This window comes from Phalacrocorax carbo, chromosome 2 (assembly GCF_963921805.1).
Source record: "Phalacrocorax carbo chromosome 2, bPhaCar2.1, whole genome shotgun sequence".
NCBI lineage: Eukaryota > Metazoa > Chordata > Aves > Suliformes > Phalacrocoracidae > Phalacrocorax > Phalacrocorax carbo.
The window spans coordinates 114,406,542-114,641,232 of NC_087514.1; the positions used below are offsets into that span (position 1 = coordinate 114,406,542).

The window sequence follows — 234,691 nt, forward strand, 5'->3', positions numbered from 1 at the left end:
CCAGCCTGCCACGCACCTCATTTGCAATTACTGTAAGCTTTTTTGAGTTGCGATTTCAATCTACCCTGCCCCCCAAAGAAAGAAAATAAGAACGTGTTTAAATCTGAAAACATTTTTCAGTTTGTCACCAGACTAGTTTATTTCAGAGAGCGTCCATTTTCCCAAATGAAACATCATCGTTTGAAGGAAAACGACTTGTAAAACAGGCTTGGGAAGATCCGTTGCAGAAAAACCTCCTGCTGTACGAAGCAAGTATCATCCCGTCCGGACCGTGTGTGTGTGTGTGTGTGTGTGTGTGTGTAAGCTCGGGTTTGGTGATGCCTATATCGAATACTGCTTGTGTTTATACCTAGGATAGTAAAGCGTGGACCTGCAAAGTGAAAGTCTTAAGGAGGAGCTGCAAAGGCTACATCCCACGGGGGAGCAACCGACCGAGGGACCCACACGGCAGGTCAGGCTCGGGGAGCCGCCACCCTGCTGCTCCCCGGCCCCTGGGGCGGGGGGACCCCAAAGCCCGCCGGGCCGGGGCTGCCCGACGGGGAGAGGCGGCCCCGGGGCTGGCCGGGGAGGGCCGGAGGAAGCCCCTTCGGGGGGCAGCGTCCCCGGGAAGCGGCCGGCGGCGGCTGCTGCGAGAGAGGGGGCAGCGGGGGCTGATCTCGGCGGCCCCGGCCGGGCGGGCAGCCGGGGAGCGGAGCCCTGCCGCGGCATCCTCCGCGTGTCCCCCGCCCCGGCTGCCTCCCGCTCTTCCCTCCTTCCCCCTCTCTCCTCTCGCCGAGGGCCGGCAAAGCCCGCCCGCAAGCAGCCATGGCACTGCCACAAGCCGGGCTGCGGGGCCGGGGCCGAGCCCGCCGCCGGCAGCCGCCGCGCTCCGCCCAGGTACCGGACCTGTCCGAGGATCCACGTCTCCTCCCCTCCTGCTCCTCTTTTACCTTTTCCTCCTCTTCTTCTTTCCTCCTCCTCGACCGTCTCCCTCTCCCCCCGCCCCACCCGCCGAGCGGCCGCGGGCGCAGCCCCCCGACGCCGCGGCCGGCCCGGGCGGTGCTCGGCGGGGCCGGGGAGGGAGTGGCCGGGCATCTCCCGGCAGGGAAACGGGGTCTGGGGCTGGCAGCCTGTCTGTGCGTGTGTGCGCCGGGGGGGAGGGAGGCATGGGGGCCGGGGGGTGCGGAGGAGGGACTATGGGGAGAGGAAGGTATAAGAAGGGATGCGGGCAGGGGAGGGGGGCGATGGAAAGAGGGGGTGCGGGGCCGAGGGGCAGGCGCTGACAGCTGCTTTCCCCGCACCCACAGTCCCCTCCCCCGGTGCCGCCGTAGGGTGGGACTCCCCGGCGGGCCGCCGTCTCCCGTCCTGCTCCCAACCCCCCCCCGCCCCCCTCCCGCTGCTGCCCGGCGCCGGGGGTCGGTGCTGGGGCGGGCGTCCCCGACGGGACGCGGCACCCCCGGGACGATGCCCCGGTTCGGCGGGGGCCGGCCGGCGGCTCCGCGCCTCGTCCCGGCCGCCGCCGCCGTCCTCCTGGGCGCCCTCTGCCTGCCCGGGGCGCCGGCCTCCTCCCTGCTCACAGGTACGGGGGCGCGGGCGGGGCGGGGGGCGCGCAACGGGCGCGCAGGCTGCGCGGTGCCCACCTGCCGCCGCCGCGGGAGGGGCGGGCAGCTGTAGGTGTAACCGCCAGGTTTGGGGCAGGTGAACGCAGGAACTATGCACCCCCCGCCTTCCTTATCTCTCCCCCCCCTCCCCCCCCCGCCTTTTTCCCCGCTCCCCCTCGAGGGTTGCATTTTCCTGCGCTCTGGGGTACGGAGGGAAACGCTGAATCGATTTCTAGCGCAAAGTGAGGAGCCATTAGATTTTGAGAAGTGGTTCCAGCGTGACACAATACGGGCTAATCGGCGCTAGGGCCATAAAGGGGTTTCTAATTCGATTCCGTTTGACAGTCAGCCTGCTAATTTTGACTCATTTGCCAACTGGCTGTCGTGCGTTAAAAGGACGCTGGGTTTAGGGCTCGTGCTGTTCTCCTGGTCCAAGTCCTCGGAGCGTAGTGGACAGCTTTCTGCTGATTTCAGGGAGCTCTGGATCTATCGTTATAGAAGTATCCTGCTTTGCATGGAGTACTCGTTATTCTCCACACGTCATCTGAGAAGAGAAAAAGCGTCCTTCTTTGCTATAACTGGGGCACAAAGAAAGTCTAGGTTTGTGCGGCAATAAAAGGCCACTCATTTCCCAGCTCCCTTTAGAATCTTACAGAGACGCTGAACATCCTCGCTTGCTTAAAATGGGCAAATTTAAAATGGAGTAGGGGTTAAATTAGAGTGTTACAAGGACAGTTTCCAAAACCACCAGGGGAAATTGAAATAAGTCAGTATTTTAAATTTTTATTTCTATTTTATTTCTATTTCAGGATCCGTTGCAAAATGTGAAAACGAAGGGGAAATTCTGCAGATACCGTTTATCACAGACAACCCTTGTATAATGTGTGTTTGCCTGGTAAGTTTGGATTTCAGGTGAATGTTCAGGTCTGTACTAAAAGTAACCGCACAGAGAGGGGAATATTTCACATAATCAAATCTCGGGTGCCTCTGTCACCTTTACGTAACACAAGGTTATCTCAGAGCTGAGCTAATGGAAAGTAATCCAATCCATGATCTGGCAATCATTTCTCTGACTTTAAAACACTTGGGCACAAAGTTGTACTGACTTTAACATGACATTGGGAAACCCTATTTACCATGTGAATTTGGAGGGAGAACTGTTTTCCCAAAGTCAGGGGTGCACACACAAGCCTTCGCCGCGTGTCGCGCAGCAAAGAGAGTGAAAGGTAAGGTTTGGAAACGCTGCCGCTTCGAGCTCCCACATGCTTAGTTTCACACGCCGGTGGCTGAGGAGCTGCACGAGGGTGCGAGGCGAAGGCGGCAACGTGACTACACGCACTGTAATAAGACGACAGCGAAAGCAACAAGTGATGCTTTCAGCAAAGCGCTTTGTTCCAAGGGTGGCAGTGCCTGCTGTCCTGGCAATTCAGTGGTTAATAACATCGCTAGCCAATACATGTTTTGGGGAGAAACGTTCCCTTTCCTTGTAATTCCGCTTCGGAGTTAAGCATTTCTGGGAGCAATTCAGTTGGACAAGCCAAGGCTTAAGAGATATTGAAAAACAGTTTTCTAAATAAAACTTTGTACAATATATTTAAAAGAAAGCCATAAACCTTAATTTGCTGTTGAGTGCAACGAAAAGTATAGACCAGAAAGCATTACATTTTATGTTTTGGAAGTTACAGAGTAGCTGAACGTACAGAATGTGTTCTACTTTAGGACCGAAATACCAAGACACCCTCTCCCCCTCTTCTATTATTGCCATTAATATTAGCATTAGCCAGCATTACTGTAAGTCTATAAAAGACGTAAATAATTGTTTCAGACTGCCTTTTAGAAGGCAAATTTGGCAACCGTAGGAACCTGATCTTGAGCACCCTGAGCTTGATGTATATTGCTACACTGAGTTCAACAGATTTTAAGTGGGACTTGGTGATAACTTTGTAGCTAATAGTGATAAAGAAGAAATTATTGATTCTTCTGAGTAGAGGGGGATGGGGAAAGGAGGAGCATGGGATGTGGCGAGTAAAGAAATCAAAGGGAAAACAAAAAAAGAGACAAAGCTGCGTTTTATCATGGATCACCTTCCCAAATATGTCTGCCACCACCCTTGCTAATGGAAGCTGGTGTTAACCAGCGAGGAAGCAATTTATCTGTGAAGGAGCAGAAGTTCAGTCTTGGGCATCAGAGCAATAATGCATCAGGGTAAAATACTTGTATTTATAGATCTCTCTAGACCTTGGCTTTATTAAATCAATGAGCACCCTTTTAGTGCATGAACGTGAAGAACTGCAAAAAATATTGGATGTAAGAACTCTAAATCTATGTGGTTTGTAGGGCATACTTTATGAAATGGCGATTGAGGCCATTTGGCTCCCTTCTATGCAAGGAGGATGCTATGTTTTATTAAGAATACGGGTGCCTGGTGAGTTACCACAGTTACCTCCACTGGGTACGCTCTGTTTCATTTCTGCCCAAAGAATAAACGTGACCTCTGTTTCTTGAGTTGGAAGCTGGGAGACCTGGTAAAGGAGAAGGAAACCGGTCTGGAGATACTGACTTTAACACTTTGCAGCATCCAAAGCAATGACTTATTGGATAGCCGGTTGCTGAAATCTTTGTTCAGTCCTGCCACAAGGGAAAAGATCAATTTTAAGAGGTCTGGGGAGAGCAGAAATAAAAGAAGCGATGCAGTGATTTGTGACCAGGAGGGAAGAAAAAACCAGGTTTCCTTACATCCAACTAGAAATATTGATTGTTTAATAGCGAGTCAGTGAGGAACTTTCTCTGGAAGACTGACCATACTCTTCAAGGGCAAACCTGATGGATGTTCATATCATAAGAAGTGAGCAACTAAGAAGAGAGCTTAATCAGCTTTTTCCAGGAAGGAAGAAATTACTGTGCAGGAGAGGACAGAAAATTCAACAGAGGGCACTTGTGTTAAAAACACCAGTAAAGTGAGTAACAGAAATACTGGATTGGATTATGGCAGGTCTTCCCTAGCAGTGATACATTTCCATGACTGCAAGCTGCCATAAATTACTGCAGAAGTTACGGAAATCTGAATGGCTCTGGGAAGAGGAGGAATATCTACATAACACCCTTTCAGGACTTTCCCATCTCGCAAATGAGAGGAGACAGAACTGAAATGCTAGAACTGAATCATCAAGTGTTTGACAGAGCTGACTCTGCAGCAGGTTGCATCCTCCAGAGCATGGGGATGTGTCCTAGCAAGGGAGAAAGAGGCCAGCAGCATAAGCAAAGCAGCCTCCAGCTTTCTCTTAACAAACTAAATTATTTGGGAGGGCAAAGCAAGGGATAGTACTCTAAGAGAAAACGTGGTGAAAACTGCAAACTCCTAGGTTATGGGTAAATTGCAATAATACATCAAAGACTGCAAAGAGCAATTACAAATGCAATTCCTTATACACCCCTGAGAAGTGTTGGTAGGAAGACCAAAACCAAAAGTTGCCTTTTCTCATTGGTTAGTGGAGACAGGGTGGGCTGAGTTTCACGATAGGAACATGAACAAGGCAGGCGGAGCATACACGGGCTTCTGGCCTCTGGGTCCTGTTTTAGAGTTACTGGTTACACAGAACACTGAATCTTGAATACAAAAGGGGCAGTGGTGAGGATCTCCTGGAGACAGCCAAGCCTACCTACCAAACAAGATGAGTTCATTCTTAAGCGTCTGCTGTAACATGTGGAAAGAGAAGTCATGGTGATAAGGGAATTCGGACTGGGGGACAAGTGCTGGAGATTTCATATCTAGTACATAGAAAATAATTAATTTTTAAAGTATAGGTCATGCTTTTCTAATAAAAAGGCACTGCACCCACCATGAGATAAGTCTGTTTTGGACTTCCCTACTTGTCGAAATGAAATGTGGTGGAGTGCACGGAACAGCACTGATGCTTGCCCTTAATATAAGGAAACAGGTAAGAGTATGTATGTGTGTGTAAATGTACACTGTAGCTCCGTACACAAGAGCTGCCAGCTGAACAAGCCACTATGGCTAAAATCTAGGGTCCCCTAACTTGTAATTTATACATCCCTACCTTATGGTCTTAATAATGCCCGTTAAAAAAATGGTCATTGTCTCTAAGGCAATAGTTTCAATGTGAGCTTTTACAATTACAATGCTTTAGCAGTGGTATATCGCTGTCCAACCAATCACCTCTGAGCCCTTAATAAACATGGATGAATTGGATCGCCAAAGGACCGGTCGTTAATTACAGCTGACTGCAAGAAGTAGCCACTTTTATTTTTATTTTTTTTTTAGAGAAAAACATCAAAGTCAAAGAAAGATTGTGGTTTATCCACAAGGAATTTCTTGTAGGACTGTGATGAAAGCTCAGGTCTCTTAACTCCTGGTCTAATGGTTTGACTACAAAGCCATCCCTTCTCACTTCATGGGCCTTCACTTTACAAATGGATGTGGGTGGTATAGTCACAGTACGAACACACTCATTTTCTTTTTTGTCTCTCTGACAACCGGCAGGCTGCACAGATGCCAGGTTCTTGGTATGTCTGCTCTCCTGAGCTTGTTCTGAGGCATGGGTAGGCAAACACAAGTTGAAGCTGACTTCATGATCCAGAGGTTGTGAGAACTGGGATTTATGACTTGCTGTTGCTATCTGCAAAATGCTGTTAGAGCTAGTGTGCTTTGGTTTTCTGCCCGCTTCCACTTCGAATGTCTGTGGTTCCACATCTCCGAGGAGATATACTATCTCTGGAAGGCTGCTATGCCACCTGGCTTTCCATAGGGTTTGAGATACTGGAGTAGTGCAAAGCAGGCTGAAGGCAACTGAAGTGCTTTCTCATGCGATTTCCTTATATGCTGTTAAACACAGAAACTGGAGAAAGCACTGGCATCCTCAGTATGTAGGGCTAATGGTTAAAACAGATATACAGAAAAGGCACTGGAAAAATGTTTTTCTTGAAGCTAGGTCATGTAAAAAGTGCAGGACGGCCTACTTGTGGAGTGCCATGGCTGAGCGCCCCATTGCAACCATGTTTGTAGCTAAAGACTTCTCTGAGGGAAGGATGGAAAGTACTTCAAGCTGCATCAAGCTGTGTATCACAGGAAGGTGAGCAACTGAAAGGAAATGCTGGATGGGGTGGGCAGTAACAAGGATTAAGTCAACCAACTCTGTGAAGAAAAAGTATTGTGGCCAAAAAAAGAGAAACTATTATTTCATGTAATGATGTGGCCCTTGACAATACAAAAAAAAAAAGAAAAAAAGTTACAGAACATATCATGGTGAAATTATTTTATGCTTGGTGGTCAACAGTAAGAAAATCTCACGTCCTGCTGGTTTCTGAAAATCAAAGTAGTGAAACTGTGGGCTATTGAAGTTAATTGTAAAAAGTTTGGGTTTTAAAGAACTTGTCTGAATTGGCAATGATGATTATAGGTAGAAATATATAATCTTGATGATATTCATAATGGACCGATATTGATTCAGTTTGAGAAATCGATTCTTTTATTCCAGTTACTAAATGCTTTAAGATGGCAAGCGATTATAACTACACTACCTAATGCAAAAATTCCCTTCTATAAATATTCTCTCACATCTGTGGAAAAAAGAGTTTATTTCAACCCATAGGAGCATTTCACACACCTCGTCCGGTTTGAGGAACCCAAACATGTAACGTATGACAGATTCAGATCTTTATATTTCAGATATGAAAGTTTTAGGCTGAGGGTAGTGGAGGCATGGGAGAATTTCTGTTAGTAGAAACAAAACTTCATAAACGTGAAAACTTACCACGTTTTGGTAATTCTTTTATTTTCTTTTTTTGTAGTGCATATATATATATATGTATTGAGGATTTTGAAATGTTAGGGGGGAAATGCTATTAACAGAATATTGGGAGAACTTTTGGTTAGATTTCTTTTATATGCAGGTCAGTATTTAAAACAGGCATGGAATATTTAAGTTCAACTCCGGTACAAGTACGGTAAATGATCAAGTGCAGCAAGAGTTTTTGTTGGTACGGTTTTTTGGCTGGAAGGTATCTAAAACTCAAAATAGAAGTAGGCTCACACCTGATATTATGGCATTTGCTTTCAAGAAATATATATTTCATCCTACACGTGGAAAAGACATAAAAATGCTACAGTCCATCGGAAATAGGTGAAATGAGAACCTGTGCATAATTATAGGACGAGAATGTAAAAACCCCACAGAATTAACTTAGCCTGAATTAAACTTCTGAGTGCTGAGCTTTTTGAAGGTGAGATGAGCTCAGCAGTGACAACGATGACAGGTGGTGGTGCCGGTGGTGGTGAGGAGAGCCATGTCATTTCATGCTCGTTTATCATCATCTGCATGGACCCCGACCGCCTTGCCAGAAGCAAGCAGAGATCCAAGAATAACCTATCTGTTGGCCAATGATGGATGTAGTTTTAAAATGAATGGTCCAAGAATTCCAGCTGAAAGGGACAGGTGAGAAGCCAGGTACTGCAAGGAAATAGATAAGTATAGCTCAGCTAACAGTGGCCTTCACATTTCAAGGGCTTGCTTTCTTTCCCCCCCACCCACCCAAGAGAATGAAGGGTTTTATTTTCAGTGTGTTCTTTGTGGAGAGAGAAGGTCTTTTATTTTTTTTTATTTTATTTTCCCCAAATGCTTTAGAACAAAGTGAGTTGTGTCAAGAAACAGCTGATAAAAGCCAGTAGGGATCTTGACAAACCACATCTAAACCAGTGCCATTTCCCCCACCTTTTTCCTCCCCGCTTCCCTCATGCCTGTGCCGCAAACTTGCCAACTGCACCTGAGGAGTGGTAATCATATGTCTCAACCTTTTATCACCTAAATCCAGAACAGAAGGAAATAAATGTGAGCCAGAAAGTGTAACCAAGTGTTGGAAACCTGAGAAAAATTTGGAGACAGGAGCTCAGGAAACTAGAAATCAGAGCTTTGCTTGGCGTAAGTTTTATTCAGCATGAAACATCATTCTGTAGTTTAAATTTCCGCTTTTAAATCCAAATGTGCAATGTAGAATTTGACCTTTGCTCATAAAAAATTATGTTAAATTCGTTGTTACAAGACGTACTGTTCTACCTAGCTTGAACCAATGGACTAGTGAAACTGAGTGCAAGCAAACAAAAAAAATGGAAGAAATAACCTCTACCCTTGGCCCTTGGTCCTCCCTGCACCCCGTGCCCCCCCCACCCTCCAAGCCCCCCCCATCTCCTCATTGCAGGCTGAAGGAAGAAAGCTACTAGATTTGCTGGGGTTCTTTACTTATAGCATGGTTGATTTCTGTGGCACAGTAAACAAGTTGAAAGCGCATAGCTAGCCTGAGAGCAAGTATTTGACACATGTTCAGTGAAGATGGCAGTGTTTTAGTACATGAGGATTCAATTGTTGTTGCGTCAAGGTATAATGTGGCCCAGATGACTTTTAGTGGAGTGGTGCATATTAAAAAAAAAAATCATCAAACAATTCTTTCATACCTATTTCATTTAATTTCATTTCAATAGTTTACATACATCAACTACAGAATCTACCAAGACTGCATCTTCTTTCAATTTAAATATTCTTGGTCTTTATTACTGTAGAATCTAATCGGCTTTCTCTTCACCCACAAAAATAACAGAGACAGAGACAAAAAAGCCTGTGATACAGTAGTGTACTGGTAGTTTTCACCCCCGTATTACTGCAAAAGAGAATGTTGTTTTGATCGGTGTATGAAGGGTTCCTGGAACACAAACATGCTCCAACATGATGAAAGCTTTATTAGTTTTTATCCAGTTTAAAAAAGATACAGATGTATATGCCATCTCTTAAATGAAAAAAAGCCAACATGCCGCATCCCAAAAACAAACCCTGAAAGCAAAAACCAGTCATAGCTCCATGTCTGGTGTCCCATATGTGCTTTGTCATGGAGACCAAAGAACAGTGTGTGTGTGAGTATATGTGTATGTCTGTGTATACAGATATATATATATGAATATGGTTTTGCAAGTGAGAACTGAATTGACTCAAGAGCCCGGAGCTGGCTGATCAGCTGTTGTGGAGGTGATTGCTTTGGTAGGCTCTCCTGGAGGAGGATTCAAGTAGGTTCAGTTGTACTTGTTCTTAATTCATGCAACACCCGTAAGACAAGACTTTGGCCTGAGAATGAGGCGCAAACTATCTATGTTAGAAGATAGTTACTCTAGCCTGGTTCTCTATGTTTCCAGCAGCAGCACTGAGGCAATGTTCCAGTCAGTTTAGTGCCGTATACAGATATGACCACCCTGGCCAAGTAGTACCATGTGCAGCATCTCATCTAGTTTTCTCCTCTGAGAAATGAGCGTGGATTTTATAGCTGGGTGTTGTGTCTGTGCTGTCTGTGGACCTTTTGAAGTCCACTTTGTGCACTTTGCTTCACATGCCTGTGCAGGTCCGTTTGCCTTCAGTCCGTTATGCTTTATCGTGACATTTAGTTTGGAGACATGATGGACAGTCATATGTGACAGCTTATGATGAAGCCTTTCTGGAAATCTGCAGGCTCGAAGAAGCTATTTCATGTTGTTCTCAGACCACATGGGATAGTGAAGAGCTCACTACTTGCACATTTCCAGCATAGAGTCAGCTGCACTGAGCAAACATACATATGCACACAGCGCTGAACTGATTATAGGTCTTGGCAAAACCCTCCTGGAAGAGAGCTGGTGATATGTCACTGTAATGATGATGAAGATCCAATCCATCAAGTATGGAAATGAGATTCTCTCTGGCATAATTAAAAGATCAGAGAATTCAAATACAAAAGAACATACTTAAAATGTATAAATAATATGTGGAAAAAATATGAAGGGCACAAAAATGCCATAAACTAAATGGAAAAATGTAATATAAGTTGCAAATGTCTTTGGAATGTGTCTACAATAAGTGCAAAATGGATCAGTCTAAGTTAAGGCGCTTTTTTATTGCCAATAAGAAAAACATTATTAAAGAGCTGGTCCAATATCAAAATGGCATTTTAAAAGCATACAGTTACCTGTATATAGTTTTTATTAGCTTTCAAGTTTCTTCCATTGAGTTGTTAACAGTCTTTTTAAGAATTATGGTCCTGTAAGTGAATGGTTCATGGTGTCAGTACTTCTGCTGTTCTGCTTTGTGCTGCTATATAAAAATAGATATTTTTTTCCCCATGAAATATCTGGTTTTATTTCCCCATCATGTTTTAATAGAAATTTTTGAGGGAAGAAAAATATTAAGCAACAACCAAAAAATCAAATGAAAACGCAACCTTTTTATATTGAGCTTATGGTCAAATAAAAGGCCATTGTGCAGAAAAAACAATATTGTATAAAAGCTTTTACCTGTAATACTACTATTAAAATGACTATCGTACCGGTACTTGCTCATATTGTACCTAATAACTTCTGTAATTACTTCCTCTGAGGCCTCTTGGCCTCTTCATCTTATGCATTAAGCTGCAGCTAAAAAATTCCTAGTCTGACTATTTGTCAGATTGAGCTCTGTGTACCATTTTGCATCCAGCTGGACCAAGTGCTGAGCTCTGGGTCCAAGTACAGCATGGAGCCTATCTCTTCTTGTCATCCCCAGAGGCTGACCTTGTGTACCTTCTGAGACCTGGATTTCACATATTTTTTTTCCCTGTCTCTCCCGTTTGTTCATTAGACCTTTTTCCTGCCTTCCCCCCCCCCCCCCCGTTTCCCCCTGTGCCTGGAATCCACTTGCTCTAGATAGTGGTTCAAAATGGCCTGTTAAACTCGGACTACCACACTGAAAAAATAACATGTCTTCGTGCATCATCTATGATTTGCATCCTCCTTATTTGTTTCCTCATCCATTCTACACATCAACCTCCTGGCTGTGGTTTTAATTTTCTGTATTGTATCTTAGATTTTTCAGAGTTGGAAGCATTATATGTTTGTGCTGTAAAGTGCTATGGCAAAAAGAAGTACTATCAAACAGCATTAGAGTTGGAGACCTATTTGTTCTTGTGAGCATAAAGGATGGATGTGTGAAAAAATGTCATTTAGAAAAATGATGCAAAAGATCTGACATTTTTCCCTGACAAATTGAGGCCCCGTTTTTTTCTGAGTCCCTGTTTTAAGTAAACCTTTTCACAGAGGTCAGCGCTGAAGATTGGATCAGGTCTTCTTCAACTCTGTCTTAGAGCTGTGCTTACATGGGTACACTGCATTTTGCTCCAGAGCAGGTCTAGTTCACATAGGGCATCTGCAGTCGGTCGCATGGTAGCGACACTGCCTTGTGTATGCACAAGCCCCAACCTGCAGCGTTGAAACTTCTTGCTCATTGGATATTTAGTGCAAATTCCTCAACCACATAGGCATTTCCATTTCAGTTCTAAATTTCTCTATGCCGAGCACCGTGTTGACTTTGATGTCCAAAGCTGTGCCAGACTTGAGAAGGTGGAGACTACCATTTCTACTTCATGCTGAAAACCAGAAACCAGGTATTATTCAGCCCTGGGCTGTTAAGGTGCTCAGTCCCTTGTTTGCACCTTCCTCCATACAGAGTGGCACCTGATGTGGCTCACCTACTCTTTTGTAGCTAAAGATCTCACTTGAGGCATGGAAGCAGCAGCTGCTCCACACACCCTGGGGGGATGCAAACCAGTGTGTCCCAGAATTCTGATCCGGAAAATCAGATTTCTGACAGCTCATAGGCTAAAAGTCATGTGGTTTGGGTTTCGTTTTCTTGTGTTGTTTTTTAGCAGTTCTTTATATTCAGTTATATCAAATGGCTTTAATGGGAATTGGATCTGGTTTGGAACCATCAAAGTGTATTCTGATGGCCAGGATCATACGTTTGCATCTATTTTTCTGGTTTGTCTTACGATTTATTAGCAGCTGAAGAATAACAGATCTTGATTGTCCTCAGGTTGCCTCTGCCTTTTTTCTGTCTGGGTGGTGATGTGCAGTTGAGGCATGGTTCCAGAGAGGGGGAGAAGAGCTGACAAATGACTGTTTGAAGGCTGCGTAATGGTTATGATCTGATTATGCCAGTTAACAAAACACCTCCAGGTTGTGCCGCTTGGAAGTCATTGGGGCAGAAAGGAGCTGGGCAGGGTGGCTGGGCTTGAGATAAGGCTATTAGCTGAATGATGGCCTGTGGGACCCAAAATACTGATAAAAGCAGCTGGCTTTGCTACCACAGGGAGACTGTTCGTCGTTTGCTTGTGACAGAGAATAGGTTTTTTTCTGTATATTGCAGTGCGCAGCTGATCGTTTTCATATTTAGCACTTCACTCCCCACACCCAAATACAGTTAACATGATTAGGTGGATTGGTGACTCAATCTGGCAAATGCTTTTTATTAAAATAAATGAATAAAACTATGTTGGCAGGTGGAGTGCAAAGCATGCAAGCTTTTTAGTCTGTAAACCAAGGTTTGGTGGATGGGTTGTTTGTAAAAGCAGTGGATAAAAAATGCTGGACAATTAAAATAATTATATATTAAAATGTTGACGGTGTGGTAGTGTAAGAAAGCTTTTAAACAAGTATGCTTGAGGCATAGTTTGTCTATGGTCTAAACACATTATGCGTTTCTGGAGAAACTTGCTGATGTGGACGTTTAGGATGCAGCATAGTGCACTGATACTGAACCAGAGCTTGTTTAACATGAAAACTTGGAGGAAATAAAAGGGTGCAATTTGTACAGCTTCTGGAAAAAAATGTTTGTATGTGTCTGATTTAACTTGGCAAGGTTTCCAATCCTCAGGCAAACGATTTGACCCAAAAATCGATCTGTAGTGGAAATTTTTAAAATATCTCGAACTCTAGGCTGTGGAGGTAGGACATCGGAGTGGTTTTAGGCACTTGTTACAAGAAGGGTACGTATTTAGTGCCTAAAAGTATATGTAATCATTTTAGTATAAAGCAAATATCTTTGATGTCATTGGTTTTCTTGGCATAATTAAAACAGTCCACATATGGAAACATACAAAGTTTGGAGCCAAAAAGGAAAAAAGAAAGCAAATCACCTACAACAAAAGGGAGGTTTGCTGGAAGCCACCCATCTGGCGAGATGGGTAGGCAGCTCCAGCCTGTTTGCCGGGCATTACCTCTTACATACAAGACAGCACAAAAACTGCTGGTGAGACAGAGCTTTAGTTGAGAGAATGTGGATGTGAAGTGTCTTCAGGAAAGCTGTGTATGACTCTGGAACCAGAGGCCTAAAAGGATTTTAAGCATCTTATGGAGACAATATTACTACTGTGTGTTTGTGGACAACTTGTGACTGTGGCCATAAGGTACTGTTACCGTCAAAGTGTTCAGGTTAACCCACTGGGGAGTGCTTGGGTTGGGCTGTTGGTTCAAGCAGCCCATGCTAACCATCTTATCTCCTCCATTGAGAAGACAACTCAGAACAGGGATTTCTTACAGCCGACGTGCCAAGCAGAGAGCTGACAGGAGTTGCTGAGTACAAGGTTGTATCCTGAACCCTTCTCTCTGTTTGGAGCCAAGTACCTCCTTCTGTGCCCTTCAGGGTTCACTTCTCTGACCTGGGTAACAGGAGCCACCTCCTCTTATGTCATACAGATTATTAGTTGGAGGCTGTGGGAGAAAAGCAGTTTATTGTAAAGTACATCAAGAGTCACTGATGCAGAAATTAGTGATCTCGGTCAGGAAATTTCCTGCTCTTCTCTGGGCTAGAGAAGTGCGTTTCAATTGCCTGTGCAAAATGCAGCAGTCTGGACAGGTTTGATGAAATGTTGTTCCTCTTCCAACCCAGATGGGGCTGTGACTTGGCAACGAGAACCTTCTCTTATTGCAGAGGAAGGTACAGTTAATAAAAAATTAAGTTTCTAAAACCTCAGGTAGATACTTTTTTGTTTTCTTTGTTTTGTTCAGCCCTAGGTTCCCAGTTTTACACAGCACTTGAGTCTCTCATCATAAAGAACCCTGCTTATGCTAAACGTGTGAAACCTTTGGATTTCAGACCATCTTTCTGACTCCCCTGTGGTTTCCCCTGGCTGCCTGGGTAGTAGTGTTGCTGCCTGAGTTCTTACTCTTCAAAGAGAACAGTTCTGTCCCACACAATGAAATCATCTCTGGCTGCCTTGTGAGCGCTGTGGACTTCCAGCCAGGCATAATCCCTTTCCTGATATTTGAGTCTCATTAATTATGTTAACAAGATGCTATCTGTGCTCCATACTTATGTAAATATAACCTGCTAGCAAAGATCTTAATGGCACCTGATATATCACACTGCCTTTACATTTATCAAGAGGTACCACTGCAGGAGTCACTTCCAAAACCAGGTTGTGTTCTCAGTCCCATGGGTCCCTTTATGAGCCGTAAGAAATGCTGGTGGTCAAGGCCAACTGTTCAGATGTCTTTAAAGTGTCCCACTGGTGACTGAAAATCACTTTGTCAAGATGACAAATGGCTTGCACATACCCCGTTCACCTTATAGTTTCACTCTAATGTCAGCTCCATTTACTTGTCAGAAACAGGTATTTTTTTTACTTCCAGCAGTGCTAGTGGGGCAGGGGAAAGGAAGGAGTGAAGGGAACACAGGCCGAGGAAAAATCTGCTTGCATGGCGTCTACTCAATATATTATTATAGATGAGCTTTGCAAGCTTTGGGCATACAAGAATCTGTTTGTTTGTGCATGTGCAAAACAGAAAGAAGGGAATTTGCTTTTCAGAAGTGAGAACTGTCCCTGCAGGGCTGTGATTATGCAAAAACATGTTTTAACCACTGGATTTTTCAAGCAGAAAATGGTTGTGCAATATTAGTTTCTTATTTTGGACAGCAAACTTCTTTCAAGAGCAACATTTAAAAATAACTGTTTAATTAACTGGGTCTACCCAGTACATAGGGCATTGTGCATGTGTCTGCGCTGAAGAGCGCGGCTCAAACCTCTGAACTTGCGTGGGTGGTTTCATTGACTGCAATGGTATTGTCATGTGGCTGAGTGATCACTGCTGTGAATGAGGGCTGCTACATCTCACCCAAAAGCAATGAAGGCCAGGCCACAAAATATGGTCAAAGTCAGCTCAAGGACTGTGAAAGTGACTTTGACAGCTTTGGCTTTTAGCTTCCTCTCAATGATTTCCGTATCGCTTTTGCTTAGTTCGCAAGTCAAAATACACTTTTTCTCCTAGTAGCTGCAGCGTTGGCGGAAGTTTTGGAAGTCAATAAACTTAATTTGTCAATGCAGTTGATCACAACAAAGGAAAGCTTATTCCACCTTCCTTCTTTGCATCCATCAGAAGTTTGAGTAGATATGAAGTAGGAACACGTAGAAATGAGATGTATCAAATAAAACATCATTGTGGCATAAGTTTTTTTGACTAAATTCTTCTGTGTACCTGAGCCTTCTCTTGCTGACATCAAGTGGATGAAGCCCGCTTGAGGATGACTGCTGCCACAAGTTGTCCATGAGTGAGGATTTCTGACTGTCCCTCTCGGATGTTACTAGCGTGGAGCAGTTGCAGAAAAAAGGAGTAAGCCCCTGTGAGTTGAAGGCAGCATTAACAGACCCACAAAATCTCTTGTCCTATTCAAGGAGTCCTGGCTGAAATGCTCTTGGTCCTTGTCTCTTCCCACTCTTCTCTATACAGGCGGACAAGCTGGGGGCTGCCCCTTTTCTCTGCAGACCTCTGTGAATAACCTCCTCTTTTTTTCCCTAATACCACTGCGTAGCATAGGCAAGATCACATAAGAAAACAAATGCGGGGTCAGCACTCAGTTTACTTGCAAGTTCATTAAAACAGCAGTGTCTGGAGGCCTTTTGGCTAAATAATTCTGTAATAGAAAACAGACTCTTGTTGCTTTCTTTTGGGCTACTATTTTTATTTGGTTGTTGTTCCTCAAGCGTTTTGGTCCTATTTCAAAACTTGTTTCAATTAAATGAAGAGGGTTGGGGTTTTTTTGGTGTTTGTTTTGTTTTTTTTTTTTGTGCTTTCCAGTTTAAAAGTTGTGTTACTGCTGCAAAAAGGAGTCCCCTGGTTGATGAAGCTGGGATTGACAGGGATTTTCCTGACAAAATAACATTAAAGAAACCAACTTGTAGATTAAAAATTTGGAAGAAACAAGACCTCCTCCCCCTTCCTTCCCCCAGCCGAGGTCTCCTGTTGCTGCTTCTGGCATGCATCACATCTTTGAGGATACAGTATCATGAGAAAACTGTCACTTGGTGATGTATTAGGGTAATATATCATGAGAGCATCATTTCTTCAGAGGATATGGGTAGTAAAAGACATGATTCTGGCCAGACAGAGCAGCAGGGGACCTTGCTTTTTTTTCTTCCCTTTTCTTTAATCTACCCCTGTTTTTGTGTTGTACAGAAGTGAGTTTCTTCATGGGATATGACTTGTTGCAGAGTAAGTTAGGAGGCCCATTGGGCTTTTTAAACTCTTTAAGAAGTACATGGCCTCAAGGGCTGCTTTGTTCAAAGTTTTTTAGAACAGGCTCAAACCCAAAACTGGTGCATTTGCCACTGCTTCAGTCTCCATTGTAAGGGTCAAGTAAGCAGACTTCAGACAGCAAAGGAAATAAAGGTGCAATGACAGGTAACTATTGTTTGGATAATATATTTGTAGATTTAGCCTATCAAAATGTGATGAAATTATATTTATAAAAAACCAGTCAATGCATCTCTCTTAAAAAAAAGTCAAATTAAGTTTTAATTCACATCAGTAGAAGAAAAATTCCTGTCGGTCAGTATTTAGTCTGTAATAGAAGATATAGTTATCCAAAAATAGGAATTCTGAGCTGATGGACTCAGATTTTGATGTTTGTTTTATTTTTAATGTATTCATGGTTTCGTAGTCATGGTTTTTATTGTATTCATGTTTTGTTGTTCTCTCATTGGCAGTGTCTGCTGGAAAGTAAGCTGAACACAGTCTATAGGACCAGGACGGCAATTAAAAAACAAAAGTATTGTTAGGACACTCATTTGATGCAGCTGAGTTAATTTTTGAGATGAGACAGAACATGACACCGTGGCTTGTTCTAAATTTAATTGAATTCAAATGATTTAATTATTTATTTTAAACCTTTGGCACAATCTGCTTTACCCTCTATGAAATCAGCTCGATAATTCATCAGTGCCATCTTCAATGTTTTTTGGGGTTTTCTTTTTTTTTTCCTGGCTAGAATTTATTCAGACTAGTTTGGCTCGGGGGTGATATAAGCAAACTCCTTCTTCTCCGAACCATCCTATGGCACGTAAGGGGGCTCAGCAGAGCAGCATGTTCCAGAAGATAATACACCCAGGGCAGCAATGCTGTCCCACACCTGCTGACTCCAGCTGTGTGTGGGTGGCCTCTGGACCGAGCTAAGGTAATGGAAGATTTTATGGCCTTCAGCTGCCTGTCCCTTCGCTGGGAGAATGAATTCTGCCCCATCAGCTTTGGTCAGGGTAAACCAGGCTAGGGTGGGCCACACTTTCAAGATCACACATTTTTCTCAAAATGAGCTGGGCAGTGATCATCCGAAAAGTTTTGCTGGCTGATCTGAGTGACCGGGAATATCTAGCAAGGGGCAGACCATAAGCTTACAGGGTGGGTCAGTGAGCTTCCAGCAGCACGGATACAGGTTTGCACCCTGAGGTTCAGATTGACAAGTATTGCCTGTGCCTGCTGTTTTCTTAGGTATTGGCATCAGATTTAAGTGACTGACAATTAATACAAATTCTTTATTGACAAAGTAGAAAAACCATGAATTTCTTTTTTGTTTGTTTAAAACCACATTTAAAATTCATCGAAAAAGCCATGAATTTTAAAAGCATGCATCTCATGAAATGCAAAGGTGTGGTCTCCCACAAGAGCCCCAGTGCATACCCCTTCCCTGAAACTTGGCTCCTGGATTACTATAGGTAGTCTTTTTCAGACTACAGGGCAAAATGCTGGGAACCTGTGAAGACCGTGTCTCTTACTGCTAGAAGACCATCATGCTGTTCTGTTGACAGGTAAAGAGTTTTGCCTTTAACTTTACAGATGAAGAACTCCCACCCAAAGTGGCACTTGGAGGTTGAGGTGGAGGCAGGGCGATTGAGAGCTAAGCAGTCTGGATCTTGCTGTGGCTTTCTCGCTGACTCAGTCTGCAGTTGTGGTCATTTTGTCTGGCTGCGTCTGTGTCAGTAAGCTCACGGGAGCAGGGGTGTAGCCCTATGATGTGCTTATGTGATGTCTGATGCAATGGGACCCTGATCCCAGCTGCAGCCTCAGCAGTTGCATTGGTGCAAACGAACGTAAGAGAGAGAAAGCGCTTTCTTTTCACCACCTAGTAGTGCACCAGGTTGCTGTCAGGGAGTGTTGGCATTGCAGCAGGCTACAAAGGTCAGTTTCCTCGTGCTGATGAACATCATTAAACACAGTGGGGGAAAAAAAAAAATCTGTTCAGTCTATACGGGGTTGTGAGTGATGTGCCCTGAATGACTTGCACATACTCATGCCTTCCTCACGGCGGTGGGGAATACCCGTTCGCAGTGAAATTCGGTGTCATCTTTCAGCAGGGCCTTTGTTTTAATTGTTGTACCTAGGAAGTGGGGAGAGCTTAAATTATGAAGGGGACGGTTGACGCTGGCTGAGCACCACTGCAGGGAGAAGAGCTGCAGCCTCCTCACTGCTTGCCCTCAAAGAGGCCAGATAAGCTAAAGCGATTACAGGGATGAGGGGATAAATTGGAGGCTACTGTGTGCTCTGCTGAAAAAAGGAAAAAGAGACTCTGGACAACTGGTGTGTTTTGTTCCTGACAAAACACCATCATTTGCATCTAATGCAGTTCATGCTGAAATCACAGTCATGTTGTGCCACGGGCAAGGACCTAATGCTGGAAGTACTGAAGCATATGTTTGGCTCCACTCCTGTCATTTGTCCCATTGAAACTGAAAACACTCTTAAAATAATAGCACATTTCTCTCTGTGAGGTGAAGCATATGCCTTGGTGCTTATAGGTTTATGTGGGTAAAGAGAGACAACTGTATCATTTTGCAGAAACACACATTGTTTCATAGGAAAATATTTTTTTTCACCTTGAATTTAAAACACACACCTAGTGTGCAAAATCATTTTTGTTATTGTACCCACAAAATTTGTTTTTGCAAGGAAAAAAAACCCAGATAATTGGAGGAGAACAAGGGAAACAAGACCTTTTTTCTCATCTCCCTTGACAGTGGTTTGAAATGTCTGCAGACACCTCTCCTTGGGGAGTGGTGTCTCTTCCCTGCAGTCAAATTGTGTGGCTCTTGCTTAGGCGGAGAAATGCTAATGCGTGACAGCAGTCCCATGGTATTAGCAGGGATTGCTTATGTGCATCAACTCCGCCAATTGAAGGGAAGTTTGTAAATTGGACCTGAGATGGCGAGTTCCAGGCAGGAGTGTCAAAGGAGCAAGGCTACTCTTTTCAGAAAGCACCTCAGGATTTGTCTAGACTATGAGTTACGCACATGTCTGAGCTTGTTCTCGAGTTCAAGTTGGCCCAGCATCAGGGTTGTCTGCACGTAAGCATAGCTGCAAGCACAGGCTTGGGAGCCTGGTGCTCCCAGGTTTTGCGGAGGGACAGAGCCTGCGACTACTGCTGGCCCAAACCTTTGCTCCTGTGTCCTGCGTGGACTGAGCATGGCTCCGTGCACACTTGAGAGGATGCTCTGGCCATGTGCAACATCTGGCAGAGAGCTAGCAGCATGGCTGGAGAACGTGTGGGTCATGGCACGTGGCGTGCTTTGACTTGTGTTTGAGCCTGCCCTACACCTTGCGCTAGAGATCCTGCCTAAGTGACTTGAGTGCACTTGCTTCATTAATTTTAAAAGACATTTTATTTTCCCAGGGTCATACATGCATGTTTGAAAGCTGCATCCCACATTCCCTGGGGCTGACTTTTGCCACTGTTTGAAAATTGTTGTTGTTTTGGTGGCAGATCCCACAGGCTTCTCCTGGCAGAAATTTAAGGACGCTTTGAACTACTTGGTGAAGAGTCCTATCAGAGTTACTTGTGGGACTGTGATGAATAATGGTAAAAAATGACCGTCTTCCAGATTAGCCATCAATAGTAGTTTGTATTCCTATGTAATCTGTCCCTGTTGCTTTTATTGTTTTTCCTCCACAGCTCCACAGCCTTTCTTGGTTAAATGAAAGCTCAAACAATATTTTTCCTATTCAATATAAATAGTTAGTAACCTCAGGATATCAGAAATGCGGTGTAAACCTCCTAAAAGCATTTTCAGTACATAGAAAGCAAAAGCAAAAAAAAAAAAAAAAAGGAAAGCAGACTCTCACAGGGGAAGTCTAGCCCCCTGAGAGCCCACATCTGCAAAGTCTTCAGCAGCCAGCTGTGACGGCACAACAGTGGGCTCGGGGTACTGCTGGTGGAGGCGCTCCGTCGTACAGCCCTGAGAAACGAAGAGGACTCCTGATTTTTCTTCTTTTTTTTTTTTTTTTTTTTTCTCTCTCCTCTTCCAAGCCAAACCCAGGTTGAAAAGAGCCATCCTCCTGGTGGCTGCTGTGAGCCGGCAGGAGCCCAGTGGGGAACCCTGTAGAAAGTTGGCTGCGGCTTTCAAGCTGTGGTTTGGCACACGTCCTCTCCAAGACCTCTGCCAAATATTCAGATTTCTTTTTAGTGGTTTTTTTTTTCTTTTTCTTTTCATGTTGGCATTTTATTTAACTGTACCACATGAGTTTAAGGCTGTTAGTTTGATATATTTTGTCACCAGAATGGGCTATTTTGTGTGGAGTTCTTTGATGGAAGGTAAAAATACGAGGTGTATGTGGAAGGTGAACAAATTGCGTTGAGAGAAGGTTGTAGTAAAGGTAACATGAAACAGTAATGCTGGTATTAGGTCTGGTTAGTGCCTCTCTCTTGTATGGGGATTTAACATGGCCTTTGCACGCCAAGTTAAAGAAGAGACCTTTGGTTCCTAACGGCAAAGCGTGAGAGAGGGAAGAAACACGAGCACCCAACAAAACTTTCTGATCTTTTCCCAGATGCATTAAAAAGTGAGTTGGACTCATTGGGCACAAGAGAGGAGTCTGGGGTGATCCTCCAGCACTTCCCTAAATTTTCCTTTCTGAGGGAGTTTGGGATTCCAGTGTGAACCCTTTGCTGAGCCGAATGCTGACTGGGGAGTTGCGTCAGCTGTGGCAGCATTGTTCTGGATCAGCCTGACCTCTTTTAAAAAAATACGTATTTTTCCAACACTAATAAAAACCTTAGCTGAGGTTCTCTCCCTTTCTGTGTGTGTGCCTGAGCACTAAATTAAAAAAAAAAAAAAAAATCCCAGATGTGAATCTATAAACCATCTGTTTAAAATAACTATTGTGCAGGACTATAATTAAAAGTTATTTATTATGAATCTTGGGATCCTATTATGGATTTTGACTGACTCCCAGGTTTCTGATTTAGCAAACGGTTTATGTATTTATGAGCCATGTGCCTCTTCTGCACTTCCCGGTGCCAGAGTGCATGTCCTTTAAACAAAACGAAAAAAATCCCCTACCCTCCCATAACTGTTGGCTTCTGAATGTTGCTGTCTAAGAAGTTTTCTCTTAAGAACAGCAAAAATCAAAGTATCTGAGAGCTTTCAACAACTCCAGAGAAACTGTTGACAACACAGATGGAGGTTTGGTAATACAGCTCTCCTGCATGCAGCTACTTAGCAACTTTTTAAATGTATGGCTGGGACAAGTAATGAATTATGATTACTGGGGGTAGGAGGGGTTGTATTTGGAAGGAACGGATTTGTTGCTAAAGTCCATTTGCTCTTGCCCTACGCTTTGCCCTTGTGAAATGGGAGGGAAGGAGGCAGCAAAATTGAAACAAGCAGATGGACAGTACACATTAAGAGCAGTGTTTTGGACCACAGGGTGAAGGAAAAAAAACAAACCCCAAGTGACAATTGCTCTTTGTTTTATCTTTGTGCTTTTACACCCAGTGGGCCTAGGAGATCTGTGCTGGATAATGCCTGACTGCAATAGACTAAACAATGATTTACCAGCCCTGTTTTATCTCCTGCTGGCCTATGATTGATCTGCATGGTACATTAACCCTTTCCTCCATGTCTGCTGGCCTAGTTTTCCACAAGATGCAGCGCTGAGATAAAACAACAGGATTTTCGGAAAGAATGTCAGGGTTAAATTTGGTCCTAGAAGAAGCAAGACACACTCGGCTGCGCTTCCCAGGAGCTACGCTCATCTTTGTGTACTACAACAGGGATTTTGCTGTGAAGAGTACGTTGGGGCAGTACCTTGCAATTGTCACTCTACTGTATATTTGTTCATCAAAAAGCCCCAAAAGGAGCCATGGGAGCTGTGCCCCTGAGCGGTGCTGTACCTCACACCCTGGAAGAACAGCCTAGCTCCTGTGCCAGGGAGAAAGGCACCCCAGGGCGGCATCTGAAACAGCCAGTTTTGGAGCTGTGTGGGGCTTGCCTATAATACCAGCTTGAGAGGAGAAATAATAGCTTTGCAAATCCCACCTTGCTTAGGGCTTAGCTGCTCTTCTTTGTGGTGGCAAAGATTGGCTCTATTTCTGTGGGATACACAGACGTATCTCTGCAGGCAGGAGGCTGGAGCTTCTCCTCCAAGGGATAGAGCTGATCTTGCTCTTTTCTTTAAAAAAGAAGTAAAACAGGAAAAAAGGGGGGGAGGTGTGTGTGTGTGCCAGTGGCACCTCCTGCCTGCCTTTTAGCACCATGCAGTAGAAACTCACCTTTGAGACAGCAATCCAGGTTCAGTTCCCTCTGCCTCCAGAGGCAATTCAGAGGTTTGCCTTCTGCTTTTCCCACAAGCATCCTCACTGTCAGGACTGGTGGCTTTTGGGAGCATGAGGAACAAGCCTCTTCTGCTGAAGCTGGGCCACTGAACAGCAAATAGTTCAAGGTCTACCGGGCTAAAAAAAGAAATATGAACCTGCAGCCTCCTGCTTAAGGCACCCTCCAAATGGGGAGGGCCCTTCGGTCCCTGTCGCTGCACTGTAGGCCACTAATGTACTTTACATGGAACAGCTGCTTAATGTAAAACAACCCTCGGCACTGGGACATGAACTCCAAAATCATCTTCCCTCCCAGGAAACCTTCCACTCACTAGGCTGTACAGCCTGGCGCAGTTTTGCTTTCTCTTTCCAGTTGCTTTCATCCTTACCTGTAATCCAGGTCCCGAGTTTGGGGTTGAGCCGCCAATATTGGTGGTAATAAGGGAAGAAGAGCAAGATCCAAATTTGGCTGCCCAGCCGGGTTGGCTCAATGGTACCAAACTTGTCATTGGCAGAGAATATTTCTGACTGAAATGATCTGGGCCAAACAGGAGACTGCTTGTTAGTAATGGTAGCAAGTAGCTCCTGTTTGAAATATGTGTGTTGGGGTCATTCTTAGGAACACTTTTTATCACCAGCAAGAAGAAACTACATCAGGATGTACCAGAGGGTAGAGAGAGGCAGCCAGTTCTTGGGGGAGAGGTCAAGAAGCTGTCTGGGAAGCTGGGCTGCATGAGGTGTTTGTCCCAAGAGCTTCCTGGGAATCAGGGAACAAAAAGAAGTAAGGAGCTGTGATCTACTTCTTGCCCTGCCATCCACAATAATGATTCCTCCCTTTGAAGAGGGAGTCGAATGGGTAGTTGCCTGCTGGACTCCCAGATGTGGGTCCTACCCAGTTAGGTTGGCCTAGAAAGGCACTGTGCATCTTGCAGAGGTCCATGAGGCATGCTGCAGCTAGGTAAATCATGTTCTCCAAAGGAACATAACCTAAACTGGATTTTGCCCACCCTTCAAACCTGCTGTCACCATGCAGAAGATTTTCCCACAGATAAAGGTAATGGGGCTGGTAGGCTTATTAAATCTTTCCTTGAGTAAACTCTCAGTATAAAGAATCAGATCTTAGCAGAACCCTTTAAAATACAGACTGTGTGTAAAACTTGATTCTGCTGCCCTTCATCAGGCTTTATGGAGGCAAAGTCGGGGGGGCACCTTGTTCACGTAAAGGGAATAAAGATCTCACCCTTTGCTCTAAAAAGAAGTTGTTCAGCCAGTTGCACTGCTGTGCCGTGGCTGCTTTGTGCCAGTCCAGAGCTACAGGCCTGACATAAATTCAGCTTAACTTCCCAGATATATTGCATTTATTGTTCCTCTGCAGTGCTGGAGTGATGCAGAGCTGCCAGCGTCTAGCAGTGACCCGGCTTTTTACAGTAGTCATTTGTGTCGCCGCAGCTGCGCTTTAGGGCCTGATTCTCATTTGCTGATTTCACACGGGCTTGGTGAGAGTGAGTCCTCATTTATACACTGATAAGATTGAAGTGCCTTTATAGCTCCCATCAGATCAGGCAGTGACTTTGAAGAAAATAAACCTCTGATTTTAGACAAAGAGCTGGAGTGTAATAAAAGCTGCGTGTTATCCTTCACAGGCACCTTGAATAAGGCCACAGGGAGCAAAAGAAAAAGACTGGAAAGCACAGTTTCTTTCCCTTTAGTTTTATGATTTACATTTTTCTAGCCCTTTGATTTTTTGGTCTCTAATTAAGTCATAAGATTGGGTGAGGTGGGCGCTTGCATCTAGTAAATGGCCACCTGTGTCACTTAATGAACTGAGCTACTAATTATAGGTGGAGGTCACTTCAGAGGGCTACTTTCACTCAGGAATTTAAAGTAGCAAAATTTTACTGAAAGAAACCCCCAAAGTATTTGTTTTCTGCCTTCATTTAAAGGCAGGGGTAACCAGAAGGGCTGACACCAGAGGGGCAAGCCAGGCTATAAATGGAATATTTCTCCTGCCTGCTGTCACACATCTTCTATTGACATTCCTTAATGTGGTCAACGTGCTCTTTGGCTTTGACTATCGCTGGCTTTTTGCCATAGAAAGATGACGCTGTAATGTATAGTGATTCTGCCTGCTTGTGTTGTTTCATTGATTTTCAGCATTTTAGGGAGAAAGATGAATTACATTAATCTCTTTTCTAGCGTAGTATATAGTAGGCTCTTTCGAAGACCCTCCGGGTAGCAAGGTAATACCACCGGCTAAAAATGATTTTCAGCAGTGACAGAAAATTTTGTTGCCTCTGAGGTTGCCACCTTTTCCTCAGCCATCTGTCCTTTTGTCACTGTAAGAAATGATTCCTGAGTTGTGCAGCACCTCAAGACCCTGAGGATATTTTAACAAGCACATCATGTAGCTAGTTGTTCATTTAAATAAAGTGAATTTCTTCAATGGGGCATGTTTTCTGTACTATGATGGGTGGCGGTTATGAATTACTGTCTAAGTGGAGTTTAAACACCATTTACTTGAGTTCCTGGATAATTCAGAGACTGTCTTCTACTGCGTTCTTTCAAGGGCAGAAAGGTGTTTTGAATCACAAGCACATCTCCTGAAGTGAAAGGGCAAGGTGCTAGCCTCATGTTTTATTTTCTGAGTTGCAAGGAACTGAGCCCTGGATTTAGTTCCCCTGCAACAGCTTTTGTAATTTATTTTTTTTTTCCAGAATAAGGAAGTGACATGCAAGAGAGAGAAGTGTCCGATGCTCTCCAAAGACTGTGCCCTCGTAATTAAGCAGAGAGGAGCTTGCTGTGAGCGTTGCAAAGGTGCGGTTCCTTTCCTGTTGTTTCCCTCTTTTTAGAATGTTATCAGTTCACATTTACGTTGCCAGAGACAGGACAAAATTGGGAGCTTCTCAGCTGGGACTTGGCTGCCACCAGAGGCTCGAAAAGGGCAGTAACCACAATTAAAAACAATGTGTTTCCAAAGCTGGTGGAGATGCACAAATTCACATATTCCTCCTGTAATTATTAGTTCTTGCACGGCAACAACCCTTTAGGAATGCATCTTTATTGTACTTCATTGGTATGTTGTTAGTCTTTTGAGAGATGTCTCCTGTTCTAACTTTGCCTATCAGAAATATTTGAGGTCAAAAATCATTCTGCTAGTAGTGACCGGTCAATAGGAATTCCTTAAACTTTTTGTGTGCTTGAACAGAATAGGAGTAATGCTTCTGAGTAACAAAGAACTGAGTAATTATCCGTGACTATTTTTATTTCTCCCTAAACTAGAATCAAACCAACCAAATTATATTCATTTTACTAAATATTTCCTGATTCAAATAATAATTTTGTAGACTTTTTTAAAAGCCAAAATGGGCATCAAGCTGAACACTGTACATTTGTTTCTTGACCAACAGTGTATCCTCCAAGTTCTTTAGAACAACCTAATTATCAAATAGAAAAAATCAATAAATGAACTGTGTAAGAATGCATGGCATGTAACTACCATGCTTATCCTCATGAAAAACATGCAAGTAGATGAAGTTGAAAACTAATCTTTTTTTATATCAACGCAGTAAGTAATATACCCTAAAACACTAATTTTGCTGAGGGACTGCTGACGTAATCATTGACGTGGAGAATGTCGGATTCAGACAGCTTTACTTTTCTTTAGTTTTTTTCTGGTGTTTAATTCCCCAGTGGTGATAGAGTGGCTTTGGGAGGGTGATAGGGTAGGATAAATTGTTGGGAAATGCAAGCGTTTATTGCCTTCCCAGAGGAAATACAAATGCAGGAAAGCAGATTACACTGCAATTCAGATGGAAGAGACATATAATGGATATGTGTTTTTCCTGGATGGTTGCAGAGGTTTGTTAGCTGCTGTGCTCATGATTTGCTTCTGTGGTGCGACTTAGGAATAGGTTTGGCAAGCTCCAGTTCGAGGATTTGTCTAAAAGTCTGACACTTAAAAGAACAGGAAGTGAAGTAGGGGGAAAAAAAAAAAAAAGCATTACTGAAAGTGTAAGAACTTTTAGTCACAAGTTTTATATAAATTAAATGTAATTTATTTGTTTTGTGAAATTGTGTCTAGTGTCAGCTTTATAGCAAAAGATTCCTAAACATTGGTTTGGTTAAGCTGGAGGTTGATTCTCTGTTTTGATGAAGGATGCGTGGTTGGTCAGTTGCATGTAAATTTTGTACACATACATATGCGTAGGTGCACGTATGCATACAAAATGATTCTACACTGAAGAATATTAACGTTTCAAAGTTGAGGATACCAATATTAGTGTGTATGGGCTATTATCATGAGGTGGAAACTTTAATTCAGACTCTTTGTAAGATATTCTGTTTATCCTGAATTGGGGTGAGTTCTTATAGAACATTATTAATAGCCTTGAGCCTAGATCTGCAGATTGGTATGCCTGGCATCTCTAACAGGAAAATCAATAGAAACTGTTCAAAAATAGAATTAGGAGGCATGTGGATAATTGCAATATAAGGGGGCAGAAGAGTGATGCCTCACAAAAATGCTAGTTATTTGAATTTATCATAAGCATATGGGTAGAGAGATCCAACTGATGTTGTCTTCCTGCATTTCTAATAGGCATCCAACAAGATCCCTCACCAAAAACTACTACAGAAACTAAGCAGTTTGTAGAGAAACTCATCAATGAATAAGTAACAGGTGGTGACGATGAATAGTTATTTTCGTGGTGGAAAAATGTTACCAGAAGATTCTTGGAAAGATTTCAACTTGTCAACAATCTCAATAATGATCTAGAAAAAGGGTGAAGCGGGACACAAAGTTTGCTGCTGCTGACCTAACCTCTTTAGTGTAGCAAAGGAGGAGGGCTGCCTGTGAGGATTTGCAGAAGGTTCTTGGGACATTGAACAACTGATGACAAAATGGCCAAGGAGGCTAATGTAGGTGAGGATAAATGGGTGCACACAGGACAAAACAGTCCTAACTCTACAAATACAATGCTGGGCTCTGAGCTGACAATTACCTATTAACAACTGTTTCTCAGTATTATAAATAACACTTCTGTAGCAGGATCAGCTCAACCCTCAGTAGCTCTCCAATGGGAAAACCGAATTTTGGCTAGAAGGACATTTGTTCTCATTCAAGATGGCAGTTCCTATACACTTAAGATGCAAGAAGAGCTTTAAATTTCAGAATTTAAAAAATTTGAGGGCTTAATTCTCCAAGTAAATGCAAAATTTCTGAATAAGTTTTTCTGCTCGTCCTTAAAAGTAAAGCTAACTATGCACCTGTATAACTACAGCAGTCCTGACGTGACGGATTGTCACCAGGTTGTTCTGGTGCCATGGGAGGAGGCTGACGGAGCCACCTCTACTCCCAAGGAAGCTGCTTGTTCTTCTGCTACTCTGAACGCTGCTGAAGCTCCTGCTCTGTTCTGTGCAAAACCCAGACTGAGTGTCCCGTAGGGAGTATTTGGGAAATCAAGGGTGCAAACACCAGCCTGGCTATGTAGTACTTCAGCTACTCCCTTTGGTGTCCCAGCAGCTCCCCGGCCCTCCCCATCCGGCAGCTCAGCTGCAGCCAGGACTTGGCCCTGCAGCACTTACTCACAGTCACTATTTTGTCAAACTGCCAGAGTGCCTACAGGGAATGCAAGCAGAAAAAGGGAAACAGGGATTTTAAATATATTTTTTTTTAACTGGTTGCATTTCATCTAAACCTCAACAAAATGTTATGAAGAAAAGACATCAGAACCTGATGGCTTTTTCCTTGGATTTGTTCCCAAATCCTAAAAAAACTTAATCAGGCCTTATGGGCTATTGCCAGCTCTCTTTGATAGCTTCACTTCTTCCTACCTTGTGAAGAAATGAATGAATGAATGAATGGATTCTGTCATTTGAGTACAACGTCAGGAGGATAACATCAAGACCAAAGGGTATGTTTCCAAAATTGGCTTGTGTAGGAAGGAAACCACCCCTCATGACTCATTTGTGACATTGCTGCCAGGATATTTTATTCTGTTATGAGGAGTGCATGAGGACCGGGTATGTAGGCCCAGTGTCTCTGATAGCAAAGTAGTAGTCTGAAACAAAGAAATGCTATATGCCTGCAATGGTGCATCCAGCTGAACTCCTGTGTTTAGAGCTTTGCATACAGGAGGAATTGAACTGTTGGTAGAGAATTTTTCCTGCAAATTGACATGTGCTGAGCATAACTCCCTTGCTTCCATTTGGATATTTGTACGCTACTTACATAACTTATAACATTTTTTTTTTCCTTTTTCCTAATAAATAAAAAAGTAAGAAACAGCTGCAAATATAGCTTTTGTAATCAGAAAATTCATTTAGGTGGAAACATGCTTTCCCTAACATATTCAGAGATTTGGCTTTATTTAAGATTTTAATCCTCCAGACTAGCAATGTGTTTTAACACTATTCTTAATTTTAGGCTCATAGGACTTTGCATAGTAAAGTCAATGGGGCAAGGTGCTCTATTGCTGTGTGTTTCTGCAAAGTTTGGAAGAGAGAAATGTAGGCCCATGACGTATGGCTCCCTGCTGCAAGGAGAATGCAAACAGCTGGGTATAATAGTGAAAACTTTCAATGAGATTATTCTTCTGACAGATACTTACTGTAGTGTATAAAACATATTATATACATCTAGCATGCTATTAATTTTGAAAATATTAAAAAATTAAGCCCTCTTATTACTTTAGCATAGGATAAATAGGCCACTTTTCATTTCTCATTTTATTTAATATGCTTAATGAAAATATATGAGATCACTGAGATTATAGAAACAGATTTGGTACTATTTTCTTATTTAGTTGTGTGGAAACCTGTCACTTGGATATAGAGCTCTTTACACCTCCAATAATAAGTGATTTGGTCTCTGAAGAAATGGTATTACTGGCTCAGGGCTGCATAAAATTAGCATTTCTAGAACTGTGTACCATACTCTGCTCATTTACCGTAAGAATTTTTTTTATTTTTCTATGGATGTGCAAAGACAAAATTGGTGTGTATTTGTTACAACAGATATGATTTTTTGTTCTGAAGTTTCCTTCACTTTGCATGTGTGATTTTGCCTTTTCTACCCTTATTAACTTCTGAGAGTTACTGTGGGTTTTTTTGTTGTGTTGTGTTGTTTTTTTTTTTAATTAATTAATCATCTTAGAGGTTCACATGCTGTGCTCTATTGATCTGGAGTCTACCAGAGAATGGAATGACAGCCCAGGCAACAGCAGCGCTAGTTCCCCTGAATATTGAATATCTGAAGATATCATAGTTAATTGTGTATTTCTTGGAAACTATATCAAATATTATGGTTGAGGAATGCAGCCAATTTCAACTGTTGGGGCTGGCTTGCAAAGGATGTTAGAGGAAGGTTATGAGTTTATCAGTGTTCTGGCTACTCTACTAATGCCATGCAGGAGTTATACATACATTCGGCACTTTGTTCGCCTGTGGGAGACCCCTAGTATGGGATACCAGTTTGGTGCCCTGCTATAAGACTGACCAGGGGAGACTTTGTGTGAGGCCCTGATGGGGCATTATCACTTGCAGCCCATCCTCACATGCTCCAAGGCAAGCTTTCAGTGACAAGGATGCAGTCTAGTACATGGACGGAAGGGGATAGGCTGGGAAGATAATTACATATTTTCCTACTAAAATCTTTTTCACCTTCATCTGAATAATCTATTCCTGACATCTGTCAGAGATTGGCTATGGAAAGAGATGGTTTGGGGACATCCTTTGATGTCACCTTTCTGTTACATCATCCTGTCATGACACCCTTGACGCAATCAAGCCTTAACTTATCTCTTGGCCTTTCTCACTGTCTCTCAGTCTCTTGGTAGCGTGCTCCAGCTCTGAACAGGCAGGCCTGTTTCTTGATGCTGGAGGTACAGGTTTGTCTCAATGTTCATTCAATTTCTAGCTTTGTGTTTCAAGTAAAGCAGGGATTTTGAAGAAGTGACATGTAGCTGCTGAGGACAGTATTATCCAGTATCATCATGGTGCCAGCTTTGATTACTGCTGGTTATGCCTAAGAAAAGGTCTCTATCTCTCCATCCTTCCTTTGAGTTAGCTCTTTCTACAAAGGCCTTTGCACATATATTTCATATCCCTTGAATATCTGCTGCATAATATTATGTTCAGTAGAGCCTCAAATTTCAGATTTTCTTATTATGTTGGTTAATATAATTTTCCATTTATAGAAGAAGCTTTTCATGAACTGTCTTGTCATGTTGTCATAAATAATTTTGCAGTCAAACGTCAGTTACCCAGGCTTTTACAATCACAGAGGAGTTGTTCGGGATGCTTGTATTAGAAAATAGCATGAAACCTTCATGGTGGCATGTGGATGTACTTGTACCTTGTGTGTGGACATTGTGTCCAGTGCAGCAAAGTGAAAGGATGCTGAAGACCAGGATGAAGGCTTCACACAACATTCACATGTAACATTTCTGTGGAACAACATGATAAGCATCTTAGGATGGTTACTACTGGAATAAGAATTTATTTTACTGTTTGACTTTGAAGTTGTAAGCTGTACTGCTCGTGGGTGATTTTACTGGTGTGAGGAATCTGGGTATAAATAGCAAGTAACCGTGTCACCAAGCAACATCGTTCATGACACCCCTTGTCATGAAGTCAGTTCTCCAGCTGCCTGGCTGAGCAAGCACATCAAGTATCAGCTTGAGATTCAACGGCAGCTCTAACTGTATGGCATTTTTGATCATGAAGGTCTTGTGGACCCTGCAGAGTGATTTTTTTTCCCCCTATATATATATTTGTGAAACACAAGACATTTAGGAAGGTGAAATTCAGGTCCAGTGGGATGCAGGGGGCAATAGCAGCACTGGGAGGAGTTCATGTTTTTGTTTCTGCTGCTATTTGCTCAGCGAATATGAGCTGCTTTGCATCATGTGGCTGTGAACTGTGCAGTCCTGGCACAGCTCACGCCCGTGGCCACTTTGTTCTGCTCTGTTGTATGCCCTTTGCGTGGCCCCTGTGCCTTGCATCCCTTGGGTACTGTAATTGCGATGGGTCAGCTACAAATAGGTTTGATTGTACTCGGTTACAGAGGAAAGAGTTGGATTTTCACTGTTTAAAGTAAGACTTAATAAGCATGGGAGATTTTGTGTATATTTTCATGCTTCTGTGTTGACAAATGAAGACCAGGGTTACCCAACAGGAAGTTTAGTTTTCTAGTAGCTGTCAATGGCTTTAACATTAAGACATGTGAAAAATATATCTTATAATAGATGTACGTGTGTTCACAGTTTTCTTATTTTGGCCAACAGATTTCATACCAGGGAAATACTGCAGAATGTACAAGTTATTGGAGTTTTTTTGGTTTTTGGTTTGGGTTCCTTTCTTTTTTTTTTTTTTTTTTTTTTGGCTATAACTGGTATTTAGTGTTAGCATGCCTGGATACCTCCCTGAGGATTAATTTATCAAACACTAAATAAAACATGTCTTCTGACTGTTTTCTTTTTCCTAATGTTTATTTTCCATGCCAATAGAGAGGTTACTTTTTAAAATAGAAAGTGGAGGGAAAGCAAGAAAAAGACTTAATAGGAGAAGAAAGATGCTGAAAAATGAGGGATGGGGAGCCAGTCTATTGTGCACCAATCTATCACTTTCTCTTGGGACAATACGGAAATGAGTTGTCTATAAAATTCTCATTAGCCTAAAATAAGCAAAAATCTCCTCTGGAATCTTATTAGGCAATGTCAAATTGAGTAATAAAGGCTTGTTTTTAATGAACTCATGAGGACACTGGTTAAGCTTTAGCACTACTATACTCTCACAGTCAGTTTCCCTATCTTCATGATACTGGTCTGTGCTGGCCTGCCTGGGGAGGAAAAAAAGGGGTCATTTAACAATGTTACTGGATTTGGAAAGACAAATGGCTTCCTGATTGTCAACTTGTCCACATGCCAATAACAAAATCTGCTATAATTTGCCTCTCTTGTTATTCCAGTCCAATTCCATGTGAGGATTCTTGTTTTGGAATTAAATTGCTCTCTTTCAAATAAAACCAGCTAAAGGTTGGTTTATTATGTTCAAAAATAAGATGCTCAAGTAAGGCATGCACAACATTGAAACAAAGTAGCTAAATTAGTAAATTAGAAGTAATTTAACAACTGTTTTATTGTCCTTTTTTGTGCAGGAATGACTCAAGTCTAGAGGATCATTTTGCCTTTATGAGGTGACTAGAAGGTAATTAGCAGTTTCCACTGCATATACAACAACTGACCAACTTCAAAGTATTCAGTGGTTCGGTTTGATTCAGATAAGCAACTTTAAGCTTGCATGTTTATCCAGGGCTTATCTGAACTATTTGGGCTGAAGTAGGTAATAGAAACAAAACCTACAACTAAAAGAAAGTTAATATTTTACATTAATAAAACACCAGCTATTCTTAAAGAAAGAAGCAGGAAAGACCAACAAATTAGGACATACTCCTTGACTGATATGAATCACCTTACCTCCATTACAATCGATATAAACACTGACATGTAACTTCCTTCCGTATGTGGAATCCTAAAGGTTTTCCTTATGGGGTATATGTCATGGGATCAAATTTACCTATTAATGTCGAATCTGTTACTTTTCATGTACTACTGAGAACACTCTCAGGCTTTTCGGGTTCCCCTCTTGAAAACCTCCTATTTAGCCCTTTCTTTCAAAGTTTTAGGTACGTATTCAGGCAGAAGTAAGTGGATGGCGTCAAAATGATTGTGCTAAGCTCTGACCTTTCTTGATTTATTCTTTTCTCCTGCTTTCCCTTTCAAATATGGGATGGAGACAGTAAGTTAATATACTAATATTTCCAAAAGGAATTAAAATGTCTTTTAGGAACTTGAAGTATATTCTGCCACACTTGGTTGTAGAAATTGGCATCAGGGACTTTGCTGATGCCTTTGGACATGAACTATTCAGTGACCGCTGCTTTCCAAGCTATGTATGATGGACCTTTAACCATGGATGAGTTAGAATGGCTCAGCTGAGTTGGCGTGGAAGGCAGGTGGGTTTCAACTCAGCTGAATTTAGGTGAGGCTCATAAATTTCCATGCTATGAATAGGTGGGCTAGGGAAGCCTGGGTGTATGTTTGCAGGAGTCAGCTGAGAGATTTGTACACTGAAAGTGAGGTTCAGAAGAACTAGCTGCTACGTAAGCTTTGTTTCCTTTGGCTTTTGAAGAGTGAGTGGTGGGAGTAGCTCTGGGGCGTACAAAGGGCAGAGTGTCAGGGCACACCTCTGGTCATGGACAGGTTAATATCTCACCCGGAGATTGTAAAGCACTTCCTTTCTTGCCTTGTCTTCAGTTTGCCTGACCTTCAGCCTTCCCCCAGCTCTTGCCAAGCCTGCCTGTGTTACTGGCTAACTCTCCCCTTCCTCTGTGTTGTTTTCTGCAACTGAGCATCTGATGAAATCCAGCTCCCACTGTGCCTCGCGTTGGTGTCTGCCCAATGCCTCTCTGACGCCCTTATTCAAGATGCTGGCCTACGCCAAAGCTCAGGAGCAGTCTTAGTATCTCTGATGCTTCTGCAGACTTTTCCATCCTGGCCTCCATTTCTACACTTCCTGTTTGCTGCCTGCAAGCTCTCTCTGCCATAGTGACTTCTGGTGTGCTGTCCCCCAGTGCTGCCAGCACCATGGGTCAGTGACAGAAGTGGCTCACAGGCAGGTGGAGTTTGGCTCCCCCCTTGCTGCTTTCCACAGGGACAGAAGCTGGTGCTGCAGGGAGAAGATTTTGTAGCATAGTTTGGATATGCACTTCAAGCTAGAGCAGTGGTGACTGCACGGATGCACCACCTTCATGCTTTCTCAACCTGCCTAATCCTTGGACTGAAAATTTCAGTTTAATATGCACGTATGTACATGCAGATTAGCTCAGGGTCATTAGCTTTCTTACAGAGAAAACATTTTAAATTAAAGAACATAATTAGTGAGAAAATATGCAAGGTATTCTGCAATTGTTAGTTTCCAACCTGACCCTTGATTCTGCACAGTTTTGAAGACACCAGACCCATCAGGTAGAACACACACACACGGATATTTAACAACACAGCTTGGTCCATCTTGAGTGTCCAGCATTTGTGTAAACCCTTTCTCAGACTGGGACCAGTATGGCTTGGACTTCTGCAACTTGAGGATACTAAAATGTGTTGAACAGCCTCTGCTATTCCTCAGGGTTTCCAGTGGGCTGTAAGTGAGACTGTACTACAAGATTAGCTTGGTGTTTTTTGGAATGGGACTTCAAAATACGTAAGAGGAATATAGGGCTTCACATTCCTCTTTTGATGTGTTGGCCTGTGTCTATGACAGCTCAGACAGAACTTTATTAATATGCTGAAAAACCTGAACACTTCTTTATTATTCAAAATCACTTTGCAGGGGCTTTGCTACTCAAAAAAAAAAAAAAAAAGAGATTCAGATTTATACTTTGTACCTTTCAGTATTTGTCAAAGATTACATTATTACAGCCAGCTCTTAGACTGCTGATCAACTCTTTTGAAAAAGTACCTGTTTCAGCTTAGATAAGTGAAATGGCCACAGCATCTGCAGAATTCTCCTGTGTTGCTCTGTACTTAGCCTAGAAAAATGACTGAGTTCTGCAAATCCTGAAATAAAAGTCTTCTGTTGTTTAAGATCTTAACTGGAGGCAGTTAACACATTTGTAAATGATCTCTGTATATCATGTTTTCTTTAAATTTGGAGTTGAATACAAGATGATTCTGTAGGTATTGGAAGTTCCTCCGCAGTTTGGAGCTGTGACCCTCAAGTTTTCTTATACAATGGGCTCAAAGATTTACTGGTATAGGGCTGATAACTTACATTTATTTTCAGAAGGCATACAATGTAGCTCAAAGCAGTTCAGGACAGTGCACCCTGCACAGCAGAGAATGCCTTAGAGTAGCTACTGAGGTAGGGTGTGGAAAGAGAATGGTGCCGTGGGAATTGTTTGACTGATTGTAGTTTTGTGCTTGGTGACTCTATGTATATTTCTGTGTTTCAAAGTCTCTGGCAGGACTCCTGTTGGTTTCATGGGTTCTTTGATCAAGCCTATTTTGAATAAAATAGACTAGGAAAAACCCTCAAAGCAGTAAATGGAAAGATGGGCATTTCTCTGCAGAAAATGCGGTATGTGTTTCTTTTAAAAAAAATTTTTCAGAAACACTTTGGCTCTCTGAAAAATTAATTTTTAATTAAAACAATTTGCATTAAAATATTAACTCTTTTAAAACAAATATTTTATTTCCACTTAATAAGACTTTTCTTGTTTTGATTTTCTGGTGAGATATTTTATTCTTTTCTTTGTGTTCCTTTTTGGTTTTCCCTTTTGCAAAATAGCAGAAAACAGTGAAAAAGTGGGTAGGAAACTAGTAGGAACATGTAATTAAAAAATGAGAAAATTAATGAGTTTTTTTTTTCCCCAAACAGCTCAATGAAACTTCATTTTGCACAAAAAAAATGCTTGCTGTTCCTGTGCATGGACAAACCAACCTATTCTTTGTTAACAAAGTTGTCATATAATGGACAAAGACACATAAAGCCAAACCCCATGGGACTCCAAAATATCCCCACTCAGAGATTCACCACCCACACAGAAGAGCCTGATGGCTTTTATTGTGTGTCGATGTTGATCCCTTCTCTCATGAAAGCAAAAAAAGTATAAAGAAGGGGTCGCTTGGCTGATGCCAGTGCATCCATGCTGAGCTGTGCTGGCTGACGAGCTCTCCCTGGGGTTTTGGTTAATGGATGAGGATAGCATGGCCAGGATGAACATTTCCAGATCTTGTCTTACCCTCTCTCCTCCCTTTCCCTTCTCCAGTACATGGGTGGCTGAGCAGCTCCTGAATGGGTAGCAGAATGGCCACCGACATCCATTTTTAGGTAAATTGTTGCTGATTTTGATTTGTCTTGAAAGGTCATAGTTTATAAGGAGTTTGGCCAGTCATACACCAGGAGCAGACATCTGAGGCAGAGGTTGCTTCCAGCCCTCCAAGGGCACGATCCCTCTTGTCAGTCCCAGTTGTCAGCTCTACCCCTTCTGTTAACCGAAGGGAGCGGATGGGTCACATTCAGGATGCTGCTCTGTGATCCTCATCAGCAGCCTCCCACAGGATGACTGCATTCAGCCTAACTGACCTGCTTCTGTCTCTTCCTCTAGATTGTAGTTTTGGAGGAAATACGTACAACAGCTCTATGAAATGGCACCTCCCTAGCAATCCCTGTGTTACATACCAGTGCCAGGTAAGGATCTCATCAGCACTGTGATAATTGAGTTGTAAGCTTTTCCCATGAAATTCTGAAACTTTTCTATCCAATCCAAATAACCTGAAATATTTTATACCCAAAGGACAATACGGATTTTGCATTTAGGGTCGTTTAAATCCACTCAGATGTGGCCAGATATAACCAAACATTCAGAAGGATAGGTTTTATATGACTTGAGTACCTCAATGTTGCTGAAGGAGAGGTATGCCGCCCTGCCATTTCCTGCTGTCTTGACCTTTAAATAAGTCCTCATTTTTCAGCATGCTAAGCCTTTTCTGAGATACAAATTATTATTTTAGTAATTGGACACTTTTGTGTGTATATGTCCATGGATTTTGCCTGGGATGTTCTTTAAAAGAAACCCACAGCCAAACCCACTTTTTCTGGGCTCCTGTGCTGTTCACACAGTGGTATTTTTTGTAGATTACCTGTATGCAACCATAATATTTGCAAGATTGTCCATTTTCAGGCACAAAACAAGTAACTATGTAGGTAATTTTAGCTTCTGTCTGTGAATAGATCTGCAATTTTTGCTGATGATTTTATCTGGTTTTAATAACAACACTCAGGCACCTACTAAGAATTGTAACTGTTGGAAAGAGGAGAGACGAATGAGTATGAAGAGCTTCTACAAATAGGAGAAAAGGCTTTCAAGATTTTTCTCTTTTTCTGTGACACTTCTCTATGAAACCCACCCATGTTTTTAAAGACAAGTGCACTGAGAAGAATGAAGTTGGAGCAGCAGTATTCTATATCCTTGCACTTCATGAACAGATACTCATAGCTTGGATTTAGATACCCTGATCTCTACTAGCTACATGAAATGAGCAATTCTTTATTGCCTGTTACAGTGTCTAAATGCAAAACTGAGTGATTCTGTTTACCCTAGACTCACGCATTTAAAAAAACAGGTTTCCCTTGCCTCCAAGTGCAAAGTTGCAAGCAGCAAAAAAGGCAGCAGCCTTTTGTGCACAGGTCCTCACACCCAGATTTGTTCAGGGGGACTCTTGACTTCTTGAACAAGTACTACAGGAAATGTTAATTTACTAATACTTATCAGGGGAATCATCAAAGATAAGCGTCTCCCCTCTACAGAACAAGATGCTTTAATCTGCTTTCTAAGTCTTGTTTTCCTCCAAAGGGAGAAGGACGAGAATGTCTTGTGTCTGGCCTGTCTTCACCAGAGCTGCATGCCAGATTACTGAGGCTAAGGATTCCTGATAAAGCAGGATTCCTCTTCCTTAAGAAGGTGCTTGATTTCTTACCTGATGCATTTTAAGGCAAATCCTGTGTCTGGAGTCAGGGAGACTCAAGTGGATCTTTTGACGGTAGAGTAACCTGAATGCTGATACCAGGCAACAGGTACAGAAAGAAAAGTGGTTTTGAAATCCAGTGTTCTGCCGCATGCGCCCTGCTTTAATTGTACCACTAGTAACTGTGGATTTTTGCATGTTAAAGCAACCACAACGCTATCAATGAACATGTCTGATCTGCTTCTTTTTCAGGAAGGAGTGATAGTAGAGTCGGAGGTACAGTGTGTTGTTCATTGCAAAAACCCTTCCAAACTCACGGGAATGTGTTGTCCTGTGTGTCCAGGTGAGTTTTCATAGGAAGATGCTGTTCCACACATGCAACTGTATTTCTCATGGTATCTAGCGTTATGTGGGAGGTTCCCTCTAACTTCTCTGTTGTACTTGACGAGTTACTAAAATGTGGACCAGTGGCTCGCAATGCACTAAATGACACAAGAGCATGCTTAGTATTTTTCAGTAGAGGACATGCAGACAGGAGGATGCATAGGCAATAGCTGCGTATGCATTTATGCTGTTCTTCAGAGCATCTGTCAGCTGGGTTTGCCTGGCTGATGACTGGGATTTTGTTAGGAGAGGAAGTATAAAAGTAATCCTAAAAGAGGAGACTCGCTTTTTGAAGAGAAGTGGGAGTGGGTTGCCTTTGTGAAGCATGGTGGCAGATTAACCTGTTTTTTTCTAAGCTAATTTAATTTTGACAGAGATTTTGTCAGTAAGCACAGCTTCAGTTGTGATATAATGGGTTTATTATGTTCTAATTTGTTATAATTTCTTCTAACATCTAATATTACTACATCTTGGAAAAGTGTTTCAAAGCCACTTTTAATGGAAGATCTGACTTAGCCTTAACTTCATTGGTGCAAATTTATCTGCTGTAGAAGGATGTTTTCTTTCCCCTCAAAGATATTTGGGGCTTCTCAAGGCCTTTGTAAAGGCTTCCGAAGTGATTTGTATCAGAGAGGATGGTACGATTTACTTTTCATATTGTCCTATGGTGGGATATGTTATAGGGAAAAGGCAGTGTGCTATCCTGAGCTGAATTTATTCAAATGCTGTTTTCCAGGTTGTATATTTGAAGGGAGACATTACAATGAGGGAGAAGAATTTAGGCCTGAAGGAAATAAATGTACGAAGTGCTCTTGCATTGTAAGTATTTGCCTTTTGGCATTGTATCTCCCTGTATGAACTTCAAAAGGCAAATTATTATTGCCATAACAAAGCATAAAATATAAGGAATTCAACACTATTATGCATTCTTCTCTTGGAGTTCAAGTTTCTATTGAAGATTTTACTGCACTAATACATTATATCACTCATATTCTCTGTTTATTTTCTTTTCTGTGACCTCAAACTGTGTGCAGATACAACAGGATATTTGGGAGAAGTTCGATGTGTTAAATTAGTGATTATTTTTTTTTTCTTGATGGGATCATGCAGGAGGAGACAGAAAGCTTTTGGGGTTTCATCTATTGATCAGCATTCATTAGAGGTTTCCTTAAACTGATCTTTCCCAAGGATTCCTCTCAGCTGTACGTGGCAAGGGCCTTTGCTCTGAATTACTGAGTGAAAGGATGAGGGTAGCCTCCTTAGGCTGTCCCAGGTGGATTATGGCTTGACGCTTAATGAAAAGGTCATATCCTGGATTTTATCCTTCACTAGCAACAATATAGAGAGGAAGTAATAATTGCATCCTTTGGGTAATGAGCACAGGCTTCTCTTTCACTTCCATTAGGTTAAAAGATAATGCTATATGAGTTGGGGCAGATAACTTTGACTACATTTGTGTGATCTGAGAGACCAGTAAAATGCAAAGTTCAAATCACTGCTTTTGTTGCAATCTATGGGCTGGTTATCAGCCGAAAATGCAAGACCGGGGAACTTTACATTTCAGTAGAATGCCAAGAGTTTTGTTAGTACCGGGCACAGCTCTCCTGCAGCATGAAAATAAAATAAAACAGGAAGAAGAGAAGGATAGAATTAAAAAATTAATACTTATTTATACATAGACACACACATCTTTAATGAAGCTGCTTCAAAGGACTGTTTTGCAGGAAAAAATCCTGGTAATCTGCAAAATTAGTTTACACTAAATCATCACTACTACTGTGAAGAACTAAGCTGCTCAGGTGTTTGGGTTTTTGGTTTGGTGGGGTTTTTTTTGTTTGTTTTCTTTTTTTAAGTTTTAATCCTGTAATAATTAAAATATGCTGTCACACATGCCATGGTGATATACACCCTGGGCTCCTGCTCTGCTGAATGCCTCCTGTCCCAGGCTGAGGAACATTGCTCCTTCTGTACTCGGTGGGTCCCCCTCTCACTTCGGCTTCAGCTGTAAAGCAGTAGCTTTACACTCGGGTTTTCCTTACTCATGTTCCTCAGAGGAAGGCAGGTCTGAATGTTTGAGAAGTCTGCAGAGGCATGCTTGAGTCTTTATGGGCTATGCTTTGCTCTCTCCTAAGTACTGTACATATATTGCCTATTGCCCAGTTGTTGGCGTATCAATATCTCCTTGATCAATTTTTTGTTCCCTAAATAGCAAAAGCAACTGTGCTAAGAAGAGCGTGTGCACGTGCGTGTGTGTTTGTCTGTATCTGGGGGAGAAAAGATAAAGAAATACAGGGTATATAGGGTCAGACCTGAGGGTCTTTTCTTGACAGTTACCAGTCCCAGGTACTTTAGAGAAGGAAACCATCAGCTACTGATAGTAAGAGATTTAAAGCCTCAAGCAAGAGGCTTAACAATCCCTTCCGAGAAAGGTGGTCTGACAGTTTTGGATGTTAATGGCATCTGTATAAAATATCCAGCTCTAATTCTGAATCTTACCGACAGCAAAAGAAATGCCATCTGTGTGTAAGGCACACCTGACCTTCCTTTCCTCTCTCCGCAATGCCTTTTTTTACTGCCTCTTGCCTGCTTCCTTCGGAATTTGGTCCCATGCTAATTCCTACGTAATTTAAATTGGAAGCAAATAATGGGGGCATCTTCAGGGCTGTGATAGTGGTTGGCTGCCTGCTTTACATCCATTCCCTTTGGGGAACAGGGCTCCAGTGAATCTCTTATCTAAGCAGTTGGTGGATTTCTTCTTTAAAGATACTTATTTCATCATGCGATGCGATGGGCTGGGAACAGGCTTGTGTGTGATGTGCTGTAACTTGTGCAGGCTTTAATGGATGAAAAGTAGCTCCTCACCCCAAATTAGATTTTTTGGGGGTTCGAGATTGTAACTATTTAGCGAGTCTGTTGTAGAAAAGTGGCAGAGAAAGTGGCACAAATTATTGTCAAGGTATTTTAGAGGGGGTGGTGGTGGAAGGATTGAAGACACCTTCACTTCAGGGTGAATTCTGCATTTTATTTGGGAGCAAGCTTTTCTAACAGTGGCTTATTCTGGACTCCATAGGCCTTCACTGTCCTGGGGACATTCCCTGGGGACATTCCCAGCTCAGGCTGGGAATGCAGGCAGTATTGAGCAGGAAGAAAGTAAGGAGGGATGGCTGGGGTTTGTTTTCCCAGAGGCAGGTAGGGCTGTCCTGTGCTCACTGAATATATTAAAATGAGGAATTACTTACAAAAAAGAAATTTTACAGTTGCAAAATGATGCACTCAAAAGTCAGCAGGAGGGGAGTGTGGGTCCCAATCTTTGGAGAGGTCTTTGGTAGTTCAGGTTTGTGGTATTCTCAGCTCAAAGCAGTGCCTAGTAGGTACTATTGAGCTCCTAAAAAATGCAAAATGGTTGTTAAGATTTTTTTTTGTTATTGTTTTTAACACACATTGCTTGTGCAAATAAGGACAAAGTACGGATTTTAGGATTTGAGGATCCCCATCTCGGCAGAGCAGACTGGCCGATCATGGGTCTTCTCTTGCGCTCCTCAGCTCTGAAGAGTAGGGAAAGCAATGGCACAGCTACATGTGGGCAATTCACTCAGTCCTTACCTGCCGTGCGCTCAAGTCGTTTATATGGTTTCTGTCTAACACCACTTGTGGTTCTAGTTATTGTCTACTGAAAACCGGACCAAACCCACCAAGTTCATTTCATGTAGGTCACCAAAACAACCCATTAGCTAATAACTTTTGGACTGCTACCGAGCCAGGCTGTGTTCGCAGCAGTGGGGCAGAGATGAAAGGCCCTGTATTCCATTACGGCTCTCCTGAGTGAGCCGCTCCTTGGGGCGACTAAGATTTCTTGCTGAAAATGAAAATGTATCACCTCTCACTCAATGCATATTGCCTGTCAGGAGTGAACGAGCTGGCCTTTAATGGCCTGGTTTCTCTGGGGAGAGGCATTTGTGTAAGAAAGGTGGACGGGATAATAGGGATCTCCTCACACGCCGGCTGAAACCCAGCTGTCTCGCAATAAGTCATCTGTCTGGCCCATTCCTGCGTTTCATGATAGGTTCTAGAGAAACCTTGGATATTTTCCCTACCATAAGCACCTACTTAAATGAAGGACTGGTTGCTTTAATCAAGTGTTGTGTCTCAGATATTGCTTTTATGAGGTTGAGAGTGTTTCTGCTTGCACAGTGAGAGCACTTGGCTTACATGTTTCCTTTCCTACAGCCTGCATTAAAATAGTCAGACTGTGATTATCTTAAATGTTTTCATTTTCTCTTTTGATGTAGCACATTTGGGGGGGAAGTGGAGGTGGAAGGAGAGAGAGCCAGGGAGGGAGGAGAGGTTTGGCAGGAAAGTGACCTTGCGTGAGAGCGGTAACCATGGAGAAGCTTATCTTTAAATGGTAGTATCTAAACTTATAACTAGCCCCTTTTGACTCACACCACTGTTACCCAGACCATGGGCGCTGCGTGTTTCGGCATGCAAGGCATGCAGCGGTACGAGGCACCGCCATGCTGAGAGCGCGCAGCACTATGGAGACGCCGCAGCCCAGGACCCGTCTTCCTCCACACCCCTATGGGGAGAAGGGGAGTGGACCCACTCAGGAAACAGTTGGAGGCTGGATTATGGCATTGCTGGAATGGCCGAGGGCCGGGAATGGGAAGGGTCACACTGTCTGTTCTGCAGGGAGGCATGTCATGGGGATGACCATTGGCAGGGAGGTCACGCATGTTTTGTCCCCAGACAGCATCATTTTGCTTCTTAGCTGCTCTTCCAAAATGATTTGAAGCAAGTGAAAGCCAAATGGCTGTAAGCAGAGGATGGGGGTTTGGGGCCCTTGGAGAGCTGAATTTAAAAGCATCCTCGGCTTGATCTCCTTTGCATCATCGGGGGCTTTTACACCGCTGCTCAGGCATGCTCAGAGGGACTCAAGACACACACAGCTCCTGCTCTGCAGGTGTACGTGTGGGTCTATGCAGGAAATGTCTTGTCACTTACGTTCCTGAGTGCTAGGGTGCAAAAACTGCATAATGAAAATTTTGCACAAAGGAAAGGAAATCGCACCGAGGAAGTCTGTTCCGAAATCAATGAGTAACAGGCATTGCAACTGTGATAAGTAATGAGAAACTACATATGTTAGTGTTTTGGACACTGAGGGTGGAATTCATCTTGTCTAGCTGCAGCTATTCAGAAGTAATACGTCTGGTCTGAGCTACTTATCTGAGCTTCTCTTCAGTTAATGGAGAGAGAGAGAGATGTGGGATGGATTGCTCTCTGCAGATGCCTATCGTCCTCCATTAACTACAGGGGGAGCCTACCCGGCTCCCTGTATTCTGAGATGGCTGAAGATAACTGAGGTGGATCCGGCCCCAGCAGTCAGCTGGGTGATAAAGCACTCTGATACTGCTTTAACTGTTGGTTTTAACAGATATTTGGAGCTGATGAAATGCATTCCCCCTACAACGGACTAAGGGGGAGGTATTCCAGTCTACTGTGAAACTGAGGGGAACACACAATTAAATGTATCCTCAGTGAAGGTTGGTAGCAGAAGGGACATCCAAATTAAAATTTCCATCCTCAGTGCAGTGCCAAACACTGATCTTCCCAAATCTCCATGTACTCCAGCTGCTTTGATTCAGCTCCAAACTCCAGCAGACACTGTCTGCCCCCACTTTGGGGTTTAAGAAATGTAGACAAAGAGCTGTAGTCAGGGGTGGAAAAGCAAAGAGTCGGTCTTTTGGTAAGAGGAATCTTCACTTTCTCAGTTAGTGACGTAAGTAGAAGTGGTTTATTTATGGGTGGATGCAAATGGAGAGCAGTAAGCATTCAGAAATGGGATATGGAGGAGTGTTCACCCTGTCTCTCTGGGATCCCCCCATAAGTTTGTCTGCAGATTTTTGCAAGGCTAGAAGGTTTGGTTTTCTGACTAGCCTAATAAAAGCACGGTCTTCCAGGTAGGCGCAGACGTATGGCTGTGCAGGTAGGTATGGAAGAGCAAGGACTTGGTATGAGCTGAACTTCAGCAAGAAAAATAATGCAGCATAGAGACATAAACAGTGTCCTTTATTTATTCTTTCTTTATCTGATTTTCTTCAGACGTCAAAAAGTGTACCCACTTCCATGGAGATTCTACATGACATGTGCCATGTCTGAAACATTAAATTCCCTTTAATTTTGGAAATACCAAAGTTAAAGAAAAAAAATAGTTTGGGCATTTAAAAAAAAAAGTTAGAAAACACTGTGAGGTTTTTTCTTTTCTCTCATTGACATGATAAGCATTTATTTTTTAATTTCTCTCAAAAAATGCAAAAATTTTCTCAAAAAATGTGTCAGAAAAAGTTTGAAATAATTTTATTTAAAGTCATGGAGTAAAGTTACAAATAAAATTAATCACAGTTTTCTGAAATGCAATGCAAATGAGCATAATTCAGTGTAATTATTCAGTCTAAATGATTTGTATTCATAAGCACTTCAGATCTCAAACTTTAGAAAGTATCTTTCTGTGGCAAGGTCTCGTTTCCTCCCTCTGTGGATATTTGAATTTCATCCTACACCTGTCCTACCTGCAGAACTTCCTAGCTCACCTAGTCCAAATGTGTTCCCAGCTCAGGCTGCAGAAACCCTTCATCACACTTATACTTTTGGTGAGGATTGAAGGAATCTGTCTGTGTCCAGTTTGAGCACATTTCTAGGGAAGAAGAGGTACCGAGCAGCTTCCTGAAGAACTAGGTGACTCTTCAAGGATCATAAGTCCAGAACATACAGCATCTTTCTCATACCCCTTCCTTCCTCAGAGCCCTTTGTTCACCCCTTCTGCCCTTCAGGATTCAGTTCAAATTTACCTTCCATGCTTCAGCGCGGTCCACACTCCTCTGGCTGTGCAGTCAGAGGGGTTATCTCTAGCTGTCCTCCATTCTTCTCCATCACTTTACATAGTTAGTACTACCCAGTTGTTCTTATTTCTGAGGTGGCATCTATGGCCACCAAAGATGAGTGCCCGTTGTACTTTATATCATAAAGACATGTATTCCTGTCCCCGAGAGAAGAGAGTGTGGAAGAAGAATGTGAAGAAAGGTAAAAGGGTGATTTGGCAGATTGCTGTGGGGAATTTTTCCTGCTGGGAAAAGAAAGGTGGAAATGATGAGGAGTTGGAGGAAGGAGCTTTGCCTTTATAAGGCTCTTGTTTAGACAGAGACTATCTTTCCAGTTTGATGATCCACGATGGTATTTGTGATAATTAATGAATTAAGTGATACTAGAAGCCATGAAAGACTTAAAACTTCCTGGGTACCTGGAGGGCCTAAGTAAATGCTGATTAACAACCCCCCAACCGTGTGTTGCCTAAACAACCTCTTGCAGTACAGAGAAAAAGTGTCTAGGACTTCTTCTCATTTAAAGGAAATGAATGCACAGGGCCGGATAGATTTTGCACTCCTAAAGCATATAAAGAAAAAAAAAATAACAATGCGGGCTGGCCACTTTTAAATGGTGATAATAAAGGCTTACACCTCGAGTATAGGTTGCTGTAGTACTTGAGAGCAAAGGAACAGCACTTATGCTGTCAGGTGCTGTCCCTTGTCTTGTTAAACTTTTCCTAATTAACAGGCTGAGATTGATTATTCTTAATGACAAAGAAGAATTAAGCACACAGAGCTTTAACAATAAGAGAGAGCTGTTAACAGGCAGCCTCTGATGAGGGGACTACTTTTTATTGGCATTGAGCTGCAGTGAAGACTGCAAACATCTCTGCTATAACTCACTCCTTGCAAAGGCAAGAAACTGTATTAGAGGAAAAACAAAGCAGTAAGATGGCAGAAAACAAAGAACCTGGTTAAAGCAAGCAAACAAACAAAAAAAGGACCTGCTGGCCAGCAAGGGATGAAAGGGCTGCACGTGGTTTCAGAAGTGCCTGGTGAAGACAAAGGGTTTATGTGAGATGGCTGTAGCACTTCTTATAAGTGGCTTCAAATGGGAATGCGTGTGGCATCTCGTGGGAACGCTTGTGTGCAGAATTGATTTGGGTCTAAAAGATTCCCACAAGTTGTGGTAGGAAGCCATAAAAGCAATAGCTTGTCAATTAACAGGGCCTTTGTTTGCCAAACATTTTATGAAGAGTCCAAGACACTTCTGGCTGGTGCTACAATGAAGAAAAGGCTGAGAAGAGTAGGAGTGCTTGGCTTTCATGCTTGCCACCCTTTCGGTTTAAATAAACTTGGATGTCACAGGTTTGGGGGTTGCTATTGGATAACAATAGCTAATGATTTTAAACTTGCACACAGCCCTCTGTGTCCTGAGGCAAGATGTATAATACCGCTAAATGAATTTATACAGGAGGGCTTATTTAACTCTGTAACACATCCTTGCTTTCCTTTGTCTGATTTTCAAAAGAAAAATAAAGATGGGATACAGTACATTGCTACATGTCGGGCTTTGGGTTTTTTCCCCTCTCAAGTCTAATCTCTGCATCGCTTTGGGTCCCATATTTATTTACTTAATCTTGCTGTAGCCATTGACTTTGTTCATATTTAATGTCTTTTGTAGAAGGTGTGTAGTGAAACTTGGGATCATTAAGTCTGAACTGAGATCTAGTATGATTGCCAAATTCCATCTTGACTTGCTATCAGTCTGCCTAAATTCTCCTTGCTCTTTCCACTGCTTCCTACAGCATTGCTTTTGTTTTCTGCCCTGGAAGCATTTTGTGTTGATAAGGGAGCAAGTTTCCAACCTGTCTGATAAATTATTCTCCAGCTGAGATACGTGATAAATTAACATCTCTTACAACAAACCAGTCATATAGAAAGACTCCTTGAATTCCACAAACTTTTTAAATGTTAATGAACATATTTATTACTTCTGTTGCCTTATTTAATGATAAGAGACAAATACATTGGATAGTCAAGGGCAATACCCAGCAAGTTATTTTAAGATTGTGACAGGCTGTAACTTTTTTACACAATGCATCCTCTTAGGCTGAGAGCAGGATAGGCAGAATAATTCATTGGCTGTCAAAATAGACATGGGAAACAGAAAAGAAAAAAAAAAAGGTTATTTGAGACATGACAGTGGTTTACTTATCCTGCCTTTAACCTGTCAGAAGTAAAACTTGACTAGGAGCCAAACTATCCTAACATCTTTGGCACTCTGCTGTGGGTGCATCAATCTGAAGGAAAGATGTAGAAATCCTTGCAGGCAACCCAGGGTTAGAATCAGCAGTGGGATGTAAGCACCCAGCTTCCATAGTAGGTGCTTGAATACGAAAGGGAAGTCCTTAAAAATGCTTTCTAACTCTAGTGATAGAATTGCCTGGATGTCTTAGCTTTCTTCCAGGAAGTCCTGCTTCCATAGTACCTAAACTCTCCCCCAAACATGACTAGAACACCATTAAAGTTGACAATCCCAAGCTTCATTGAAAACCCAAGAAGTTTTCAGCTCTCTGCCAGAAGCTTTGTAATGAAGCATTGAGATTTTCTACAGAAGGCAGATGTGTGTGGGGGTGTTTTTCAGGGTTTCTTTTCGGTTGTTTTTTTTTTGTTTGGTTGGTTTTTTTAAAAAAACCCTGGAGTTTAGTGGCATTACTCAATATTTTGTGCTCAAATAATTGAAATGGAAATTTCTTTATCGCCCCTACATGGGTGTTGGAGCCAATGCAATTGAAAGTGCAAAGTCCAGATTTCCAGCAGGCTCAGATCTGATGTTTGAAGCGTCTGAGCCCAAAAGGATTTGAATAGCTTGCATGCTTTGTGTGGTTTCTTTTCCCCTTTTTTCTTTTCTTTCTCCAGAACACAGCACCAGGAGTTTTCTGAGAGTAGGACAGAAGCTAATGTGCTCTTGCCAATAGTATCTTTCTTCACAGGAAAAAACAGAGCTGGCCTCAGCTCTCAGAGCATCACAATGAGGAGAGTCTTGCTCCTTTTACCATCCTCTGCACCCAAATATTCAACATGCTGAAAAAAATTTGAAAATGAGACAAAATATGTGAAAATAATTAATTCCAAGAAGCCTAAGGATTTTGTGCTTTTCAGCGCTCAGTCTGTTCTCTGCCCCCTTTCCTAGTTGCAGCATAACTTTGCTTCTCCTGAATAGCAATTCTTCCTAGCAATCTCAGTTGCTGATGCACTATTTATTCTTTCAGCAGCCAGCTGAACTGCCCTGCTCTCTGTCTTTTGAGGTTAGTTTTTTTTAATTCCCCAAGGTTTCTGCAATTACCATTCCTCCCCCATCTAGGTGTTTTAGTGCTGCACTTAAGCAAGTATAAGTATATACATGTCTGGGACCATGCAGGGCGGGAAAATACTATGTTTATTATATCTTCTGCTCTCCACTGCTCTTTGTAATTGACGTGCACATGTAAAATCTCTTATCAGTAGTACTTGCACAGCATCCGTTACTATGACTTTGTCTTTTTGACTGTGAACCTGATTCTAACACAGTGAGCATTTTATAAAGTAGCTAAATGGAAATAGGACCCATAAAAGTTGACACCTGGTGGAAACCAAGCCAGGGAAGCATTTTCTTTCCCTGTGGTGGTGTTACATTCCTCATGGTCAGCAGTAATAGCTCTGCCTCCTGAAGAATGGGATGTGGGGTTTTACGTCTTGTTCAAATGGGCATCGCTTGAAGCTTTAGCGTTTATGGTGCTTGGAGGACACATTCTTGCTTCCTGAGTATTCAGTGAAGCAGAGGTAACAGCAAGCAATTATATAAAATGAGGAGTAAGTTACAGGCTAATTTGAGGGCCAAGGGGATGGAGGGAGGAGAAACATGCTTGTACATCAACAGAAATATCATCAACCTGTGTGGCACATTTGCTGTTGTTCCCCTGAAACAGTTTTTGCAGTATTTCTCTGAGTCAGGCTAATAACGATGCTATTCATCCACCTCATGACCAAAAGTACTTTTTGCAGTTTTCATAATGAGTGCCTGTGTTGCTATTTCTAAACATCTTATCTGGCTGCCTCTCACTGCTGTCAGTCTCTGGGAAATCCTTTATCTCAGACTTTCTTCAAACTTATGTAAAGAGAAGGTGGCAGAGTTCCCAAAGTAGACTTGGATTTTGCTTGCTTGTTCCCTGATACTGCTCTTCAGACTTTAGTGAGCAGCCCGGTATACTCCAATTATAATAAATCTTTGATTCCTGTCTGATTTTTCATGTAGGGCAATGTGTTTCAAATAGGGAGGATGTTCCCTTCTCACAATGTGACAAGGTTTAGTGGAGGGGAGCCAACTCATGCTTAGGGAATAATTTTTTCCTTCATGATGCAGTGGTTGCAAAACAAGGTGTAAAGCGCACGATGCTCCAAGGGGAGCAAGCAGGCTCAAACTCACTGGGATCCTGGAGCTGCTACAGCAAGGGAAGGTGCCAGCTTGCCTGTGAAAACCCAGGGGTATCCAGATGGTACACAGATAAAAATCTGCAATTTCTAGCTCCCCACAAATTCCTTCATCTCTCCTTCATTTTGAACTCTATCTTTTTCTAAATACTTTTGTTTATTAAAGTGGGGAAGCAGACATAAGATGTGTCCTAGAAGTGGGCAGATGAAAGCAAAGGCAAAAAAAGAATTTGTAATGTCTGGTGTACAGGATTTATACAGTATTTGTGCTCTTGCAAGCAAAGTAAACCAGTCATACTGGAAATAGGAGCTTTAAGTCAGTATCACAAAAACAATATCTAAAATCTCATTTGAAATTCATATAAACTTTTGTCAGATGGAAGATTTTCTCCAAGGGATGACACCTGCCCATGGAAGAAAAACTAAAATAAAATGTAGAATACACACATGCCCAGTCAGAATAGCCTGAAATATCCATATCTAGACTGCCAACAAGCATACTGGTGGTTCAATTACAGAATAAGTAACAATTTAATATTATTAATTAAAAATCATTTAGGCACACAATCTCTGGGTAGTGTATAATATCGAGTGTATGAAACGCTGCTTTCATATTTTCCCAATGCTGAACAGTAATTTGGATAAAATTTTAGTCTTCTATAATAGCTTGCAAATTTACAGGTTTAATAAATCAGAATCAATACTTTGAAAATGTGTAGGAGTGTGACAATTTGTCTTCAACAGCTGGAACACCAGAATGAGGACGTGTCAGCCCTATGAAATATTAGCAAGAAGTTTCTCTCCAGTCTGTAGACAGAAATGAATTTGTTTTTTTAATTTCTTTTTGAGGACTCAGGGTTTCAACATTTTGGTGCAGGAAGGAAAGGAATGAAAAGAAACAGGGTGGAAATTTTCAAATATGGTAGCTTATGATTGTGCACTTAGTTTTGGCTTTCAGTTCCAAAATCTAAATGGCCGCAAATAAGACAGTGCTGAATATCACCACCTTATATTCCAGTAAGAAAGTCTTAACAGCACTGGCTTTGAAACCCAGGCCCTAGGGAAGGAGCTTGTTCCAGCCCTTTTAATCCCCATTTCATTTAAACTCGATGTCTCCTCCTTTTGTCTGAATTAGACAATGCAGAACTTGAAAGGTTACAAATATGAAAATAAATATGGTCTTTTGTGATAAAATTGAGATAACTTTGTAAAAACAGAATCCGGGAGCTGGGTTAGGTGGTATAAAAATGAGAAACTAATTATGTCCACTGCATAATTTTATCACCTATTGCGAGAGCACTGTCAAAACAGCAGACTGCTGTCTTTAAAGATAGCTATGTGCTATCTCTCAACTTTGCAAAACAAACTTGTTTTTCATGTAATCCTGCTCAACCCATGATTTCCCGCTTTAATTAGGTTCATTTTAGTGGTGTTAACTCAGGGATAGACTGAGTCCGGCGTTTGTGACGTACTGTTTTGATACTCGGGAGCAAATACTGGCAAACTTTACAATAATGTCTTGCGTAATGGCTTGGCGGCTGAATGGAAAATTTAGTCTAAATGGATCATTTTGTCATATGGCAAAAAAGTAACATGATGGCGGGGGAGACACAAGTTGGTTTTGTTTTGGGGTTTTTTTCCTTTAAATGGAACATCCTCAGTGAAATGGAAGGAGTGGAGTGTGCGTGGGTACCTCAATGTGCATCTGTGTGCGTGTGCACGTATTTGTGCTGGCGCAAGCGCATGTCGGAGCGCGTTTGCGTGTATTTGTGTGTGCGAGTGCTTATGTCCTTGTGCCTCTGCGCGTGGGACACTCAGGCCTGTCCCTCTCTCCCTGTCCGCTCCCGCGTGGCGCTCAGTGTCCCTCCCCGTGCGCCCCCCGCGTCCCCCAGTGGGTGGGTGCGCGCCCCCGCCCCGCCGCGGGGCGGCGCTGCCGGGCGCGGCGCTGCTGGGCGCGGCCCCGCCGGGCGCGGCCCCGCCGGGCGGGCTGGCGGGCGGGAGCTCCGCGCTGGTGCCCTGCGCCACCTGGCGGCGGCGGCGGGAAGCGGAGGAGGGGGCGCGGTAGGTTTGTGTTCGCAGATTTTTAAAAAAAACCTGGAGCCATACAGAGAGAAGGCAGCCAGAGAGCTAAAACTTCGTCAGCGGAGACCGGAGTGTTGAAATGGCTGACCTTCCTAACCTCGGGGCCCTTACCTCGGCAGCGCCCGGGTGGGCTCAGCCCCAGCCAGGCCTTGTGAGGAGACGTGGCGCGCCAAGGCGCGTGCAGGCCCATTCTCAAAGAGCAGGCAGGCAAGCGGCAGGGGAATCAGCCGCCAAATTATCCCCTGGCCCCGGTGGAGCCATTTGCAGGGCAACGTTGGGCTGTGCGGGGTCGGAGAGCTTTAGCCTCGCCTGCCACCGAGCCTGGCCCAAGGGTGTTTGCTTGCCTGCTTCCAGTGGCTCGTGGGGCTGCAGAAAGTGAAACTGAGTTCGGAGTGATGTGAAGGAAGTTAACCCCAAGTGGAGATAACTGCACCAGTAGAAAGGTGCCGTGAAGTGCTACAAGCGGCCTGATGGGCTGTCCTCAAGTTCAGAACTTCCGAAGCAGAGAAATGGCCAAAACCTAAATGGACAATTAACCTTAATAACAGGTGTTTAGTGAGAACCATAACCTGAGATTTCATCAGCTCCGTTTCTCCATACAGTAAGGACCCAATTTAAATATAATTTCCTAGAACCTGAAAGTAGTTGGCCTTTTTTTGTGTTAGAGCTGACTTCCTAGCTGGTGGTGTTACCACGTAGGTGCTTGAGTGATGCTTTTTAATAGTGCTCCTGCTCTCTGCTTTCACCTCTCCCCATAATCGTTTCTCTGGTCATGAAACTCAGGTCAGCAGGGTGAAACGGCGCGATTTAATTTCTGGTGACAGTGAAGTTTTTGAAATCAGCTTTTGCATATATAGATTGATAAAAAGTTTGCAATACTGGAACGGCATGCATTAATATAGGGCTTTTGTGTTTCAGCCTAATTAACATGACAGGAAAATGAAAAGGAAGGAAATCTAAACAGTTGTGCTCTGCTGGGGAGTTAAAAAAGCCGATATTGAGTTGTAGTCCAGTCAGCTGCAAGTGCTAAGTTCGAGTTTTTATTTATTATCAGAATGAAGATAAATTAAATCACCAGTCATTAGCTCACAACATGTAAAAAGCTCTGAAATGTCTTTGCACATTCAGCAGACTCCCCAGTGGCTGCTGCAGCTAGCACTGCTCAACACAGACTCTCTGCCTCCTTGCAGCCATCAACAGATTGCAGTAGCTTTGCTGCAGGACTATCCACACTCAACTTTCCTTGACTTCAGCTAATTTGATGTGCAAGGTGTACCCACGCAGTGAAGCAAGTTGACAACAGCATGGGATGAGTGGGTTACTGAGTAGAGTGCTTTGCTTAGGTGGTGGCTGGTTGGTAGCCATGGTCTTGTATGGGTTGACTGGTCAGTATTCATATTGCCACTCAAGTGAGCACAAAGGAGACAAATTTAAGCTGCAACTTTAAACTTGTTAACACCTACCCTTTTGCAAGGCTGGGAAGGAAGTAAGGGGCTGGAGACATTTGTAACCACCCTGGTAAACTGAAAATAGGTTCTAGGGTGATGGGCCTTCCTCTTTTAGACCTAAGGGTCACCAGGCCCAGCAGGCATCTACTCCCCTTGTTCTTCTAGGCTAGCTAGCAGGAGGATCCACCCCATGAAGTAAATAATTAGGAGGGCCTGTGCACAGTACTATTATAATTTAGTAAGAAAATCAGTCTGTACCCTAGTAATTCCCATTCACTTTTTATTTCCCTCATCTCTGAAGGGGAGGGCCTGGGGATGGTGTAGTAGACATTTAGAATAAAATGTAGACATTCTATTCTTTTTTCCCTTTCCTTTCTCTCCTTTTTCCCTCTAGCAGAAAATGACTTGCTAATCCTGGGAAGAAGCTACCTGTCTGAGTTTCTGTTGGGGAAACCCTGGTTGCCATGTGCCTGACTTCTTACAGGGAGACAAGGGGGTTGTTTTCTTTGAGTCATCACTGATTCACTCACAATTGACTATTTAAAAAGAAATACCTTGGGCTACTTAACCAGTGTCATTGTGTTCACCAGGGTTCTTATGGAGGCCTTTCCTTTGTGCACATTGTTGCACTAACCTGTTCAAATGATTTGTATATCTGAATCCTCTGCTTGTTCTGACATAAGGATCTGCAGACTGAGGCAGAATAAAGGTTCGTCTGGGCAAGTGACTTGTCTCCAGTAGTGGCTATAAGGAGATGTTAATTTGATATTCTCCTAATACAATATATAAAGTTTTCCACTATTTTTTTTTTTCACAAGACTGTAAGAGATGCTGAGGCCAGGACTGTGCTAATTAGAAAGTTATTGATTATGAAACCTTGGCAGGGGGGACACACAGAGATTGACTTAATACCTCCAGCATTACATGACACAGTTATGAGAAGTCAGAGGGACCAAGGAGTTTTAGCTTTGGATGTACTTAGAAGAAGTTTCGTGGGTTTTGCTCTAGGCCTTCCGGCTCCTCTGAGAGGGCACAGTGGAAGGCATAGGGGTGGAGGCCGGTGCTGTCTCAGGCAGGAGTAGCTACAAAGCCTGTCTTCAGGATGCAGACAAATGGCTTAATTTTGGAGAATTGGAAGGTGTCTGAGATGTTAGGGCAGCTGAAGGGAGATCAGTTGTTATTCACTGAAAGCTTAATCATACATTTGGGTTATTTTTTTGTATCTTCATTACTGCTGGTCTGTGTTTTTCAGTAAACACTCTCTTTTAACCTTTGTTTTCTCTTGCTGACAAGGCTGGTTCTGAGTGATGTGACACATGTTTACTGTACAGTGGGGGATCCTTTAACTGGGATAATGGGATGCTGTCAGTAAGTGCCAGTTCTCCAACGAGCTACTGCAGGGTAGCCCCGAGCATGGCAGTGTTTGTCTCTGCAGCACCTTCTTGGGTCACTTACAGGGATGACACTCCAAAAACTAGGAGAGAAATAAATGTCTTCCAGTGACTAGCAATAACCGAGAAAACTCTGGCATATGGCAGGCTTTGAAAAGCACTTATGGTTTTAAGGAGAGAATGTGACATACAGATGTTGGGCTAGCATTAAATAGCTATGAATGAAAACTGGACAAACATGACAAGTTCTGTGAGTTTGCATCCTGTGAGCAGAGCATTGCCTCACATTGAAGGAAGTGTCCTAGCAGATAAGCCAGTCACAAGAGGAACAGGGTTAAAAATTATATCTGAATTTCTTGGAGTTGAACTGTGGATGGTGGAACACATGACTTGTAGCTGTTAAAAATGAGATAAAGGTTTTTGTGTTACTTTAGTGATAGCCCTAATGAAGAAGACTTTTGGGAAGTGGGAAAGGTCCATATGACTTCAACTACAGCTATATCCCTGGACTGGTAACACCTTCTCTGGAGAAAATGGGCATGTGGCCAACCAAGCTTAAGTATGAGCTCACCTTCCACTGGGATTGCCCGTCCTGCTTTCTTGAAAAGCATCTGTATGCAGAGCTTATTTGCAGCGTTCTTTCCTTGGTTGTGGTTTGTCCTGCTGGAGACAGAAGAGGAAGCTTGATCTGGCTTCACACCTTATCTTTTCTCCCCACATGAAGGCAGGCAAAGAGCCAGCAGGAGAGCAGCAAAATACATTTTGGGCTGGAACACTTAATCTCTATGCATTTTCCCAGGGAGCGTGGCTTTTCCCTTTTTTTTCACGGTATTTTCGTGATACTGAATGATGTCTGTTCATCTGATATCCTTGAGAACTGTCAAAAATAGGACACTCATGTGAGTTGCAGGATTTATTTACCTTCCCCTAAAACACAGAAAATTCTCAAAACACAGGAAGCGTATTAGAAGAACAAATTGTTATACTGAGGAATTTCATAATGGTTACTTTTTTCCCTGCTGCTCCTGCAATAGAGACTATCGGGAGCAATGGCAGAGGTGTATTTAGCCAGGTATGGAAAAAAATAGAGCACAAACATGTTTATCTTTCTCTTTTGGGAGAAAACACATCATTTCTGTGTAATTTGTGATAGTAGAAAGGGAATTAGAGATGCCCTGGGCTATGCTCTACTGAGATGGAAGGGAGGCAGAACAGGCAGGAGGCAAACAGGCAGAAGTGCATTTGCTTGGGAAGCTGAACAGGGTTTGATAAAAGTAAGAGGGAAGCAGCCAGAGACAGAAGTGGCTTCTTGTGTTCTCAGGCAGGAATTCCCCCTCCAGACACAGTTCTTTGAAAACTTTCCTGGCTAGTAAGAGCAAGACAATCTCTCGTTGATGTAATGAGAATAGGAGAGCCTAAAGACATCACCAGTAGGAATGTGCGAGTTGGGGTAAAATAAGAACTGATTGCACCTTGGAGTGAAATAAACTACTGTGAGAGACAGGCAGCGTTAGTGGTGATTTCATGCTGGGTAAAGCCAGCGGTGCCTGGGAGGCATGAGAACAGGATATTTCCAGACCAGAAAGATTCCTGATAAACGCTGGGTGGTAAGCGTTTCCCTCCCGCGTGACACTGCTCTCGCTGTAGCATCGCTGTAACGTGGTTTGCATTCTTGGTCAGGATTGGCATGAGACTTAGGATCTGCTCTGGGGCTCTGAATTTCCTAAATCTGTATTTCTGCATGTCTTAACAAATGTCCTTCGACTGTGGTAGAATTTCCTTCTGCATGATGCATGGATCAGTGCAGATGGGGTGTACCTGACACTGTTAGCTGGGTCTAAGAGGCTTGCCAAATCCTCAACAGTGCTTTAGAGCGGGCCCCAGACAGTTCATAAACAATGGCTTTGCCTGCGTATGGGAGAGCTGCTTGACAACTTACTTAATTACTAGGTGGAAAGAAGTTTAAACATTAAGAACTGATCCGTGTGTCATGTTTTTTAGGAAAGAAAGTAGTCTGAGGGAATCGCAACATTATTATCCAACATATATGTAGAAAGTCATAGAGAATATTCTCCTCAGTGCTGTTTCCTCTCAGTTTTGCTGTGGCCCATTTACACTAAAACTTGCAATAGGAAAGTCAGGTGTGTTTGACACTGCAGTATACTCAAGTTAGCTTTGATATCCAAAGCAATCTATCTGTGGTAACACAGACCATTGCATGGGCTAACTTACACTGTAGACAAACTTAACCACGGACAAGGTTCTTAGAGGGGGGAGGAGATACTTGTGTTGTCTGCAGCTGAGCCTGTGGGAGAGAGCATTTTCTTTTGTGAAAGGAGACCTGGGCAACAGACAGATGTTCACTTTGCCGGCAGCTGTGCTGGTTAAGATGTTACCATCCCCAGATGTTCGATATTCCCATCTTGCATACATTCCTGTCTCCTGAGCACTGCCAGTGGAAGGGAGCCAGGAAGCACTTGCTAAATGGGCTTCAGGCAAAGTCAGCTGCATAAGCTCAAGCAGCTGATACAGGTGGCTTGAGATAACCTGACTGCCTTTGCCTGAAACTCACGCAACCCTTCTCCTTGGCAAATCTTTGAGTATGAGATAGCCTCCAGTTGGTAATGCTTAGATTTGGAAGGCAACCATCCTTAGAGCCACAACTGCTGCCCTTATTCAAGCTTATCCCTTCACTTGTGTTGGTCAGGAATGAGGTAAATGTTGTTTAAAACCATCTTTATGGTCCTTACGTTTTGAATTGCTGGAGGCCTTCTTCAGGTAATGAAACAAATCTCACTCAGGGCTTATCTGACTTATTCCCTGTTTCTTAGGCCCCTCTGTAAGATTAAAACTGGGTTCTCGTTTATTCCTTACTTCCAGCACTTAAAGCAAACCTGGCTTGGAAAATCTAAGCTGGTCTAATGCTGAGTGTGGAGTATCTTGTTGTAGCAATGAGGCCTTGGGTTTTTTCTTGCAGTGTTTGAGGCTGTGAGTTCTCCACCTCAGTGATGTGTGAGCCAGACTTGCCTGTGCTCAGCCTCCCCTCGAGCAGAGTGGGTAGCTGCTTCCTGGAAAAGATTGAGCAGAAGGTTACCAGTTTCTGGTTCATTGCTGTAGGTGTTTGGAGGTTCCCAGCAGAAGTCTCCTGTGTACAGGGAAAGCATTTTTCTAATTAAAGCTGTGTAGCCATCTTGCCTAATTTGGCCACTGGGAAACAGGCAGCTGAATGAAAGAAAACGGAGGTCTGGTGTGGGATCACAATGGGAGGACTCGGCTGGGGCTGGCTCACAGACCTGGCATGGCTGAATTCTCAGCTGTCCTTTTTCTGAGGAAAGCTCCCCAGGAACCCACCAGCCAGAGCCCTGTGGTGCTACTGCTGCAAGACAGACTGCTGCCACAGGTTGCTCGGGCTCACTGCTGGATGAACAGGCTCATAGAGTCTGTGGTGCAACTGCATGGTAGGGAAGACAAATGAAGCAAGGGGATTGGATCTGTTACATGAGATAAAAATGGCAATTTACAGAAGAAAAGTATTTCTGTGAAAAACACAAGTCCCCAAAGATGGGGAGGAAGAGAGAAAAGACTCAGATACTGAGAGAGAAAAGGAGGGAATCATTGGTGTCAAAATCATGTCATCCTGATGAATGTTAGCTTTTTAAGTGCCCACACAGTGCTAGCACAGCCCTGTGTTCCTGCTCGGGTGGTTGTTCTTTACCAGCAGACGTGACCTGTGCAAGCTTTGATTTGCTCCTGTGTTTCTGTGAGCCACTCTCTCAGGGCTGTGTACAGGAGGAAAAATTTCTCCGTCCGGGTTTGCAATGGTGAGGGATCTTTATGGCTTTTGGATTTCTAAGAGGGATTGAAGAAATGAAAGCTTTCATTAGAAATTCATTTTTTGGCTAAGAGAAAAGCAGCAGGGATGAATCAGAGAGGAATTTTTGCCAGTGCCGGAGATCCCTGACAAGGAAGTGCCACAACAGATTCCCACCAGCGTGTCTCAGTTCAACTCTTTTCATTTTTAAATTTCAAGTCCAAATAAACATTATTTAGAAAAAAGTTTACTTGGGGTTTTCCATCCTTTCCATTCCATTTATTTAACTTCCATCTGATTAAATGCTCTGTATAAAAGAACTGTTTTTTAAACAGTCTTGGTGGATTAGAAGCATGGAGAAATGGAGGTTGCAGATTTCTTTTTGAGCATTACTGGTGGGAGCAAAAAAAGAGAGGAATTGATGGTTTTCCTTTGAACTTTGTCAAGCAAAATGTTGCTTTAGAAATATGTTAGCTGTTGATTTTAAGGTGCTCTTGGTTCTTCTGATTTTTGATGGAGAGGGACTTTAGTAATTCTCTTCAACATATACTGCAGGCAAATTTTTTCCTTGTTTTGCTGCATTTAAAAAAAGCTGCAAATGCTGGATTTCTGTTTCACTATGTGTCACTCTAATAGCACTCTGAAATCCTGCTTGTAATTAAAAGGTTTCACTCTGGGGAAAAAAAAGTGCTTTTTCTCTCTCTCTCTCTTTTAATGAATTTGCAAATGGGACAAATGCATGGTACAATTGCAAAGAATTTACACCAAAATGGAAGAAGCCCTCTTTGTGAGTGTCTGACACCTGTACAGGTTTTTTCCTCCCTCCCTCCCCTTTCACTCTTTTAGGAACAAAGAGTGAATAATTACTTCAGAAAAAAAGAATCCATTAAAATAACTTCTGTCAAATTCAGCTTTGGTATAAGGAGCTGCTATTTCACTGTGTTCAAATTGCCTTTGAGTGGCATTACTTTATTTTGTGTGTGAGTTTGGCCATAAAACCTTACCTGACTACTCTGGAAAGCTCCTGGACCTTTCTTGAGAAATCCTTGCATTAGGAAATATCCTGTCCATGGTCTCGCTTACACAGAGTCCATTGTATCTACTTAAGAGTTCTGGTGCTTTTGAAAATCTGAGGTAAATTTTTTTAGAGCTTTGCAGTAAAGCTGGAAAGAAGGAAGAAAAAAGAAACGTAATTCAGACCTGTCTTGACTTAATGAGATTATTACGGAATAGACTGATTCCTTTAGGATTTGCCAGGAAAAAAAAAAAAGCTATAGGAAAAAAGGAAAAACCAAACATAGCATACATCAAGTTAGTTGTGTGTATAAAATTACACATGAGGAGTCCAGAGTTTGTCTCAGATACAGTAGTTGCCTCATACTCTAGAGTGATAACGTGACTGATCATCCTTCCTTGCTTCCTCTTAGAAAGAGGGGGAGAAAAAGAAAAAGAGAGAGTAGTAATATATCTTCTGTTGTTAACGCTGATATGCGATCTAAAGGGATTTGAGCCAACTTGGAGAACTCTTTGAAACCAGCAGTAAAATTAATTAAGAAAGTTTGAGAGGGCTACGGATGGAAGGGATAATACAGAGAATATTTCATTTAGCTTTGAAGAGGAACCCTTTCTAAGCAAGTGTTTCACATTTGGGAGGAGGGCCGGGAGGAGGATGAAATTGCAAAATAATCCCTTTTTCTTTACATTTCTTTTGGTTACTCCAGATCATTTAAAACAGAAGTGAGTTGAGGGGGAAGGTCTCTCACACACACAAATCATAGTGTTGTTATCTAGAGAGTGATGCATTTTCTTCAGTCTTTGCTTAAAAGACAATCCTATTGCTTCTGGTACATGCGCTTTCTTAAATGTCATAGGAAGAATAGGCAGCATTTTGAGGGAAGGTCCCAGCAGGAATTTATCTTCATCCTTGTTTTTCTTCTTCTATTTCATTTATGTCTGAGGAAGAAGCCATGCCATGCCTGTGCCAAAACAAGAGCACTGTGCTGCCTCTCCTAGGACAGTGCTCTTGCTAATCCCACCTGGAGAATGCCTGGCACACAGAACGTGGTGGCCATCCTCAACCACTGAAAATGTCAGTTAAACTTTCCTTCCCTGAAAGGCAAAGTAGATGTTTAAGAGATTTGTTTTGGTTTTCCCTTTTCAAGTCCTAATTAGTGCTGAAGACAGTTTGCACTTGCAGATTACCATCTGGACAACTTTACTGCATGATTTTTACAGAGGACTTGGGAGAAATGGAAGTCTTAACATCGAAAATAACCTTTTTTATCTAATCTTATCAAAACACGATGTTTTGCAAATCCTAACCAGGACTTAAAAGTGTACAAGATTTGGCAGAGTTATGCTTACATTTGCAAAAAATTCAAACCTATCTTTTTCTGCAATCTGAAAATGAATGAGAGAAAAAACATTTTCTCCTAAAGAAATAATTAAATGATTTTGAAAATAAAGTCCCTGTAGAGTCTTTCAACTATACAAAAAATGGAGCTGCCAGTCAGACTCCTCTAGTGTTATTGAAAAAATACCAGCTTAATGTCAGTCAAAATAACTTTTTTTTTCTTTTTAAAATGTTAATTAAATGTTTGATAGATCCTAAAAATTAAGAGTTCAGGAACATTAAGCACAGCCAATAACAGAAGTGCTTGTCACCCACAGAAAAGAGAAAAATAGAAAGCCCTTAGCAAAGGCTACTCTAATATCAATTTAACTTGGACACAGAATATCAGACCTCATGCAGGCTCGTTTGGGAAGACTTACCTTCTTTGGCCCTCTGTTTCTATCATCCATGGCTATTTTTAGCCTCATCTGTAAAAATATATTTTTGCTGAGAAGCAAAGGCAGGATAAATTGCAGAAAGCATGTAAGCAAACAAAGACATCACAAAGCTTATAGGAGAGTCACAGTTGCAGTTTTGTTGAGCTGCTTGCCATTTGTTCCCTGGTTTTGTATTACCAATTTAGATCATAAAGCTGCTCAGGCAAGAACTTGGTCTTTTGGCCTTTTTGTTTATGCTTAAAGCCCACAGCTTTAAGTAAATACGTTACCTAATCTTACAGGAGAAGATCTGCACTGCCCCACTCCAAAGAAAACTGGGAAAATTTTGTTGTCATTTAGCAATAACGCTTTGTACAAACACCTATAATAGATGTGGGCAGCTTCAAGTTCTCAGCTCGTGGTCTGCCTTTTCAGGGACTTTTTACTTAGGTATAGTGCCATGCTAAGAGGTCAGTGTGGCCTGCAGGCAAGCCGGGATCAATGTCTCATCTCTGGCCAGCTCAAAACGTTGAAATAAGGAGATTTGTCAGCACCCTTCTGTGCAGCCATGCACATGTCACTAAATTGTCTAGGATAACAACCTGAGCATAGTCTGAAGCGAATGTAGCTGGCTGTGGAGAACAGCTACCATGTGGGGTAGGACAGCTTTTGATTATTCAACAGGGGCATTTTTGTGCCATTGAGTAGCACACCTGACTGCTCACTGTTCTCCCAGGATGGTATGGGTTTCCACTGGTAAATCCTTTACCATGTCTGCCAGTGCTGTGGAAATGGATAGTTGCTGGGTCTCAGGTGGCACAGGCTATTGGCGTGTGCCTGAATTTTGCCCAGAGGGACTTCCTAGCTAGTGTGGTCCATTCTTACAGCTCTAATTTGCTCTAACTGGTCACTAATTGGAAGATGGTTTGTCTTGAATTGCTGATGGTTAACAGCCACCTTCTAATTGCCGTTTGTTCATAAGTGTGTTCATGGTTTGATTGTACATAATTATCCTTAAGTGATGTTTTCTTTTGGCATGCATTTCTCTGGGAGGCAATGTGAGTACCGAAGAGCTCCTCTGTGATGTAGGGTAAAGATGTAGGCGGTGTTCTTTGTGTGTATGTAGTGAGTAAGGTATAGGGCTTCATCTGCTGTATCTACTAAGACTACTATATACATGATTAAAAGAACAACAATTACCATACTAAATACATGAAAATGAATAATAGCCTGTTAGCTGTGTGAGCCAGAAGGCTGGACTCCTTGAGTTCAGTAGAAAATTTTGTTTTGTGGTTTTTTTTTCTTTCTCTCCTTCTCTCCAGGAACCCCAGGAGCTACATACAGCACTTTTGTACGGCATCTCGTAACTTTAGCAAATACTGATTCACAGAAATTGACAGTCAGGTGGAAAATCCCTCTTAGGGATGCGCAAGCCTTCCTCATCCCATGAGGCGCGGGCTGTGGAAACCAGCCACTCTCTATGTCTAATCAGACCTAACATGTGTAGCACCAGTGACATGCTAATAAAACTGTCAGGCCTTGGGATCAGTAATTTACACCCATGTTTTTAGATCCTCTGTAAGAAAAAAAGAAACTCTCCTTGTGGATGAAAAATGATGTGTGAATCTGTAAGGCTAGGCTGAAAAGAAGCAGATGCTGACATTTCTAGAGTTAATATTTTTGCCTTAAAAACACATCTGTCATCAGCTTCCACTTATAAGAGCGGAGGAGCACTTATCTAAATAAACATGGCAGCTCTTTTATATGATGGGTCTGTTTTTTAAATAGTATAAAATATTGTATCATTTTGAAAGGTAGAGCTGCCATTAGTGTTAACTCATAATAATAGGTTGGAGCGTGTAGCTGTTCTCTGGTTTAGAATCATTTCAAATGACACTTTCTCACATTATCAGAGAATCTCCCTGCAAGGCCAGCATGAGCAGAGGGAAGGTTAATAACTGGAAGTGCATCCAGCTGAGAACACTGCAAATGCTGAAAACCTGCTGAGGAGAGTTCTGGATTGTAATCTCAGGAGCATGTTAAGAAAAATGAAGAGTAGGGGAAAAAAAAACGACAAGAACTTTTGGAGAAGTAAATTATCAAAGTTCCCTGCCTGTGGGATGAGAGTTACAATATAAATAATTCACATTTTTTCAATGTCTTTGCTCTGCTAATTAACTTGCTTCTTTCCAGTAGTTCAACAAATCTTACACATAAAAATGTATGATTCTGTTTCCTATGGGAATCTTTAGTGAGTCACTTTACACTGATTTTTAAGACCATTTTACATCATTAGGCAGGTACAAAGGAGACTTAACAGGGCCAAGGAGAGACCTACACCAAACCCAAATTTTATTTGTTTGCTTATTATCTCTCTTAGGGCCTGCTAATGGCTTTTGATGGTAAGGCAGTAAGCCAAAGATAGGAATGCATTCTAATTTACATTTCCAATTGCATGCCCTGCGACCTCCATTCTTAGTCTTAAAGTAAGTATTTTCTGAATTGTAAAATGCAGAAAGATCTTCCTGTGTGAGAAGTCCCAGAATGTGAAAAATTCTTCCTTTGGGGTATGTGCTCTCTTCATTAGGCTCTAGAAACGTAAACCTTTCTAGACCACCTGATGGTCTCATATAGATCTTTCAGTTTTTGACTGTTTGGTGGTGTTGCTTTATCAAGAAGTTGATGGAGTGCCTTCGCCTCAGGCTGCGCCTCTATTTTGAAGTGCTTTGGTTAGCAGGATGTTATTGGAAAGGGAGATACAAGTATTTCCAACCCCTCTGGCAGTCTTTCTGAATGAAGTCGGCCATGTGCTGTGGCCTGAACAAGGTTTATGTATATGGCCTTGCAAAGAATTTAGATATAAGACTATCCATTTTGTGAATATCACATGAGCTTAGCTAGGAGATAAGTGCCAGTCTGGTTGCCTTGCTGTAACGGTGCTGATCCAGAACAAGAACAGCAGCAGGCCTTTAGGCAGGTGCCGGAAGAGCTGGCCTGGGCAAAATATAGCCAGCCCTGGCATGCTGTAGGTGTCTAAGTGGTTAAACCCATATTTCTGTAGGGCCTTCATCATGCCTAAGCTTTCCCTGAGGAACCTACGATCTTTGTAGATCTGGGCATCAGCCTTTTAGAGATGCATTGCTGCCAATGAGAAGCCAGTAATTAGCAACAGGATCCCCCACAGAAATTAAAAGCAGTAGCTGGATATGAACTTTATGGGGAAAAACATCTAAGAAAAGACAGGAGGGACCTGAGTGTATGTCATGTTCCATGCAGGGGCATGAGGGAGGAATGGATGACTTAGGGTTTCATCTGCCCTCTCCCCGTGCATGTGCAGATGGTTTGCAAGCTAGGAAGGAGGGAAAAAGCTGTGATTCCCCTATCAGTCTTGCTAGCCAGGATTGGGAAATGTCAGCATTTGCTGCTGATGCTTCTGTAAATCATTACCCCTGGAGGAAGGAAGAAGCAGTGAGGAACTGTGACTTGTAAATGATCCCTAATCAAAGTGCTTCCCAAGGCTATTCCTGAAGAGCTGCAGATTCCTCAGCACCCCTTGCTCAGGCTTGTGTTTAAGACTAAAATGTGTTACTTTCCCTTGATCACAAGCCAGAGTGTGCCCTACCCTGGAGTAAAGCCAAGCCGTATCTCTGGGGTGGGACAGCTCTAGGTAGTACAAAGCAGTGGAATCGTGCACTGTGGTATTAGGGATGTTGATATAGATAACTACCATTGGCCTACAGTGAGTCTAATCCTACCCACTTCAGGTAGACTGAAGCTACCTCTGACTGTTTCACTGTAGGAACAGTTTTGTAACTTCCTCATTTCATAAAGGTAGCCTAGTTTTCCTAAAACTTTATTTCCAAGAAATTCTCTGAATGAACTGCAATTTAGCACTTTCTCTTGCTGAAGTCTGCATAACACTTTAAAGTGTATTTTTAACTCTCTTTGCTAAGGGCTTAGGACAAACAGGATCTCCTGTTAATGAAAACCTTTGATGAATGCATTAAGGAAGCAGTGCGTATGTAATCCTATATTTCCTGAGGTTACCTCAGCAGTATACGTGGAACATAACATGTAAAGAGGGTACGTGCATGTAGAAAGGTCTTGAAAAAGCTAGAAGTAGTGTCCTTACTACTACTACGACTGCATGATCTATTTTACCATGGATGCTCTACAGATATCAGTATGCTTTGTCATCAAACCTTCAGGCAAGGGCATCCATAAATTGTAGAAACAGCCGGTGAAGGATTAAGTCTCAACCTCTCCAATACCTCATTGCCCTGCATCACTGAAGGAGATTTGTTCTTTTTGCTTGTGAATGAAACAGTGACTTGGTGTGGGCTATTCTGGCAAGTTTTGACCTAGTAACAACTTTTCCAAACTCAGGTATGTAGTCACCTTTTTCTGAATGTTGTGCTTTTTCCCTCTTCCAAGAGCAACCCTAGTTGGTTTTATTCATGACCTTTTTTATACATTTGCACCTCCAAAAAATGAAGCTTCAAACCATACGATGAAATGAAGTTCATATTGTATACAAGAAAGTATTCGCACTGCTGAAAACAAAGCCTTTATTTTGTATCTAAATGCCAGATGTCAGAATTCGGGCATTTGGAGACTTAATTGACTTGATTCTTGCAATTTAGTCCTGCAGATAACTTAAGGCAAATTATTTAAAATTAATGCTCTAAGGCGAAGCTGTGCGGATACATCTGTAGAATTTCTTGTCATGACCAAGTATTTTAAAGAATGATGATGAAGTGAGAGTCAGAATTGTCACCTTTCTCGGGACCACAATGGTACTAGTATTCTGCATGTGCCAGAAACACGCTGGGGACGCTGGAGGGATTTAATAACTGTGTATCTCTGCAAATGGACCGTTCAGAAGGAAAAGCTGTTCTCAAAAGGGAGGCCAGTACTACACTGTAATGTGGGAATTGGAAGTGGGGGTGAAGGTAGTCACCAATAGCTGCCAAAGTGTGGGGTTTATAGGAGTACCGTTTAATGTAGGACAGAGCAAGAAAACCTTGTAAGGTAGTATCACAAAGCTTATGCTGCAGAAAAAGAAAAAAAAAAGGAAGACCTTTGTGCAAGTTTATCTTATGAAAAGCAAGTGCTATTTATATAAATACATGTGGCAGTGGCTACCATTTTGCAAGCATCGGGTTAGGGCTTTGAAACATTATGCAAATGCACTGGTGGTGTATACACAACTGTACACCCACTGGACTGTACTTCATGTGTTCTTGACGCCAGTGAAAACAAAGCAGCCTCCAACTGATTCAGGGGAAAAGTCATGGCTGCAAGAACCCAGGACCTGCTTTACAGAGCTACTGCTCTGCTTCTAATAACTGAAGTTAGCGAAGTCCCTTGGATTTAACCCTAATTTTCTTATTATCTGGGATGGGATGTGAAAAAGCTGAAGAAGCCTGTTAGTGGTTTTAATAGTTTTTCTGGCCACAGACAGTTTCCAGCATAACATGTTTTATTGTAATTTTTCATAGAAACAGTTCTTTTTATAAGAGAAATAAATAATGCTGCGCCTCACGGCAAAGCTTCTATAGTCACTGGAGACCTCTGGTCTAACAGCTAAATTAATCACGAATAGCTGAACTCTTTCCTGCAGTGGCATGCCAGAATTGTTTCCTTGCCAATGTCTTTGCTTCCTTTCTGCTGTCCCCATGAAGCTTCTGCTCTTTACCCCCAAGGTGGTGGAGAGTTCTGCTCTTTTCTGCAGTGTGGCGCTGCCCCCCTGGCCCATTCCTGCTTACACAGTTACCTTGGCTCTTTTTTCACCATTGCCTGGTGTAACTTCTGGGGCTTTGGTTCAAAATGCTGTCATCCAAAACAGAATGAAAATCAATGGAAAGACTCCCACTAATTTGTATGACCTTTGATGCAGTCCTTGCCTACATCCCGCCTTAAAATCCACCTCTTCCACCAGGTGTATGTCTTCTAACTTCCAGCATTATAGAAAGTCATTGTGCTATAGTGAGTGCTGTATGGCACTAGATCCCTACCCATTTTCCCTAGCAGCATTCAGAGAGATGACTCGGCACCATTTGAGTTTGTCCTGTGCAGCAACTGGCAGGGACATTAGAGGGGAAGCGTAGCCTGTAGGAGGGTGTCTAGTTTATAGGAAACATCAAGACATGTGTGGTGGGTACGTGCAGTGGTAACTGTGGTTGCAGTATTTTGGTTAGGTAGGTCTCTATTAATAAAGAGCTAGTGTTAATTTCAGAAGTCTGAAGCCTTTTGATACTACTACCCAGCACGGACTATACAGGGCGCAGTGGCAGCAATCAGTTTAACGAGACCTGCAGCAAGGAAGAGAGTTTGATTAGTAAGTGTGTGAAATGGCAGCAAGTGGTGGAGGTGATGTGAAAGGATTCAGACTAGGGGAAAAGCTGGATTTGAGATGCTGGCCATTCACTTCCATGCTGAAAGCAAGAACTAACCTGCTATGTCACATTAAGCATTGTTGGTAAAGTTAGGAATATGAAGATAACTTTAGGTACTCTCTTACTGGGAAAAAAATTCTGAGAAGTAAGTCCTGTGTTGCTAGGAATAGTGCCTGGGCTAACTAAACAGACCACAAAGGCATTTGAGGTGCAGTGTGAATCCAGACATTTTTGAGATGTACAGAGATACTGTTGAATTTTTTTAACTCACTATCAACTAGCCGAAGAAGGAATAGGCACTTTTATTACAGAGTTGAAAGCTCTGCCTTCTGCATGTAACTTTAGAGACATTAAAGAGTACCTAATGAAAGACAGAATAATTTGTGGGACACGTTATTTCTGCTTGCAGGAGAGATTTGTTGAGAGAAACAGATCTACCCCTGGAAAAAGCCTGAGTTGTTGAACTGTCCATGAGAAGGATCAATAAAATAACCGCTCCCAAAGCAGAACAAGTATATGGGCTCCTGCTGAAAGCATCCAGCATTCAGGGTATTTGCAGGCCAGTCTGGAACACACGTATCATGAATCTGTGTAGATACTGGGGGTAAAAAAAAATCAGGAAAGACAGGAAGAAAAATGCCTCATCTCCAGGGAATGGTGCAATAGGCATGGGACACAGACCTGTCTTAGGTCCCATTGCCCCTGCTAACGTAGAAATAGAGATATTGTTCCAGGAGCAGTAGAAGTAATGAAGCTCTGTTTCTACAGATGTGTAGCCCTTGCTCCTTTATCTGCCCTGACTGCAATAATCTGAGCTTTTTTCCAGGACCTCCATGACACAGCACCAAGCAAAAGGCAGGAGGTCTGGGAGGTGCTGCCTGGACGGCCAGCTGCTGCCTGACACTGTGGGATGCTTTCTGGTGTCCCTTCTGGGAATGAAATTGGGGGTTCTTTACTTTCTGCAGCAGTCTGGTCTTGACAAAACTTGTAGGAACGTAGTGTCTTTGAGATCCTAATGTCATTTTGATTTTTGCTATTTTATCTCTATATACCTTTTCTGGAGGAGTCCTTTGATCATTTGTGGCTGGAGCTGATCAGGGATTCACAAGCTACAGGTGTGCCTCCTCTGTGCCCGCATAAGCCTTCTTTCCTTAGGAACTCAGCCTGAAAGGGGAAAAAGTACACACAGTGATTAAATCTTTGAAGGCTTCCAAGTAAAGAGGGGTTATTTACAACATCACTTTCAACAGAGCCAAGAGCTCAGTGCGCAAGCCCTGGAGGGGAGAGGGCTGCTGGCTGTTCAGCTGTTAGACTCTGCAGCTAGGCTGTTGGGTCAGCGAGAGATTTGATTTCAGCTGGATTGTGAAGCCAGATGCAGTATAATCCCAGTGACACTTCTGCACAGTGCTGTTAGACAGGAGAAATATGACTAAGTGCTGGTTGTGCTGAGTCCCCCCGCTGAGAGCAGAGCACTGTGTGACCTTCCCCGAGGAGCCCTTCTGCAGTCCAGCAACTGTGAAATTTTAGGAGCAGTGTCTCTGTCTGTGCATACTTAAGGAAAGCTACTGTGCAACCCAAGATTTCATTTTCCAGGATGTTCCCTTTCACCCAAGGCAGTAAATACCCTGGTCCTGCACCTCCTCCCACAGGAGAGTTGGTGCAAGTTGTCTTCTGAAACCTGAAAGAACCAGGACCAGCAGCTCCCCAGCAGTCTGATTTCAAAGTGGAGAGCTATACCCCAGAACACCATGCTTCACTCTAGAGAGTGGAAGATGCTGTGATATTTCATCAAACACACACAGCACACCACTTCCCTCTGAAAAAAAGAAAATGTCTTTTCTTCATCTAAACAATCCCAGGAAATGTGGCTCTTGAGAAGTTGAAAAGATGGCAAGACAGAATTGGCTTGGCACTTACACGAGGCACTTTGTACACATGGTGTTTGGTTGATGGAAAGCATGACAGTATTTAGAGGCTTCATCCTACCCTAAATGACTAACTAAGGGATAATTTAGTTAATTCCTCAGCAGCTGGATACAACCACATAGAGATTAACTTCCAAAAGAGGGAGGCTTTTCAGTTCCTGGTTTTAGGTCAAGATGTTCTAACTCTGTGACACTTTGCAGTCATACTTGCAATCTTCTAGGAGCTCAGGACATGAATTTACATTAGTTAAAGACAACTAATGGAACTTTCTTATTAATACATCTTGTTGATGACACACATGGTACCCCTAACAACCTGTACCATAAGGGTGCACATGGAAGGAGAAATAGTACAGTCAAACTCTTACCTGAGGGAGAACAGCAGGAAAGGATAGTTTAGGAATTGTGCCTTTACTTTTTCCCAGAGTTTGCTCTAGAAATTTATTCATTAGAATTTTGCAGCTTACTATTCTAATATGATAGCTTTTAGGCAATTTTTAAGATATTTAAGGCAATAATTTATATCTATACTGATCTGAATGATCTGGTATTAAACCGAAGGTGACCTCTTTAATGCATTTGCTGCACATTCAGTTCTTAGGACACCACTTTAGACTGTCACTAGGACCACTTTCTAAAGCCTTCCTATAGCAGTGATACCTCAGCAAATAGGATTTGAGGTCTAGATCCAGAGTTTGAAAGTCTAGCACACACAAGGCAATATAAATACCTGTTATTTTGAACGGAAGGTCAAGATCTCCCTATTCTGAATTTTATCCAATACTTTCTAAAGAGGCATTTTAAAAATCCTAGTCTAGACAATAGATCAGGCTGCAGGGATGTGGGAAGGTCTGGCCTGTCTGTCTGTCTGTTTGCTGAACTGATTGATGTGCTGTTTGCTTTTATGCTGGGAACTGTTTTGCTACTTTGTGCATTTCCTAAAAACCTTATTCCTGTGACCCTTCCAGGGAACTTTCACGGCTGTTTCAGGGACCCTGAAATACTGTGTAAGGGTGAAGTTACTCCCAGAGTCTGTCTGCCACGTACTGCTGCTAGCATAAGATATATAGGTGTATAAGTATAGAACTATACTTATATATTATAGCATAAGAACCGGAGTGTCCTTCATCTGATTTGGGAAAGAACACCTATTTTATTTCCAAATTAAAACCCCACTCTAAATACAGTATCCTCTCACTTTTGAGCCTGAAGTCTACTTACGGGACTGTACATAGGATTGTAAACCCAAGGTATGGGTTTACAGCGTGTGATTCCAGCGGTGTCTTGAAGATGTTTGCATAGTACCTGTTGCTGATTTGTTTTAGGTATTTAGGACGTGTTTGGGAGGCAGCAGAAGTCTTTACTCTCACACAATATTTAATACATTAGACAGACCTTCTGGTGACCAACAAGTGTATGCAAGCCAATACACTATCCAATTCATGTAGGAAGACTTATACACATCAGCAAATGTGGTGTAGTGAAATAGGAGCCCTGGTATGCCTTAATCTCTTAATACTCATCTCTATCTGAATCTCAAATGATATGTCTATCTCTTCAAGAGCAGATTCCTACTCATTGCCTTTATGCCATTGCTGTTACAAAAATGATAATGTTTGTGGTGGCTGTGGACACCTGCACTGTGCTAGAGCAGTTGAAGAAAAACGGTCATACAGTTGTATGTTTATTTGGCTTCTCTCGCCACTGGCATGGGGCAGACAAGTTGTTGAACTTTGAAAGGTATTTTTCATGCTGGTGGTGTAAAATCTTTATTCATAGCTGGAGACAACCTTGAACATCTGTCTTAGTTCTTACAGCAACCCCTGCTGTGGCTACAGTGTGCTTCTGACCTTGCTTTAAATATCTGGAATATGTATCCTGGAGTTGAGAGAAATGTAATTTTGTTACCTTCCCCCCCCCCCCCCCCTCCCCGTAAGGATAGACTCACTGGTAGCAAATGAAACCTTTCACACTTCTTCTAGAAGGAAAATTAAAAATAAATTTCAATAATCCACTGTGAGCTGAATCCTAATGTCAGCACTTAGATAAAATATTCTGCAAAATCAATGGAAATTTCACTTCTGTCGGAGGATTAGCAGAGTCTTTCAAGCACAAGGTGAACATAGGGCAAAACTAAGGAGGAATCTTTTTGAGATGATTTATAGCTTCACTAAAACACAGAGATAAAGCCTGAAAGTGAAATGGAAGATTAGATGCCCACAAGAAACATGGTTCTTGATAACACTGAAGTTAACCTTTAACATTAAATAACATGTATATAAAATATTATTCAGCTTAGACATACCTGTTATCAGTAGCAAACCAACTGGGAGTATGGAAACCTCTGTTCTCCTCAGATTTCCTGAATGCTTTCAAAGTCTGCTTATGACAAGGGCAGCTCTGCTGTTGGTGGTCACTACTCTCGCCTACATGGTAGATGGAGCCCAGGGCTCTTGGAGATTAATTGCAGCAGGCTCCCAACCTTTGGGGAGTTTTTTCTGCAGATATTTTTCTCTCCATCTGTCCTAGCACACAGGCTGCATACATGCTGTGCACCAGGCATGTGGGTATCCTACCCAGAAACTGCACTCTATCCTTCATCCACCATCTCCAGCAAAGTCAGCCACAGCCTGGGTGGGTGTGTCTCTCAACTTTACCGAGTTTCTTGTGTCTTTATTGAACAGTGAAGTATCATAGTTGAGGTAGGAGCTTAGCAGAAGTGGATGGACGGGTAGCTAGACTAGGTCCATGCTTTCATTTTAGGAGAGACAGTTTGTCTGTCTTTCTCAAAGACGGACCTCTCGTGGGAGAGTTAGAAACTGCTATTTCATGTCCCCCTCTCTCCTGTCTCTTGAGAAAGCTGATGAGATGAGATGATACCTCAGTCCATACTGCCCTCCAAGCAGATGCCAGGGAGCCTCTTGCTTTGTTTTGCAGATAAGAGGTGGCAGCAGGAGTTACTGTGTTTCTGTTTGTCTCTGAGGTGGATAGTGAATCTTTTCATTGTAGCCTGTAGATTTCTTACAAAATCTGTTATCTCCAAAGGACTATGGACTGCAAGCAGCATCCCCTGTCTAAGGCTTCATATAACTATTGCTCCAGGATTTATTTGCCTAGCTCTTGAATAGCATTTCACACAGGTCACAGATGCCACTTGTACTTCATTGGTCTGCACTGTCTTCCAGTTCAGGTTTGGTTTTACTAGAAGGTGTTGCTTCAGACCTGGAATATTCTGGGTGCATGGGAGGTATTATGCTTAACAGGGAAATGTGAGCTAAAAGCTGTAGATGTAACTGGGAGGTGGAGGAGGCACGGTGTTTACTGTACAGTTCCCACCCTGGCTTAGGCTGTCCAGAGCCAACTTTTTTGCTGTCCGCTCTCCAGAGTTATTTTTTTCCCCTTGTTTTTTCTGTTGAACTTTTATTGCACTGCATTTTCTACATGGCTCTATTCCATGCAATTTAAAGCACTGGCAATGCTAGCTAATCCTGCTTTGAAAGCTGGTATTCTGAAGTCTTTGTGATTTTTGAATTGTGATAACTGAGGCTTTCAAGAAAATAGAAATATCTTGTATGTTTTGACATTTCCTTATAGTGCCCAATGAGCTATCTCTCTAAGCTCTGTAGGGCAAGTAGAATTACGCTTACTTTAAGTGGTACAGGTTGATTTGTTTCAGACTGTTTTTGAACTTGTACCCTAGCATGATATTCAAGTCTGGAAGATCCTGTTTGGAACAGAAGTGAGCTAGAAAGCATTTTGATGTTAAAAAGCAGCATTACAGCCGGAAGCAAGAGTAGCAGTGGGGTATAAAGAGAGATGCAACTGGAGTTAGTTTTGAGCAGAGGAAGGGCCAGTACAAAAAGTATAAAAGGAGCTATAAACAAAAGGCTGAAATGAAGAAATATTTAATATTATACATAACATTTCATATCAAAAAATTCTATGCAACAAACTGCAAAGGCAATGTCTCAATAATGTGCTAAACCTAAGCTTTGATTCGCTCTGTCAGAGAAGCAATACTCTAGAGCAGTTCTGCAGAGGCATAAGATGTGTGAGTACTAAATTCAGAAGCAAGGCTGCAAGAAAGAACCTGCACTTACCATGTGATGAAGCATTGCTTTATCTTCCATGGATGTCTCCCTGATCCTGTCACCAGACTGGCTGAGGTCTCCATGCCCTACTTTCCCATTTGCTGAATTGTCACCAAAGTTTGAGCTTTGTCTTCTCTTAGAATTTTTCCCTGGGGTGAATGACAGCACTGTGTCAAGGAGCTCTTCTCTGGTATTTTCTCTTTCATTCTGCACCTGTGTCTCTTCTCACAGAGCTATTCCCTGAGCATCATAAGGAACATCAGTGAAGAATTCATTTCATTTTGTCAAGCTTCTGGTCTGACCCTAAATTTAGAGCACTCATTTCAGTCTACAATAAACTCTGTGTTCCTGCATGCCATAGTGAAAGAATTACGAGCAGTCCTTAGCCATGTGCATTCAGGATGCTTTGGTGGCCCCATGGGACAGGTAGACTTCAGTGCCTGAAAACTTATTACAGAATGGGGGTACAGTCAGTATGTTATTTTCTGTATAATAGTGTATATGTGGGTCTGTCCATATGTAAAAGCTTTTTACATGATTCACTGAGGCCATTAGGAGTGGAATGGCATACCATCATTTCAGGCACAGAGCTTTTCAAAATGAACAGCTTTTTCCATCTTTCCCCAGGGAGCCTCGAGAGGCATCCAGCATGTAGGTGGGAGGAGACTGTTCATAAGTCTTCCATCACAGCATTCAGGAACACAAAGCTTATTGTTGGGATGAGCCTGCAGCTCTGAGTGAGAAATAAGGCAGGGCAGTTAGATGAAAAGGGCTGACTTCTCTTGCTAAGACAGAGGTGGACTGATTTTTAAAGTTTAAGAACCTGGACCTCTCATGAGCGTACGGAGCACTTGTTGGTAGAGGGTCCAGAGCTAAACACAGTGTTCTATAAGCGTGGTGAAGTAATGAGGCAACAGAGCAGAATGAAAACAAGGATCTCTTTTGACTGATTTTATCTTAGACATATATTCTGTGCTTTCATCTCTGCTGTGCTTTTTGCCTGTCTCTGTTTCTGATATTCGTTGATACACCAGGATATATCCAGTCCAGGTTGCTTTTTTTTTTGTTGTTTTTTGGCCACATTCATTCTCAAAATTTCATATACCCTCTTGGTTTTCAGTCCTCTGAAGAAAGCAGACCTTCTGGGTTTGCATAGTTGGACTCGGAGTCTAACAAGAATGTGCTTTCTTAAGTGATTTTGGCTTATTTGGTTTCTGAGGTCATGGACATAGTGGAAGAACACCTGCTCTCATCTTGCTTCAGCACTTAATCCCTGTCCCAGACAAGCCTAGAAGGGCACGGCACAGGAGGTGAAGAATAATATAAAAAATTGCTCAATAATTTTTTTTAACATCCGGACAGGTTCATGGATAAAGATTTTATTCTCCCTGGTTTTCTCATATCCACACTAAGAAGTAAGATAGAAAGACACTGTTTCTTCAACTATTGCTTGAAAGAATGAAAAAATATGAATAATCCAAGGTCTCTGCAAGCAATATAGAAAGTGTTGAAGGACATCTTGTACACGCTGCTTGTAAGCCTGCTGCAAGCAGAAATTTCTGTTGGCAAATACTGCTTTGGCTAAGGCTTTTCAAGACTTGTTACCAGTCTGTGTGGGTGTGTGCATGTCTACTTGACATTTTGCTTCATTTTTTTTTCTAACTCAGCCTATTTTCCTTCAGGGTGGCAGGACACAGTGCATCCGAGAAGTCTGCCCGATTCTCTCATGTCCCCAGCACCTCAGTCATATTCCTGCTGGTCAGTGTTGCCCCAAATGCTTAGGTGAGTGGGTTTTTTCATTGGAATTTTGTAATTAATATGATATATTTCTGTGTAGCATCTTTTATACCAGTATTTCACAATACTGTTAAATTCTGGGAAGTGGAAGACAGTATTGTTCAATGGAGTTTATAATCTACAGGTTTAAACAGGTACTCAGAGTAACTGTGTAGGGTTGTGATGGGTAGTACTAAGCAAGCAGCTGCAGAAGAGCATTTGAGCATAGACCAGTTGGCTTGCTTAGAGAGACAAATATAAAGATGTTTTCCACCTTCATTACATGTGTTTTACAAAGGAGGTTGAGGTGGGAGGAAATGTTTTATTGGAATTTGCCACAAGAAAAAGGCCTCACCCTCTCATATTTTTATTCAACTGTGCATTTGCATTCTTGGTTTTGAGGAAATGCAGGTCAGACAAAACTTCTGGACTGAAATTACATTCTTAGAAGCTGTTGTCAGAAAGGCCAGGGACCCAGGAGTCTGCCTCATGGTTGCCTTCTTAAGGTGGAATCACAGTTTCAGCCAGGAATATTTTCAATTACGTCTCTCCAACACATTTTAAAGGAGTAAGTCAGAGGTTCTTAAGAAGGACTAGTTCTTCCAAGTCATGCCAAGGAAGGCAGTGACTTTTGAGAGTCATTATCTTGCCCTTACCATGTCCACAGATCCCACAGGTTAAGGTTCCTCAGCCTGTGTCCCTCTATTTCATAAACAAGGAACACTTACATCCTACCAAGTAAATCAGCTTAAACTTGGTCTATGAGGTTGTAACTAGGTTTGGAAAAATTTCAGAGCTGAAAACTCCCAGTTCTTCAACAGAAACTTTTTGTCGTTTTGACCATATCTTTAGTACTATACAATTTCTGTTTCCAGGACTAGGTTAGGGGTACAGAGAAGTCTGGTCTTGGAGGCAGCAAGCCATAGGGAATTCCAGCCTCTCATAATACTTAATATTTTTGACTGCTTGAAATACACCTGATTTTATTTATTTATTTATTTATTTGCTAATTGAGAAGTGCTACAGATAAATATCTGCCTGGAACATTTAACCACAGCGCCAGAGAAGAATACAGTAGAGGAATGGAATGGAGAGAAGAACAGTCCAAATGCTGAGCTTCTATTTTGGTGGAGGACATTTTTCCTTTCCTTCTGTAAAGAGTCCTCTCCTGGTCCGCTCCATCCCATGCTTTTCCTGGCTGAACTTTCCCTTCCTGGATCTAGGCATTTAGAACCAGCTTTAATTTTTGACTGCTTCATGGAGATTTTTCTACAGGTTCTTTTTCCCCCTCTTAGAAATATCTGTAAATGAGTTCACTAATAATAATGATTTTCATTTTATATGGTCTTCAGCATGTCATATACCTGTGAAGAGATAATGTCTATTCACAGGGAAGTTTTGGAAGTTTTGGAGCAGAGGTAGCGTCAAAGGGTGTGTAGCACACTGCATGGCAGTTGGGAAAAAGAAATGTTTTCAGGGGTGCTGAGGCATGGTTTTTAAAGTATCATGTGAAAGACCTCCCTGCAATTGAATTCCTGATACTCGGTGTATATAGCTTAGAAGAATGCAGTGGACTCTACTGGGACTTGAATTATTAGCTTAACTACTGGTTATGAGCCAGCAAAGCCAATCATTAAGCCAATATCTTCACCACCACATCTTTTAAAGTGGTAGCTCCTTTGTCAGTGGTTTTTTACCAACTATTTGAACTGGGTTGGCCACCCAGAATAGTGCTGGATGGTTTGCAAGGCATTGCAAGAGGGTGTGAGAGAGAATTAGACTTTTGTTCACTTGTTGACATAAATTATGTGATTGAAGTCCTGGCCCCACATAGAGCAGCAGAAGTGTTGTTACAGGCAGGATTATGACTAGACTTTGCCCATAAGTGGTGCATGGATGTAAAGCAGTTCCTTTTAGGGCTACTGAGCATCCTCAACTGATCTCTCATGTTAGCCCTGCAAGAGGAATTAAGCCTTTTCAGAGACACAAATTCAGTAAAAGGAAAGCTGGTTATGCAAGCACAGATTAACCCAAGGTAGCTAATTTGTGAGAGGGAGATGTTTAAATTGTGTCTAACTGAACAATAGCAATTATTTTTTAACTTTTTTTTAATAGTTATTTTAACATTAGATTTTTAAAAACTCAAGGCTAATCCAATGGGTTTTGGTGTGTGCTTTTCCTTTTGTTTGCTTATATCTCAGAGGAAAATGGAAGATTTTTCTTTTAAGCTGTTTTACATTTATTAAGAATTATTGAAAAGGGAAGGAATTGCAGTGTGCCAAGACCTCGTGGTCTGAGAGCTAAAGTATTGTTGTAGTGCTTAATGACTTCTTGTATGTACTTATAGTGCCCATTCCTTACCTCGGAATTGATGCCTATCTAACACCAGACCTCAAAAAAGATAGGCCGTGAGACTGGCAGCCACTCATAAAAGAACTTATTAGTTGGCTGCCACCAAAAGTAAACAGGGGAAGGTATTCAAAACCAGGTAGATAAGTATAGTGATTTCATGTGAGTTATTGTAAAGAGCTCATGTTTATCTATCATAATGGTCACTTGTTTAAAATAAACTATTAGGAAAGAAGCTGAGGAATAAGAGAAGCTTGCAGAACTGCAAAGTGTGTTGCAACTGGGATCTGAAAGCACTTGCAGGAGTTCAGGACTTCAGGAAAGATTTTATATTGATGCTGCCTGTATAATGCTCTAAATGGTGCCTCACTCTCATGAAACCCAAGTATTTTATGGGTTATGGAAACTAAATATCTTGTGTTGCCCTCATCCTGCTCATAAACAATGCAAATGACTGCATTTCTTGCAACCTTGTCTGAACATGGTTCACCAAGCTATCTTAATGAGACTGGACAACACCTATGATTTTTTGCGTCGGTGCCACTGAGTTGATTTAGTTTGGCTGCTGTGAATCCCTGAGGTAGATATGCTAAAACCAGTTAAGGCCGCTTTATTTGTTAAGTTATTGCATTAAGTTAAAGACTGTTTAAACTAGTTTAAGTGTACCGACCCTAAGAGTTTGCGGTGCTTACTTCTTATTCCTTGAGCTGCACTGTGCACTTTATGATGAGAAGGAGAAGAAAGATTTTCCAATATAAACATGCCATAAATCATATTTATATTCCCTCCCATGGTAGAATTTCTACAGATGAATATGTGCTAGAAGAACAGTGAACTGTTAAAAGCACATATTTTTTTCACACCAAAATGGAAACACATAGCAAATGACACATTGTACATGAATTTGGTCTGGTGACAATAAGCCCTACTATTTTTGTTGACAATATGGCATCTTTTCAACTACATTCTGTTTCTATTACTGTTTATTTATATTCAGGACAGAGGAAAGTGTTTGACCTCCCATTTGGAAGCTGCCTTTTCCACAGTAATGTATATGATAATGGGTCCTCATTTATTTATGACAACTGCACAACGTGTACATGCAAGGTAAGTCCATGTGCTTTGATACTGTGTGCTGCTGGTTGTTTGGCTTAGCAGTAATTTGTAGTGCTGTAGAACTGTAAGCCCTGATACTGTTGTTCTTTGGCATCTTGTGTGGTCCCCAAGAACCTGATCTGAAGAGCACTTGCACTTGTGCTAGGAAAGTTTAGAAAGTGACTGCCTCTGCTGAGACATGATGCCTGACTCGGTATGACACAAAATGAAGTTACTCAGATTATGTGATCCGCTTTAAGTTTGCATTACAGTGAAAGCAGAGTTTCTAAATAGTGAATTACCACATGTCTGCTAAAGGGCAGTGATTCTTTTTTAGTTCTTGTAACGTGACTGTGACCACTTGCACTTTTGCACCTAAGCACAAAATATGAAAGCGTCACCGAACCCGTAAGATTTTGCAAGCCAACAGAAGTACAAGCTGGGCTTTAGATTCACAGACCATGAAAGATTCCCTTAACCCACTAAATAATTTTTATTTTCTCTGAGTTGACCTGTTCAAAGCAGTTGGGCTGTAGCTTGGGTGAACACAATGGCTGAGCAAGCAGAAATGTTGTGGTAAGGATATGCAGGAGCACAAAAATCTTGGTGATGATTTAATGATTCCCTTTTGTCCTTTTACCTAGGATTCAACAGTGATATGTAAGAAGAGGTGTTTACTTGCTGGTGAATGCAATGAAAACAAAGAGCACTGCTGCAAGGAGTGTGTCTCATATATCTCTCCTGAGGAAGCAAAAGTGTGCAAGTTTGGCAATAAGATCTTCCAGGTAAAGTTTCAGGTGTGGCTCAAGAATAGATGCCATTGTAACAGATGAAACAGCATGAATTTACTGTAAATTAATACTGTGGCTTGTTTTTTAGCAGAATCCTTACCATCCTGGTTGATGATGGAACAACTCAGAGGCTTTGCAGAAGCTTTGCAAAATTTGCCATCTGCTATTTTTTTTGAGTTTGTGTAAATTCCTCTGATACACAGTAAAGTTTAGTTCTTCCTTGATGTGACATATTGTCTCCCTCTCCATACGTAGAGATTCAAGCTGCTGCTTCATTACAAGTAATGCATTTTTAGTAAGAGATAGTAATACTCTGCTTTCCCAAACAAACACTGATATTCATGGAGAAGATATTCTGAGTGGTATGTAGACTTTCTCTGCTGAGCTGAAGAGTCTCTTCCATAGCTGAGCCAACAGGAGCTGTGCAAAGTTCATCTTGGCTGAAAGTTACTCATCTTGATTTACTACATTTCACGTCCTTGCTAAGGACAGCACCCCTGACATCTTATATTGGGATAGCCATGTAATAACTGTTACCTATTGCACTCTCACCCAATGTTTTCAAATCACAAGGGATTCTCTGCAGAACACTGCTTCTATTGCTGAGGCCCTGTTTGTTTTTCCAAGTGGTGCAGCTTTTTTCACACTGTGTCAGAAAAAGATTCTGTCACCCCATGGGCCATCTGTGAATTAAGAGACCCTTGAATCAGATCAAATGTTAAATCCTTTATGAATACTTAGTTTGCTCAGCCAGAATTGCTTCCCATTTATTCCATCTTTTGTGTACATAGCTGAAGTGTTTATTCTGGAAATTACACGTGAACCTACTGTATGCTGAGACTATACTCCATCTGATTGGCACTTTCACACTGGTGCTATTGTGCTTCAGGAACAAATGCCTGCTTCTTAGGCACCCAACTAAAATATTCTACTTCTTGTGAAGATTTTATTATATTACTAAGTATTATATGGAGTAAGAAAAAATAACGAGACAGTACACCCATTCCTGGCCTTGTGTGCAAAAAGGTAAACCCAGTGTCACTCTGTTGAAGTTAATGGTCTAACACAGGTAGAATAGGCACAGCTAATGTGTTTTTGCACTCCGGTGGAAAAACAGCTGTGAGACAAAAATCAGGGTAGCTGCATGCAGTCAGCTGTGATATATTCTGGTACCTTAGCAGATGCTTGGAGAGTAGTCATTAGAGGCCCACAAGAACATGTTCTGCATCAGGAACACCAGGCAATCGTAATATGGCCTGGAAACAAAAGATAGGGGAGAGTCAGCCTTTGACCAAGCATGCTGTGCGGATTAAGTTAGGCTCCTTGGCATTTCAGATTTAGTCTGTTTTTCTTTCTGGTCAGAACATCATGTTGAGGTGGGCACATAATTGTTCACAGCTGTCTGGTTGGACTGCCTGTTCCTGTCAGGTCTATCCTCACCCTTCCTTCACAGCAGCCCTGTAAACAGAAAGCATGCACATTTTGGCTCTAAGTGGGCTAGAACAAGACTGTAACTGGGTGAGACAGAATGTTTTGGGAACCACAGTTGGCAAATGCAACTCTATGTAAAAAGGAGCCAGGGCAGTTCCACAAGTAAGTGGGGACGAGACCATGAGGTGTATTTTGCTCTGCACCTAATACTTTGAGCCATACATAGACTGTCTTACCTGCTTTGCATTTGAGAAGTTCAGCACTGTATCTCTTCTAAACACTTTCAGATGTTTAACAGATCAAGTATCTGTGAAAGTGCTGTAAGTAATCTAAATTAGAATTCATTATTCAACTATTCCTGCCCTAAGTCAAAATGATGCTGCATCTGGGAATAAATTCACTGTATGCTGACATCTTAATCAAACACTTTCACGTGCAACAACTTAAAGACGTCACTCAACCCAATGAATCAGGTTTTTCTAATTATGTGAGCTTAAATGAAAATGTATGGTAGGTGTGATCACATCTCAGGCATATTCTGGAGAGAAAACAATGCAAATAATCAGGACGCTGATGAAAAATGCAAATGTGATTTGGTTAGCCTTTGAAAAATAAATTTCTGACCTGGAGGGCCAAAGGGAAGAAAACCCTGCTGAATTTGATATTTGTCTTTAATCCGACTGGCCATGGACAGACACCTCAAAATAATTTAGACTAAACAATGACACAATGCCAACAGGGAAAGTCATCCTTTCTTGTGCAATGATACATTGCTGAAATAGCTTCCTGTTGCCACCCCAGCTGATACTATATCATGTTCCCTCTTGCAGGATGGAGAGATGTGGTCCTCTGTGAACTGCACCATCTGTGCTTGTGTGAAAGGCAAGACAGAGTGTCGCAAGAAACAGTGCATTCCAGTCAGCAGCTGTCCTCATGTGAGTTTTTTAAAAGAACAGAACTTTCTTCTCTTTTTTCTTCTCCACCATTATCTTTTTTAGTGTATCTTGGAAGTGTGTGCATGGCAGTGGGGCATGCAGATTGGAGAGAAGGGATCCTCTGGCATATTAATTTAGACTGGCCTAAGTGTGCTACTGCTACCCTGAATATGGATTTCCTGCCTCTCTCTTTGCTCTGAAGACTCTGTGCTCCTTTTCTCTGCCTCCCTTTAACTTTGTCTGGCCCAAGTAGCTGCACTGGAACATCTCTTTCACATATATTTAATAGCTTTATAGAGTGGTGAGATGACTACGTTAACATTTCAAGAGCATGCACGTTGTTAAGGCAAGCCACAGGGGGTTGTTGTACTTGCACTTCTCAGTGCATATGAGGCTTAATGCTTGGTTGAAAATGTAAATTAGACAAAGCAAAGCAAATTATTTTAACCAAGCCACGCTGCTTTCTCTAAGGTTGCAGTCTGAGTATTTTTTATTAGAAAGTCTGAAGTGAACTCAGAGTGGTATAATTGTAACTTTACTTAATTGCTTCAAAAATCATGATTACTTGAAACCTCAAGCTAAAGTAAGCCTTTGTTTCTTGGATTTCTGTCACTGACAAATTATTTTGTTTTAATGGCTCAAGCTTTCAGAAGAGGGAGCTCTAAATAGCACCTCATGTAGGGGCAGATCTTTGAACAGAGCTGCAGAAGAGAGAGCCAAGTCGTTAGCATTACACCTTCTCAGTGTTTCCTTCTCCATCCTGGAAGCCAGTGGGGAAAATATGAGTCACAGACACCTTGGTATAAAATTTTAAATGACAAACTCTAGTTTGTAAAATTTTATACGTGTGAACTTTTGACAGCCAGAAGCAGTGGTAGAATACAGAGCTTGTACATTGGCGCTCCCTGTTCTGCTGTGCCAGTGGGCTGCAAGAGCAATGCTTGCATCCTCAGAAGAGGGGGACATCCTTTTCCTGTCATTCTGGTACTCACTGCAGAGGGCAGTTCTCCTGTTCATGGGCCTCTCGAGAGATGTTGCATACATCTTAGGAAGTGTGAACAAATGGAGCTGCTCCTCTGGAAACCTGATGTGGCTCAGGGAATTAGGTTTGTTCAGGCCATTCACAGTATGAGCAGGAGGTGAGAGCTTGGACCCTTCAGGCCTCTTCAAATTCTTTGTTGGCCAAGAACCTGGCACACACTGCATCTCCTTTATATTTTGCCTGTGCTGATGCATTTTAAATGTTTAAGATGCTTCTGGGATCAAATAACTAATATGACTTAATATAGGTCTCAAGTGAAATACTATACTTCAGCAGTACCCATATATAAATTTGAGCATTGAGATGATCAGTTGAAGTGGCTTCTAAAATGAAAGTAGTGGTGGGTAAAAATTCACCATCCACAGTCCTGCAGCAGTATAACTGACTGACTGATGAACTCATTTAGCACTGCTACACACCTGCTCCAAGGTTAATGAGAAGTCCTAAACTGCCCTAGAACTCCAAGTGGAGTCCTCAGACATGGTCCAGTTCTTTAGGGCTGAAAAGACCAGCTTTGTTTCCCTGCAGCACCATTCCTTCCAGTATCTAACCAGTCAGCCTGGTCCCTTAAAATGGAATCTACAGCAAGCTGCATGCAAAGCCACCCTCCTCCACAGGTACACATTGCATTTCTGCTCTTCTAAGCTAAGTTGGAAGGATAAGTAGGAGAACGAATATAAACTCTAGAGTGAGATTTATTTTCCTGTTCCAAGTGGGTACCAAGTAATTTTAAAGCAAATAATGTATGCTAATGGATTTAAATAATTTACATTTCATGTGTGCTCTACTCTCTTGGATGAGATATTCTGTCACAAAAATCTATAAACATTAATTAAACACACCACATTATTCAAAATAAAGATATGTTAGTGATTCTGACACTGAAAGTCTGGGTACCATGCATAGAGTTATGCGGCTGTCTCTGCAGACTGTAGAGGTGTGAACGCCATTTCTGTTTTCCCTTCACAATATTTTTGGCAGTAAGCAGTCTCTACTGACTATTGAAGACTGCTGTGGTATAATGTGCTGTTTAGTGTCCCTTAGGGTGTCAGGCCACGTAAAGTTATCTCATTGAAACTGTGTTATGATACAGACAACTGAGAAAGGATTGAAGATTCACAAACAACTTACAATATTATTCCTTGACTTAAATGCTTTACCATGCAGTCTTAATACTCTTTGCATGACGTTGTGGGGGTTTTTTTTTGTGACAGAATATTATTTAATTTATCATCATAGATTTTGGCCAATTATTTCTTGAAAGGATGTGTTTCAAAGTGGTAATTCTGCTGAAATTTCCAATACTGTGCAATCATTTGTATTATTCACTGTGTTGGTGGCAGGCTGACATATTTTCGAAGACTGTTTCTGCCATTTGTTTTTCTTTATAGGGCTAGGCACATTTTTCTGTTTCTTTTATTCTATTCTTTTTGGAGCATTTAATCCTGTATCAGTAATTACAGGAAGTATCTTTCTTAGCTGCTTTTCATCTGCAGCAGAGGCAATAACGTCTCACAAATTCAATAATTCCTGTTGCATTTATAGTAAAATCAGTCCTTCTTGGCCTTCTAGTGAGCCCTGTGGCTTGTGGTTTCTGTTTCTTACTTTCTGACCACTGACTCCACATAGTCTCCCTCTCTCAGTTACCTGGAGTGTCAGCCTGCAAGGTGTGGTACACATTGGCCCCCATCCAGCAAAGCTATTAAGCATGTGCCCAGTCCTGCTGAAGTTAGTAGGCCCTTCATGTGTGCTTAAACACACGCTTAAATACTTCATAGAAAGGGAGTAGTCTCAACGCTTGGCAAAACTGAGTTTCAGAGATCCTTTAGACCTTTTCTTACCTAATTTGCTATTCGCTTGCCCTAGTGCTGCTCCAGCCTCTTTCTTGCCTTGCACCATCTTCTTTCCATTACCCATCCTTACTGTTCTCTGCCTTGCCTTCTCTGCTTACACCTTTGCATTCCCTGTTAACAGTGTAAGCCTGTGGTAATGGTCAGTGGTCATGGACATGTCTCTTTTTGTACTTCTAGAGGAGGGCTTGGTGAATTTTACAGCATACAACCTTTTCTGAGCTCTGAGGCTGTGCAAAAGTTAATAGAATTAAATTCACAGCATGGGAAGACATTTGCAGAGTATGACTCTGTGGGTAAATTTTGAACCCATGAACTTCAAGTGAGTTGCAAATTTATTCAGAACACGTTCTCCCATCTCTAGCACAGACTGCATTTAATGTTATACACATCTGTTATTATTACAAACAAAAAGTTGCTGTTTTACTCTAGTGCCAAATGAGGCACAAAAAAACAACAGCTGTTGCTATTGCACAACCAAACAACCCTCTTCCCCCCCGCAATTAGTCTTGCCTTAAAAAAATAGAAAATAAAAACCTCAGACATAAAATTGAAAACCTCATAAAAAAAAGAAGAAAAATCCCAGAAAATAAATAGACTCAAATGTGGTCTGCTTATAAATATTCATAGGGAAAAATGGGATCACATCACTTAGCCCGCTCCTAAGGGAACCCTCAATGCTAACGAAGTCTTGCAGCACATGTTAGCAATAATGGGTTTCCTTATTCTACAAGACAAAAACAGGATCTTGGGCCAACATGGTGGCTCAAGTAACCAGCCTCAGCAGGCTGCCTAGGAGATTCCAATTTCACTTGAATTCTTGCCACTTCCAGCTCGGCTGATGATTTCAACTCTTTTATTGAAACAGAGAGGTAAAGCTGTGCAGTGGCTGTGAACAGTGCGCGCGTGTGTGTGGCATTCAGCTGCACGTCTTCCATTCACACAAATAAGAGTAGCCCAGCTCCTTATTTCTGTACAGTTTTAATGGTTCCTCCTTTAAGGGGTTTGGTCCTAGCAGGTGCTTGGTAGGTCTCCCTTTTGCAGCCTGCTCCTCAGCTATTCTCTTTGCTCTGGGGCCTGATGGTCACACAAACATCTAAACGTTACCCACACTGCCAGTGAAAAGCTGATCCAGCCCTTTTCTCAAGTCCAGATGAGACTCAAGTCTGTTCACATGCAGTTGCACTTTCAAAGGCAGGCTTACTGAACTTTTATGCCCTGTGGATTGTGAGCCCACGTGCACTCATCACCAAGCTCTCATTCATGCCACCTGGGTACATCAAGCACAAGATGTATCCAGAAGGACAGAGCACACTCCACTCCAGTCTGCCAGCAGGTACTTGGAGTTGGTTATTCCCCATGCACATTGTCAAAGTTTGGAAGCACTGTAGGCAGAAAGCAAGGCAGACGGCGATAGGGCTTTCTGCCTGTGCCACTTCCCCGTTCTCTGCATAGACCTGCCACCTATTTCTTGTCTGTTTTCATGAGCTTTTCTGCACTTTTGAGCATGTTGGGTGGGCAGAATAGCACAGCTCCATTTGCTTGCTCTTCCTGGCTGGTCCTTGCTCACCTGCTTTGTGGGAAACAGGAGCAGTAGTCCCACAAAGGGGACTTTCTCTGTGTTCAACTACTGATGGAGCAAAGGGTCGGTGCTGAGGAGCAACACAGTTCCGTACGCCTCTTCCTTCCCTGTATGGGAATATGGGCGAGCTCCAATATCACCATAAGTTCTGTTATAACTCATGCCAGTTTTTGCTTGGGAAAACACATTGTTCAGCCTGAAATTTTCCAGGCTTACCCTCTAGCTTGACAGTTAGCTTTAGGGAATTTAAGTAGAATCAGATAGAACATCTTTCATTTGATGAAGACTAAAAAGGAACGTTAATGCCTCCTTCTAACCAGCCTTGTATAATACACAACCATAAATAAAATTGACCTGGGCAGAGAGGTAAATAAAGACTCAAACTTCTGTCCATATTACTACGACTAGACCAAATTGTTTGCTTTTAGATGTTGCACATCCTTGGATGCATGCCCATTTATTTCACTGGGAGATTGGTAATATGATTTTGTGAGATATACCACAAGATTTAACCATGAAAGAAATCTGGCCAAACTAGAGCTCTACCAGTGCTTCCTTCATTCATTTTTATAGGAAAAATGAATGATTTGGGGGGAGTGTGGGGGTGGGGGTAGAGCAGATTGCCTCTGTGTGGTGACTAAAAGGGTTCGCATGGGAGGTGGGGGAAAGGTAGTGATCTGTTAACCCAGTGACTAGTCTGCTTTAGATATCTGTGAATGCATGAGTCCAAAATTCTCACATACTTTCTAGAGAGAAAAGTGGTAACAGAGAACCCTTTTAGTATTTCATTTCTTATACGACTGCCAGGAAGCTCTTTGAATAGTTCTGTCTGTTTTTAGCACCTGATATTTGAAGCTGAAACCAGGGCATTGAGTTCAAACACAACTTGAAATATTTTCTAAGGCTTATCCAGCCTTACAACATAACACAGTCATTGCTCGAAAAACTCTTTCATTAAACCAGCCTGTCTTTCTCCCAATTAGGGTAAAATCCTGAACAGAAAAGGATGCTGTCCTATTTGCACTGAAAGTAAGTTTTTTTAATTCAAATTCTTTAAATTCTTTTTTATTCTTTCAGAGAAAATAAATATAGTAGAAGTATGTTTGCTTTTCTGCCATCTTTTCTGAGGTGACTAAAGGACAGGTGGTTATTGCTGGACACAGATTTTCTCTCCTATAAATCTGTAAATTTAAAATAAAATGCCTGGGTTATTTATTTTATTTTATTTTTTCAAAATGACACTATTTCTATCAAATCTGAGGTTCTACATTTTGAAGGAAATAGTTGGCCTGTGAAATTTGTAGGTAATAAAATAAGGAAATTAATAGAGTTGTAACTTTTAGGGTAGCTTTTATATCTGTAAATAACAGCCCAACTATGTGTGTATATAATCCAACACCTTTGCAGATGATTTGTCTGCAGGAAAAAAGATGTGCAGAAATCTGAGCCACAGTCTGGGTCAGCAGTGGAAAGTAAAATAGAAAGCTGTCCTTCTGTCTGTATGATGTTTAGCTTAACCATCACCTTTTTATCCCTTTACTCTTCACTTCAGGAATTATCATCTTATGGTATCACTTGTGTTCTCTCCCAGTCAGCAAAGCACTTACACAAATACTTATCTTTAAGTTTGTCCTATTTAAGTCAACAGGGAGACCTGTCTCTGCGGAACTTAACGGGCTACAATTATGTATTTCCTTCAGGACATGTTTAAGTATTTTACCAAATAGGGAAAGATGGCTGAAATGAGGTTTTATGATTTACAAGAAGGCTTCTGAAAGAAGGAACAGGTTTTTAAGGAGAGTGTTTCCTGTTCTTTTGTCTAAAATCAAATTGGTTTTACTGATCAACTCAATTCTGGGTGCTCTTGGATTGCACAAATTCCATATGCTAAATACCTGTTTCTCCGCTCTACAGCTCAATTATTTTGAAACCTGTAACTTGTAATAAAATAAACCTAGTTTGTAAGTCTTCAGTATCAAAATGAAATGAAATACAAGTGGCAACCTCAGAAACACTTGATATAATACTGATCAGAGGGAGAAATGAAAGAGGATTCAACTGACCAGCAGTTGATTTCATGTTAGCTTAGTTTCAGGAGAAGAAATTTGCATAGACCTCTGCTCGATCATGACATGTCATTAGTGTCATGAATTTATCAATCTCTGTCTTGCCTCTGTTCTTATGTTTCAGTCTCATTTGACTTTTCTCATGTGTTGTTTTGTAACATGAGAGGGGGAGTAAAATAACGGGGCCAGCCATTCCCTCAAAGGACTACAGACCCTCTACTGTAAGGGGTTAAAAAGAAGATAGTACAGTGACTCCTTCAGAAATGCTGCCAGAGAATGATGACCTGTGATAATTGTTTCATGGGAGAAGGAGGCAGAAAATAGATTCCTTCAAAGTAAAAATAACTCATCTAGGAACCAGGTACATGTGAAATTAAGGGCAGACCACTGTTGCTTGTCCTACTGCCATGCAGCTTTGTAAAGAGCCTGGCTCCATCTTCCCAGTAACCTCCTCCTAGGTACTGGCAGACTGCTCTTAGGTTTCCCCAAAGGTTTCAGGATAAACAACCTTACTCCTTTAGCCTCTTCATATGGGTCCTGTCTGTATTGTACATGAGGCTGTGAGGCTTGTTCCACTGTCCTGCAGTGGCATGCTTCTCTGTTGCACATGAAACAGAGGGGTCCTTTTGGAGAGGTGTCTCGCTATGGACCCATTTAGTATGCTTAGGAGTGATGATGCTGAGCTGATTCTAAACTTTTGTGATTAAAGCCTGTTCCCAGATTTTATCAGGTAAGATAGTCAAAGAGCTTAAATACCCGCTGCCATACAGCAGTAGCCATTAGTATTTTAGCAGTTGCCATTTGCAAGGAACTAATTCCACCTTTGCGCCAGAAGTACTGTAAATCTCATCATGACATAACACAGGCAAAAGGCAAAATCATAAGGATTTCAGTGATGATTGCTATCTCAGATAGTAATTAGAAACTTTGCTAATTCAGCCAATTTCTGATAAGATGTACATGCACAGCCCTTTCCTTCACCCACACACTCATGTTGATTCGCTCTCCACATATTAACACACCAGACATTTCTGGCGTTCCAGCAGATATTAATTTTCCAAAGTAAAAACAACATAGGAGGTACAAGAACATACTGTACACAGGAGAGCTTTGAGTACAGTTTAAATGCAGCCAATTTCTATGAAGTGGGTCAAAACCAGTCACGTTGTTAAAGGATACACTTGAAACTAAAAAAAAAAAAAAATAAATCAAAGGATTATTTTTCAAAGCAGTTTGTTGCAGAGAGAAAAAGTACCTTGTCTACTAAAAGGCTGGAGACTCTCTTTTGTCTACTGTTGCCGAAGTTAACTATGGTTAGTTTTGGCATGTTGCTGTTCAAGCTACATGGCTGGTGTACAGTTATCACTAATTAAACACAGTGGTCATACCAGTGGAAAATTCAACAGTTTAGTTTATCCTGCTGTAAAAATGTAATGAAATGTACTCTTTTGGGCTTGATTTAGAAAAATCACCACTGACGTCAATTCCATAAATTAGTAATCCTATGTTAGACCAAGGTCATTTTCATATTAAAAAAAGAAAACACTAAACCTGAGTTCAAATAACATTAACAGACTGCTCTCAACTCCAGACAAAGATGGGAATTTGCAGTGGAGGTTAAATCTTTGTTCTTGACAAAGAAGAATTGATAGACCTTGCTGAAATTGCAGCACGCAGTATGAAAGCTTCCTACTGCAACAATGTAGACGTATTTTAATCATGATCAATAATCCTAATGCAGTCTTACCTAAGTCATTGTGAGTCTTTATGGATGAAGTTTTTTCAAAGTGGACTGCAGTCATCTAGGACTAGCAGTACACATGATTAGTTTTGCAGTAAAGGCGTCTTTTGGGGCAGAAAATTTCGTTCATCACAAATCATTCTGCAGCTTTTTTAATTGACAAAATGACCAGCAGAGCTAAACCAAACTCAAGGGCATTTGGACCAAGCCTTAGGAGTAAAAGGTTGATACTTTCACATGGTCCTGCATCCTTTTTATTTGATTTTATAGAAATACTGAAAAAAAATTATGTATCTTCAAAGCAAAAAGGGAAAAAAAAAAAAAGGTGGGAGAAGGTGGAGTTATGCATTGTAGGTACCTGTGAGAGCAGGAAGTGGGACTAAAGGATGACATAGGCCCCTGCTGGTCCTGTTTCTTGTGTTATTTCCTTGCCATGAAGAAATACATCAACAAAAAGACTGCAATTGTTTATTCATACTGGAATACTGTTCATGATTTACCTCCTCAGCCGTTTCAGCCATGATGGTCTACTGTATAAATATGTATTTGGACAAATTGGAATAGCTATTTTATTTATGAAATAGACCATAAAGACTCCTGTGGAGTTTTTGACACCACACCTTGTAATGTGTATTATATCAAGCTGCACTATGCAGCAGTTATGAGGAAAGTACTCCATGGCTATGCATTTTTTAAAGAAAAGCTAATGAAATTCTATTATGCATGTTCTGTAGCTAGTTTTCAAAAGTTAATAATGTGTTCTGTTTGATTTAGGGCTTAATTCAGCATATGGGCTAATTGCATTCAAAGTTTCATTTTATTTTTAAAAAGCTGAGATATTTTTGAATTATAGATGTGCAACCAGAGCACCCTTAACTGGTAAACTTGTATTTTTTCCTCCCTCTCCTTACTTAGAAAGTGTCCAAACCAATTTTAGTTATAATTTAAAGAATATTTTTCTTGGCCACTCTTAACTAGCTACAAGCCCAGAAGAGTGTGACCAGACATCTGGACATCTTGGACTTCAATTGACTGCTCTGATCTCCTGAAAAAATAAAACAAGCTATTCCATGAGCACCAGAGCTAACAGAGCCTGGTTTCCTATGGATTTGTGTCCCATTTCCTTTATATCCCAACAAATAATAAACCCAGCTAGAGACAATATATCCTGTGGCTGCTCTGGAGCTACAAGTGTGCTAATTGCCCAGCCAATATGCTCATGCTCTCCGGCTGGTCAGGATGTCTGTGCTGACTGTCTGTCTGGCCTCCACCAAGCAGTATATATATCTTGCTTTTCTAGAAAGGCTAAATACTGTCGGGGGGAGTGGGGGTGGGGGTGGGGGGCATTGGGTAGAAGGCAGAAAGGTACTTTTTGGCAACCAGTTATTTCAATAAGTGGTTCTTACCTTTACTCAGCATACAGCTTACTAGAAAGGAGCCGTCTTTCAGACTTTTATCCCTCCGTATTGGCCAAAACAGGTCATGATTTCATAAACTTTTTTTTTTCCTTATGAGGGTAAGTTAAAATTCAGGGAATGCTAAAATGTTCTTTTCCTTACTGTTGCTTTTTCAGCTCCCTTTTTGTTCAGATAAACGCATTTTAAAAATTGGTGCTCTTTGCCCACAGTTACCTTCCCTGTTGTCTTTCCTAATGAAAGTCACTATTTCATTTGAATTGGGCACATGATATATAAATGTAAGGAAAGCATGCCAAGAGTTCTAGAGAATTCACTTTAGCACTTAAATACTATTATTAGCTTGCAAGTAAGCTGAGGATCCTTAGGTGGGAGCTGAGCAAACTGCATGAATCACACATGTAGTTTAAGGTTGTCAAATGTAAAAGCATGAAGTCCGTATTTAGTTGCTTAAGAACCAAATGTGAAAACTGCTGAGCTCTTGGGAGCCTAAATGCAGGATTTCCAAAAGAGGTTTAGGGGTGTTTGCAGCCAGCTCCCGATAATGTTTAATCAAAGTTGAGTGCCTAAGGTGCTTTGAAAATCACAGCCTCCTGAATGTAGCTCTGGGGCCCTCCTTTGAAAAAAAACTTTTTTTTTCAGAGACAGAGAGGGAATGGGTATATTTGTTTCATGTGCATGTGTAGATGAGCAAAATAAGACATCAAAGATCATGAATGCCAGGTTCAAAACAAACAACAGGCAGCGGTTCTTCAAGCACTTTGCCCAAGGATGTTGTGGGTGCTAAAAACTTTTTTGGGTTCAAGGGGAGACAAATTCACAAGAAAAGAAGAATAACAAAGGTTACTAAATAAAGAGAAACCATATCTAGCTCAGAAGGTCCTTAAGCTGAAAATAGCTGGAGGCTGGAGGAGTCTTAGGGGGAAGTACTGTGTATAATTGCCCTTTTCTAAGTCTACCCTAGACACCTGATAGAGACAAGGACTATTTGCAATAAGCTGGGAGCAACTTCATTCAGGAAAAAAAGGGAAGGAAGGATCTTCACCCATGAACCTATGCCTTGTTAGCACAAGCTAGTAAAATTTATACTCCGGTGTTGGGGAACGAGGCTTTGGTGATGCAGCAACACCTCTTCCTCCATTATGTTGCAACAGAAGAGTAAGTCACACATAATCCTAACTAGAGAACCAGTGCTTCCAATGGATTTCAAAGAAGCCTAGCAGAAACTGGTTTGTTTCAGAAGGGAAAAAAAAAAAACCAAAAAGGAAAAAAGGCAGCAAACCATAAAACATGATGTGAGTGAAACTCTCCCGAAAGGAAATAAACAACTACCCAAAACCTAAAAATGGCAGGAACTCTTTTCATGTTGCCTGTCTTTTGCAGTCTTGTTACACCCTGTATTTAAGGTTTATTTCTAGGCCAACCAGTTGTTCTTACTGGCAGTGCCTGAGTTATTGCACACGCTCTTGCAGGGTGTGGATTTTTTTAAAACTCCACAATTTTAGCAAACCTTTCAAGAATGTTTTACACAGTGATATCAGAGAATCAATTATTCAGGCTGTTTTTGGGCAGATATTCCCTCCCCCATTTCCTTGGTTATTAAAGAAAACAGGGAAATTTGGATCAGACATTCAGCTATCCAGTCCAAAATACATTCTTTTTTATTTTAACTGCACTGCATCAAGTTGACATATGACGTGACACGATGTAACATAACATAAAACAACATTACCCTGCATAACACATTAGAAATTAAAAAGAAATATTTCCTTTGGATCCCATTGGTACTATCAATTTTACTTGCACATCTCTAAATTATGTTTGTTCCTCTCATGTCTTGCCTCTTAGCCACTTGCTTAGGTGAAGAACCAGCCTCCCCTTCCTGATATGTTAGTTCATAACATGTATAACATGTCCAAATTCTTGGCCTCTAGAAACACAGACAAAACCCAGTTCTCTCCTCTGAAATCTTCACTGATGTTTGGGCTGATATTTTTGTTGATGGTTTCCTTTTTTTCATAGAAGTTGTTATTATGTTTAAAGGAAAATTAAAGCCTGAAAAAAATGAAATAGAATCTGAGCAGGTAATAAAATGTATCTTAATATTCATCATGCATATAATTACATGAGTACGTAGGAAATCAGAAACATGTTAGTATGATTTAGTAACAGTAAAGTCAGATGATCTTCATATAAAATCTACAGGATTTTTTTCCCATTGGTAAAAATTATGTTGGTGATTAAAAACTATATGGTTCTTGCCAATTTATGGAGAATAAATTAATCTTTTTATGGGCTCTGGAAAACAATTATTGATATCTTCATTGGTATCAATGAGGAAAATGACACTCACAGAAGTGCAAGTTTTTAAAAGCACTCTCTTACCTAAGTGTCTTGGTTTTCAGCCTCTGCTTAAAGTCCATTGGGCCTGATTTCCAGAGGTGTTGAACAAATGTGGTTCATTTTGACTTCCAATGGAGCTGTCAACATGATGTCCATGGGAAACTGAAACTTTTGGTCCCTAGCTGACTGACATAGTAAAGAAGCATAATAATGATGCCAAGGCTAGTTACTGGCTTAGCTAAAGAAGCATGCATGTGGCAAGTTAGGAGTAAAGTACAAATGTTCCAGGCACCAGCTCTGTGATGGTACTGTACCATGTGGTGAGGGAGGCTGAGGTTAGACTTTAGGAAGGCCTTATTCACAGTAAGGGCAGCCAAGCACTGTAACAGGTTGCTGGAGGCAGCTGTGGAGTTGCTGTTACTACTACTCTTTAAGAGCAGGTTAGATAAGTGTCTGTCAGGAATAACAAAAGTACAGGTGATTCTGCATTACAGCTGGAGAAGGAAGTGGTAATGTCTCCCGCAGTTCCCTTCAGCCCCATTTTCTCTGTCTCCATGTGGGTACCCTTCGATGCTCTTTAACTGCAGCTAGGAAAATGCCAGAAACATTATAGCTGCTTTAGCATAGCACTCTGCCTAGGCTGAAAAATCCTGCTGAGGAAGGTTTATTGCATAGTCAGAGCTGCACTGCAGTCCACTGAAGGAATTCCCTGCCTCTTTTCCGTAACATCCATGTCTCTTGCTTTTTTGTATGTTTGAATTTGTCTTTTTTTAGCTGCCTTTTCAGGTGAGCCATTGGTAGATGGATAAATTTCTTTCAGTCAATAAATTGTATTCCTTGTTACTCTCTCCTGCTTTGTTGGCTTTTAGGGTCTGTATTTTTTCTTGATTGATGCTGTTCACAGCTCTCTGATTACTGAGTCAAATTTTGTTATGGCACCAAGCCCTCCCCCTAAAGCAGGCATCATCTTTCAAAAGCAGCCTCAGCCCATGAGTATCCAGCTGGCAGCAGCAGTGTGCATTTCTCTGCCTTAAGACTCCTTCTTCCAGGAACAGCAGCAATGAGACGTGGTTAGGACCTATTGTTATACCAGAAGGCTACAATGCAAATAAATTTGTTGCTTTCTTTGATTGCAAGGCAATTCAGTCAATTGCTGGGTAACTGCAGGGTAACTCAGCATAATTGACATGAGTGTGGAAATGTTCTGCCTTTGAGCTACAGCTTCTCTGAGCAGTGTATGGCTGCAAACATCAATAAGAAATCTCCCTCCACTTGCAACGATGCAAATGATTGGTAGAGATACCATGCCCTTAGATAGTCATTGCATCATGTAAGTCACATACTACTGATGTTTAGTTGGCAGCATAGTAACAATAACTACTACAAGTCAGTTGTGTATTAACAACATATGATAGCTTGTAACACTGAAAAAAGATGCTGGTTCTACAGGTAATTTGGGAAAAAACCCAACCCATAATTATGCCTAGTTTATAAATGTACAATATTTATAAGTGTGTCTACATAAAATACAGCCAGAACCAGGTCCTGCTAAAGTGGTCTGATGGCTTTTAATTTCAGGGGATCACCTCTGCCTAACTGGGGACATTAAAATTAGCCTCAGAAATATACATGTGATGTTTTGAATTCTGCTTCTGTTAGTGGATTAGGCTTTGCTCCCACACACAGCTTAAAGGTGGGAACTCATCTCAGGGGAATTTAACTGTCTGAGAGGAATCGCTGTCATCTTAGGTACTTGTTTGTGCTCCCAGAGCTGGCAGTAGAGAAACAGGCTCCTCCAGAGAGTAATTCCCCATGTATTAAAAAGACAAGCCTAAAACTGGTGAAGATTAAAAACTTTCTAGTTGTGTCTGTTTCTCTGTGTCAGAGAGAGACTGGCTGAATTGCTTAAACTAGACATTTCATGTTTGGAAAGCTGAAGATAGGTGGGAAGGCTCCCATCGCACGTCTCCAGAGACATGTGGGCTCTGCAAGCCCAGAGCTCTGCCTGCTCTGATATCATGAGTGGGGCTTGTATTTTCTGGAAATGAAATAATTTGAAAAATTTCACAGGCATTGTAATAAGTGAAACTGTTCAGGTGGTATATTATGTTTAAGGGACAAATGTATAGTTTGGAAGGTGTGTCTTTGGTTCCTAGCTATGGATTAGCCTTCCCATGCTGCCCCAACAATCAGTTGGCTTTTGGGTCCTTCCTGCTTTGGGAAAGACTTCTACAAAAGCCATGAAGATTCTGTTTTTCAAAAATATGTATTCCTAGTGGGTGTCAGACAAATCTGCCCTGTAGGGCAGATAGATTAGGTGAAAGTGGCATCTTCTAAGTTCTTATCAACTGCTTTTTTCAAACTTCAATTGATCCTGATATGGTGCTTTTGTTTCTCACTCACCTGCAGAGCCTGGAGTTTGCACTGTATTTGGAGACCCTCACTACAACACTTTTGATGGACGGACATTTAACTTTCAGGGAACATGTCAGTACGTTTTGACGAAAGACTGCTCCTCCTCTGCCTCGCCCTTTCAGGTGCTGGTAAAAAACGATGCCCGTCGGACCCGTTCTTTCTCCTGGACAAAGTCAGTGGACCTTGTGTTGGGCAGAAGCACTGTCAGCCTCCAGCAGCACCTCACAGTGAAGTGGAATGGGACCCGCATCTCACTACCTTGCAAGACACAGCAATTTCAGATCGATTTGGATGGTTATTTGCTGAAAGTGACAACCAAAGCAGGTAGGGCGAGTGTGTGTGTGTCTTCTCCCTGAAGAACTTCTCAAGAGCAACAGGAACAGCAGTCAGTAAAAAAGCATGATAGCTGTAATAAATGTAGTTGTACCTCTTTAGAGATATGAGGAACCCAGAGTGCTCTCAAAATGCCTGCAGCCCACAAGCAGACAGAGATCCAAGTTATGAGTTTGAAGTCTTTGCAGAACATTTGCTAAGCTATGTGTCTTTCTGCAGCTGACAATTAACTGCCTGCATAGATGAAGGTGCCATGATTTTAACTTCTGGTAACTTAAGAGTGGCTTATGCAGGGTCATGATCTGATACTTATAGATACGAACAGAGAGGAAACCAATTCTTATAACATTCAGGTTTTTTTCCCAGTTGCAGCAACATATCTTACAGTCTATGTCAGCAATTATATAAAATCATGGTTACCAATGGCTGGAGTCACTTTAAGTTGTCAAATTATGGAAACATTTCACTGGGGCTACCCAGAAAAATGGAGCTCCTGGTTTGAAACCCAAGGCCTAATTTACTGTTCAGTGCCATCTTGTTGGGCCTTCTTTGTGCTCGAGTAAGAGTTTGTCTGTGAGGAACAGGAAGTTCACAGCACCAGAAGCAAAAGGAAATCAGAAACTCCGAGAATATGGTACCTTATTTGTAGAAACAGGGAAGGGAGACAGCAGACTGTCAGGTCTTCTGAGTCCTAGAAAATATGTTAATTATCAAAATGCTAAACCAGAGGACTTATATTTGTTTTGATAAACTGTTCTGAAACTATAGTATCCTTGCATAGAAAAATACTGAGGGGAAGTTGAAAACTTTCTCATTAGCATGTGTTAGGTACTACTGTAGTCCTGAGAGATTTTACTTAAACAGTGAAGTACTGTTTCAGTGAGAATACTGTTTACTGTTAATTCAATTAAATTCCATGTGAAAGCAGTGAAACCAATCTTTCTTACGGCGTGATATGGTCACAGGCATGACACATAGTTATACTCATTATCTAGCATCATTTTTTTCCAAGGAGACACTAGCACCCACTGTTGAGCTGAGAATTTAGACACCTGTTCATATAGCCCCTGGAAATGTAAGTCTGCATAATGTGGATCCCAGCTCTGGGCTCATTCCTCAAAGTGGCAATGCAGATTTTTGTGGCTGTCTGTAAAAGGCACACAAGTTGACCATTATTCACAAATCCTAATTAAAAGCATCTTGAGTGTTTCTCTTTGCAGCCAGCTGAACACTATGAATTCTGGCGATGTGGATTTCATTAGCCAACCACAGGCCAAGGAAAGGTTTTCAATCGGAGATGAATGACAGCTAATCCTACTGCTATTCCATTTGTCTCTGGTGCAAGCCTAACAAATGACTACACACATCCCTGTCCATGTGTTGGCAGAGGGAGTGCAAACATGGCATATGACAACATACCAAACAATGTGTAATCACTGCAAATTATAGCCTAAATAATTCCTCCTCTTAACAGAGCAGGATCAGGTTTCTCTCACTGAATGCAACACGACGGGCTAAGTCCTCCTTTCCTCAGCACATAAGGCCTGGAAAGCAGCAGAACAGCATGGCTCCATTTTGCTGGGAAAGGACGAGCAGCAGAGAGGCTGTAGAGAGGAGGAATGTGCTGAGTAGAACTGGTTTAATGACCAACCTTTTGTTCTGCAGGAAATTCCAAGTGCTGGGGTAAAAAACTGGAAATTTTTTCTGTTTCAGAATGAAACATGGATTTTTTTTAAAAAATATACACTTTCCCAGTGTAGAGTGAAAAAGAGGGGGAGGGAGGAAGTAATGAAAAATAAGCAAAACCACTGCACTAGAAGCAAAATTCAAAGTAAAATTGGGCTGGGAAGTGCAGGGTCTGGTGCTTACAGCTCAGCCAGCATTCCCACGGCTTTTGGTTCTCCTTTTGCAGAACGGGGAGCTGAGCCCTGGATTAAACAGGGGACCCCAAAGCTTCAGGAAGTTTTGTGGTCCCTGGCTACAGGGCAATCTGCATGGCAGGGCTGTCCTGGAGTTGCATGCCCTGAGAGTCCGGGCTTCCAGGCAGCTCACCAGGCGAGCTGGCAGGAAACCAGTTTGGAGCCTTGCCTGTGCTGTGTTGGAAGTTCATTGAATCTGATATGTTTCCCTGAAGCATTTCAGTTCTGATGAATTGGCATTTTGCAGTGAAAACCTGTTTTGTTGCTAAATTCCTCACCAGCTGTATTACCGGATGCCATGCAGCAGCAATTCTGGCACCCTGCACTTGCAGGTACTTTGTCATGGGTGTGGTTGGGATGGTGTTGAGTCTAAAATTTGTGTGTTAAAAAGATGAGAGAGCAGAGGGTCACAAGGCTGGTGTTAATTATCTGTCCCTCTACTGCAGGAGCATTTTTTGTTGTTGTTTCTGTGCTGATCTTTTGCATGAAGCTGCTTTCCTGAGGTTTTCTGTGCCACTTTGGTACTAAATCTTTAGGGAAGAGTGGTCTGCCAGTTCTTGAGGTTGCCTTTACCATGAAAACATGCAGAACAATTGATGGGAATTCCCAGCATGGGGAACTCAGTGTGTGATGTGCATAAATCCAGAAGGATTTTTTTAAAATGCAGTAGAGCACATAGTGTCCCAAGTTAAGAAATCAAGTAACAAGTTGATTAAGCATCCTTCAATAAAAGGGGAAAATTGGAAAACTCTAAAAAGTAACTCAGAGAATATTCCTTTTCTGCACAGCCCCAGATGGGACAGATGCTGCATCCTTTGGCTTCACATCTCTTGGATTCTGATCCTTGTCCAAGTGAATGGGAAACTCATCCATTTTGGGGGGGAAGGAAAGGGGGATATAGGCACCACGAAACTCTTCCAAACAATTTCTGTCTGCCAAGGAGACCATTTCAAACATTGCTTCGTAGCATAATCCCATCTGTCACAGATCTTGTTGGTTTACAGAAACCAACTGCATTTTCTGCTTGCGAACAAACAAAAAGGCACACAGTGCACAGTGTGATCAGGCTGTGACAAAGTTATCATGCGTGTAGGAGTAAATACCCTTCCTCGTTACCCCAAAAGGGGATAAGCTCCCTTATGGACGGAACCCTTTAGGCTGTTCATCAAAGTTAGAAATTACCCTTCCATCTGAGCAATTACAGCAGAATATTGTGTAATTAAACAATACCCAGATAGAGGAAAGCACATCCTTTTGTGGTAGTTAAACTGTGAGTCTCTGGAATCAAATCCAGTAATCAAAGCAGGAATCTCTAGATTTAAAAATATGCATTTTTATATGCTGACATGAAAAGTAATAATTTTATGTTATTCTTGTCTGCATACCTAGAGTTCACAGAGGAACATGTAACAAGTGGATTAATTTAACTCTCACAATGGACACACAAATATCCAGGATAATTTTAGAGTTAACCTTTCGTAATGAACGTGAGCGGTTTCACTGAAAGTCAGTAAGTCTTGGCTTGAGAGAAAAAGTTGTAAAAGGAAAATTAAGATAGAATTACTAGCCAGTCTTTTGTGACTCTTCTTAAAGTCAGCAGCTTCTGAGGGAGCTCGTTTGGGGAAGAAGTTGAACACCGCCTTAAAAACTGGAGTTATTTTCTTAAGAGAACTGTCTGAGAATTTGGATCTTGATGCCTGAAGCTCTGAGAAAGTTTATATGATTCTCAGTTCTGAAGAAATCTTAGTTTATAAGTAAGTGGCAAGGTTTTTCTAATGCCAGCACGGCAGTATTAATCTGGTGTCTGCAAATCAAGCTGTGTTTTGTTTTGTTCAGTGTTGTCAGAAGCAAAGACAGCTGGAATTTGAATTTGTCCAGAAACGATAATGCATGAAGCAGCTTAAAAGGCAGTTTTCCCCCTTGCCACTGTGCTGGCCTTGTTAGCAATTGTAGTCTTGCACAGCTTCTCAGTTGGCTGGGTGTAAAGTGCCTTTGGAGGAGGACGCAGTGACCCTATCCATGCTGGGTTTATTAGATAATTAGAAACTGCTTCCAGGCACAGTCAGCTCAGGACATATTTGTGCTATCATTGCTAACCTATAGTGGTAAGAAAACATGATGCAATAGGTTGTAGTGACTGGTGGTGCAGAATTATCTGCACAACATTGCTGGATAAATTGTTCCCCAAACTCTTGGTGACATGGTGTAAACCACACAAGAGCCAGGACAGTATGTACTGATGGTAAAGCACCCCTTCTATAGCCATAATTGCCCTTCAACTCTCACCCTGTTTCTCTGTGGTGCGGGTAGGAATTGTCATGGGACGCAATGGGATGTGTTGCTACAGGAAGGCTTCCAGCTTTGAACTGAGTCACTGGTATGTTAATTACTTACATGAGGATACGGCAGGATTTGGATCACATAGTGACAAGCACTGATTTACAAGAGGAAAGGGTGGTGCTAAGCCAGCCCACACAGCAAATGTAGGAAGCTAGAGTGAAGTCCTGGTCCTGCACCACAGAGTGATGCTCTTTGGTATTCTTGGCCAGGCAGGGAGAAGAGGATAAAATCTGGATTATCCTGTTTAAAAGCAAGTTCCTGTATTTATCTTTAACTAACCACTGCAGACAGGTACTTTATGGGAAGAAATTAAAGCCAGCAAAATTATTTGTGATCTTCAGATGCAGGGTAACTGCAGAGATGTGAAGCAGTAACATTCATCAGACATTGGGAAAAATTAAAAGGCCATTTTGGCGTGGAAGTTATGCAGCAGTGATTCTTGGTGTTGTTTTTACTCCATATGATACTAAAATTGCTTTCCCTTATACGATACATACATACTCCTTAAAAGATAGAATTCATTTAATTTACAATCATCCAGGTAAAAACTGGAAGTTTAGTCTCCACTTGATCTCTTGGCCCTTTAGATTCTCACTGGAAACAGAAATGCATTCAGAAGGTAGTTTATTCACTCTGTATTAGACACCCATGTTGTAACCCAGAGCTGCCTATTTCTCTCCATTAAAGAGGGGGCCCAGACAGCTGACTTAAACTAGGCACCTAGCTTTTAGATGGGTACAGACAGATAAAACGGGTTTCACCCACAGAAAGCCATTTTGATTTTGATGTACTAGAAGTGCATAACTTTACTGTAAAACAGCTTTCTTATATCAGTTTTACCCATCTGACATATCTTTGTGGTCATCTTTTTAACTCTCTTTACCCACATAAAATAAGGTACTTGCATTGGAAGAGTTATATTCCTCCAAATGAGTGATCAGTGTCAGCTTTGCAGGCAAGAAAAGGATGTTTTGCATAAGGTGGTCACTGGTGGAGTCTCATGGGGCCTGGACACTTTTGCATGCCCATGACGTGTGTGATGGGTGGCGATGGCTGAAATTCTGGGGCCCCTGCAAAATCAGCTAGAAATTTGCCCTAGCAACTTCAATTTGCAGAATTTTGCAAGAGCCCTCTTTCATTGTTGAGAGTAGTTCTGCCTTGGCTCCAGATTTTTTAGGGTAACCCCATTCATTATCAAGGAGGAACAAAAATAAAGAGGCAAGCATGAGTGTATTGTAATTGACTGTGATTTAAGAAACATTACACTTGCTGGAGGCACTTACCTACTGGGAGGTACATAGAAATCTAACAAAATTAGCAGAAGGAAGCCAATAGCTTTGTTCAGGTTCCCATGAAGAATGTTGCACAAACATAAAGCACATTTGTTATCTTCAATTTCTCTTTCTTCTCTCTCTCTCTCTTTTTTTTTTTTTTTTTTTTTTTGTGTGTGGTTTTGTCTCATCTCTTTATTAGGCTTAGAAATCTCATGGGATGGAGACAGTTTTGTGGAAGTCATGGCTGCACCGCATCTGAAAGGCAAACTCTGTGGTCTGTGTGGCAATTACAATGGGCATAAGCGAGATGACCTGATTGGGGGGGACGGGAATTTTAAGTTTGATGTGGACGACTTTGCCGAATCCTGGCGCGTGGAGTCCAATGAGTTCTGCAGCCGCCCGCAGAGAAAACCTGTGCCCGAACTCTGTCATGGGACAGTCAGGGTGAAACTCCGAGCTCACCGGGAATGCCAGAAACTCAAAGCATGGGAGTTTCAGAGCTGTCATTCAACGGTGGATTATACCACATTTTACCGGTAAGTGTGGCTTGCTGTGGAGGGAGACAGTGAGTTACTGTATGAGGAGAAGAACCACACAATTGGCCCCATTTCGGTAGCATTTGAGCACATGCTTTGAGCTGCTTTTGCTAAGAATTAATATACAGGCTTAGAGTTACATCATGGTGAGCTTTTCTGAGTCAGGAATCAGAAGAAGATGGTCCTGAGCTAATAAAGACACAAGCAGCCAACAGTGAGAAATGCAGGCAGGCTTGTGATCACCTAGAGAAAATGTACTTTTGGAGACTGGGGAGAGAGGGGGAAGAGACTTCAAAACATTTTGGTAAGCTCTTTCTGATTTCATAGTCAGCTGTAAAGCTGAAGCTGACTTTAACTGCTATTGCTTGTAGTCCAGAGAAGTGTGTCTTCCCAGAGGCATTTTGAAAATGACTTTATTAAAGCAGGGATATTAAATATTACTGGTGCCTCTCAGATTGTGCAGTTTGTGGGTTGAGAGTTTGAAAGAAGAAAGTTAACAAAAAGTTCAGTGCATGCCCATCCTGCCCTGGGAGCAAAGGAAGACATATGAGGATCTAGAAGCCTTGTCTGAGTGAATTATTTAAGATTTTTATCTTTAAAATACTTCCAGTCTAAACCACAAAGACATCATTCATTTTGGTTCTTTAATTGGCATGAGTTTATTTGCCCCTCACTCAGTAAATAAAATTGGCTTTTCTTTTGATTGCCTGACATAAAAGATAAAAGCAAGCCAAGTCACAGTTGTATGATGGCGCATGGAGCTGCCTGATCTCTGCGCTTTCCCCACTTGGCACATCTGCTGAACTATTGGGCTTATTAGGAAGAGCTTTCTAAAATGACTCCATTTCCCTTACGAATTGCCTTCCCTCTTCTTTTATGAAACAGAAAGACTTTTATCTACCCCAGCAGAATACGTCTGGGACTGGGAAATGCTAGAAGACACAGAGCTTGGCGTGTAGTCTCTGTGCCTCTGCATTTAGTTTGCTATAGCGTATCCCTGTGCTAGGAGCCTGGCAAAGAGTGAACATTATGTTGTGTGCAGGTTATAATACTTTATCTCTTCCAATGGCTGGAGGCACAGCAGAAAGCAGTAGAGATACTAACACACACGCAGGGTCTGTTGAATGCATTTCAGCAACATTCCCATCTCACTTCCATCGTCCTCTAAAGGTAAGTGATGACAATGCAAATGGAAAACAGGCACAGAGAGATTTGTTTCATTTTGCAGTGGATTTTTGTCCCTTTTTAAAGTAGCTTGTGATTAATTTAGTGCAATACACTTCCTGACACTACAGTGGAAAATGATTTATATTTTGGCTACAGCAGCCAGAAAAAAAATCTCTACAAGCTTGCACACAAGAATTACCGTAGAGCATTTCTGTTTCTTTAAAATTATGTCTTTTATTTGTCCTGGAAAGACAATGGAATCAAGCAAGCATTGCATTTGATTATGTCCTTTTGCAGAGAAGTCTGTTTTTCCCTAAGGAAACTTTATGTTGAAATGACCATCATATTCTGTCAGAAGTAGCTGTTTGTTTGCTTCCATTTAGATGTTGCCAGCTGTTAGAATGCTCAGCTCCCAATAAAGGAATCCAAGTTAAAATAGAAATTAAAATTAAGTAATGGTATTTTGTGGAATGCTACTTCTTGTTAGAAACAGATAAAGCTGTAGCAAGCAATTTATTCAATGATCGTGGCCATTTTTCATACTAGGAAATTCCCGCAAGGAGATAAAGATTATGGAAGACACATTCGAGAAAGTTCTGGGAACATTTTTAACATAAATCTTTGTATATATAAATATGTGCACATGTGTGACTATAAGTATAAATATGAGCATTTAAGAGATTTGCATTTTTCATTATTGTTTTTCAAAGAACCCAGTGCTAGTGATGTACTTTTGCAGAAAAATCAAATTACCACTAAAAGAAATTTAAATTAACTTTTACGGCTTTCTACTGAGGTCTTTTAGGAAAATGTATTAGTCAATGTTTTCTATTTTCAGACTAGGTTTAACTAAAATTTTTGCAGTTCTGCTTTTCTGACTATGAACAAGCTCCTAGCAGTAAGAGAAGTGAAATGGTAGAAAGGCAGGGTTCTTTCATTTTTCTATTCACCTCCTCTTTGAATTGAATACGTTCTTTGTTTTTACCCTCCGACATTACGTATTTTGAAATTTTTCCATTTGAAATACTGCATTCTCAGGAGTTAACCTTTCTTGGTCATTCTTGCCTATATTATCAACATTGCCTCATTTTCATTATGCTGCGCTGGTAGTGACCTGCTCTTAATAAGAATTCTCAGAAACAGAAATAAACTTACCAGGAACATTATGAATTAGGGTGTGTTTTCTCCAAATACCAAAAAAGGCAGTGAACAATGCATTGCAAACATTTGTCTGACATTGTATTACTGAGGAGATTTATGTGAAGACATCTCAAATTCATTTTAAGTCTCATTCTTTTTACAGCTGTAGTTTCTCCTTTTGTTAGCCATCCAAAAAACATATACAGCAAGATTGTCATGATAGTTAGGTGAAAAGGATATGGTTAATGTTTTAAAGTATAGGGATCTAGCTGCATGGTTGTGGGGTGAATAACAGCTAAATCCTGAGCTTGACATTGATAGATCTGTGACACCTTAGGAGAAATGGTTGTGCACCTTGCCCTTAACCCTTGTTTTGATGTTGTGTCTTTGGTGACTTGTGTTTCTCTGCAAAGCGCATGGTGGAAGAAAGCACAATATAAGTGTACAAGAAAGGATTTTGAAATAGTCCAGACTCCAAACAAACAATTTTAGCATCAAATTTTATACCACTTTTTAAATTCTTTGTTTTGTAATTAGACACGTTTTATGGGCTTTTAATTGTGGTTTGTTTTGTTTAGTTTTTGGGTTGATATTTTTTGTTTGTCTTTAATGCCTTGCTAGTTGTTCAGTACTCATGAGTAATACTCTAAAAATAACCCCTAGGGCTGAACTCTATGGAAGCAAATTCATTAAGCAGGGAAACAATTTTGAATTTAGAGGAGATTTTGGTAAAGTCTGGGTGAAGAAGAGATTAGCAGTAACAGTCATCACCATTGCCTCTTGTCTATTTTGATATTTTAATATGGCTAATCATCTTGGATTAGTCATTGCCAAAAAAAGAAGTTACCAAGGTTACTCAGTAGCAGGGTTTTAGATGGGACACTTTGACCTTGTATGCCATAAAGCTTGCACTCAGACTCCTGAAGCTGCTCTTGAGTACAAGCAGCACTAAAAATAGGTGATACCATCTGAATTTCTCATGCTGCCATTACCAGAAAAAGCACTATCACACTATCAAGAAATATTATGGTACTATTTAAGCTCTTGGATGAGGATTTGGGGAGCTTAGCGGACTTGAGGAAGAAGAGGACTTCCTGTGCTCACCAACCCCTACCCCATGGCTGATCTCACTGTGTATCCTTGAGATGTGCTGGAGCGGGGGCCTGGGGGTGACTCCAACCCTGGTGAGGCCAGGGATCAATGTGGCATGGCGGGCAGGTCCCCTGTGTGTCCCCATGCTGGCTTTGCTTGGCCATGGCTGACACCTCTTGGGACCCTCCTTGGAAGGCACAGGAGCAGGCATCCCCGAACAGGGGCTGAGGACTGCAGTGAGAGAGGAACAGCAGCAACATACAGGGACAAGCTGGGCTGCAGGGACACTGTAAAGGAAGGCACAGGACTAATACTCCTAGTAACACCTGCCCTCATTAGCATCCGTGGCTTTCTAGTAGGCTTTTTTAAATAGTTTGGTATCACCAACAGATTTGGAATGTGACATCAACATCATATCGGTATGTCACCATCTCTAATACACCTACACAGCAGCTGAGTTCATAAATGACTAGATATTGCTCAAGACTCTCGCTACTGCCATACCTTTGGAAAAATATTCAATGTCTTGCTTTTGCCATGCAGTAGATTTCCCCATTTGAGATTGGAAAATTTGTGCTCCTAACTCCTGAGACATGTCTTTATATTGTTATTACTCTTCCTATTCTTATTATGTATTTTTTTATTGTTGTTATTATTATTATTACGTTTTTAACAGACTACAGCATACCAAATAATTAGTTACTTTTTTTTTTTGCTTTTGTAATTGCCCTGAGAGGTATGATTTTCTCTCACTTGAATTTAATCATGTTCAGTATTTTACAGTGAGCAGTAATTAACATAGTAATAGCCTCATTTATTTGAATCTGTTAATCAAATACATTCAGGAATTGCAAATCTACTTTATTGCAATTCTTGTCTTAAATGTTCCTTGTGACTGTGCTGACATTTATCCATCTTAGCTCTTGGCTAATCAGTTAATAAGTTTCTATTTCAGTTAACCAATTAACTTCATGCAGTTAACTGCTGCAGTCTTGCAGGTTTTCTAAAAATTTCCTCTTAACTAGAGAAAATATTATTGTTTAGAGTTAGAGCATAAATTCCAATGTTGTGTAGTCCATTATCTCCCTTTTATTAAGTTTGACAGATATGCTATGAATGGATGCAGAGAGCATGTGAGCTGTAGAATTGCTAAGTTAATTACGAGCTCTATTTACAAGATGGGGACCAAGGGTTTGTGGCTTTGAAGCAGAAGGTTTGAAGACTTTTTTCCCTGTTAACAATGATGTCCTACAGCTGTAAAATTCATGTGGTTATGCCCCTATGTTCACTCAGCAGGATGGTGCAAAAGAAATGTAGGCTGAAGAATGACTTCAGAAAAGCCTGTTTCAGCTGTTAAAGGGGTAGGTGGAATGGGAATCTCTGGAGCCCTCTGTTTGCTGCCAAGGGTGCGTATTGCAAAATTCTCCCCATGAGTTTTTCTGGTCCTGGCTGTACATGTGGGCACAACAGTTGTCTGTGCTGCTCCAGGGCTCATCTGTGGTATAACTGAAGGGTGGCTCTAGCTCTGACTGTGTACCAGAGTGACTCCTGTCCCAGCTCCTGCGCCAGCCTCTACATCTGCCTTTCCACTCACCCCAGAGCAAGCCTGGCCTGTGCCCCCCTTCAAGGTAAGCCAGTGGTGTTGGCATGAGAAAAAGACTGATGGCATGAAGCCGTGGCTGGTCCCCTCACAGACCTGGCACAGCGCAGAGGCCATTGCTCCTGCTCACCCTCACACTAAGGTAGGGATGTTCCTGTGCCTGTGAGACTGCCTGCCTGAAGCTGGCCCTGGCTCTGGGTACTAGCAGCAGTGTAACCACAACAGAGAGGAGCTCAGGATGAAACAATTTACTCAGCTTCTTGGGCAAATTGTCACTAAGCAGCTGTATAACCCAGGGAGCTTCTGGTTAGAAAGGAATTTAGAAATATTTGAAATAATAATTGTATTTTTTAAGCAAATCTGCACAAGGACTTGAGTTTCCTGTGAGCTAGATGCTCCACTTCCCAGTCTGCTCTGTTCAGCATTTTTGAGTCTTCCATCCATTTGAAGTTACCACTAGAGCTTTAGTTGCTTGCATTGTAAAGTGCTTAATAATTCAGGCTTTCTGTACAGAAATACTCTGCTTTATATCATTCTACTCATACAAGGTGATCCTTTGCAGATCTGCATTGGAGAAATGCGCAATGGACTAAGCCTAAATGTGCTGGCCGGTGTTCCCAACCCTTACAAGAGCACTGGTGCTTGGGAATGCATTCTCCACACATATCTGGCCGGGCTGCCTGCTGCCTTTACTTTAGGCTCCTATATGCATTGACATTATTCCCCAAACCACTTCTAAATGTCAGCCTCTGCATCTTGTGTAAGGCTGTGATGAACCTCTGATATACAGGTAAAAAGCACCATGACTTACACTGCTGGTGGGTGACAGTGCTAACGAATGGGAGAAAATGGACTTTGTAGTCTCTGATGTACTTCGGGATTTCTAGCAGCAAGCATCAAACCTCACTACCTGTATGGTGATGGTAAGAAGTACTGCAAAATTGCTTCATGTACATAAGTCTATAGATCACCTCTGTTTTAAGCCTCATCTGTGAAGTATTTTTCATCTGATGTAGCCAAGAGTGAGTGTAAACTGCCAGAAAAATACTGTTTAGATTTAAGAATTAGAAGTTTGGATTTGAACAAATAGGTTGAGTGGTCAGAAAAGATAAAACTGAAGCCAAGCTGAGCTCAATTATCTGCAGATCATGATTCCTCTTCATCTTTCCCCACAACCCTGCCCCTGGTGGGTATTTTTCACGTAACCAAGCCCCATCCACTTGTGTCTGTTTAGAAAAGTACCTCAGGAATTTGGAGCTAGAAAACATTCTCTTTGTATCAGTGGTTATTACAGCTGTAAAACACTGAAGCAGTGCCAGAGGATTCACAGATGTCTCCTTTCCTGTTGAGGTATTGGGAATGGGGGGGATGAGGGTGGAGAGGGCTCCAAAATCTGACAAGACTGTGGTGTTGGACAGACACCATTCACCTGGGACCATCCATGGCTTGCTTCCAGCTGAGAAGCGCATGCTTCCCTGATGACCCACTTTGTGCTTCCCTATATGGAAAGTTAATGATTTTTTTTTTTAAAAATGAAAGATTTTTTTATAGGAAAACCAGATGAAGCAGCATACTACTTTGTGATTAAAACCCAGGGAAGTTTCCTTTCATTCAAAGGATGGCATGTCTGGAATGTGTTTTGTTTTACTTGCCTAATTACATGATCACAACCCTACCTGATGCTGTCCTTTTCACTGAATGAGATATTATTTCCTACAAGTTGTAAGTGCAATACAAGGATTCTTTTCTCTCTTTTCCAGGAAAGAATTCAATTTGTGATTATCATGTATACGGGTATATAGAGACTTATTACAAAAACCTGCTTCTGCCTGGTAAAACTTCATTTCTTTCTGGTTTATTACCTGGCTCAATGAAATTCAAGTCGGGTGTTTCATAACCAAATACTGTCTTCCTCATTGCCCAGTGTCTGACAGATGTGAGATTCTGCATGTGAAAATGTAAGGTCAGTTTGAGGCAAAAATGATCCTGAAGGATGGTAGGGACTATGGGGAATGTAGGAGAGACAGAGACATCGAACAGAAAAGCAGGGTACCATAAATGCCCTTCTTATTTGTCAATATGGACTGTATTTTCAAAACCTGTGGTTCCTGGATTAACGTTAACAAAGGTTTGGTAGGGTGGTTTTGCTTGTTTTTCTACAGTGCCTTGGAGTCATTGGTTTAAATCCTGATTCATTGAAGTCAATGGGAATTTTGCTACATTTATGCAACAGGTTTTAATCATTGTGACTGTTCCTGTCCCATGCAGGTTTAATTTTACACTAATCTCTTGCATCAGTTAGTAATCCTTGGTTGGCCTTCCCACCATTTGCTGTACCACAATTTAAGAAAGCTTCATCTGGTTCAGAGAGAGCAGGTCCATTTTTTGCTGGCGTAGACAAGGTGAAACGCGTTCAGATTGGGGCTCCCAGATCCTGTCTACTTGTCACTTTTTTCCTAGGGGAAATCTAAGGGGTGGCTTTCTAAGGCAGAAGACATAATTTGCCTGGCCACAGGCAGCTGAGAGATCTTTTCTGTGTTTCACTAACTTGAGTTCACTCATGGTTCTTTCTTTTTGGCTGTAAGAATTTTGTAGATAAAGCATACGATGCTAGGTCTGCTGTCCCTCACATTTTTCAAAGCTTATCTGATAGGCTTTTAAACACGCCCAGGTGTAACTTCTTTAATGTAGAGCTCCCCATCTCAAATATCCTTATTAAAGCTGCAATCTTAAAATCCCAGTATTTCACAGTAAGTGTGAGTGTGCCGTAGAACTATCATGGCAAAATACAAGCACATCCCTGTTACACACTAATAAATATTTTCACATTCTGGAAAATACCCCTGATGTTTCAGTAATATAATACAATGCATGATTTTTAAAAACAAGAGGAGAGCAGGTGTGGAGAGAAACTGGTAGAAAAGCAGTGTGTTATCCTCCCTTGTGGAAATGTTTTAAAAGACGCCACCTGCCATTTGGTGCAACTTGATCCATTGCCAAAGCAAAAATACTTGCTACACTCCAGTATTCTTTTTAGCTGCAAAAATAAATCCCATTTTTTTTGAAAGATGCTATTCAGAATAGTTGTCAGCACCATCAGAGGCAACCACCCTATATCTCTGTCAGGTACTGCAGGATTTTAACTACAGCTGCTACAAAATCCAAGACTTCTGTTCGATCTCATTTTAAACAATCTCTAAGACACGTTCACAGCAGGGCTTTCTTTGCTAGTTTGTTTTAATTTAATTTTAGCCTTTTATGTTTTAACCTTTATTGCCGTATTGATTTTAAGTAAAATCCAGAGATGCTTAGCTGATGGTAATATGTCTATTTCTGTGAATAAATAATTCAAGAAACCAACCCATTGGATCTCATATTCTGCCTTGGGCAGAGGCTAATAAGTGTTGCAAGGAAGAGGAAACCCACCCATACTGTAGCTGGCCAACTGTGCCATGTCATGTATGGGGGAGAAATCCCTTTCAGGCCCCTGAGATGATCAGTTTACATCTCATAGCATGAAATTTTAATTACCTTTCCTTTAACATGCATAACTGCAAAGCTACTATATTTCAGCTCCTATTTTAAGCCACCTGCAGTATATCCTGCCTAATTAGACACACAGCAAAGATGAACGAGGGTGTTTATAAGCAGGCAAATGAGACGAATTTGTGGGAAACGTTTTAAAAATAAGCTTAACCTAATCCTCCTGTTATTCTTATGAGTTCATTTATGCTTCTGGCAGGATAACCAGACAAAGCAGGACGTGAGCTGTGACCAGCACAAAAAACTTTTCTGTAGAAAGTTTGCCTTAGGAAGGTTTTGACAGCTCCGAGGAGCTTATCGAGCTTGCTCTCGCTGTCGTTCAGAGAGCTGACTTGCCACATGCGAGGAGTCCATTCTGGAGAATTTATATGGGTTAGATTTAGCTGAAAGCTTTCTTGTGGGTGTTTTTAATAGCTGAAGGTTTTTCCTGCAGTTTTGCTGTTGTTTCCTAAATCTCACAAGGCATCCAAAAAACCTGGGGTGTTCCCAGTCTTCAAGATCTCCAGGGACCTTTGTAGTATGTCAGCTTTTTAGTAGCTGTCTATGAAATAAAGTTGCAATCTGGGGTGAAGGCAAATCCTCTTCTGTCTGTCCCTGTAAGGGCTCACTATATCGACAGGCCTGTGAAGGTCCCATACTCCACACCTGCTCTCTCAAGTGTGCAAAGTGCTAGTGTATAAAGCAATTAATTTCTGTTAATTACTCAAGCCTCATTTTCCCTTCAGTCTTCACAGCACATGAAGGAATCAGCACCTCACATTACTGGTGATTTATGCAGCCTTGCAAACAAGTGCAGCATAAGCCATTTTGGGAGGACCCTACTGCTGCTGTTCAACCTGCAAAAGGTTCACTCCCTGGGCAGTGGAGCCCCAAGACCAAGAGCAGATTGAGCACCAGGCGCCAGCAGCATGATGGGAGGCAGGTGCAGCCCTCGTTTATCTGTGAGGACATGGATGGTCACAGCTGTATGTGGCAGGGCCAGTGCTGATGATGGCTTGGGGCATGACAGCAAAAGCTCATGACCTGCCCATGGCAAATCTTGGCACCTGAGGATTATTGTACCCTAGGACATTGCAACACCAGAGCAAAGAGCAGACTTGTGGGAAGTAAGACAAGAATGGGTGGAGGTACTTGTGTTTATACAAGAATATGTATTTATCCATCTCAAATATTTACCATCACAATAACTAATCTTGGGTAAGGTATGCGGCACAGGTTGGATGCAGGGGTATGTGTGTCAGATTCACCCACCCTTTAAACTGTTGAGACACCACTTATAAACGTGTGTGGCTGTGCTCTTGTAATTAACTCTGCCTCTGGTGGACTCATCAGAGCAGGTATAGACTTATGCTAACATGCTGAGGCCTCAAGACTGGAGATTGCCAGTGCCATCCTGGCACAAGGGTAGAACTAAAATGCCACTGGATCCAAAATACACGATGAACAGTCCCTTCCTTACCTAAAGGGAGCAATAGGGTTATATTTTCATGCAAATGGAGGGCTATGCATATGTGAAAGCAGGTGCTGTGATTTCACCTCTTCATCATGATATGCAGAGGATGAGAGCATTTAAGTGTCTCCCTGACTCTCCCACTTCAGCCAGTTGAGATTAAAATTGGTGGGGAATGTGCTGGGAATACTGAAGGGAGTTGGAGCCATATGTTTTCTTGCAATCCTGGGTACTCCTACAACTAACATTCTGTTTATATAATATTCCTGAAACATAAAAGCTAAAATAAATCCAGCATGTGAAAATTAATAACAAGTCATTTCTCTTATGATCAGTCCAGAGGAAGCTGTCGTAAGTGTTAAGGTATTCAGACAGCTGATTTTTGTACATCAGCTCTCAAGTGAGGTATGTAGTTTACAGAGAGTGAGTGCTTAAGGTTATGTAGTCTATGAGTACATGAAGTAAGAGGCTGTTGAGGATGGTGGATACCATGGCAGCAAGGAAAAAGTTTACAAAGTTCATTTCCTAAGTGCTCCTTCTTAGCACTTTACATTTTCAAATTGCAGTGTAAACATTTAATTCTCACTGCACCCTGGTTTAAAGTTGTTGAAATGAAGAAAGAGTTCTTTGCTGTGCAGGAAGCCAAGAGCAGATTTGAGATTAAAATGTGAAAGTGCCTGGTTCCTGGCCTCAAGCTCAAGTTCTTCTGACGGGATTTAAGAGGTTTCACATGCACAAGAAGTGTATTGTCTTACTTTTGTCAAAGCACAAATTCTTCTCAAACTTTCAGAAGAAAGCATTGCTAGTCTTTTTAAGAAGGTACTAAATCTCCTCTGCTCTTGTAAGGCCCAGTTAAATGACAACCTCATTAATACTCCATGCAGCAATGTGTCTTTGGCAAGTAAGAACCTTAAAACAAGTCAAAACCTAGTAATGGATTGAGGCATGGGCTATAAAAGATTTACTTTTGGAGCAGGAGGAGTCAATATGCAAGAAAAAACCCATACTCTGTTTTCAGATATGGAGGATTTGGCTGAGATTTGAAATTCTATTTTTGTCGTTCTGCTCATCTGTCTGTCTATGTGGTTCTTCTCTGTTGTAGTGATTTCTTCATGAAAAAAATTCCATACTCTCTGGAGGGATATTTTTCATCATGGCAAGGTGATGACATAGATCATAGATGTGCTTGAAGGGTGACATAAACTTTCAGTGGTTTCAAGATTTGCTGTGGGTACAGAAAACTGTTTCAAAAAAGGCTTATAGACTGCATGGCATGAGAAATATACTTCTTGGCCTTGTTTCCAAGGGCAAAGATGATTTGCTGACAAAATAGAGAAGGATCACCAAGATATCACTTAGAGAGGCTGGAGGTTGTTCTGTAATGGGAGAATAACTATACAGATCCCATAAACCAGTGTCTTTTTATCTGCCATTGAGGTTGTTAACATGCCCTCAGGTTCTATATATTAAATAGGCTGTGTTTTGTCAGCATCTGAAATATGTAGTTGCCACTATTTGCATCACAATTCCTCACTTTACAGAAGGCCCAGATCTTCACTGCCACCAGTAGCAGCAAATATCTGATTTCAAAAATACTCATGAGCACAAAATGGTAATAGAGTACACAGACATTTCAACCCATTATTAAGGGTTATTTGGCTCATCTTCACCTTTAACTCACCTGTACTGATCTCCAGATAGTTTGTATTTTGATCTCTAGACAGTTGTTTCAAACTGGTGTCCATCCATCCCCTGTAGGTAAAGAACGCAGTCAGCGGGCATCTGTGAAACGTGTACTCTGCACAGCCGGGCGAGATCACACAAAACATGGTGGCAGAAAGACAATGAGGGAACGAACTTCTCCGGCAGGGTTTTCTCTCATGAACCTGTACTTTCTCCCAAGACGTCTAGACTGCTGCCTGACTTGACATAATCTATTCCATAGCCGTAGCCTGTGTTACAGGATAGCCAGGCGATGTCCCTGGCCAGGATTCCCATCTGGTTTCTGAGGCGAGGAATTCACACTGCATGGTTCTCTTTATCAGCTGCATGCAAACTGTGCGCTATCTCACAGCCCCCAGAATTTCCTTCACCTGTCTCTTTTATTTCTTTTTGTCTCTCAGTGCTGTTCATATTTCTTTCCAAATGATAAAGTACTTGGCCAGGAACACTTTTTACTTATGGAATACCACAGGGATTTTTGTCAACGTTCCCCATCTATGGAAGTTACAGTCTTATACAGGCAGAGGTAATTTAACTGTGGCACTAGAAATAACATCTCTTGCGACATGAAAAGACACTATTTATTACCTTCACTGTTCTTGCAGCACATGTAGGCACTGGGTTCAAAGTCATGCCAAGGTTAAAGATCCTGTGTACATGCTCAGAGAATTGTTGGTGGAGTATGTTTTAGTTCCATAACCGTGATAGGCCTGATCGACGGTGGTTTATGCAGAATGTTTAAAAGCTTTTCCATATGACTAGGAAGTCAGGAGTTGACAAATTTCCTCAGTGTTCATAATTAAAACCCAGAAGAAGATATTAAACAGTTACTGGCTTCTGTGTTGTGGTCAATATTAAGATTTATTGACTTGAGAACCAATATTGACTGAGGGGAAACTAAGTTTGATTTTTCCCCTAAGGCCTACCAAGTCTGGATGTTGACTGAAAACAGAAGGTTGCATGGTATAGACATCCAATAGCTACCTCTTCCAAGGATAGGAACTTGTTTCTTTGACTTTTAGAATGACTCCAAAGTTTATGTTTGTTACAATGCTGTACAGAAATTAGCATTACAGTGTTGCTTTAAAGAACCTTTTGACTGTGGATATGTCCCTTTGACATGCAATTGATGGGGTTATGTAGGGTACATGAAAATGCTGGATTGGTAGCCTAAGGGAGGGAGCATTGTGTGTTGAGTGGGTACAATATGAACAGCAGCAACAGGAGCTTCTTGCTGTGCCCTACTGTTATGTTTCCATCTCGGGCTGTGACAGCACAGCTTGATGAAGTCCACAGTTGGTATCATCCCTGTATCTATCCAGTCCTTGAGTGTCTCAGAATTACTGCAAGCAATCTGGTGACTTTTGTGACATGGACTGCTCCTTTCTGGAAAGTAAGAAAATGCAGCTGAATTAATTCCAGGTCACCACTACTCTTGCTTTTGTGTTAGAAGTTTTATCATTCAAAAACATCAGGTGCCTGAAAGAAGAGAGTTTGAGCCAGGAAAGTCAGAGATCAGAGCCTGATCTCATAACATGACTCTCTCTCCTACATATACAGCATATGTATTTTTGCCTACTTCTGACTGTTGCCTGAATTACATACATTGCTAAAGATCTGAACACTGCTATTTTTTTAACAGTCTCTATGAAATTAATCTCTTGCAGATGCTGGCTTGAGGCTGGCAGCATCCTTCATTTTCAAGCTTAAGGTACTAATAAAATTCTTAAGTCTGCTTTCCATTCAGATGTGAGAACGCCTTCTAGTTTGACATGAACCAACTCTTTGATTCATCTTTGTCAGTGGCGAGAGTGGGGCTAGTTCAGCTCTCAGGGCTCCAGACGGAATTGTGTTTCATGAAGTAGCCCAATAACCCACTCAACAGGGTTATTGTTGAAGTAGTAGAGTAGTTTACCCAGGAGTTTTTGACACCTCCCTTCCTTGGCAGCTTGGAGCCTGTCAAATTACACGGTCAGGCTAAATTCAGGCTTCTTGGTGGCTCAGCAAAAGGACTGTGTTGTGAGCCGAGTGTGGAACAACCAAGAGAGGATTACTAGGCTTATGTGCAATAGGAACAGAAACAATTTATGTAATATTGAGTGTCAACTGCAAGAGAACCAGCTTTGTCTTAAGATTAATGGTATTTCTGAAAGCTGGCAAAGAGACACGTGACTTGGTTTTCAAGGACTGTATTGGTTTTGTCCTCCTCTCTTGTAGTCTTAAGTGTCCACTGCCTGCTTTGAATGGGAATGTTCTTCAAGCACAGTGACTCCTTACTTGTCCTTTTGGCTCAGGAAAATGCACTATGTCCTGGTAGCTAGTGTTTCCAGAAAACAGTAATAACTTCCTAAAGAGTCTACCAGAAGCCAGTTCCCTCAACATTAATAGTATTCCCTTATATATCTTGTAAACATGAACGCTGTTGTTCTGTGCAGTAATCCAAATGGAAGTGTGAAATAATACCTTTTTTTTGTTGTTGTTGACCCTTTGTTTTCCCTTTTTTGCAGTACAGGTGTGACAGTGATGGAGGAATATGTTTACAGGTCTGTGGGGCTGCTGGAAAAAAAGATCCCTCCCAGGGCTGTTCACAAAGTGAATCATTAGCCTGACTGTAACAATAAATACCACCACAGAGAACATGCAAGGATTTATCCAAAGGTCACATTCACCCAGAAGGTTTCTCTGCTGAAAGAAGCTTGCAGCTGTGTTAAGATTAAAGAGCATCAGAGAACCATAATGTGTGCGATTTTTTCACTGAGTAAAATATGAGCTGTTTGTCTAACAGCCCCAGCTGAGGGATGCTAGTGTCAGACTGCCTTGGGGCTGTCATATATATTTCCAGTGAGTGTTTAGCGTTCAGGAATAATCTCCTCTTTGATGCATTTATCTGACACATCCTAAGCTCCTGTGATGCCCAGGAGGAGACCTTCCTCCCGTTATTCTGAAAACTTTGATAGTCACTCAGAAAAGGGAAGCATTTAGGTCAAAGTCGTCTACCAAAAAAGGAAGTACCCTGAACAAATCACTTGACTTCTTACTTGAATGTGCTTAACATGCAGTGGGCCAGGCTGGATATGATAAGCATTTTATGTGCAGCAACAGGCAACTGCTTGGGCGAATAGTCGCTGCTGGGCTTCAGTGAAAGCCCTTGTGTGAGTTTTTATGCATGCATGTAAGGACACGGTCATGTAGTTCAGTGTGTAGCAACACCTCTATGGGTAATCTCGTTATCTTTCTTCTCCTTTCATTGATAATATTTTAAATTCAGGAGTAGTGTCATGAGTTTAATACTGATTTAACTGGAGAAGCAAGAGTTTTGCCTTAAGTGGCGTAGGGTGTGCTGTAGCCCATGGTTGCATGATGTCTCTCTTGGTCTCTTTCTAGCAGATAGCATGGGTTTTCTCCCCCCCTACTGATAGCAGACCTGGCTTTCTGAGCTCAGGCAGGGTGCCTCATGCTTTCAGGACCGCATGCTGGTGTTCTCAGCAGTGGCAGTCCCCAGTAGATGCTGTGGAAAAATGCTGTGGTGGCAGAGATGGACCTGGAGTCTTGCTGTACTGAATGTTCCTCGGGAAGCAATTGTGGTTACCGTTGCATCTGTGGACATTAAACAAATTAATCTTCTGACATTTGTGTTGCAGAAAGCACTAGAGAAAAGCCATGAGAAATATTCTTTTAATTGCCCTTTGTAATTTCCTATCCACAAGTCATTTAATTCTTTATCAGAGGACTCCACACTGGAGGTGCACATGTGGTGGGCATGAGGGAGAGAAGATCTGCTGGTCTCTCCTCCTGGGTTTCCATTGTGAGTTGATTTTTTCTGAACACACTCAGTAACTTGTTTTTGCTCTGTATTTATTTTAGAGAAACTTCAAGTGATCACCTTGTGAGAAGTGGACCCTACTGGGGTCTACACAACAGATTACAGACAAATATTTTGACAGCCCAGCAAGAACTCTTTAGCAGGCAGTTACCAAATTATTTATTTCCAACCAGCAGGATTAGAATTGACCTTCAGACTGACAGCTCTCTCAGCAGTGTAGTCATGCTGGTTGCTTGGATCATCTCTGAACCTTCTTTCTGTCTCTGAGTACACATGGTTCTTATGTTGGATTGATCTGGAGAGTCATGTAAATGATTGTGGGTTGTTATAAGAGATAGGTTTCTGTGTAGGATAGCCTTCAAATATGGAAAGCTGCCATGAAACACAACATGAAGAGAGAGGAAAACACCTGGGGCAGAACTGGCATCATGTTTCTATTTTACTTCCGAAAAAACTAAATCTATATTCAAATTGCACAAGACAAAATACCTCAAATCTTTTGTCTTAGCTTGTGCAGAGCTCCTAGAAGACCTTAGTCAAGGCAGAGCACACAGGTTTTGGCAGAAAAACCAGAGGTTTTTGGTGGTTTTTTTTGTTTGTTTGTTTTTCTTGTTTAATACAAAGGTGATCCTATCCTAATGAGGGAGAGCAGTACCCACTTTAATGTAATATTTCTCTGTGTTATTACGACACTAAATAGAAAACCTGCAAGCAGAGTGGTGATATACTCAGCTGTAGCCCAGTTAGACACAGGAGAAGACCAGAGTCCCATTGTAAGGAAGTAATCCCTTTTCTTCAGGTGTCCAAGGACTTTAATTTTGAATCTCCAAAGTTTTTTAGTAAGTATACAGTTCTTTTGACACCTTCAGAAGGTGGCTGGTGTTTTGGAACTGGGTGAATGAAAGGTGTGAGACTTGGTCCCAGCTCTACTCTCTGTCACATGAATCAGTCAAAGTCAAAATATGTAAGTATGCAAGATAAAGCCTCCAAATTCAGAGAGAACCTTCTAAATGGTTGTCAGGAACAACTGTAGAGTCTGTGCAACTCTACTGACCTTATGGTGCAGGTGGGTTGTCAGCTGTGCAGAACATGGAGACTTCCATGCCCATCAGTGCAGAGTTTTGCAGATCCATACATTGTACCAAAGGCTGAAAACATGCGCCTGAACCACCCAGGCAAAAAGTACTTTAAAATTTATTTTGCATCTCTTTTATACATTGACCATTCTTCTCTGTCTCTCTCTGGTACTCTAGCTCTATTGATGCAAGTTTGCAAAAGAAAACCATAACAAAATCTCTCTTTAGAAAAAGATTTTGAAGCAGTGACCTTTTTCTGAACTTAACGTCATGGTTTCCGTTGGCTGTCGTGCTTGGAGCGGTTTGAAATTTCCTGGCAGCTTATCCATTGGCTCAGCACTGGAGTTTTCACTTTGTCTTCGTTGCCCAGTTAGTGGGCAGAGAGCAGAAATGTGCTTGTGGAGGGGCTTGCTCTTCTGGGTTTAGGTCTCCAATGAACCCAACAGCTTTGCTAAGGTCCATGTTCTCTGTTGAGCTTATGGCAGCATTGCTGGAGAGTATGTTTTATGGAAGACAAGCTGGAGAGGCAGGCTGTAGAGGTTAGATTTGGCACCTTTGTCAATTTAATGACTGGAACAGTGAGGTTAGCACCACATTTCAGGGTCCCTATGAGTTCTGGGGAGAGAGTCCAGTGCTGAGGGCAGCAGCTGGGTGCTTGATTTGCCACTCACAAGTGAAAGGTATTTGCCACTTAGCAGATCTCTGGTGTCTGCATTTTCTGACTGGCATGTGGTGTGATTCCTGTGATGGTTGGAAACAGCAATAAAAGTGGATTTAGAATGAAGAGGTTCAGTTCTGCCGTGTGGTCTTTTAGAGTGCCATGGGTTTTCCTATGTTGGTTTCTGGGAAAAGGGCTGCTCCAGGGGCCAGAGGTGTTTGCTTCATGTCATAGGAATTTGCACTCCAACCAGAATATGAAGCAGTTGGAAGTTCCCTGGAGATAAGACTGTGAGTGTGACTGACAATGCAAATGGGGTATCTAAATGGAGAAATATATTTTGACTGTTGCTGTGTAAATGGATGGCTTTACAGGGACTGTCCCTTTGCAGTGCAGTACATGCAAAGACTTAGGACCATATATTGCTGGTTCTTACTGGCTCCAGGGGATGCTCTCAGTACAAGCCTGTGGCATGGCAATTTCCATAGCTCTCCTCCACTTTACATCAGCTCAGGGTCAGACCTTAGTAGCACAGTTTTCATCTGTCTCACTGCAGGTGAGATGATTTGCTTGAGACCACCTGAGGAAATTGTACGTGCAGGTTCATATATATTCAGGATTAATATAGAAGTGTGTTTTAAGCCTACCCTAGAGCGCGTGCAACAATGAATCATAAGGCCTGCAACTTCTGCTGCATAAAACAATCGAGTTATTTTGTTTAGTAATACAATAATATTAACAATAATTGTAAATAATTGTAACAGTAAAGAAACGTTGCTCCTAGCAAAGTTCTTCTTTTCAGCCTTTAACCTGACATTTCCCTATTTGTTTCATGAATGTAAAAACATCTCTGGGTCACTTTATTGCACAGAAAACAGGAAAAAGAAAATACATGCTGGGATTGTCATCATGACTGATGGAGTCTAGTCAGTTTAACAGATTTTTCACAAAGTTGCTGGAAAACTGCTGCTGTTTTATTTCAGATTATATGGGACAGCACTTGTTTCTTCTGTTGTCAAGACAAACTCTCCATTTTGAATGTCACCCCTCATGACCCCATTTTTGACCTGGATAGCTCAGGCCTGATTAATCTAAAATGACACAGCCAAGACCTTGGGCCAGGAGAACATATGTCTAGAAAATCTGGTAAATACTAGACAAGTAATATGATAATAGTGAAGAGGCAGGGGCATCTTCCACCTCTGCACATATTCCCCACTGCTTTTGTAAGTCAGATGCAGCACTGTGCACTACTCTTGCACTTGCGGAGGCTTGGGATTTGGAAAGACCACATAGCACATGTTTACAGTGCTCCAGGCAGCATCAGATGAAGCCCTAGGAAGCATGTGTATCCCAGAAACATGATTTAGATATCACTTTGTGGTCACAGGGCACGATCTGTATATTTTGTTTGTCCTCAGGAATGCTCTGGAAGTAAAAAAAAAATGAGAGAGGTTCTGCCTACCATGCAGAGATGGTCTGAGGCATAGACTCGATAGTGATGAAGTGCCTTGTGAGGCAGACTAATGGGGAGGATGGCAGATAGGGTCAGAGCCAGCTCTGCCATTCTGCCCCTGCTGAAGACATGCCTTGCATGTTACATGGGACAAATCACTTCCCAAATTGTCGCCATTCCCATGCTTCCCCATAACTGGGTCCCTAAGGGGAAGGTAGAGGCTCCTTGGTTGGATCTGCCCATTGCCTTGAACTTGTAATGAACAAACTTAAGACTTGTCATCATTTCTCTTTTCCATCCCAATAGATGTGAGATCTGACCACCAATGCAAATAATTTAACAACTGCCTCTGGTTTGAATAGAGCCTGGGGCTGAAAGCTGTTTGCCTTCAGTGAGCAGTAAGCAAGTTGCATTAAATGCGATGGTGACTTCCTTCTGTTATTAGACTTCTACATAAATTAGTGGCATAGCAGAAGCTATGTAAAGATGCTGGAGTCTTTCCCCACCTGTACAGCAGGATCATTGTCAATACTCTGTGGAAATACATTGCTTCGCTTCATTTCTTGTTAAATAGCAGATTTTAGTGCCAGGGCTCTCACCCTGCCAGTGTTTTGTAAACACAAAAGTTAGGGGTTTTTTCAAGTTAAAAAGCACACAAGCTGCACAAGCTTAGCAGGAAACATTTGGGGAAGAATGACATTTCAAGCTACTTTGACTTTAAAAATATTTACTGTATTAGCACATGAATGTAGTTATGCTTTGGGGCTGTAAATATTTTTTACAGTGCATTGACTTGTGCTATGCATTCACTTTCGAGGCTCCAAATTGCCCATGTACTTGTGTGTGAAATGAAGTATGAAAACAGACCATGGGAAAATGAAATGCTTCTGAGGCTTACCTGCTGATCTCAGGCATTCAGGGCTGCTTTGTATCTTAGCAGTTTCTGATTGGCATAAAAACCACAAAATGGTAGTTTGGCTATTACCCCCGTGGAGCTCATGGTGCAAAGCAGCAACGTGTTTGTGGGTGATCAGCTCCCTCCCCACCTTACAGTTTGCAATCTTCGGAGCACATCAACGATGTATTTCTGATTTCCTCAACTTTTGGATTCTGTTTGAATATAAAGAGAAGGGAGAAAAGCACTTTCTGAGGCAGGAAGAGGTACCTGAGGTGAGAAGTGGACAGGGGGTCTACTTTTTCTGGGATCACCACAAAAGCAGTCAAGTCAAGGCCTGAGGTTAGTTATCCATGAGACCACTGTGGCTCCCTGTTGAGCCTCCCAAACCAACCAGCCAGCTGCCTAGCTGGAAGATGTTTTGATTCCAGCTCCATGGTGCTGCTGGGCCAAGCTGCCCTACAGCTGGGCAGCAAAGGACTTAGTCCAGCCATGCGGCTGGGCAGGCTTATGGGCTCCAGCATGCCAGAGCAGAGGATCCACCTTGCTGTCCTTTGCAGCTCTTCTTGTTCCTCTTGCTACCATATTTCATTTTCTGCTTTAAACAGCAGTGGTTCAAAGCGGACTTGGGAAAATACAAGATTTTCATGTGATTTCTGAAGATAGATATAAGCTTTGTGAAGGACCAGATGCAGGAGGATTAGGGGGAACAATCTCATAAATTGGTTCGTATGTGATATTATTCCACTGCTGAAAACAAATATAATGTATTACTGCAGAGCCAGATTTCGGTAGAGATCCTTGCCGGGGGCTCTCTCTGAATCTCTGCTCTTTCTAGTGAAACTGGACTGATTTATGGTTGTGTCTGGAAACTAGAAGTGGCCCAACATGGATCCAGATCCAGAGGCAAATGTCCTTAAAATTGAGTGTTCCATTGTGTGTATGTGCGGATATGCGTATGGGGGATGGAGAATGAGTTTAGTTTGTTACTAAATTGGAACAGATGTCGGATCTGGAATTGGAGATTTCGGTTCTTGTCCTTGTCCTGTGGAAACAATGAAATGCTATCATTTCAGCTGGTGAGTTGGAGCTTGTGTGCAGATTAGGTCTCGGCTTTGTTACCCTTTAAGCTCTGAGGTTTATCTATCTGAATTGAAACACAAAATACAATTCAAATGTTAAGATCTCAGAAAACCAAAATAGAAATAGATGTTGGTAACAAATGTTGATATTCCTATGGACAGAAACCTTTCAAAGTCCCTCACACTTTTCTACTGTTGTTCTAAATGGGTCGGATTGTGTGGGCAGCTTGAGATCGTACACAAAAAGTAGATGAACGGCTTATCTCACATGTGATAGAACTGAAAATGATAACTTTTTGGTTTTAAGATCTAATACTCTTATTCACTATTTTGAAATATGGCTAAGGAAAATCCTATATGAAACAAACAGAGAAAACCAGCATACAAGAGAAAAACTAATGAATGTACATACTGAAAGGGAACATTTTATTCTCCCCAAGTAATTCATGCCATTTTATGGTTTATTTGAAATGAAGTAGTCTGTCCTGGCGGGATAGTGAGCAACTTGGCACATGTGTTCAGTTGCATCCATGGAGAAAAGAAACAGCTCTTTCTGGAGAAAAGTCAGTATGTGAGTATGAGAGAACTTTTTCAGAGCAGGTCATGTAGGATGAGACGTTAAAAGCAGCTGGAGCTGGCCAACCATGCCTGGCATTACTGACAAAGAAAATTTTACCCTGGGTTTCAACAGGGACGGAGTTATACCAACACCAAGTGTTTCTGGAAAATCTTAACCATGAAAGAGCCTTCTTTTCTCAAGCCAGGCTGTGTCCTCCTGCAACCAGCTTTTTGGAAGAAGGGAGAAGTTGGCCTGAGGTTAACCACCACATGCCCAGCTGGGACCAGCTCAGAGATGGTGAATGTAGAAATGCTTAAAATATACTCCTTAGCCAAAGCTAGAGCTATTTGCATAATAGCCAAACACACTTAACAATTTCTTAGAATACAATTAGTAATTTCCTAGTCCTAGCTACTCTTTTTATTTAACCATAACATCAAAAAGCCTTACTCATAGGTTAAGATCCTAGGGTTCTAGTGTCAAGCACAGATCAGAATCTCATTGCTGCCCTCAGAATGTTTCAGTTTTAAACATGTATGTTTGTCTAGCTTTGCAGAGTTCATGACAGTCTGTCCCATACAGTATTAGACATTGTTCTGCCAATACTGAGCTTCATTTGATAAAGAACCAGCCTGCTTTGCTGTTATAGCTTCCCCCTCAAACTGCTTCCTCCACTAACATTTCAATGAGATTGAAAAGTGGGTGTATTAAGAAGCAGAGAAAGGAAATAATAATGGGCTGCCTGTAATATTTCTTATCTTCAAGTGTCATGTTCTTCTGCCTTTCTCCTTGCTCTTGAGAAACGTACAGTCAGATCTCATAACTCGGTCCAGTCAGATCAGAATACTGCTTACATCGAGTATCCTGTGGGGCTGAAAGTGCACACAGCAAGAAGTTTGTTTTAGGACTTAATAGATGGCATGCTGCCTTCAAGTCAGTGCTGTAGTATAATCATCAGGATGCCTTATAAAAACAGATCTGAAGGAGTACAAAGGAAAGCTATTTGCAATGCACAGCAATACATTTTATTGAGTGTACACAAGCAAGAAAGGTGGTTTTTTTGTACTTCTGAGCACATCTGTAGACACCCCTACAAGTATATACCCAAGGAAGTTCTCTCTTCCCAATGTGAAATACAGACCAAAGAGTAATAGCATGTGGGCATAAAAATTAATGTGGCAGTTTGCATAAAAAGTAAAGGGCGGGTGGGGGGTGGGGTGTAATACTCTGTTTTTCTGAGTTTCATTTTTAAACATATAATTCTGACCACCTCAAGTCTTCCTGCACTTTAACTTAGCTACAGCCTTTTTGTCACTTCCTGTCATGAAAATCATACAACATCTCTGTGAGATGATAAACAGGTGTTACTTTTCATTCTGGCAGCAATGGCATTTTGGTGCAGGATGAAATAATCCTACCATTAAATAAGAAGCTCACAGTGGTGTTGTGAAGCTTAATTTGTTTGGAAAATGCTTTGCAGTATTCAGATGAAAGGCACTCTGGATATTCAAAGTATTATTACTGCACAGCTGGTGGTCTACACGCTGCAGATGTTTCTTCCATGCTGTTGCATGGTTACTTAAGTGGCTTCTTAGTGCAGATGTTCATGAGTGAGCATGCACAACCTCCTCTGCCTATGTTTTTTGACACGGATTTTATTGCTGCTTGACTTTTGATCTTGAAAAGAATATTCCTCCACCGGTGAGGCTGGGGTTTATTCTGTTGGGTTTTTTTGTTTGTTTTTCTTTTAAGGCTAGTAGGTGCTACGTGAGTGTGTGACTACGTCCTTGTTGGTTCAGCCCCCATGTCAAACAACAGCATCTGCAGATATTTACTGTGGGCCTTTCTCTCTAGCCTCCATTTCCTTCTGTGGCTTTTACTCATTCCTACAGTGTTTGACTCTGGGGACTCTGCCTCTTCTGTTAATATTCCATCACCATCACTCTCTTCATGAAGACATGATGATTCCCTTTGTACTCTTTGCCCAGATGGGATCAAGAACTTTGTTGCCTCTCAATTATTTCTTTTCTTTCTGCTACTGTTACATAAAGAGATCTGTAAGAACCGCTGGGCTTGACATTCACAATAATATAATCTCTCTGAGAACATCTCAAGATAAGACAAAATTCTAATTTCTGCATATATGGTGCTATTCTTTCCTTACAAGTGGAGAGAGGTAAGGTCTGACTGCAGCTGACATCCATTTGGAGTGTGCTGAACATGCGCAAATCTCCATAGAGGTGCTATATGATTTCATCAACCTATTTGGCTAGGGAACTGATATTATAATGTTCCTCCTGTTTTCCTGTAATTCCAGCAAATAGGAAGATATCCAATGCAAAACAAGGGTAACTGAGTAAACAAGACTTTTGTCTAATCTGAAGTGCAATGCATAGCCTATTACATTACTGACCTAGGAGTAGAAAAGGAGCAAATTTGTATATGCACATGTGCACACACAGCGAAAGAAGAAAGTACAGCAGAATAGTACCAGTTCTGGTTAACATAGCTCTTATTTACAAGGTTCACATGGAAGACAGAGAGGATTTGGTACAATATACTTGAGTGTTTCTTCTGAAGTATTTTTGCAACTCAGAGGAACAAGTCCCTGCCACCTACCTCTGGGAGAGACTGTGAGAAAGCAGAGGCTTAAACTGACTGCATCCAGACAAATAACTTCAGAGAGCAAGGAGAAACCAGATTGCTTTCTGCAGCACTTTCTGCAGAATCCATCATGAATCAAAGCAGAAGGCTCAGTCTTTATCCAGGAAAGTTTGATCTGAAGGCGAGACACCTTGAGAAGACGAGACCCTGGCTACATTGTGAGGTGAATTGCATCTTAAAGACTTGGTAATTTCCACTGATTTTTAAATGTGCAACAATTTGCCAATGGTCATGAAGGCTTCTAAATGTCATCCCTGGAGACCATAGCGGTTTTTAATATGCAGAGCTGATATGGCTTATGCAGATATATACAAGTTTCTTTACACTCCTGTGATCCTACTGAAGTGTCTCATTCTTTCCCTGGGTTCATCTTGGTAGGTATAGCTTTCATTCTGCATCCCTAATGTCTCTGAACTGTAAGAGTTGCTATAGTCATGTAACAGGATTTACTCCACTTTACTTCCCCACCATTGCCTACTCCAAGGGGACAGATATATGGTACTCCCTTTTGTCCAGACCCGCATCTTTTTATCCCCTGGACTGCTGGTACTGCAGTTATTCCTCTTATTTCAGTGTAGCTATCTCTATTATTCATATGGCCTGCATCACTGAAATCGGAGAGGGAGCAGGGAGAAGCGGGGGAAGGAGGGAGGGAAGCAAGAGATTCTAGTGTTCTCTTATTACTCAGTTCATCTCCTCTGAATCATGACCAATACCTCCTCCCCTCTTCTGATATATTCCTTTGCTCATTCTGCTTAGGTATCTCAGCTGAAGTCTAGTCATCATATGGGTAACATTTGGATGCGTATCATCTTGTTCATTATGATGTGATCATTTTTGATTTACTTATTGCTTGGTAACAAAAGTTTCCTTTGCACATAATAAATTTGCATTAAACCATTGGCCCCAGAATAGTGGCCGAAAATCAATCAGAAGGGGCTTTTACCTCTGCCACTTTGGCTCCAGATTGAAACATTTCATACAGTAGCGCTGCTAGGAATAATCTGGGCTTCCTTACTAATGTAATAAAATGCAGACCATCCTAAGGGGATGAGGGAGCTGCATTCCAAAACTTGCACTGCAAGCGACCAAAGTTTAACGGAAAACTTTGAAAAGATTCTATTAAAAAACAATTTTCCTTCTATATATCATACACTCTACTTTATGCTTTCCCTGCTACGTCCTTTTTTTCCTTACTGGCACAAAAACAGGATCTTTGTTTTGACAGAGCTAATCTGCTCATGCTTTCATATGGGCCCTCAGGCTCCCCACCTGTGGAAAGATCCATGGGAGCAGAAAAACTACTGAGTGGGTGCCACATGTTCACCTCAAAGGGAAGAAGTCAGTGGCCTCCCAGAGATATGGACTGTAAACACTGTGGTTCCCGAGGACCCATGGAGAACATGAACTATGAAACCTGCGTAACCTCCAGCGACACCTTTCCTTCCGTATTGCCTTCTGGGATTTCCCTCTCCTGTCAGCTGGGCTTCTTCAGGAGACATGTTGCATGGGCTGCTTCGCTGCAGCTGTGCCGTCTCCCTCTTTCGGAAGAATGAAAGGCACACTCCGCGCTGACAATTTCTACCCACAAACTTCACTGGTGAGAAAGGTTTAAAGTAGCTTGCAACCCCTGCCAAGTTTGACAGCAAGCTTCATAACAAGTTGGTACAGCTCCGAGATCTCTCTGCTGCTTCTGTGGGGACGCCAGGGAAGATTTTATGGAGTGAAAAGTGATGGAGAGAGAATGAATTGCTTTGTGGCTCCATCAGGCAGCACACTAAAGGTGGCTAACATCAGGCACTAATCTGCTCCATAGAGTCCCTGCCTAGCCAGCAAAAAGAGTTGAAGTCAAATTCAGATGTTTAGGACTTTGTATACAAGACCAAGCCCAAAATTTATCTTAGCGTCTTGGCCACTGGGCATCAGCCACAGATGAGCAGGAAAATAACCCATGATCCTGATCATTCTGTGATAGGGAGGGTTTGCTCATACTGACAGCCAGTATTTCTCTTTTAAGGCTGCTGATTAACATCAGAGCTGTCTTTATATTTAGCCAAGTAAACGACTATGCCCAAACCAACACACCGAAAGGTAAGTTTGTCATGAAGGACAACAAACCTTGGCTCCGTCTGCTAATATCATCTCATCCCACCTCACCCAGAATTAGGTCATTCTGACTTTAAAACATCCATGTGGGTTCCTGTGGCTCCCAGGCCAGGCTGATATGTCATGGAGTCACTATGTCTAGTACAGGAAATTTTAATTCATGGCATTTTAATTCAGGAAGCTTGAATTCAATGTTTAGCTGTGTCCTGAAAGGGTCTGGATCCTTCAAAGCCTTGAACTACACAACTGAAAAAAAAAAAAATACCCGCTGATGACAGTTCTGAATCTTGGCTCCTGTGTTGTAGTAGGAAAATCCCCATCAATTTCACTGGAGACAGCACTTCATCCACTGTATTTTCAGGCTCTGTACTGTGTTTTGCACTTGAGATCTTGCACCAAGGAAGGTAAAAGAACTGTGGTAGCATGCAGAGCATCTCTTATCCAAAGCTTTCTGCATATGGAGTAGCAGGCTAAGTCTAACTGACCAGAGACCAGAAACCAGGTCTCTGCCTCCTGGCTGAGTCCTGTGTCACCATCAAACTGTTATGCTCACCCTCTCCCTCTAGTCTATTGAATCTTGAATGGGACTGTGGCAGCACTGCTGTTTTAACACAGCCCTCCTCTGTGGGCAGGAGGACCTCACTGTTGGGATATCGGTCAGGCTTGTGCCCACCAATGCCCGCGTGGTCTGGAGAACATGCAGAGCAAAAGCAAAGGTGCCTGAGGAGATGCAAAAGCAGGAACTAAGTCTCCAGCATAAAAAAGGTCAGCCTTGAGGGGTCAGGGCAACCAAGCCTGGACCACAGTTCTGCATCCAGGTGTTTGAACTCTGCCTAAATCATGCTTTATGTGCCTACGTCTTGGTATGGCTCTGGGCCAGGACCACACAGGAAGCCACAAAACCAGGAATAGAGTGGTTTTTTTAATGTTTCATGTCAGGTAAGCTGGCTCTTACACCACTTCTTGCCAGTCCTGTTGTTAGCAGTTATCTTTGATGAAGGGCAAACAGGGAGACCTCTGAGATGAAATGCACTGTGAGCATATGGCAGGCTGGAAGGGTGGCATGCTCAGTGAGCCTGGCTTTGCTCAAATGAGATTTTGGCTCTTGGTTTGTAAAGGGAGCAGGATGAGGAGGAAAGCTGTTTTCTAGGTAGCAGTCTCCTGTCTGCTCTTTCCCTTGCTCTCTTTGTTTCATATTCTGTCTGGAGCCAGCAACTTTTTAAATGCTCTGCAGCCACCTAGAGGAAAAATATGCTTGATTAAAGTTAATTTTATGTGGGTTAAGCCAGGGAGTGGGCTCTGCAGAGTTTGAGAATGTAAGTTTCCAACTAGCCAGCCTGTATATTATTATATCACAAGACCTCCTTGGAAATATATACAGTGAATAACCATCAAAAGCTGAAGATAACTTCAGTTTATGTTTACACTTCAAAAATATTTCCTGCTTCATGTTCTCATTGTGCTTGTTATTGGCTATGACATATTTTTATGACAGATAGCATAGCAGGGCCATGATATATTTTGTTGGTAAAGAGAAGAAGATGATCTGTTTTGAATTTTTATTTTAGAAGATTTAAATCTTGTGTTATTTTACATGTCTGCCTCATGACTATGTCAATATGCTATTGATATATCTACATGGTTTATGTTTCTGTAGTGCCATGACTTCAAAACCTCTCAATAATTTTTGAGGCTCTGTCTAGGATGTTTATAAGCTTCCGAAAAACCTCTGGCTTTTCTCAGATGATGACTGTCACATAGAATACACTAAGGGCCTCTGTCTACTAAAGTGAAAGTTGATGCAGTCATATTAGATTCATTTAGTCTATGCCATGTTCATTTGCACTGTATGAAACATGATAACAAAGTTTAACTGTTGATTGAAAGTACCACTTGAATTCTGTAAAGCTAGATATTAAAACATGTCTGTCTTTTTGAAATGGAATTGAAATGACTGGTTTTTCTTCTCTCTAGATAAGACATGACAGTTCAGTTCTCCACTTGTGCATGAAGAACTGGAGACTGGGTGGACTCTTTAAAAATCAAGTCTCTGCAAGGAGAAAAAGATAAATTTTATGTCAATTACATAATGCAAAAGCTCAAAATTATAATGGATTTTCCATGGTAGCTGTGCCAGAGAACACTGAAAATTCCATTACGTTGGGGTGTCTGTCATAAGGCAAATTCATGTTAGCAGTGTAAGTGCTAAGCTAAGCATGTGCATGCAGTGAATGGAAATGTGGAATACCAGTATGGATATTGAGAAGGCCCTCTAAGACATCCTCCCTTTCTTTTCGTCTCATAAGAAAGACTTGAAATACACTTCTGGTGTGGTGAAGTAGCTTGAATACTGCTGTGTTATGTCAGAACAGGATCTGTAATAAGGAATCTTATTGGCTTAAGAAATTCAAAACAGGAGATTATGAGATTTAGGAATTTTTCTAGGTTGTGGCTTCTGAGGGGGTTCTGGAGGCACAAAATAGGTCAATTTGGCCAAAACACTCTGCCATAGGAAATCAGTGATGAGCACATAGGCTGTAGACCTTAGGCCACTGGGCCTATGAAAGATGGGATTTTTGTTAGAAAATCCCTCAGGAGGTGACTTTCTTTCTGAATATTAAACCCATAGAGGACCTAGAGTTTTTTTCACCAGAAAGCTTTGCCTAAATGCATGCTAAGCCATGTCAGGTAGCATTAGACATACTGCTACTGTAATCTTTACCAATTATGTGATGGATATTTGCAAATGGATGACTATAGATATTAGTTAACTGAAGAAATACATGGCTCCAGAAACCAGGTTCTAGCTTTTGAACCTTCAGTGTCAGGTTCCAGGTGATACTCCTAAATTTGCCTCTGTATCTTTTTGTCGGTCCAAACTTTTATTGCAAATGACCCCTTTATGATGAGTTTGGAAACTGTCTCTTCTAGACAGAGTTATTACGGTCCCTGTATTTTCCAGCCAGATATACAAACCACAAATTATAGTACATACAGGCAGCCAAATCCTTTTTGCATTAATCTTACCAAAGGCAGTGGAACAAATTGTATGTATACTGCTTAAGTGAGCAAGTAAAAGGTAGCATTTTGTGATGGGCACATCCCAGTGTGATACTGGGCACTTGTTTGAAATGGGTTAAGAAACTTATGCTGTATGTCCTCTTTATTCCAATAACTCCATATACAGAGTTGTATGTAATGTACACAGAGAGGTGGTTTTTAAATGTTTCACTTCAAGATATATGCTACATATGAACTCAAACCACTTGAGTTCTTATGCATACATATATTAATTTCAAATGCCAGGACTTTAAAGGTTAAACTCTGCAAGGCCCAGCAGAACTGAAAGAGAATGGGAGGGGAAAACTCTCTCCCACTTTCTGAAAGTGAGTGGGAGTGCAAGGGGTCAGCTCTTCCAGGGCTGTGGATGGTGTTTCCATATTCTGTTGGAGTTTCTTGAGCAAAAATCCACTCTCTCTAAAGGTGGCAAGTCAGCTGCTCAACCCTACTGTAACCTTCAGCTCTAGGAAACATTCTGAGTCATACCAGATGCTTCTTAGAGCCCAGCGTGGGATTTCATTGTCTTCCTCAGTCATGGTTCAGCTATTTCCCCACGGAGGGATTTTAGCCAACCTTTCCATTCTCAGGACCAGAAAGAATATTTAAAGCCACAGATGCCTGTAAGGATCCAAGCGCAAGATAGAAAAAGCCTACTCGACACATTAGTAGGAGAATTACTGTGAAGAAAGTAGTAGGGAAGATTGCTGTCCTGTTTCACTCTTTATTTGGTTCTTCCTCCTTCCATCCTCTTAAGTGCCTTTACCACTGCTACTACATATTCAGGGAGATTATAAATATGGTGTCAGGGTAGTGCTGTCCTGAGAACTTTAATTTTATGCAGTTTTAGAAAGAGTTCCAGAATGTTTCATTGTTCATTTTACCATATTCTTGTGGGTAATGTTGGTTAAGGGAATAAAACGCAATTCTGGCACAGCATGCCCTTTATGTAAAGGTTAAATATACACATAGAACACTCAATTTGCCATTTTCCAAAAGCTTTTGGATAATACTTTTAGCAGCATGTAGTATAGGCTTGTGGTGATATTGTGCAGCACAGTATGAGTTTTCAGAGGTCTACACGGACCTTCATTTATTCAGTGTCTGGAAAATACCATTTTTGCTTACCCTTGTGAGGAAAGTATGGGTTTTGACTTTTTTTAAAGGAGCTGGATATGCAAAGACCTCAAAATTGAATTGCTGTCCATCTTCTATGTTGGAAATTACCAACAATAATTACCACTTGCATTTAAAACACCCTTTTCCCAAGTTGACTGAACTCCTCTAACTGCTTTGGAAGGGTGCCTTGGCAAGGCAGGGATGGATGTGGATATCTTGTGTGATTCTGTTTAATTACCTCTGAGTGCCAAGTCTATATCTGGAGCAGGAACAATGGCACTCAGAGTTAAATTAGGACTCTTGAATGTGTGTCTAATGTCGCTGCTATGCCCTAGAAATCTTAGATCACATGCAGCTCTTGCCCTTTGGTGGAGTTGTGTATTTTATAATTTCTTTCTGTTCGGTTCCATGGGGCAATACAGTCCAGGGCTGACTCATTTTTTTGCACAAAAATCAGGGATCAGGATAAAATTTGAATGTGTGATTCAAATGCCTACTGCTGCAAACTCCTCCTCTGCAATCTGCCAAAAATAACTCTGATATTCTTAAGCATTATGGCCAATGCTCTCTTTATAGGAATGAGATTTCCCCATTGAAAGCATATGCCTGCAGTATATTTGCTATGCACTGCTCACCAAAGATGAGCTGTGAGTTCCCTTTCTGCTCCCACATTCTTAGGGTATTTTTGGAGCCAGTTCAGCAGTGTGGGAGTTCTTGTACCATGGGGGAGTCTCCAGTGCAAAGTGCATGTATGCTGCCTGCCACTTTTTCTGGGCACTTTCCCACTTAAGGAAAAACAGGTCAGGGCGCTGATGATTTAACGTTGTTATGGATGCCTTTATCAGATCCCCAATTTAAGGCAATGTTACCATTGTTATGATGTGTGGAAAAACCACAGAGGGAGTGCAGATACAGTTACCTGGTCTTGGAAGAAATGATTCTTGAAAATGACTGCCTTTGCTGCATGAAAGTCTGTTCCCCAGGCAAGTGTTTTGAACAAATACTCAATAGATGTAAGGGCTTCTGTGTTTTCAGCAGCCTCCAAAATTACTTTCCTGATGAGTTATTTGCTGCTTTTGCATTAATATTAGTAAATTCTGGAGAAAGAGAGAATGATCTCAGACCTCTGATCTCAAGCCTCAAAGCCATAAAAGGTCTCCAGCTCTACATATCACGCTTCAATACATCAGTAAGATTAAACATGCACATACAGACAAGAGAGAGCTTGCAATAGCAACAGCATGAGCCTTTCCATTGTACATCAGAACATGTCTCATCTTCTCATCGTCTCACCTTGTGAAATGGCTTCTTTATCTGGGGCCATAAATAATGGTAACTCATTCAAAATTTGTAAGAAAAACATCCCAAACTTTCTTGTAACAACACAAGTACTGACAGATGCCATTTACTTTTATTTTTCCTGTAAAGAAAGAGGAAGGATGTCTAGTTTTGGATCAGGAAAAATAAATCCTGAGTGTTGCTGCTGAATTGTGAGCACTCCAGTGTGACTATGGGAATCCAAACTGGCTGTTGTGTAGAGTAGGGCTGTTTTCATAACCAGTGCTAAATTAGGCCAAGCTTGTACTAAAACTCTGATTTGCCATACCCAATAAGAAGTTATCCCAAGAAGTCTGTCTCGCAGGATGGTGGGGCTGGAAATTAATGCTCCTCTCTAGGCAGATGACCCTTCAGGCTTTGGAGTTTGCAAATGTACAGCTTATCCCAGGTATAGAGGACAAACCACTTCACTACCAGATGCCTCTTCACATTTATAAAATCTATGTAGTCATGCACTCTCTCTAATTGCTTTTGTAAAGTCTGTTGAAACCTACTGGAGGAAGATGTTAGTGTTTTCTCTCTGCATAGAGCCACTTCTTGAAGGTACCAAAAGGTTTGAAAAATGCACTGTATCACACTCCTGTTGTGAAATGTGGGGGGAAAAAAGGCAGAAATAGTCCCCCCCTAAAATGGCTGGTTCTGATTTTGGATTTGTGTGTACTGCAAAGCAAAAGGAACTGCTGATGTTCAGCAAGTGAACATCTGCAATTTCAATCCCGTGTGCAACGGACTAAGGCTGTAGGCTTCATTGCTGTGATCTTTTATTCTTCTTCTTTTTAATAGTGCATGTAGCACAGGAGTCAGTTCTTTGTCCTTTGTGGGACTTGGAGACTTTCCATGGTTTAATGTGAAAAAGGGCTGTTGCTGAAGGAGTGTACTCAACCAGTTCTCTTTGAAGATGTGGCAGGAGAGTGTGTGTGTTTTTGCCTCCTTCAGGGGTGTGTCCCACAGCTGCCGGATGCCTTCACTTTCATGGATTTCCCCTTGCAACAGTTTCTGATTATACACACCCAATTATCGCCATCTCTGACACACACCCTGCAGGCAGCATAGACAGCATCAAAAGGAATCACAGTGAGGCACTTGGTACCAGTTGAGGGCTGAGAGGTTGGCTGTGCTCTGGTGCTTACTTGGAGCAGGGACTCCAGATAAAGTGAGCCATCACAGCCAAGTACGTCCTTAAAAGAAACATAATTTTCTTTTGAACCACAACATCATTGCCTCTGTACGATTTCACTGACAGCAGAGCTAAAGCTGCGTGAAGTATCTTGTGTGTATTTCCATAGCTGGTAACATGGCTTCATTTTATAAGTAACTTGCACTGCAGTCTTCCTGTGGGATTACTTCTCTATGACTGTAATGTTTTGACGTTTAAGGTTCTGATATGCATTCTCAATTTTACTTCATTTAAGCAAATGTTTTGGTCTTGGTAAAGAGTCACAACATCTTGGAAGACACAAAGTCTCCGTTAATGTGCAGTATGGTAACTTGTCAGTACGGCTTCACTATTGGCATAACTCCAAAGTTTTAGTAAAAGTGAATTTTTCTGTTGTTTGAACAATCCAGTCAGATTAGAATACAGATAAGCCTCTGCATACATGCATTTAGTGTCACTGAATCTATTTATTGGATTCAAAGGAGGAATGAAGAGGAGGCAGGATCTGGGATAGCAGAGAATAATTTTTGAAATGTATCCGTCACTGGAGATGGGGGGAGGGAAAAAGCTATGCACATACCAAAGATTTTTGCAAGGGAAAAGGATTAGGACAGCTCACAAGAATAAGTTCTTAAATTTACCTAGTGAAGCATCCTGCAACAGTCTTCTAATACAACTGTAACAACAATAGCTGTGAGAAATGTAATTAAATACAAGAAGTAAACACATTTCAAAAAAAATACAGACCCAAAATCAAAGCTTGCCCATGGGCCATCACCAGCTCCCCCTCACTAGCCAGCCCCCAGAGGATAGACATCTTTTGCTTCCACATCCTTTCCCAGAACTGCCCTTGGACTCTCGCAGTGGCTGTCAAACAAACCATGTACCTGCTCCCTGCTGATTTCAGGAGTGATATAAAAAGACCCCTCTCCCCCAACTGCCAATCCATCTAACTGCAATTAATATTAATGCCTTATACCTGCCAGCAAGGAATTTCATTAGGAAAAAAAAGGTTTTGTTTTGATTGACTAGGCTTGGCAGCTCTGGATATAGTTTCCTTTACTCTAATTTTTCATTTAACTTTAATTAATTAATTAAATTAACCTTACAAATAATTAGCAATTGTAATTCATTAATAAAACCGCCACAATCTGATGATTGCTTCTCATCCAAGCCTAGGGCTTGAGCCCAGTGCAGCTGTCACCAGGATTAAACACTTCAGGAAAATAAAAATTACACAAGCAATTAGGTGTGTAATGAATCAGACGATTGTTTTTGTTGCACATGGCATGCTACCTTAGTGGAATCCCATGCTGAACACTGTAGTAAATAGTGCTGATCCCAGCCAAAGTGGAGATGGTTCATTCTGGAGCCTGTCTGGATGTCCAAGGCCATTTCAGTGCCAAGAGCAGGGCTAATGGCATTGAGTCACTCACGTGCATGAGGGCCTAAACTCTCTGCAACCTCAAAGAGCATAGCTGCCCTCCTGACGACGCGGAACCATGTCCTGTCTTCCCTAATTGCCCAGACCATGCTCTGGCTTTGTAAGGGTCAGTGCTAGCCTTGCCACAAACATGTTAATGATTAAAAAGACTGGGTGATTGACTGCGAGTCTGGGCATTTCCTGACCTGATGCGAGCACCTGAGAAAGCTGTTGGGCATTGACTCAGTGCAGGAGGAGGTGGCCCCCTCTGAGTATTGGTAAAAAATGTATTCACAGTCTAAAAAGCAGAGGAAGTATCTCAGGTTTTGGATTTTATAATTTCTAAGGCAGGAAGTTGGTGAACATGTAGCCAGCCTGGCACTGGCAAGCATCCCTAAACATCAAGGGCGTTAATAGTAACTCAGTCTGAGTGAAAAGCAGTAAAATGTGATTGATAAAGGAGACTAGCACAGAACTAAAAACATGGTGAAATGGTGTCTTGATAATGGACTCTATCTGTGGAGATTATTCCAGACTCTCTTTGTGTTCATAATTTGCTACAGTAGTGAACAAGCATCTACTTCAATGCAAAATAAGACATACACCTCCTAAAACGCATGGGGTATATGGAACAGTGCCTGCTACAGGGATGCTAGCAAGAGATCATGAACATGTTGTGGCCAAAGGAAACAGTGTAAAGTTATTTAGTGTGTCCATCAAAAGGTGACCCTTTGTGCTTATACAAGGTCTTTTATCAGCTAGCAAAATCAAACAATGCCAAGGTTGTGCTGATCTGTTCCTTGCAGCCTATCAGCTGTGACACCCATACAGCAACATCTGTTAGAGGGAAAGATGTAAAGGGACCTACTGCAGAACTAAAGCTAAATAAAATTACATTGTCCCTAGAAAGAAAAGTTATTTCAAATGAAAACCACTGGTCTGTAAATATGAACTTGTAACAGATTTGATCCAAAGCAATTCTGTTTATCCACAGTACATATATACCTGTAAATGGAGGACAGGTAACCTTTTTACATTAGCACTTATGTTGCTTATTTGTCACAGTGAATTTTTTTATAATTTCATGTTGGGGGTCCACTGAGAGTAAAATGAGTAAAAGCTCCTGGAAACGTCAAGCAGAACTGTCAGGTTTAACCATATGATTGGTTACTGAAATAGCTAGCGAGTTTGGCAACAGGAAATACTGCTCTTTAAGGGGCACTGTTGGATATGCAGAAACAAGCTTGCCTGTGCTTGAAGAACCACTAATCCTCTCTCCTAGTTTTGAATAAGTGTTTCCCAATGACTCTAAAGCATTGTATGGGCAGTAGGGCTTCTGATTACTTTGACTGAGATGCTTGCACTTTCTCCAAGCTATTATTATTCTTCATATATCTATATAATATATAGATATATATTATTCAGCTATGTGGAAAGTTTCTGGAAAATTAAGCCTATATCCATCCTTTTCCTACACACAACTGAATTTTTGGTCCACAGCAAAAGCAATTAACATGGAGAGTTCATTTTTTATGAACTTGATCTTTCTGGATGATTTTTGCCTCTCACAAAAGTTGCCTTGTCCTCTCAGGAACACAGGAGTCCCTGAACATGCATGGAGCAGAGGGCTTTTGCCCATTGACAACCAAGGTGCACGCACAGAGCACCCACACTAGAAAGCAGAGGAACCGAAGGCATCATTTTCAGAGGGCTGAGTGTGTCTTCCCCACACCTTGTTCCTGCCTTTTAATGATTCCACTTGGAGCAGTAGATACTTAGCATTTCTGAATTTGCATTGCTGTGTTTGCGGAAGTGTCTAAGCATGCTGCTTATGCAGAAACTGCCGACTGCAAATCCACCGGCTCTTTCCAGTTATATTTTAGGTCTGTGCCAAATGGGCACACGTTCTGGATGAGCTAACTTGAAATATAGTGGTGACGTACGCAGTAGCAGTTTCACTTAGGACCATATTAGCAGCTTTGCTCCCTGCCATGTTTTATAGTGATTCTGTCTTATGCAATGGAAGAAGATGGTGGTATTAACAAGAGCCTGGGGGATTTCCTAGCATGAGAACTGCTCAGTTCTGCTGCATCATCCCTGCTCCTTTGGAGCCTCTTAAAGTCCGGCACTTAGTAGTGTTGTTGCTGACAAAACAGGCATATAACTATTTTGGGGCCTTCAAAGTGGGGAGAGGCTGGAGGTAACCTGGAGAGAAGGCACCATGTCTCATCCCTTGCATAGAAGGGCATATGCTCATTACCTGCAGAAGTCATCCACTTAATGCTGTTGCTATTATTGGTAAAATTATAAATTATTACTTTCCAGGGAATAAGAAAACAGTCTTTATCTTGTGTTTACACAAAATCATTGCAAAAATGGAGTTTGCCTTTTCCCAGTGTGGTCTCTGTCCTCTCTGTCTGATGTTTCTTGGGTCTTCTCACCTCCCTGTTTCCGTGTGGTTCTCTCCCTGGTGCTCCTGAGACTTCTCTGCATCAGAGCAGCACATCTAAAAAAAGATGAGTCCTTGAGATGTGACAGCAGAGATGCATTTAACTTTCTTCCCAATGTATCATAAGTTGCTGTGGCATTGAAATCCATGTGACTGGAGAGTAAACAACTCCAGACCTTGGACAGATATCTGCCAACTTTCCTTGCTTATTTGTTCTGGGGCTTTGTTCTGCAGGTCCTGTGTGACAGACATGTGCGAATGCCCAGTCCATAAAAACTGCTACTGCGAGTCATTCCTGGCATATGCCCGAGCCTGCCAGAGGGAAGGGCTGAAAGTCCAGTGGGTACCAGAGCAGAACTGTGCAGGTAAGTGTTTTGGGACTGCTTCTTTGTAAGCCAGTGCACAGGCCTACAGGCTACTATTGTTTTACTGGTAGAGGAGGATCAAATATGAACCGACTAGAAAAGACTGGGATTTCACCAGCAGGGAAGTCGTATTCTGAGTTATGGAGAAATACCTTACCAGGAAAGATTTTCAACCATCAAATATTAGAAATGTTTATTTCACTGCAAAACTTTTCACTTCTAATGCCACCTATCTTAATTTTATCTACTTCCAGGAAGATGTACATGCCTTTTTCTTTCAGGATATGTAAACAGTTGATTACAGATAATGTTTAAAGTCCTTTGACCTCTCGTTAAAGCATAGTTATATTTCCAGAGACAACATGCATATATGATTGCAGTAAGTTCAACAAGGGAAGACAAGAGAATGTGTTTAATGGGAACATTAAAATGCAAACCTGCATTAATTTTGGTACTTGGACCAGATTCCCCATGTGATTAGGACTGCATTAATTGCAAGTAATTGTGAGTAATTGTTTCCATGAGAAGTGGTGGCCTGTGGTCATGGGCACTTGAAGTAAAAAGCAATATTGCAGACGAATATTTCCCCTGATGACGGTCTCATTAATTTAGGACATTCTATAATGGCATCGGTTTGCCTGGAAATATATTCAGATTTATGTAAAACAATTGACAGTAGTTGGAAAAAAAATGGGAAGGATACTCAGTGCTGGTCAAAGAGCTATTACTCTGTGGTCCATTTTGGTGATTGTGTGTGGCTCAGGGTCTACTGTCTCAGCTTCAATTTCCTTTTCTTTTAAAGGCATGATAGCATGGATGGGTGAGTGACAGAGCAAATTACATTTGATTGACTGCTCCCGAAAGGCTCATTTTTTTTTTTCATACAAAGGAAGAGAACAATCCAAATAGGGTGTCACTAAGTGAAAGCCCTGTTCAAGGATGTGGTCTCAGACAGCACTACTAACGTACGTAATTTTAATCTATTGATCTGGTAGCGGATCCATGTAGGACCTGAAACAAGCATCCTGACTTTTTTTTTTTTAATTTTTGACCAAAGCAATTCAGACTGAGACCTCACTGTGGCAGATGCTGTAGAAAGAATAAAAGCTCCAGTCCCTGCCTTAAGGAGTTTATACAAGTGTTGGCATATCACGACTTAACTAATTGAGGCTTCTTTTCACAATTTTTTTCTGGCATTTTACCAAAGACATGAGAAGTTTCTAAGGCAAAAACCGTCCTTAAGAGAATGTTATGAAGGAATTTAAACACACATCTTCCAATAAAGCTAATGAAAGAAATGTTTAAATACACCTGAGTTTTTTAATCTCAGTGCAGACTTCTGGAGGGAAAGAGGAAATCTTGTTAAGCAGAAACTATAGATAAGCTGTTTATGGTCAAGTACCCTCTTCTATAGTAAATTGTATTAAAGTGCATCCAGTGCACTCCATATGTTACCAGCGGCCAGCATCAAGATTTTAATCTTTAACTTACTTTTTTTCTCAAAAAAACTTGTAGTTACAATTATTGTGTCCTAATTATGGATGAAAGTTCCTGGGTATGAAACAATATATCTGTAATAAAACTTTAGCGTTCTGTGACTTTCATTTCCTGCTTGACATTTCATAGCTGGTGGGATACTTGGAAGAGCTGTGTTCTGATGAAAATGGAGTATACTTATTAGTAAAGTCAGGTTTTAATTATTCTTTTGTGTGTTATGAAACCAGATCTTTTGTGGTTGCCAGTTCCTCTATCCCGAGTGCTTTACACTTAGCTCATTTTTATAATCTTTAGAAAGCTTGTGTTGTCTGGAGGGCCAGCCAAACAGGATGCTCAGGAGGCTGAATTACATGTCCTGTTCCCTACATGTTCTTCCTCCTCCCCCACTGTGGCAGCATATCCTCCTCTAAGTGCTCCTTGAAATACTGCTGCTCAGGGTTTGTTGTCCTTTGAGTTTGGCTTGGCAAGGGGAGTGTCAGCTGTCATTTAACCAGAAGGGTGAAGAAGCTAATGAGTAAGGAAAATGGTTAGGGTAGGAAAGGGTTGGTGAGATATGCACGGGAACTGAGAGGGTTTGGAAGGGGATATGGGTTTCCATGGGAAGTAGTGGGGAGTGAGAGCTCTTAGGATGGGCACAGGAAGAAATATGATGTGTGAACGAGAACAAAAAAACCCAGGAGAGCCAGTGTGAGGGAAAGAAGAAAAAAGAAAAAGTGATATGTATGAGAGGGAAAAGAAAGGATTCAAATGGAAGAGGTTTGAAATGGAAAGGAGATTAGAAAAAAGATTGGTTTTAGCCCAATAAAGGTTAAACAAGCAGTTTATAAAGTCAAATTAAGTAAACAGAAGTGATGAAAGGCCTTGGACCATAGTAATTTAACACTGAAATTCTGAGGGCACTGAGAGAAAGATGACTCAGGGATGGCAGATGGAAACAACTCCCTGCTGTGGGCGTGACTACACAGGTGTGCTGGTTTTGGCTGGGATAGAGTTAATTTTCTTCATAACAGCTAGCATGGGGCTGTGGTTTGGATTTGTGCTGAAAACAGTGTTGATAACACAGGGATGTTTTTGTTACTGCTGAGCAGGGCTTACACAGAGTCAAGGCCTTTTCTGCTCCTTACCCCACCCCACCTGAGAGCAGGCTGGGGATGCACAATGTGTTGGGAGGGGACACAGCCGGGGCAGCTGACCCCAACTGACCCAAGGGATATCCCACACCATATGACGTCATGCTCAGTATATAAAGCTGGTGGAAGAAAAAGGAAGGAGGGGACATTTGGAGTAATGGCGTTTTGTCTTCCCAAGTAACCATTATGCATGATGGAGCCCTGCTTTCCTGGAGATGGCTGCACCTGCCTGCCGATGGGAAGTAGTGAATGAATTCCTTGTTTCGCTTTGCTTGCATGCTCAGCTTTTGCTTTACCTATTAAACTGTCTTTATCTGAACCCATGAGTTTTCCCACTTTCACTCTTCTGATTCTCTCCCCCATCCAGCTGCAGGGGAGTGAGCAAGTGGCTGTGTGGGGCTTAGTTGCTGTCCAGGGTTAAACCATGTAACAGGCAAGAAGAAAAAAGCCAATATGGAGAATAATAAAGGGCAAAGTGCACATGGTAGCATTAGTGTACTGACATGATGCAACAGCCTCATAGAAACTGAACAATTTACTCTTTTTCCTATGTGATCAGTTGAACAAGAGAAGGATGAGTGTATATCTGATTTTGAGTCTTCTCTCCTGTGCCCCCTCTTTGCTGTGGAATTTTCTGGCCAAAGTCACTCTTTTTCCCTGTTATACGTTGCTTTCTTTTAATTGCTTTATTCCGCGTGAATATGTATCAGAAGGCTATTCTGACTTTTTAGTGGAAACTCATAAAAAACTGGAAGTTTAAAAGATTAACACAAGTGTATCATTAGAAGGTTAGTGCCCAGATCTATTGCCTTCTACTATGTTAGAAGATGTCGTGAACTGCAAGCGCCACAAGTGTCATTCAGTTTGAAAAGCCTACAAAACACCTCAAGAGCCCAAACTATGCAACACCAGTAGAAGCAAGATGATTCATTGATGCACAAATATTAGCTCAGAAATTTCTGTGGAATCAGATTTACCAGACATCAGCCTCCAAGGGAATCCTTCAGCAGTTCCATGTTAGGTATTTTGGCTTTTGTGTTGGGGAACAAGGATTCCTCCTAAATAATTACGGCCATGTCTACAAAGACAGGCACAGACAGATACAAGCCTTCTCTGTGAAACTGCCAAACTGGCTGGAATAAACCAGCTCTGGTCTGAAAACTGTATAACCTTATTAGGCAGGGTTTATTAGCTCAGGCACAGTGCTGTATTTATGTGACTATATGGCTTCTGGACTGGAGCTGGCTATCATCCTGCCAGCTCAGAAAGCGGTCTGAGGAAGCTCACATCTGTCATGCCAAACACATGTTCTAGAAGAAGAGTGGAAAAATCCTGTTGGGACTGGTAACATTGCAAAATGCAGTATTATTAGTAACTTTTGTACTTTGGGGTTGGGTTTTTCATTTTTTTTGCTAGTGGACTAAGGAAGTTATTACTAACAGAGCTCTGTTCTTTAAGAGAGGAATTTGCCTTAGAAGATGGGTGCAAAGGCATCACTTCTGTTTTCCATGTTTACATGGTACTGATTCATTTCAGCAGTCCCTGGGAAGCCTACTGCAGAATATATTTATTTTTATTTTTTAAACTGTTGAAGAAGTGGAATGTTCTGGATCAATCACACCACATGTTAACAACTGAAGCACTTAACAATAAAAGCCATCCAGGGAACTTAAACAGCAGCCATTGTACTTCTCTGATTTTTCCCTTGACAGCAAGTTAATAATGCCATTATAGACTGCCTACAGCAGAAAATAAGGTCATCGTATCTTCTACATGGCATCTGCTGAAGGAGAAGGAGGTGTTTTGACACACCACATCCATGTGTGGTAGAGCAGAGCTGGGGAGTACTTACAGATGTCACAGCTGCTGAGGGCAACGTGTAATATATTCTCCTTTGCTCTGGGGCAGAGATGAGGAAGTGGAAAGGAGACCATTGCCAACTTTCCTCAAACCCACCAGCTGAGGCACTAAACAGAGTTCAGGTGGAACAAATGGGCCAGCTATTACTGCAGTAAAGCTTTGTGGGATGAAACCTGTGCAGCCTAAAAACTGAAGCTTGCAGACCTTTCTATATGGAAATGGCATGTACTGAAGCTCAATGTTTCAGTTTGTGGTTGGTCAATTAGAGATCCTTTGAAGGGAAACCCTTTTTTGGAGAGGAAGGGCAAAAGCTTCTAGCGAACAGCCCCCTTAAGATAATTCACGTTGTGTGTGGACAATCACTATCCATGTTTGAACATCTTGACCTAATATTCTAGACAGTTAATACATTGTTTGCAAAGCCTCTGGGAGCTCCACACACTTTCGTCTTCCATTCTTATAGGCATTCACTCTCTGTTCTTAACACACTATGTAAGTGCAGGATTCATCGTGAATCTAACATTTTACTGTATGCTTAATATTGCTTCCATGTTTTTCCCACCTTCTAAATTTCCTGTTTCATTTAAATTTCATTTTAGTTATTCCTTTTGTTTGTTCCTTCTTCAATGTGCATGAAGGTTACCTTGCAGAGCAAGATAGAAACGTAAAGCTGGGAAAAAGTTCTCAAAAGATCTATGCCCACAAGCAGAATAAGCCTACCTTGAACAGTGGTGAAAGATGTTTTTTTCCAACCTATTCTAAAATTATGTTCAGTAAAAGATGTCTCACAGAGTTTTTAGGTAGCTTGCTCAGGTGCTTTCTCAGACTTAAAGCTAGAAAGCTTTATTTTTCCTAATATCTACCTAATATCTAATATATATCTAATATTCAACTGTTGATTCTCTATAACTCCAGGGTCATTTTCTGCTGTACTATCTAATTTTTTCCTATTTTTTGTTTGCTTATTTAATACCTGTTTAATACCTTATTTAATACCTTTGTATGCATTCTTGTCAGAATTCCTTCTTCAGGGCTACTTTTCACATATGTAAAAATGCCATAAAAAGCATAAAAAGGAAAACTTGCAAGAAGCTGGTGCTGTTTTGAAGATCACTTTGTAACTGGTGAAGATGAACCCCTTAAATTTATGACGCCCTAGCACTAAGACTTCCATCCTCTGTGATACACTCTTATACATATTTAATCAATTCATTTCTGCCTATTTTCTCTTTGTGAATAATAACAGTACTGTAATGGCACTCTAAGACCAATTCTCACAACAAAACAGCATTTCTCTGTCCATAACAGAACTGTTCTTTAAAAAATCTTGGCCTTCAATCTCTCTCAAAATGGAAGAAACCATCTTAATGCAACCGCCCCTCTGTAAATAGCAAGAGATGATTCTGGATGCTTGAAAGTCCCTTACCATCTATAATCTATTTTATTGGTACTTGTTTTTGCCATCAGCACAGCCGTTAGAAAGAATAACAGGCTTTTATTTGCTATTGAACCATGTATTATTCTCCATACTAAAAAGGCAGGATATAAAATGTTAAGAGTTTAAATATTGATCTGGAGGGGGTATAGTGCTTCTAGCTGCGCCCTCAGTGGTGTCTTATGTTGGAAATGCATTGAACTGTCAACTACATAAATCAATGACTAGATACCAGAATCATTAAGTACAAGAATCCTCATTCTCAGTGATCCCTTGGTAAAATAGCATAAAGCATGGAAATAATGGATTTTTGAAAAACAAAATGTTTGTTTCAGAAATGGTGCTACATTGTTTTGATTTGATACAATATGTGATATTGGAAGTATAATCTTACAAATAGAAAGTCTGACATGGTGAATGACTCTCCTTTCTATTCTTCTTTCTGTAGGAGAGGGACTGATAATAATTGTCTGTCCTTGTAAATGATTCAGGAATCTTCGATAAAAGGCATTGTAAGAAATAAAAAAAGTTAAGCTTTAAATATAAGCATAGATCTGCTTATAGATAGAAACCTTGCCAAAGCTTTATATACCATCACCTGTGTTAAAATTCTCAAGAAGTTCAAGACTGCTAGGAACTTGATACCTTTTTGATTGGAATTTTGCTACCTTTATATTTGTGATGTAAGGTAGTGTTGCATTTAATATAGTGGGATCTCTTTACAAGTAGTTTTTTCCTCTAGATGATTGTCATACCAAAATGTGCTTTTTGATACTTATAGTAGAAACCAAGCAAACAGATACGTGACTTTCCTTGTGGGACTCTCTGTAATATGAGTATTTTGTTCCTTTTCACTGCCTTTCAGCGACCCAGTGTAAACACGGTGCAGTTTATGATACCTGTGGTCCAGGATGTGTCAAAACATGTGACAACTGGAACGAGATTGGCCCATGCAACAAGCCCTGCGTTGCAGGGTGCCACTGTCCAGCAAATTTAGTTCTTCACAAAGGAAGATGCATCAAGCCAGTCCTGTGCCCACAGCGATGACATCAGTTCACTTTCCACGGACACTAATGTGGGTGGTCACTGACCCCTTTGATGCTCACAGCCAGTGAAGGACTCCGGCTATTTGTGTGCAGATTCTGCAAAGTACCTGTCTACTCACAGAGTGTAAATATGCTCCTGTGTGTGTATTTATGTGTGTTTATGTGTACACACATGGCACCTAGAAAGATATATGAATGAATACTGTGTGTATGTAGACACACATATCTATACACAAGTGCCCTAAACGTAAGTACAACCCATATATTTATATATATATGTCCACACACAAATATACATCATTTCTATATATCATAGAAGGATGAATTATTATATGTATATTTTTTGCTATAAAGTTTATGTATTATTATTTCTAGGACCCTGATCTGTAAGTCATTGTATAAATAAACCAGGTGTTTTTAATATAATACAGTGGCATGAAAAGATTGGATGACTTTGCCATTGCATAGGTTTGTCGTTTCCAGGGAAACTTTTCTAGGGCCATAGCGCTGCCAGACTGGATTAGTTTCAACACAGAACCTGGATTTACAGTTGTACAGGAAACACATTTCTCTGGAGATGGAGGATTTATCTAGGAATATTTCATGCGTACCTTAGAGCTGCACAGTGATTGGTGACAGTGCTTAATCAGGCAGAGAAAGCTGGGGATCGGCTTTTATGCTTTACTGAAATCACTGTGCAAAAGGATTTCCAAAGCTGGTTGGCCAACTGCCAGCATAGAGATATTTTTTTCTGGAACGGCACCAAAGAGTCAGGGGCCAGATTTTCAAAAGTGTTCAGCATCCAGCAGCTCGCTTTGAAAATTTGACCACTTCCCATTTCATATCCTAATGCCCCGTCTCTCTTGTTGTGTTTGGCAGTAGCTGTGAATACACAATAAGGAGCTTGAAGAAAATATTCATGTACATATTAGTCCCTTTAACATGTTTGAAACTGCTGGGTTTGTTTCATATTTCCCCCAAATATTATGCAGAAAGCAAATCCCACTGTGAATTGAAGTGTTTTATTTCAGTGTGCCTTCAAACATGAAATAATGCCGGGTTTAGTAACTCATTTAATTTATCAGCATGGTTTAGAAGAAAGACAAATTCACCCCACCAAAAAAGCAGTAGAGAATGTCAAATGCTAATTGGAGAACTGGAATTTATTTCCTTACTGGTCTTTTGCTTGAGGTTTACGAACATGTGGGCTCTGTGAAGTTTGGATGACTTTTGAAGTCTCCCAGGGGAGAAGCAATAATATGGGATTTCATTAGAAACTATTAAAAAAGCCATACAACTTTCTCAAGCTTGAAGGGAGGGGGGTTATTTTTCTTCCACTGGAAAACCTCTTGTAGAGCCTGATGGAACGGTCTCTGGAGATGACAGAAATCTTTGGGCATCTGATTTAGGTTTATAATGAAGTAATATCCTCCCACACAGCTACTTCCATTATGCCTTGCATTAAAATTGCACATTGTAATGCTTTGAACAATTTTCTCCTTTAATTCTTCACTCTCCAGGAAGTTTCACAGGGTCTGAGTTTACAGCGAGTGACTGGGTGCAACACACTTGGGCTATACAACCTGTCTGTGATCCCATCCTGGAGGAAGATGCTGAGTGAGCCTGGTTAGCTTAGGCACCACACTACCCAAAATGCTGCACCACCACAGTGTTAAAAAAAGCTGGGCAAATAATGCCAGGAGCATTCCATGGACGTTTATCCAAATATTAAATAAACTCAGCTTGATCTTTTTATGTCCCCTTTGTGTTCGTTTTCTCGGAACAAACAAATAATTTGGTTTTACTGGCAGAAAGGGTTTCAAAGCCGCATACACAAGTGCACTGGGAAGCAGAATTGCCAATGTGCAGATCCCACCAAAGCAGGAAACTAGAAGAGTTTTATGTGGCTCATGTGATAATTGAATGGCAAAGCTGAAATTTAGAACAATTGCAACTGGCCCAAGGAGTTAAAACAAAAAATGTCAGTCATTAAAATAATTTAAAGCATCGGTTAGACAAAACAATATTTCAGCGTGTGAGCTTTTGATGCTGAGATATGGGGTCTAAGCCATTAAAGGGGTTATTTGCCCAGCTATAGTTTAGGATAGATTTTCATTACTGATAGATTTTAATTACTTACTACTTAGTGTTCCCAAAATAAAAATACATGCAAAGTGAATTGCATACATGAACTGTGTATAGAACTGTCCTTCCTTTTTCTTCTCCTGACTGATGAAGGTGAGTGAAAGGTGGAGAGCCCTCTGGCTGTCTCAGTCCACTGATGGCACTCAATCAACATGTAATTGACACCAGGTGAAGAGGTGACTCAGTCTATCTGTAGGATGAACTCTATTTTCAAATCTTAAAATGGTTCAGTTTGAAATCTCACCTACAGGTCATCTCACAATGAGGACTCATTCCTCAGTTTAGCTTTTTCACATCTGCCTAATTAAGGGTAAGCCCCTGCTTTTTGCTTTAGTGATGTATACTGAGGAAGAGAGGAATGTGGTTTTACCTCTAAGCTGTCTGATTGTACCCTTATGGTACTGCAAAGCTCTTTCCTCCAGACTGTGGTTTTCAAGGTAACAGTGAGGGCTGTCATCTGCTCAGTTCACATGTACAGTCTAAGGTAAAGGAGTTCTGCTTTTCTAGAAATTGTCCCCAAGTTTCAACTTGGCACAGGTTTTATATCCATATCTGTAGTTAGCCTGTGCCCAACGAGCTATTCAGAGCAGATCAGTCCCAGCTGGGGCTGTCTCACTCCGCTCTCCTGTTTGCCTCTCTTCTTCCAGGCTTTTCAGATGTTGAAAGTCTAGCCCAATAACATCAATAACAGCATTACCGCTGGCCTCATAGAGTTTGGGTTGCAGCCCATCTTCCTCCCTAGTGGAGCATTCTTTCTAGTTCTGCCGTCTTGGCTTATGAAATATTACCCCTAGGATGCTAGAGTTGGAAACTTCCTGTGTATCGCTGGGGAGTTATTTTTGACAAAATTCACTGATAATCCAAGTTTAGTATGCTAAATGTGTTTAGTATGCAATAATGTGTTTTTAATAATAGCATAAGTTTGATGATCCATATGGTATATTCACCATGCAGAACGGATGGTTGTGTAAGTTTTGGTCTTGATTATGCTTATGTCAATCCGTGCATATAACTTTGTGCCAGTTTGTAAGGTGAAATATATTTGAAGGAGCAGAGGTTCCAACCAAAGAACGATCCAAAAGGAAAGTCTGAGAAACAGCTCTGTAATCCAATGGATGGAATCAAGGAAAGACTTGGATCGATAGCTTCACCATTAACCTGCTATGTGTTCCCTGTCAAGTCATTTAATACACTGTACTTCACTGGGGAAATGAGGCTCCGGGTTTATGCACCTTTTTGACATTTAAAGATAAAAAAATGTTCTAAAATGCCATACGTCACCAGGGGAACGTCACCTGGTATTTTACCAATCTACTCAGGTCTGCTTTGCATGAGGTTGTCCCATATCTCCCTTCTCATCATTGCTTCAAAATCAGCTTTTAGCTGGCATACATGGAGGTCAAATTCATTTAATTCCTCCTCATTAACTTTCAGTTGTGTCTATTTTTGTCATATATATTGAGTTTTATAAACCATGGGACAAGCCATAGCCAAGCAGAGCACTTTGAGTTGCAGCCCGACTCTGTAGGTACTCCCACATCTTCCAAGACTACTTCCTACTTCTGTAGAGTAAGGTAAGCCCCTGGAGCAACAAATGAAAAGATTCTTAATATCCTATCCAAATGTGACCCTATCCTTGCATGACATAAGTAATTTCCAGTAGATAACCTAAAAAAAGTAAGTTCTCATCAGAGGCTTTTCTGCTTTCTTTGAACGCAGGATTCAAATGCACCTTGATATTGCTTGGCTTTTCACTGACAGATCCTGACACTTGCAATAGCTGGACTGGTCTTGAGTGACTGTACAGGGATAATTGTTTTTGCCTTCATCGAAAGTGGAAGCGGTTATATCAGAGCTAACAGATATGAGAATAACAGCCCAGGCATTTGCAGCCAGACAGGCTGGGAAGAGAGACAGTCAACGGCATTTAGCACTGAAGTGGTGAGATGTTCCAGGTCTTTCAGGAACAGTCCTGACTAAGGGGCCATCATGCCAAGGACTCAGTATTTGACAAACAGGAACTTTACATTACATAATGCTGATCAACCTCTTGTTCTGCTATCCCTGATCTTACCATTTTAGAAAGCCCTGTGGTGAGATTGACGTTTCTGCTTCCTCACAGAAACTTTTCCAGTCTATGACTGCAAATTTTTCAGGACAAAGGCCTAACTGTGCTGCCATTACAGAATTCATTCTCTCTCTGTGTAAAGGCTGTTGTACAGATTAGTAGTTCTAGCTCAATAATCACCTGGTTTCCTGCAGGATATGTGTTTTAGTGAACACACATCATTTCCCAGTCTACAACTCTCAGAACAAAGGCCACAAATGCGCTTTTATATCTAGTCTTGCTCCTGGCTTTGAGATAAAATTGCAACTTCTACTTACTGCTCAGAGGGCGCAAGTTTTCTTTTTGACAACACCACTTTTTGACCACACCGCTTTTACCAGGCAGCAGTGTTGCTCAGCGTCAAGCAGCATCTTAGGAACTCTAAGCAATGTTAAACATGACACGTAGTATTTGCTATTTGCATGACTCTACCCTTTTCATTGTGAGTCGTAAGTTAATGCTAGCCCTGCCTACGGGAGGAAGTTGGCCCTAATGGAGTGTGGTGGGGTGACACTGTATAATTGCCATTATCATTGGTAGCGCTTTGTATTTCCCTAAGTGATGCTTATACCTGGGCGCCAATATAATTTGGTTCTGCACATGGAGGTGAAATGATGGGAATGTAGGAATTTCCTGCCCAGATAGATCCACACTTTTTCTTATCCAGTGGTGAAGAAATGCTTCAAAGCGTGCTTCAAACAGCAGTATGTGATCCTCATAATGGACAGCTATGCAACAACCTGTTCATAGCGGTAATTTAGCCTTATACTCTGGCAGTAAGTGGTTGGTACTTTAATGACCCAATCGTTCGCAGCACTTAACTATGTGCTCAAACTTTAAATAACCTCGTTTGCTTCAGAGGGGCAATGTGCATGCTGACTTTTAACCACATGCTTAAATGGTTTGCTGGGTCAGGGCCAGACAGTTCAGTGTCTGGCAGGATCAAGTATTAAACCTCATAGCATGGTATTTCTTATTTCTTCATGATTTCTATACATAGATGTATTTCCTGATCATGCTGCTATCTACTGCTAGACCATCATAGAAGTCAAGGCTTTCTGAAGCCTTTTTTTTAAGACTGTAGAAAATTGGAGACATTTTTTCTATTGATTTTCAATGTCAACATAATAATTTCTTACATTATGTTGTCATTTCCGACCCTATTTTATTTCTTGTTATTGTTAAAAGAAAGGGACATACTGGACTTCATTTCTTCTTTAGCACTGGTAAAAGCAGGGAGCACTTTCAGTGAGTTAACTGTTGCTAGCTACACTACTTTTAAACTGGTTTGAGATCATGCTAACACTATCCTGGCTTTATAGGCATGGAAGTAATCCACAATCCTGGTGTGGCTGCCCTCATTAGACTTCTAATTGCTTCTGATTGCTTCTAGCCACAGTTCAATACAAATCTCTGATAACACTGTATTAGGATAAAAGCATCTGCAGCCCAAATCAGTATAAATAATTTGCTACAAGAGATAATGGTTTATAAATGAAGGGGGGGAAATGGTAATTTGTTGTACTTAACTTACTTTCACAAAAACTTTGATAAACTGTATCAAGGAAAAAAGGAAGAGTGACTATAGAAACTGATGAAGAAAAGAGAATTTTGAAACTAAAGGAGATTTTTAGTACTTAGTTCAAGTATTCAACTTCTTTGATGAGTATTGTTGAGTGGCATTCAAACCCATAAAAATTCTTGATTGGATTCTACAGAATATGGATCAAAACCAAGAAGCGGGTATGCACTGATACAGCTCTACAGTTAAAATTGCACTGTGTGTTGAATGAAGTGGAATAAATGAGTAGAGTTTGAAGGAAATTATTAAATTACTTCTCCCATCTTAGGCATCTGAATGTTTGCTAGTTTGGGATATAAACATGCAGGTGTTTGGACCCCACCATGTCTGATGTACAGCCCTGACTTTCTTCGTATTGGTCTGCATCAAGAATAACTCCAGAGAAACCCATAGAATACTACTTATTTCAAAAAACAAGATGTGCTTTTTCTTTTTTTCATTTCTTGTTCATTATAATTAACTGTTACCCTGCAAATGATCAAGGGGAAGAGAAGCTGCAGGGGAAATTACAGTGTATATCCCATATATTAGATGTTTGAAGCCATTATTGTATGGATGGGTTACTTGAAATATTTTATATGCAATTTGTTGAGAATGCTCTGTAGTGTCAAGAGCATCACTGCAGAATGTTTACATTTTAATGTGTAGAATTGCTTTGCTTACTCATGCTAAATTTTTAACAGATTTCACCTGAGGTGCATTCATGTAAATACAAAATCTATTTAAAATTTTACTAAATTTCTGTCTTCAGTACGTGTCAGTTTATATCTTTGTTGAATTTGAAATGATTATGTAGTTTAATGTATCTTACAGAACCACAAAACTGTGCAGTAACTTTGACATGGTTTGTCTTTGAGTGTCTATACAGTTATTGCAAGAATATTGTACTAATATAATTTTGTAAAAGTAGGATTGTGATGAGTATGTTTGTAAAGACATTATTTATTCCCTCATAAACTTAATATTTATTATCTTTATGCAGATGGATATTGGTGCCTGATCATTTCATAGCTACCAGTGAAAACGGCTGTTCTCATTTGCAAGGTCTGACTCAGAAAAGCAACTCCTCCCACACAATGATTGATACTGTGTCCTCCTAAGAACTGATGATAAATACTATTTATTGGGGGGGGGGGGGGGGGGGAGAGGCGCTATGCAGGCTGTTTTCCTTTATTTTTACCACTCATTTTGGGAGCTGGGATTTTGGGACACTTTATTTAGCTGGTGACTGGTTTATGTGGTATCACTTGGCCAAGTTACTTCTCTGCTATTTGCCTTAGTTTTCCCACTGGCGGATCAGAAATTACAATGCTTTACAAAAATAACCATTTTTAGGAACAATGAATTTGTTAGAAATCCACTGATCTGTGTTTGGGCAAGGGTCCTGTTAATGTCCATTGGGCTCCAGATCAGGCCTCACAGTTGTCAATTATTTTTATTTTTTTGCAAAAATGAAAATGCCCTACTTCTGAAAGGGTAACTAGATCACGAGCCCAAAAGACCGGGGCTGAGAGCAGGCCTTGCGCTGCACTGAGCGAGAAGACAATCTTCTTTGGTGGATTTCTCCCTCCAGGACCAAGATGAGGAGAGCATAGAAGGTAAGAGATTCAGGACTTTGCTTTAAATTCCTAGGACTACTGGTGCTGCATGCTCTTTAGCTGTGGGACTCCTTGCTTGGTCTGTACTAAGTCAGTTGATGTGAGGTCCCCAGTGGCAGGCTGCTTCAGTATCATGAGACACTGAATGTTCATTTTGGGGAGGGCAGGCTCGTCTCACCAGTCTTTGCTCTGTTACTGGGATGTGAGGGCATGGCAGAGGTGGCAAGGTGGTCTGTAGTTCAAACGCTGGGCAATCAAGCCCTGCATGCTAGCATACTGGATGACTACTTACATGATCACACGTAACTTTTACCCCAGATTACCACTCAGTGGTGATGGTAACTCCATATTATTCTTCCTACCCATTTTGGATGCAGCCTCCTCACCAAGAATGCTGCAATGTTAATTTTCCTCTCATGCGGTGTGCAGTTACAGCCTTTATCCTCACTCGTCTCTTGCCAAGATTCACTTGGCCTTTGGTGAACTTAAGCTCAAAAATAGTCAACATTTTGTCTGCGCAATATGAGGGTTTTACAGAATAGCCTTTTTCAGAGCACTTGCACTGTTCATAGGGGCAGAGTAGAGGTCCTGTGGGCACATCTCGCAGCTACAAGCACTTTGAGCCCCAGTGCCTAGGACACAGTATGAAAGACGTCCAACTTTACATAGGAAACCCCCAGAAAAGACCAGGCTACAATCCACAGCTTCAGGGTAGTGTTCAGCCTCAACCCCCTAAATGTGACCTCCCACTGTCCCTGCCTCACCCCCTGCCCCCTCCATCATGTGGTTTGTGGGTCCTACCAATGACAGACTCCAACCTATGAGGCTCACATTCACTGCTGGGTAGGTCCAGCTGGGCAGTAAATGCCCTGAGATGAAAGCAGAGGTAGAAAATGAGAAACTCCTTTAAGGCATGATGGGCAGACGGGCTGCAAGGGCAATGAGGAAGGGGACAGGGAGGACAGAAAAAGAGGACAAGGAGCTCCAGCATAGCACCTCTGAGGCTCAGGCTCCTCCACCTCTGCTGCCCTGTTTGTTTGGGCAGCCTGTGCCTTCCACAACACAGCAACAATCCTTCCCTCTCTGCTCCTGTGCAGCCCGTTCTGAGCTGGACAGCGTCTGACACGCCTTTTTTCATTAATTTTAATTCTTCCTTAATTCTTTAATTTTTCTCAAAAAAAAAATAATTAAAAAATGTGGAAGAAAGGCCTTACATGGAGGCTGGAAAAAAAGTCCAGTGGTTGTTTTTCATTAAAACAATCTCTAGGTTTATTTATGTCTTTCAGGCTATTCACTTAATTCAGGCTAATAATTGGAGTACTTTTCTACATGACTTACAGTTCAGCATCAATAGAGTTGTGATGTTTCAGAGTGTTGGTAATAATTGTTCTGCTAATTAAACTGTACTGAAAAGCTAATAATCCCCATTTAGGATTTTGAACTGATGCATAGCTTCTGTTTTTATCATTGTGTCCTGTGGTTACCACACACTAAATTTGCCTTTGAAAGACAATGCTTTGTCTTCAGTTGTATTCATCTTGTTTTACTTAGTACATCTGGAAATCAGGCTCAACATTGCTATTATTTCCCCATCTCCTTCCACTGTCCTTTTCTAGGACATGGTGTTTTGTAATGTGGTTTCTCCCCTAGGTGTCTGTCCCAGTCTGTGGTCTATATGTAACTGTACGTAGATTTATAATGCAATTGGAAGACTAGATAGATGCAGTTTTAACATTCCAGAGCTGAACTAATGTATTTGATAGTAGGCAGAATTTAAATAATTTTAATTTGATTTAAAAGCTGGAAAGAGAATAGCCGTTTTGGTTGCTATTTTCTGAACGTACAGCAGATGGTGCTTAACAAATGTGCTTTACAACCAATGTCTGAAAACAGGGAAGCCTGGCAATTTGAATTTTAATCATGCTTCCTGGTCTTTTCTAATTGAAAAAACAGCAATTTGAATGGAAGGCCCCCAACAGGATTGACTTACTTCAATATACACAATGTGCACAGTGTTTGAAGGATGGGGATACAACAACAGTTCTTCCAAAACAGCCTCTTGTGTGCTATAAGGAACTATACATTTGGAAAGGAGTCAGACAATAGCAGGATTGTTTCTCTCTTGGTTGTTGCCCTTCCCTTCCAGCCTCATCATGGTTTACTTAACTAATGGGAAAGACTCAAGGTCACAAGTACTACTTTCCACATGGACAAAAGAATATGAAAAAAATTATGTCATGAGACCCAGTCGGATGTTCCTGAACTCCCATTCCTATACCTACCAGTTAAAGAAGGATTTTGTCTGCTGGCACCAACAGATGAGCCTGTGCTGTGGCTCTGAGGAACCCTTTCCCAGTGTGGGTGGGAGCTGTCTCCGGGCTAAACCAGAACTTGCGTCACTGTTTCCCCTCTTGGTATCTTAATAGTGAGATAAGAAAGGTGCTGTGACTCTGAGGTGCTATTTACATTCTGCAGTGTCAAAACCTCAAGATTTATCTCTAATATATAATCTGTCATTATATGGAAGCATAAGCCACTGTGAGCCAAGGGGATAATACGAAGGGGGCCAATGTGTCAGAAAGCTAAAGAGAATTTACTGACATGTTTGGTAAAGTTTTAACTAAGTAAGTTTTACTCTTTCTGAGACCTGGGTTGTTGGTTTTGTTTTGTTGTTGGTTTTGTTGTTTGTTTTTTTTTTTTCAAAAAAGTGTAATTTCTTTTTATATAAAAGTGCAGGTTTTTTCATTACTGATGAAAGGGCTCACAGTGAACACTTTGGAGAGGGAAATTCCTCCTGCACAAACACTGATAAGGTACGAACAGCAGGAGTACAAACATTTCCACCAGTCTTCAGGAGTAGTGTATCAACCCCAAACCTGGATCTCTTCTTAACCCTGAAGGCTTCTTAGCAGCAGATTGTAAGCTGTGGCAATGGCCATGCAAAACCCATTGCGAAGACCTTTCATGCTTGCATAATTGGCCTAAAATCTCTGGAATAGCACTGATGCAAAAGAACGAAACATTTTCAGATGCCCCGCTTGCCTGCCAAATAGCCGGTCATGCCACAGTGCTGCCCCAATTTCTCTAATTTAGAGTCAAAACTTGATTCCCTATTAGAACTGAGACAATTGGCCAACAGTGGAATGGGGTGGGGAACACATACGTCTTATGGGCAGCTGTGGGGGATGCAGTCCTCATCCTTGCCCTGCAGCAGTTTTAAAGGCAAGCCAGACTTTAAGTCAAGTTAATGCAGCTGCAGGCCTAGTGCTAGTGTTAAGACTTCTTTAAGAGCTTGAAAACATGAATTGGATGCTTTTTCACCACATCTGCACAGGGATGCACATGATGACCTGCCAGTTGGACTTGGATACAGAAGTCTCACATCTGCAGTAGATTTACTAGGATTCAAAAACAGAGTGATTTCAGATACGGGCCTCATTAGATTAACTTTGAAAATACGTGGTGCCATCAGATGTTATGAATCATACCTACTAGTCCAGATAGGGAAAAAAACCTAACAGCTTTGATGATTAAACCAAGCCAGAGTCCATGTTTTAGAGCAAAGGTGAGCAGTCCATTAATGACTCAGAGCCCCCGAGACCTGAGTGGAAAAGCTGCCACCTATTCAGCAAAGAGGCTGAAGATCTACCAGGAGCTTACATGTGCAAGCTGTGTGAAGAGGCCCTTCTTCCTTTCTCTGGAGCTGAAGAGGGAATGACAACGCATCTCTGGCATATGACGGCACAATTGTTTACGGGCAATGGGAAATTATGTGAATTTATCTGAGGTGTAGCCAAACAGAAATGGCCACATTCTCTCTGCAACCATTACAACAGAAAATTAAAGGAGCCTCTGTTCAATGATCCTAAGAACATTTTGAGGAGTAACTGATTACAGCCAAGATTGTTGGGAGCCTGTGTGCAGCTGAGCATCTGTTTAACCACCAACTGCAGCTGTTGGCCCACCTTCTCCCTTTGTTTAAATTTCTATTCTCCACAGGCCACTGCAAGCAGATCACAGCGCTGCTGAGGCGATGATCAATACTGCTCTCATTTTAACTTGCTTGCCACTGAGGAAGCCAAGTTTAATCTCAAAGTTTTTTAAAATAAACTTGAGCAACAGACTGTTTAAGTTGCAACTTCATTACAATTATAAAGCTATAGGAAAAAAATCCATTGATATATTAATCTGGCACAAATGATTAGCATCTTGGGATCCTTTCATGTCCCATGTATAGCATGGGACCCTTTCTTTGGTCCCATTTTGCAGAGTACTGGGCAAATGCCGAAGCAGACTGCAAAAGTCTTTCATGGGCTGCAGTAAGACAGCATGATTTACCCAGTCCTGAAAAGGGTGGTATGGACTCAGATCAGCCCAACTGTCTTCCAAGTGTGTATGCAGGTGTGATGGGGGAAGGATCACTATGACTGTATCATACGATGCAGAATGCATTGTCCATTTTAATGGTGAAAGCAATTTCTCCATTCCTCCCAAAATCAGGGTATCCCATTCTGGTATGGAGAATGATGGTGTTTCTCTACCTTGAGTATCCCAAGGTACCCAGGAGAGAGTCACACCTTGAGCCAAAGTGCTCCTGCCTAATTCTGTCCCTACCACAGCCAGTAATGTCCTACTGTGAGCTGAACAGAAACATAGATCTGGCCCTCCCCAGACCTGCTTCAAGGGATGGTTAAGACTAAAATAACATGAGAAGAAACACTGAGCAAATCCCTGATGAAGCTGAAAGGAGCAAGTTTTACTGCTGTATCTACTAGTACCTGATCAGAACTTGTGTTCTAAAATTTCATATTTAGGAAATTTCAAAGCTGCCATCCATCTAAAGGGAGGTGTATTCAGTGCCACTGTTGCCAGTGAAAAAAAATGAAAAGTTGAAAATGAAACCACTCTAGGTTGCAGCATCACTTCTAGCCTTAACTTGTCCTCTTAGCCAGGGAAAGGTATGTTCAGACACTGTGAGAGGGGAAACTGCTTGGCTGAAGGTGAAATTTAGAAAGCAGGTATAAAAGGAGTTTTGTTATTTAGAAGGTATGCTTGCCTAAATGTAGCTAGATTTCACAAGTTTATCCTATTTTCTCCAAAGCAAAAATGGTAACTTGGAGTTGGGTACAATAAAGGTGTCCCCAGGAGCAGAAGGCATTGTGCTTTATCATTTAGAGACATAAGAGTTGCTGTGTCTTATTTTTGAGTTTAACTCTACAGCTGTGAACTGCACCAATCAAACAGAAAGAAAGTGACTCACATCAGTGAAGGTAAGCAAGTGTAAGCCCCAGCTGGCTTGGAGACATAATACAGAAATAAATTCTTACATTTACCACTTTGAACACTGAACTGGTTCTTGAGGTGTCCTGTAAGGCGGCGGGCGGTTGCCATTCTATCTACGTCCGAGCTCAGCTCTCACTGACACTAACACTTATGCCACGTACTTCTTATTCAGAGAAAGCTGAAAGGCAATTACACATCTTTGTTTAATATCAATTGGATCAACACAAACGGCCGTCCCAAGGCATGGAGCGGCATGATTAAGGTCTGCACAGGAACTCTTGCAAACTGGCAAACTGGCAGCAAGGACAGGGGCTGGGGCGCTGGTTTCACTGCGGCTGCGTGTGACAAGAATCTGAAAGTGAGTAAACAGCAAGCAAAAGCAGTGTGAGAGTGAGACTGAAGAGGAGTAAGAAAAGCCTGTGGTGCTCAAGGACTTCTTGGAAGACTTTACCCATGCTGAATTGTGTTTAAAAAAACTACTTTCTGCAGTCTTTGTGTGTAAACAGGACTACAGTATTGAAAACAGTAACTCCTTACTCCAGACAGACAAATGTGACCTACACAACCGATTGCTAAGAAGCAAAGCTTCTTGTTGTGGCTAACTGCTTATGGACTACTTAAAATAAAAAAAAAAAAACCCACACAAAAAAAACCCCACCAAAAACCAGGTGTTTAGACTAGATGCTTAGTAGTGTAAGTTCACATAATCTATTTCTAGCATAGCTCCGGTGAAATACTAGAAACCACACCAGCCGGTATGAACCGACATAGTTCTTCAGCTCCTTTCATTATTGATGAGTAAACCATCTAGGGCCCTGCCTACATCTCATAAATGCACCTGACCTGTCAAAACAATGATCTTCTCCCTGCAAGGAGTAGGTTATGATCAGGAAGCATTAGAAGAACAACAGTTTCAGAGCTCAGATGTTCCACATGTGTCTCCTGCAACTCTCCCAAGCACAGGGTTTCCTTTCACAGGCCCTAACCCGTTTCCTTCTTTCGCAGGGTCTCTCATCGACTCCCACTGCTGTGGCTTTGTGTTTTGGGTTTACTGGCTGTGACTCAGTTTGAAGATGGAAGACTAGCTAGCTAGCTCACAGTTCTGCCTCAGATTGATGCTATAGTAGTGTCTACTGTGAGGTAGACATGGCAGCTTTGTATCAGTACTTTCTGAAAAGACTATGAAGAAACTTTTCCAGACCCTTCATTCGTGATTATCTGTCAGTAGGGCAATCAACAGGATAGAAACGAAAGACTTTAAGATTACTTTTCAGAAAGAAAAGGCCTCCAGTTTTTTGAAAAAACAGAGTTTTAGTCAAATAATTTATTGCATAAATCAGTATTACTTCTGTTAAGCAGTATTGACTAGTCTGGAAGCCATATTGACTACACCTGACATTTCCTAGTTTAAGGAGCAGCATTCCATTTGGATGGAAAGCAGATATGAATTTGTCCAAACCATTAAGCCAGACCTGGACACTGGTCTGATGAGAACTTAATGGAAAAATCCAGCTCATACTGCTGTGGGACTGACTTCATACAGTTTCTATAGGCAGCTCTGAATCAGAATCAGGAAGTTCAGATACAGCTCCAAAGCCACTTTTGTAATGCATCCATTTGCTTTTTAATACCCTGCTGCTATACCATGGACAAGCAAAGCACAAACCTCAGGTTCTTCTTAAAGCTGCGCTCTTCATTATAGATATTAACTTATTAGCCAGTTCATTCATTCTTGGATTGCAATACTTCCCAGCAGCCACACTCAGCTATTTTAACTCCCAAACCTGTTCCAGATGGTCTAGAAAGTCTTGCTCTAGATGGTCTAGAAAATTGGCCCCTACTGAAAGAAAGGACAAAATGCTTTTCACAATTCAGGGTAAATCAATGAGAAGAGATTTCTGAAGTCTATTACAAGCAATGACTGAAAACTAAGACAACACTGAATGTTCATCTCCATAGTGGCATGAATAATGATTATGTTATCAGTGATAGGAAATATTGGCTACAAACACCTTATAAATGCATTTCCTGCTCTGAGTTCATGGGCAAGTTTAACTGAAGGTCTACACAGCAGCTACATTTTTTGTAAGAATTTGTAACAATACTCTCTCTATGGAACTTTTAATAAATTACCTATCCTAGCAGGAAACAAACTAGAACAGTTTTTAGTTGGACTGTAAGGCATGAATAGTGCGTTTCTAAGAAGCTATATACATTGTTTATAGTACTTAAAACAAAAGTTAAAGTTCTCTTGCTTATTTTGAAGACAAGTAACAACTTTGCAAATTACGCTTTGCAAAAGGTTTCGATTAGCTGTAAACAAGTCACGTAGTGTTTCATAGCCATGCATTTATTTGTACAGAAAGTTTGACTGGAGTAGGGTAAAAGTGCATTTTTAGAACACGCTTCCTCCATGAATTTGGTTTTAAGGATTCCTCTACTCATTAGACAGAAAAACCAACAGACATAAAGTTTTAGATGGGTAACTTTGAAGATCCTATCTATGCAAACTGTCTTTATCAGCTGTAAACTACCAGAGATTTTGCTCTGAATACTAAAAGGCAATTTAAATTCTTCATAAACCAATTAGTTCTCAACAAGTGCTAACAGTCAAGAGGGAAAAATTGTAATACCTATTAACAGATTAAGGCCTAACTCTTGTGGGGGTTCCTGTGAATGTCTTCATTCACAAAAGGTGAATACATAAAAGGATTTTGCTTTGAAGGTAGTGAGCTGAGGGAATCTATTTTGAAGTTTATATCCTCAGCTACACATCATGTGTAAGTGGTTTTTTTTTTTCTTTGAGGACTTTCGGGCAAAGACGGCCACGTCTCACCAAGCAGCACCTCTCATTTTGGTGAGCATTTCACTGAAGGGATTTCCTGCAGCTGATGAAGGGAGGTTACAGGCAACCACACTTGTGCTGGTTTTGGCTGGGATAGAGTTAATTCTCTTCACTGTAGCTGGTACAGTGCCGATGGCACATCGATGCTTTGGTTGCTGTTAAGTAGCTGCTCAGTGTGGCTAAGTAGCGCCGCGAAGCAGTCAGGGACCTCTCCAGCTTCCCGCCCTCTCCCACAGGGGCAGGAGGCCGGGAGGGGCGGGGCCAGGGCGGGGGCAGCTGACCCTGACTGGCCAATGGGATTTTCATTCCATACCACGTGACGCCATGACCAGTACATTAACGGGGCAGCTGGCATGGGGGGAGGGGAGGGGCAGCTGGGACTCAGGGCCCAGCGGTGTTGGGTTGGCGGGTGAGTGGCTGCGCCACGCCTCTCTCGCTGTTTTCCTTTTCATTACATTATTATTGTTGTTATTACTATTACTGGTTTATTTTAATTATTAAACTGTTCTTATCTCAACCCATGAGCTTTCTCACTTTTACCATTCTGATTTTCTCCCCCATCCCGCCGGTGGGGGAGGGAGCGAGCGGCCGTGTGGGGCTGAGTTGCCGGCTGGGGCTAAACCAGAACAACACTGTGGGGCTGCTGAGGGGATGCTGGATGCTACACGCAGCACAGTATGTCAGAGAGGCCCTCCTTATCTATGCTTGTAAGGTAGGAGTTGTCAGCGGAGGTGCCTGTGGGCACCTCCCTGATCCCAGCTGAGGTGTGCAGGTTTCCCCCCATTAAATGTAACCGGTGATGGTGACGGCGTCCAGCCGGATGCTTGGGGCATGGCATTCCTGCCATGGTGCTGCGAGGCCTGGGCCTGCCTCAGGGAGGGCGCCGGCTCAGCGGGAGTGCTGCAGGGCAAAGGCGCGCTTCTTGTAGGTGGGGTAGAGCAGCAGGAAGGCACGCAGCATCTGCTGGCCCTTGGCGGTGGCCAGGGTGCGTGGGGGGCTCTGGGGTGGCGGCGTGGGCAGGGTGCATGGGGTGCTCTGGGGTGACGGCGTGGACAGGGTGCGTGGGGGGCTCTGGGGTGGTGGCCTTGGCAGGGTGCGTGGGGGACTCTGGGGTGGTGGCGTGGGCAGGGTGCGTGGGGGCTCTGGGGTGGCGGTGTGGGCAGGGTGCATGGGGTGCTCTGGGGTGGCGGCGTGGGCAGGGTGCGTGGGGGGGCTCTGGGGTGGCGGCGTGGGCAGGGTGCGTGGGGGGCTCTGGGGTGGCGGTGTGGGCAGGGTGCGTGGGGGGCTCTGGGGTGGCGGCGTGGGCAGGGTGCGTGGGGGGGCTCTGGGGTGGCAGCGTGGACAGGGTGCGTGGGGGGCTCTGGGGTGGCGGTGTGGGCAGGGTGCATGGGGGGCTCTGGGGTGGCGGCGTGGGCAGGGTGCATGGGGTACTCTGGGGTGGCGGTGTGGGCAGGGTGCGTGGGGGCTCTGGGGTGGTGGCTGGCAGGGCTGACAGAAACATCCACCCAGAGGAACCACGGGGACTGGTTTTGCCATCTCTCCCTATAAAAACGAGTTTGTGTTTCCATTGTCTCTTCATACAGAACTGCTCCTTTCTCTTGTGCTAATGCATTTCTTTTTTCTGCCCACATGTCCACAGAGCTAAAATTCATCATCTTCTCTCTTGATTATTGTGATCCGCTTTGATGCGATCTCCATCTGGGCATACAAAAATAATTACCGGGCTCATGTTCACCTGTTGATCTGAAAACACGGGCAATTTCTCTGGGCTTGCTTAGGGCTCCTCTGTTGTGCTGAGCTCAACTGTTTTTATTTGAAGGCCCAGGCAAGAAGTTAACAATGCCTAATTTTCCTATATTTTCACCTGGAGTGAATATTTTAAAAATTCTGATTATGTTTAATGAAACTCAGTCTTGTCTCTTGGTCAATAATGTTTTATTTCCCCATGCATTCAGGGGCTTCACAGTCTGCTTTTTCAGCTGTCTCTGTGGGTTTCTGCTGTTGGTGAGGTTTGAAATTTGGGGCTTGAGTGGGCACCTCACAGGGGAGAAGACTGAGCCTCTTTCTAGACAGACAATATACTTCCAATTTTAGTTTTGGAGTGTTTTGACCAGCAGTTGTAAATCTACACGCTACAATTCATGTTTATTTTCTTTCAGCTTGGGGGTCACTGTGACTACGTATCATGGCATGAGTTCCTGAACGTTCTTTTCCTTAAGAAGGAAAAGAAAAGGTTTTGTTATATAAATGGACAAATTTTGCTTAAGTGCTTCTGTAGCAGTGGAGGGATGTTACAGTATTTCAATATGACTGATTTTATTTTCAGTCAAAAGCCTCCAGCAGGGTGGGCTGCTATGAACAGCAAAATGGATGAAGTAGAAGTAAAAAATGGTTTCCAGGATGAAATGGTTACCACGTATGCATTTATTTTTATGTATTTGTTTCCCAAAATGCATGTGCATAAAGACAGTGTCAAGGGACTTTGTTGAGGACAGCTTCTCTAAACCATGTTCCAGTAGTGATTTCTTACCGCCTTGCTACACAGTTTTCTCCTCAGCTGTAACGATGATTGCGGCAAAGTCTACTACAAAGCTAGCTTAGGTTTCCTCTAGTTTAGCAGTGTGATGACCCTCCCCACCGATGGAGAAAAGCCATATCACAGAAACTATAGCCTTAAGCAGCAGCTAAGCTCATGAAGAATAACTAAAAGAACTTGTCAGTGGTAACTAGCTAAAATTTGCTGTAGTTAGTTAGCTTGGTCTTCCAAGTCTTGGCTGACTTGTAAAGAAAACATTCCTTATAAATTGTTCCTATTTGATGTAAAGCTGTTGGAATATGTTCAGCTGGTGTTTGCTGTATACATATATAGCACACAGGAAAACTTAACAAGTGTTCCCTAGAAATACTAGAGCACCTAAATATTAAACCACTCATGACTGTTACAAGAACACAAGAAATTCACAGTCTGGAATTAGTTTTTTTTGTTTGTGATCAGTGAAGAAGGACCCAGTATGGCCTATTTAACTTAGTGCAGAATAAATTTTCATTTTGGATTAATCTCTCTGGGAATAGTTTTTTCTAACTTTCTCTAGCATCTGAGATTTGCATTATTTTATGCAAAGCATTGTAACAGTGTACTTTTTCCAAAAGCAGATCCTTCAAAATTAAATGCTCCATTTTTATAAAGGGAATTATCTTTTGTTTTTTAAAAAAAACTCCAAACATAGAACTTTTTTTCAACCTGCACTAGTCTAGGTTTTACAGCAAAACACACGATGCTTTTAGAAATACATGTTTAAAGGGTTTAATTTTGCCTGTTGTTAAACGGGATAATTCCTTCGCAATGTGCATATATGCTGGTTACGCTGCAGTGTCTCCATCCAGTACTAAATGTATAAGTGAGTGTGTGTATATGTGTGTGTGTGTGTGTGTGCGTGTGTGTGTGTATGCATATATATACACACACGTATTTTCTACCTATTCTGTGTAAGTGGCATATCATGATATTATTTCCTTTAGTGAATCAAGCGTTCAATCCTGAGTTTGCTACTCAGCCTTTTATTTCGGACAATTTCCTACTGATTTCACTGAAGAGTTTTGCTCAGTTACAGTCTGAATAGGAGATTGATAGTATCTTTCACATTTTGGTGCAGAGTTAATTCTGATGACTCTGCTTTGTTTCTTGTGGGCTTCAGAGACCTGAATACCCACACATTGTCTCACAGTTCTTGACATCTGGCAGTCTTTTTGCCCTGTTTGTTGGGAAATCCTTCCAGGTCATCTTTTTTTCAGGTGTCAGCATATAGTCAAATTGTACCTTGCTGTGAATTCCTGGGTCATGAAGAAGAATTAAAAAAAAATCATTCAAAGACCTGATGGAGACTGTGCCCTGCTTCTGTTTTGTCTAATTATTTTTTCAGTCTTGGGTCTGTCTTAACTGCATAGGTGTCGTTAAAAGGTCAGAAGAATGGTCATTTGGAAAGGTAAAAAGCTATAGTTAAGGCTGTATCACTTTTCTTTACATCTTTGTGATTGTTTTGTTTGTTTTCTGTGGATGAAGGGCTCAAATTCATCTTAACATTTCCCACACTTAGCTTCATGAAAGAGCCCCATGGCCTGTAATTAATGAGGTGTGCTATAAATGTCACCACGTCTCGTGAAACAGTTCTATTTTTGCTTGATTCTTGACATTCAGACTTGTTAGCATGCTGACGTGTGTTCTACAACGTTTCACTGACTTAGCATCTCAACTGTGCAGGCTAAATGGCAAACACCTTTTCATAGCTTGGACAAATGCAGATTAGAAAAAGATTCTCAATGGTCTATCACATTTTCTTTGTTATTAGATTACTGGGGCTTTTTTTAGTCACTTTGATTGAAAGTTTAAATATATTCCTCTTCTGGTGTTGCAGTTGCTGAAACTCTATGACAGCAATCAGATTAATTCTTCTCTCCAGTTTTGGACAAGGGCACAGTAGTGCCCTCCTCTTGCAGGTGAGAGATGCAGCAGGCCATGTAGCCTCTGGACAGAGAGAACCACACCAGAACTAAAAAGTCCAGTTTTTAAACCCACTGATTTTCTTGTTGCTAGCTCAACACACGCAGGTACGTATATAACAGAATTTGAGAAACAGTAGTACAAAAAGGTGATAGTTTTCATGTCTTTCAGCATCAAATTGTAGTTCTTGAAAAGTAATACAAAAAAGATCTAGGTATTATGGTAATGGTGTGATGACTAATGAAGGATAAATGCTTAGATAATTAGAATAATTAGAGTGAAAGACTCTGGATTTGATTTTAGAAATAGTTCAAATTCAAAATCATTCATTCCTATTATTTTTTTTCTTCTGTTTACTTACTCAGTTTTTCTCTTAGAGGTTTTAATCTCTTGTTTTGCCATTTTACCTACAGTTTATATATAATATAAACAAACATAGCAGTTTTCTTCACCAGTTCATGGTAGACCTCCACTACTTCTTGTATGCCTGACTATTTGCAGTGTAGGCTCATCAGCTTTCTAAAGAGACTATTTTTTGCTTTCACAATTTTAATTTTGCTGTCCTCCCATTTTACATGGCCAGATAAACTGTGTTGGTTTTTTTCCTTTGGGATTGCTGGAAGAGAAAGATTACATTTATATTTGAAATTGTGGCTGCGGCAGCCACATTAGCAGCTCACCTGGAATGAAGGTAATATAAATTATTCAGAGTTTTTTAATCTCATTTTTACAAAAAGGAAGTGTGAGGGAGTTTCCAGTACCAGTGCCCTCCTAGGGTCTTTTCTGTAATGGGCCTATGGCTGTGCAAATGATACTATTAAATAGAGTCCTTAAAGGTGAGCAGATGGGTGCAAGATAAACAAAAAGGAGACTAGTAGCAACTGAGAGAAAACAAGATTGTTTCCTGATTAATAAATTTAGAGAGATCTTTTTTTTCCCCAAAAATTTTGAAAAGGATCTAGAGATACTAAGATCACACAAACATGTAAGCTTCTTGAACACACTGCTTTAGTTTTAAGTGGTTTTTCTATGATGAGATAATGCTGTGCTAGCCCTGAAATGCAGAACAACAAGAGTATGTTCTTTATATAGCTATTTTTCAAAAGTAGCCTATAATTTTTCCTATTCTAAAAGCATGTATTAAACCCTCTTAAGCTGAGCACCTTTTAGAGATGACATTTCAAACTATTCAATCAGCTGGAAAGATGCTTTCAACAGAACTTTGGACTAAGACATAGTTTTACAAAACATGGGAACAATGCAATCTATTCATAAATAACTGCTGTCATTGCTTCATCTGGTAGTGATTTACATGCAGAAGGTCTCTTTCTGTTCATGGTGTGCTTTTCTAATTCTTTTCCTATTAGAAGAGGAAAAAGAAGCTAAATTTTGACTCAGTGTATAAAATGATCACAGAAATCAATACTGTGCTTCCAATTAGTCGTTCTAGTTTTGCATCACTTTCCTCACTGTTTGTTCTTAACGAGACAGCAGAGATTTCAGTGACAGTTCTGTTATTTACTTTGGTCAGTTTAAACCAGTCAGAATTTCATCTATAGACACCAAATCTGGTCAGAGAGTAGTGCCTGCTAGTCATCTGGAGGGGTGGGAGAAGGTGATCTTTTTCCATAAATCTCCCAGCTCCAGATTTTGGCCATGGGGGTTTTCTAATGTTTTCCATCCTTGTCTTTGTTTTTCATGTTATGCCAGTAAAACAGAAAATAAACCATAAGGCAAGCCAAAGCACGTGCTTCCTCCAGCCCAGCCTCTGGTGTTTGAGAGAGACCAAGGCAGGGAGGAGTGTGTGTGCATGCGGGCAAGGAGCACCTATGGCTTTGAAGAGCTGTGCAGGGATGTAGGATGCACGTCCAATGGAAATCAGCATCTGCAAGTTCTGCTTCTTGTGGAATAGCATTTTTCTGTATCTGGCTTGCTCCTACCAATTCAGGAAAAGCCTAGTTTTGGTTATTGCTGGCCCTGCAACTTCTAAGGAAACAAAAAGACCTGAGATACTCAGTAACACCCTCTTTTCTGATAGCTGCAAATGCTTACATGCTTAATTTCAGAGCAGCTTTATTGATAATAAAATATTTTCTTTGTCAGGCAGCAGGGAACATTTGCTTCATTTAGGACACCCACTAGAGGGAGTAGTGATAATGTTTTAACATTGAAGATGCTAAACAAATTGCATTAGTAGCATTCGTGCAAATCTGGGGCACTAAGAAACGATGTGGGTTCCTGCCTCTCCTGAAAGGCCTACTGTGTACTAAATCAGGAAGCAGCGGGTTTCTCGGTGCTCTGGAAACACTCTGGGTAAAATGGTTTTGAAGACAGGCTAATGTTTCCTTTCTAACTTACATAACTGCATTGTTGAAAGACAGTACTAAAGAGCATTTTCAACAATAAAATGAACTTTAGTTGCTCTCAGGAATGACTTAGGGATAGACTGTAAGGGGCTTTTTCTTCATGGGTAAGATTTGTATGTAAAAGTGTTGTCCTGATCTTCAGAAGCAGTTCTTTTAAGATGAACTTAGAATTAAAGATTATGACAGGTGTTAGATATTTGTTCTTTTCTCTGGGATTGAAATAATTTGCAGTTGGAAGGGAGAAAATACACCTGAGGTGAAATATTTCTTTTCCTTTGAATTGATCTTTTTTTAACCAAACGGCTAAATATTACTACGCTGTCAATGAAAGATAGGCAGCTTCCAAAGAACGCCTAGACAGATGAAGGAATTTAGGCATTGCAGTGCCTGAGTACTTAGGATGGTTATGTGTGCATCCAGCTCTGTGGTAAAACTGACAGTCTGGTGTGGAGTACTTACACTCTTCATAGTTAGGGGAAGAAGTGATGCATCCAGGTAGGATCTGCAAAAATATGGGCACTGAATAGGAGCCACTTAGTACAGGTAGTCCTCTGGGCAGTGCTGGTGAGAAGGTATATGAGTAGCTGTCACAATACTTCTTTTTTCACTTGGTTGAAAACCTCATAGTAAACATCTTTGGGAAGAGTTATTTTTGCAAACCAGTCTTTATTTCACTCCTCCATTTCTTTCCATTCCCTTCATCTTTTGGTAGTTGTGTGAAGTGTGAATCTTACATACCCACAGCTATAAAGCCAATTTGAGTATTTTCTGTTCTTTTTCAATCTTTTTATAATCTCAACCCTCTGAAATATGATTTTATTATTATAATGCTGAGCCCGAGTAATAGCAATAAATGATTTCACAGGATAGGATTCTATACTTTTTTTAGCCACTCTTCTACAGCTAGCAGACGGGGAACTGTCTAAGTGGTGATTTACCAGTAAGGAACTATCTCTTTAGCCTGTTTAAGGGTTTTCCATTCTCCTTTCCCCAGCTTCTCTTTCTGTCTTAGGATTTCTGTCCCTTGTGGCGTGCAAAGAGAGTGAAGGAGATGGGGTGCTACTTGGGCGACGCTCAGCCTGGAAGACAGGTTAGCCATTCTGTCACAGTTGGAGATGGGGCCCCAAATGCCATGTCCCTCACTGGTTTCGGAACAATCCCAAACCCCTGAAATCTGAAGATAGCAGTTACAAAAGTAGAAGTAGACATGACACAGACTTTCACAGGCAGTGAAAGGGGGAAAGTGAGAAAGTGCTTGTCATAACATTTTTTGTACTTAAATTCATAAAATGTTTTATTCTGAGATACAGGGCAACTTTTACATCATTACTGGTCTATTTCTAACCCTGTATCACAAGTTACTGGTACTGAATGCTGTAGATAGCAACAATAAGTATTTCTTCATACCAAGGAGCTTCACCTTCCTGGTTAGAGATGGGAGCAGCATCTTCTTACTTTTGACACTTGTTACTTTGCAGATTTTTAATCCCTCAAGTTTACATCTGTCAGGGTTGAACATGGACCAGTCAGCAGATCTGCACAGTATCGCTGAACCATGTAGAAGTCCAGGCTGGCAGGGACCTCTGGAGATTGTACAGCCCAACCTTTTGTTGAAAGAATGCCCTTAAATTGAGTTATCCAGGTCCCTGTCAAGTCTTGATATTTCCAGTAAGGGCCCACAGGGCAGCCTAGTCCACAGTTTATTTTTTCTTATGGTGCAAACTTTTTCCTTATCCATATGGAATTTCTTTTAAAGGCGTTTGCACCCATTGCTTCTTTTCTGTCACAGTGCATCCTTGCAAACGGAGTTCTTGCCTCTCCTCTGTAATTACATGTCAGGTATTGGAAAAGTGTGATTAGATCCCCTCGAACCTTTCTAGGCTGAACAAACCAAGTTCCTTCATTGTTTCTTCATCTGTCGAGTTCTCCAATCCCCTCGTCATCTTGGTGGTCCTTCAGTGGACCTTCTCCAATTTGTTAGTATCTCCCTTGGACTGGAGAGACAAAACCTAGATCCAGTATTAGAGGTATGCCCTGGCAACTGCTAAATGGACGGGAATAATCACAACCCTTGATTACCTGGCTGTACTCTTGTTGATGCAGCCCATGACAAGGTTTGACTTCAGTGCTGCCAGGGCACACTGGTGGAATGTGTTCAGGTTGCCATCCACCGGGACCCCCTAATCTGCGCCCCGTGCAGTCACACATTTCCTCTACTGCTGTGTGGGATTACTGCATGCCAGGTGCAGGATTTAACATTTATCTTTGTTAAACCTCATGCAGGTCTTGTTGGCCTGCTCTTTCAGGCTACTGAGGTGTTTTTATGAGGTGGCTCTTTCCTCTGGCACATCTGCCTCCTCTCCCAGTGTGGTGACATCTGTGCACTTCGCAATGTGCAAGTTGCATGTCGTAGTCTGGTATATGAATATATATCCTGTCAGGAGGGTGTCTGGGTTGCTCACAGGTAAAGGTTAAGTTGTCTGAGTGAATAGGCAATACCCAATTGGGTCAGACAAAAGCTGTTATCGGGTGGTATTCAAGTGTGAGTTTAAGCTCAGCTTCCGTGAGAGATGAGAGAAGGAAGACATCATTGTGACGGACATGTAAGTAGCCAAATGGATATTTTATTTTCACATCTGATCTAAAATGACTCAGTTTTACAAAACCAAGACACTATTTGATAATGCTGTCTTGGAGAATAAACTGTATATTTGTAGCTTTCAAAAAAAAGTACAAATGGATGCCGTCTTCCAGGTGCCTTTGTAAATATACGTGACATCATTCCTATGTCAAAGACTTATAATCATAAAAGGAGAGAACATGATAGGTGGGGAAACCAGCACTTAAGCATAGTTATAATTTGAAGACATGGGAAAAAAGTCACTGACATAAATTGATTGTGTGCCCAGACACTCCTGATAAGTGAAAACTGAATTTAAAAAAGGATCCCATAATTGAACATATGTTTTTGCAACTAAATCTGAATTTTGACACAAAAAGTGAAGCGTTCTAGGATTAAATGGCATAATAGCGTTAAAAGAACAGTGTTACTTTTGACACGGTTCTAGAAGGGAACGAGAGGAAAATAAGTCTATACGTTCAAGCCTGCTTGTTCAGTAATTATTCCCTGATTGTAAACCCAATCTGAGCTGAAGGCCTGTAATCTAAGCATCAGCTCTGTGTTTTGTCAGAATTACTGTATCTGTTTTCAGAAGTACAATCCTTTTTGGAGTGTGTCTGGTGTGTCCTCATTACAGGCTCAGCATACCTTGTCAAGCTGAATGAATGGTACATGTACCAAAACCACAGGCTGCTGTTAATGTATGGCATCTTGAAATATCTACCGATGGAAGTGTGGATAGATAGCCTGGCTGTTCTCAAGTTTTTTTTTAGTCTGGGTGATGTGTGTGGACAGCAAACAGGCTGTTGTATTGCCAGATGGCATCTGACTCCCTAGTTCCTTATCAGTACAAGACGACTGTAACTTTCTTAGATGAAAGAAACTGGTTAAAAATAACTATTATATATTTGGAGAACTAAAACAAGGTTAAATGCAATACAGCCATGTCATAATTATTGAACTAATGATGCAAAAAAATCTCTCTGAGAAATCTTCGGAGTGGGAGAAGAGGGAGTTCCTAGCACGTCAGAAGTTTAATACGGAATGAGAAACATTAATATGTAGTAATTGTTCTGCAGCCATCTGTGCATAAGCTATATTTTTAAGCATCAGTTTATTTGCTGTGGGACTAGTCATGCACGAAAACGCTCCCTCTCATCTATTTTCAGAAGAAAACCATGAGACTTATCAGATGTTTAACACTGATGCTTTGTGCTTAAACTAAAAATTCCTGCTGTTGTTGCTTTCTTCTTTCCCAGCAGATTTTGTTGCTGTCTTCCACTTCTCCTTCTTGGAGGAATGTTTTAAAGGTTTTTGGTTGCTTTGAGAGGCTGGTGTTCTAACAATAATTTGTTAGTAATGGTCTCCTTGAAGTTTTGAATGCTTTTGAACAAAAATTGATTTGAAGCTGGTATGGGATGAAAAACTCTTGCTGAATGTAATGATTTTGATGAAGTAAAAATGCAGTCTGAATTATTGAGTGCATATTGAATGTTCAAATAGTCCAACAGCTTGCAAAATTTTCTTCATTCATCCTCATAGGCACACTGCTCTTTTTTCCTCCCCCAGATTTCTCTGCAGCCTTTCATAATGCTTCACTCCATTGGCTGGATCTTTGTAAAGACTTTTCAAAGCCTGCCTGCCAGATCAGCCTCCTGCCCAGCCGGAGTTCCTATGCAGCACAAGTGCACTGCGGCATCTGCGCTTGGAAACATGTGTAACGTGTTTGTCTTTATCACAAAAATATAGTTTGCCTGATTCTGCAGTTTCTTTCTAGAGGGACCTCAGAGGCCTGCTTCCTGCCTCGTATGAGCTAATCTGTTTACAATAAACATTTTAAGGCCATTGATATCTATCTGTTATACCATGAGACTGGAGTTTTGAGTTTATAGAATACAACAGTAAAATTCTGCCAAATACTTTTTGACATTTATCATCTGTCTTAATTTAAGAATAGACCATTTTTTTAAGGCATAGTAAAATACCCCATAGACAGTAGTGAAAGGCATAAACGGGACTGTATGTGGTGGTGAGATTGGGTGGTAAATATGTCTTAGATACACATGAGATCTTTATCTCCTTTTGTCTTCAACAGTACTTTAAATAATGGTAAAAAAGTGACAAAAATAAATTTTCCCAGAGGAGTACTAAAAAAGTCTACTGATCTGTCAAATTACCATTGCCTTTCATACTGAAAGGAGAAATCTCAGGCTTAAGGCTCCCAATTTATGTTGTTTCTGAATAACATTTTTTGCCTGACTTTGGCTCTAAGAAGATAACCCAGAGGTTATGAACACGTGTGTTGAAGGAGCACATTCCTCAAGCACACATTCACACTGCTTTTCAAGCAGTTTCAGGTTGTTTTCCCTTGTTTCTGGTGGAGTAAGAGGGTGATGGCAGGGTTGTCTGTGCTGAGTTTACAAGTCTTGCACAGTACTGTAACTTTCACAGGTGACTGATGTGTCCTGAGCAACACTGGGAAGGGTGTTCTTGCACAATGATGGAAAAAGTACTGTCTAATAGCTCAGCCCTTATATAAAGAAAATGTTTATGCAGAAGAATGGATTTTCTACTGGCAAGGCTTTGATGACCATGTACGTATATTCTCAAATTCCCAATCTCAAGAAGTAACTATGATGTCATTTGTAATTGCAATTTTTTCTTTACTGATGTAGATTTAACACCAGTGAGGTGAGGATTAGGTGTACTACTACAGCTTTTCTTTACTGCCTGATCCTCTTGCAATGAGTAATAATTCATAACACACGGGAGACATGCCGCTGTCTGTGTTTACTGGCTATAGCTCAGTCCCTGCTGCTTTGTAGAACATCTACCAGAATTAAGGAAGTACCTTATATACTGCATGTGTATCTGACCAGATCGAGATGTTTGCTGTTTTTTTTTTTTTCTTTTGAGGAGAGTAGTAGGCTGGCAAAGCACCTGAAAGGCAGTACAAACAACCATGCTGAAAGGGAAAAGGCAACTGACATTTTTTAAAGTGTACATATAGGATTTTAATACAGGATGTTGCAGGCCACATGCTCCATGACTTGATTTCTCCATACAATTTCAAAAGCTGAACAAGAACACTTACCTTTTGCCTAATGCAAAGTTTGTGCACGTGCAACTTAAGTGGTTTCGGTGGTTACTTTTGACACACACAAGTGTTAATTAGAGGATAGCTAATCCAATAGTTTTTGCTCAAGGGTCTCTATGAGCTAGTAATATAAACTTGTATGCAAATAGAAGTAAGTGGAAGCAGACTGTCTGGCTTTCTGCATTACAGTTGGAAAGGGTTTTGTCCATAGCACCAGCATGTCTGGCTCAAGCTCACTGCTTGTGAGGACTTGTGGTACAATTAGCACTGAGAGCATAAGAAAGCACAATTGAATTGTGCTGCACGGCACTGCCCCCAGCTCATACATTTAGTTTATGATTGATAACTTGGCTGCAAAACCAAATTCATTTACCTAGGATGAGTTTGCTGGCAGTATTGGGGGCTAGATCAGCTTATACCAGATGTAGAGGGCGAGTAGTTTGGAGGGTGAGTAGTTTATCGTTCTGTTAGGACTGCACTGGCTCATCATGGGAGCAGAGATAGCTCGATCCTACAAAGTTGTTAATGAGCTTAGACTAAGAGGGGACGGAAAATGAAGGATTTTGATTTGTGTAGTTTTGGATGTTAAGTGCAGAGGAATTCTGGAGTCTGTCCAGAAGACTGAATGGCTTACCAGAGACTTAATAGGCTACCTACAGTTAAACTGGGTTATTGCCATGTACTGATTAGAAACATAAAAATCTTGTCTGTGTTCACCGAAGTCATCCATTATTATCATCTTCCCCTAACAGTGCTTGAATAAAAGGACAAAACCCAAAATATTACAGTACTACATCTCCTGTTTTCTGTTAAGACATGTTTGAGGAGGAAAATATGTTAAAATTTTGGTAGATCAGAGGGTTGTTTATTTTAATATGGACCTTTGGCAATTAAAGGAGTGACATACCTCCTTTCATAGAAGGTGAAGACATGCCCCAGACTTACTCCCCTCTTCCCTGTGAGCTGAAGTTGGGGTTCCCATTACATGTCTGTTAAATGTCGTATGGAAGAGGCGCTGTGCCCTGCTGTATGGGAACACAGCTGTTTGTTCCCTATGTAGAAGATTGGATGGTGATTAAAGAGGATGAGTCTTGCTGGACATGGAAGGAGAGTTCTCAGTGTGAGAGCTAAGGGCTTCGTAGCTGCTAATATCTGAGATTTATATTAGGAAGGAGTAAATGGTTTTGTGATGGGGACTTCTAAAGGTGATGACAGGTTGGATAGCCCCCTTCGCTGCCTGAATAGTTAGCTCAGCTTGGCCATCAAACCATAGGACAACCCCTTTCCAGAGAAAGGTATGAATTTCCTGTCAACTTCACCGATTACTTATTAACAAAGCAGATCTGGAAAACTTGCTCCATGGAGAGGGGCTGAAACTTGATCTATATTATAAAAACTTATTGAAAAAATAAGATAAGGTAAAGTCTATTTTCTAAAACATTGGTAAAATGGCCACAAAATACTTCTTTAATCCTGTATTCAAAGGCATCATGAACATAATTTTTGGAGACATAAATTAACTGAAAGAGACCTTTATTGAAAGCTGTGGTAGAGCCTGTACTAATACTTCTAAAACTGCTGGTCATGTCTTCTAAGATAAATACTACCTACCAGCGCATAGCGCCAGGGATTAGTCCTGGGCACTGTAGATTGACTGTGGTACTGACAAATTCTTAGGAAGGTCCTTGACAGCTATTGGTGGCAAGTAGTGCTCTCCCAAAAAGTCCTGAGCAAGGCCCGGAGGCTAGCTTGGGCCAGGGGCCACTTTCAGTAGGCAGTTTAGGCGGGGCTGCCTTGCTTTGGAGGGTTTAAAGGCAGACTGCTCTGCATTAATTGACCTTCTTGCCAGCGGGTGCTCCTGTGCACATTTGATCTAATAATAATTGAAATGAGCTGACTTTCTGCCAGTTTTCCTTGTGCAACACCACAGGCTTCGCTGGATTTTGTAGACCTTCTGGGAAGCTTGTCTGACCTCTGGGAAAAGCCAAGTGTCTCTTCTGACAAGATGTTGGAACCAAATGTATGTTCACTTTTTTCTTGGGTAATAACAACAATAATGATTATTTTTAAGCAATATGAATAAACCATTATGTAAATTTTCTTACACTATAAGTAATTTATTTTTCCTCTTACACGTAAGAAATGCTTCAAGAAATGTTATTTCTAACTGCAAACCAGTCCATGTTCTTTTGCTCATTTCTTTATTCTGGCATTACACCTGCACTGCAGTCTTTAGGGAATTGCTTCCTCCCCTCAAGCAGCTTATTGAAATGCTGTGTTGTGGCTTCCAAAATATTTCATTATTTGGATAAACAATATATCTTATCAGGAAATAGTTTTGCTACTGGTGAGTTGCAGGGGTTTGTTGTCCCATTCACTGACAGCTGGTTTCACCGAGTTAAGTATTAACATTTCTCTGCATGAACAGATGTTGATTTTTTTTTTATTAATAGAAATTGTGCATGTAATCTGACACATGAAAATTCTGAAGAAAAGTAATGACTTTGGCTGCTTTTGCCCTTGACCTTTTTCACTATTTTTGTTCTTGACTTCGGTGCCAAGGCTTCATTCAGTGCTTCTGCAGATCAGATGTAAATCAGGTGCCCTTCTTGTACCCTTGTGAATCATTGTAGCATATACATTTTTACTGGTTTTCATTCACCAGCTAGAAGAGATTTATTGAAAGAGGAAATCTAAATATTCTGAAATACTGATCAGTTTAAGCATCTCTCGGTTCTCTAGCTGTTAAAAATTTCTGTGTGTTTTGCTCAACTCTCAGTAGCCCAGCTGTCGGCAATGTATGAACTTTTCATAATCAGAAGTCAGTTTAATAGAGGGCACTTATAAGAAGCTTTACATGGATTTCCTTCTGACTTTTGAGTGAGTTCTTTATTCTTCCTGCAATTTCCTAACTCTTCAAGGACATTTTTTTGGTGTGTTTTATCTTTTCTGGTTTTGTGAGGATCAAATAGATTGTAGGGTGCTTTCACGATGAAAATATCATGTGGATGATTATAAATTGGCAGTCAAGGTGGTAATAACTTCTGGTCTGCCTGACTAGACTAGCATGCCTGACTGATGTTCTCTGGAGCAACGTATGATGTGAAAGTTCGTCTACATCGTTTCCATGGCTTTTTGTTTTTGCACAACCTGAAAGTCTTCTGAAAGACAGAAACAATAATGATCTCCAAGCAAAAAGGATGTATGCATTGAGTTAATAGATACTGTGATCTTTTTAGATGAGAAAATATTGCTTATCAGAGCTGTAGCATTTTTACAGCAAGAGCATTTCTACTTACTGCTCTGCTTATTGTGAGAACTTTGTGTAAAATTCCTTTTTCTGACTCTTCCTCTCATCCATAATCTTGGCTAAACTCCTATGCCATCACGAAAAAATGCATATATTCCTTCCTCTGTTGGTTCTGGGACATGGAAATGAGATCTTTCATACCTGCGGTGTTATGTGCCAAAGGGCTAACGCAGGGTACGGAAAGGGTACCATGCCAAAGATGATTAGCAAGGTCCTTTCACTGTGTGTCCACAAATACATGAGGCCATTCAGCGTAGATGAAATAGGCAGCTGCCTCAAAGCATCTCGCAGGCTGTGGGAGCAGCAAGCCCAGCAGCATCTGGCTCATATAGAAGTAGTATCCTTCAATCAACTACTTGAGTGTTTTATATTATTATCTATGAAGTGGGTGATCAGCGCATATAAACGTGTACTCTGAGTAGCAAAACTGTAATGATAATTACTGCTTTCGTAGATCTGTGATTTCTGTAATTGGATATTTCATCTGAAATATAAGAAACCCTAAACTGTAGAAAGTCTGTGCCTACTGGAGAGGCAGGCATTGCGAGTGGAGGAAGGATGCTGTAGCTGTTGAACTACATCTCCTTCCCTTCCAAACACCGCTACTGTAGATTTGTTTAAAAAAATACATAGAGTTTTAAATTGAAAAAACAGTTGTGTTGCGTGGATTTTTCACAACTGACAACAGAAATTTGTCAGTTGACAGCATGCCGGCATTTTTAATTGATCTTCTAGCACCAGGTGCACAGCCTTAAGTTGACAAGTGGAATGGTTGCCAAGAAATACAGCTGGAAGGTACCTGCTGTTACAGTGCTGTATGTGCAAAAACAGATGGGGACATGCGCTTTTGGAAATGAATGTCTCTGAGCCCACTCATTATTTACTGCTAGCCACTACAGGCAACTTCTGGGTGGTATTTCGCTGTTTGCAAGTCTGGCCACTGCCGATTTCACTTTTCTTCTCTGTGGTGGTGTCTCGATTGCCTATTGCCTGTCAAATTCAACAGAAGATGAGTTAGACTAACCCTTTTTAAGCCTCAGGTTCTTGTCAGAGTGGGACACTTCTGAGAGAGAAAATGTAATCTATCCATACTTTGCTATCATTTGACTTTTCCAGAAAGCCCCAAGGCACGTCTGCTTATCACCTGCAAAATCCTAATTATAGGGTTTTTAATAGTCGGCGACCATGCTAACAGTGCACACATTCACCAAACATTTCATTAGAACTGTTTTGTGCAAACCCTTTATTCATAAAAATTATTATTATGGTCCTGGGCAAAATTTTAAAAAACTTACTGCATATTGCAAATACAGCAACATGATTGAAGTCCCTTCTGTTAGTGCAACAGGGAAGGCCCATGTATGTTTTATTATGGTATCCACATTTTAACATATAGAATTGTTTTACCATCAAATTTTAACTTGAGAAACTGTTAATAACATGCAGATTTGCAGAATCTGATTTGCAGATTCCTGATGTTACCAAGCTTTGAAAATAATTACACGAAGTGCAAGTTTGTATCTTTCCATTCTACTAATCTCAAAACACATCCAAAAACATTTTAGATGAGTTATGTACGCAAATGTTGATTAACGGCTGCAGTCAGGGTCTGTGCATTTTACTGTCATTATTGCCTTCCTCATATTTACAATATTAAAGTGCCTGACATGCCAAACTCAGATTTTTGGGTGTGTGTGTGTGTGAGGAAACTCCTTGACCTTCATGAAATCGTTCTGTGATGCTATCTTTAAACAACACAAAGTGATGCTATGCAGCCATTTGATAAATAGATCTGGGCTTGTGTAATTCGGCATTTCTTTGATTTGAACTGGGTATGCCAGTTCGCTTGAGCTTCTATTTCATTTTATGTAGCTGTACCATTATAATGCCTTAATAGTCCAGTACAACATTCTGGACAGAAACAGGCATTGGATCTGTGTCTTGTATAGATTTGACAAAGCTTGGACTTAACACAGAATCATTTTTGATCAGACATGATCAAACTTTGATCAATCTTTTGTATTAGCTTTTTGTATTGGCTTCAACTAGAGAACCATAGAAAAAAGTTGGCAGCTGAAGGTGTAAATGAACAAATAGTTGGTAGTCCATGATTCAGATTACAGCTGAGATTCTGAATTAATTGATGCATTAAGGTTTTAGGCCAATTTTGTAATAGAAATATGTCTACCTGCATAGTTATTAATGTATGTATATGCCTGTGTATAATGTGGATACAGACATAGATATAGGCATCTCAGTACCTTGTCCCGATGTTAAGTCTTGTGTTCCTACTATGGTACGGTGAAGGAAGCGTATGCTTCTCCAACCCTAGTTAGCATGGGTCTTTCAGATAACATGATGTCCCACTGGAATGTTCCACCAGAGAGGGATCTTCTAAGACAGTAAATCCACAAAGCAATGTCTCTCTCTAACCCACAGATTCAAAAGGACAAAAAGACATAGACACCAGGTGGAAGCAAGGCGATCAAGGACAGGCTGCTTTTCTCACCTCTACCTCTCATGGGGCCATGTAATAGCAACCTCCATTTGCACTCCAGATGGGGAAAGCAGTAAAATCCAGGGACTCCTGCTGTACCTCTTGCTCACCCACTGACAGCTCTCTGCTTCGATTAGTGTTGGTTTTCCTTGGGATTCATGGCTTTCAAAACAGACAGGTGTGAGGAAGGATTGCATTGTGCAGGAGACTGAGATATGGATTTAGTTTTGAACACAGAAAGGCCTGGTAGAGGTCTAATAACGTCCTGCTGAAGTTTCCCATCTGAAAAAAAAGGAGATTGTGTTCTTCTCTTGCTTTTGTTCTTTTGTCCATTTACTTGATTTAGTGGGGTTTATATATCCTTACAGAACTATGTGTCTGGGTATTTTTATTTGAGAAACACACACCTACCTTCCTGCACACTGTAGAGTTGGTTTGGTTATATGACTCACAAGAAGCCCCTGAAATCTCAGTTTTGCTGTTCCACGACTGCATTACACCTCACAGCCTTCACCACCGGGGAACTTCCCACCACATGGCAAATGGCCCCAGAATCTCCTGTGCTTTCTACGTGGCTTCTGCAGGGCACATGGCAAGCATTTGATCTGGGATAGAAGGAAACGTGCTTCCAGTGTCTTCTCAAACAGGGGCTGTGCAGTCCTGCAAGGTGCTGAGTACCTTCTGATCCTCGTGAGGCTGATGGACGCTGTGAGCACTTGGGATTACCGAGATATGGGTGGCATCAAGTCAGATCCACTTCATGAAATGTATGGGAAAGAGACCAGCCCATCACAGCCTCTGTTCACATAATCTTCAGCTTTGATTGTTGCAGATACAGACCTAATCTTTTTTTTCCACTTTGAGTTTCTTATTAGGTTTAAATGTCAATTGAGTATCAGTGCTTTAGGAGAAGCTCCAAGTTTTTCATGCCTCTGGCATTGGCACAATAAACTGGTGTAGGCTCTGAATCCTGTGAAGAGTCACAGAGGAAGTTCTGGACTGGCACACAGCCAAAGCATGTATGGACTGCCAGTCCATGGACATAATTTTTCCACAGCAAGAATCAAAACACCACTGTTTAGAAATCAGGTGGGGAAGTCATCACCAGGTACTGTGATAAACATACTCCCTTTGGTAGTTTTCATCTAAGCTTGTAAATTTGTATGAAATTAGTGGGGGCCCTACCATGCTGTTGGTGATGTTTAAAATACTACCTTCATCTGCAGTCCTTGCCTGAGCCTTGTTCCTATGGCATTCGAGTTTGCACTATGATATACGGGGCTGGAATGCTGGGTTTGCAACACTCGCCGGTCAAAATCCCATTGTCACCATCACCTGTAATGGCAACCCATGTCAGTCCCTCTTTGTGCTGTTCTGTTTTCTCCAGTGTTAATTGCAGAACACCCCATCAGTGCTCACTGGCACAGAATAAGAGTGATAAAACGATCACTGCTCTTTGCAGTCAGACTGGCATATTCCATGTGCCATACCATTGTAAAGCATATGCTTGTGAAGACCTGACTTTGCTCCTGGAAGGGCCCGAGGACTGGCAGAGCTGAGCCTGGGGAGGAAGCAGGACCATATGGGCAGGTGCAGGAGGTGATGAGCCAAAGCGCAGTAATGGGGATGCAGTACCATTCCCTTCTGGCAGCAGCGAGCCCTTGCCCTGGCTCTGCTGCCAGCTGAGCCCTGACCTGGGTGCAGTGAGTGCCTGAGCCCCTGCAAGGCAGATAGGAGGGCTCTGTGGCCCACGTGGGAAGTGAAGGGCCTTTCCAGTGGCGGTGAGTATCTAATAGCATTAATTCATTCAGCCAGCGGTATGGAACTTCCCCAAAATTCTCCCTAGGTTCAGACTATGTCATTATCTTAAATAAAACAGATCTGCAACAACTCTGAGCTCAACTCCAATGTGCAGCGCTCTCTCTGTTTTCCATAGCAGAAAAATCTGTGTCCCTGGTTCCCAGTAAGTGTATATACGTAGCACAGACATCTGTCAAATACACATTCATTATCTCACTGTGTCACATCTGTCAGGCAGATTCAATTAAGTGAACATGCTTCCAGCTCCAGCGAGACTCCCTGTGCATGCAAAATGCATCAAACCCCAAATATGGCTTTGGTAGTCAGAAAATTGAACAGAATGAATGAGGGGGAAAGCGGGATGTAAACAGTATTTGTTAGTATTTCCAGGTTTGCTGCCCCAAAAACTGTGACTCCAGGTTTTTGGAAGTGTTGCAAATGTCAGGTTGTACAATGTCATGCAAAGAGAGGATAGTGGAGACAAATCAGATGGTTGGAAACATTTCACCACTTATCAGTTTTTTCCTTCTTTCGTTAGTTCTTTAAAGAAAAGCAGTTTAATCTTAGAAATTTCCTCTATTAGTTATGAAATGCTCTCCATCTTTGTGAAGCCTGAAGTGCAGGCAGGGTTTTGCATGCATGTGTGTGTTTGCTTTTTACACTTCATAGCTCAGGGTTCTTACAAACCATCATTAATGTACGAGGCCATGCTCGGTCTCCAGAAGCCTTTTCCAGATGGCACAAAAGTGCAAACAGCCTTTGCTACCTTGCAGGGAAATATATTGCAGGAATGAGGCCCCCTCCTACGGAATCACTTTCGACTGAAAATGTGATATGAGAAACTTAGGCATCTGAGTGAGCAATAATCACCAGAGGATCACCTGGGGAGAGTGACGGAGACATGCCAGCACGCACATATTGCATGTGATGGGCAGTGATGTAGAAGCAGCTCTCGGCACCTTCGACAAGCTCTCGGCTGCTAGAGGTGGCCAGAGACACTTGCCCCTGGTGCAAGTCAGAGCAGCCTGGGACCACTCTATCTTGTAGCAGGTAGGTCATGTAATGCCTTGATTTCTTACTAAATTAAATTCTGTCTTGAGCTCTGAAAATAAGGAAATGCAGTCCTGAATGTTTAAGGAAGCGAAAGACCTAACAGGAGTTGAACACTCAGCTCCCAGGTGGATTTTACTTGCTTTGAATATCTGCCTGTGCTCGGCATTATTGCTTTGGACCTTGAATCTTTGCAATAAAGCAATTCCAGGTAGCAATCCCTGATGAGGAATGACCCAGACTTGTAGAGAATAGGAAGGCAGACACGAGACTGTTTGTATTAGGAGCTTCTAGAAAGCAATTTGCGTTACCAGTCATAGACTAATTTAATTCTGCTGAAATCCAACAGTTTTCATTGGTGCAACAACAACATAACGGAAAGGATCAGTCCTAAACTGACTTGTATTCACGCTGATTTAAATACCTTATCTTGTTCATATAGAAGCCAAGTCAAGGAAATGTGCCACATTTCATTGATTTTTATATTACATTTATTTAAAATGCTGCTGGTGGAGATTTTGTGTGTTGAACAGTCTAACTCAAATATAGTTGTTCTGAAACTCTTTTGTAAAACTAGATTTAAGACCTAGAACTGCCAGGAGTTTGAGTTCAGGAAAAAGGATTTTGTGACAGCTCATTATGATGCAATCTTAATGCCCTTCCTGGACTAGATAACAATTCAGTGTTTGGCACAGGAACTTAATTAAAAAGATTTCCCCGGTGGATCAGACATGAAAAAGTTGCTCATATCTAGCAGCGACATCTCTTTTGAAGAGGAAATTTCATCTGGCACATTATTACCAAGAAACTTCTCCTGTCTGCCGGGACTGAAGGGCAGAGGGGTCCCCTGACACAGTAACAGTGTTGTGTACAGTGCTGTATCAGGAACCCTACCAATGTCATCTGTGCTGAACTGACTGGTGTCTTCTTTTTAAAGCTTAAGTCTTGTGATATTTGGTGTAGTATTTAATTATGTTATTTTTAATGTTCTAGCAGCTGGATTCATGTTATTACATGAAAATCACAATTACAGATTAATTTTATTTTTAAAGTTATGATAAAATTTAAAGTATGAAAATGGGACCAGGACCTAAAGCTATTACCTGAACGAGAGACTAAGAGCTGCACTCCTGTCATAGATTTTACCATTTCCAAATGTTGTCATTTTCCAGAGGTCTATGAAGTTTTATGTCAAAAAAAATCACAGTCTTGAAAAATAATGAGTTTAGCAGTACTACTGGTTTCATTTCACCCAAATCACAGTGTGAAGAATTCTGGCTTCCAAACATAAGTAGGTTTGTGCTCCCTACCCCTGCACTGTTTATTACGGCACAAAGATAATTTCACTAAAATGTCCACGTGATAAAAAGCTCAGAAACATTGAACATCCAAAAGCTAAAAAACCTGTTCTGTGAACAAGCCTGTCATGATCCACCTGTGTCACAGCCCCTGGGAAGTCCTGTCCTTCTCTTCCCTGTCTCTGCTTGCCACAAGGCTCTTCTGAAAGTCTGCAGGGGCTTTTAAAAATAGCTCAGTGACCCTGAGTGGCTCCATGTGCATAAGGAGAAGGAGATGACCCTTCTTCAGCTGTGATTTTTAAGTATGGAATGTATTAGGTAATTTCAGAACAAAGTTAACAGGTGCTTGAAATCAATTTAACTAGCTGCAACAATGTGAGCTATCTAAGGTGTTTTGATGTCTCTCTCTGCTTCTTGTTTCTCTTCGTGAGGTTCAAAGGCTTAAAATATGAAACCCAAATGTTTGTTTGTTGTAGGAGAACGCATGTGTTGTACATACGCTCATGCTTTTATGTTTGCAGCTGCAGCCCTGTGTAAATGGCTGTTTCTTGAAGTCTCCCATTCATGGTCACGGTGGTAGATTACACATTTGCTTTCTGGAGGGCTAATTAATGTCATCCAAATTCTGAGCAGTTAATTTCTAGGTAGTCTCAAGGCAGCTGCAATGTCTATAACCAAAGAAATGCTCTTTACTTCAATAAATGGCCCATACACTCTTTCATATTTTATCAAGCTAACTTGGGAAAGGCAGATGTTTAACACTCAGATACTATTCTCTCAAATGGGGTTCATCTGGTTCCTGCTGAAATCAAGAGGAGTCTGCTTAATTTGCAGAAATGTGAGATTAAATTCACAGGAGGAGGTAGGCGAGGCAGTCAACGCAATACTTTTTTGGCGGAGCTCTTTTCTGGTGGCAGTTGTTCTTGCTGTATGCATGGGGGGAAAAGAGTCATGCTGTCAGAGCAGTTAAGGGATGCTGACAGCCTTGGTGGGCACTTGTAGGGTCTGGGCTTAGAGCTTGCATGTCCATGACCTGTTCAGACTAGGGAAGCAGACCCCTAATCAGAGACTTCAGCTAGACATCAGCTCTTATTTCTGATTTTGAACTTGCCTTTTGGGAGAGGGTTTCCACAGCCTGTTTCCTTTGGCAGATGATTTGCTTCAGTGGAACAGCTGCATCACTGTGGGCAAAAGAAAAGATGAACAGAAATGTGTGCACGTTTAATGTTTAGATTTAATTTTAAAGTTTTAAAAATGTGTATTTTTTATGAATGCTGCTTGCATGTTCCCTGTCATCAGATTCTTCTCTTTCTTTCAGCACTCTCTCTCTTTATTTCACCTCCGTTTTTGACAACAGTGAAATATCTGCTTTTTCTCTGGCTTAGCAGACCACAGTATTTTTTGTTTTCTCTTCCTCTATCAATACTGTCACGAAATAAGCAGGAAACAAGAAAGTAGCCAAGCTGTCAAGTGGCCTCCTTCTAGTAGGTAGTTTCACTCTTGTTTTTTCCAGCACTGCAGCTGAGAGATATGCCCAGTAGCTATTCATTTCTTTAGCTGTCCTGGCAGGAACGAGTTGCTGTGAATCCAAGGAACAGACTAATCTTCTTCAGCTTAGCATTTAAAGCTAGGTGTCTGGTTTGAGTTGTCATTTGGATTCTTTCCCTTGGCTAGGCAGGGAAAGGCAGTTTCAAGGGTGATCCAATACGTCCTTGAAGAGGGGGAAAGATTTCTATAAATCCTTCTTTCTTTCCTTTTACTGGAAACAGTTGACTTATTGGTTTTCTTAGTCTAGAGGTTTCATTCACTTATCAGGGTAGAGTTAAGCAGCATGAATATTTGTTCTGCTCAGGAGCCAGCATCTCCTGGAAATGGAAATGTTCAGTTCCTTCAGTCATCAAGTGAAGCCTTCTCAGGCTAACTCTGTCCTAGCTGATACCAGAAGAGAAATAGGTGAGACTACTTCCTTTACCTCACTAGTGGAAAAATAATCATTACATCAAAGAGTGGTAGAACACAGGAAAGTTTATGATTTTCAGTTCAGATTTCTCCTGAACTTGCATCGCTACCTTCACCAGTGCAACCAAAACATAAGTTTGTATAAACTCATCAGCAACAACATCACAAAAATCCCTGCAGCTCAATGCTTTTAGCCTTGCCATCTCCTTATCTAAATGGAGGTATTAGTATTCAATTATTACCACTATTTTTTTGGCATTGATGCACTTCAACACCTGTACTTTCAAACAGAGATTATTAGAGATTAGAAATCCACTGGGCAAGATTTTCTTTTTTCCCAGAACTTTTCTTATTGTACAATAAAAAGAATTTCAGGCAATATTGATATGTTAAAATACCTCTTTAATACAGTGTAAGGATTGGATTTCCTGCCTGGGATACCTGCAAGAAAGTAGATAGATTGTTTGAGGCTGAGAAAATATTAAACAATAATATATAAGAGATGAAAATAGTAAATCTGATAGGCTGCTTTACAGAACTCTGGAGATACTTTCATCCTGACACATGAAGGCCTTGAATATGAAGACACTAAAATAAGCAGTTCAGTCAAATCGGCAGAATTGCACATGGTGATGCAGGGCTATGAGACAGAAAAACAGGGATGGATTTAAAACACAACTGACATGGAAAGAGTGCTTATTCAACTCTCATGCCTCTGGCAGCCAAATGGTGCCTTGTCCATGTGCTTTAATGGTGCAGGTTTGGGTCCAGACCACCTCAGAGGTGAAGGGGCAAATGCTGAGTTCAACACTAGACTTAGAGAACTGCAGTTCACTTTTTGGATCTCAACATTTGGTTTCAGGTCAAACTTTTTCTCCCAGTAGAAATTGCTGTAGCGATTAGTGGTTGGTTTGCAGTCATGGAGGTCCTAAGAAAGGTTTGTATGAACAGATGAAGAGAAGAAAAAGTGGAAAGACTTTTGGGCGCACAAGCCCTTCTTTCACTCTCAAAGCCACAAATTTCAGGCTAAACTATTATAGGAGAAGTTGCTTTGGGAATAATTTACTTATGGCAGGAGAGCTGAAGACATACCTGGCACTGGTGTAAAGCAGGAGTGTTAGCAGTGGAAGAGGGGAAGTCTGGAGGCCAGTCGAGTAAAAGAAGAGCTAAGAGTTTTTAAGCATACATCTGTGCAAGAAGAGCTGAGATGTGCCATAGTGTAATGAGTAGTTGCATGGCACAATGAAGGTTTGCATTTGGTTCCCTGATATGCTGCAGATTTCTACTGTGCAGCACAAGAATACTTAACCTCTCTGTATGTTGGTATCCCACTTGTAAAAGGGAGATAGTTTATACATCCCTCCAAGAGGTGTGAACTTGGACTTGGTAAAGGCTGTGAGCTATGTGCACTGGAATGTCTCAGATGGTTTTTAAAAGCCAAGGTAAATGCAGAGGTAGTCAAGTAAGCTGCTAAGTCTCTGAAAGGAAACATATGTTCATATTATATATTTGTTTTTCTTAATATGGTGAATTCATGCTTTGTTTTGCATTGCAGCTTACACTGTGGCATATGCTTTACTGATTACAGGAAGTTGAGCCTGCAGAATTCATTACCTAACTGGGGAAGGATATTTGCAACAAAGGTAAGAAAACTAGGATGAAGGGATAGATACCAGGTTAGTTTTAAGTTTACCTCACTGCAAGAAGATTAAGTTGATTGGAAAGTTCAGAGAAAAAATCTGAACCTACTTATTAGCAAATCTACTTCCAAATGCTGAAATAAATAAGTTTTTTTAAGAGTCCAGCCTCAAAGCTCTTTGTTAGCTAGTAGAGCTTTGCAAATATTGGAGACACATAATGCTTCTAGGCAGGACTCACTGGCCTGATCCTTCCCAGTCAGACTGTCCTCAACTGTTCTGCAGTGAGAAAGCTAAGCCTTAACCTGGATACAGATGTGGTGCATCTAACCACCGCAGCAGTATACTGTTCTGAAGTAAGAATATTGTGGCCATTTGTGTGAGTGGTTTTTTGCATTTGCCAAGTTTTTGAGCCACATGGAATTATTTGGTGCTGAACTCTTTGCTTATGAAAAATGGTAGTGTTCTCTTGATCTCAGAGGCGGGGAGGAGGGTGATGACTTTTTGGCAAAAGCTCAGGAAGGTAAGCTGATGTTTTCCGAGACCAACTGCCTAAAAAACTTACTGTGCCTATAGGTCATTATGGCATAGCTGGAGCTGCTCTGCAGAAGCAGTACAGAGCACTCTCAGAGCAGTAGCTGCCATGGGCAGCACACATCTGCAAGCTGAGCTCTTGGCTCCTTAAAGAAAAATTAAAACTTTCTTCTGTTTCCTTCCTGAACAATGTGATTAGCTTATTAACATCAAAGAACCTATTAGTATATCCTTCTGTTAATGAATTTGTACTCAGGGTCTTTTAAAACAAGGTAATAGGAGCATTGTGCACTATTTGCATGCTTCTGGGTCAACCTAGATAGATGGGCCTCTAGAAATTAGTATAGCCCTGGGGACAAGGTGTCTTTTTTTAAGGCTATATTCTGTGTAATTATGCATAGGCAAATTAGAAGCAAACTAGCTTTATCAAATCATCCTTCTGTAATTTGATCCAAAAACCTGAAGGTATATGTCAGTGCTGATAATTAGATACAGAGGCACAATTAATAAGATTGTCAGGGGAGTCCAGGCAATCTGCCCCACATCAAGCATTAGAAGTAGACCACCAGCAAGTTATAAGGCAGTGGGCCATGGGTTTGGGTTCAGATGATAACCCAGAATATTGCAGGGCTGCTGCGGGCAGGATAATGAGGCAGGGGGAAAGGTATGATCTCTCTGCCATCTTATCTGATGGCAGCATGCCCTGAGGTCATTGTGTCAGGGCAAGCTTTCATTAGGCAAGGTTTTGGTACTGCTCCATCCCAGCTTCACAGCACTAATTTAGAACTTGCTGTTCCTGGCATTTGGTCACTGAAAGGACCGAGAGGATCAACAGAAATAGCATCACTTTAATTAGAAATAAAAATGGTACTTGGCAGGAGATGTGAATTACTTGTGTTCACTTCAGCCCAGAAGGTATTTAAAGGTATTTAGGTGCTTAAAGATACAGGTAGGTACTTGGAAGTTTCTTTCCAAGGTACTATATGCCCAACTCCAGTTATTTTTAATGAGACTTTTGTGCCTCCTTATTTCAAAGATGCCTGATAGGAACATACGTGAGGCATGAAACACAAGAGAGCCTTTACAACTCCACTATGATGTCACTACTGAAAATGAGACTTCATTATTTAAGCATTACAAGACTGATTTGGCATTAAAATGATCTGTAGATTGTATTGATGCCTTTGAGCTTTTAGTGGGCTTATGGCATTCACACTGAGTAGCCAATCTGGAAAAAAATAGGATTTTCTAGTTTATCAGGAGAATAATTATTTTACAGATAATGGGCTGGAATTATGCAATGGCATAAGTATGAAGGGGGAGGAAGGGAAGTGCGTGTTGTAGTGTTTAACAACAGACACCAGAGTTTGTTCTGAAACCACTGCAGGGACCACCTGTGCTCTTGTGCTACTGAGAAGTGGACCTCAGGTTTGAAAAGTCTTCTCTCAGTGGCCTGAAGGTAACAGTGAGTAGCATGGCCCAGCGCGTGGGGCATGGGACTTGGCGCCAGGAAAACCAGGGTTCTGCCTGAACACCTGAGCTGGCACAAGACCAGACAGGTACCTTACCCCTTTTGCCACTCCAACAACCCCTCCCTCGGAAGGTATCTTGAGATCTCCCAGTGCTACTAATAAAGAGTCGCTTTCGCGTGGCAAGCTGTGTGCCGCAAATATATGGGCCCAGCTCTGTATGGGTCAGGAGCAAGAACAGGTAGTCAATGGCACATCAGCCAAAAGGAGCAGAAAGGTCTGAATGTGTCCGTAACCAAGGACTGTGAGAAGTTTGTCTGTGCTCACCCATATTCATGGTTCATTTTACACTCACACACACAGAGACACGCACACATCCTTTTCTCTCCCTGGGGAGCTCACTTGCATATGGTATTTCCGCTGCTGCAGGGAGTAAAACAAATGTTGTGCTGTAAATATGAATTTTAATGCTAGACAAAAAGCGATGCTGATAATGATGCCAGTAAATGCTATGGCTTCTTAAAAGCATAAGTGTTTTTTCAAATGATAAATGATAAGCAGTTATGGAAGTGGGGAGGAAAGGTACTTAAAAGCAAACTGTGTTGAAAGAAGATTAAAATGTGAGCATACATAGGAAATGATGTGCATTAGTTCAGTTTTAATTCTTTTGGAAGAAGGAGATGCAGAAAAAGAAGGTACTGAAATCTGAAATGGAGACAAACATCTACATACAGCTGAATAATAATGCAAATGGCTACAAAGAGCATGTGGATAATGGTAATTAATGAGATCATAACCACAATGGCAATGGTTTCTTTGATTACTTGTGTTGTTCTGATGTGACTCTGAAGCCACCTGCTAGGTTTTGACCTCAAAAACACTCTTTTTCCCTAAAATAGAGAGGAGAGGGACTGTAATATTGTATCATGGTAGCTAATTACTTAGTTGCTAGGTTGCCACGGGTGCAAGATGTGCTCCCAAAGAGGTGATCAGGTCTGTGTTATTCACATATTAGCACTGCCTGTGTATGTATGGAGTTTGACAATTTTGGGACAGATAACCTTTTCATTTTTTTATTTTTCATTTTTTCATTTTAAAAGAAGTGTAATTCCAGACTGGCTGACAGAATTTGTGCAGAAGTCAATTAATAGTTTTAGCCATAAGCAAAAAGAAAAATGTAAGGAGAACAACTGTGGAACTTTAAATCAAAGCATTGCAATACTTTGTTTCCAAATTATGCTCTTCTTCAAAGTCCGTCCTAGCGCGCACTTGGAAAACAGTGCAAGACCCCATGTTGCTAGTGAAATATTTCATTTTTACATAAAACAAAATATGACTCATATTAATATATTTTTTACTATTTTCTGTCTTACCAAAGTACAGAAGTTGGGGCTCTGTGTGCCAGTGTGGGTACCTATGCAATAGATTGAATTAAACCAAGACGATAAGGAGGAGAAGTTTTGGAAAGATAGCAAGAGTAGAACCTCCTGATGGTTTAGCAGATGCCTTTTGTGTTTTGATTCCTTTTTGACATTTACTGCAGACCAAACCTAGCAATTAGCTCTTCCCAGTTTGCTCTTTTTGTCTGTTATCTCACAGGGACTGTCAATATATCCTTTTGAAATACTATAGTGCAGAAAATAATTTTCTACTTTTTCGGCTTGCTTTTTCTTTTCAAATAATTGGCATTTACAAGAAGTGTGAAACTTTTGCATAACAAGAGTCTGGTGCATCTCCTTAATTCCAAGCACAATGGCAGATCTCTTTCCCTTTCCAAAGCAATACTGCAACAAATCATTAAAGAAAGGTGGGATTTTTTACATAGACATATGCAGTAGTTAGTAGTTTTCCACACAGTTAAAACCCAAGAATCTGGGCATTTGAAAGCAAGTAGGACACTGGAAATTAGTTAGTCTTCAGGCAATATTGGTTGAACACACTGAGATAGTGCATATAGTGTTGTAGATCACTGATCTGGTATGTACTTGCATTACTGGGAGGCTGGTCTAAAACTTAACAGATATGTGAGAGTTCACAGTTTATATGGAAAACCATTTGCGTGTTCACAGGATAATAGTGTCTTTTCTAAAGACTACTCTCTGCTGCTTGGCAAGCCAGAGCAATAAACTGTGTAGTAAGAGATGATATCCAAAATCAGAGTTGAGCCCATGATCATCTATCTATGCCAAAGAAGGGTGCAGGCAATGACTTTCTAGATATGGAGGCTTCTATCTAATGCTGCTGCTTTGAGTGTCCTTAATGCTCATCCAGACAGAAGGAAAACCCACCACCCTTCTGCTGTAAGAGCAGGAAGTTTGCTTCCTTCTGCTTGGGGGTGAATGGTCCCTGGTGGCCTTTACCAACTCTGGGATTTGAAACATGCCTTATGGAATTGGGAGGAACTTCCAGGTGGTAGTGCAGCATTGTAGACAGCTACATCCAGCAATTTTCTCTAGAAAATTATTGAGTTTCACCTGAAAATCTGTCTCCTGGGTCCTGCTGGAAACTGGTTCCGCATTTCCAATTCCCGAACGATTATAAACCTCTTGTTTTTCCAGACTCTGCTTATTCATTACCATTTTGTGTCCTTTTGCTCTCCTTCCAATATCATCTTTTACTTTAAAAGCTCTTCCTCCTGGTGGAGAATTAGATGCCCCTTTCCTCCAAGGTGATTACTGAAAGTAAACTTATTCCCTCCCAGCTGTGCCCTGATGGTCTTCAAATGTTTGAAATCAGGTGTGATTTTTCTATATAAAGTGCAATCAATTTAATAAATGACAAGACAAAAATGTTGGACAGGTCAGTGGAAGAAAAGGTGTATGGTGCCATTATGACCTGTTTAATTTGTTCTTCAGTTCACGGCAGAAAGACTTTCAAGATGGACAGACTTCTAAGTCTTCTTTTCCATCCTCTCTCTCCTCTACCCTCTCTCCTGTCACACTGTGTATCGGACTAAAGCTGCATTTTGGTAGCATCGATTAAACGCTGAGAGTGCCCTTAATGTTTTCGTTTGGATCAGAGTGCAGTTTTCAAGTGAACCTCCTGGTTGCCCACACATACTGCTTCATTTTGTACCATGGAGTTGCCTCAGAGCTCATGAGCTGTGTTGTTTTAAGAGGAAGTTAAGGTGGAGTGCAGCACTTTGGCCACAAATGGACATACAGACCAGGAGGCCAGACTAGAATTAGTCTGAAAATAAAAACAAGCACAGTACAGCCTGGAGATTAGGTCCCCACCACCAAGCGTTTCACTCCACAGGTCTGCCTCCCATGGTCCATGTTACTTGATAATGCAGACAGAGGCTTAGCCTTCTGCCCTGGTTTCCTGGCTGAGGGGGCAGTGTAGGTAGATCATATCTACATGAAGCTTTCCTTCACCCTTATAATATCTTTGCATGCATCTGTAGCACTTTTAATCTTCTACAGAGTGTTTATCCTACCTTTAGGCAAACAGATGAACCTACCCAGAGGAGAGAAAACTAGCTGTTCCTCCCGTATAGGAATGCAGTCTCATAGAAGCACACTTCTGGTAATCCCGATTAGGAACCAACAATGCATTTACCTACTTGAAACAGATTCCTTTGAGTAGTATCCCTCGGTTACCTACTGACTCATAAATACCAATCTGGGGATCAGGAAGACTATTGTACTAGTAAAACCTACAGTGAGATATGTAGATTAATATTTAAAGGCTCAAGTTATATGGCACATTTAAACTCTGCATTCCCATATATTGACTTTTCTTTCCTTGGTACTGTAAGCCTAAAGATTTTGGCTTTAAATCTTGCTTATTAACTTTAAAATGCTGTCTAACAGAAAAAAATAACATGTAAACTAGTTATCTGCCTTCTAGTTAGGTGCCATTACCAGAGCTAGGAGTAGGAACCGGTAACCTTTTTGATGGTTGCTCATCTCATTCAAAGTGAGCTTTGGTTGCAGTCCCTGCATCTGGAGACGTGCAGAACAGGTCTTGTCTGACTGTGGCACTCGGGCCCTGATCCTGGAGGCAGAGGCTCGATCCCTGTGATCGTTTGAGCTATTGCATTAGGCTTACTTGAGGTGCTCTGACTTGACAAGGAAGGGCTAAATTTTAAAGGAATATTTGAAAGACAGAATACTTGTATTATCACCTGATTAATTAGTCTAACACAAGCTGTGGCCTGTGCCTCCAGTTCTGCAAGTCTATCAGCTTGCTTCCTCTCTACCTGTCTGAAGGATTTGCAAGGTAGAGTTTAAATGGAGACTTGAGATCTCGGTGCATGCACAGGAGCTGGAGTTCCTGTACCAGTAATGGCAGGAGTGTTTCTGATGTTAATAAAAAAATGAAGACAAGCCTGAAGCAATAACGTTTTATAATTTGCTCAATCTAGCTTCATTGTGGAATGACCGCGACTTCCAATGAAAATGAATCCCAAGTGCAGTACATTGTTGGCTGACTGCAAAATTATATTACGCTAAATCAGTCCTTCTTTCCTTCAGTTTATTAAGTTTAAGGACTTGGTTATGAGAGGGGAATGAGTGATTATGGAGAATATGAACAAGGAAGTTGTATACCTCCATGTATACACCTGTTCATGTAACTTCTGCAAAAATAAGTCATCCTTGCCTGCAAAGAACGTAAGCTGGATGATGGTATGGTTCTCTATAAATCTTAATTATGATTATTGCCCAAGGCAACATCATAGCTAACTTTTAGACTTTTGTACAACTCTCTTCTTGGGCAGAATATGTTGTATTTGGCACACTAAATCTTTGCAGATTTTACTTCATTATTAATAACACTTTGTATGGGAAGAGGAAATACTCTCACTCTCTTGTCACATACATTGTGGGGGCTTGTGACAAAGACTGAGCTATATACTGAGCTTAGAGATATATATATATATATTAGCTCTCCTCAAAGTGGGTTAAAAAAAAGAGTCAAACACAGACGGAGTCTGGTAATCCCTGAGAAACTTCCTTTCCACTGCCTGATCCAAAGCTTAGGTGTGGAGTCTGTAATATCCTGCCTTGGGTGAGTGGTTTCACCTTCTCTAAACCCTGAATTATTTGTAAACTTTGATGTGAATGTGAATGCACTGAATGCCATAGGGACAGTATTCTTGCTTGACTGATGTACTCCTCCCCAAGCACCGGTTTGCACACCCTGCTGACACCCAGGGCCCACAGGATGGACCCTGTAGGAAGGGCAGCACTGACTGGCACTGTGCTTCAGGAACATCTCTCCTCTTACTGCTCCTGAGCATGAGAGCATCGGTACTCATTGCCAAAGGGAAGGCAAGGGGAAGAGGACACTGGTGCACACCTGTTCCCTCCTCACCCTCAGGACAAGAGGGGTCCAGGCTGGTGGGTGCTGTGCAGGTCTCTCTGCACTCCTGCCGGGTGGCTTGGAGGTCAGACAGGGACGGAGAAGGATGTGAGTAACAGATTTTTCTCCAGTTGCTGCAAAGCTGTTTACCTTGTACCTGGTCCTTATCCAGCTGTGAGTGGCTTCATGGGAGTTGCACAGTGTTGTTAAAGCAGAGACTGGCACACTTTCCCCAGGATATGGTTCCGGTTTAAGCTAACTTTCTTTCTTGGATGCTTTTTAGTGCAGACATTATTAATTTGGAGACTACTCTTTCATGAAATGTTTCTCCTCTTTCCATTTAAAGATTCCTTTTCAGCTACTATAATCCTGCCAGATACTGGCAGTTCAAAGGACAGCTTATTTTCTTGCCTTCAAAGCAGGCTGATGGATATTTCCTTCGGGGATACTGCTAGGAACTCCCTGAGAAAAGCAGGAGGCAGTGTGTGGGGGGAGAAAGCCAAGTGACACGTCAAAGGCGGTTTCTCCAACAGATCCTAGCTGTCCATGGGCATTTGGCTACCTCTGCGCTGAGGTTGCAGACTTGGCATGGCAAAAGTCCCATTGTTTCTTTCACCCAACGACTGTTTCTTTGATACTCAGCAGTTTAGGAATGTCTTCTCGTAAATACCTGCCTATAATATTTTTTTTGCTGATTAGAAACACTGATTATGACATCAGAATTGTGAAGAGCATTGGCTAAATATAAATTTTGAGAGGAAATTAAATACAGGCTAAGTGGGATTCGATTCCCAAAGAGTCTTTTAATGTGCTCATCTGTTTCACCACTTACTGAACCTGATAATTTGGTCCCAAGCTATATGTTTGCTTGGAGTGCATCCTACTGCAGACTTTGTAGAAAGCTTTGCTTTGTGGCAAAGCTCATATGCAACATTCTGGCAGACAGCCTTCCATTTGTTCAAAATAAATACAGGTGGACAAGCTTTACTGAGCCACCATTTTGGTAGTGCTACTCAGTTACCCTACCTGTGTCTTACCAAGCCCTGGAACTACAAATTGGTGGAAGATGGATGAGTGCATTGGAGAAATATTGTTCTGTGCTTGACCAATCTGTTTCTTTTTCTGGTTTTGGCCATACTCAGAAGAAGAATATGAGGCTAGGTGAATCTTTGGCATGACTTGGCATGACCACCCTTACATTATTAGCTGAAAGATTAGGCATCCATAATAATTTCACTAGATTAATGGTTCTGCCATTCAGAGAGTAACTTTCTTTGTCCCTGATGTGTTACTGTTGTTAAGTTCACAGATAAACCCCAGGATTTTCAGAACTGATGAGCGCTTTACAAATTATGTGGGTTGTATTTAGGATAACGTTTCAAAAGGATCTAATTCTCAACACTTAGCAGCACTTCTTGAAGAATTAGACTGTTCCCAGGTAGCTCAGGCTGAACAGGGGAAACGGAAGTATCCAGTTTTCTACAGGTTTCTCAGACTGACATCTGAATTCCATTTGCGGAAAACTTTCCTCTCTCCCTTGTCCTTATACAGTGACTTCTGTGATGTGGAAAAGACTTTTTTTTTTTTTTTTTCCAGTCTTTTGGGTACTTATTTTGAGTTGGATGATATTTGCTTGGACCCAGTGCCTTGAATTTGACTTGGTATGTGTTTATTTGCATTTTCAATGTTTTGTAAATAAATCCATGCTTTTATTTTTAGCACAGCTATTTTAAGAACATTTATCACATGCCACACAAAGGAACACATGGCCCTGCTGTGCAAGTAACCTTGCAAAGATGTACTAGCAAACGCATTTATAGCAGCAGTATTCATGGAGGACCCGGAGACCTGTGCCAGGGAGCAGAAGTCATCAGTATGAACCATCTGGAGTGAGTCCCTGACTGTGAGTGACGAGTGCTGGATGCAGCAGTGGTCCCAATGTGCTGCCAGGGCAGCTGCTCACAGGGACTGGGGCATCATGGGAGGCTCCAGCCTGGGGCATTGGGCACCTCCGTGGGTACGGGGATGGGCTGAGGCCAGTCTGGGACATCAGCCCACGTGTGGGGGACAGGTCCAGCAGGTCAGGTCCCACAGCCAGATAGGGCAGGGCTGTGGGGAGCTGGAGACTGGCACTGCTGCACACAGAGGCATGGGGTAAAATGGGGTCCTGGGCCATAGGCAGGGGTAGAGATGCCCCAAGGAGAGGTCAGGCAGGGACACAAAGGGCTGTTCATGCCCTCAAGGCTCTGGCAACAGCTCTAATGTTAGCAAGACTCACAGAGCCATCAATAGTTTTGGATTTCTGGATATTTGTGGGTAACAAACTGGCAGAAAACGAAGTTTAAATTTGCTAAAGAAGTTGGCCACTATTAATAACTTCCCTTGATCAAATTAATGCATTTCAGGATGATAGCACATGGTAATCTCTCCTTGGAGACCATTCTTGGCAGGGGATAGATACTTATAGCCATAGTCTCTGTGTGCATGTGACATGGCAGGATGAAATAATAGTGGTGAGCTGCTTATATGTGGATATATTTGTATTCCCTTGCTTAAATGAATAAGCCCTTACTTCTGCTTTGAATTTGGCACATTGGTGGTATTCAAAGTGCCTTATAATGCTGCCTTTCTGAGTCTTTCTTCTAAGGATTATCAGGCTGTACTGCTTGCTCCCAGCTGTTGCTTTTTGCTCTACACTGCTAAGCTGCAGTCCTGCTTCACCCCAGAAACTGCTGCACATTGATCTCTGACAGAAGTGTCCCTGCCATGGTGTTACACCCACCAGACCGTACATTCATCCCTCTGAGCCCTGTAGTCCAAAAAAGTGACGCAGCACAATCAGAAGGATGCTCAGGGTTGTCCGTAAGTGAATTGGCTGACTTACACAGATGCAGTCTTCTCAGAGTTTGAAGGCTTCAGGCTGGTCTTTAGCAGTTCACAGCCATGTGTTTTTCAGCTGGGGCCAGAACACGAGCAGGCTTGTGCATCTTTAATTTCCCTGTGCATTATGATTTGTTCTAGCCAAAGAGTCACGTTTTAGTTGATTGAAGGATGTTAGTTTAATTCTAGTTATTTCTGTTTTGTTACTTTGTGTTTATTCCTTTTCCTCACTGTTTTCCAGCAGGCATGGAAAAAGAATTGCTCGAACTGCAGAAGAGTCTGCACTATGTTACCTCCAGCAGAAAAACCACATTTCTGGCAAGTGAGTAAATGCATACAATATTTTTAGCCCTGTTCTGCTGCCTGAAGAGTCACAGATGCGTTTCAAGAAATATCCAAATGTTTCAAGGCATAGCTGAATTCCAGCCCTGAAACTTCACAGTGATGAAACTAAGCAGTAGAAGGAGCTGCTTGAGGAGCCCGACATTTGGGTTGACCTGGGCTGTCTGCCTGCATCAGTAAGTACAGTGGACCAGTAGGAGTGAACAAAACAGCTGGCATGGAAAACCCAACATCCAAGATACACATATTTCAGGGAGATTTCCTTTGGATTAGCCTAATCTGGTCCTGTGGAGTACATGTCCGTCAGCGACTGGAGTGCCATAGAGGCAGTTGTGGAAAGCTTCTTCCAGATAAATGTCATTTGAAAGACAGCCAGTTTGTGTTCTCCAAGACTGCTCAGCCATGTGAACCAAAACATGGTAAGTGGGGACAATTGGGAGGTTCACTTCAGAAGGGCACTCTTGATCTGAACTAAAAGGCTAACATAGATGCACCTCTAATCCTTCCCAGTCTGTCCTGGATTTCTAGTAAGTAGTTTAGGAAACTGCTCCACACATCTGAAAGCTCTGCAAAGTTCTCATATTTATTTCTTATCACAGTGCTGGCAAAGGTACTATTTTTCCCAAGCTAAATGTCCAGTTATGGCTCAAGTAGTTTATTTAACTGGTGATAAAACCCACTGTGTGTGTTAAGGTTTTTAAAAAGGCTGGTTTGCTGCAGTCTAGCAGCCCACACAGACGGGTTGCTTGAAAGCAAGCTTATGGTTTTTATTCAAGTATCTTTAAAAGCATGTGAAAACTGAAGAAATTTCTTAATACACACGGGGAAGAGAACCTGCATTTAATGAAATTTGCCAGAGGAAGAAAATTATGGCTTATGTTTTCTGTGGCACTGTTTCTTCAATGAAATTGCCAAGGGGGTCTTATGGAACTGTGATACAGAAGCAAATGGATCAGCTTTAATTGTGTTTTCCTGTGGAGCAGAAGCAGAAGCTCAAACACCTACCAGTGTTTCTTGACTGAAGCTTTCATCTGTTTTATACTGTGCATTTTTTTCCCCAGCTGAAGGTGAATAGATGTGAAGAACAGTCTTTCAAATACGTAAGAGCTGAGGGAGGTGAATGGAACGCAAGTGAGAATGAATGCTTTTGTGCTGAGCTTGCCAGAGTTTTGTGCATGATTACAGCAGTTGTGTTCCTTGTGTGTCATGGTCCAGGCGGTGGGAGGAAGCTGAAGCCACCGATCAGGATTCAGAACATGAAATCATTTCCCTACTGGAAGTTCAGCAGGGTTTTGTTAATGACATCCATAAAGCCAGGATCTCATGCAGAATATTTGGATGGTTCAGTCACCCTATGGTGTCTTGAAAAAAGTGAAGTTATCTGGGGAAAAAAGCAACTGAGATAATTAACCTAGCTTCAGGAATGGCTTTTCAACAAAGACAGGGAAGTAAGTAGCTTGGGTCATGGGACAATATGCTGTAAGGCCTTATCTGGACAGATATGTAAACCTCCAGTCTTTCCTCTTGAAAGATGAACTCAGGCTGGGACAGTCACAGGGTGATGAGCAGAACAGGGAGATTAATGTCCTTGTAGAGGACATGAAAAAGCATGGTTTGGTTAGCTAAATGAAATAAAAACTTGGTGGACCATGATGGCTGTAAATATTCAAGAGCACTAACTTCCCAGTCACAAGGACAAATCTAAGTGAAATGACAACAGTGGTACATGAGGAAATCGATATTAAAAGGCCATGAATAAACTTAACATGCAAATTGGATTCCTAATGGTCAGAACTGTGAGGTTCTCAACTGGTTTTCTGACAGTAGTGGAGGCAAAAAAACCCATGTCTAAGACAGAGCTGGATAATGTTTTGTGAAAGGAATACTATGATGTGTCTGCAAGAGGAGATGACAGGATTTAATGACCCTTCCACTTCTGTGTTCTGATACAGAGCTGCTGGAACACACTAAAAACATAAAGGAAAAATTCAACTATGTAAAAGAAGACGTTTTTATAAATAAGTAAATAAATCTAGTTTATTCCTTAAGTTCATGTTCTAAATGTGAAATACTATCAAATTAAAGGCAGTGTTGTATTCTTTAGTGAGAGGTGCATTATCCAATACAGAGATCAAACGATGATTATGTTTGGATATATTGCATCCATTTTTACTTGCCTGGAATTTTGCTTGAGATACGTACAAGCTGTAGCAATGCTACGTGTGCCTGTAAACAGGAAGGCTAATTATTATAGCAATATGGATGAGGTAATGGAGCGTGACTGTCAGGAGTGCAACTGGTGAACAGGCAGATAACAGACTAAAGACCGAGATTTTGTAGCCTGTCAGAAAATCAAGAGTTCTATGCAAGATGCCTGCGGTATTGTGTGCTGGATGTGAAGGCTGAAAATGGCCAAATATAGCAACTGAAGACACATGGTTTAAGTTGAACACATGCTGCTGGTAATGACTGAGGCTTCACCGTGTGCTTAATGAAATGAAGCATTTCAACTAATGGGAAAGTACAGGGTGCAGTGTTTGAAGACTTTATTAAATATATGCAGACAGGAGCTATCAAGTGTCTTCTCTCTTGGGTAGATACAGCTGGGCCCTTCTAGATGCTGTTTGATCAATCAAACGTGCTAGATGTTGTCCAGACAAAGCCTTACAGGTGAAGATGGTCTTGAGGAAAGACTTTGTTTAAGGAGGACTGAGGGTGTAGGCTCCCTTGTTAGTGAGAGAGACAAATAATTAGTCCACCGATTGCAGCTAGTGGGTAAGCACTTATAGAACAGCCCGTTAGGCAGCTTCTGTGGCTCCAATGACTCCACAGCACCAAGAGACACTGTGGAAGAGGCATATACATTAAAATGGACAATTTAATACGCATTTAGTTTAATAGGAGTAGATTACTGTAAAAGATGGCTTTCCTTGCCCTGCGCCCCCCGCCCCCCACCCCCAGATAGTTGCAGTGTCCTGCACTCATGGTGTCTTAAGGGAAGAGTAACTCAAAACACATGTATGGTGCAGAGGAGGTTGTACAGTGTTAATCTATATAGAAGACATCTTTCCATGATCAGTAACATGGAAGGAGTTAAAAAAATAACTATTTGAAGCAGGGTAATAGCCTTTACCTCTGATTCTAGAGGAAATACAGCCTAGCATGTTACATTGCTTACAGATAAGACTTGAGTGATTTAAGCACAACACAAAACAACTCAGTAAACTTGTTAATGAAAGCACTCTTTTGATTAAAATTGCTTAGTAAAGTGATCATGTGGAAATTTTAATGGGCAGCATGGCTTGTAAAAAACCAAACAAAAAGATGCAAAGCTATTATCCAATATTGTTTCAAATGAGTATGGTGCAGGACCTCAACAGGTGCAAGTTTGAATGTCCCAGCAGGGCCAATGCTGCTGTTGGACAATAATATTTGACAATATCAGTATTATTTTGCAGTGGTCTTTTGTCTGGGTGACATTCCCTGAGGTGACGGGCAGAAGCCCCCTGAGGGACTGTATCGCAGAAGGCTGCTGGAGGAGCCAGAGAGGGGAGAAAGCAGCTGGAGAACAGGTTGGGCTATGCCAAGAGCCTCTGGGCCAGCAGGAACAGTGCAGCAGAGTTGTCAAGTGTATTGGCTGGGGGAGGCTTCTGCAAGCTCCCCAACCACAAAGGCCATATTGGCTGCTTAGCCTGCTCTTCAGGCTTGCCAAGGGCAGGAGGACAGGTAAGGGTGAGTGTTTGTGGGTCCTCAGCAGGGCAAAAGTGGAGTGCTGCCTCTCTTTCCATCCTGTGTGTTTGTGGGACCCCAGGTCCCTTTAGGGAATTGCTGTGCTGTAGAGCTGCCTTTCTCTGTGAGCAGGTTGTTGAAGTGAGTCTAGGCTGTCCTTTGAGGAAGGTGAAAATGTTTAGGGCTGTTTAGGCAGCAAACCTGGAGGGCAGATGGGATGCTGCATGGCTTAGTAAAGGGTGAGTTTGGAGTGCTGCAGTTTAATGTGGCACTGAGTAAGCTGCCTGCAGGGCTCCCACGTGCCTGGGGAGGAGGCAGTTGCTCACCTGAGATAACCTTGGTAAACTGCTGAAATTAAAGACTAACCTTCTATCCAGGGCTCAGTGAATCACGGCATTAGAAATTGTTATTGAACGCTCCTGAGCTTACTGTCCAGCAAGAAGTTAGAGCAGAAAATCAGTGGGAATGCCTGCTTTCATTTGAACCACAGCAGATCTACCAAATTCAAGCCAGAAAGAAACAGTGTGTCTGTCTAGGGAAGAACTTTTCAGATATATTGAAAAAAATACTCAAAAGTATTTTATGCTTGAAAGTGGGTTTGGGTTTTTTTCCTTTGGGTTTTTCTCTTTTTTTAGTAATAGCTGGTAGCAAGTGCTTTATACAGCTATGCTAGGAGTAACAAATGGAGTAGGTGTGATTTAGAAAGGCACATGGCCACCCTTTGCCACCTCTGGGGGGGGAGGGGGACCGGGGCATTTTTCACTCAATCCACTTCCTTGGTCATGCAAGCATAGGGGAGACCTTGTGTACAGCACTGGGTTTTGAAGTGGAAGGACCATGCACAGCTCAAGACCACTGTGCAGCGTCTCAGACCTCTTACTGTTATTTTTCAAAAAACACATTGCTATCCTTAATTCAGTTCTGGGAAAATATAGGCAGACATCTCTCCTGTCTCTGGTTAATTCATAAAATGATACTTGCAGTGTATGTTACAGCAACCGTTAAGCTGCAGTCAGGGAGAAAATGGAAAAGAGCATTCCCTGGGAATGTTCTTTGAGATATGACAGTGCTAAAGTAAAGAAACAAATTCAGTGGTTAAGTGAGGGAACCAGAGCAGCAGTCTGTCAGTGTGAAGACTCGCTCAAATACATCAATCAAGGAATCTGCGGCACTCGCCTTTCTTTCAAATCCAAAGTAACTGCTTCCTTCAACAACACATTCTTTGTTAAATCCATATCCAAGAAAGCTACTGCAACAAAAGGTTTGTATTTCATGGTCACTTCTTTGTATTTTAAAGTCACTACTACGAAAAGTGCAGCAAGAGACCTCCTGTGTCCTCTCCTAAATTCAGTCACTCTAAGGATTTACAAATCACTGTCCTACAAAATAATTGACCCTACACTGTTAGGACTTGAAGCTTTGACTAAATGCTGAAAACTACTAAGATCTGAGATGTAGAAGAGTAGTGACAATGGTCATTACCATCAATAAAATTAAGGGAAGACAAATTTTACTGATTGCACATTTTGCCTCAAGAGCAGAAGGAATAAGATGCATAAATGTGTTGTTGCAGGACAGAATGTTCTCTGGGTGTTAAAAATGAGGCATTTAAAAAAAGAGGGAGGTGTTTTCCCTTTATTTTTCAAAGTTAAAATTAGTGCAATCTCTCCTATAATTCTTAAGGTGTGATATATATCTCCTTAAAAAAAATAATTGTGAAATACCATAATATATTCACTACAGTGGTCTCTTATGTTCCCTTCTATCTTTGTGCACCTTTGGCTGTGCAGAAGCAACCGTGTGCAATGGATTGTTCATAAATTTTGGTGGCTGTACCATGCATTTTGGTGGCTTCTCTGTGTATATATTGGATGGCCTGTTGCTGCTCAGGAAAATGGAAAAGTGTTCCAATAGAAAAAAAGCATTCTCCTTTGTGGGTCCTCTGTAGTGACACCTGTGCTTTCTACAGCTGATGTGCATTAAGTTGTAGGATCTTAATGTCTTGGACACATCCAGCACTCTGCCACATGTGAGTGCAAGTTAGCAGTAGACTGAAAGTGGACTTGCAAAGATAGACAGTGTGATAAAATAGGGTTGGGGTTTGTTTTGTTTTAGAAAAGCAGGCTAAAAGCCCTTTTAGTTCATCCTACCAAATGACATTCAAATCAAAGTACATTTAAGCAACTCTTTGAGCCCGTGCAGTTCTGCCACCACATAAAACACCTGACTGCCACATAAAATATCCTGAAGTACTTATCCTGAAACAAAAATGAGCATGGGATACCAGTGAAGGAATTATGATAGTGCTGAAGCCTGCTAAGATAACAAAGACTCTCCAATATGAATAGCACTGTAGGGAACTTCACGGTATTTTATTAAAAGGTCATCTGTAACCATTGGGTTGTTTCTTCTTCTCAAGCTTTATAAATGTCATTGAAAAAAAGATGAAGAACAAACACTGTGTGAACATATGCATTTCATCAGATATATATAGTGGTCACAGATTGTAGCCCTGTTATCAAATTTGGACAATGGTAACATAAAGTTTTGTCTAATATATGCATAAGTGAAAAGAGACAACCTTTACTCAGAAAACAAAAATAATGACATCACAGAATCAATGTTAAACATACCTGACCTTGGAAGTGCATATGAAGAACTGCAATTTTTTTCTCCATTTTGAAGATTTCATGAACTCTGTGGAGATTTGGATGGCAGAATGCTCTGAAGAAGATACTGACCAATGCACTGCACATGGACCACGTCTCAATAAGCAAGGAACCACACTCTCTGGTGCCATCACTGAAATTACATGACTTGGCTGTATCAAGTAGCAAAAATTGTTCTGTCTAGTCCAGCAATGTAAGTACATATTCTTGGCATCTGGTGTTATCAGTCTTTATGAGGCCTCAACCAACTAAGCAAAAAAAAAAAAAAAAAAATTGTTTCAGTCTATTTAATTCATCAATGAATTTCTCAAATACATATTTAGTTGCAAAAGTATTGTACCTCGTGAAATTTTAAAAGCGTCCAAAGAACTCCATTTGCATTTTAAGTTTCATCTCTCTTTGTTTGTCGGTTCAATGGGGACTGAACCTGAATCCATTAAATATGAATGAACCTAAAGGCTGAGCTGAATGTAAATAAACAATGATTTAACTTTTCCTCCCTTCTAGGAGGTTAAACCATATTTTATAAGCCCAGCCTCTGGATATGCTGGCTCAAGACATCCTGACATCTGTCACTCTCCAGTGGAAACTGTTTGCATTATTGACTTCAGTACAGGTAACATCTCTTCTGTGGCCTGCACTTATATAGTGCCACCATGCAAGTCTCTCAAAGCACTTAACAAGCCTTGCATAACTTTCACAAAGGCCTTGCCCTGTCAGGGTGTGTAAATGTGTCTTTGCATTTTCACTGAAGCCAATGGAACTTTGTGTATTTTTTGATTCACAGAATCACAGAATGGTAGGGGTTGGAAGGGACCCCTGGAGATGATCTTGTCCAACCCCTGTGCTTGAGCAGGCACACCTAGAGCAGGGGGCACAGGAACCAAACCAGGTGGGTTTTGAATGTCTCCAGGGAAGGAGACTCCACAACCTCCCTGGGCAGCCTGTTCCACTGCTCTGTCACCCTCACAGGAAAGAAGTTTTTTCTCATCTTTAAGTGGAACTTTCTGCATTCCAACTTGTGCCCATTGCCCCTTGTCCTGTCATTGGGCACTCTTGAAAAGAGCCTATTCCCATCGTCCTGACACCCACATTTTAGATATTTACAGGTATTGATGAAATCCCCCCTCAGTCTTCTCTTCTCCAGGCTGAACAAACCCAAGTCTTTCAGCCTTTCCTCATAAGGGAGATGTTCCAGTGCCCTGATCATCTTGGTAGCTCTCTGCTGGACTTTCTCAAGCAGTTCCCTGTCCTTCTTAAACTGGGGGCCCCAAAACTGGACACAATACTCTCAATTCAATCTCACTAGGGCAATTCCATACATGTAAGTACTTAGCTCAATCATATCCAATACCCCTCTGTGTGAAAGGGGTTTGTTTTTCCATTTTTTTAATCTTATCTTTTAAACCTGGGCTTGTTCATGGCCCCTAGGTTGGAAACCTGCAGAACTCTGCTGTGCAGGGGGACATCCTGTCCTCTTCCCTTCAGCTTCATCCCACACTGGAGAGCATAGAGACGTTTTCACTCTGAACAGTTGAGACAAGTGACTGAAAACTTGCACAGCCCTGGATCTTGTAAGCACTACTAGTTTGGTAGACTGTGGCAGGAGAGAGAAACACTTGGAAGGGCTGACTCCAGGTTCTTCCACCTGATTAGGGTGCAACATGCCAAAACATTAGACTGAGAGTAGTAGCTGTTGACTTAGTGTTAAAGAAATTATCACAGATCACTTAGTGTTAAAGAAATGGTGACAGACCAGCAAACATTTTTGTCATACTCTTTTGCCCATAGTAGGGTGGGAGGAGAAGGAAATAGAGGGGAAAAAATAGGAGGAATAAAGCAATATTCCATTGTAGAGAAATTATAAAAAGGCTGTGTTTGTATCTCCGCAACTTATTTCAAGATTGATGGCTAGCTGCAGGGGAGCTGTTGACTTATGGCAGTATTTGACTATGCACTGAATATATGTTACTTGGCAACGGTAACACACATTAACTAAGAGTGCAGCACACCTCCCAGCTAGTCCAGCCTGCATCCTTTCAATCATGCAGACCAACGTGTGAGGCAGAGGTTGTATCTGAGGCCTCTACCGAATCCCCTGTAAAATTTAAGTGCAGCTGCTTTTCACAGAATTAAAGGTTATTTTAACTATATTTCTTTTCTAAAAATACTTGTCGAAACATAGGGAGGACCCTTGCTTCTCTTTCAAGGCCATGAAATGCTTAGCACATCTAGTTTTATTATGCATCTCTGCAGGGCACAAGGCACTGTGTTACACAAACTCTGTCACAGTGGAGCTGGGGCTTGATGTGCTTTTGCTGTCCTCCAGGAATTTGTCCTTTACATTGCAGGTGAGGAGTCAAATGTTGCTCTTGGTGATAAGGGACACTTATATATGTAAAAAGAAAGTCACAAAAAAGGAACATAAAGAATGCTAACTAGGAATAGCTGATTTTTACCATTTTGTTCAAAATATTTGTTCAAGGAACTTGCCCATTTTTGTTTCAGACCAATTTGCTTAGATTAAATCTTTTTCAATTCACTATCTGGAGAAATGAACAGCAAGCAAGATAAGTTTTAAAAGAGCCATGAGCACATTTGCAGCTTCAATAGAGACTGCTCAGAGCAAAAAGGAGGAAAGGAGCCCCATGCTTCTCTAGATGCATCTCCAGGTAAAGCAAAATCCTTCCAACACCACCCCACTCCTCTTTCTATGTGTAGTGGGTTGATCTTGACTGCCAGGTGCCCACCAAACTGCTTTCTCATTCCTCATCAATAAGATGAAAAACCTTATGGGTCAAGATAAGGACAAGATCACTTACCACTTACTGTCATGGGCAAAACAGACTGAATTTGGGGAATATTAATTTATTTTTTTGCCAGTTAATATCAGAGCAAGATGATAGCGAGAAATAAACTAAAACCACCTTTCCCCAAATCCTCACCCTGTTCTTCCTGGGGTCAGCTTCACCCCTGACTCTTGCACCTTCTCCCAATACCCTGAGTGGCCCATGGGAATGAGGCCTGTGGTCAGTTGACCTTTTGTCTACTGCTGCTCCTTCCTCCTCACATGTTTCCCCTGCTCCAGCACAGGGTCTCTCCCACAGGTGACAGTCCTTCATGAACTGCTCCAATGTGGGTCCTTCCCGAACTGCTCCAATGTGGGTCCTTCCCATAGGCTGCTGTTCTCCAAGAACTGCTCCAGCATGGGGCCTTTCCACAGGGTCCAGTCCTTCAGGAATGGACTGGTCCAGCGTGGTGGGTCCCCCATGGGCCACAAGTCCTGACAGAATACTCTCTGAGCAGAGTATTTAGGAACAGCCCTGGGAAAGCTGTTGGAAAGATGCACCCTTTCGTTTCTCTGCTGTTGGTGGGAATGTGCTGCTTGAAAGGACAAATGAGTTACATCTGTCACTTCAGATGGGTTCAGTGTGGCATTTAGGGCTGTATTAAAAACAGGTCCCCTTGAACGGAAAAAGAGTTAAAATTCAGGAACTTCAAGCGGTGACAGTTTCAGCAGCTGATGGTGTCCATATCAGAAGTTTAAAATGAGTGGGCAGAGAAAATAAATATCCAAAAAGCTTCCATGTGAGGAAGCGAAGGAGTACCTTGCCTCTCAAGTGATCCTCATTTGAAAACTTTCGAAAGAAGAGGAAAACTGAAGTTGAAATGTAGCAAGGATTGCAGAGCATTAACTTTCCCCTCTCTCCTCCCACTGCATGAATGTATAAATACCTCCTTACTGATTTGCTTGTATCAGTGACTTTGGAGGAAACGCAAAAGGAGAGAATAATGACAAAACATTATTTTTGCATTTGGTTTACAGAATCTAACAGTTTGATAAAACATTGTTTCAGTTACAATTAGTTAAGCTAAATTTGCACGACAATACAGTGCAACTTGAATGCTCTGGATATACATTAAACATTTCATGATAAGATCAACTTTTAAACAGCTAAGGTCTAAAGTTCTACACTTAGACCAAGCCAAAGTTGCAATGCCATGGCTACTCAGTTGAAGTTTTCTGAATGTCATTCCTATTACTCAATCATTAAAAAGCATTGCCTTTCATTAGAAGCAAGACTGAGCAAAGCGCCTAAGGAAATCAGAAGTCTGATGATTCAATCTGAGGGACTGAAGTCTCATAATTTCCTGAGTTTTGCTTGGTTTACCCCAAGGTAAGTTGGGTATACCGTTTTAACTTAGAAAATTGCCTTTCTTTTTTTTTTTACAAAGAATATTTGCAATTAACTTCTGGGTGTTTGACTTTATGAAGATGCTCGGTAAATAAAATAATAGGAACAGGATAATCAGTGTGACACACTAGTTAAAAAACCCCATGATTTTTCCTGCCCTAAGTGTACCAGGAACACAGTGAGAAAGAGAAAAGAATGGCAAAATAAAATGCCTCCAAAACTAATGTAATGGTAAAAACCAGAAAGTAAAAAGTGCTTCCTGAGTATGCTCTCAACCCAACACAGCTGGTGGAAAAACTCTGTGTTTGAAAAAATCTACTGAAAATATGATGTGATTAGACAGAGTCCATGTGGGTATTTTTTGTTTCTTTGCTGCAGGAGGGTATTGCTGCATGGGTTTACCTTAAAATTGCTTTCCAGTTCTAAGCTTCTGAAGAAACTCATTAAAAGGAGCTGGCCAATAAGACTACTGAAAAGATAGTGCTTCATGACGTTAAATTTAGATTAAATTTTAAAATTATGACTAGGTAGCTTTTAAATTAATGGCCTTTTCTGTCAATACTGTTTTCATTGTACTCTTTCTCTGACTTTTCAGAAAGGAAAGGAGAACAAAATAGGAACATGGAATCTGAATAACAGTCCATATTGTTCTTTCGGAAAGGTAAGTGTGAGAAGTTATACACTGGATACAAAGATAAGCAGAAAAAAATTGTCAGAAATGTGCAAAAATCTATTGCAAAATAAAAACAATTTAAGAAATGCTATAAAAATACTCAAACTTTTTCCTTTTTTTTTTCTAAATGCCAGTATGTGATATTTTGTAATCAGATGATTACTTATTATGATGACAATTTGTGCTGGTTTTGGCTGAGAAGGGGTTAATTCTCCTCATTGTGGGGGTCGGCTGCCTTTCCAGCTTCCCGTGGCGGGGGGGCTGGGAGAGGCAGGGCCATGGTGGGAGTGGCTGACCCCAACTGGCCAATGGCAGGTTCATTCCATACCATGTGACACCATGACCAGTATATGAAGGGGGGGCAGTTGTGGCTCGGGGCGGCGCCGCGTCGGGTCGGCGGGCGGCTGCGGCGCGTGCGGTTTGTTTCGGTGGTTCGTTCCCCCTCTCCCCTCCCCCGGGTCTTTGCACCTCTCGTTGTTCTCCTTTATGTTGCATTTCTGTTGTTGTTTCTTTTAATTTTAATTATTAAACTGTTCTATCCCAACCCATGAGCGTTACCCTTCTGATTCTCTTCCCCATCTACCAGTGGGGGAGTGAGCGAGCGGCTGTGTGGGGCTGAGCTGCCGGCTAAACCACAACACGATTGCACACTGACAGAAGACTACACAATATACTGGTGGTGTAACAGCAGTGTTATTGGGTTTCATGGCCAATTAAAGGTCTTTAATTAAGAGCTCTGCATCTTATACAATTGCTGTGAGTTCTGGGGAAACCAAAATGTTACTGAAGTTGTCTTCCCACAGTCAAAAACCTGTACCTGCCTGCTTGTACCTCTCCTATGGAAAACTGTCTTTGGCCACTGGCAACTGTATGAAGTTTAGCAAGGCCAAGTGCTGCATCTTGCACTTCGGTCACAACCCCATGCAACACACTATAGGCTTGGGGGGGAGTGGCTGGAGAGCTGCCCAATGGAGAAGGACCTGGGGGTGCTGGTTGCCAGCCAGCTGAACATGAGCCAGCGGTGTGCCCAGGTGGCCAAGGCGGCCAACAGCATCCTGGCTTCTATCAGGAATAGTGTGGCCAGCAGGAGCAGGGAAGTGATGGTGCCCCTGTACTCAGCACTGGTGAGGCCACAGCTTGAATAGGGTGTTCAGTTTTGAGCCCCTCACTACAAGAAGGACATTGAGGTGCTGGAGCGTGCCCAGAGAAGGGCAACGGAGCTGGTGAAGGGTCTGGAGAACAAGTCTTATGAGGAGCGGCTGAGGGAGCTGGGGTTGTTTAGTCTGGAGAAGAGGAGGCTGAGGGGAGACCTTATTGCTCTCTACAACTGCCTGAAAGGAGGTTATAGCGCGGTGGGGGTTGGTCTCTTCTCCCAGGTCACTAGTGATAGGACGAGAGGAAATGGCCTCAATTTGCATCAGGGGAGGTTTAGGTTGGCTATTAGGAAGACTTTCTTTACTGCAAGAGTGGTCAGGCATTGGAACAGGTTGCCCAGAGAGGTGGTGAAGTCACCACCCCTGGAAGTGTTCAGAAAACATGCAGACGTGGCACTTCAGGGCACGGTTTAGGAGGCCTGGGGTTGTTGGGTCAGCAGTTGGACTTGATGATCTTAGAGGTCTTTTCCAACTTTAATGATTCTATGATTCTAATGATATTATGGCAGGGCAAGGGTTAGAAATTAGGACTTTCTGATGTCTGTGCTGAGACATGTTGGTGTGGGTTGTGCCTAGACTAAGGACCATGGATGCCAGTACAGGAGCAGGTGTATATAGAGGTCTTTAAGGAGCTCCAGGCTATGTGATCACCCTTACAACAAAAAAGTGAGGCAACAGGTCAGTCAATAAGGATGCCTTTTACAGGTGTCCAAGTACAGAAAAATGGATTCCCTGTATCGTCAGAGAAGACATTTTATTATTATGGTGCAGTAACCGTACCAGGTAGAGGTAGAAGAGGGAAGCTGTTACATGCAATCATTGCTGTAAACAATACATTTAGCTAGTATTAAATTGTGCTTCCAAATATTTTAATAGTGGATTTTGTTTGATTTCTGGCATGGGAATTTAATATTCCTCTGACAAGTGCCTGTTACTGTTTTAAGTTAAAATAAGATGTACATGGAGACATGAAGAATGATACATATCTCTAAAACTTGGGACTGTTCATGGATGCAAACCAGCAGTAGAAAAACTGCTGTTATTTGGAGATGAAACTGTCACCTACTGAAATTGATGGGAGTGCTCCATAGATGTCGGAAGGCCCTTTAAAGTTTTTTGTTGTTAGAAGATAATTCATGTTTTTATTCTAGATCTCCCACAAGATGTAGATAAAGAAGAGCAAAAAAAGGTCCCCAAACCCTAGCCATGAAAAGACACAGAAGAAGGACAGTGACGTTTACTTAAACAGAAAAGACCGAGATGGTGCCACGGATTAAAATAGCTTTTTTAAAAAAAAAAAAAAAAGAAGGAAAGGAGGTGGTTATGAAGGTGATATGCTGTGGCATAAAACACAGATTGAAAGATGGAGGATTTAAGAGTAGAATATGTGGCTTGGATATGAACCTGGAGGTTTGTTCCATTTAGATTCTGACCCAACATGTGAATGGAAAAGCTCTAAATTTGCGTATATTTGAAGTGAATCCCTAAAGAGAGAAGAGGGGATTGGAACGCACATCCCCCTCATTGCAAGACAGAGAAATTCAATAAATAAGGATTAGTAGCCCATCCTATTTTTGCTATCAACAACATTTCCTCTAAAAATGAAATACTTCTATAATGATCTCTAATATTTCTGTGCTGCTTCTGGGTGAAAAAAGTGAAATATGTACATAGGTTGTGACATTTAAATAAAATAGCACCACATATAAAGTATATCCTGAGATATAGCTGGGGAGGATTATAACATTTTTCCTACTGGAAAATAAAATACTATTTATTAAATTCAAATCAGGATGCATCAGGTTTGGCTTACTTGCAGGAAAGTCAACTGCTGAGCAGTGTCACTTCACCTTTCAGTCCTGTTAGGACTGCCAAGCACAGATCATTTTTACAGCTTGGCATAAATACTAAATGAGTGGTTAAAAGCTCCAGATGAGGATACAACAAATGTCATTGTCTTCTCTTTGCAGTGTGTTGTTCTGTGCAGCTGTTCAAAGCATGTAAAAATAGCTACCATGTGGGCCTGGCTGTGTTTTACATCACTCCTGTAGCATCGGTGTAATAGACTGATCAAAGCACCAACTGGTGGAGAAACCATGTCTGATACTTGAACTTTGGACTTTTCTGTTCATTGCAAAAGCCCTTCTGAATGCTGCATTGGATTATTTCCAAAGTTGCAGACAAGGATCCAGGCATTGGTGGCCAAAATCCTACAGATTCCCACACTGAATTAAGAAAACATTGCTGAAATAATTTAAAATAGGGGTAGCTGTATTTGCAGCTGGAATGAGTTAACTAGAGCAGTACCTAGGATAGAACAGATGTGCAAAATTGGCCAGTATTTACTGGTCTTTAGCTATTTGTTCACAGAAAACTGAAAACATGCTAAAACTGCAACTAGGTGGTCTTTATTCCTTGTTAATATGAATATCATTGACTTCGATTGATATTGGAATGGTAGCCTAAAAACCTTCTGAAATTAATTTAGTATGAAGGCGTTGGAAAAACTGTCAACAGAAACCTTGCTTGGCACCTATTTCTGCTCTGAAATACACATGTGTTTACATCCTTTGGTGTCATGTCTTTGAGGGGAGAAGGTTGTTCATTTTAGGTTATTTGCACAAAGCAGGATGCACTTTCTTTAACTGCAACCAGAACAGCTAGGTAATTACAAATGTTTTCAGGCAGGCTTGTGAAGAACATAATTTTTATTCCCTTTTAAACTTCACTGGATTCAGAGAATTCACATATGCCTGTGTTTTTCAACTTCTAAAGGAATAGTGAGAGTTCTAAGCAAAGCAAACCTATCAACAGAGGCTTAAATTCACTGAAGAGGATATATAGCTTCACTGGAAAACATTCATGGGGTCTTCAAACTGAAAAAGACCAGCAATTTACATCAAAGACTAGTAAACTGATTTCCCCTTCTGGCCATTTCTCATTTGTTTAGAAAAGTTCTGCTTTATTTCTGTGCAAAGGAGGGTATATCTCAGATTCATTACATAACTGAGTTTGAAACTCATTTTTATGACTCACACTTCGATGCTGACCTCTGCAGCTGCTTGGATTCTCTATATTTAAAGACACTATGAGTCAAATGGCTTTCATTGCAAAGACACTGTCACATTATTACAGACTCAGGTTGAAACTAATTTAATGAATGTGGATGCTCTCTGTTTGTGACAAAGATTGCTTCTGGCAGTCAGATGTAATACCTTACATGACCAAAGACTAATATCAGGAGCTAGATTTGCTAAACCAAAGCATGTATGTACATGAAAATGAAATCTATGGTCCCTTTTGAGCAAAGAGCAAACTTCCATAAGGAAGAGCAGATGCATTTCAACCTTTATCAATGATCTGGCTGAAGGGACTGAGTGCACCCTCAATAAGTTTGCAAATGACACCAAACCGAGTGGGAGTGTTGGTGTGCTCAAGGGTAGGAAGGGTCTGCAGAGGGACCAAGACAGGCTGGACTGATGGGCTGAGGTCAACTGTATGAAGTTTAGCAAGGCCAAGTGCTGCATCTTGCACTTCGGTCACAACCCCATGCAACACACTATAGGCTTGGGGGGGAGTGGCTGGAGAGCTGCCCAATGGAGAAGGACCTGGGGGTGCTGGTTGCCAGCCAGCTGAACATGAGCCAGCGGTGTGCCCAGGTGGCCAAGGCGGCCAACAGCATCCTGGCTTCTATCAGGAATAGTGTGGCCAGCAGGAGCAGGGAAGTGATGGTGCCCCTGTACTCAGCACTGGTGAGGCCACAGCTTGAATAGGGTGTTCAGTTTTGAGCCCCTCACTACAAGAAGGACATTGAGGTGCTGGAGCGTGCCCAGAGAAGGGCAACGGAGCTGGTGAAGGGTCTGGAGAACAAGTCTTATGAGGAGCGGCTGAGGGAGCTGGGGTTGTTTAGTCTGGAGAAGAGGAGGCTGAGGGGAGACCTTATTGCTCTCTACAACTGCCTGAAAGGAGGTTATAGCGCGGTGGGGGTTGGTCTCTTCTCCCAGGTCACTAGTGATAGGACGAGAGGAAATGGCCTCAGTTTGCATCAGGGGAGGTTTAGGTTGGCTATTAGGAAGACTTTCTTTACTGCAAGAGCGGTCAGGCATTGGAACAGGCTGCCCAGAGAGGTGGTGAAGTCACCACCCCTGGAAGTGTTCAGAAAACATGCAGACGTGGCACTTCAGGGCATGGTTTAGGAGGCCTGGGGTTGTTGGGTCAGCAGTTGGACTTGATGATCTTAGAGGTCTTTTCCAACTTTAATGATTCTATGATTTATCCTAATAAATTAAAATTACCTGGTGGCTGTAGACATCTGTTACCAGTGGGGAAGCTGTGTCAGCCCCATGGGTTGTTTTGGAGATTTTAGGGCATCTAGGCAGCTGATTCCTACTGCTGAGGTGATAAAAATGGGTCCATCATGCAGGAACTGTGGGGAGCTACAATTGTAAAAGAACAATGTGGTATCTGACTCCTCATTCTGGCATAGAGAAACTAGAATGATTTCTCCTTCCTTCCCCTTTTCTCGAATACTTTCTATTTAGCTTTTACCCTAGAATTAGAAAAAATAGGAATGAATGGCATCTGAAGAGATCTGTCTCCTACCCCTGTGGCAAGAGAAATTTATTCCTAAATCTTTCTTGATGGATGTTTCATTAACCAAACTAGAAAAGCCCCTGAAATGGGCTTCCATTACATCCCCAGGCAATCTGTCTCAGAATTTCCCTGCTTTACAATTAGAGATTTTTTTTTTCCTAATGTCCACCTTAAAATCCTTGCTGCAATTTATGTCCATCATGTCTTGTCCCATCAAACGCTGATGGATTTGAAGACTGGTTCCATGTCTGTCTTCACTCGTTTCCTCTCCTGATTAAAAGTTCTTTCATGTCTTTTCATAGGCCACATACCCTAAGATTTTGAGCATTTTTACTAGAAGAGATTTTTATTGTAAATCAGTGAAAAAGTAATTATCTGGATAAAATAATTGTGCTAAGTATTGGAAAGACCAAATCCTAATGGCCTGATGAACAGCACTTTTTTAATGGAAGTGCTGAATATGGAGATTTCTTTAGATAAATGTTTAAATTGTTATTTAAGGTAATACATATGCATGCACACACACATATTAAAGAATCCCACATGTATGAAAATCAAAGGCAGTCTGCAGAGATAGAGACCAAAGATATGAATTTAGTGTTTCATTCCTAAGTTTCTTGAATTGTTGCCCTGGTGCTGCATGAAAATGATGGGTAAAGAAGAAAGGTTTACCTGTAAGAGCTCCTAGATGCATTTAAGCCTCCTAAAGCAGGTTCTCATGAGCGAAAACACTTTAGTGGAAGATGAAAAATGAACAATTACAGGAAAGCCACTAATTCAATCTGAAATGAATGCTAATAGTGTTTATTCTGTCAGTGATATCGACTGAGATGCGCCTATGTCTTTGATGACTTTATGCATTTTCCTGAAAACATTGTTTATCCTGTACACTTGGATGGAAATCATCATAAATGTCATCCTCCTTTAGATCCTGACTCAGCAAGAGTAGTTAAGAATGTACTTAATTCTGAATAAACGCTTAAATTTCACTACTTCTGTAAGAAACAAATATGTCCTTAAGCACTGAGCACATTTTGAAGGTTTTTTGCTAAATCACAATGTTATTTTCAGGTGGCTTCCTTTTCTTTAGCATTCAACAATTCAGCACTGTCTGATTTATTGCTTGTTAAAATGCATCTTTCATCGGTACCTTTCATGCTCCTATGTTGTTCACATGCTCGCTGCTGCTATAAATAATACTGTTGTGCGAGTATGAAAGAACAGTTGCCTCCAGCAAATATCATTGTATGTTGTCACTACATTTGTGAAGGTTAAAGATTAATGCTTAAATAAGGTACTTAATAATGTTCACATTATATATCATATCTTGTATTCAATGGCATTATTTTTTCCTCTTTTGTTAAGGGACAAAATGTTATTGAATAAGAATAGCTGAAATAGCTATTTGAAAACACTGAAAAGGACAGTTGCTTTATAGCTGTAAATGCTTCAGACTTTTACAGTTTTGCTGAAGAGATGATGGGCTTGTCTTGCTTTGCTCCTGTGTTTCCTCTTAGTTAGCTCAAGTGTTCCCTCAATCTGCTTCTTGACTTTTAGGATCTTTCCTCTAAGCACCTAATTCTTCTGGATATGTATGGAGCCTGCCTGCCTGGGTGTCCTATAGGGTGGTGGAGAATAGAGGTGCAAAGCTTAAGTCCTCTTGTGAATTCATAATTGCACTGACACAGCTGTTTTACCACTGCACTGAGTAGGATCTATAGATGAGCAGATGTTACCAGTAAACCCCCGATTTAGGAGACACCACCTTGTATGCAACATTGGCCTGTTATGGACAGTAAAAAGGATCATTACTGACTGAAAGGCAGAACTTGAAAAAACAGCTACTGGTAAAGTAGGAGTCAGGATTCTCTTTCATCAAAAGACAGTGAGTGATTTATTTGAAGTACTAGATCTCAAACACATCAAACTCGGTGTGTTTTTTCTGAATCCCAGGCAATTCCTGCAGAACCACACCAGAGCTTGCAGAGTCTCTGTTTGAGTTTAGGAAACCAAATCTCATTAATTTTTTTTGGCTCTCAACAGAGAGCCGCTCAGAGAAGAGCCCTTTCAGACCTTTGGCTTGTCAATTTATACAAATGTTTGGAAAGACAAAGTGGAAGAATAGGGATGTGGGAGTGAAGGAAAGAAAGTTTCCATGAGCTAGAAATCCTGCTTTTTAACTTAATCTCTTTCAAGGTAGGATAATTAAATGTGCCTGTGCAGCAGCTGGGAATCAAAGAATCACTGAATGGTAGGGGTTGGAAGGGACCTCTGGAGATCATCTTGTCCAACACCCCTGATTGAGCAGGCACACCTAGAACAGGGGGCACAGGAACCAAACCAGGAGGGTTTTGAATGTCTCCAGGGAAGGAGACTCCACAACCTCCCTGGGCAGCCTGTTCCACTGCTCTGTCACCCTCACAGGAAAGAAGTTTTTTCTCATCTTTAAGTGGAACTTTCTGCATTCCAACTTGTGCCCATTGCCCCTTGTCCTGTCATTGGGCACTCTTGAAAAGAGCCTATTCCCATTGTCCTGACACCCACATTTTAGATATTTATAGGTATTGATGAAATCCCCCCTCAGTCTTCTCTTCTCCAGGCTGAACAAACCCAAGTCTCTCTGCCTTTCCTCATAAGGGAGATGCTCCAGTGCCCTGATCATCTTGGTAGCTCTCCGCTATACTTGAAGGTGTAGGTATGCTCATGGATATGAGATGGCAGAAAATTCAGTGGTGGAGGAGAACTGTGCAGTAGTGTGACTAATACTCTGGTGACCTTTATGTAATTTGTCAGCTGTGTCCTTCCTCCAACTTCTTGCTGGAACCCTGTGGGCAGGACTGGTGTGGCAATCACCTGTAATCACCTTGAGAAACCCATCCTGCTGCCTCCTGCATCTGGAGGGAATTTTCTGCTGGTTCCAATGGGCAGTATGTGGGGCTCCTGCTGGGGATGCTGGGGTCTGGCTAGGCAAGTGCTGTTGCTGATTTCTAAACATCAGCATAGTTAGTTTTCATTTCTCTTTCTTATGAGTTCCTGCAGTAAGAGTCATGGAGTACCAGCTCTACCTCAAGATCCTCTCTGCTATCACTGACACTCTGTCAAGCCCCTATTAACTTTGCAAGGCAACCCATAAAAATTTATCTGGGTTTTAAATGCTGGCTTTGTCCTTAAACTTCCACCTGAGTTTGGAAACAAGTGTGATGCCTCACATGTAGACAGCATCTGATTCCTGCCTTTCAAAATCTAGGCCCTGTACTGCGTGCTTTATTTTCAGAGAATGCATGGAGTTTAAGTGGTCTTTAAAAGGCATTTGGGAAAAAAAAAAAAAGTGTCACAATACTGCAAAATGCTAGAATCTGATCCTCCGCTTGCAAGCTGTTGCATTCAAGGTTTCTTATACCTGATTGTGGCAGTGTGCTTCTGGGAAAGTCACTGCTTTTGGTAGTATCAATGTCCCTTAGAAAAAAAGAATGCGACAGAACAGCTGTGCTATTGACTTTTTAAATACAGTTATGGGACAGCAATTGCTTACAAATAAAATTTAGTCTTGTCTCTTCAGGCTGGGGATCAAACTGAGCTTTTGCTTTGAGCTGAGGGAAAAATTTCACATTTGTTTTGGTCTCCAGAAGAAAGTCAGGTGTCAAGGGGTGTGATGCTTCATTTTAAATTAACACAGTGCTGCCTTTTCCCCAGTGCATGGACACATGAGATACACCAGGGCAAGCCTGGCAATTCACCTCCATGAGTGGATTTTGTTTGTTCGGACCCGCAAGCAAGTTCCCCATCCCAAGAGAGTCTGCCCTGCTGCAACCAGAACCCTTTCAGCAGCAATCAAATACAACATGTTCATTAATGAGGTGTCTTATGGAGGGCATGGCTACTCAGGCAGTGTGGTCACTTCATAAGCTGGCTGCTCTAGCACATATTACCTTGAGTGGCCTTCAGGGTGATCCATGCTGTGAAATTAATTGTTGCTCACTTCTTTCATTTTAATTGTTGGTGTTAAATTGTCAGGTTAACTCTTCCATTTGAAAGGCAGCAATAAAGGTGCAGAGACCACAGACAGCTGAACATGTTATTTATCCACTTTATAGCATTCAGGAGGGACAGTCCAACGTGGTTTAATTGTCTATGCTGTAAAAAAGAAGCATTTAAAGCCCCAGAAACTATGTTTATGCCACAGGTTGTGGTCAAAGCCTTAACCTACCTTCCACTCAAAGTATGTCCCTTCCCTACACAACTGTGTCCCCTAAGCTGAAAAACTTGAACCTGTCAGGGGACACCCAGGACTGGAGATGAGCCCTTTTACACTGTCAGCAAAGGAGCCAAGCCCAGGTGAGGCAGACAGGAGGATGCTGCTTCTCTCTTATCCAGCTCTTCTTACCCACCAGCTGGGCTCATACTAGGAACAGAGGGGAGGAGGAAAGATAGTCTGACTCTGTCCTAGGCTGAAGTGTGGTGCTCCTGAATGACACCACGCAGATAAGAACTGGGTTCCACTGCAAGCAAACCACTGAGAATGAGTAAGAGGCCAGCACGGTAAAGCTTTATGGCTTTTTGCCTTCACAAGTAGCGTTCAACTTAGCAGAGTCTCAGCTAAAATAAAAGGTCAGAGAAGTTACAACTTCAGCACTTTCCCCATGGAATATTTAATTTTCTTCATTTTGCAAGCCTTGAAACATTATAGCTTCATCTACGCTTAATTAAACTAAAAAAACAGTTTCCTGACCTGAAGCAACAAAGCTGAAATTTTCAAGTTTCATTTCACTGCGTTAGTGAGCTCATACCTCCTCTCCTCGTTTAGTAGCATAGTTCCAAAAAGCAGCACAGGAGAAGAGGTATAAAAGGTGATACACGTAACCGTAGACTAAGCTATGAGTACACTATAATGTGATACAGTCTCATGTTAATTTTGTGCAGGTACCCCAAAGATTTCACTATAACTTATTTAATGTAATTGCTGACCTAAGATGGAATATCTAGAGTCTGGGATGAATTAATAAAACATACATTCATCTTTTTTTTTTTTTTCCAATTACAAAAATGGAATGAGAAATTGTACGTATATATTATACCTATGTATAATTTACTCTTCAGTCTTTGAACTCTAATCTATTTGGCAGCCTGGAACAGTGATTTTAAATTCACCTATTCCTAATTATTTTATCTGTTCCCTTGACTATCTTAAATTTCTTCAAAGAGAAGAGATTTATCTTTGGAGCATGTTAGGATTTGTATAGACAAATTAGATGCTGACATGACTTTTTTTAAAGCATAATTAAAATGCATGTCCAAGTCACACTTCCATACCTTTAAAAAAGCATTTTATTACATTAAATATTTAATCTGGGACAGTTAATCCATATTTATCTTACAGGACCACGTCAATGACTGTAAAATTGCAGGCCATTGATCCTTTCTTGAACTCCTTGGAAAAGATCTATAATAAAATCATGGGCTAAGATTGCCTTATAAAGCTCAGGCAAATACTCCTTGAAGTTGGGCGGAGTTTGAATCCGTAGACCAGATCATCCAATACTGTGCTCCACTTTGTCCAAGCGATGGTATGCGAACTATTTGGTAATTCCTTGGGTGTGCTCATCAGTGGGAATATTGCCTGTTTTTTTTTGTTCTTACTGGTGCCATGCTGCAGGACGGAGATGGTAGCCACCTGAGCCAGGGACAGAGGTGCTCATCAAAAAAAGGCAGCAGAAGTTGACAAGCCCTTGCCTTAGACATCTTGCATTTTGGGATTGAAGAAATAAGCCATATGCTGGGCATGAAAACCCAGCTGAGGTCCTGGGCTTTTATGGGGAGAAACTGTACAGGGAAGTTTGTGAAGTTCTTCATTAGAGCCTTCATTCTTGATTAATTGCTTCTTTAGATCTTCCTCTGTTCGCCATTCATCACTTCCTACCTTTCTGGTACGAGATATGCATCTATTGCACAGGCTTTTTTTTTTTTTTATTGATCAACTAATTCTGTTTTCCCATATACATTTCTTGGGTGTCAAATGAATATGCAGAAAGTCCTGAAATTTGGCCTAAGCCTTTTAAATATCTACTTATTTTTTATATATATATGTATAATACAAATTTATGTATGAAATTTGCCAGATATTTCATCAAAGAAATGGATACAGTTTAAAGATTGCTGGTGTTGAACACCTCGTAAAAGGGAAGGTGTTACAAGGGTAATAAAAAAGAATAATATTTACAAGCATAATAAAAAAAAATTCTCTTCTAAAACAGCTTTCACAAAAATGCATGTTTGGTTTAAGTAAAATTAATTATTTTGGGGTCAAATAATTTTGACAAAAAAGTTAAGAACTGGAATTTTTTGTCATGATGGTTTAAAACGGATGCTTTAAGGGTTTTTTTTTTAAATGACATTTGTTCAGTAAAATGTCTATTTCTTTTAGACTTTCATGCAAGTGCTGGAGAGAATTCAGACATGTCTGCTGGCATTTTTATCATGAAACAAATAATGGATGATTTTTAATATTTTTTTTTTCCCACAGCAACTGTCATGGATTGCTGCTTTGTGGAGAGAGAATGGAGGGGGCCAGGCACCAGCAGGTTACCCATGAGGTGCTCTAATTTGTGTCATTCCTGTCACAAGGTGGTGAAAGCCATTTCCAGACTTTCAGACCCTGAGTCAGGCCAGATTAGTTGGATTTTCGTCCGAGTTCTCTAAAACACTAGCTGCTAAGGCCTGCAAATATAATCTCATACTCTTCTGTAACTTAGCATAGATTCTCAGATTCACATTTTCATGTAAATTAAACAGAAGCTGGTGAAAGGCATTTTACCTCAACAGATTTCACTAAAGTTCAGATGCTATTTGTAGTGCCTGCTGCTAGCTGTGGTGACAGATGTTTGATAGAAAGATGACTGATAAAAGGAAATGCATATTACACAACCATGTATTAATATCTTTGGCATGGAAAATGCTGATGAAGGAAAGAAGTTTTTCCATATTGTTTCCCTGTTGTTACTAAAAATACCCATTTTCTTTCATTTTTTCATTCAGTTGTTTAAGCAGCAGCAGGGTGGACAGCTAAAACTCTGCACAGAGGGGCAACAAATATACACAGGCATAAATTCTTGCTTTTCTTCCATAAGTGTGACAAGAACAGTCAACGAATGCTAGAAATCAGTGCAAATTAGTAAGCACCTCCTCTCAACAGCCTATCAGTGTCTATCCCCACTTTTTGCATTCCCTTAAATTGTAAGTATTTCAGGATAAGCATCCTTTGCATGTGCCTTCAGTTAACTGAAACATATTGGACACTTGCACATTGCAGCTGTGCATTCAGAGCAGCCACAGAAATTCATATGAAAGTGTTCCAGTTAACCTGCAAATAGGGATATAATTCAGCTAGGCAGAGTGTGTAAATAGTACTTTGCTAAGACAAATCCTTCTGTGAAAATGAGAGGTGGATAAGCTTCTTGTAATTGCTCAGTGCTTTGACTGATGGTAAATACGTTGTCTTCACAGTTGAATATCAATATGTGGACCAAATCTGAGCATCAGAAAATGAGCCCTAGCTGTCTAGAATAGCTGATTTTGGATGATCCTACAGGGTGTTTGCTTAAAAAATAAGCGCAAGAACTTGGACTGTCAACCAAGGGAGATATCCATTCACCTGTAAGCCATGCTTTATAGCAGACACTAATAATGTACGTGCATTTGGATAAAAAGTTTCATTATTTTTTTTGGCAAATGCTGCAGTCCAAACATCAGGAGCTTCTGTTGTCTTCAGTTTGCTGAAAAGGCAGTAGAGGTGCAGGACACATAAATGAGGTAAATAAAGTTAGGCACTAATCTTGTCCCAGAGTTTATTAAACATAGGACATGGTTAATCCCACACATTATTACAGGTGAAATGAAATCACAGCTATGTCCAAAAACGTCATTGTCCTTATATCATCATGCTTATCAGATTCAGCAAATGACCTGATCTGGTAATAGCAGCTGTGCGTTAATGATGAAACAATCCAAATTGCACCTGAATCTGAGAGAATCCTGTGGGGAATTCCTAGAATTAGCAAGTAAAGATGGAGAAAAGTAAAAACCTAATGAAAATTATTTTGATGTAGCTTTGGAATTTTTTTTGAAAACAAATATTTTTCATGGTGAATGTCCACTTGCATTAGAAAGAAATTACATCACAGAAGTCAAAACCTGAAAATTTTTACCAGCAAAAGAAGACTGTGTGCGTGCACTTTTCAGTTTTTTGATGACAGTCAAGGCCTTTCACGAAAAGAGTAGCAAAATTTTTCGTGAGATGGCCACAGAAATAGGAAATGCAGTTAGGTCTATCAACTAGCCAGTAGACTTCCTAACCAATTTCACTGTTAAGCATGGGAAAAAATGAAACAAAAGGACAGATTCTTAGTGATGTTTGAGCTGTATTTGCTCAGCTCCTAACAATAGATTTTCAAGGTTTTCTAAAGGAGACTGCCATGATTCAATTTCTTTTGCCATTTCGAAAGCATATTAAAATCCCCTCAGCAACTCCTATGAAAAATTCTAAAATTATTCCTTTTTTTAAAGAAAAACATATGAAATGAGACATTGTCATACATGTCTTATTTCTGTAGAGAAATAAATCAAAAGCTCTATATATGTATTAAATTGTTTTGCTCATCACTTTCCCCAAGAAGAGAGACTTTAATTAATCCTTTCTCTGAGAAAGATATTAAATCCTCATCTAATCCCCAAGCAGCCGTTCATATAAAGTCAAGAATCATTTTGCATGTTCATAACCACAGAAAACATTATTTTCTCCTAAAGCAAATTGTACTACAGAAACTATGAATGTTTCAAGTCAGAGATGTTTTGCTTTTCCTTCATTTAATCTCTCCCTGATTCGATACACATGTGGATGCATAACAATAATTTTTTCTTCAAATTTTCTTTCAGTTCCAAAGAGAGAAACTAAGGAACTCTTCAATAATTTGGGGCTTTTTAAAAATTCTGAAAACTTGGCTCTGGGCAGCAGGAGCAACAAATACCTCCCACACCGATTTTAGGTTTGTTTCTAATGACTTTAACAGATTAGGTATTGTATTTGTTATTTTATATATTCCGCCTACACCACTATTATGTACTGGAAACTTTTTGCACTCCTGTTTACTAGATAATATTTATTATTTTATCCTGTATACCTTTATTACAAGAATAATATGACTTGTTTCCAAGGTATGTTTAGGCAAGTACTGGAAATTTCTTGCCTAAGGGAGATGTTTTGTCTGTGTGAACAGTAAATCAGTTCTGCTTATACATATGAAGAAATCAATAACCTACTCCCAGGCGGAGTCAGCAAGCCAGATTGTCAGCTCACATACCTGGGCATAACCTGTGAGCTGCAGGGATTTGAGCCCATTTATTTCCATGAAGATCTGGCACCACCTGTCCGTAACTTACTGTAAAGAGAGCTGTTGTCCCTGGCTAGCAAAGGCTGCCTAGATGTAATGTGAGCAGCTGGGTAATTATACCTGTTTTGAAAACAACGAACTATTTTACATTTCTCTGAGTGTTTGTATCATAATACACACATTTACAATGGTGAGCAAAGAATAATTAACATAAGGTATCCAAATCATTGTGCACAGCTTCTTGAAATGCTGGTGGCCTGAAAGTCTATTCAGATGTGGGGACATAAAAATACTGGACTGAGCTGATTTGCCTAGTTACAACTCGCTGTGTGTTCGGTGAGTAGGTGATGTGAATACTTACATCATGTATATCCAAAACCTCATGTCAGTTGCTAAATTTTATATTTTTTACTAGACAGCATTGTTTCTTTGACCTGTCCATTTGCTTCCAAGTCATCATGTGGAACAGTTCTGTGTTATTCCTCTTCCTTCATTGGATCAGAACCATAATCAAATGGTTTTATTTGTTCAGAAATGGAAATGATAGCAGTCCATTTCCCCATTTTTAAATGAAAATATGTTTCATAATGTGGTCAGGAACATTAATGTACTGCCTTTGATAGTCTAAACAATTCAAACTAATATCCAAAGAACTATGCCTGAAAAATGGGGTATTTTGGAATTGGAATTTTGAATCACAAAAGACTGAGTAGTTTACATCTATATTCCAGTCTAGGAAGAGCTGGCCTGCAGAAGACTTTTTTTTCTGTGTTATTTGTCTAACACTAAAAAAGAATGTTGTTGTATAGTGTACCAGATCTGGATTGCTGTTGCGGCCAAATTTATGTTATTAAACACACTGCTCATGGCAATATGCAGTGATGTATCAACACGAATGAAGAAGCAAAGACTTTATCCACACAGCTGAGACAGTTTCTTCAATGAGTATTACTTCACTTCTCTCTGGTCCCTCCCTTTCCCCTGCTCTGCAATCTAATGAATTTGAAATAAGTGCTGGGACAAAGCTGGTGGGATTTGAATAACTCATCCCTCTTGCTGTCTGAAAATATACATCATCCTCCTTTAGGGAAATGTCCTCGGACACAATTGCATGTTATGGCCAATATTATCTTCTGACTCCCTGCCTACCAGTTCTGACCTGGGACAGATTTCACCTGCTAATAGGTTTTTTCCCTGAGTGCTTTTGGAGGGGAGAGCAGTGGGTGAAGCATATCCTTTTGTGGAGATCCTCAAAAACTGAGCTTCAATAATTGAGGAAGTTCAAACTGTTCTTCAGGTGGCTGTTAGTGGTAGCAGTGCAGTACATTTATTTTACTCTACCTTAGGCTTTATTAAAGGGAAATTGAGTGTAACTTGTTCCCCTTCCATACAGTGGCTTTTTTTATTTCTCTGTGCGTGTGTGTGTCCCTATGCAGGCAGTCAGATGCATGCCTGCTATTGCAGAGGATTTTTCCTCTAGTTCTGCATAATTTCTTGATCCTTTTCATAAGCGAAATTAAGCCTAAGAGCAGTTAGAATTCAACTGGCTGCTTCTATATTTAATAAATAATAACCCTGCCATGAAATTGTAATTGGCAATAAAAAGTCCTGCAATTCATCTAACAGCTTTCCACCTCCATTGTAAATCTGTACTTCCACTCTGTTGCTCATAGCCAAAAGATAGAGTGTATTCATTACTTCAGATAAAACTTCTGCCGTAGAAAGGAGAACTGGGATGCAGGCATTTTAAATTCTTTCTTCCCACACTTTCTTTTATTTTCCTACCTCCCTGTGGGCACAGAGTTCCTCCATTTTTTTGACCTACGTTATGGTTTGTCCTGGTCTTTTCCCAAGCTTTTAGTGTTCATGGATTAGACCAATTTCTCTAGATATCTCACTCTCTCTCTCTAGCATCTGTAGTACTATTTGATCAGAGACTAATGCTGATGATATAGTCTTAAAATGTATTAATTATTACTTTTTGCCATGTTTTGAACTTTAATTTTAAACTTTTCCTGGAACTGTATTTTTTAAATCTTCTGCCCAACAGAAATTCATAGCAAAAGTTCAGTTTGCTCTGAAACAAATAGCTCACTTTCTGCGTGGGTTTGCCTACCCCTGCTTTGCAAAGGAGGCTCAGCACAATTTCAGCTGACTGCTGATTTCATCGGTTCAGATTCAGCCCTCAAGAACCATGGCACTGCAAGGGCACACGTTTCTTTAAACAGAGGATGTTTATAGAGGCTCTGTCAAAAATTATAGCTGAAAGCTCAAGGGCATACTCCTAAGTGCTCTGTGTGCCCACGGGGTTGGGGATAACTATGTAGACAGCAGAGTCTACGTGGATGAGGGATGACAGCCAGAAGGGTGTGAGTTTGTGTCACACCTTCACTTTACAAAGCTCTTGCCTACAGGAAAGGAGATTGGTTGGCCAAGGACAGAATGGGGATTTGTAGAGGAGCAAAGAACTTAATATGTTCCCTTAACTCTGAGCCTGTGTCTTAGCTGTTGGATTATTCTTCATCCCCTGCAGAGGAAGAGAGAGGTTTGTCAGCTGCAGGCATCCTCTGCACTCTAACGGGGGAGCAACTCCTAAACCAGTGCAGACTTGGATGGAAATAATGGAAACACCTTGCGTCCAACCACCAGAGGTAGTAAACAGGGTGGGTAAGGAGTGGGAGGGGAGATGCATTTCTCTTCCAAAGCAGATATGAGGTGATATCCATATGCAGCAGTCTAAGATGGACTAAGAATTAGTTAGAATAGAATGGAATGCCATGGAATAAATAGAATAGAATAGAATAGAATAGAATAGAATAGAATAGAATAGAATAGAATAGAATAGAATAGAATAGAATAGAATAGAATAGAATAGAATAGAATAGAATAGAATAGAATAGAATAATTTTCAGTTGGAAGGGACCTACATTGATCGTCTAGTCCTACTGCCCGTTAAATTGGCTTTAGTTCAGTTAAACATGGGCAAAGGGAAGAAAAATGCTTTTAAGCAACAATATGTAAACTGTATTAAAAATAATTCCTATTTACATATGTTAAAGGCAGTATATGTCGGTGGTGGCTGTTTAAAACACTGTGAGAAGTCAGCCTGTGGAAACCTTGAACTCAGTTTTCCCCCAGTGCCCTTCCTGTACTGAGTGAAACAGAGCTCTGGCCCTGCTGAGGCCCTGGCTCGTAGCTTAGAAGACTATAAATGCACAACAAGCTGCTGGTGCCAGTTTTAGACAAAATAGGAACTAGTACCTGTGTCTGCACAACCTCTCTGCCCCCTCTCAATGTGCATCAGTGCTCATTGTAGTTAACTGGGACCTTAAGTGTAGGGAGGAGAGGGACAGGGCATCCATATGGCTGGCGTTTTGTTCTCTGCAGTTGCTCCGTTAATGAGCATACGGTCTGCTGGGCAATGTGGCTGGGCAGGCTGGCTGCACGCCTGCCGGGCGTCCTGGGAGCCGGCCAGAGCTCACCTGAAGCCGCCTTTCCCATTTGGCACCGCAACTTTATTTCTGAGCTGCTTTCCCTTTCCAGCTGCAGTGGGCACGCCAGCACTTTGAGAAGGGCAGATGGTGCCTTGGCAATTGGAAGTGGAAGATTTTGAAGGAAAAATCTTTCTGGTGACAATGTGAGTTGTAAATTTATTCTACCGACCTACTGACATCCCTAACTGACATCCCTACGCATAACTACTCGCCAGGACCTGATGGGTGCCATACATATTGGCTACCTGCTCAGCTTCTTAAAAACAGGAATGCTCCCAAGTGACTGTGGTGACTGCCTCAGTATTTTATAGGAATGCACGTTTATCAGGCATCTGTTTCGGTTCATAGGGCTTGGCTCTTTTTTCACTAAAGCTACTTGCAATTCTAGTCACTGAACAAGAAGCAATCCTGCTCTACAGCAGACTGAATGAATGGAGAATCAGGCCCTGGCGCAATATGTGATTTTCTTTATGGTTATATTGAGGGGAACAAAGGGATTTGACATTTCAGGGTGTCTGACAGTTCCACTAAGACAATATTAATGTTTCATGGCATTCTTCTATGTGTTTTTTCATCTGCTTGCTTCTTTTCAAAGATAATTCCTTAAGGATTGCTTATTCTTCTACAAGAGTTTCTTAGCAAAAACAGATAAATGGCTGTGTATCCTTTTTGTAAAATGGACCAATCTGAATTAAGACAACAAACAGTAATGAAGATGTGAAAAAAAGTCCTCCTTTTAAAATTTAAATTATCTGTGGAAAAGAAACAATGTGCTATATTTTATCATTATTATTATAAAAATGCTCTGTGATTGATATGACTTCAGTACCTTACTATGGGTAAAATTTAGGCTTTTGCAAAAGATCTGATCCAAACCTTAAAGCAATAAGAAGAATCTACTTGCTGGCAGTTTGGGGATCTGATTCAAAGACTCTGACAGGTACGAGACCAGGCTGGAGCCCAGCAGAGAGCAGAAATGTCATTCTGTGAAGGCTTTTGATATTTCAGAATTTAATTTGTTCAGATTCTGGATGAAAATCAAACACAAATTTCTCCAAAAAAGGGAAAGGCTCTTCAGCTCCAGGAACAAGCCTCTAACTCCAGAACTCAGAAATTTGGAGAACCGGTGAACACAGCCGGCTGTCGGTCCCATGGCCCAAGGTGACCCGTGCAGCACACCTGGGACAGAGTCACAACCCAGGAGTCTCTGCAGTTTGTAGCTGAGATTCACAAGCTTGCAAAGAGCAGCTTGGGAATGGCTGAGATTGGCAGTGTCAGCATGCCAGGCTCCCAGGTATCATGGGTCCTCAAATAAAATGCTTGGGAGTGAGGTTGAAATCTTGCTGTCTCCCCTGAATCTTCAAATCCTAAGTTACAGCCATTTCATTCAGAAAGGAGGAGAATGGGAGTTAAAGATTTCTGTCAAGAAAACCTAATAACCGTATATTTAGCTCATAAAAGATCATTGCTATTCCAAGTCTTTGAAGATTTAGAAACTTGTTTTCATCTACACCTGAAGGGGCTAAAAAAAAGTGTAAAAATGCAGGAGGAATAGTTATACGCTAACAAAGGCATGTATGGACCTCCGTTGCTTCGTGCACACCACTGACCTCCAAGAGTCTAGAAATACAGGCATCCCTTCCCAGCCACAGCCCAGGCTGCAGGGGCACTTGCAGCCCTGTCAGTCCCAGCTCCGGGGGCAGCACTTCAGCCTGTTTGGGTATCTCCTACCCACGACGAAGATATCTGCACTCCTCCGGAGGAACAGTGCCAACAGAAAACAACGTACATGCTAAGCAGCTTGTAAGCCAAAGGGGAATGAGCTTACATCAGACAACAGGAGTTGTGTCACTGACATGTCATTTATGCTCCTCTCCTGTGATGCGGGAACGCAGCTCCCAGGTGGTCCTGTGCTGCCAGAGCCAGCAGCTGAGCCCCTCTGTGCTGCCCCAGATGTTCGGCTTCTGGAGGGAAGGGCTGTGCATTGGGAAGAGCAGACCAACCTTCCTCTTCCAAGGCCAGCATATAAGGATTTGGGTAAGCATGCTTTTTTACAGAAAAGCAATGAACTTGCCATTCTTTTAGAAGCAAGAAACATCTTATTTGCTTTCTTCCTGCAGTCTGATAACATTGTTTCTTCTTTGCATTTAATATTATTTTCAACTACCGCAGGGTGCAGGAAACTCCAAACAGCAAAAATCAAAATATTTTTTCAATTTGCTCCCAATACTGTCCAAATGCAGCAAAGAGAAATCTACTATAAATTCTCTTTAAAAGGTAATATATACTTGAGTAGATGTTATTTTCTATCCATTTCAGAAGTACCTAATTTTTTAAACAATTGGACCAATTGGAACAGTTAGATTGTCTGACTTTTGGCAAATTATCAACATCCTGCGCAACAAATACTGCCACACAACAGTTTCTACCAGGGAAAACGAAATAGGGAAATGCATAGCTTAGGAGGAACTACATATTCCTGCATAGCCACCCCTCCTACTGCTGCTGAGTGTTAGAGAGCAACGTCCATCGTGGCTGTGATGGCACCTCTGCCTGACGTGGCGTGTCCACACTGTGGTGTACAGAGTGACCCATCTTCACCTACTGTGTTCCACCGCTGCTGTGCAGGAGAGACCTGAGAGACTGCATGAGGAGTTTCTGGCTCAAATAATCCAAATCATTATTTTGTACCTGGTCTTTAAAAACTTTGACTCATGGTGTCTGTTTTTTTTCCCCAGAGGCACCTGCCTTTGTCTCATCGTATCCATCTCCAGATTTCACTTTCTGTGGTAGTGCAAGGTTTCCTTCTCTTGCCAGTAAGGAAAATCACGCCGCTGTGGGGAAGTACAAGACATGTGTTGCAGGTGTCCACCCATGTGTCTGCACATGGAGGATATCAGTGTTGTGATACACTGCGACTGCACAGTATTCTTTTAGCTTTCACTGGAGCCATTTATGCTTTTATGTTTTCTGGTCCCTGGTTCAAAGATATATTTAAGAAAACTGAATTTGTGTATCTTTTGAGACCAAGATAATAAGAATGGCCACAACGAAGTGACCTCTGAGACAAGTCCTCTCTATTCGTCTTCCGAATAATTCACTCTCTTTGCTTAAAGATTATTTTCAAAATTGCTTCATCTTTCCTGTGGTATAAAACTACAGTGTGACTTAAAAAAAAAGCCATTCAAAAAGGTTAAGAAAACAGTATCAGATTTTATTATTCATTGGGAAAAATTGCTTTTAGAATAATAATTTGAGAGCATTTCGTATTAAAACAGAGGGAAGACTAAATTTCTCTCTCTGTAAAACTGTCTAAATCTCTTCCAGCACTGAAAGTTCTCAGAGACTTTTCAATGTCTCAGCTGAGGAAGACAACGAAGTCCATGGTAGGGATCAATCAGCTATTCCTTCTCCACAGAGGAATTGCTAGAATTTCATCTTGCCTTTTATAGGCTTTTGCGATTCAAACATTGAAGCCTTTTATTTCGCTATTCATTGCAGAGGTATTCAAACAGTTTGCTTAATCTCAGTGTGAGGAGTGCAGTGGCAGGGGCAGGGAGCGGGGGAACAAATCCCAAACACCAAATTTTGGAAAGCTGGCATGTCTTTGTAGAGGTTTGAAAACTAAGAGTTTATCCTAAAGAATTAGGTTAATTCTAGTCATGGTACCACAGGCAGCCCATGGCTTCAAATTCTGTGACTAAATGGAAAGAAAACAGCATTTCAGCAAAACCAGCCATCAACGAACCACGGCAGTCACAGTGACTGAGAAATACTCAAAGACAGAAAAGCTAACAGTAATGGAAGACCCTGTGTAGACTGGAAGGTGCTGGAGCAGGGCACAGTATAGCCTTTTATAACACCTTAAGCGCTACTTAGAGCAAGCAGCTGGCAAAGCCACAAGAGAAGTCACTCTTGGTTAGTCCTGAGAGCTGTGCACGATCTGGCATAATATGTAACTACTGAAAAGCCTCTTAGTGCCTGAAATATGCTTGAGCTTAACAGCTCTGTAGGAATGAGAGCTCCAAAAAAAACCCCACCACCTATTCAGTGTAATAACTTTTAACTCTAAAAAAGAGAATTCTGTAAATATAAGAAAGCAAGGTAAGAAGAAGGAAGAAGAGCAAAAAAACCTGGTAGGATGCTTCCAAGAAGCTTGGGTGCTACCTAAATGATCAGTCAGAAAAAACTTCAAAAAGGTTTCCTCCTCTCCTTTGGATAATGTATTAATGAGCATTTTCCCAATGGTTTTCAGGAAAACAGTGGTTCTGGGACATTCCTTTTTATCTGATCACATTCCAAACTATGCGTCAGTCTCTGCTGTTAAATATTGATCACTGGTGCATATGAATCAGTGCTGATCCTTTCTCACCTTAACTGGTACTAATTGTCTGTATGGGTGTGGACCAATTCCCTCCTTTGAATGACTCCAGCATCTCCTGGAGAGGTCTGAATATTGCTCAGGCACTCAGAGGTTTCTCTGGTCCTCAGAACAGCCTGGTCCAAAGCCCCAGATCCAGACATGTCTCAACTTGGAAGGGTTCAGAGTCAAAACTTAGTCCTGAATTTCACTGCTTGTGCCCCCATGCCCTTCTATTACTGGTGCTGGGAGCCAGAGGGCCCTGCAGCCACCCCTCTCTTGCTGCTCATGTAGGCAGGGATGGGCACAGCCCACCTGGACCATGGGTGCAGATGCTCTGGACATGTGCAGACCCCTGCTCTGGCAGCTGGGGAGAGGATGTGCTGTGCTGGCCTCAGCGAGGAGTTGAATGCCTCCTGAGCTCCCACATGGCCATCTGTGCTTGCACACCGGCCTAAGTTCTGCCATGAGCAGCTAACAGGAAATTGAGTCGGGGGGGCATGGCTGAGGAAATACATCACGTTCTACTTAGGACTGCCTTGGTATCAAGGCAGAGCATCTCCAAAAAGCTGGAAAAGCTCTGGATTTACATGTGATTTTGTGCTCTGGTCAGGGAAGGTGTCATCTGCTGTCTTGGTGTAAAC

The 234,691-nt window shown here is 41.5% G+C and overlaps 1 protein-coding gene across 6 annotated transcripts; it reads left to right on the plus strand.

Annotated features, from left to right (window-relative positions):
* Positions 1-357: 357 nt before the first annotated feature.
* Positions 358-154,383, plus strand: BMPER (BMP binding endothelial regulator). Of its 6 annotated transcripts, XM_064443924.1 has the most exons (15): positions 1,206-1,558; positions 2,390-2,475; positions 25,990-26,089; positions 37,440-37,522; positions 39,052-39,142; positions 39,920-40,002; positions 76,114-76,213; positions 79,554-79,663; positions 80,296-80,436; positions 82,704-82,808; positions 88,266-88,311; positions 97,257-97,586; positions 103,328-103,664; positions 140,474-140,604; positions 147,392-154,383. In XM_064443924.1, exons 1-15 carry the CDS (start codon positions 1,444-1,446, stop codon positions 147,571-147,573), a joined length of 2,040 nt encoding a protein of 679 aa, XP_064299994.1. In that variant the 5' UTR covers positions 1,206-1,443; the 3' UTR covers positions 147,574-154,383. The 6 variants fall into 6 exon arrangements, with proteins under 6 accessions (XP_064299995.1, XP_064299994.1, XP_064299993.1 ...); XM_064443925.1 differs by lacking the exons at positions 1,206-1,558; positions 140,474-140,604; positions 147,392-154,383 and adding exons at positions 358-451; positions 128,820-131,578; XM_064443923.1 differs by lacking the exons at positions 140,474-140,604; positions 147,392-154,383 and adding an exon at positions 128,820-131,577.
* The last annotated feature ends 80,308 nt before the right edge of the window (positions 154,384-234,691 follow it).

Bases quoted from the DNA above. Each gene is read 5' to 3' on its own strand.
- BMPER (XM_064443923.1), top strand. From the start codon at position 1,444: ATGCCCCGGTTCGGCGGGGGCCGGCCGGCGGCTCCGCGCCTCGTCCCG. The intron at 1,559-2,389 runs GTACGGGGGCGC...TTTCTATTTCAG, and splicing joins GGCCTCCTCCCTGCTCACAG to GATCCGTTGCAAAATGTGAA. The intron at 103,665-128,819 runs GTAAGTGTGGCT...TTGTTTTGACAG, and splicing joins GATTATACCACATTTTACCG to AGCTAATCTGCTCATGCTTT.